Consider the following 286,911-nt stretch of genomic DNA (forward strand, 5'->3'; position numbering starts at 1 on the left):
ACCTGTGGGTCACAACCCCTTTGGTGGTCGAACGACCCTTTCACAGAGGTCGCCTAAGACCATCCTGCATATCAGATACTTACATTACGATTGATAACAGTAGCAACATTACAGTTATGAAGTAGCAACGAAAATAATTTTATGGTTGGGTCACAACATGAGGAACTGTATTTAAAGGGCCAGAAGGTTGAGAACCACTGCCCTAGAGGTTACAGTGCAGGTGGGAGCTTGGGCCACTGTCTGTCTCCTTGTCCATCTTCCTCCCTTTTCCCTGGCCCCTCATGTGCTCAGAAGTGCCTCCGGCTCACCCCTGCTGATGCTTGCCTTTAAGAATTTTGGGTCAGGCAGATCCCAGTTCTGTCATCCTCTAGCTGGGTAGCTCTCTTCAGTTTTGGTTTATCTAACAATACACAATAATAATGCTACTTTAAGTGCTTTACCTGTGTAACCCATTTAAACCTCAAAGAGGCTGCAAGGTTAGTGCTACAACCCCCATTTTACAGACGAATTAACTAAGGGACAAAAGATAGTCACACAGATAGTGTCGGGCTGGGATCTGAACCCTAGCAGTCTTAGCCTTAGTCATGCTCAGTGGAAATAGTTTTCATTACTGGGTCATCTACCCCGTTCTGGGCCAGGCCCAGAGGTAATGCCTCCATTCCCACTGACTGGAGATGCTGCCTCCTGCCTGACCCCACATCTCCTGCCTTCTCCCGCCAGATGCCGGTGCAGCTGACAACAGCCCTGCGTGTGGTGGGCACCAGCCTGTTTGCCCTGGCAGTGCTCGGTGGCATCCTGGCAGCTTACGTGACAGGCTACCAGTTCATCCACACAGAAAAGCACTACCTGTCCTTCGGCCTGTACGGCGCCATCCTGGGCCTGCACCTGCTCACCCAGAGCCTGTTTGCCTTCCTGGAGCACCGGCACATGAGGCGGGCAGGCCGGCCGCTGAAGCTGCCCTCCCAGCCGCGGCGCTCAGTGGCGCTCTGCATCGCTGCCTACCAGGAGGACCCCGACTACCTGCGCAAGTGTCTGCGCTCAGCCCAGCGCATCGCCTTCCCCAACCTCAAGGTGGTCATGGTGGTGGACGGCAATCGGCAGGAGGATGCCTACATGCTGGACATCTTCCATGAGGTGCTGGGCGGCACTGAGCAAGCTGGCTTCTTTGTGTGGCGCAGCAACTTCCATGAGGCGGGTGAGGGTGAGACGGAGGCCAGCCTGCAGGCGGGTATGGACCGTGTGCGGGATGTGGTGCGCGCCAGCACCTACTCATGCATCATGCAGAAGTGGGGAGGCAAGAGAGAGGTCATGTACACAGCTTTCAAGGCCCTTGGCGATTCGGTGGACTACATTCAGGTAAGGGTGCCTCCCTACCAGTGTGGGGACGTGTCCAGCCAGCCGGGCATACCCTCCTCCAGGAGTTTCAAGTCCAGTGTAGATGCCTTGTGTCCTGCACATCCCTCCTCTGCACTTAAGATAATAGGCATAATGGTTCTGAACAGCAGTCCTGGGGTCCAAAAGACCTGGGATGGAATCCTGGTTCTGCTGTTACTTAACTTGGTGAATTGTGTTCTGATAATAAAAATAGGAAACAGATATATAGCATTCACTTTTTACCAGGCACTAGTGTAGGTTTTTCATACATGTTAACTCTTTTAATCCTCATAATGCTCGTAGGGGATAAGTACTATTATTATCTTCACTCACAGAAGGCGAACCTGAAGCACAGAGAGGCTGAGTAACTTGCCACATGTCACTCAGCAGTAAGGTGCAGAGCCAGGATTGGAGCCCAGGCAATCCACCGGGCATCTGCTCTTATTCATTGTGCAATACTGCCTCACCACTGGCCACATGGGGATGAGCCCTCCATAAAGAAGTGTGGTGAAGATCCTGGCCAGTATGGCGCAGTGGTTGAGTGTTGATCCATAACCAAGAGGTTACTGGTTCGATTCCTAGTTAGGACAAGTGCCCAGGTTTCAGGCTTGATTCCCAGTAGGCAGCATCCAGAAGGCAGCCGCCTTCGTAGCCATGTTTCTCTCTCTCCCTCTCCCTTCCTCTCTCTGAAATAAATTTTTTTAAAAGTGTGGCAGCCCTAGCTGGTTTGGCTCAGTGGATAGAGTGTCAGACTGCAGACTGAAGGGTCCCAGGTTTGATTCCCATCAAGGGCACATGCCTCAGTTGAGTGCTTGATCCCCAGTAGGGGGTGTGCAGGAGGCAGCCGATCAATGATTGTGTCTCATCATTGATGTTTCTATTTCTTTCTCCCTCTCCCTTTCTTTCTGAAATCAACAAAAAAATATTTTTAAAAATAAAATAACCTTAGAAAAAAGTGGTGAAGGGCAAAAGACATCATGCTTGAAAGCACTCAAATATTGTTTTAATTATGGACCAAAAAGTCCTACCTTCTCAGTGTCAAATTTGTGTCTGTGTAAGGTAGAGGGACACAGGTGCGAATCATCCCACAGTTTGATTCCCCAGCAGTCGTGGTAGGGCCAGATCCCTGAACAGACCCTGCCTAGCTTCCAGTCAAAGGGATCCCCAGTCAAAGGGATCACTGACACCAGCCTGCAAATTTTATTAGATTGACAAGGTTGAATACCTCGTTTTCAAATAACAAAACCTAGAGAGAACTGAGTAGAGCTTCACGCATTTCAGTAACAAGTTGAAACTGATACCCAGGACCCCAGACTTCTGGTCCAGCATCCATGCTGTCCATCCCTGTCTCTTCCCTTCTCCGAACTTGCCAGAAGGTTTTGCCCATCCGGTTGAATGAGTAGTGGCTGTTGTGGTAGCCCACCTGTGTACTAACTCAGTATTGCTGACAACATGTTAAGTACTCCAATATTTAAATTTTCGATACTGTTCCCACCTAAATTTAGCTTTCATAGATTTTATTTGTTTGGGGTGGGTGTTGTTTTTTTTAAGTTGTATTCTTGCTTGAGAGTTGGTACATTTATTATCTTTTTCTGTGTTCCTAGGCCCAAAGACCTCCTCAGCCTTGTAGAGGGGGATGTGAGGCAGTCTTGATTCTGCACGTCATCTAGGGTCAAAGGGCCTTTGAAACTTTCCTGGGGACTCAGAAGGGTTAGCAAAAACCCTTGAGCCCTGGCTCATGCTCAAGCATCATTCACTCCCTTGAAGCATAGGACTCCCCCCCGCCCCACCCCCACCCCCACCCCCGATCCTGCTCTGCTACACAGCTTCCTTTCCTGATAATTTCCTGTGTGTTCTGGTGGATTAGCAACTGGGCTCACATACCTGAGCCAGACTTTCCCCTGGGACTCTGGGATCACTGCCTTGGGCAGCCCTGGGCAGCCTGTCCTCTAACAGCCTTGCTGAGGGCATGGCTTTCCCTCTATGGGAGGTAACTCTGCCCCGGGCAGTGGTGAAACACAAGAGCTCTGGCCTCTCTAGCCCTGCTCAGCTGGAAGACCTACCTGGAGTGAAGGCGGCTGAGCAGCATGAAGAAGGTGTTAGGGTCAGGGCAGGAAGTGGCATGAGACCAGCAGCACTGGGAAGCGTGGTTTGTAAGCTGAGGAGGCCTGGGAGTTTGACCGAGGCTCCTTGGGACCTTCCCAGCCTGGACCAGGATATAAGACTGTCACTAGGGAGGTAGGAGGAGGCAGGTACGATGCTCTGCCTGGTTCCTCCTCAGCCTTCTGCTGCTTGTGGCCACTGTGTCTTCCAACATGGAGAGAGAATGTTGGGTAGGTTGGAGCTTGGGGGGCCTCCCCCTTCCTACAAGCCAATGGCTTTCACTCAGCACCTTCATTTAAAGCATTTGGGGCTTTTGCAGAACAGGGTTTGGACTCATCTATGGATATTGTTCTTTGCTCCATCAGAGGTCAGAAAACCAGTTCCCTTGCCCAATATTTATCTGGGCTCTTTGTACCATCTCAGTAATTTTATAGAAAACAGACAAGGAGTCAGCCACCAGGGTAAGTGTTCATAGCCCAGATTCACCTAATGGGGGTTACCTGTTAGAATCAGACCATGAGCCTCCCCAGGAAAGGAAGGCAGCGGGCAGGATTTGATTCAGATTTTGAAGGCAACTGCTACCAGAGCTTCCACGCCTGTCCAGCCCTTGGCCATACTGTGCCTGATCTGAGACTTGGCCAAGGGAGTTCTGAAGGCTTTGCAAACATGTTGGGGCGGGGGGTGGGGGGGAGCTGCGACTGGTAGATACATCCTCCACTTGGGTTGTGGATCATCCAGAGGCCAGAAGCTGAAACAGGGAAGACCTTGTTATTAAAATTCTTATGGGATAGTTTTGGGCAATAGCCTCTGGCAAGAGCTTGGCCTTCTGAGGTGTGTCTACTGGCCTTGGTCTAGGCCAGGGGTGGGCAAACTTTTTGACTCGAGGGCCACAATGGGTTCTTAAACTGGACCGGAGGGCCGGAACAAAAGCATGGATGGAGTGTTTGTGTGAACTAATATAAATTCAAAGTAAACATCATTACATAAAAGGGTACGGTCTTTTTGTTTTTTAGTTTTATTCATTTCAAGCGGGCCGGATCCGGCCCGCGGGCTGTAGTTTGCCCACGGCTGGTCTAGGCACTGTGCCTGCCATCTGACTTCCCAGGAGCCTGGCTTCATACTTTTCCAGTACAAAACATTTCTCCCTTTCCAGGTCCAGCACTGACAGACTCCTGGGTTTCTCTCTCAGCTAGTGGCTGTCAAGCCTGGTATCCCAACTCTTTTCCTTACTCTCCTTTGTTACTCATCTCACCCCTTCTGTTTGGCACAAATCTCTGAGCTAGTGGCTAGAAGTGAACCATGTGAAAAGGGGGCTGTGTCCCTCAGGCTGTGAGTGGTCTGAGGTCAGAATGGGCTAACAGTGCATTTCCTCTGCAGGTGTGTGACTCTGACACTGTCCTGGATCCAGCCTGCACCATTGAGATGCTTCGAGTCCTAGAGGAGGACCCCCAAGTAGGAGGAGTCGGGGGAGATGTCCAAGTAAGAAGTAACAGGATTCCTGGGGGTGGGGGCTGGACTCTTAGCTTTCTGACCCAATTGGATATGTCTGGGAAGTGGGCATCTTGGCTTCCTAGTACTTTTGGGAGTAGGGGGGCAGAATATTCCTTTTTGACAGTTTCAAATGGTTCACTTGCTATTCAGCTCCTTTCCTGCCCTTTTTAAACCTGAGGGGAGAAAGTTACTTACCAGGTATGTAGAGAGCCTATGCTGCTGGGAGGGGCACAGTGTTCTGAGCCCATTGATCCTGCAAGGTGCTTCCTACTTGGCAATACAGCAACCACCTCTCAAGTTAGACCCTTGAGAAACCCTTGCTCTAGGCTTAATTGCTCTGAAGAGCTTGGGCAATGTGGTCGGAATAAGGGGAATAGCTTCTTCCAGAGGATACTGCTGGTAACATACCAGCACTTCCCAACAAACTTTCCAACTGAAGGGTCAGGCCAGGTGCCTGGGTGTTGCTTTGCATCTTTCTCAAGGCCTGTTCTCTGTCGCTGCCACAGGCTGCCCCCTGGGACTGAAGGTGGCTTTGATTGCTAGAGTAACTTCACTGGGACAATCCATGCAGACCACACAGTGGCGAGTTGGGCTAGTGCTGGGGGGAGAGAGTGCGGTTGGCTCCCCTGAGCTTCGGGTTTCCCAGCCATGGCTGGGCTGGGACAGATGGCCAGGAATATGAGCAATAGGCTAGAAACTCAGGGTAGGGAGGCCTCCTGGTCTCTGGCGTGTGTCTCCTGGGTCTCATGGTCTCAGGTGTGGAGGCCCAGCATCTGTGGTTCCCTTACAGATCCTCAACAAGTATGACTCATGGATCTCCTTCCTGAGCAGTGTGCGGTACTGGATGGCCTTCAACGTGGAGCGGGCCTGCCAGTCCTACTTTGGCTGTGTGCAGTGTATTAGTGGGCCGTTGGGCATGTACCGCAACAGCCTCCTCCAGCAGTTCCTGGAAGATTGGTACCATCAGAAGTTTCTAGGCAGCAAGTGCAGCTTTGGGGATGACCGGCACCTCACCAACCGAGTCCTGAGCCTGGGCTACAGGACTAAGTATACAGCGCGCTCCAAGTGCCTCACAGAAACCCCCACCAAGTACCTCCGGTGGCTCAACCAGCAGACCCGCTGGAGCAAGTCTTACTTCCGGGAGTGGCTCTACAACTCTCTGTGGTTCCATAAGCACCACCTCTGGATGACCTACGAATCAGTGGTCACAGGGTTCTTCCCCTTCTTCCTCATAGCCACAGTCATACAGCTTTTCTACCGTGGCCGCATCTGGAACATTCTCCTCTTCCTGCTGACGGTGCAGCTGGTGGGCATTATCAAGGCTACCTATGCCTGCTTCCTTCGGGGCAATGCAGAGATGATCTTCATGTCCCTGTACTCCCTTCTCTATATGTCCAGCCTCCTGCCAGCCAAGATCTTTGCCATTGCTACCATCAACAAATCCGGCTGGGGCACCTCTGGCCGAAAAACCATTGTGGTGAACTTCATTGGCCTCATCCCTGTGTCCATCTGGGTGGCAGTCCTTCTGGGAGGACTGGCATACACAGCTTATTGCCAGGATCTGTTCAGTGAGACGGAGCTAGCCTTCCTTGTCTCTGGGGCCATCCTGTATGGCTGCTACTGGGTGGCCCTTCTCATGTTGTATCTGGCCATTATTGCCCGGCGATGTGGGAAGAAGCCAGAGCAGTATAGCTTAGCTTTTGCTGAGGTGTGACGTAACCCTCAAGCAGAGCCGGAAAAGTGCAATGGGTAAGGGAGGGAAGGGGAATGGAAGAGAAAAGATGGGGTGGGAGGGAGGAGGGAATGCTGTTTTAGTTTCTTAAGGGTCCAAAGGACAAATCTGAAGTGCAAAGAAAGGTGGCTGTAGTATGGCCCTGGGCTGTTTTGCTTAGGGAAGGCAACACCAATTCCAGCTCAGGGTGGTAGAGGAGACATGTTTTCAGGCTGCCTGTCTGCTACACGGTGGTCTCTGGGAAAGATTCCACTCCTGCCCCAGGATCCAGAGGGAACTCAGAAGTGTGTTAAATCAAACAATAAGTTCCAATCAGTAGCAACTTCTGATAGGTAAGTGAGCAAAGCCAGCTGTGGGAAGGGGTTCTCTTAGCCCATTTGAACACAACCAGAGGTGGGGAGAGAATTTGAGATCTGGGCCAGCTAGTAATGTCTCCCCCCTCCATCGAGTTATCAATGCAATAAGATTGTGCCTGAGATACAAGGCCCAGAAGCCTGATCTCTGGGCATCAGAAAACAGGGTACAGGAATGGTGCTTTATTATGTGTACCCCATTCCACATCTCAAGGATGAGCCAAACTAGCAGGGAGTTAGCATTGAACTGCTTTAAGTGTACATAAATGTGAATGTTAAAAGGGAAAACTTGCCAGGAGGAACAAAGGTTGGTAGTGGTGCTCAAGGCTATGGGCTATATGGAGGCCTATATAGATTCCACCTGGAAACTGCCTAGACATCTAGGTGAACTTGTCTGCTGAGGAGAGAAAATGTTTCAGTCATCTACCAGGGAGATTAAACCCCAACATACTAAGAAAGGAAGTGAGGGCTCAGTATTTCAACCTGTGTACTCCTGAAGTCCTCTTAAATTCAGCTGAGTCCTAAGATGGCCACCTCACTGATTTCAAGTGATGTAGTCACCTCTTTGCCCTCCTCCTCATCAGGTAAGTTTCTCAAGGTGGCAAGTGAGTCAGCGCCTGGACTCTCACAGGCTCCTCTGTAACAGGCAAGCCTGCCCTCAGCACATGGGGCAAACCTACTAGGAGCCTCTGATCAAATTGGCTACCATCTTGGAACTGCTTGGGACGATCATCGGCAACTGGGTAGCATGCATGACTTTCAGGCTACAATTCTTTTTTTTTTAATATATTTTTAAAGAAATATATTAAATTTTAGAAAGGAAGGGAGAGGGAGAGATAGAAACATCAATGATGAGAGAGAATCATTGATTGGCTGCCTTCTCGAGGCCCCCTACTGGGATGGAGCCCACAACCGGGGCATGTGCCCTTGACGGGAATTGAACCTGGGACCCTTCAGTTGGAAGGCCGACGCTCTATCCACTGAGCCAAGCCAGCCAGGGCCAGGCTACAATTCTTGACAATCATCTCTGATGGAAAGCTTTTCAGTTTCCCTAAGTGAACCCTCAAATCCAAGCTGGTCATCTCTGAGACTGTCCATTCTCCTCAGTGGCTTCTCCAGGGAATTCTTACAGCCAAGCTGTGGATAGTCACTCCTGCATTTGCTTCTTTCCAGAAACCAAACTAGGAGATGGAATTGATTCCTAAATCCTAAGGTTCTTGCTTTCTCATTCCTTCTACTTTTGGTGGGAAATGAGGGAAAGCCATTTTCTAGAGCTTGGCAGTCCACAGAATATTTTCAGCTCTTGGGTTTGAAACCTGGATCTTGACTAAGCCTCTTAGGGGTTGCTTGCTCGTGTGTGCTGTCTCCAAACATCCATTCTCCCAGGGTCCAACTAACCCCTCAGAACGAGCACTAAGGTAGAGAGGAGTGGAGGGGCAAGCCTCTAGTGTACCCAGGTGCTTCCTACAAAGGAACAGTGTGCTCTGAGCCACAGACTGGCAAACCCTGGTGCTTTCCTTCAACTCCCATGAACTCAAGGGTTTTCCAAGTGCAGCCAACACGGCTGCATCACACAGACCTCAAGTTTCTGATAAGACTGCTGGGCGATGTTGGGCCCAATCCATGAAGGCTCTTAGAAGAGGCAGCAGCCATTTGCCAAAGGCAGTTGTTCCAGGCTCTTCCGTGTTTTTGCTGGCCAAGAAGTAAACTATTTTGAGCACTACAATGGAGGAAATCCGGTCAGCCAACTGCAGAGTTCAGACTTCGCTAAGGGCTGTTTCTCTTCAGCTTTCCCTCGAAGGGTAACATATGATGGGCTCCCAGATGGCAAGCTCTTGGCTGTCCTACCATCAGCTCTGCCTTACACCGTTATCAACTTTCCTCATAGCAAAAGTAGTGGGCTCACAACGTTTGACCTCGACTGGTTTTTCTAAGTTATTTTGTACATTTTTCAGCAGTGAAACCAAACTGGGTCTTCAGCTTTATCCCCATTTCTTGCAAGGGAAGAGCCTTTATACAATTGGACACATTTTGGTTTTTCCTCATTGAGAATTTTAACTGACTTTTTGTATTGTTTCTACAATAATTTGTAAACATATTTATTTTTACTTTTTTTTAACTTTTCAGGTCAGTTTTTATACTGCACATATTTGTCAAAATAAAGATTCTCTCATACTGCCGTCTCTGAGCTACTTCCTCCCTTTTTGTACTTAATGAAAGCTGACTCTATTCCACTTTCAGAAGTTGCACTTGAACTAGAAATACAGTTGCAGTAATTCGAGTGTCACTGAGAAGCAGGACGAGCCGTCACAGCTGCTTCTGGACCTGGGGAATACAGTAAGCCTACCTTGATAACTGTACGCCTATGGTGGCTTAACTTTTATTGAAGAGGGTGGGTAGGGTCTTTGGTGAAATTACTGGCAGAGGAGCAAGCTAAGGCTAAAAATCAAGCTTGCTTCTTCCTTGAGTGAAAGTATTTTATCTGTCAGATAATGCAGGACTGTGGACAAGCTGAAACCATGAAAAGCAGTGAGTTAACTTCCTTCCCTGTGGAACAGGTAACAAAACGGAGTGACACCAGTAGCCCTCTCATCCCATTTATTAAAGAAACAGTAAGAAAAGATACAACGCAGGAAAAACACCAACCATCCTTTCACATCAGGTTGAACAAAGCACAGTGATTTCTTCCCTTCAACCCCCCACCCCTCCCACCCGCCACCCGCTATCCCATCCACATCAGTTTAAATTTTGAGGTTCTTTGATTGGGAGTACCAGTGGAGAGGGAGTTGGATGAACCGTGGAGCCTTGATTCTGGCCTCCTCTAAGTCCCAGAGAAGGAAACTCCAAGACCTGCCAGTCAAGTGGAAATTGTAGTTGGTGGGTCTTTAAAGTGGCTTGCCCACCTCCCTGTTCTGCGTCAAGCCCCCAGGGAAAGGTATGGCAGTAGAGGATTACAGGTCCAAGCTGCCCAGGTCAGAGCTGCTGAAGCATGGTCCATTCACCAATGCAACATTTCTAGAGAGCAGTGAGCCGATTCTCCAGTGGTGAGCAGGGAACTACATATGAATTGGGACCTGCAGGTCAATGTATCCCTGAGGAAAAGTCCACAAGAACAATTCAAGAAACTAGCAAGAAACAAGGGGCAGAAAGCTGTGGGACAAAAGCACAGCAGGCTTCTGGAAGGCTAGAGATCCTCTCTCTCAAGGCTGGGATCATTCCCACCTGCCGCAGTCCATGTCCCACAAATAACATTTCACCTTTAATCAAGAAAGAAGCAGAGTTTGAAAAAAAGATGACTCATTTGAACTTGAGCCCCAGCTCCATGACTACCCTTTTACTTAAAACACAGCCTCTGCCCAGAACCACAATGCTTGGAAACCAAGGTGGTCCTAGAGAGGAAATGCTGTTTAAGGGGGTAACATTCCATTTGGGTACATTGCAGACATTGGACCCCCTGGTCTGGGGAAAGCAGCTGGGTTTGTACCAGGGAGACTACCCACTCTAGGAAATGGGACCACAGTCTTCATTATAGGACCATTCATCCTTGGAAAGGAAGCTGGGTTTAGACCCAGGGTCCCAGTTGGCCTTGCAAAAGGAGCTGGGTTGATACCCACAGGGCCTGCTGAAGAGCCCAAAGGCCCAGAAGCTGACCTGGGGAAAGTCACCTGACCAGAGCCTAATGGGCCAGTAGACCTTGGGAAGGTAGCTGGACTTGGGCCCTGTAAGCCAGGGGCTCTTGGGAAATTAGCTGGGTTGGGTCCTAGTGGCCCAGAGGCTCTTGGGAAAACTGCTGGATTTGAACCCTGGAAGCCAGCAGACCTCTGAAAAGTAGGTGGGTTTGAAGCCAATGTTCCAGAAGACTGAGAAAAGGCAGCTGGGTTCAGTGCCCCCGAACCTGTCCCCCTTGGAAAGGGATTAGTATTTACCCCCATGGGACCAGCTGGCCTTGAAAAATGAGCTGAATTAGGGCCCATGGGGCCAGAAGCCCTCGACATGGGAGATGGATTTGGCCCTGGAAGGCCAATTCCCCGAGAGCCAGGACCCAAGTTGGGGCCCATGGGACCAGGTACTCTTGCCATGGAAGATGGGCTTGTGCCCATGTTTCCAGAAGCCTGTGAGAAAGAAGCGGAATTTGCTCCTAAAAGACCTGCTGCTCTTAGAATGGGGGCAAGATCTAGGTTTTGAGGTCCAGCCATTCTTAAGTTGAGACCAGATCCTGTGCCCAAGAGGCCACCTGCTCTGGTGTCCATGTTAGGGCTTGGGCCCAGGCCACCAGCCCTTGGGTTGGGCCCAAGGCCTGGGCCCAAACCACTTGCTCTTGGGTTGGGCCCAAGGCCGGGGCCTGGAAACATACCTGATCTTGGGGCAGGGTTTGTACCCATGAAGCCCGACCTCAGATTGGGACTTGGTCCAGGGCCCAGGCCAATGGGCCTAGTATTGGGAGGGCCATTCCCAGGAGTCAAGAGGACACCCGTTCTCAGGTTGGGTCCAGATCCAGGGCCCATAGGGCCCCCACTTCTGGAGTCAGGACCTGTTCCCAGGAGGCCACCTGCCCTTGAGTGGGGCATAGGACCTGGCCCTGGGAGACCCCCTGACCTTGGGTTAGACAGAGGCCCTGGGCCTGGAAGAGCCCCTGCTCGGGGGTTTAGAGCTGGCCCTGGCCCTGGGCCCAAGAGGCCACCGGGCCTCGAGAAAGAAACTGCACCTGCGGCAGTGGGATTCATTCCCCTTGGAAAAGAAGCCATGCTTGAGTCACGAGCACCAGCAGGGAAAGGTGCTGGATTTGAAGCCAATGAGCCTGATGAAGCTGGAAAAGAAGAATGGTTCCTTGGAAATGGGGCCAGATTTCCACCAAGAGAACCAGATGCCATAAGGAAGGAATCTGAGGCCATGCCCAGTGGGTGGCCAGTGTTTAGAGCAGGACCCTGACCCCCCTGTGGTCCCAGGGAACCGTCCATCCGTCCTCGAGGTGGCAGTGGAGCACGAGTCCAAGGAGTCGGCCGCTCTCTAGGGAAAATCCGGGGTTCTTTCATACTTTCTTGGGTACGTTGGTGATGATGGGCTTGGGGCGAGTTTTGAAAAGAATCTTGTTTTTGATGAGTGCTGTCACCAGGTACCGGGTGCCAGTCTTATAGCCACGCTCATCACAGTCCTGCTCCGGAGAAGTGTGTTTGACAAGGACCGCAAAAGGTTTCTCCAGGTGGATGATTTTCCCATACAGGATGTGATGACCCACGATCAGCACAGGAATTCCCTTTGGCAGAATAAGAGTAAGATGCCTGAGATTCAGGGCAAGATCATCACACTCAAGTGCTTCCTAAAGATGCCCTGGCAGGCAGCAGTGGTACCTGCACTCCCTGGTCTGGCTCTTACACTGCTATATAGCTACAGTGGACAACCCATCCTCATGCCCTTTATGGCCCTGGTAAGAGAATTTTCACTTTTAGAACTGTGACCTTTTGCTTGGCCAATGTGGCTCAGTGGTTGAGTATAACCTATGAACCAGGAGGTCACGGTTTGATTCCTGGTCAGGGCACATGCCTAGGTAGTGGACTTGATTCCAGTAGGGAGGCTTGCAGGAGGCAGCCGATCAATGATTCTCTCATCATTGATGTTTCTATCTCTCCCTCTCCCGCTCCCTCTCCCCAGAAAAAAAAAGAAAAAAAAAAAGAACTGTGACCTTTCAAGATTCCCCAAAGCTAAATTTACCTGCAACTGCAGAGGTGGGGGGGGGAGAACAAGCAGATAATTTAGCAGATTAGCGAGCCCTTGATTAACAAACCTGAGGGCAGTCCTCGCTCTAGGTCCTGGGAGCACCACCTAGGTGTAGCTTGCTTTCCTGAGGCATTAGGCAAGGAAAGAAAAGCCCCCTCACCTCAGTGGTGTAATGTAGGTCTCCCAGGAGGTTTCCAGCTAATCCAGTGCTGTAGCGAGCCTCGATCTCCCCCTGTAGCTCCATCAGCACCCATTCTGACAGGCCTCCAGCCCCAGCACTGCAAGCAAAGGGCTGGCGGTTACAATATTTTTGAGGGGGTAAAGGATGAATAGTATCCTACACCACCATTCAAGGCCCAAAGGAACTCTCTGTTGAGCACAAGTTCTTGGGAAACTAGGCAGTGCTAAGCACTGAACTAGAGATTGAAATGCAAGCATCTGTACAAGATGCACCTGAGGACCCTGATTCTTGCAAGGAAACATCAAATCTATATAGCCCTAAGCCTTCAAACGACATAAAAAGTCTCAAAATGTACTCACCTGGAGACAATAATTTGTACCATGAGCCTTCCGTCTTTACAAAGTAACTGAAAATAAGCTGGAGAGGGAAAAAAGAAGATTTAGGATAATGACAGCTAATATTTACCACTTATTGTGTACTAAGCATTTAGTGCTTTAGATACATCTCATTCCTCTAACAATTCCATAAGGTGTAAACTTTTAAAAAACTGATGTACATATACGACTGCTTAAAATCACCAAGGGTCGCCCTAGCCGGTTTGGCTCTGGGGATAGTGTTGGCCTGCAGACCGAAGGGTCCTGAGTTCGATTCAGGTCAAAGGCACATACCTTGGTTGCAGGCTATTCCCCTACCCGGTCCCTGGTCAGGCTCATGCAGGAGGCAACCAATTGATGTGTTTCTCTCACATGAAAATTTGTCTTTCCCTCTCCAACTCTAAAAATCAATGGAAAAAATATCTTCGGGTGAGGATTTAAAAAAAAAAAAAATCACCAAGGGTCAACTACAGTACAAAGAGTTTAAAGATAGCACAATTGGGTTCCAGGTCGCATAGCTACTAGTCAAAGAACCAAAATTTGAACCAAGACATATACTGCATAGCCCACGCTCTTCACCACTATGCTAATAACTTTTCTCAAGGATATTTTAAAAAAACAAAAAATGAGTTCTTTTAGATTTTTTCTTTGGTGATGATATAAACTTCGTGGCTACCACTTTGGTTATCTGATATTTCAAGATTCAAAGGACCCCCTTTAAATAAAAGCCTTGAGGACGTAAAAGTCCTTCAGACAACTTTAGTGAATGGTAAGCTGATTTCTGATATGACTCTCATCAAATGCTTTGACCATCTTTCACTTAGATACTAAAACACTGACAATTCTCATTTTATACACTATCACCATCTGGTGGAAGTTTGTGGTACTCCATGAGATAGGTTAAAATGGGACATTTTTGCCTGTACTTGTCTTTCTGGGAAGGACAGATTCATGGGGGATTGAGAGCATGGGGGACCTACACTACAGCTTCTGTGTAAGTCTTTCCAATGAACAGATGGAGCTTAGTGGAAGGTTATTAGTCCAGTGTTTACCAACGGAATCCAGCAAGTTAATAGGTATTAAAACTGTGCTCAAGCTCAGCAAGTAACACAGGTTTCTTCACTGATTTGTTAATCTTCATTTTGGATATCCAGGAAGAAGTATATTGCCAGCACAGAGACTCAACAGATAGCATCTCTACTCTTGAGCACCAAACATACTTTGGGAATAGCGGTTGGTTGAATCACTGGACTTATAATTCAAATATAAATGGCAGCTAGTATTTATTGAATTTTTATTGACAATGAATCAGATGCTGTGCCTATACATGGGTATCCCAAACACTGTGACCACTCTATGATACTGATCCCTATTTTGTAGATAAGGCTACTGAGAGATGCACTTGCTTGTTTGTGGCACACACACAGCTAGTATGTGGTAGAGCCAGCCTAAGAACCTAGGACATTTGACTTTACACTCGTTATGACTACCCACTTCTATCCTTCCCGAAGGAGAAAACCAAGAGCCAGTGAGGATGAAAAGGCATCAAGGCATCAGGCAGGCACTGCACACACCCAACAACTGGTCAGAAGAGCATCCCTGAATAAGTGAGACCTGCGGAAGCAGCACTGGTTGCAGGACCACCTCAAAACAGGTAATACTCTAGCTCAGGAAGGCAACAGGCCTTCAGAAAAACGAGGCCCTAATTAAAAGAACCACCAAAAGCACTTTAAAAATCCTTGCCAAGTTCTTGAAGGAGGATAAGAATTTAAAATTAAAACCCAAAAGGTTTGACTAGAATCAGAACAATCCGGGTGGGGTACACCTTCTCATTGGGCGGCTATCTCTATTTTGAAGTTAATTACTATTAAAATTATTAAAAACCTGAAAAATTGAAGTGCCACCACAATTTCTAAGAGAAAAGTCCAGTCAGAGTATTATGTTTACAATACAAAAAGCTTCATTTCTCACATAGCTAAACTTTTCAGAATACTTAATTTGGATTCTTTTGGTTCTAAAGTGAGAACAATCCCAGGATGTAGGCACTGTTTTATCACTCCCATTTTACAGATGAGGAAAACAGGCTTAATGAAGCTGCAAGTCAAATAACTGGTCACAAAGTGGTAGAGCTGGGATGTGAACTCTCACTAACCTCCACAACATGGTCTCTCTTGCAGTCCTCTCCTATAGTGCATCTGTATTGTCAAATTTAAAAATTCTACTTTATCACCTTAAAATATCCTATCACCTGAACCTATTATTTCTTTACTTGCAACAGTTGCCCTTAGTTCACAGTAGACAGGTATACAGCATGTCTGTAGAACTGACTGCTTTACAATACTAGCCTTTCTTATAGTATCACTTACAAAACTGCAAGTAACCTATGAAGATCTTACAACTTGCCACCAAAGTAGCTAATACATCTGTGGGGCAGGCAGTTAAAAAGGAACAGTAAGACTGCTTATTATCATATCTAATTGACTATAGAGGACATTCTTTGACATCAAAACTCATTTTTATTTCTGACAAAATTTATCTTCTGAATTGTTAAAAGATTACTAATGTCTTATAGAGAACAGCAAGAGCAATGATCTTCATTAATGATAACTGCCCCCAAAATAAAATGTGGCAGAATAAAGTATGGGATGTATCTAATTAAACAGAACATACAGCTTTTACTGAAAGGGGCCTTGACTCAATGGTTTAACTGCAAATTATTGTTTTCCTAGAGCGAAATAATGTTTTATAAATTGTTTTCATTAGAACCTTTAACTCTTGTATTTTAAGCTTTTAAAGAAAGCTTTAACTTCTGCTAGGCCAACAGCATTTATTGTGCTCTTATTTGGTCCCAGAGACTATCCTTTGTGTTGGGGGATACAGGGAGAAAAGTCATCAGATCTGGATTCTATGATTATGACACTTATCCTGTGCGTGATGGGAGTAATTTAACCTCATTTCAGTCCCCCACCAATAAATTAGGCATAAAAAAGAACCTATTGCAGAGTTATGAGTTAAATGAGGTTATGAATGTAAAATCCTCAGCACTGTGCCTAAGACAAGGTAAGCCATAGCATCAAGCTACTGATTACCTGGAGGAACATGGCTTTTTCTTAGTATAGAATGTCTTATTACACTGTATATTACACCAATGTTTATAGTGGAGTAAAACATTCTACAGCAGCATCAGGTCATCAGAATAAAATCAGTTTTACATAATGGGAGGACAATTCAAACGTGGTAGTCAGGGTTCACCAAACTGCTTCAGGGATTAAGTTCTGGAAGGTTTTTCCCCCCTCTAAATATGTTGACTATTTTTCTGTATGCCTTTCCACCAAATGAACAATTCAGTAGTTTGATATACAAATGAATACAGATTTTTATTAGCCGTGTCATTGTGGTTTTGCGACTGAAGGGGATGGTCTAAAGGGGACCTTGTCTGTGGAAAGCCTCATACCATCAAGGACTAAAATCCTGCTTCTAAATGAGCTTGTTCCCTTCCAAAAAGGTATGTTATGGGGTGTAAGTGGAACGGAATGCTTCCAGACTTTTCATTAGTGAAGACTGTGTTCAAAAACGTGTGTGGGGGTCTATGTACAGACGTGGTACTTTCCCATCACATTTTAGGATTCCCAGCATGGAGGGAATCAATTACTGGTATTTGTAGGTAATGAGTGGAAAAGATGACTTCAGTCCATCTGAGTTAATCCAGTTTTCTCCATCTTCTGCTACTCTGCGGCCCCCTCCCTTCTTTTCTAGCCCTGCTTGCGGCCTCCCCTCTACCGTGGGATCCCCTCCCACCGGCTCCCGGCTTCTCCAGCCTCTCCCCATCCCCTCCCCATCCCTTCAATTTGGGCCACAAACACTTCCTACTCCTAGTCCCGCCCCCTTTCTGGGACTACACCACTCCATCCGCTTCCCCTCTCCTCACCAGCCCCCCCCCCCCTTGCCGGGACCTCTCGCCAGGCTGTTTAACCCTTTCTCCAACCTCCCAGGTAATCGATTCTTTGCTACCTGCGAGTGACCTTCCAAACCGTTTACCCTCCTCCAAAGATTCCTCCTAAACGTCTCCTTCCACCGCCCGTTAAATCGATCCCTGTTCCCCCTGAATTCTAAAATACTGCGTTCATTCCTCCAGGACCTCACCCCACTCTTCCCCCCGTCTCTCCGCCCACAAAGGAACCTGGATCACTTTCCAGACTGTTTCTTCCTTCAACCACCCTCCCCAAAATCACCTCCCCCAGCAGCCTCCCCGCCGATTTAACATGTCCCTGCGAACAAACCTCACGGCCCTACAACCCGCCCCCCCCCCCATCCCCTTTCCGATATTCCCGCTACTCCTGGGGCTCCAGCTCTACCCGCTCCCGCAAGCCTCCCGCTCTGCCCCCCGCCCATCGGGAAGACCCCCCACCCCCCCCACACACACACACCGGGAAGGGCCCCTTTCGCACGTACCTCGAGAATCCGGCCCGCGCCGCCCCCTTCTCCGTCCTCCGCCCGCGCTCGGCCACCCTTTCCGCCCTTCTCCGCTGCGCTCCGCCCCGCTCGCTCCCTTCCTTCCCTCCGCCTTCCGTCTCCACGCCGCTCCGCCCCCACCCCCTAGTTCCCGACCTTCCTATTCCCGGACCCCCCCCCCCGCCCCCCAGCTCCGTCCCCACTTCTGCGGGGCCCTCCCCGCTCCCTTCCCGATCTCCCCTCCCCCGCCCGCCGCTCCCCGCCCCACCGCTCGCCATTCTTCTCCCCGAGCTGCGCGCCCCGCCCGGCCCCAGCTTCCTAGCTTCCCGTCCCCTCGCCCCCTCGCCCCCATCCCCGGCTCGGCCCTCGCTCCCCGCGGACTCCCGCACCCCCCTGCCCGCGGCCTGACCTGCAATGGCGGCCGCCGAGCGCGGCGCCGCGCGGCCAACGGGCGACAAACGAACCTCCCGCCGCCGTCGCCGCCGCCGCGAGCACTGCCTGCGCACTTCCGGCCTTGCGCCGCGAGCACTTCCGGGGCAGGGCACGCGAGTGCGCGCACGTGGGGCCGGGGCGGAGAGAGCGAGCGCCCGTCGGCGGGTGAGTTGGGGAAGAGATGTGGGAAGCGGCTGCGAGAAAGGGCAGTTCCCGGGGGTGCGGCCGGCCCCCGGTCGAAGCCGCGTGGAGCCTTCCGGCTCCCTGGTGTCGAGGGCGGGTGGGGGCTACTCTGTAGGTCCCCGGAGATGAAAGGGGCGGTGGAGACCTCGTGCGCGCTCAGACTCCTTCTTAGCCGGGCCGGGCCCAACACCGGTTTTCTGTTCTCGGGTTCCTAACCTTGAAGGGAGACGGGTAAGGGGTCAGCCAAGCCCGGCCCCTGCCCTTTCCGAGTGCGTACGTTGGCGGGGTTGGGGGCGGGGGGTTGGAGGGGTAGTTGACAGATGCCAGACCGAGTCCGGTCGCTTCCCGGATCGAGAACTCTGGGTTCCGCCTGCCCCGTCAGTCCCCCCTTGAAGTCTGTGACCTGCAGCCTTCGCCCGCGGTGGAGTTAGGAAGAAGTGCTCGCTACGATGCAGATTCCCAGCGTCTGCCCCCCTCCCCCAGAAATGGGAATTCTGGAGCTGTGTGGAGTACGACCTGGACTCTTGCATTTCTGAAAACCATTTCTTCAAGGTGCTTTCGATGCGGGAGTTCCGCAGACCTGACTCTGAGAGGCCGGCTCGGGCTGTCAGCGTTTCTTGCCTCTGCGGAGGGTCGCGGTGCTCACTCTCTCCGTTCCCAGCATCCGCCAGTGTCATTGCCCTCGGAGAAGCCTCCCGCCCCAGATGGGCAGAAGGACCTCAGTTCGTTCTTCCTGGAATTCAGCTGGTCCGCTCCAGCGTCTCCCTCGGACGCTCCCTTTACAGAATGACACTGTGTTCAGTCTTTTGCCCTGAGATCACATCTTAGATTCTCACCCCTCTTTTCCATACTACTTCCTTCAGGCAGTTGTCAGGATTGTTAAGACGTCTGGGTGATGCTCTGTATGTTGATGTTTTAACATTTTTGCAAAAGAATCTTGAGCGTCTGGAGATTGTTTGATAGGTTCTTGTGTGGGGCATGAAAATATCACTAGTTAGATCCGTAGACATGGACTTCAGTGAGAGATAGTTGGAGTCTTCCAGCCAGAGCAGTGATAATAGGGAACAATACTGCAGTTAACATTTTACAAAAATGACTCTTTTTTTTTTTCCTCCCCTCCCTTAGGAATGGGTGAATTTAAAGTCCATCGAGTTCGTTTCTTTAATTATGTTCCATCAGGGATCCGCTGTGTGGCTTACAATAACCAGTCAAACAGATTGGCTGTTTCAAGAACAGATGGCACTGTGGAAATATATAACTTGTCAGCAAACTACTTTCAGGAGAAAGTAAGTCATTTGGAAGCCTGATTTGGTGTTTCTGATAATTTTCTTCTTAAGTTCAGTTCTACAAAACCTTGTATGTCTTTTGTAGCCAGAGATCAAAAGAAAGTGACTCTGAACGCTCTCTGGAGTTGTTTTGAACTGTGTACCTTCTGTAGCATGCGATTTCTTGTCTGGCTGATGAGAGAAGCTCCGCGTTTTGATGTGTTATGTTGGTGAGAAAGAGCCTGCCTAGGAATTGTGGCAGCTCACTGTCATTTGGAAACTGAGGTTTGCTCGTTCTTTTGGGCACAAGAAGGAAAATTGTCGAGACCATTGCTTTATATCAGTCTCCACACTGTTGCAGCTTTGGTAAGGTGGCATTTCCTGCTGGGGGTGTCAAATACCAATTTCAGGAAAAATCATGAAACATTTTAATATCAGAAACTTTGGTGAGGTGATAGCAGGAAGTAGATTCCTAAGTTGGCCCGTCAGAGAATGTAGACTTACATCCCTATATTTGGGAGTAAAGGAGATTGTAAACTAGGTAAAATTCCAGTTGGATGTAGAGGGATGTGACGGCATTTTTTTCCAAAGGCACTGATCACTGATTTCTGGTGCAACATATAATTCCATTCACATTTATTGAGTGTCTTACATACCCTGAGCATCATGATATAAGTGGACAGATAGGTAAATGAATGAATTTAGTGCCCAGCAGCCTAGTACTTGGAATGTAGGCACTCTGTAGAAGTTTCTAAATGAATGAGTGGCAAATATTAGGCATTAAAACAAATGTCAGATGCCCTCAGGGAGTTCAAAGTCCAGTTAAATTTTATATAAAACTACGTACAGGCATAGAATCTTAGTAGAGAGATAACTTACTCTGATGAGATGGGTTTAGGAATCTTGGAAAAGAATGACATTGAGCTGATCCCTGAGGAACTAATAGGAGTTAAAAAATTGCTGGTGACCACAACTGGGTCTTAGTGTGAACAAACATGCTGTGCTACATGCTTGTTGCATCCTGTATTTTTCTTGTCATTTATGACAGCTGTGATTATATTATAATTTGTATGTTTGTTTAATGTTTTCGCCACTGAACTTCAAATTTTATGAAACCAGCGGCCATGTCAGTGATGTTCATGACTATATTTCCAGCATTTAGCAAGTCTCTAGGACAAAGCCACTGCTGAATTAATTCTTATTGAATGAATTACGTCAACCATTTGTTACTCAGTGTCTCTTATTCTCTCATCTGTTTTTTCAACAATTAAGTAATGCAATCTATTCTACTGCTTTCTTTCCCTACTATTTAAGGTTGCTTAGCTCTGTTAGTTATGCTCAGAACAAGAAAAAATTGTTTCTCTCAGAGTGAAAAGAATAGGAATTTGGGATAGGGAGACCAACATTCTCTTCATGTCATTGACTGACACTTTGGGCAAGCCACTTCACCCACAAGTACTTTGGCCCTTTCAAATTCAGATAGGAAAAATTATACTTACCCAGTCTCTTTTGTGTCAAGCAAATAAAAGAATAAAATGTCTTGATAGAGATGAAACTTTTTGAATGCTAAGACAGCACTAAGAAATCTGAGACTTGAATGAATGGCTGGAGTGAACTGCATTAGTTTATCTTTTATTTTTTAAACAGCTTTGTACAGGTAAAATGGACACAATAAGTAGCATGTATTTAAAGTATATAAATTAATAACTTTTGACATACACACACACACACGCTTTGAAACCATCACCCAATCAAGATAGTTGCATTGATTTTTTTTAAAATTAGATACTTCAAATACAATTGGATGCAAATTTTATTCTACTGAAAAGGTGTTTTGTTTTTCCACAAGCCAAGCTGTATCCAACTTTATTAAAGATACTTTTCATAAACAATCATGGTATTTCAGGCAGGACATGGGCACACAGTCCTTAACAGTATACAACAACTTTCAAACTCCCTTCTTCAGTGAACTACCAAAATCAGAAAGCCACTATAAAACCCAGTGAAGTCTTCATCTGATGCTCTGAACAGGAAAAGTTTAGAGTGAGGGTTGACATTTCACATTAAGCATGTTGTTTAACAACTTTTCACAAGCCGACCCTGACTTTCAGGAAATGAAATGAAAATGGCAGAGAATGTCAATCTGTAGATCCACAATCTAAAAAGAAACCGCTGCTCTTTTGAGGGACTCCATTTCAGTGGTGACACTGGAAAGTCCAGATTGCCCAGCATACTGGAAATCAGTTTGTTTGGGTCAGGTCCGCATAGGTCTTTGGGCTTAAGAGAGCCAAAGTCTATGTTTAAAGTGGAGAGGGAGAAAAGGACATAAAAACGAATTTTAGTTTTCCCACACAACAAGGTGTTCGTGCCACGATGGCTAATGTGTGTCAACAGCAAGAGATCCCTCCTCCCAGGAACCAAGAGGAAGTTTCTCAAAACCAGAAGGGAAAGGTATTCCCCTCCATGTCAGTCCAACTTTGGAGACGTTCTATTAGTACTATATGTCCTTCCCCCCCAAAATAACAATAAAGTGTTTTGTGTGCATAGCTTATATAGCTTTAAAAAAAAAAGTAAAAACAAAATTCTGCATTTTTATAAAACTTGATAAAAAATAGTATTTCAAACTGTACAGTCACCTGAATACACAGTTATCAAAAATGCACACACTTCGCCCTAACCGGTTTGACTCAATGGATAGAGAGTCGGCCTGCGGACTGAAGGGTTCCGGGTTCAATTCCGGCCAGGGTCATGTACCTTGGTTGCGGGCACATCCCCAGTAGGAGATGTGCAGGAGGCAGCTGATCGATGTTTCTCTCTCATCGATGTTTCTAACTTTCTATCCCTCTCCCTTCCTCTCTGTGAAAAATCAACAAAATATATTTTTTTAAAAATGCACACACTTCACTTGGCATCTCCAGCACTTTCAGCTTTCTGTGCCTGTCCTGGCATCTCCATTTTCTGCAGGGTTATTCCCATCTTTGTCAACATCAGCTTTCCCTTTTCCCTTTCAGTACCTTCTCTCCCTTCTTTGCAGGGGCCTTTTTAGCCTTGGGCTCTGGCTTTGGAGGAGCAGGTTTAGCTGATAACCTGGCAGATCTTCTCTGTGGTTCCTCCTTTACCTTGGCTTTATCTCCTTTAGCATTCCCTTCCGCTTTTCTCTTTGGCATAATGACAATGGTGGTTGGACATCCGAGCGGGACGTAGGGATGTAGCAGCACGCAGGCTTTGCTCAGTCCGGGGGTCGATCTCACCTCCTCACACTGCTAGGACTCCAGGGGGTTTATAAAGTTTTGATAGCACTGAGAGCCCTGGACCGGTTCCTACTGAAAAGGTTTTGCAGAACAAGTTCTACTAAAAGAAAGCCAACTGTAGAAATAACTAAAAAACAATCCTGGAAAAAAATGAAAATGTCAATAGACATGATCTTCTGATAGCACAAAATCCCACAGTTGTTATTTCTAGGGAAGTATTTTATTTTATTTTTTAAATTTTTATTCATTGATTTGAGAGAGAGGAAGAGGGAAATATCAATTTGTTGTCCCACTTACTTATGCATTCACTAAAGGCCCGGTGCATGAAATTCATGCCTGGGTAGGGTCCCTAGGCCTGGCTGGCGATCAGGGCTGATCGGGGCCTTCTGCCTGCCGGCTGGGGCCTTCCTTCATTCCACACCACCCTCTCATGGTCAGCGCACATCATAGTGAGCAATCGAACTCCTGGTCTCCCAGTCGAACTCCCAAGGGGACACTTTGCATATTAGTCTTTTAAATATAGAGATTGGTTGCTTTTTACAAAAATATATGTTTTTATTGATTTGAGAGAGAGAGAGGGAGATAGAGGGCTAGAGAGAGAGAAACATCAATGTGAAAGTGAAACATTGATTGGCTGCCTCCTGCATGCCCCTTACCGGGGATTGAGCTTACAAATCGACCTCTGGATCAATGCTCAATCACTGAGCCACACTGGCAGGGCTGGTTGTTTCTTGTGTATCCTGACCTGGGATTGAACTCACAGCCTTGGTGTATCAGGACAATGCTCTAACTGAGTTACCTAGCTAGGGCTAGGGAAGTATTTTCTTTTTATTGATTGTTTTTACACTCTACCCACTGAGCCAAACCGGTCGGGCTTTTTCTTTTTTTAAAAAAATATATGTTTATTAATTTCAGAGAGAAAGGGAGCGGGGGAGAGAGAGATAGAAACATCAGTGATGAGAGAGAATCATTCATCGGCTGCCTCCTGCACATCTCCCATTGGGGATCAAGCCCGAACCCAGGCATGTGCCCTTGACCAGAATCGAACCTGGGACCCTTCAGTCCGCAGGCTGATGCTCTATCCACTGAGCCAAACCAGCAAGGGCTTATTTTTCACCATGCTGCCTGTGACCACTCAGTGCTGGTAGGTGGTGAATTCATGATGGGTTGTTGAAGTTATGGTGTTTCTGTAGTTTTTCCCAGGTCATGAGTCTCGAGCTACGGAAGCTTTGTGTTGGGCAAAAGGACAGCGACTCTTTAGTGCTGGACTCAACGGAGAGATTATCGAGTATGATTTGCAGGCCTTAAACATCAAGTATTCTATGGATGCCTTCGGAGGACCTATTTGGAGCATGGCTGCCAGCCCCAGTGGCTCTCAACTTTTGGTAAGTACGCAACTATTGGTAATTTAAACCAAGATTCCTCTTGTGCCCACTTAAAACTTCTTCCCTGTGTTCATAGGAAGGTAGATTAAAGTTATGTTACGCTATATAGCAATTCCGATACGAGTTAGATTTCAGCAACCCCAGTATAAGATTGGAGTTGCCATTGGGGGTTAACAATCCCTTGTCCTTTTGCATCCTTTCTGTTTTTACTTTTGACCTCGTTTATTCATTTATGAAATGAGAGGGTTAGTTTGGTTTCCCAAACTTTGTTCTTTGGAATTGGGAGCTGTAGAAACTTGTTTTGTTGTGTTTTACAATGAATTTTGTTTCAGAATATAGCATATTAAATCCTTTTGTAGAGTCACAGTGCACTAATGCATATTTAAAATTCCTAGGTCCTTCCACCAGTTAACTTGTGCAACTGTGTTTCACCACAGTGTTTCTGAAAATTGTTTGAGCACAGACTGAGAAGACTGCTCCCCGAATCATTAACATTAGAATGGGTGCTTTCAGAGGTTGAACCTTTTGTGATAAGACCGCTGTTCTCTTCTGGTTTGCACTAATTTGTACAATATCTTGATAAGTCTCTGTTTAGATTATATAGTTACTAGGTCTTTCATTTAGTCCATGGGTCTCTAGCAGAGATACCCTGTGAAATCCTACTTCTATTCTATTGTCCTGCTTTCTTGTCAGGACATAAAGGCTACCAAGAATATGCAATCAGTTTCTTGGTGCCAGTACTTTTTTCTCTCACCAACTATTTTTCAGAGCAAGTGATTGCTTTAGGGAAGAAATGTATATATCTACACTAATAAAAGAGAAAAATGGTAATTGGCGTACGACGCTACCCTTTTCATTGGCTAATCAGGGCTATATGCAAATTAACTGCCAACTAAGATTGGCAGTTAACTGCCAACAAGATGGCGGCTAATTTGCATATGTAGGCACAATGCAGGGAGGCGAAAGGGAAAGCAGGAAGAAGCCCCCTGCCGCTGACTGATCGGAAACCCAGGGGGGAGCTAAGAGCTGGGGGGCAGGGCAAAGGCGGCCCCGGGGCCGCCTTTGCCCTGCCCTCCAGCCATGATCGGAGAATCAGGCACCTTTGCCACCCTGGCCAGTGATAGCAGCAAGTAGGGGTGGAGCCAGCGATGGGAGCTGGGCACGGTCGAAGCTGGCAGTCCCGGGAGCTAGGGGTCCCTTGCCTGGGCCTAAAGCGAAGCCCACGATCGCGGGGCCGCTGCAGCTGCGGGACGCCGCTGCCCAGGCCGGATGCCTAGGCCAGAGGCGTTAGGCCTGGGCAGGGGCGGAGCCTGCAACCGCGGGGAGCTGGGGATCCCCTGCCCAGGCCTGACGCCTCTGCCAGAGGCCTCAGGCCTGGTCAAGGGGCCGATCCGGTGATTGGTGATCGGAGGGTGATGAGGGTCAACTCCTCTGGCCGAGGCATCAGGCCTGGGCGGGGGGCGGAGCCGGGGATTGGGGGGATATGATGGTCCCCTTGCCCAGGCCTGAAGCCTGGGTCAGAGGCGTCAGGCTTGGGCGGGGGGTGGAGCAAGCGATCAGAGGAAGATGGGGGTCCCCTGCCTAGGCATGATTCCTGGGCCAGAAGCCTCAGGCCTGGGCGGGGGCCAGAGCCAGTGATCGGGGTAGATGGGGGTCCCCTGTCCAAGCCTGACACCTCTGGCGGAGGCGTCAGGCCTGGGCAAGGGGCCGATCAGGCGATCGGAGGGTGATGGGGGTCTACGCCTCTGGCAGAGGCATCAGGCCTGGGCAAGGGGCAGAGCCAGCAATCGGAGGGGTCTGGGGGTCCCCTGCCCAGGCCTGATGCCTGGGCCAGAGGCATCAGGCCTGGGCTGGGGGCAGAACCAGTGATGGGGGGAAATGAGGGTCCCCTGCCCAGGGGCAAGGGGCCGATCCTGCGATTGGAGGGTGATGGGGGTCAATGCCTGAGGGCTCCCAGTATGTGAGAGGGGGCAGGCTGGGCTGAGGGACACTCCCTCCCCCACCCCCACCCCCCCCCCCCACACCCAGTGCATGAATTTCGTGCACCGGGCCCCTAGTTTGTAAATAAATACGTTTAGTTAAAAATGTAAAATGTTTATCTCCTCTATTTTCTACCTCCTCTCCCCTAATAGGTTGGTTGTGAAGATGGATCTGTGAAACTATTTCAAATCAACCCAGACAAAATCCAGTTTGAAAGAAATTTTGATCGGCAGAAAAGTAAGGGTCATTTCTGGTGAGGCTGTGAATAGCTTTAGCAAGTAGTTACGTTTCTGTGCCACTGGAGATGGGATATTTCCCCATGGGTCCAGGTAATATTTTAACTACTAGCGGACCGATGCGCGAAATTCATGCAAGAGTAGGCCTTCCTTCCCCCAGCGGCCGGCACCAGCTTCCCTCTGGCTGCCGGCAGGCACTTGGGACCTGGGCTTCCCTACCAGCCCCAGCTTCATCCAGAAGGTCGTCTGGAAGTATGTCCAGTCTAATTAGCATATTACGCTTTTATTATTATAGACTAGAGGCCTGGTGCACGGAATTCATGCACTTGGGGGGAGCGAGGTCCCCTCGGCCCAGCCTGCGCCCTCTCATAGTTCAGGAGCCCTCAGGGGATGTCCAGCTGTTAGACATCCTTAGCACTGCTGCAGAGGCTCCCACCACCGTGGCTGCGCTCGCCAGCCGTGAGCCCAGCTTCTGGCTGAGCAGAGCTCCCCCTGTGGGAGCACACTGACCACCAGGGGGCAGCTCCTGCATTGAGTATCTGCCACCTGGTGGTCAGTGCATGTCATAGGGAGCGGTTGAGCGGCCTTAGCATATCCTTAGCAGATTACGCTTTGATTATTGAACGGACAACCAGGCAACCGGACACTTAGCATATTAGGCTTTTATTATATAGGATATACTAATTCTGTCTGAGTACAGGGTATGTACTAGAAGCCATCTCCAGCTCAGGCTTTCTCCATTGTATAGCATAGTTGTGATTGCTTGGTTTAGTGAAAATATAGAAAACCAGAAATATAAAATAGAAAAGCTAGTGTTTCTCTAAAAGTTGATTTGTTAATTCTCACTTAAATTTGTGATGTTTCAACAAGTGTGCATAAAAGTCCGGAAACCAGAATTTCATCTTTAGGAGCTGTGGTTCTTTTTTATTACTATTAATCCTCACCCGAGGTATTTTTCCATTGATTTTTTTTAGAGAGAGTGGAAGGGAGGGGCAAAGACAGAGAGAAACATCGATGTGAGAGAGACACATCGATTGGTTGCCTCCTACATGTGCCCTGACCATGGCCAGGGATCAAACTTGCAACTGAGGTACGTATCCTTTTTTCTTTCTGAGGTACGTACCCTTGACTGGAATTGAACCTGGGACCCTTCAGTCTGAAGGCCAACGCTCTACCCTCTGAACCAAACAGGCTAGGGCAGAGCTGTGGTTCATAATCCTGCTGTGCATTCAAATTGCACGGGGGAGTTCTATAAATAATTGCCCATGTTTGAGCTTTACCTGGACCAATTGATCCTGACCTGTAAAGTAGAGGTTGGCAAACTGTTTTTGTAAGGATACAAAGTAGTAAATATTTTAGGCTTTACAGGTCAAACCATCTCTGCCAACTCTGTTGTGGCACAAAAATAGCCATAGATAATACTTAAACAAATGGGCATGGCCATGCTCCGTTAAACTTTACTTTCAAAAAAGGTGGCGGGCCTCATTTGGCCTTAAGGACATGGTTTGCTTACTCCCCTTATAGCAAATAGTCACTGTCCTATGTATTCTTTGTATCCATTAGTAATATTTAGTCTCTGCTACTCAGATTCATATTTGGTTGTTTTTAATACCTTTGGGGTGTTCTTTTTATTTTTTTTTTTAAAAATATATTTTATTGATTTTTTTACAGAGAGGAAGGGAGAGGGATAGAGAGTTAGAAACATCAATGAGAGAGAAACATTGATCAGCTGCCTCTTGCACACCCCCTACTGGGGATGTGCCCGCAACCAAGGTACATGCCCTTGACCGGAATCGAACCTGGGACCCTTCAGTCTGCAGGCTGACGCTCTATCCACTGGGCCAAACTGGTTAGGGCTGGAGTGTTCTTTTTAAATTACAAAGGTGATCCAGTGCTTTTTAAAAATTTCATATGTTTAGCCAAGTATGAAAGAGAAAATAAGTATCTCATGCCCCTATATAGACATTTTGAGATTAATCTTGTAGACTTTTTAAAATATTCATATAAACAAATACACAGGAGTGCCTGAACCTGTTTTCAGCTTTGTTTCCACTTGTTACATCACAGGCATCTGTCAGTCTTGCCAGTCTGCATGGCATTGCATTTTATGTTCCATAATGTATTTAGTCAAACTCCAACTGATTGATAGTAATTATTTTTTTACTAGTATGACCAGTGGTGCAGTGAATATTTTTATATACATGTTTTGGGGCATTCATGCAAGTATTTCTCTTTGATTTATTTCCCGTGCAATTACTGGGCCAAACATGCACATTTACATTTTGTTAGGTTACTATCAGATCACCCTCAAAAGGTTGTGCTTCTTTACACTCCCATCAACCATTTATACATTATTAAAGTTAGTATCAAATACTTCATTATGGATCCCAGGGCAAAGTTGTTCCTCATCTGTTATAAACCATTTTTTCACAAGAGTGCAGTACGTAGTGGGAGCTAAGACTAAGAGAACACTAGCCCCGTAGATAATTGTGGAGGGAGAACTCAGTTACCTTTTGCTATATATTTGTGTGTTTGTCACTTTCTTTTTTTTATTGTTCCAACTCCCAAGGTCGCATCCTGAGTCTCAGCTGGCATCCCTCTGGTACCCACATTGCAGCTGGCTCCATAGACTGCATTAGTGTGTTTGATGTCAAATCAGGTGACTGTTTTTCTCAATTCATTTGGGATGTGGGTCTTGTTTGTCAGATTCACATTTCTGACAAACTGGAGTACTTGTAATGCTTTCAACGAGGTTTAGCCCTAACCTCCTTAATCTTCTGGGATGTTCACCATGAATTTCAGTCCTTTCTTGGATTACTAATCCTGCTTTGGGAGGAATCTTGGTTTTTCTATGGGATGCAGTATTTTATTTATTTTAGAGAAAAGGAAGGGAGAAGGGGAGAGAGAGAGAAAACACCAGTCAACAGCCTCCTGCACACCCCCTACAGGTACTGAGCCCAAAACCTAGGCATGTGCCCTGACTGAGAATCAACCAGTGACCTCTCAGAGCATGGGACAACACTCTACCATTTCAGCCACACTGGCCAGGGAGGGATGCAGTGTGTGTGTGTATTTGCTGGAGCCAACTTCCCGCGGTCCCTCCCCAGCCGGCCACACCTGAGGCGGTGCCAAGGCTCGAAGGGCATCTGCGGAGTGAGCGGGGTCCCTCCAGCAGGTGGGGTTCCTCGGCCTGGCCTGCAGGAATCGTGCGGAAACTGGCAGTCTGACATGCCTCAAGGGGTCTCGGAGTGCAAGAGGGCACTCTACAAAGTTGCTGTCGCTCAGCAGCTCCTGCGTTGAGCGTCTGCCCCCTGGTGGTCAGTGCACGTTATACCTACCGGCCAGTCAGCCAGCCAATCGGCCAGTTGCTTAGCCTTTTATATATAGAGATATATAGACTAGGGGCCAGTGCACAAATTCGTGCACATTGAACTGTGGGCCACGAGGCTACAGTGGGCACAGGAGCGGGTCTCAGCCCATCCTCCGTGCCCCCGCCATGGCCCCTGGTACCCAGTCTGCCGGCAGCCCCGCTCCTGCTGCTGCCACTCCCATGTGCTGACGGCACCGGCTCTGCTAGCACCTGCTGTTGGTGCGGAGCTATTGGGGCCAGTGCCATCAGCAGGTGTAAGCGGCGGCTGCTGTCCCGATCACCCCTCGGGAGCAGGAGGAGGTGGAGAAGCCCTCAGGGGCGATTGGGGCCAGCGGGTGTGAGCAGTGGCTCCGGTGCCGGCAGCAGGTGCAAGTGCCCGACGGGACCGTGGCTCACAGGAGCAAAGAATTTTCAGTAACCACCAGAGGCCCACCCCGATGTCAGTGACCGTGCCCCGCCTTGGTCTAGTGCCCCCGCTCACCTGCTCCACTCTCCCGCTGCTGCTGATGCCCGCCATGTTCCGTGTGTGCCCCCTGGTGGTCAGCGCATGTCATAGCGACCGGTTATTTGGTGGTTCTGCCATTTGGTCTGTTTGCATATTAGGGTTTTATATTCCATATAGTATTCCCACCCTCAATTGTGCCTGTGTCCCTCTTCAGAGAATAGGTCTCTAGTCTTTTGTTGAGGTGGGGTTTTATGGCATTGCCTGGATTTTTACTTAGGGGAAGGAATCTGAGGGATCTACAAGTTTCTTAAACTTACTTTTATTCCGTTCCTCCTTTTAGTCCCACTTTCTTCCTCGGTTTCTAGAGTATCTGGGGTCACCAGCTCCTGACTTTTCTGAGGATCCCAGGGTGAAGTCAGGTGACTTCTTGGCTTTCCCCACTGCTGACTTGGTACTTAGTTTCAGGGCTCTGCTAAGCCAGTTACCACTCTACACATTCTCATAAATTGTCACTGTCTCTTTCCCAGGGGGTTTTGGAAAAGAGCCAAGTGTATTGATTTGTATGCAATTGGCTAGTGTTAAGTGAAGTTTCTTTTCCATTTCACCCCCAACCCTCCAGCAAATTTCTGTCCCTTCCCTGTCACCACCCGCCTCTCTCATCTTTAGGCAACCGTTTTGGTGTTGAGAGACTGAGTTCACCGTAAGTAGTATATATTGGATGTGGTCTGTGCTCGGGTAGCTAACCTAACATGTTTACCACATCATTCAAATGTGGACTTTCCTTATTTTTCAGGGAGCGCTATTCATAAGATGCTCGTGGATAGGCAGTATATGGGTGTGTCTAAGCGGAAGTGTATCATATGGGGTGTGGCCTTCTTGTCCGATGGCACTGTCATCAGTGTGGACTCTGCTGGGAAGGTGCAGTTCTGGGACTCAGCTACTGGGACGCTTGTGAAGACCCATCTCGTTGCAAACGCTGACGTGCAGTCCATTGCTGTCTCTGATGTGAGTATGGCTTCTGTGTTGAGCAGTTCCTGTACAGTCTGGGGGATGATAGAGAAGGCCCTGGCAGTGTTGCACCACAAACAATGTTCCCTGGCCTTGGAGGAAGATGATTTCAGGAAAATCCATCTGAAAAGCCACATAATTTCCCTGAACTCTCTTATTCTCTTAGCAATCAGCTGGAGAATATTCTCTGAAGGATTGGTTAGCAGAGAGGTTTTCTTCAGGCACTCCCCACCCCTAGTTAATCAGGTCTGATTGAAGATAGGGCACAGTGTGCTCAAAGAATCTTGAGAAGCAGTGTTTCCCCTCTGTACAACTGTTCTCCTGCTTCCTACCTTGGGAAATTAGAAGATAATTTTATAGTGATTTTTGACAATGTTCATTGTCTTCTATTTGAATAAGACTTAAGCAGATTTGTATTGAACAGGTGTACCTTTTTCCTTTTGGTAACCAGAGTGCTTAATCAGAAATGTTTGGGTATGTTAGCAGTGAGGTATAGAAGTAGCTTTGAGGTTTGTTACTATGTCCTTTATTTTTTTGCCTTCTTAATTTGAGAATTGCTATCTTAAGGGTGAAAATCCAGTTTCTAGTGTAGAGATCACACGTTTGCTTTCCTTGCCTATAAAATGTTTCTGTCCCATTTCACAGGTTTTACATGAGAACAATTTTGTGTGTATTAACACATCGTTTGCGGGTAGTTTTTATCATGCGCTAACAGGTGGCGCGGGCCATTTTTGCTAATTTTTTGCACAAATGGCAACGTTCAGTAAAATTACGATAACTTTAGTTTACGTATTTATACATTACCCACATTCTACCGCTAGTCTATAAAAAACGTATTAATACGTGTCCCGCGCTCTACTACACTGGTAGAACGTATAAATACGTTTCTTGCATACAATGTGTTAAAGCCCTGTAAAACATGTAGATGTCACCTATAAACTATAATCCTATATAATAAAGAGGGAATGTGCAAATTGACTGTCACTCCACCACAAAGATAGCAGCACCCACAGGGGAGGCCAAGTTCCCATAATGAGCCTTAATGAGCAATCAGCAGGGACCCGAGGCTGCGCCCTCCCTGCCCCCGTGGGGCTTGACTGGACCTCAGGCCGCATCTCCCACACTGGTGCCAGGCTGCTTCCCTCGCCCTGGGCCAGGGGACCTCAGGTCATGCCTCCTGCCCAGCAGGGCTTAATGGGGGACCTCAGGCTACGCCTCCCACCCCGGCGCCGGGTCAGGAGACCTGAGGCTGTGCCCCCCCTGCCCAGTGGGGCTTGACATGGTGAGACCGACCGGGTCTGGATCTAGCCCAATGGGGGGGACGGGTGGCAGCCAGGTCTGGGTCTCGCATGATTTTGAGTCGCACGTGGATAGGCAGGGACTTGACTCAGGGTCCCGTGGTGTGCCCCAGACTCTGACAGGAGGAAGATTTTCGTATACTTTTTACTAATTTTCTTCCATCTCTGACACTTCTATTATAGAGAAAGGGCAAATAGCAATATTAAAATATTTCCTCTAATTAATCCCCTTTTAATGTGCATGAATTTCGTGCACCGGGCCACTAGTAGAAGTATAAGTTGAGCCCTAGCTGGTTTGGCTCAGTGAATAGAACATCGGTCTGAGGACTGAACTGTCGGTTCTCGGATAGATTCCCGTCAAGGGCATATGCCTGGGTTGTGGGCTCAATTCCCAGTAGGGGGCGTGCAGGAGGCAGCTGATCAATGATTCTCATCATTGATGTTTTTCTCTCTCTCCCTCTCCCTTTCTCTCTGAAATCAATAAAAATATTTTTAAAAATCTCCAAAGAGCTAAAAAAAAAGGACAAGTTGAAATGAGTGGGAGAAATTATCTTTTTAAAATGGAGTCTTAATCTAAAATGGTTGTAATTATTAGACTTAAGACTTAATTATTAATTTTAGTAGCATTTTAACTGTACCTACACAGATATGCACCTGTTTCAAAGATCAAGGAAGGTGTATATTGACTACTGTGGAACAATTTTCAGAATATATTGTTAAGAGGGAAAAACAGAACAGCATAATAGTGTATAATATAGGATATAATAGTGTATTAAGAGAAGAAGGGGCAGATTTATATATTAGATATTGTATATTAGGTATTTATGTATTAAGTATTTTATGTATATGCAGTTATGCTAGTATATGTGTGTTACATATATATCTCTAAGAAGATTTTTAAAACTCAAATTATAATTTCTGGAGAGGGAAATTGTGGGGGGTCAGTGGGAGGCAGGCTTAATTTGTATTGTATACCATTTTATACTGTTTGATCTTCTCTCATAGGCCTATATTACTACATTGCATTGACTCTTAGATATAAATTATTGTAAAATATGCCATAATTTTTTTGTTATCACGAGAAAAAAGAAACATTGCCAATTAAACTATGCCATAGGGCTTTTTTTGTAAAGTAAAATGTGTATTTTATAGTATAAGCATATAATATAAACTATTATAATATAAAATGACACAATGCTTTTTTAAACATAGAAGTTATATTTTCCTTATTGAAGAGCTCCTTGAGACTTAACCATAAGTTTTTGTGATATCAGTTATGCATATATAAAAAGGAAAGTATAACTGACTTAAAGTGATTAAGGTATTCCTAAAACTTCTTCACATTCAAAGTTGGACTCTAATCACTATTTTTTTCTTAATATATTTTTACTGATTTTAGAGAAGAAGGGAGAGAGAGATAGAAACATCAGTGCTAAGAGAGAATCATCAGTCGGCTGCCTCCTGCACACCCTCGTACTGGAGACCAAGACCAAAACTCGGGCTCATGTGCCCTGACCCAAATCGGGCCGTGACCTTCTGGTTCAGGGTCGATGCTCAACCACTGAGCCACACCAGCCAGTCTATGTTCTTAGCACTTTATTTACATTTAAAATCTTTCTTACTGTGATAAAATTTACATAACAAAATTTGCCATTTTAGCCATTTTTTGAAAATGTATTCTTGTATTTTCATATATATAATTGATTTCAGAGAGGCAGGGAGAGAGAGATAGAAACATCAGTGATGAAAGAGAATCATTGATTGGCTGCCTCCCCACATGCCCCCTCCTGGGGATCAAGCCCACAGCCCAGGCATGTGCCCTTGACCAGAATTGAACCTGGGACCCTTCAGTCCGCAGGCTGATGCTCTATCCACTGAGCCAAACCGGCTAGGTCTTTTTTTTAACCATTTCTAAGCGTACAATTCAGTGATCTTAAGAATATTTACAGTGTTGTGCATCCATCACCTCTCCATTTTCAGAACTTTTTCATCACCCATTAAAGAATAATTCCTTATTCCTCTCCTCTCCCAGCCCCTGGTTACTTCCATTCTACCTTCTGTCCCTATGAATTTGCCTATTCTGGGTACCTCATAAGTGGTATCATATATTTGTTCTTTTGTGTCTTTGTTATTTTACTTAGCATAATGTTTTCAAAATTCATCCATGTTGTAACATCAGAATTTCATTCCTCCTCAAGGCTAAATAATACTCCATTGAGTTTATCTGAATGAAACACCTCATTGAGTTTATCTATTTTTGGACGTTTGGGTTGTTTTCATATTTTGGCTCTTGTGAATAATGCTGCTATGAACACTGGTGTTCATGTTTCTGTTTGAGTCCCTGCTTCCAAATCTTTGAGAATATATTTTCATTACTATTCTTGCTTGGATTGGTTTGTTTGTGTTTGGTTTTTAAGTTTTTTTGTTTATTCTATATGAATTTAAGAAACAACTTTTTTCATTCCAGGTATAGACTATCAGTATTTTTATTGGATTATATAAAACTTAAAAATTTACTTAACAATCATCAATATTTTTATCATGTTAAATATTCTCATTCAAGAATATGGTATGGATTTCTTTGTTTAGGTCATCTTTTATGTCCTTTAAGGAGGACTTAAATTTTTTTCTTTTATAGGCCTAGCACATTTCTTGTTAAATTTATTAGATGTTTTATCTTTTGTATTGAATTTCTGATGAGGTCTAGTTTGTATATATGAAAGCTCTGTAACTGGTTGAGGTACATGTTGTTAATTGTGCCAATAGGGGTGTGTTATTATATATGAGTGAGCTTGCTCCTATCTTGTGATTGACCTTCCAATTCTGGGCATACATTTTCCCTTAAGCTGCCCAGATAGACAACCTCAGGAAATCTTTTTCAAAGTGGGCCCTGTTTTGCTCAAATGTACCTCGATGATTTAATTTCTCAGCAAGAAGACAGTTTCGTGGTGGGCACAGCCGAGGGGACAGTATTCCATTTTCAGCTGGTCTCTGTGACTTCCAACAGCAGCGAGAAGCAGTGGGTGCGGACAAAGCCATTCCAGCATCACACTCACGACGTGCGAACCGTGGCCCACAGCCCAACAGCACTGATATCTGGAGGTGGGTTCTGCTCTCAGCCAGCTGCTGCTTTACTCTGCCCAGCTCTGCTTGTTTTCTTTTTTTTTTTAAATAAATCTTTATTGTTCAGATTATTACATTTGTTCCTCTTTTTTCCCCCCATAACTCCCCTCCTCCCAGTTCCCGCCCCACCCTCCGCCCTCACTCCCCACCCACTGTCCTCATCCTTAGGTGCACGATATTTGTCCAGTCTCTTCCCGCATCTCCCACACCCCTATCCCCCCCAAGAATAGTCAGTCCATTCCCTTTCTATGTCCCTGATTCTATTATAATCACCAGTTCATTCTGTTCATCGGATTATTTATTCACTTGATTCTTAGATTCACTTGTTGATAGATGCATGTTGTTCATAATTTGTATCTTTACCTTTTTCTTCTTCTTCCTCTTCTTAAAGGATACCTTTCAGCATTTCATATAATCCTGGTTTGGTGGTGATGAACTCCTTTAGCTTCTCCTTATCTGTGAAGTTCTTTATCTGACCTTCAGTTCTGAATGATAGCTTTGCTGGATAAAGTAATCTTGGTTGTAGGTTCTTGGTATTCATCACTTTGAATATTTCTTGCCATTCCCTTCTGGCCTGCAAAGTTTCTGTTGAGAAATCAGCTGACAGTCGTATGGGTATTCCCTTGTAGGTAACTGAGTTTCTTTCTCTTGCTGCTCTTAAGAGTCTCTCTTTGTCTTTTGCTCTTGGCATTTTAATTATGATGTGTCTTGGTGTGGTCCTCTTTGGGTTCCTTTTGTTTGGGGTTCTCTGCACTTCCTGGACCTGTAAGTCTATTTCTTTCACCAGGTGGGGGAAGTTTTCTGTCATTATTTCTTCAAATAGGTTTTCAATATCTTGCTCTCTCTCATCTTCTGGCACCCCTATAATTCGGATGTTGGTACGCTTGAAGCTGTCCCAGAGGCTCCTTACACTATCTTCGTATTTTCAGATTCTTTTTTCATTTTGCTTTTCTGGTTGGGTGTTTTTTTGCTTCGCATTTCAAATCTTTGCCTTGATTCTTGCGCTCCTCTGGTCTGCTGTTGGGAGTCTGTATAATATTCGTTATTTCAGTCCGTGTATGCTTAATTTCTAGTTGGTTCTTTATCATAACATCGAGGGTCTCATTAGATTTCTTGAGGATCTCACTACATTTATCGACGGCTTCTAGACAGTTCTTAAGAGACCTTAAAAGTGTGGTTCTGAACTCAATATCCTCCATTGACAGTTTTGTCCTGTTTCTTTGTCTCCGCATTTTTTATGCTTTCTTGGTGCACCCCCTAGTGGTCTTTGTGCGCAGTCTTGTTGTAGTTAAGCCTTGATTGTTGTCGGCAATACTGGGGGTGATTTGACCTCCAGGCTAACTGGCTATCCCAGCTCTGCTTGTTTTCATGCAGGACATTTTCTAATTCTGATGTCTTCTCCCTTCTCCCTCCCTCCCGCCCAGGCACTGACACCCACCTAGTCATTCGCCCTCTCATGGAGAAAGTGGAGGTAAAGAATTACGATGCTGCTCTCCGAAAAATCACTTTTCCCCATGTGAGTATCACCCCTACCCCCACTGTCCTTGTTTTTCCGTTCCCCTGTCCTACAGCACTCTGCGCACAGCTCACACTTCTGAGCAAACCTGTGAGACTTCGGTGCTTTTTTGTTACATACTGTGCTTAGCCATGCTACAGTTCCTAGCACACTTAGTGTAATTGCTTGTTTAATTCTGTGTCAACCCTTTAGACTGAGCTTGAGAGTGGTAGGTATGCTTTTATTTACTAGTGTGTTCTTAGACCCTAGGACAGTGCCTGGAATATGGTATTATGTAGGGACTATTTATCAGGCAGATGGATTTTAGCAGTAAACAATGTGCTAAGATGCTGCTGCTATATCTCGTACTGAGACAGTAGATGACCCCGACCTACTTGTCACTTTTCGATTCTTGGATACAGCGACGTCTCATTTCCTGTTCAAAAAAGAGACAGCTTCTCCTCTTCCAGTTTTCTCATCACTTGGATCTTTGGCGACTGGGATCTACAGTTGCAACAGGTAAGATGGGAGCAAGACTTTTCTAGGAAAAAAACTGAAGAGAGAAACCAAAAATTAGAATTGCAATTGGTACTCTGCTTATGGAAAAATGGATGTAGATTTTTCTGTGCCCATTGGAACTCATGGTTTCCCATCCACTAGATGGAGCAAAGGAGTTCTTCTGAGTGTTAGATCTGATTAAAGTGTACAGTTCTATATGGTGGAAAGGGTGGTGGTAGCAGGATGTAGTGGGTGTGAAGGTTGTGGAATCGTTTGCTCTGGCTTGATTGGGATCAAAATAGGATGTTGAAAAATGGCAGGATTTAATACTGGTTAGTGACATCCCTGCCAGGAGGTCACATGGATCTTACTAGGGTGACAGCCTAGTGGCCTTTTGTGTGACCTGTAAGGAAATGTTTAGGTTCTGTTGTTTTATATTCCACTATGTTTGTACTAGAATAAGTTTCCAAAACGAGCAAATGAAGTTGAGGCCACATGAACCACAAACTCCACTTTCACCCACCTACATGCCTGGCTGTGGTGTTGAGCTTCAGCAAATTAGTGATGTGCCATAGGCCATGGAGGGCACCCAAAGAGAAGAGAATGTTCACTGCTTTCCCCAGAAAATGGTAGGCTTATGAAGATAGTTTCCTGATTTGTCATTGGCAGAGATTCCATTCTATCCAGGAATGGACTTTTTAGAAGAAAAAAATATATACAAATAACCTTTCTTTGAGGAGGGAAAACCTCAGGGAAATTTCTTGTTCCAGGAAAACATGGGGATACCCTTCCACTCTCTAAAGATGCAGATCATTTACTGCACCTCAAAACAAAGGTAAGGAAGTTTAACTGTATGTGTACAGTCTCTAAAATCCAGAGCATTTTCTCCTGATGAATTTTGAGGATTACTTAGTTGACATCACTAACTGTATAAAATCTAAAATTATTTGAATGAAATACTATGTAAACAGAACTGGATTTCCCGTGATTATATGTTGGACATTTAGAATTTATTGGGTGGATGAATACAGGAAATTGGTTTTATTTTTTTGTATTATTATGAAAATAATATGCTTTTTAAAAAAAATTCAAATGGTACAAAAGAGTATGCAATGAAAGATAAGCTCCCTTTTTTAAAATATTTTTTTATTAAATTCAGAGAGGAAGGTACAAACATCAACGATGAGAGAGATTCATTGATTGGCTGCCTCCTGTACACCCCCTACTGGGGATTGAGCCCACAACCCGGGCATGTGCCCTCTACTGGAATCGAACCTGGGACCCTTCAATCCTCAGGCCAGCACTCTATCCACTAAACCAAACCAGCTAGGGCTGAACTCCCTTCTTAAACCCAAATCCCTGGGCCTCGTCTCCAGAGATAATCACTGCCAATAGCTTCTTGTATATCCTTCCAGAAAAAAATTTCCACCCATTTGTGCATATGCCCTTTCTTTTTACAATAATGGGAATCTACTATGCAAACTTCTTTGTGTTCTTTAAAAAAGCCTTTAATTACACAGATATTTGTGAATACAGTCTTACTGTAAAAAATTCAAGCAATATTGATAGTTTATTTCCTCATCCACTTCTTTAATTCTCTTCCCATTTCCTGAAATAATTGTTAATTGGCTAGCTGTAATATATCATTCCAGATCTTCTTTGTGTGAGAGAGTATGTGGTACATACATATTTTCATACATTTAGATATATTTCGTGAGTTTTTTGAACTACATAGATGTTACACATTTTTCCTTTGTTCTGCAAATTTTTTCACTTACTATTTCTTAGAGGCCCCCCGTTTTATTTAATCCTTACCCCAGGATATGTTTTTATTGAAGTTGTTTTTTTTTTAAGACAGAGAGGAAGAGATAGAGAAACAGAAACATCGATGTGAGAAACATTGATCATTTGCCTCCCATATGCACCCCAACAGGGGATCAAATCAAATCTGTACCCTGGGTATGTGCCCTGACTGGGAATCCAATCTGCAGCCTTTGGTGTTACAGGACATGCTCCATCTAACTGAGCCAGCAGGACAGGTCTTCTTAGAGATCTTTACAGTAGACTGTCCTAAAACAAATAAAATCAATGTTCCCAGTCACCTTGCCTCCAAAGCTTTCCTGCATGAAGTGCCTCTCTGCTCGGGTTTCTAATGGTAGGGTTTAGTACGAAGCTACCTGTGAGGCACACAAGGGCTGAGATTACTAGTATTTAGTTCATTCATAGACCTCAGCTCTTGGAAACCAAAGCCACACCATTTAGGTACTCTACTGCTGACATAATCATAGTGACACAGAGTATATAACTGTCAGGATTATGTGTAGGTGTTTGTGGGCACGTCCAGAGTGACGACAGCTTGGGGATTCATGTCACAGTGAACCTCGTTGTCTGAAGTTTTACTTGAACATTCATCTGATTCCTAACATTGCAGGGTCCCGAGAACATTATTTGCAGCTGTGTATCCCCATGTGGAAGTTGGATAGCGTATTCCACAGCTTCTCGGTTTTTTCTCTGTCGGTTGAATTATGAACATGACAACATAAGCCTCCACAGGGTAAGTGATAACCCAGTGTCTGGTTGAACAAGAAGAAAATTCATAAGTGAATTTTTGTGTGAAGTGGGAATGCACTGGATATGAATCCTTACTCAGTGAAAGGTATTTGGAGACAGCTGTTACCAAAAAAAGTGTTTTATTTTTTCCACTTTGATTTGCTTTTGTTTTTGAAAGAGTAGGGAAATGCCAGAAAGTGGCAGTGAAGTTTAGGCTTTTGAAGAGATAAAGGAGGCAGGGGTGTATCGGTTACGTTAGACATGTCAGTGTCCCAGACCCTTCATCAGTTGGCTTCCTTAGACACAGGAAGCATTAATGTAACTTAAGGCTGGCTATGATTATTATTGATGGCCTCTAGGTCTCACTTCTCTCTCTTACTGGTTCACCCCAAGGTTTCCAAAATGCCAGCGTTCCTTCGCTCTGCTGTTCAGATTTTGTTTTCTGAAGATTCAACAAAGCTCTTTGTGGCTTCAAATCAAGGGTCTCTGCATATCATTCGGCTGTTGGAAGGAAGCTTCAAGCACCTGCATACTTTTCAGGCTCAGTCAGGTAGGAATTTGGTAACTGGCCATAGGAGAGAGTTGTCAGCCTCTGATGTATCTATTTTTTCCTTTTAAACCTTATTCATTGTTGGGTATTCACTAATACTCTTCTCCACCATGCAAGTACATTCACTCACATGTTTGCAATTTAAAGTAGGAGGAGATATCTGGCAAATAAAAATGTTGATGAGATGTGAAATATTCCTCACACCTACTCTTTTCTCACTGGGCTTTTGATTCCTTATTTGGGGCCAGAGAAGTTTCATCACCCCTAGAAGAGTTTTTGTTAGCAGGGCAACAAGAACGTTAAAATAATTTATAATCCTGACTACTGTTAATATGTTTGTATATTCCAGTGTGTGTGTAGATAGTATGCATTTTATAGACATGTTAATTTTTTGGTTGTTTTTATAAAGATGAACTTACACATAGTTTCATTACCTGTCATATAAAGTTCATGACCGTTTTTCCCTGTTCTTTGAGAACATGAATGAGTATGCATGAATAAGTGATTCTGTAGTTAACTTGTTGAGTTAATTATTGAGGACTTAGTCACCCAGCTTAATTTAAGCTGGTAGTTTTCTTGGATACTTCCCATGGGCCTTTTCCCTTCTTCCTCACCCTGGATTATAGCAGCTTCACTGTCATTTAGACTCCATCAGCATGGAAAGTCAACTCTTTTTTTCTCTTTAATATTTTTATTGATTTTTTTAGAGAGAGAGGGAGAGAGAAAGAAAAACATTGATGTAAAAGTGAAACATCGATCGGCTACCTCCTGCATGCCCCCTACCAGGGATCAAGTCTGCAATCTGGGCATGTGCCCTAACCGGGAATCAAACCAGCCATCACTTGGTGCACAGGACAACGCTCAACCAACTGAGCCACACCGGCCAGGACAAAAGTCAACTCTTTTAACTTAAACTCTCACTGTTCATAAGCTGCTTCAGAAGCATGCAGGAAAAGAAACCCATAAGATAGTAATCAGATAAAGTAAACTGCCAGTTTTTATTGAGTACCTGTATGTTTTTATTATAAAACTTAGACTCTTTATCTTGCATTTAGCATCCCTTAAAATTAGGCTCTGCATCATACACACACACACTTTTATTTCTTCTCTCTCATCTCACTTCCCCCTTAGAGTCAGGCTGGTTTCTTCACAGCCTTCAAACCTGTGTATTTCAGTTCTTGTTACTTAGCTCACGTTGTTCTTCGTCTTTTTCTACCTACCTCACCCATCCTTTAGCATCTGGCTTATGTCTTGCTTTAGAGCTTTTTCATCGTTTGGGGGTGTTGTAGCAGCATGTATTTTGGCATAAAGCATCACTGTCTGATTTTTATCCCACATGAGTCTTTATGTTGCCAGATTGGTTTAAAATCTTTTGATGACAAGGATGGCTCATATGTGCCCATGCTCCCTTAGTGCTAAATATATAGCAAGCAGCTCAATAAATTTAAGATATGCTTCAAACCTATTGAATTGGCTATTTGTCCCTAACTTTGATTAAAAACTATTTGGTAGAGTCCTAGCCAGTTTGGCTTAGTGGATAGAGCGTCGGCCTGTGGACTGAAGGGTCCTGGGTTCATTTCTGGTCAAGGGCACATGCTTAGGTTGCAGGCTCAATCCCTAGTGGGGGGTGTGCAGGAGGCAGCTGATCAGTGATTTTTCTCTCCCATCCAAGTACTAACCAGGCCCGACCCTGCTTAGCTTCCGAGATCAGACGAGATCGGGCGCGTTCAGGGTGGTATGGCCGTAGACCAGTGATTTTTCTCTCATCATTGATGTTTCTATCTCTCTCTTCCTCTCTCTGAAATCAATGAAAATGTATTTTTAAAAAGGAAATCCCATTAGTAATTTCAAACTGAGGGTCTTACTGGCTTTTGCCATCATCAAAGCAGGGCTGGCTGTGTACATTAAATTCAGACTTAACTGTTGTTCTGTCCTCACAGGGACAGTGGAGTCCATGTGTCTTTTGGCGGTCAGTCCAGATGGGAATTGGTTAGCTGCATCGGGCACCAGTGCTGGAGTCCATGTGTACAATGTGAAACGTCTAAAGGTGAGCTTTGGGTTTAGTAGCAGCAAACAAAAGAAGTTAGCCCTGCAGTTTTAAGACTCATTGGTATGACCTGGAAAATTACTAGGCTTTTTTTTTTAAACAAGAAGTTTTCCTGTTTTACTTGTTTGGAATCTAAAAGCTATAATCTGCCATATTAAAATGAGTCAGTGGGAACTGAAGCCACTCGTGCACAGAAATTTGAAATTAAGGATTTATGGGTGATGAGTCAACATCTAGGTTATTTCTGTATTTTGGAGAGGAAATTTTTTATTTACCAAGGTGAATAGTTACAGGTAGTAACAATTTCGTTTTAATAGTTTGCCTTGTAATCTCAAGGTATGTTTTAAATTAAACAGAACCAGAAATTTAACAAAGGAATAGCAGGAAAACATTTTTCATGAATCAGTAGTGATATTGTCGTTCACTCACGAAGCACTAGTGGTCCCTTACAAATCTTCATCATAAAAGTCAGATAAGAACCACCCAAAACTTGGGATAAACATTAAGTTTATAGAACTAGAGGCCCAGTGCACGAAATTTGTACACAGGTGTGGTCCCTGGGCCTGGCCAATGATTGAAGCTGACCTCTGGGCCCTGGGCAACACCTGGCCCCTGCGCGCCCCCCTCTGCCTGAGTCACAGTGCCGAGTCCCCATGTGGAAATGTGGTGAGCGTGGCTGGATGCCATGGGCTGGGGCACAGTGTGGGCCTCTGGGCTGCCCAGCAGCACCACATGGAAGCCAGGCGAGTAGCATGCTCTCTCTGGGCCAGCCTCACAGAGCAGGTCCTGCGCTAACCCACAGGGAGCCCGACCGGCCTCTGTGGTCCCAGAGGCTGCTGCCTGGCTCACCCGGAAGAGGCCACGCGGGTGTGGGGCGGGCTCCTCGTGGGCACCTGGCACCTGAGTGCATGGGTTTCCCCAGCATGCGAGCCCTGGTGTCCTGGTGGAGGGTAGCAGGGGGAGTGAGAGTGAGCTTGGCGGACACCTGCATTCTCACCTTTGTCCCTGTCACCCCTGCCTCCAGGTAGCCGGCAAGAGGTCGCAGCCCCTGACCTGGGCGCTACGGGAGGTTGGTTGCCACCACCCACCCCCAGTTCCCCAGCCCAGCCCCAATCAGGCGATCAGGGCCTGCCGGCCGCTAATCACCATCTGTAGGGCAATTGGTCAGGGTCGGGGCCTTCCCCCACGGCCCGCCCCCCCCCCCCCCCAACACACACACACACTCCTTCAGTATCTGGGAACTGGGCGGCAGCCTCTCTCCCCCTCCCCCCCAGCAATCAGCGGGGCTGTTAGGCCCCCCGCTCGCACCCGCCTTGGTCTGGTGCCGCCTTTTCACCTGCTCTACCATCCTGCCATGGTCCCACTCTCGTCAGGGCCAGCAGCGCCTCTACTTCCGTCTGCTGCCAACGCCACGTCGCCAATGCCCGCAATGTTCTGTGCCACCCCCTGGTGGTCAGCGCTCGTCATAGCGAGTGGTCAAACTCCCAGTAGAACAATTTGAATATTAGTCTTTTATTATATAGGATGCCAGATTGTTGCATTTAATGGGTTTGCCTATTAACTACACAACTTAATCTTTATTACATTGCGGGAATAGTATGTACTGCTTGCTCTTCGAGGCTTGCCTCACATTTAAGACTGTCCTGTAGTGTGGTGCACACGCCTTGCAATTGTACGTAAATGTCCGTGCCTAGGCATTGATTTACTTCTTTTTTGTTGTTGTTAATTCTTACAGAGGATATTTTTCCATTGCTTTCCCAAGAGAGTAGAAGGAGAGAGAAACATCAATGTGAGAGAGACACATCAACTGATTGCCTCCCACACTCGCCCAACTTGGGCTGAGGATCAAACCTGCAACCCAGATTCTCTTGATCGGGACTCGAACCCGCGACCCTTCTGTGCATGGGCCGACGCTCTAACCACTGCACCACCGACCAGGGCAGCATTGATTTTTTAAATCCAGTGTGGATATGTAGATTCCCTGTTTAATGACATGTTTATGATCAGTTTACGTTGATATCAAGACAGCAGGGAAAGCTTTACTTTGCAAATGCTGTCAGTTTTGTAAGCAGTTAAACATGGTTTTTTTAAATGAGATTAAATTTTACTGTTTGGAGAAATGCCTGTCATGGGAACTTCCATAGGACCCTTTGAGTTCCAAGGAATGCTGTTTAAAAACAACTGAGTTAGACCATCCCATCTTTCCTGGGTGCCGGTATCACATAGAGTTGTCTTTTGTGTCTGCTTCTTCCCAGCTTCACTGCACGGTGCCTGCTTACAATTTCCCTGTGACTGCTGTGGCCATAGCCCCCAAAACCAACAACCTGGTCATCGCTCATTCTGACCAGCAGGTGAGAGATTCCGGTGCTTTCCAATTCCTTTTTGCTGGATGGTAACTTAGAAGCTGAGATGATAATTGTGGAAGACTTTTTCTTTGAAAGTGCTGGATGATATAAAGGTCCTTTTAGACTGGAGAGAACATGGACTCTGGTGTTAGACTGGATATGGGATGGAATAAGATTTTGAGAGTTGAAAGTGACTGAAAAATAATATAATTAACCTTCACTTTTGCAGGTGAGGAAATCGGGTACCTAATATCAGCCAAAATTAGTGCTTAGCTTACTGCTTTTTCCCATACTAAGTTGTGAGAAGATTGTTGTTTTAAAAAGATCTATAAAATACCTGAGCTATAGAACATGCTCTGAAATTATCCTGACTTCATCTGAAAAATGGGCATGATAATACCTTCCTCACTGGAAAGATTTAAATGTGATCCGTGAAGCACATTTAAGTAGACTTCCAGGCAAATGGTGTGTACTACTTTGATTAGTAGTTTTTACACTCACACATGCACACACATATACATTCTAGCCAAAAAAAATGAAATCTCTCTTTTCAGTTTCATAGATCTGTGTCCTTAACCAAAGACTGAAAGATTAGTGAAGCCACCTCCTTTGTCACATATAAGGACCATGTCCACCTGATTCCTTTTACTGGCAGTTGGTCCCATAAGTTCTTCAGTCATTAAAACTGGTGGGAGAGGTTTATGTACCTGGTAGATTAGCAAAGATCAATAAACGTGATAATACACATGGTGTGAGTATAGGGAAACAGCGCTTCATACATTGCTGAAATTAGTATGACTTCTTTAGAGAACATTTTGGCAATATCTATAAAAAATTTTAATGCACATAATCTTTGATTTGAAGTTCCCATTCTAAAAGTTCTTCCTACAGATAATATGCTTTCAGTTGTACAGAAGGACATTGATACAGAGATAATCATTGCAGCCTTGTTTGTTGTAGCCAAAGATTAGAAATAATTTAAATGTCTATTAAACAGACTAGATAAGTAAATCATGTACATCCAAAAAGTGAGTGTTCTTCAAAGGGCTCTTCAAAGGGGCATGAGTGACTTATATTGATGTGAGTCATTGTGTGTCTTGTATGCATAAAATATCTGAAAAGATATTAACAAGAAAAATAGGCTACTTTTGTCTTGGGAAGAAGAGATGTAAAGATTACAGGGTGACTTTTCATTATAAACCTTTCTATGCTGTTTAATTATTTAGTCTGTAATTTACCTTAAATTTTTTTTATTAAAAAAAGAGTGAGAAAGCATAAGGCTGAACATGGCATATTCAAGATTTATATAGATATTTTCTGGTGTTTCTGGATATGAGCCAGCATTCCTTCCAAATAATATTCTTCCTCAGATATTTGAATATAGCATCCCAGACAAACAGTATACAGAGTGGAGCCGGACCATCCAGAAGCAGGGGTTTCATTACCTTTGGCTCCAAAGGGATACTCCCATCACACACATCAGTTTTCATCCCAAGAGACCAATGCACATTCTTCTCCACGATGCCTACATGTTCTGCATCATCGACAAGTCGTTGGTGAGTTCTTTGCCTCTTCACCCTTGCGCTCACCGAATCTTCTTTACTTAAGAAACAGCAAGTTCTAAAAGCAAAAGGTACAATAAATTAGCGGAAGGAGAATCAGAATAAAGTTTTCCTGTTATATTCTTTGGAGGAGAGAAACCTTTAGTTTTGCAGATGCCTTGTTTTTGTTCCCACATTCTTTAGGCTCCCAGGGAAGGAGTGGGCCTTTGTGTACTGGTTTTTGCTAATTTAACCACTTCTTTGTTTTGCCTATGAGTACATAAACTTAAGTGGGAAAGTGATTAGGTCAGTATTCAGAAAGTGACCCTCATTGGGAGGGAAAACCATTGATTTGGCTAAATCACTTCCACCTTTGTACCCTGAGTGTCTGAATAATGTGGTTTCATCAAAGGAGATACAGACTGTGGTTTAGACCACATATGTCCCTAGGCTGTATGTACTCAGACATGATCTGCAGGCTTGAGGAGTTGGTCTTAAGATCTTAAAAAAAAAGTCCAGCTATGACTTAGGTGGGCATTTTTTTCAGTTCTAGATTCCATCCTCTGCGAGCTGTTGTTTTGATTCACTGCAAATTTATGTCTTTTCTGAGCAGGCACTTTCTTTCCTGGGAGCACAGAACTGTGGCCGTGCCTGCAGTGCACTTTGGGCTTAGATTACAAGCAACACACACAGTGTTGTATATCTGAGGGTGGGGGTGGGAGGAACATGGAGAAAGCAGCAGATGGCTCTCAAGGAGGGTGCGTGGTGGTGTGTCACTGGAACTCTTCTCATGGGCCCTGCGTCCTCTGGGTGTGGGAAGTAGAGCTGGCTGACAAGTGCCTTCTGCAATTTGAGTGATACAGGAAGGGCCTCTCCCACTCGCTTGCCTCTTTGTAACTCAGTCCAGATCGGCCCATATTTTTTCCCAGGCATTGGTGATAAGTCCATCACTTCCTGTTGCGGGCAGAGCTATTTCCCAAGGAAGTCAGAGATGAAATATCACTTGCTTGGCCAGAGGCCATCTCTTGAGGTGTCAGTGACATCAGTGGAGGTGGTTGTGTTGCCGTTTCTCCTGGGGAGAACTTTAGTCACTGGGCCAGCCCATGACCTGGTTGGGGGTAGTGTAGAAAGCAGAACCTTCATGGGCTAAGCTCCTGCTGCACATGCCAGTTTATTCCTGTCGCTCAGTGTTACTGACAAGACTGGCGGAAGCCCCAGCTGGGCTCTTTGATCTTGCCAGCAGAGTACCAAGCTCCTTTTGCCTCAGACGCCCCCTCTACAGTACAGCAGGAAGAGTGACTACAGCTGTCTTCCTGAAGTGAGGAGAGTCAGGGAGGAAGAAAATGTATATGGTGGTTGGGAGATAGTGTTTGCCTGAAATCACTGTGGTCCATTGTTCTGTATAAGCCCAATAAAAACGACTTAAACAGTGTATCTTTGTCTTTTAGCCTCTTCCAAATGACAAAACCTTACTGTACAATCCACTTCCTCCCACAAATGAATCAGATGTCATCAGGAGGCGCACAGCCCATGCCTTTAAAATTTCTAAGAGATATAAGGTAAAGCATCTTGCATAATATTCTGGACTGTTGATTCCTTGTGATATTATCCAAATATAACAAGCTGTCAAAATGTCACCTCATTTTTCATGCAGAGGACCTCATTTGGGGAGACAAGTAACTTTCTGAGGATGTGTGTCCCTTATGTCTGTTTCATTGTTCTTGCTTTAATAGATTAGAGGCACATCATACTTAACCAAAATGAAATATGTAGGTAGTGCGGAATAATGTTGGAGCTCAGGTGGGGTCTTTGTGGTAAAGCTGGCCTTTAAATTTGACCTCTAGTTGGAGAATGTTCCATAAGATAATTTACAGCAAATGGAAGTCATTGACTATTATGACTTTCTTTTCTGGGCTAGGCTTTTCACTGTATAGAAAACATATCATTGAACCTATGATATTACAGCTGTTTGTGCCACTTTAGAAGTTCCATATTTATGCCTCTCCGATGGGGTTCCATGGCTGCCCTGGAGCATTTTCTCAGGGGTCTGCATGCATTCTTTTTTAAGGGGAGGAAGGTCTGTGAATTATTCAAGCACGATTAGCTTCTTATGCATTTGTAACTTGTCGTTTGTCAAGAATTTGGGCTCCAAGCCCTCAGTTAACACTGATTCTAACAAATTAGATTTTCTGTACAGAGAAACATGAAAAACCTTGCTGAAATCTTTTGAGTGAACTCAGTTAAAAGTTTCCAGCCTTTTCATCCATTTTGAGTCCTAGGGCAGGAAGGGCTGTCAGAGATTTACATCCCTCTAGTCTTGAACTAGATTAACCGTTTAGCTCTAGGTCCTCTGTTTAGGACTAGGCGTGAGTGGAGCCTAACTCCTGCTAGAGTCATTCTCATCTCTCCACAGCCTCTACTCTTCATGGATCTTTTGGATGAAAAAACACTGGTGGCAGTAGAAAGGCCCCTGGATGACATCATCGCTCAACTCCCACCACCCATCAAAAAGAAGAAATTTGGGACCTAAAACAGGGCACTGTCTGTGTCCTTCCTTGAACTGTTCTACCCTATGTGTTTTCACAAATCATGTTAATAAAAAAATGTTATTCTTTAGAATTAGAGTCAGTATAAATGTTATCATTCATATATTTTTATTGATATCGGAGAGGAAGGAAAGGGAGAGAGAGATAGAAACATCAATGGTGAGAGAGAATCATTGATCGGCTGCCTCCTGCACACCCCCTACTGTGAATCAAGCCCACAACCCAGGCATGTGCCCTGACCAGGAATCGAACCCGGACCTCCTGGTTCATAAGTGACGCTCAACCACTGAGCCACACTGGTCAGGCATAAATGTTACCATTCAAAGTAATGGGCAGTAATTTCCCTTCATTGAATGAGAGTAAAAGAAAACACCAAGGTATTTGTACTTGGGTTAATGTTCTGTGTAGCTACAAATTCATGCAACTTTTTCAGGGTCTTGTTTGTGCTTTCAGACCATAATCTCAGGGAGAAAAAATATTACCCTGTCTTCCCTAACACATGCCTGAGGCTTTCGAGTGCTGCTGACCTTCACTGTCTGCCAGCCTCCAGCCGCAGCCCATGCTGAAGCGTGGGGGCCTGCCCAGCATTGCCCTGGAGGCCAGGGAGCTCTGCTTGCTTATCCAAGATAGCCTGTCTACCACTGGCAATCATCAGCCCATGTTTCAAGGGAGAATTTTAACGGCAGTGCTCCATCTGAAAAGCAGAAGCCTTTGGTTGCCGGCTATTAATTTTATTTAAAAGGAAAAAACTGGGCTTTGGCGTATCAGTCCCATTAACTCTCTTTTCACTTGTTAGTTAATATGCCAGTTTCAGAGGTTCAGGAAACATTGGGCATTTTGTTAAGCAGTAGGAGTGGAAGTGGGAATCAGAAAGCCTGTCTGTCATATATTTCACCTTTTCTGCCCTTGTCTACTGTCTTTGACATTGTTATTCCTGTGGGTGTTGACTGACTAGTTTTAATGTGATCTTTTAAATGAGAAAGTGAAGAACTATACTTAACCTGAACTGAGCAGATAGATTTCTTTCCCATCTCAGTGGTTGTATTCTGTTGCATGCCTGCGGAAACCCAGTATGTGTGGTTTTGTTTGTGTGTTTGTTTGGGGCATGAAGGGTTGCGGTATAGGCAGAGAAGTATGTGCGTTCTGATGACATCATGAGTAAAAAAGCTGGTGAAAAAACATTTTGCTAAGATGGAGTCTGGAAAAGAAAAAATGTGAGAATTTAAAGTACAGGTGTGGGAGGAGAATGAATTGGTAATGAGAGAGAGAAAGAAAGCCCCAATACATTAAAACATAAAGACAGCCTATTTCAGGTTCGTTTGCTGAGAGGGAACAAGAAGGTTTATAATGGACACAACTTCTCGGCCCTACCTGTTCAGATGGTTTCCAGTGATAATCAGGGCTGACTTAAATAAGCAGATGCAAAATTCTAGGCCCTCTGTGTAAAGAAACTTTCCTCTTGAATAAATGTCTTTAGTGTGGCATGTTCTCCTCGTCTGCATTTGGCTGGAGTGTTACAAGCTTTCAGTGGACTAGAAGATCCTGCCTTGTCTAAGAAATGTCTTATGTGTTTTGTGTAGTTGAAACCAAAGTTCAAGTCACTGGTCTACATTGAATGTGACCAGAGGGAGGCGAGGATGCCTTAAATATTAACTCACTTGCTTTTAACTGACTGTAGGGCTATAAATTCAGAGACTCTTTATTAACTGGAGCTAGTTTATGACTTGATTTACTTAACCTTAAACATTCTGAAACCTTGTGGATCTTGGAGGGTGTCATTCTGACAGAGAGGGCCCACAGACCATCTGAGTGAAGGAGTAAAACCTCTGAAAGTAGAAAGCATTCCTTTGCAACATTTCCAGCCAGAGACTTGGATTTCCATAAATGGTATGGGAAGTAGGAGCTTTGAGCCTTGAAATTCTTCCTGAGTAGAGAACTTTGAATACAAATGAAGCAGAAACTGATTGGGGCAAGTGAGGGAATTTGGGGAAGGAAAGGCAAAGCAGTATTAAAAGGACACGTCAGTGCCCATGTTTTGGGGTGATTTTTACTTTGGGGATTGTGTAACTGAAACACATTATGTTTCTGTTTCGGACATTTTGCAGACTAGCTCATATTTGGGTTCCACAGAAAACTTTTGATCTGATACCTAGAAAAAGCCTTTTTTTTTTTTTCCTGACCTGACTCAAATGCTTTAAAAACAGTTTTCTCTGCCCTAACTAGTTTGGCCTAGTGGATAGAGCATCGGCCTGCGGACTAAAGGGTCCTGGGTTCGATTTCAGTCAAGGGCACATGCCCGGGTTGCGGGCTCGATCCCCAGTAGGGGGTGTGCAGGAAGCAGCTGATCAATGATTCTTTGTCATCATTGATGTTTCTATCTCTCTCTCCCTCTCCCTTCAAAAGCCAACAAGACAGTTTTTTCAGGTAGTTAGTAATCTGATTTCTGAATGGCTAATGTACCCTTCACCTTGGAGATTACAGAACATTATGCTGGAATATTGGAAAAAAGTTAGAGACCATCTAGTGTGGGTGTTTTTTTAAGCATCAAAACTTTCTTGAAATGGAACTTCATTTTGAACTGCAATATATGATATAGATAAAAGTAGAATTGTTCTGGTTGGAGGAAGGGATGGGAAGGAAGCAGAGGTTTGTGAAAGAAACCTTGTGTTTCTTGGCCTCATTTTTATATTTATGGCAGTGGAGACTAAGAGGAGAAAAGGCTGCTTTTTTGCAATGGTCACACAATGGTTTGTTAGAGGCCAGGATGGTGTTCTTACGGTTATTCTCCCGCTGTCTCTTGGCTGTAGGGACCCAATCATATGATTAGCAGGCACGGTATGCAAAGGATTTTTCATTTCATTGATAACAAGGAAGGTGTTTTAGCATTTCTTGCTCTGGACGAGCACTTGAGTTAGCTCTAGATGGGCAGTCTTGTGTGTAAATCATGTAGAGTGTTGCAGTGAACAGCCTAGTACATTGTCTGCTAATGCCCACCTAGTGAGGTTTCTCTAGGGTTGATTCCTGGGAGTGAAATTGCTAACTCACACTGTGCCCGTTTTCTTTCACTTTTAGTTGCCTGGGGAGTGGATGTATTTCCAGCAACAGTGTTTGAACGTACTCATTTTCTTACATCTTGCCAATGTAGTGCTAAATTTTCGTTTTAGCCCATCTGACGGGTGAAAACTAATATTTTATTTTGCATTTGCCTACTTACTATTGAGATTGCTCATTTTTTATGTGTTTTGGATGTTTGTGCATATCCATAACGTTTGTTCCTAAGGTGTTGTCTTTTTTGTTCGTATTTCAAGGTATTTTATGATATAGATCGGCACAACTGTCTGTAGTGGTGGAAATGTTCTGAATCCGTAGTGTACAATAAAATAGTTACTAGCCACATGTGGCTGTTCAGCACTTGAAAATGTGGCTAACATGATGAAGGAACTGAATTTTTTTATTTTAATGTAAATATCCATGTTTGGCGAGTGGCTTTTGTATTGAACAGCACAGACCAAGCTAGTAAGGCCTAGCTTTGTGTCAGTCCTTTGTCTTTGGGGAGTTAAAGAGCTTAATACTCCACCTGCATTGAGTGCCTACTATATGCTATGTACCAACAACAGATGAGAAGAGGACCCCAGCCCTCAAGAAGCTTACCACCCAGTTGTAACAAGTAGATCAGTGATGCTATAGGAGAGATGAGCTTAGAGAAGGGGCACTTAATCAGCAGGGTTAAAGGTAGGAGGAGATGGTCCTCAAGCTAATAACTCTTCGAGAAATAGGTGGTAATTAGCAAGGTGGAAAAGAGAAGAAAAAAATGCATCCCTGGAGCATTCTCAGTGCAAAAGCCTGAAGCCAGAGAGAACATAGCCTGTCCAAGGGACTGCCAGAAGCTGCACATGGTTAGTACCCAGCATGTTTTAGAAATGGAGGAAAATGAGGCTGAGAGGGCAGGCAGGGCCTACCACAGGACTGAGAGCGTGCATGTCTCATTCAAGGAAACGCCCCTCCCTGCAGGCGAGCAGCTTCCCTGGTTGATAGTAATTAAGAACCAGGTGAGGTTGCTGGGAAAAGTAAGAGTAGAGCAGTTTCCACAGAGGAAAGCTAAGCATCTTAGAAAAGTATGTAAAAAAGATAAGTAGATTTGGATAAAGAACTCTTAAGCCAACATGTAGTGAGAAGTAAGACTGGTAGGAGTGAGCCTTTAAGTTTGGTTAAAAATTGTCATTCAGTGGAAAACATAGTTGTGAACCACTCATATTCAAAGAAATAGCACATTAAAAATGCCCATTGATCCCCGCAATTGGCTATTTCGTTAACTGATTCAGGAGGGAGTTAAAGTTGTGGGACAAAGGCCTAGAAATACCATATGCATCAATAAACATGATTTGGTGTTCAATAGCATATGAAAAATAGGAGTTGAGCTTGGCCGGTATGGCTCAGTGTTTGAGCATCGATCTGTGAACAGAGAGGTCGCGGTTTGATTCCCAGTCAGGCCATATGCCCTGGGTTGCCGGCTCAGCCCCCAGTAGGGAGCCGTGCAGGAAGCAGCCAATTGGTGATTCTTTCTCATCATTGATGGTTCTATCTCTCCTCTGAAGTCAATAAAAATACATATTTTTAAAAAGACAAAACAAGAATTGAAGCTGATTATAAGACTGCAAGTCTTATGAGGTACTGGAAATTCTGTCAGAACTAATATTGGGGAAAAGGGGATTTTTATTTTGGAACCTTATATGAATTTCATGGCAAATTATGTTATTTCCATGATTGTCAATTTAAAAACGATGGTAATTTTCCATAACTAAGTGGACTCAATGAAACTAGCCTTCTGCTTAGTATGTCCTTGGTAATATTTTCCTAAAAAGAAAGTCACAGAGCTACAAAACTGTCACCAGCTGCTTCTCATTAGTAATGTGGTTAGCAGATGTGGGTTTTCATAGTCATAAAGCATGAGATAGTTAATCCATTTTTGTGGGTTTCAGATGGATAGTGATTTATCTTGGCGGGATACATTTTTAAATGTGCTTGCATCAGCTGAAGGATGTATGCACCTTTCCCTCTTTCACTTCATGTTTGTGCAGGAGAGAAAAATACATTTTAGGATATTTCTCCTGGAAGGCAAAGGAGTAAGGCCCACTGAAAAGGACAGTTGATCTCACTGTCTTCTAACCGGGGCAGAGTTATGCGTGGATAATTTTTCAGAGTTGGATGTTAGGTTATCTTACAAGCGTATTTCTCCTTTTGGCCTCTTTAGGAGCAGTTGAGCAGCTCTTGCTTGTGTTCCTCTGGCACCAGGCCGCCTTTGTGGCAGTGACCTTCAGGCTTGCTAAGGGCTGCAGTTTTGCCTGGGGCCCTCCTTCCTTATGAAATTACACAACACTCAAACCTTGGAACCAGCCCCAGATCCACTAATTCTTTCCTTTGACGGACTCTTGGCAATATGTTCTCCCTTTATTCAAGATCTGTTTGTCACCGAAATTAATTTGGCCATTTGCCCTTTCAGCCTGGAATCAAATGGTATCATGGCAGGCTCATTCCTAGATAAAGTATAGTTTCTGAGCTCCAGAGTTTCTACCAAAGGTCTCATTGTTGCTGCTGCCGCTGAAGGTCAACAGGTAATAATAACAGCAGTGGATTGGATACTTTTCATGGAACTCTCCCAGTGTGGCAGGTACAGTGCTGCTCAGCGCTTTGCACACGTCATCCCAGTCAACTCTCACCACCATCCTCAGAGGTACAAGGTGTCTGGATTCTTCCAAAAACAAACTGAGGCCCATGACCTCAACCCCTTGACCATTGTCATGTAGCTACCAAGCGGCCACATAGGACTTGAACCCTGTGCTCTTAATGACCGTGCTATATGACACTGTGAAGGAGAAGGAAAACACAGACCATTGGGTTTGAGAGGGCACAGAATCTGAGCCTGAGTCACAGAGTTGTAGGAAATCAGGGAACTGAGAGCTCTTCCAACCTCCTCCTTTTAAACTAGCAAAGATTTCTGCCTTGTTCTGAGAAATAATAAGGGAACAGCTTGAGCAGAGGAGATTACATATTGATAGGTGACAGGAATGAAAGGTTATTAGGAATCATCTCCGCCATTTCCTTTTTTAGAAGTAGATAGCATGGCTGTTCAAAAATTATCTAAGCTTGTCTCCAAGTCCCTGGGAAGTGGTGGAAACAGGTGCGTACTCATTTTATTTCAGATTTCATTATCCACAGTAAGTAGATTTCCACTGACTACCGGAGATCTCCTACATGGCAATTTTCACTCTGCAAGGAACCAATAACCTCCAGAGGGATTATATGAAATGACTACAGCCCAGGAGGCACTGAATGTCAGTCAATCACAGTTTAATGAGTTCCTTTTCTGCAAGGCAATATTTTTTGAATAGTGGGGAATAAAAAGAAGTCTATGGGTGGTCCCCGCCCTCCTGTATTTTTAAACCTATTTGGGCAAACTAGTCAAGCATGAAATAAAATTGTTCAAAGAAAAAAAATCCCAATGAATTGTGTAGACAGGGGAAACTTGGTAGGTGGGAATCTTGCAGCCCTTAGCAAGCCTGAAGGTCACTATCACAAAGGTGGCCTGATGCCAGAGAAACAAAAGCAAGAGCTGCTCAGTTGCTACAAAAGAGGCAAAGGGGGAAACAAGCTCATAAGATAACCAGTCCAACATCCAACTTGGTAGGTAGGTAGCGGTTGAAAGGGGCAGGAGGTGTTTGGAAGGATAGACTCAGGCAGGAATTTGGAAGGCATCATTGGGAGGGACTTGACTAGATGAGTTTGAAAGTAGTCATGTGATTGTTGAAAATTAATTTAGGTTCTGATGGAATACCTTGTATTTATTTTTTTAAAAATATATTTTATTGATTTTTTACAGAGAGGAAGGGAGAGAGATAGTTAGAAACATCGATGAGAGAGAAACATCGATCAGCCGCCTCCTGCACATCTCCTACTGGGGATATGCCCGCAACCCAGGTACATGCCCTTGACCGGAATTGAACCTGGGACCTTTCAGTTCACAGGCCGATGCTCTATCCACTGAGCCAAACCGGTTTTGGCACCTTGTATTTATTTTTTAAAGAGGAAGTTAGGAAGGGAGAGAGAGAGAAATCAGTTTGGTGTTCTACTTACGTACGCATTCATTCATTGATTCTTTATATGTCCTGACGGAAAAGGGGGAGGGGAATTAACGTGAAACTGGCTTATCAGGACAATGCTCTAACCAACTGAGCTACCCTGCCAGGGCCTCTAATGGAATACCTTGTAAAAACAGCTTGATAGTTTGGGAATTTTTATGGATATATTTCAAAGTAATCCAAATATCAGTCTCCATTACCTTCTCTCCTCCCAGGGTTAAATATTTTGTTATATAACGTACTATCTTATATAAGTGCTCTCATTTACAATTTAGTTCAAAGATCTATAACTTCCTCCAACTCTATGGACCAAAAGGTCTTGCTACTTTGAGAATTTCCAGCACTTCCCTTTTGCTAATAGATGCCCTTAAGTGCCCAACCTCTGGGTGATTACATTAGTAAAAGTGTTCAAAATCGTGCTCAGACTGTAAGGAATCAACTGCTAATAAGCAGAAATTTCACGTAACTCAGACCTCTGGGGGCTCACGCCTCAGCTGGAGCAAAGCCAGAAATGTCTGGGACTGCAGGTGCACTGGGCACATCAGGACCTGCTGGAACAGCGAGCTGGCCTCACTGCAGTTGATTTAGGAGAGGGCTGGAGGGTTGAGCTGCTGCTGACATTTGCAGCTTTGAAAATCCTGCTCCATTAATTGCAAAGTGGATTCTGCTGTAATGATTTTTTTTTTTTTTTTTTGGTAAGATAGTTTTCTCATTTTGAATTCTTCATTTGGGTTCTGGGTTCTTTCCAGTCTATTTTTATTGTTTTAACTCCTGATATAGGAGGCTCTTTGGAAGTTTTGCCAACACATGAATGCATTCATAGAGTGGTGCATGGACATGGATTACTACGAGCTTCAACACGTACCTTGTGAGCAAGCAGGTATACAGCCCCTTTTACAGGAATTGGTGCACACTCCCTCTTGCAGCCTGTAAACCGCCTCCCTCCACCCCCGCCCCCAAGGAAAACATGGGGATTTCGCTTTGACTGCTACAAGAGGGCACCTCAACTTCATGTGTTTGCTGAGATCTTCCTTTCTCGGCAGTGTGGTTTCTGGACCCTCATTGTTTGTTTTTTTGTTTTTGTTTTTTAAATTATCTTTTTTTTTTTAAAATATATTTTATTGATTTTTTACAGAGAGAAAGGGAGAGAGATAGAGAGCCAGAAACATCGATGAGAGAGAAACATCGATCAGCTGCCTCCCGCACATCCCCTACTGGGGATATGCCCGCAACCCAGGCACATGCCCTTGACCGGAATCGAACCTGGGACCCTTCAGTCCGCAGGCCGACGCTCCATCCACTGAGCCAAACCGGTTTCGGCTGGACCCACATTGTTGAGGTTTGAGGTATGTTGTTTTCCTCCCGCTCTAGACGGATAGTGCTCTGAGGTTTGTGTGTTTTTGTTTTTTTTTAAAGCACTGGTCCAGGAGGCTGTTTTCTCTGCTTCCTCACTGTGGACTTTGGGCCAGTTGTTGGCTTTCTGGGCCTCATCTTCCTCAGCTCTTCCATTCCATGAAGCTGGAAGAAGTGGGAGGATAGCATCACCCCTGTCTTTGAATAAAAGCTGCTGTCAGCTCTGCAACACGCATACAATTTCTGGAGCTTCTCAGATACACTTGCCCCAACAAAAGGCCACGGCTCCAGAATAAGAAAGGTCTGCAAACCCAAATTCAAACTCCTTGATATTTGATTATAGGAGGCTTTTCACACTTATACTTGCTGCCTCCACTGGGCTTATGCTCTGTTCACATGGAAATTCTGGCAACTTCCTAAGGAACCATCATTCTGCAAATATCTTTGAGGCCTAGCGATTGTGGCTGCAGTGCTGAAGAGGACACCTTCCTTTAACGTTGCTGGCAAGTAAATAGATGATTACAACGCAGAGTGCATGCTTGGAATCCTGTCTCTGGACCTTTGCCGCAATTATCTCTGCTCCACCTATTCACCTTCCATTGTCACCTCTGTGAAGCTGACCCCAGGCCTCACTGAATGTTTCTTACATTCTATTCTCAGGGCGTTTTCTATCACTTAACCACATGCTATCACACCAGGTTGTCTGGGTCTCCGTTTTCCTCCCCCACTAGACCGCTAGCGCTCCGCTGTGGTACGACTTCTTCGGCTCATCTCCAGCCTCATAAAGAGCACACCAGCGGAGCCCTCAGTAAATACAGAATGCACCCATCAGTGCAAGCATGAACGTGCAACCCCGTCTTGCAAAGTGCTTCTCGAAGCTTCTGACTTTGCTTTCCGGGCCTAGGCAGCTCCGGTGAATTGCACGGTGTAAAGGTCAGGAGTTGGCGGCGTGGGTGGAGGGTCCGGCAGAGGCGAAAGGAAGGAGGAGGTAAGATGGGGCGCCACTCGGCTCACGCTGCCCACGTCCGGTGAGCTGCAGGGGACTGGTCTCCTGGCAACTCCTTCATCTCCCGGAAGCGGCTCGTCTCCCCGCCCCCTCCGAGGGTGGGCGTGGCCTCATGAATAATGAATCGGCAGGGGGCGGGGCGGGGCCCGCCCCCTCTGGCGGGAAGGGGGAAGCGCCGAGCTGCCTGACTGGAATGAGGGTAGCGGCGGCGACTGCGGCGGCGGGAGCGGGAGCGGGACCGGCCATGGCGGTGTGGACGCGGGCCACCAAAGCGGGGCTGGTGGAGCTGCTGCTGAGAGAGCGCTGGGTGCGGGTGGTCGCCGAGCTGAGCGGGGAGAGCCTGAGCCTGACGGGGGACGCCGCGGCGGCGGAGCCCGAGCCCGCGCTGGGGCTGGCGGCGGCCGCCTTCAACGGCCTCCCGAACGGCGGCGGCGCCGGCGACTCGCTGCCCGGGAGCCCGAGCCGCGGCCTGGGCCCCCCGAGCCCGCCCGCGCCGCCGCGGGGCCCGGCGGCGGAGGCGGGCGCGTCGCCGCCCGTGCGCCGGGTGCGGGTGGTGAAGCAGGAGGCGGGCGGCCTGGGCATCAGCATCAAGGGCGGCCGCGAGAACCGGATGCCGATCCTCATCTCCAAGATCTTCCCGGGGCTGGCGGCCGACCAGAGCCGGGCGCTGCGGCTGGGCGACGCCATCCTGTCGGTGAACGGCACGGACCTGCGCCAGGCCACCCACGACCAGGCCGTGCAGGCGCTGAAGCGCGCGGGCAAGGAGGTGCTGCTGGAAGGTGAGCGGGCGGCGGGCGGCGGGCGGCGGGCGGCGGGCGGCGGGCGGCGGGCGGCGGGCGGCGGGCGGCGGGCGGCGGGCGGCGGGCGGCGGGCGGCGGGCGGCGCTCACTTTGTCTCTGCCCCCTGCCCCTCGGCGGAGCAGCCCGGTCCCTCCCCCTCCGAGCCCTCGCCATCCCCGCCGGCCGCCGGTGGCCCGCTCTCCCGGGCCCGGTGTGCTGGTGTTTGGAGGATGGGAACACGGATGCTTCTTGCGGGAAAAGTTGGGCCGCCGCCGAAGTGTGGCTCGCGGTCCCGAGGAAGCGTCGGTGGGGATTTCGTAAAAAAGCAGCCGCGCTCGAGAGCCCCGCCTGGGCGCGCTGAGCCGACGCCGGGAGCTGCGGGGGCTCGCGTCCTGGAGGTCTCCGTGCGCCTCCGGAGTCCCGGGCCGGCGCCTTCTTCACTCCCCTCTGGCTCTCGGGGCGGGCGGGTTTGTTAAAAAAAAAAAAAAAATTATCCACACGGATGCCATCGGTATGCTTGGGCAAGCCACCAAAACGCCGGTTAATTTACGGGAATTTAACCCATCATTGGCTCTCAACAATAACCAGAGCGGATCATGGCACTTCCTTGAAGCCAGGACGCTGAGGCAGCAAGTTCGTGTGGTTAATGAGCCTTGCTGAGCGGCGGAGGCTCACGTGTTGGGACATTCGCTGCCAACGAGAGTTTTGCCCCTTTTGCAAGAGGCTGGTGCCAGCTTCCTTCCACTCACAGGCGTGCTGCTGCGCGGCTTTAAGCTTTCGGAAGCCTGAAATGGTACATTGCAAGATAGGTTTGAATAGCCAGGATTATTTAGTATATAGGCTGTCCCCCCCCCCAAAAAAAGTATACACACACTTGGAAAAATTGTAAAGGCAGTGTTTATTAAAATTCATTTCATTTTCAAAATTGAGCACTCAGCTGTTAAAGTGTGTATACATTTTGGGGCGGGAGGGGGGCGGGGGAAGACACCCTGTATACGCGGTCTGTAACCTGGATCTTTCGCGGTGAATTTGTGGGACTCAAAGGCAAACCCAGTCTCTTCTCCTTGAAGGACTCATGCATGTTGGAGGTGATAGAGTATCTGTATTGTAAATGTGATCTGAAAAGCCAGTTACTTTAGAAGTTTTTTGAGGCATCGGCTTTCTTTTCGCTGGTGATTCAGCCATTCAGGAAGCGTTTATTGCCTGCCGAATATAGAAGCGAATATAAAAGATGATGTGTCTATTTGTTCTCTACTGAAGGAAGTGATAGAAAAATGCAAAACGTACCAGTCATTGATTCTGTGGTGCGAGCTATTTATAAATGCCAAGGGAATGTAAAGTTAGGAAGCAGTTAGTGAAAATCAGGATTCGTCATGGCGGACTTTTTCAAGGAGCTGAATCTTGAGCCTGGTCTCCAAGGATGCGACGGACAGAGGCAGAGATGACCAAGGAGGGTATTCCTGGCAGAGGAAGAACAAGGGGGGGGGGGGGGGGGAGTAGGGGTGGGAAGGGACCAATCCTCCAACTGAGAAGCCAGATCTCCTGCTTGACAAAGTGATTTTTACTTTTTTCAAAGTAGCTAGTAAATATTTGGAAAAATGTTAGTTTGCAAGAATATGGTTTAATGTGCTCCAGTTGTGAAATTCCAGTGTTCCACATTATAATATCCTATTTATAAATCTTATATTTTTCTTTTTTTTATATTTTATTGATTTTTTACAGAGAGGAAGGGAGAGGGATAGAGAGTTAGAAACATCGATGAGAGAGAAACACCAATCAGCTGCCTCCTGCACACCCCCTAACTGGGGATGTGCCCGCAACCAAGGTTCATGCCCTTGACCGGAATCGAACCTGAGACCCTTGAGTCCGCAGGCCGAGGCACTATCCACTGAGCCAAACCGGTTAGGGTAAGCTTACTTATATTTCACTTGTAGGTGTAGCTAGACAGTGTTTAGAAGTTAGTGTTAATAAAGCAACAAATAAGAAAAACAAACAAACAAACAAAAACCCATAGACACAGACAGCAGTATGGTGGTTGCCATAGGGAAGGAGCATGGGGGTGGGGATAGTAAAGAGCAAAAGGGGTTAAATATATGGTAACAGAGAAGATTTGACTTTGGGTGGTGGGCACACAATGCAATATACAGATGATGTATCATAGTTTTGTACACTTGAAACCTTTATAATTTTTTAACCAAATGTTAAAACCCCAATAAAAAAAAAGAAATTAGTGTTAATAAATGGAGTAAAATTATAGATTGTGGCTTGGTGGTGAGTATATGAAAAAAACTTAACTGTGTGCTTTTAAATTGGCCTAGCTAAGCATTTGGTTATAAATTCTTAGACCCAAAATATTGAATGTAGTACTATTTATGTAGTACTCAGTGGAGATGCTAGTTTGAATATAATTTGAACCTGGTATTCATACCAACTAAGTGAAAATCATCTAGTAAATGTTTTCATTAGTTTAAAATAGGCCACATGTGCTTTTAGAAGGTTTACAAACGGTGGCATAATAACATTTACTGAATGCCTTTTTACCTAACACAGGTTCTACTTTACTTTCCCATTTTTGTAAAAGACAAGCACTTTTTGTCCTTATATGTGGAGGGAAGCATAAAATTGCGCTTTCAAGCCAAGGGATATAAAAATAAAATTACTTAGAATAAGCAAAAATCACTGAAAACAGTGATTTAATTGATCCATTCAAACTACCTAAAATTGAGAGCTGGTATCCCATCCAGGTAGGCCACTTTTTAAAAGACAGAATTTATGTTTAGCTCTTAAAGTTTTGGAACTGTATTGTTCTTTCATTAGATGTCTCAAAACTTGAAAAGCTGCCTTGACATAGCACAGTGATGCTCTTTTGTGGTACGAGCAGGGAATTTCAGGCATGCCCTTGCCACCCCCAAGCAAAGGAGAGCTGTAGTCTCTGGTTGCCTGTGGTTAGGGAACTGAGTTAAAGGGTTCCTATTTATCTCATGGATTTGTAGGGATTATTCATTCATACATCTAACATTTATTCAACTCTGCCATGTATCAGAGGCATTTGAAGATACATAATTTCTGCCCCTCAGGAAGTTTGAAGTTGAGATAAGAAATAAGTGCAGTGCCCTAACTGGTTTGGCTCAGTGGATAGAGCGTTGGCCCGTGGACTGAAGGGTCCCAGGTTTGATTCTGGTCAAGGGCACATGCCCAGGTTGCGGGCAAATCCCCAGTTGGGGGTGTGCAGGAGGCAGCTGATCGATGTTTCTCTCTCATCGATGTTTCTAACTCTATTCCTCTCCCTTCCTCTCTGTAAACAAACAAAAAAAATCAATAAAAAGTATATATTTTTAAAAATAAGTGCAGCAAAGGGCTCTAATAATACAACTCTAAGAGGACACAGCATAAAGGAAAAAGTTTATAGAAGAACATAGCGGGGATCAGAGGTTGAGGATGGCCAGGAAAAAGTTGATGGAGAAGTTGACGCTTGAGTTGAGCCTTCCCCTAAGAAGGGAACGCTGCTACCAGTAAAGACACACAGTGAGAGGCATTAAGAAGGTAGTCTGCCCAGTGAGGGTAGAGTACAAATGAGGACTTTGTGGTCAGACAGATACAGGTTTGTTTCTGGCTAGTGGTTTAACCCCTAGGCAAGTTACTCATCTTGCTAAGCCTTAGTCTCCTTATCTGTAAAACCAGGATAATAATAATGCCTCCCTCAAAGGTTGTTTTTCATTTGACAGTTTATGTGCTGGGTACTTTTTAGGTACTGGCCTATAGCAGTAAACAGCAACAATAACAAAACCAAAAAAAAAAAAAAAAGTGTGAATGAGAAAGGTAGGACTGGGCCATGAAGATGTGCCTTGAGTTAACAAAGACATTCTCAGAATAGCCAGGATAACACATTGTTAAAAGGCTCCATTTTACTTGATAAGAATAAGAATTGTTTTAGGTTGAACAGGTTAAGAATGAGTTTGCATTTCTTGGATGCAAACACCTTTTTTCTAATCTTGTTTTCCTGTTTTTCTATCATCTCTGGTCTAGGCCAACTTTTTTATCCTTAAATTTTGCATTTAGTTTTCCCCTACCTCTGACTTCTCCTCGTCACACTTACTACTCAGAACCTTAACACTTGCTATTAGCACTGTGCTTGTAGTTTTTTTGGCTGGTGTTTGTTGGCACTTACATGAAGATATGCAGAGATAATACAGATTGTAAGCATAAAGGGTGACTACTTACCTATCAGATATTATATGTTGAATTTACTATATCCTGTATGCTAGAAATAGGATTTATCCAGAAAGCTTCTAGAATTTATATTTTTAGGGCAATAAAATTGGTTAAATGAACATGAACTAGTAGACTATACATCAAAAAGTGTTCCAGATGAGGTTAGGGAAGACAGTATAGTGTCCAGGTTAGGGTTTGATATTTGAGAAAAGATCAATATTTTTAAAAGTCTCATTGGAATATTGTTGGTGTGGGAAATCATTTATTGCTGAAATATGGTACTTAAAATATTGCTATTGAATATACTGAAAAGAAAATGGTTAAGTGTATAGAGGAAGTAGATTGGCATGAAAGTTAACTTCAAAATTGAAAATAATTTTTGTATCTAGACTGGTTTGAGATTTTGAGTGTCATATATGATATGGCTTGTTGTATATGTTAGGGGACATACAATAAATAATGCTGACATTATTATGCTGCTAAATTAAGCTAGCTTAGATTCCTACACTGCCACTTTCTTTGTATGTTGGACAAGTTGAGAGTTTCCTAGGGAAAACATAACAACTAGTGTCAGAACATCTGTATTTCTGCGTTTTTGTTGTTGTTTAACTAGCCTCTTTCTGTTTCACTTGAATGCTAAGATAGATGTGTTTGTATGAGAAGCTATGTCTTTGCAATCAGATTATTTATTATAGAGTTCCCTTCGTGTTAAAATATGCTCTTTAATTTATTATCAAAATACAAGAAGTTTATTGATTCTAATTCAGAGTAATTATGAAAATTCTAAGAATACTTTTAGAAACCATAACCAGGCTTTAATTTAGATCTCAACTGATGACTTGGTAACTTCAGCCTGTACAGTTTGTGTTGTGTAATCCTTACAGGATAAAAGTTACTTTACTTTGTGATCAAATGTGTGTCTTTGTACTTGTAGATAAGATATGAGTACACCCAGTGGCTATAGGACAGTGGTCATTCAAAGAATCAATCACTTTCCTTAGCTAGATTAGCACACTATCCTAACTGAACAACAATAATGTTGCTTGCTTACATTTTCCACTAAAATGCCTTGCATTTTTATGAGGATTTTGAAATTATCTGTGCATTTTTATCTGCATTTTCTCCTCTGACCTTTACACCGTCCTTTGAAGTGGCGGGCTGTTTTATCTTTGTTTTACAGAGGATTACACTGAAGTTCATTGAAGTTAGGTGAGTTACCAAAGGTATCAGAATTTCTCTTGATTTTTAAAGGAAAAATTTTATGTTTCCTTTGGACAAGAGGAAAAATCTTACCTGGAATTTAAAAAGTTGTAAAGTCTCATCTTCTAGATGAGAAATCAATGACCCAGAGAGGTTAAAGTGGCATGTTTAAGGTCACCTAATTAGTGGTGGAACTTGGACTAAAACCCAGTGCAGAGCTTTCTCCCTTGTGCCGTGCTGCCTGTAGTCAGTCAGTCAGATATTTTAGTACCTCCTATGCATCATCATGTTGCAGTGTGCTCTTAAGAAAACAGTGTGCTAAAGAAGTTGAAGGTGGTCCCTGGTATCTAAAACAGACTGACATAGGCGAAGAGAAAAATGCCACATAGAGAGTAACTGCTAAAATGTGTAGTACTCACTCTTCAAGAGTTCTCTGAAGAGCCCAATAAGTTTGGAGACAGGAGTTGAGTATGGCTTCATGGGGAAAGGATCGTTTGATCTGAGATGTGAAGGGTAGGTTGCTGCTCTATATGGAAGGCCATCTAGTTGAGGGGCTAACTTGAGCAGAAACCAAAATGAGTCTAGCATGTGGTAGGAAGTGAGATAGGAATGGACCTCGGGATAGAAAATAAAGCTGGGTAGGTAGGTAAATTGGAGCCAGATTATGCAAGGCCTGAAAGCCAGCCAGAGGAATTTGGGCCTTTTTCATTCTGTCAGTCAACATTTATTTTATTAAGTACCTATTGCAAACAAGGTGCTGTGGTAAATGCTGGGAATTCAAAATTGGGAGTAATCCCTGCCCTTTAGGCGAGTAAGGAAACAGTTATAGCAGGTTGTGATAAGCGCTTTAAAAGAGGTGAGAACATGATGCCCTGGAAGCAGAGATAGAAGCTCAAAGGAGACAGCTTGTCAAAGCTAAGAAAGTGTTAAGTATCTGGTGTGTTGAGAGAAGCAAGCATGGTGAAGTATGGTAAGTGTGTACCTGGAGAGCAGGCTGGAAAGGTGGACAGAAGCCAAATTGCCAAGGGCCTTGTATGCAGTGCCAAGCAGTGGTCTCTAAGTGGGGTGTATATAGGGTCAAAAGTAGGTTTACAGTTGGTGAGTATGTGAAACAGTTTATTGTATTATTATTTATTAATTTCTACACAAACAACTGTAAACCTACTTTTGCCCCACCCTATATTTGTTTCTCAAACTGAAAAAAGGTTTTAGGCTTCATTAATATTTAATGTATAGATGACACTGGGTCATTGTCTCACTCAGTCTTATAAGATCGTGCTATTACACATTCAACATACAAGTGATGTCTTGAGGGGAAGAGTGGAAGGTTCACAAAGCAGAGGAACTGGTAGTGGTGACCTTACTAATTTGTCTGCTATTATCATATTGCAGTTTACTTGCGTCTGATTGAGTGGCTTTACTTTATATTGTCTGTTTTTAACTAAATCTTCACACAATGAACAAGTGGCTTAAAGATTTGTACAAAGATTAAAGATTTGTACAAAGAAACCATGGATTGAAGATAATTCTAACACAACAAACAATAACAAAGCGGTAGAGCTGACATTTCTCCTAGTAGGAGCTCTCTGTCACATTTCAAGGTAATCATATCTGTCTAGAAGTCAGCCTAAAAAATGAATTTGCCAAATAGACTATGTGAAATGTGGATTAACACATTATCATTAATCACTTCACCCTGAGAATATTGTACTTTGAGACATATAGTAGCTAATGATAGTATGAGTTCATCAGAGATATGTTTGTGTACTTATTTCATCTTTATCTCATTCTTTCTTGAATTTTATACTCTATAGATTTTATAATATACATTACATACATCAATGAATATTCAGAGATTGAGGGTATAGACTCACATTTTTACTGAAGGGTATGTACTGTTAAAAATTTTAGGCCTGGAGCCCTGGCAGGTGTGGCTCAGTTGGTTGAGCGTTGTCCTGTGTACCGAAGAGTTGCCCGTTCGATTCCCGGTCAAGGCACATGCCCTGGTTGCAGGGACCCCAGTGGGGAAGATGGGGGGAGGGAGCCGATCGATGTTTCACTCTCACATTGATGTTTATCTCTCCCTCTCTCTCTCTCTCTCTAAAAATATCAATAAAAATGTAAAATAAAATAAAAAGTTTTAGGCCTGGGGAGCCAGCCACTCAGGCTTTATAGTGCTTTAAGTGAGAAAGTGCTTTAAATGAGGGTGCACTGTCTTAAAAAGTTTAGAGTGGCAGAGGGAATGTAGGAGTTCAAGACGTGAGTAAGAAAAAGCAGTTAGAAGGCTGTTGTGACACCATAAGGATAGTGACACTAGATAAGACAGTATGAAACTGAAAAATATTAAGGACATAGAAACAGCAGGTCTAAATGATCAGTTTGAAGCCCTGGCCAGTGTGACTCAGTTGGTTGGAGCGTCATCCCATAAATTTTCCTGGCCAGGGCACATGCCTAAGTTGCAGTTCAATCCCCAGTCAGGCGTAAGGCAGCCAGCCAATATTTCTCTCTCCCTCTCTCTAAAATCAATAAACGTATCCTTGGGTTCGGATTTAAAACAAACAAAAAAATTAAAAATTGTTTGTTTGGAGGCTGAAGGAGAGAGAAAAGTGGAGGATAACTCCTAGATTTCTGGGGAAACTGGATAACTATGAAACCAATATGAACAGTGGAAGGACTAGTTTTTTTGGATGAAGATAAGAAGTTTGATTTGGGACATGTTAAGTCTGAGTAACATGTGTGACCTCCTGGTGCAGAAGGTCAGTAGTTGGTTTGAAGTACAGGTGTGTAGTCAGAAATGTCAGAGCTGAACTGAAGATTTAAGATGTCAGGGTAGAGGTGGTAATGGATGCCTTTTGTGGATGTAATCATCCAGAGAGTGCAGATTAAAAAGAAGAGTAGAACCAGGATGGAAACCCGCACAACCCTTCCGTTTCAAGTGAAAGTGGAGAAAAAAGAAGCAGGAAAGATAGTCCTGGATGTAGGGAGAGAGTCTGGAGAAATGGTGCAGTGGAAGTCAGTGAGGCAGGAGTTTCAAAAGGAGGGGTGACCAGCATCTTCAGATGCTACAAAGAAGCCAAGAAAGTCAAGAACGAAAAAGTAGTCAGTTGGGTTTGGTAATCAGAGAACAAGGTGTTAGAGTTCTCATAAAAGCAATTTCAGCAGAGTGACAGGAGCAGAAGGTAGTGAGTAGACTGTACCTTTTTAAAGCTTCTCAGAAAAATAAAATAAAAGAAGCGAAGATGGTAACTAGAGTTGAATGAAGTGTCCAAGGAAGATTTTACTTTTGTGGTGGTTTGTTTTTTATTTTGTTTTGTTTTAAATGGGAAAAGAAGAGATAGAAGGGAAGGGAACTGATGCAATCCATTTTTGAGCCAGGAAGTGACATGATGGGAACAGAATTTTGGTTGGCAGCAGTGGATAGATTGGATGCAATGCAAGGAGGAAGGACCAAAGGTAGGAACACTGCAGCTGTTGCAATAAAATGCAATCCAAACCAGAGGCGATAACCATTGAAGGGGGTGGAGGTAGTAACGGTGGGACTGGGAATAGAGAGGAAGATTCCATTCAAGAAACATTTTTCAAAAATTTATTTTGAGAGAGAGAGAGGAGAGAGAGAGAGAGAGATTGATTTGTTATTCACTTATTTAAGCATTCATTGGTACTTTTTGTATGTGCCCTGACAGCGATTGAACCCGCAAACTTGGCATGTGGGACAATGCTCTAACCAACTGCGTTACCTGGCCAGGGCCTCAAGAAACATTTTAAAGCAGGCGATTCTACCAGGCGACAGTAGAATCCATGAGGAACATTTTCCCTCCGGGACAGTCTCCTTCCGACTTCCCCCACACCCACAGATTTGATACTTGTAGAGAATCTCTGGCAGTTAACCTCTGTTGGTAGCACAGGCATTGGATCCCTCAGGGACACTGGGGTGGAAAATTGAAAGCCAGTTTTAAAGAAAGAAATGACAGGATGTGGGGGCAGACTGGATATAGTGAATTAGCCCTGAGATTTCTATCTAGGGACATTAGAAGATTGGTTATTACCAGTGGAAGGCGGGGGAATGGAAAGATGGGGAGGGTGTTAAGCTTATACTATTCAGCTTTGTTATAAACCACTTAGGCAGTGTAACTCTGCGGCTATGGGGACTGAGAAGAAGAACTTTAGGGTCACGAAGCATGAAAACATAGTCTTCCTTTAAAGGGTTTTGTGTGCTATTTCTCTAAATTAGAGAAATGAGCTTTTGACTTTTCCTCCGGAGAAATTATGGTATGTTCAGGTGAGTTTAAAATTTTGTGTCTGGAGAAATACAGTTGATTTAGTTACTCTAAGTGTTGTTCTAAGGAAAATACACTGATTCCCTTATCAAATTTATGTTCAAATTTAATTTAAAAACAAAACTCGTGAAATAATGGTGTATATGAACAAAGGGCCAGTGATTATGGTGTCCATAGATTTGCCTTTTGGAAAGAGTAAAAGAGTTACAAAACTCAAATCTGGTTTCGTTTCTGTGACCTGGCTCCCAAGACATTGCTAAAATGCTTTGACATATAACTAGGTACGAATATGTGAAGTGCAGATATTTTTAAATTCCTTTGGCTTTTCTACAACATTTTTTCTTTCTACCGTCTTCTGATCCTCTTGTTTCTGAATTTGCAAATTCCTTAAAATGCTTTATGAAAAGTAAACTGAATGGGAGAGATGAGAAAGTTGAGTCCTCTGTTTTCCATTTAGCTAATCTGTCATTTGGGTAAAATGCTACACCTTTCACTTGGAAAATGGGAAGCTTTAATTGTTCATTGAAAGAGACTCAGGTTCTGGCTTGGTTGCTCAGTTGGTTGGAGTGTCATCCTGTACACCAGAAGGTTGCAGGTTCAATTCCTTGTCAGGGCATATACGTAGATTGCAGGTTCGATCCACAGTTGGAGCGCACATGGAAGGTAACCGATCCATAATCAGTGTTTTTCTCCCCCGCCTCCCTTTTCCTGCCTCTCTAAAATACATTTTTAAAAAACATACCCTCGGGTGATGATTAAAAAAAGAAAATAAGAAATTCAGAAAAATCATAGATTTATTTATTTTTAGTAAAATGAATTGATTAATAACAAAAAATGATAGTACACATTCCTTATTCAAGGCTCTTTTGGTTTCAGAGCACAGAAGCCCATTGAAGCTAGTTCACTTAAAAGGATGGAGGAGGTTCTGTAAAGATACAGACAGGCCTCAGGCTCCTGGGAATGCTGAGCAGCCAGGCCTCAGGACCACCGCTCACTCCCTCTCATGCCTCATCTCAGAGCTTTGCTGTTTTTCACTATTATTTTCTCAAATAGTTAGCTGATTGTCTCAGCATTACTTGTCAAATAATCTTAACCCTCCTGAGGCACTGTCTGTTAGATTGATGGGGCTGCTTGGCATGCCATGTGGGGAGAGATTCAAAGCCATGCCTGGGTTCGGCAGGAAAGCTTGCTAGTCAGTGATGTCTGCAGTGAGTGTGCCGTGGGCAGGTACACATGCTACCCGTCTGCCACTGGAGGAATGCCCTGACCTTGCCTTATTGATTTGAAATGTACTGTGTGTTTTTTATATACTTATTTTTTTTTTTTTATATTCTGTGATCTCATTGTGGATTTTTCTGTTGTATTCTATTTGAGTATTTTGTAACATACCATACTTTATTGTACCTATAACATTTAACATGTGAGAACTCAAGTGGACTACTCAATAAAAATTTGAAAAATAACAGGCGGGTATAGTTACTTATTTCTCCAGAGAAGGTTTGGAATGATTTTATCATTCTTTGAAAAAATCCTTTGGGATTTTTATTAAAATTGTATTAAACCCATAAATTAATATGAACAAAACTAATGTCTTTGTAATATCTTCCCCAGTCATTCTGCCAGAAGTCTGGACCTCACTCATCTGTGTTCCAATCATGTGGGAAGGGCTATAGGATGTTCAGATTGGCCAGGCTTATATCAGGTACTCACCTTGGAGCCAGGGAATAGGGCAACCTCTCCTGGTTCTAGATGGACTGACTGACAGTGGGGATTTCTCAAAGGATAATCTCGGTAATGTTACCAGAAGGAGGAGGAATGGATGCTAGGCAGACCTGAATTGCAGATGTCCACTATGATGTTCTTAAAACATCAGGAGACAGTACTGGCACAAGAACAGACATATAGATCAATGGAATAGAATAGAGAGCCCAGAAATCGGCCCGAACCAATATGCTCAATTAATATTTGACAAAGGAGGCAAGAACATACAATGGAGTCAAGATAGTCTCTTCATTAAGTGGTGTTGGGAAAATTGTACAGATACATGCAAGAAAATGAAACTAGACCACCAACTTACACCATAAACACAAATAAACTCAAAATGGATAAAGGACTTAAATATACGACGGGAAACCATAAAAATACTAGAAGAATCCAAAGGCAACAAAATCTCAGACATGCCGAAGCAATTTCTTCACTGATACAGCTCCTAGGGCACTTGAAACTAAAGAGAAAATGAACAAATGGGACTACATCAAAATAAAAAGCTTCTGCACAGCAAAAGAAACCATCAACAAAACAACAAGAAAGCCCACTGCGTGGAAAAACATATTTGCCAATGTCATATCTGATAAGGGCCTAATCTCCAAAATTTATAGGGAACTCATACAACTTAACAAAAGGAAGATAAACAATCCAATCAAAAAATGGGCAAAGGACCTAAATAGACACCTTTCAAAAGAGGACATTCAGAAAGCCAAGAGACATATGAAAACATGCTCAAAGTTACTAATCATCCAAGAGATGCAAATCAAAACAATAATGAGGTACCATCTCAAACCTTTCAGAATGGCTATCATCAACAAATCAACAAACGACAAGTGCTGGAGAGGATGTGGAGAAAAAGGAACACTCATGCACTGCTGGTGGGAATGCAGACCGGTGCAGCCACTATGGAAGACAGTATGGAGTTTCCTCAAAAAACTAAAAATGGAACTCCCATTTGACCCTGTGATCCCACTTCTAGGAATATATCCCAAGAAACCAGAAACACCAATCAGAAAGGATATATTCACCCCTATGTTCATAGCAGCACAATTCACCATAGCTAAGATCTGGAAACAGCTTAAGTGCACATCAGTAGATGAATGGATTAGAAAACTGTGGTACATCTACATGATGGAATACTATGCTGCTGTAAAAAAGAAGGAACTCTTACTATTTGCAACAGCATGGATGGAACTGGAGAGCATTATGCTAAGTGAAATAAGCCAGTCAATGAAGGAAAAATACCACATGATCTCACTCATTTATGGATAATAAAGACCATCATAAACTTACGAACAAAAATAGATACAAAGGCAGAGCTGCCTCGAACAAACTGTCAAACTACAGCGGGAAGGCCGGGGAGGGTTGGGGGGCAGGAGGGAGAGGGTAAGAGATCAACCGAAGGACTTGTATGTATGCATATAAGCATAACCAATGGACATAAGACACCGGGGAGTAGGGGAGGCCAGAGGATTGTCAAGGGCGGGGGGGAAAAGGAGACATATGTAATACTCTTTGTAATACTTTAAGCAATTAAATAAATAAATAAATAAATAAATAAATAAATAAATAAAAAACATCAGGAGACAGAATTAGAGATTAAATGAGAAACTACCATGTTAAGACATATAGAAACTTTATAGACAGCTGTAAAAGGAAAGCAAGAAGAATAAATTAGCTTGGATACAACTGAACTAGAACTTTTCAAAAACTCTTGACACTCCAAAGTTATTCCCAGCATTTATTTTAGTACATTTTGAACATCACATTTATATGAATTCCAAGCAACTTTGCAAGTATGCATTATGATTATCATTTTATAACTAGAACAACATAAATATGGAGAGCTCACAGGTAGCCTTGAAATTAGATTGGGATAGAGAAGAAGCATTGTCTATCAAAATAGACATCCACAATTTTTTTAGTAAGAATTATTTTGGTTGCAGACACCCAAACCAAACCAAGCGGAAGTGGAATGTATTGCCTCATATAACTTCTCAGAGTGGGGCTGGATCTAGGTTTAGGTCCAGAGGGATCCAAAGGCTCAAATTATCTTGGCTGCAACACCTCCTGCTATGGAGTCTAATTCTGTGTAGTCAGCTAAGATGGTGCTGGCAGTTCTGGGAACATAGGGTCCTAACTTAGTAACCCTATTAAAAAAGAAAACTCTTCTCGTACCCACGTATCAGTCTCTGGGAAGGACTCTGAGTAGCTCTGCTTTGTCTGCCCCTTGGACCTGTCATTATTCCCAAGATGAGGGAGACTATGATCTAGGCCTGGGTCACGTGTCCATTCCTGGTATGTTGAAATTGGCAGGCTCACCACAATATGAAATAAATGTGGAATGGGGTGGTGGCTAGGCAGACTTATGTCCACTACAACAATGTAGATATTGAAGCTGTAGAGCTTAAAATATTTTTGTAGCTAAATTATACATTTAAAATATTAAAGCAATAGAAATAATGACATTGCTGCAGAGCTTTACATGTATTATCTCGATTATCACCTGTGTGGTAGGTAACATCATGCCTATTTTAAATATGAAGAAATTGAGACCTGGAGAGATTAAATAATTCACCCAAGGTGACAGCACTCGGATGTAAAGGCAAGGTAGTTACTCAGATTTATCAGACTCCACAGCTCTTGGTATTTACCATGATAACAGATTGCTTCCCTGATATATCAGTTTGGGTTAAGAAACTAGCAAGTTCTAAAGACCAGCAGTATTTAATTTACTATTATGATTGGCTTAATGCACAGGAACTTGTGCTCTGGACTCTGTTGTTTTGTCTGTGTGGAGGTTACCGTTAATGTCTCCCAGTCTTTTTGTTTCTGATTTTTCATTCTGGGCACAAATAGATAGCTGGTTAATCAACTATATTGAGTGCCCACACTCTGCTAGACACTCTATGTACTTGTAAGTACCCAGAATGAGTTTATAAATGTTAATAAACTATATAAACCAATCCAAATTATTTTCTACATTATAAGGAGAGATCTTGGAATAAAGGAGCATATAATGTTAGGAATGTGTTTTGGCCCAGGTGGAAGAGGGCGGGACAGGGAATGGAGGTGGGAGGTCCTGAAGTTGGAGGTGTTCTCTGTGAGGGGAATGGCATGTCCAAAGGGCAGAGACGGAAACTAGCAAGTGATGTTCAAACTCCAAATAACTGATTTTCAAGACTCTGGAACACTGAGTCTTAAAAGTTTAGTAATGTTTTATTAGTAAAAATGATACAATTGATTTCTTAGATATTCTTTTAACAACTTTGTTCATTATCTGCTGCTTTGTAATGCAAAATAAAAAAATTTTTGTAATCTAGCCAAACATTTTATTATATTTTTATTGGTTTCAGAGAGGAAGGGAGAAGGTGAGAGAGATAGAAATATCAATGATGAGAAAGAATCATTGATTGGCCACCTCCTGCACAACCCCTGCCTTGGATCGAGCCCAAAACCGGGGCATGTGCCCTGACTGGGAATCGAACCGTGACCTCCTAGTTCAGAGGTCAACACTGAACCATTAGGCCATACTGTCTGGGCAGCCAAACATTTTTTTTTTTTTTTGGTTGATTTTTGTTTGTGCCCTGACCAGAGATTGAACCTGCAACCTTTTCATATTGGGAGGACATTCTAACCAACTGAGCTACCCTGCAAGGAGCGGCTCTTCCATTTTTAATTTATTACTAAGTTATTTTACTTTTGGAAACATCAGTTTTAGCAAAGCAGCATCTAAACTGTATCTACCTTTACAAAAAAATGTATGCCCAAATGAAACACAGTCTGCTTCACTGAACACAGTGTCTTGGGTTTGCCTCCTTACTCTGCTGCAGTTGTTGGCTAGTAAAAGTATTTAAATTGTCAGCTGTTTTCATTGCAATAAGAGCAGTCTACCTTTTAGAAAATAACTAGTAATCTATACTTTATTTTAGAGTACTAAGAGTAAATATTCTGTATTAGTCTCTTCAAAGATTATCAATTACATACTAGAATAAAATTGCACTTTTACAATGAACATAAAATAAAGTAATTGAAAAAAATTAAGCTAGCTCTGGGCAAATAAATTCTGCAGAAAAAAAAAAAACTCAAGTGAATTTCTGAAAATCATTGTTCACTGCAGATATTTTAATATTGATCTTTGTCTACTTACAGTGTCATAGAGTTGATTTTTTATATGTGTTAATTTCATTTTAGAATACAGAATAATGACAGTACTCAACAAGATTAGCATTAATCATTTATACTGGAAAATAAATCATTTTAAATGTTGCAATACTGGTTTTTAGCCCTAACCGGTTTGACTCAGTGGATAGAGCATCGGCCTGTGGACTGAAGGCTCCCAGGTTCAATTCCCGTCAGGGGCATGTACCTTGGTTGCGGGCACATCCCCCGTAAGGGGTGTGCAGGAGGCAGCTGATCCATTTTCTCTCTCATAGATGTTTCTAATTTTCTATCCCTCTCCCTTCCTCTCTGTAAAAAATCAATAAAATATATATTTTTAAAAAATACTGGTTTTTAGCAGCCAGGTCTGGTAGGTAGTATCAGACAGCCGTATTTGTCTGTATATTTCACATAATTTTTTTTTACATACATATTTTGACAATGAAAATGTTTTTCAGTAGCATGATGAGGGCCAAGGTAGGAGGAGGGCGGGGCTAGATGGAGGTAGGCAAAGGGGGAGGGGGAAATGGGGGCCAACTGCAATAGTATCAACAATTAAAATTTTAAATTAAAAAATAAAAAGAATGTTTTTCCTCTGCTTCTCTCTGAAGAGATTGTGGTTGAGAGAAAGAAAATCTAGTTCCCTCTTATTCCTCTATTACCTACAGGTTTACTCCCACTATTCTCTTTTTATTTCTCATATTTCCTCCTACTTCCTCTGTGCTTGGGTCTCACTCAAAAGAAGTCTCTAGGCTCCTTAAGGCATCTCTAACCCTCAGAATGTAGTTGCAGAAACTACCTGAGTCTTCTGGTACCAAAAATGCTTTGGCTCCAAACTGAAGCATGAAAGGACAAGATACTTGGGGAAAAATACAGCAAAGCATTTCTGACGGCCATTAGCTCTTAATGTGCCCTTGGAAAAAATAATTTCAGCATTACAAGCCTTACATTTCTTACCTATTAAAAATAAGGTGACTTCCAGTTCTCACATTTTATAATTATAAATATGAGATCATGAGAGAATGAAGAATTATAGTTAACATAAATTGACTATACACAAATACATGGATTGTCAGAGAATTAGAATATAATCAAATTATTTGTAATACTAATGTTATTTTACATATACTTGAATCTTTCTTTGATCATTCCTATGGAACCTCAGGATTTGTAATACCTTATTGTGAACATTACTATTGTGACAAAGATGCACAAAGTGCCAGATAAGAGGTTTTATGTTATAGATTTGCAGATAAATCAGCTTTTGCTCTCCCGCCTTTCGTTATAACATGTAACTTATCTCCTTGAGGCTGACAAAGGCAGCTCTTTAAATGAACTTTTTCTTCAAACAGAAAAAAATCACTTAGAGAAGAGAGAAATATTGAGCCATCTCAATTGCAGTTAATTTTGTCACTGATTATTGTGTACCTTGAGGTTTCTTCATTGCTTTTTAGTGAATGAGAACAAGATTATCTCAATGAATATTGCAAAGAAAGGTCAAAGTGGAGGACTTAGATGCCAAATAATCTCTTGTTCTTTGCCCTTTTTAGAGTGGAAAAGCAGGAGAAATGTGGGAATTGTTGCATAAATATTATATTTATCTGTGTTGGCTATGGTAAAGCAATTTACTTAGTGATTTAAGAATTTAGATGCTAGGGATATTTTGACAAGGTCGGGAATCGATTTCTTTTGCAAAGAAGTTAATATATATCTTGTTTAGCATTAGCATATTGCCATGAAATTATTTTTTTAAATATATTTTTATTGATTTCAGAGAGGAAGGGAAAGGGAGAAAGATAGAAGGGAGAAGGAGATCAATAATGAGAAAGAATCATTAATCGGTTGCCTCCTGCATGCTGTCCACCAGGGATCAAGTCCATAACCCAGGCATGTGCCCTTGACCAGAATCGAACCCAGAACCCTTCATTCCATAGGCTGATGGTCTACCATGGAGCCAAACCAGCTAGGACCATGAAATTATTTTTATGTGAGGTATTCTTTTCCTCTAGATTGTGTTCTTGGCACCTAGCAAAGTGCCAGTCACATCACTAGTATGTATATTTGTTAAATCAAAGAAGGATGGAGTTATGGAGCACCTAATCTGAAGTATAAAAAGGGCATTTAAAATATAGGTGACTTAAAAGTGTTCTTGCAATACAATTTATTTTTTCAGGCCTATAGAATTGAAATATAAGAACAACCAATTCGTGACACATTAAGTTCAGGATATGATTACTACTAGGTAGGAAGGTGAATGGCATTAGGGAGAGGTTCAGAGGGACTTTTTGTTAGGAAATAAAACTGAACAAATAAGTGTTAAGATTCCTTTTGTGATTAGAAAAAACAACAAGGATAAAAATTGTTTTAAAGCAATGAAATAAAAGAAAGAAATCTTATACTCATTGGCCTGAGGCTTAGGGTAATATTCTAGGATACTTTGGAGGGAAACTTTGTTTCCCTTAAATTCTTCAAAACTTTTGTTTCCTTAAGTACATACCCAATTGTTTGGTGTGTGTATATTTATTTTAAGGTTGTTTATCCATTTCAAATGTAAAGATTCTAATACTACTTAATCATTCTTTAGCTACTGTTCAATATAAACTTGAAATGTTACAGAAACAGTTGAATTGAAAAAGATTTGCTATATGGCTTTTATTGTTGTTTGTTTGTTTTACTTGTATTTGTAGATTAAGGCTCAGGCCAAATTGGAGATAACCTGTTTACATATCTTTGTAGTGCACAGAGACAACCCGTTTTACCTGACTATTTGTTATCACTTGAGGTCAGGAGCCCTGTAATACACATCTTATACTAACCTGCTCACAACTGAAGTGATGTTTTTGATGTGTGAGTGAGATCCTTTCTTTACTCAAAAGTTATCTTAAGCCCTGGCCCGTGTTCCTCAGTGGTTATGTCAGCCTGCACACCAAAGGGTCTCGGGTTTGATTCCTGGTCAAGGGCATGTACCTGTGTTGCAGGTTTGGTCCCACCTGGGTCAGTTTGCATGTGGTAAACAACCAATCAATGTGTCTCACATCAATGTGTTTCTCTCTCTCTCTCTCTCTCTCTCTCTCTCTCTCTCTCTCTCTCTCTCCCCCCCCCCCCCCGCCCCTTCCTCTCTCTCTCTCCTCCTCCCTTCCACCCTGTCTAAAAATCAATGGAAAAAATATCCTTGGGTGAGGCTAACAACAACAAAAAAGATAAATAAAAGTCATCTTTAAAAATATAAATATAGCGGGGGGGATGAGGATGGGGGTTAATGGGGGGGAATGAGGACACATTTGTAATTCCTTAACTAATAAAGAATTTAAAGATATATATATATATATATATATATATATATATATATATATATATATCCGAAACCGGTTTGGCTCAGTGGATAGAGCGTCAGCCTGCGGACTGAAGGGTCCCGGGTTCGATTCTAGTCAAGGGCATGTACCTGGGTTGTGGGCACATCCCCAGTAGGAGATGTGCAGGAGGCAGCTGATTGATGTTTCTCTCTCATCAATGTTTCTAACTCTCTATCTCTCTCCCTTCCTCTCTCTGTAAAAAATCAATAAAATATATTTTAGAAAAATAAATTAAAAATATAAATATAAAAGAAAGAAATAAAAGTATAGGTGTATCTATTATGAAGTTTTTGATCTGTGTTTTAGTGGTGACCTCAAGCTCTGCTTTAAGGGAAAAGTCTTTTATAGTTTTTAGGGTACTTGTTTCCTTTTGTACACTTACCTTGGTAGTTCCTTAAGGAGAAATAACCCATAATAGCCAATACTATCTTTTCCGGTGTCTGATAACACTTACCTGAATATCAATGACATTTCAACAGCAGATCACTGCTTTTTACCTTGAATCCTACACTGTAGCCTTTGGTAACTACCAGTACTTTCATTTCTCTGAATGTTTCATGTTCTTCCTTGCCTCTGTGCTATAACCCCATCCAGACTTGCTCATTTCCACCTTGTCTACTTGTCTTTTTTTGGCGGAGCGGCAGGGGGGGGGGCTTTTATATATTTTATTTCGTTTACTTGCATGCAACAAGTTCTCAATGCTACATCTTTCCAGAAAAGGGAGATGATTGGTTGAGGTGATGAGGCAGGATGTATTTAAGAAAAGACGACATGGGTTTTTAGCCAAGGCTTTGCCACAGACTGTGACTTAGAAGGAATTTTCTAATTTCTTTGATTCTCATTTTTCTTAGCGTTTCAGTTTAACATTTTAAAAAATGAGCAGGTTGTACTGAATTATCACTGAGGTCTTCTCTAGCTCTAAAATTCTATACATTACCTAGTTTTAGATTAGTGTTTGCACATAGGTCACTCTGGATGGGTTTGTATGGTGGGGTGGGAAGAGATAGAACATAATACACTTGAAATTCATAGCTATTTTTTTAACCTTCTCTAAATTTTGTCATTTACTTAGGCTCTCTTGAGTGTAGCTTTGTAATTCATGTGTACTAAGTACACTGGTGAATCTTTCTACTTTCCTAGAATAATCTCCAGGAGACAGGAGGATTTAGAATGCATGAAGATAAATATAATCTCAAGATAAGCACTCTTACTGATTATAGGAAGCTAATATTAACACAAATTGGCCGTCAGTCTCAAGGACAAATTTTCACATATCCAAAGCTGCTTTATAATATTGCCTTAATTATATTTTGACCAGAATATTTGTTATGGAATTTTTTAATTAACTGTAGATACCTCTAGAATGACAATGTTCTTTGGTTTTGTCATTATTCCAACACCTCAAATTACTCTTGCTCATTAAGAATGATGTAAAAGTGGGTGGGGGAAATGAGAAGACAGTGGTCAAAGAATACAAACTTCCAGTTGTAAGATGAATAAGTTCTGGGGATTTAATATTCAGCATGGTAATTGTAGTTAACAACACTACAGAATACACTTGGAAGTTACTAAGAGAGTAGATCTTACTAGTAAATGTTCTCATCATAGACAAAATATTGTAATTATGTGAGGTGTTGGATGTGTTAACTGATAACTTTATTGTGGTGGTCAATTTTGAATCATCTACATCATTTTGTAGGATGTTTACCAATTTGGATTTGTCTCTTATTTTGTTGAGACTGCAAATATTCTATTACTGTTTAAACTTTTCACTAATTTTAGCATTCTTCAGTGTGGCTCACAAGAATTATTACTGTAATGTTCTAATGATTATTTTCTATTTCTCTCATTCCTTTGACATTTATTTATTGGAATTCTCCTATGAGAGCTGTCCCTTCTCCCCCATTTATTTGTTTAAGTCTTTATTTAAGTCAGTATGGCCTCAAGGATATTTACTTGTTTTTTAGGTTATAATTCCATACCGCTATTATTTATATTGATGCTCAAATTGTTCCACTTTTAATTTCATTACATTTTAATTTAAAAAATTAATAAGCCCTGGTCGGGTGGCTCATTTGGCTGGAGCATCTCCCATACACCAAAAGGTTGTGGGTTTGATTCCCTTTCAGGGCACATACCCAGGTTGGGAATTTTGATCCCTAGTTGGGGCACATATGGACCCAATTGATGTTTCTCTCTCACATCGATGTTTCTCTCTTTCTCTAAAATCAATAAAAACATATCCTCAGGTGAGGATTAAAAAATTAATAAAACCAATTATCAGTGAATACAGTTGCTTGAGGTGGGTTGAGCAACGTATTTCACAATAGCTTAGCATTCAGTAGTTGATTTCTATGAACTTTGACAATTCTCACCCACTACTCCTGAACTCCTTCGTCATGTGTTATATAAGCATGAGGAGGGAAAGAACATGAACCCATCTTTGTTTTTTCTCCTCTTCCTGAACCCAGTTAATTCTGTCAGTTTGGTCAGAAAATCCCTAATGACAACAAAAGCTTGGCAGTTACTAAGAGCAGTTCTTTTGTATGATTTAAAAAAAATTACAACGTGTTTAAAGATATGGAAACTTGATGGCATTCTCATTCCCCAGTGGTGACTCTGTGACTGGGTGTTCAGGATGGAGTGCTTGCTGACCCCTAGAACAGCTATTGTGCTTGGTTAATACTGTGTTTCCGTCTGTAGTTTATCATTTGGGGTGCTGATCCAAAATAAACTATCCGGTGTATCCAGCCAGTCCAGGACATACCCACTTAGCAACAAAACTATGGCTAAGGATTTCCTTGTGCTTAAACTACTAGAGTTTTAGGTTTTATTTATTTTTATGTTTAGGGGTTTTTGTCTAGTGAAAAACATTACTTTTAGTATTTTTTTTTGTTATTTCATTTTGTTTACTGTTGTTATATCCAGTTATGTGTAACATTTTATTTATACTTCTCTGCAACATTTATCACATTTTGCCTTTAGTAATTTTTACTTTATAAATTGGTCTTTTTTTGTGGGGTGCTTGTCTTCCTTTTTCTTCTTTTTTAAAAGTATATTTTTATTGATTTCAGAGAGGAAGGGAGAGGAAGAAAGAGATAGAAACATCAATGATGAGAATCATCAGTCAGATGCCTCCTGCACACTCCCTACTTGGTATTCAGCTCTCAAGCAACCAGGGCATAGGCGCTGACCGGGAATTGAATCAATCGTGACCTCCTTACTGGTTCCTAGGTCAACACTCAGCTACTGAGCCACACTGGCTGGGCTTCCTTTTCCTTCTTAACTGGACAACTTGAGGACAAAATCTGTATATCAAACATTTTAAATATCCCATATACTTTGCACACAGGAGAGAGTTCTTTGTTGTTGAAAAGGGGGACATATGGTTTTTAAGAGTAAACAAAATTGTTTTCTATCACTTTTGTTAGGAATTGATAAAAGCCTACACACTGGGTTGGTAAGGCAAGAATTTTCTTTACTTACAGAAGAATGTTCTAATCCATTATTGACTCCTCATAATGAGATTAAATTTTTATGTCACTGACTGCTCATATTTGCCCTGGCCGGTTTGGCTCAGTGGATAGAGAGTTGGCCTGCGGACTGAAGGGTCCCAGGTTCTATTCCGGTCAAGGGCATGTATTGTGGCTGCAGGCACATTCCCAGTAGGGTATGTGCAGGAGGCAGCTGATGGATGTTTCTCTCTCATGGATGTTTCTAACTTTCTACCCCTCCCCCTTCCTCTCTGTAAAACAATCAATAAAATATATGTTTTTAAAAACTCATATTTAAGCCATGTGTTTAAGTTGATAATAGTTTAAGAATTGTTTTTTTAAATGACAGACTGTTCTGACAGCAAATTTAGCTGAAAAAGAAAAACAAAGATCCTACATATGTAATTTATGTGATAATCTTCAGTATATGGAGAGAGTGACCATATCCCACTTAGTCAAAAGGCAAACATAATGGTGTTGAACAAGGTCCCTTTATCCAAATATTTGCAAAAACTCTTAATCTAGAACTATTATCAACTTTCAAAAATGTTTAGGAAGAGAGGAAGAGAGGGAGGGAGGAAAGGAGGGAGAGAGGGAGGGAAGGAGGGAGGGAGAGAGAGAAAGAGAGATCAGTGATGAGAGAAAATCATTGATTGGCTGCCTCTTGCACACCCCACACTGGGGAATGAGCCTGCAAACCCAGGCATGTACCCTAACCAGGAATCGAACCGTGACTTCCTGGTTCATAGGTCGATGCTCAACCACTGAGCCATGCTAGCTGGGCTAATCCATTTTTCTTTATTATTTTATGGCATGTATTTTAAAATTAACTTTAATATTACTTATTGTAGAATATATGCTTATTATTAAAAAGTTCAAACATTATAGAAAGTTAACTTCAAAAATAGAAATCCCAATACAAATATAACTATTACTAGAGGCCCGGTGCACAAAAATTTGTGCACTCGGGGCGGGGGGGCATCCCCTCAGCTTGGCCTGTGCCCTCTTGCAATCTGGGACCCCTCGGGGGATATCCACCTGCTGGCTTAGGCCCACTCCCCCGGGGGATCGGGCCTAAGCTGGCAGTCAGACATCCCTCTGGCAGCCCAGGAGCCCTCGGGGAATGTCCACTTGCCAGCGGGGAGCAGGCCTAAGCTGCAGTTGGACATCCTTAGCGCTACTGAGGAGGCAAGAGAGACTCCTGCCACCACTGCTGTACTGGCAGCCATCAGCCTGGCTTGTGGCTGAGCAGAGCTCCCCTGTGGGAGCACACTGACCACCAGGGGGCAGCTCCTGCATTGAACGTCTGCCCCCTGGTGGTCAGTGTGTGTCATAGTGACCAGTCATTCCCAGTCCTTCTGCTGTTAGGGTCAATTTGCATATTACCCTTTTGTTATATAGAATAGAGGCCTGGTGCACGGGTGGGGGCCGGCTGGTTTGCCCTAAAGGGTGTCCCAGATCAGGGTGGGGATCCCACTGTGGTGCCTGGCCAGCCTGGGTGAGGGGTTGATGGCTATCTGCAGGCTGGCCAAGCCCCCCAGCGGGGACCCTCACCCTATGAGGGTGTGGCCAGCCTGGGTGAGGGGCTGAGGGCTGTTTGCAGGCTGGCCACAGCCCCTTCAGGGTGGAGGTCCCTCTGGGGTGCCTGGCCAGCGTGGGTGAAGGGCTGATGGCTGTTTGCAGGCTGTCCACAGCCCCTTCAGGATGGGGGGTCCCACTGGGGTACCTGGCTAGCCTGGGTGAGGGGCTGATGGCCATTTTCAGGCTGGCCACTCCCCTCAGCAACCCAAGCTCCCAGCCTCTCCTTTTTTTCTTTTTTTTTTCTGGGATTTATTTATCTTCTATAATTGAAACTTCGTAGACTTGAGTGGAGCTGAGGGCCATCCAGGGCGGGCGGGAAGCTTGGCTTCCTCCATTGCCAGGGGCAACCCAAGCCTCCTGCTCACTCCAGCTCTGTGGCCACCGCCATCTTAGTTGGGTTAATTTGCATACTCGCTCCTGATTGGCTTTGTGGGTGTGGCTTGAGCATAGCAGAGGGATGGTTAATTTGCATGTTTCTCTTTTATTATATAGGATGAGCAATTGTCCTATTTTCTTGAGCACTTTATGAACATACTAACTATGTATAATTTTTTAAATATAACAGAACTTGATTTTATCATTTAGCAACTCGGATATCCTTGGTTTCATCATTATTAGTCCTTTTATGATGATTTAAAAACTCCGGTAGGGTTTTTCCCCCCCAAAAAACTAGTCTTTACTATTTCAGCAGAGACAAAGGTGCAATATAAATTATTCCTAGCCAGCCTGTTTCTTCTTGTGAAAATTGCCTTTCTCATTGCCTCTGCTGTAGTGAAAATGAAATTAAAGTCTTGTCTTTCTATTTTTTTCTTCCTATAAGCGGTCAAGACCGTTCTGTTGCCAACAGTCTTCTCTGCTTTGTGTTTTGAAGTGAGCAGAAGGAACATTGTTTCACATTAAGCAATACTTTCTTTTTAGGGGAGAGAGAAGTACTAGTAAATGGAATTGACTCATAAAAACAGATATGGCGTGGAAAAATAATATAAACCTCAACAACAAAAGGAAAAGAAAACTATATAATTCAAAGTAATTTTTCAGATGCAGCATCTCCCACTTTTGGTATTAGTTCAATAAAGGTTTATAAATACACATATTTAAGGTACGGCAATTTCCACAGGGAAATTTGCTGGTAGTTGTGTTCCTTATACAAACATTTAAAAATGCAAACCTAAGATGTTTAAAACTTTTTGCAAAAACTTTTTAAATAAAAAAGTTGAAAATCTTGCATATACTTTAGCAGTTTGAGGGAACATTCAAAAGAGAAACTCTTTTTAAATTCATTTTTAAAATATTTACTTTATAAATGACCCATAACTAGTTTTACCATGTAAGATTAGTACTTAAAGAAGACTACCAAGGCCAAAACCGGTTTGGCTCAGTGGATAGAGCCTCAGCCTGGGGACTGAAGGGTCCCAGGTTCGATTCCGGTCAAGGGCATGTACCTTGGTTGCGGGCACATCCCCAGTGGGAGATGTGCAGGAAGCAGCTGATCGGTTTCTCTCATCGATGTTTCTGGCTCTCTGTCTCTCCCCCTTCCTCTCTGTAAAAAATCAATAAAATATATTTAAAAAAAAAAAAAAAAAAAAAGAAGACTACCAAGGAGAAATTATATAGTAAACAGTCCCAAGACCAAAATTGTTTCAATCTAGCTTGTTCTATTTTTATATATATAAAAGTGTAAAAACTAATATTTGTATAAAAGTAATAGGTATCTGTGTTAGAATTTGATTGAGGCCTAAAACATATCTTTTTTGCCAATTTACATAAATTTATTGTAAAAAGCCATAATTTTAAAATACTAAAATTTTAACTGCTGGGGACAAATTTAGAACTACCTAATTTCTGGTATATTTAGACCTGTTCCACTATAGCTCAGAGGCTTAAAAGGAAACGAGTTCTCCTTGTCATCCTAATAGTAATTTGAGATCCTCAAAAAGGATATATAACTCCTACTTTTATTGACGTGAATGGGCCTTGGATTGAAATGGAGAAGGAACGATGGGTAATAAAGTGAATTGAAAATCTCAGAACCAACACAAACCACAGCTGTTTTGTCTTGTTTTCTTAAACCCGAAAATGTTGAAATCATATCTATAAACACAGGTACTGCTTCTGAGGACATGCTTGGTTTTCTTGCTGGGGATTTGTTTTCCTCCTGATGACTAACAAGAAGAAAGGAGCTAACTTCACAGAGTTAAATGATGAGGCAGAAATGGGAAATTAAGTATGACTTTGGAAATGCTGGTACAGCAAATTCAGAGAACTATAACTCAACATTTTTGTTAGATCTGAGGTGCTGGTGATTCTCCTGTAACTCCTCACTGTTATAACTTTAAAAATCACTCCTCCCATGTCTTAAGACAAAAAAATGTATAAAGAGACAAGGATTTCCTGCTTTAAAGAAAAGATAATAATAATAATATCCTGCATTTGTTGAGGCAGGAGATCAAGATTGGGTGGGCTTATATACATATCATTTTTCACCCATTAAAGTAGCAAAGATTGTTTTAAATAAGATTACTTGATGTTGGCAAGTGTACTAACATGAACATACGTATACACTCTGGTGGGAACATAAAATGGCACAGTCCTTTTAAGAACTTGCAGTATTTATCATGAGCCATAAATATTCCTTGAATCCAATAGTTTCTCACCAAAAAAAAATAAATTTTTTTCATTATCATATTAAAGTAAGTGCCCAATAATTAGGGGGTGCCTAAATAAATAATGGTAAATACATAATAGAATGCTGTCTAGATCTTTTTAAATAACTAGAGGCCCAGTGCACAAAATTTGTGCACTGGCAGTGGGGAGGGGGGTTCCCTCAGCCTGGCTTGCACCCTCTCGCAGTCTGGGACTCCTCGCTCCTTACCACCCACCTGCTTGCTGCTCCTGTTTGGCTCACTGCTCCTTAGCACTGCTGCAGGGGCAGGAGAGGCTCCCGCCACCGCCACTGCACTCGCCAACCATGAGCCTGGCTTCTGACCACTAGGGGGCAGCTCTTGCATTGAGCATCTGCCCTCTGGTGGTCAGTGCACATCATAACAACTGGTCGTTCTGGTTGTTCTGCCATAACGGTCGTTTAGGCTTTTATATATAGACTAGAGGCCCGGTGCACAAAAATTTGTGCACTCGGGGGGGAGGGGGGGTCCCTAAGCCCAGCCTGTGCCCTCTCGCAGTCTGGGACCCCTCGGGAGATAACGACCTGCTGGCTTAGGCCCGCTCCCGGGTGGCAGAGAGCAGGCCTAATCCCTAGGTGCAGCCCCTGGTCGGGCTCAGAACAGGGCCAATTGGGGAATTGGGGCGCTGCCCCCTGTCATGCACAGAGCAGGGCAGATTGGGAGGTTGCAATGCCATCCTCAGTCACGCTCAGGGTAGGGCCGATTGGGGGGTTGGGGCACCGCCCCCTGTCACACTCAAGGCAGAGTCGATGGGGAGGTTGTGGCGCCACCCCCTGTCACGCACAGAGCAGGGCCAATCAGGGGGTTGGGGAGCTCCCCCCTGTCACTCACAGAGCAGGGCCCATCAGGGGGTTGGGGAGCTCCCCCCTGTCATGCACAGAGCAGGGCCCATCGGGGGGTAGGGGAGCTCCCCCGTCACGCACAGAGCAGGGCGGATCAGGGGGTTGGGGCGCCGCCACTCTCACACTCAGGGCAGGGCCGATGGGGAGGTTATGGCTCTACCCCGTCACACACAGAGTAGGGCCCGTGGGGTGGGGGGGTTGGGGCGCTGCACCCTGTCACAGAGCCGCAGGGCGATCAGGGGGTTGGGGAGCTCCCCCCATCAGGCACAGAGCAGGGCCGATCAGGGGGTTGGGGCGCCTTCCCCTGTCAGGAACAGAGCAGGGCAGATAGGGAGGTTGTGGCCCCACCCCCTGTCACACACAGAGCCACAGGGCGATCAGGGGGTTTGGGCACTGCCCACTGTCATGCTGATCCTGGTGCCGGGAGACTTCGTGGCTCTGCTGATCCCGGTGATGGGAGGCATATTACCCTTTTACTATATATAGAATAGAGGCCTGGTGCATGGGTGGGGGCTGGCTGGTTTGCCCTGAACGGTGTCCCGGATCAGGGTGGGGGTCCCCACTGGGGTGCCTGGCCAGCCTGGATGAGGGGATAATGGCTGTTTGCAGCTGGTCACACACCCTTCAGGGTGGGGGTCCCCACTGGGGTGCCTGGCCAGTCTGGGTGAGGGACTGAGGGCTGTTTTCAGGCTGCAACTGAAGCTCCCAACTGCTCCTTTTTTTCTTTTTTATTCTGAGCCAGCTTTAGCTCTGAGGCTCCAGCTCTTAGGCCTCCACTCCTGAAAGTAGGTATCTGGTTTGTTTAGGTTCTACAATCGAAACTCTGTATCAACTCCAGGTCTGAGATCCCGGCTAGCTGAAAGCTGGTTGCTGGGGTTTTGTTTAGCTTCTATTTTTGTAACTATGTTTCAAACTGCCAGCTCAGAGGCCTGCAGTGGCAGGCGGAGAACGTTGGAGTCCTCCGTCACTGAAGCAAGCAAGCCTCATGTTAGTTTCAAGCTGCCTGGCTGCCGGCCGCCATCTTGCCTGGCAGTTAATTTGCATATCGCCCTGATTTATTCTGGGATTTATTTACCTTCTATGGCTGTCACTGGAACTGAGAGCCGGCTTTAGCTCTGAGGCTCGGCTCCAGCTCTGAGACCTCGGTTGCTGAAAGCAGGTATCTGGGTTTGTTTGGCTTCTATAATTGAAACACTGTTGCAGCTCCAGCTCCGAGGCCAGCTGGCTGAAAGCAGGTTTCTGGGGTTTGTTTAGCTTCTATAATTGCAACATTGTTTCTTAGAGTGCAGCTCAAAGGCCGGCAGCGGCAGGCGGGGAACCTTGGCTTCCTCCATCACTGAAGCAAGCAAGCCTCCTGTTCGCTTCAGCTGCCTGGCTGCTGGCCGCCATCTTGGTTGGCAGTTAATTTGCATATCACCCTGATTAGCCAGTGGGAAGTGTGTCAGAGGTATGGTTAATTACATGTTTGTCTATTATTAGATAGGATACTATATCATTTACTTTATTTAAAAAATGTTCATGCAGTACAGTTGGTTTTCACTTCTTATGTTATGCAGTTCTGTGAATTTTAACACATGTATAAATTCTTATGTGTATCGCCACAGTCAGAATACAGGACAGTTCCATACTCCAAGTAATCATCACATCCTCCTCATCCCTAACCCCTGGCAACCGCTGATCTGTTCATCGTATAGTTTGTCTTTTCTATAATGGGATCGCGCAGTATGTAACATTTTGACACTGGCTGCTTTTACTCAGCATAATGCCTTTGAGATTTATCCAAGTCGCCGAGTATATCAGTAGTTCATTCCTTTTTATTGCCAAGTAGTATTCTATGCTGTGGCTATTCTGCAGTGTATCAATTCACCCACTGAAGGAAATTTGGGTTGTTTCCAGTTCCCAGGACACTTACAAAAAGAACTGCTAAAACATTAATGTACAGGCTTTAATGTAAACATAAGTTTTTGTTTCTCTGGAATATAATTTACATATTAATTACATTCTTTTCTTTCTTCTTCTTTTTTTTTTTTTTTTTGCATGTTTTGTTCACAGATGTATTAGCTTAAGTTTCTCAAACAGTTCCTGGCACAAACAAGGCTCAACAGATTGGTGAATATGCAATGTTACTTTAAAATGGAAAGGTAGCTCTAGTTGGTTTGGCTCAGTGGATAGAGCATCAGCCTGCGGACTGAAGGGTCCCAGGTTCGATTCCTGGTCAGGGCACATGCCTAGGTTGTTGCCGGGGTCCAACCCCAGCGGGTCCAGGGGTCCCCAAAGGTGTGGACGGAGTCGGCGAAGAAGGAATGACACGGAGGCAGCGTTCAGTTGATCAGCAGCCTAGCCAGGATCTCTAGCCAAGTTCTGGTCAGGATCTCCAGTGAAGTTCTGGTCAGGATCTCCAGCCAGGTTCTGTGTCCATGTTGTCTTGCTAGGTTCTCCAGGTTCTCCAGCCAGGTTCTGTAGCCATGTTCCCTCGCTAGGTTCTCCAGCCAGGTTCTGTCCAGGTTCTCCAGCCAGGTTCAGTCACCAGGTTCTAGTCAGGTTCTCTTGCCAATTTCTGTAGTCAGGTTCAGTCCAGGATCTTTTGCTATGTTCTCTCGCTAGGTTCTGTCTCTAGGTTCTGAGGCCAGTTTCTGTCCAGGATCTTTTGCCATGTTCTCTCCAGCGAAGTTCTTCTGTCTCTAGAGAACGTTCTGTGTAGGTTCTGTGCCTAGGTTCTGTCTCTCTCTCTATCTCTTGCTGTCTTGTTACATCTGTATTTATACCAGTTGATTCAATCCTATCAATCTCTATTACAAAGGTTAGGGCGTTTCTTATCTCCATTCCAGGGAGTAAAGATTATGTAGCTTAAGCATGATTGTTCATAGTTAAAGTGATTAATTACCCGCCTGGCACTTAGTTAAGAGGTTTTATTCCCTCCCTAACTTCAGGGGAAAATCCCTATCTGGGGAAACAACCTTTCTCAGAGACCTTGGTTAAAACACATAGTGCCAAGAAGTTGAGCAAACATATTAAGAACAGTATGCCATATATGCCAGGTCCTTTGAAACAGCAAGGATGGACCGGCTCCCGGCAGGTTGTGGGCTTGCTCCCTAGTGGGTTGTGCAGGAGGTAGCTAATCAGATAGCTCTCATCATTGATGTTTCTATTTCTCTCCCTCTCCCTTCCTCTCTGAAATCAATAAAAATATTTTTTTTTTAAAAAAGGAAAGGTATACAATGGGAGAAAAAAAGGGGACACATGTAATACTTTCAACAATAAAAATTTAAAAAATAAAATAGAAAGGTATAGTGCAACCAGGATTATTCTGAACACATTGAGGGTTTACATCTGCAAACCCTAGACTGCAGTCTACTCAGACCCCAAATGGTAGGAGACTTGAGTTGAAAGACACCTGTGAGTTGAGAACATAAAGGACTTTTTTCTGAAAGTATTTCCTCACTAATGTTTTTAGTGGCCATTTATCAGATTCCTGATTTGAGAATCTTGGGATGTGGTTAAGGAGAAACCTCATGGGAGAATACTTTAACAGTGATGTCAACATAACTCATTTGTGAGCAAAATGAAAAGCCAACTTTTCCTCCCTAAGGATAACCTAGAAACAAACTTGTTTGCAAAAGCAAGGGAATAATTGGCACCATTCTCTCCACATTGTCCAATTTATTTAGTTTCACTTAAACTCACAGTAAAGGTCATTGGATATGATAAGAAAAAGATAAGTTTGGGGTAAAGAGGAAAATAATGATTCTGTGAGAGATTGTGTTCATAAGAGAAGGTGATTGATTTACTGGAATATTTGTATTAACAACCATAGCCTATATCTGACTATGAAGTATCTTTTGAATAATCTTTTATTTATAATTATTTGCTGACTAATGTCCCAAACCAGAATAGCAGTGCACCTCGTTAAAATACAGAGACCCCCCCCCCCCCAATAAACCCTATTCTTTAGAGGATGGAATTCCATAAGGATCAGTTGGCTCCTGGATCCCATCCAGTGCATTATAGCTTTGAAGGCTAGCAAGATTTCACTTTAAGGTGGTTCCATGTTTAAAGTTTGAGCAAGGTTTCGAGATAAGTTTTCTTCATTTTTTAAATGTTTCTTTTGGTATAAATGATATGGACTCATAAAAATTTCAAATTACATGAAGATATACAGAACTACATGAAGAAAAAAAGGCATTCCTACACCTATATATGAGCACTATTGATATTTTGATGAAAAATCCTTCCAGATATCTTCCCAGGTAGTTGTACAGTACACATATGTGTTTTTGTTACTCTAAATAGAAAGGGCTACAGTGATGCTTTTAGGATGGAGACAGCCCCCTTCACTTTTAATAAGAGTGGTTAGTACATAGAAGAAAGAAAATTAACTTCTATACCTAAAACACTGCAGACATCAGTGTCTAATTAAACATTTTTAAGATGATCTTTTTCAGGAAAAATGAAATAATTCTGAAATATATTGAGGGTTCTGAGTGCACATGGGGGTATAGAGGCTTTGCTTATTCATCCAAGTATCCAGGTTAAAGCACTGTGGCAACTTGGAAGGTCTAAGTATAGGACTAAAACAGCACCATTAACTCTCCATCTTCCCATATCTCAGGCAAATTAGAAATAGATGTCTATTCATAGTTCTTTAGCCATTATAGATGGCCAGGTGGATGGGGTGGGTATCATTGTCGTCAACTCAAATGAAATTCATAGCTCTCTGAAAAAAGCCCAGTGCACGAATACTAGAGGCCCAGTGTATGAATTCGTGCACAGGTGGAGTCCAGCCGGAGGGGGGCGGGGGAGCTGCAGGAGATTGGCCAGCTGGCCCCGCCCCTGATTGGGCTGGTTGGCCGGCCGCAGTGCGGATCATAGCAACTGGTCATTCCTGTCCTGTCGTTCCGGTCACTTGGCTTTTATATGTATAGATGTGTGCAGTAATCAGTTCAATGATACTTTGTGATTGAATGAACTTCTGAGGAGATCATGAAGGATCCTTTCCTAACCACTATAATATTCAAGATTAGTCATTTAGAATGTCTTTAAGTTCCCTCAGTTGGTAGCCCAATAGTTGGTATACTGCCTTAAATAGTTCAAAAGGCAAGTCTCTGCCATTGGCAGTGACTGGAAACTGTAGGAATTTCTGCCAAAGTTCTCGTGATCTAATCCTCTCTTGGAAGTACAAAGCTAAAGCATGCATTGAAATGCCTGAGTCAGCCACTCAAGGGATATACTGGCTGCAACCCTGCTCATTTTTCTGGGATGAAAAAATCTGCTTGGTGACCTGAGACAGCTAGCTAGCTTTAACTCTCTCCACCTAGAAATACATGTATTATAACTGCATAGAAAACGCGCGCGCACACACACACACACACATATACAAACACACATAAACTATATCTAAATGTTGGCATAATTGAAAAAGAACCCTTTATGATCTCTTATATTTTCTAGAGTTATGCTTAATTTCAGCAGATCTTGTTTAGTAACTTACAAGAAAATAACTTCACCTCTTCTATTGATTGCTGTTTAAAAATTTTAACTTCTCCAACTTTCTAATTTGGGGAAGGAAAAGAAAGCCACCTACTATTTATTGAATGTTTAATATATGCCTGGAATTGTTACTTGTTTAGTGTTAACTCCTATTTTATAGACAAGGACCTCAGAACAGGCAAGTGAGGTCACATAGCTCTGAGGTGGCAAGCATAGTTAGTATTTGAACCAGGTCTGTATGTTCCCAGACGCCTCTCTACCACCTCATCATGCTATAAAATGAACTGTAGAATGTTAATATAAAAAACCATTATTAATATTATTAAGTAAAAAATACAAGGTGCAGAACAGTAAGCATAATATACTGCCGCTATGTGAAATGTGAGTGTATACATATATTCACGTGTGTGTGTCTGTAGTACATATGCTTAGAACATCTAGTATATCTCTGGAATACCATACAATGGTTCGACCCTGGGAGGGGGAACTGTGTTGCTAGAAAGCTAGACTTTTCATTATAAAATCTTTTATACAGTTGAATTTTGTCATATATGCATACATTTGATTATTTTTTAGATTTAGTAGTTTATTAGTAAAGTTTCATAAGCATAAAGCTTCTAATGCTATAAAATGTTAATTGCTAGCTCTTATGATACTGATAAGCATTGATAATGATCATATCTTTCTAGTTTTTAATTCCCATCATCTACTCTAATGACCTACCACTTTGGAATTTGAAAGGGAGATAAAATATTGATATAACATATAATTGATGTTAGCAGAAATAATGGTGACTGATTCTTCTACGTTCAACTATTTACATTTTTAGTGCTATTTAAGATTTTAATAATCTTTGGTTTATCTATTTTTTGAAATAAGAACATCATGCCTCAAATACAGTAGTTGCCAGTCATGATTGAGGTAAAAGAAATCTATGTATATAAAAGGCTAATATGCAAAGTGTCCGACCGTCCAACCGGTCACTATGACAGGCATTGACCGCCAGAGGGGCAGACACTCAACACAGGAGCTGCTGTGACACGCACCGGCCATTTACAGAGAAATGGCACTGCGGACCTGGCACCCACAAAACAATACTCGGCTTCCCCCAAGTGGGACACAGGCCCCACCACCACCCCGGAGTGACAGCCCACCAAATTGCAGCCCATGCTGCCAAGATCCCATGGTGCAAAATGCAGCCCACAGCCCAGCCCAGGCCAGAAATGGTCATTGTGGGTGCTGGGTAATGAGTCATGTAACAAAGCCCGGCTTCCCCTCCCTAGCGACTAGCCTCTTTGGAGTTTCTTCAGCCCAGGAACATGACTTACTTTATACCCAGGTGCATACATTTCACACTTTAACCAAATGTCTGCGAAGCATTTTCCCAGTGCCTCATCTCATTTGATCCTCACAGAAGTCCTGGAGTAGGTAGATAGGAGACTCAGTGGAATCCTGTTTTCTTTTCATTAGTCGGAAAAAGGAGATTTAGAAAGCTTAGAAACTTAACTGAAAAGACGTAAGAAATGGTGGACCTTGAAAATGACTTCAGGTTTTCTCACTGTGCAGAATATAGTCAAACACTGCTGCAGTTAAATATTTTACCCTTTGTTCTCCCTATGTGATCTACAATAATAATCTGCTTCATGTTGATATTTACTGCTGTGTTGCTGACAATTACCTGAAAGAGAAGTTGGGGTGCTTCACTGGGCTGGAAAAAGTTTAGCTAAATCAGAAAGCAGGTCTAATTAAGTAAGCTTATCTATGTGTATAAAGCTCTCTCTGGTGCCAATCTCATGCGTGTGTTTTGATCTGTCATTGTTGATCGTGAATTTGATTGACACTTTTATTATAGAAAAAGGGTGAATAGCGCTATTAAAATATTTCTTCTAATTAATTTCCTTTCAGTGTGCACGAATTCATGCCCTGGGCCTCTAGTATTATATGTTTCCTAAAATTGAACTTAAACGAAAAAAGTTTCCCATCTATTAAAAGCTATATTTTAATTTGGGGCTACCATTTATGGAAATACCTTACCTTGAATATGCTAATTTTTGTACTTGTTTTCAAAATTGTAATGATCTGTTTACACAGTTGTCTTCCTTAGTAGACTGGTAATTCCTTGAGGGCAGGGTCCATGCCTCATTTGTTCTTGTTTCTCAGGACCTTGCCTAGTGCTTGACACTTAGTAGGTAGCTAAGAATGTTGATTGAATTGAATCAAATTGAACTAGAGATACTTAGCTTTAGTCCAATGAAGAGAGCGAGAAATCATCTCACTCTTCACATAGTTGAAGGTGTTCTCTCATGTGGAAGAGAGTGCTCTATATGGCTTCAGTAAACAGAAAAAACAATGAGTGAAAGTTTCAAGATGTTTCTAAATGTTGACTCATCTAAATGTAGGTGGCGCTGTCTCAGGAGGTACTGAATCTATCACCAGGAGATTCATTCATGGCTGGTCAACTCCCAAGACAATTTAAGAATTTAATTATTCATTTGTTTCTTCACTCATATATTGAAACATTTGCTGAACAGACACTGTTCTAGATATTGGATGCCAAGATTGAATAAATCATAATCCTTGCTTGGGGAATTCAACAGCCAGCAGGGGAACAGAAGTTTAAGCAAAGGATTACAACCCAGGGTTCTAAGAGGATGTTGTTGTAGAGGTGTAATGGTAATACCCTGGAGAGAGGAGACAGAAAATGCTGCTGAGGTGACTCTTGAATAGAGTTGATCAGGCAGACCAAGGGGGGAAGGAGTGTCCTAAGAAGACAGAACAATACATACATAAACTCAGAAGTTAAAGTTATTAAAATAGAGTAATGCTATTTCATTTGTATTGCATGCCCTTAAAGGACCCTCCAATACTAAGATTCTGTGTGCTGGCTCTTTAAATTAGTGTTTGTTTGTTTTTTTTGTTTTTTTGTGTTTTTTTAAAATATATTTTATTGATTTTTTACAGAGAGGAAGGGAGAGAGATAGAGAGTTAGAAACATCGATGAGAGAGAAACATCGATCAGCTGCCTCCTGCACATCTCCTGGGGATATGCCCGCAACCCAGGTACATGCCCTTGACCGGAATCAAACCTGGGACCTTTCAGTCCGCAGGCCGACGCTCTAGCCACTGAGCCAAACCGGTTTCGGCTAAATTAGTGTTTTTGGCTTTTTTTTTTACTTTATGCTAGATATTGCATGAATGTATGCATTTTAGTTGTTATTTTTTATAGGAAGCAAAAATACTAACCTCCTTCTTTGATTTTTGTTCATAGTCAAATTCATCCGAGAAGTAACGCCATATATCAAGAAGCCATCATTAGTATCAGATCTGCCATGGGAAGGTGCAGCTCCCCAATCACCAAGCTTTAGTGGCAGTGAAGACTCTGGTTCTCCAAAACACCAGAACAGCACCAAGGACAGGAAGGTCATTCCTCTCAAAATGTGCTTTGCTGCTAGAAACCTAAGCATGCCGGATCTGGAGAACAGGTGAGCTGTACCTAAGCAGAACATCGTACTTAAAGACAAGTTGCAATATCATTCTGCAGTAACATGACTGACTAAATTTCACAGAGGGAAACATCAGTCTGAGATAAGAGAATAGTTTTTGGCATTCCATATTTAAATTACTTCATACATATGTGTACAGTACATATATAGAAAATTTGGGGGCAAACAGACAAGAAACTTAATGGTGGATACTCCTGGGGAGTGAAATGGGATTGGAAGGAAAGAAGGTACTTATGGTCTTCGTTTTTACCTTTCTGGAATGTTAGTATTACTTTTTTCACTATGAACGTTACTTTGTAATTGAAATAATTTTACTAAAATAATTTTTTTAATGTTTGTTTAGGTGTAAATTCCTTATACTGTTGGTGTGTAAAGAGTCAGAGATCTGCATTGTAGACCTGACTATCAACTAATAATGTGACCCTGGCAAGTTAGCTTCTCTTGACCTTAGTTTCCTTGTTTGTAAAATGGGAGAGTTGAATTGGATAATTTCTAATGTCCCTCCTAGTTCTATAAACATTTGGTTTCTATGAGTTTGTCTTCGTTAACTCCATGAAGTGGTACTGGTAAACCTAGTGTTAGGTTAGGGATTAGTGGGGAGGGGTGGGAGGTAAACTTGTCCAAATACATAGTTAAGGACAAACTTTTTATTATGAGCTTTCACTTTTATGGCCTCCTCCAGTCTGAATGCAGGGCCAGGTACCTGATCAGATGGAATGGATCATAGAAGACAGCAAGTAGCTGAGTGACTTTCTTGGGCATTTTAGACCACAGGGACATTAAAGCTCCTGCTCTATAGCATGTGGTATGGTATGCCCTAACGGACTGAGCTCTGCGATCAGACAGACCTTGATTTGAATCCCACCTAGGTACCTGCGCAAAGGAAGGGTCTGAGCAAGTCCCTTCATCTCCATAAACTGCCATATCTTCATCTGTTAAAAAACACCCCCAAAAACGTAATAATTAACTCATTGTGAAGATTAAATATGAAGCCCTTTGCATAGAGTCAAGCACATAGTAGATCCTTTAAAAATAGTAGCTTTAAAAAGTATTTAAAATGTCTACACACTTTTAAAATTATATTCTGATGCCGAAACCGGTTTGGCTCAATGGATAGAGTGTCGGCCTGCGGACTGAAAGGTCCCAGGTTCGATTCCGGTCAAGGGCATGTACCTTGGTTGCGGGCACATCCCCAGTGGGATATGTGCAGGAGGCAGCTGATCGATGTTTCTCTCTCATCGATGTTTCTAACTATCTCTCTCCCTTCCTCTCTGTAAAAAATCAATAAAATATATTTTTTTTAAAAATTATATTCTGATATATTTGTATTGTTTTTGTTGCTTTTTTAAATGTTTTAAATTTTTATTTATTTCAGAGAGAAAGGAAGAGGGAGAGATAGAAACATCAATGATGAGAGAGAATCATTGATTGTCTGCCTCCTACATACCCCCTACTGGGAATCGAGCCCACAACCCAGTCATGAACCCCTGGATTGAACCCAGGACCCTTTAAATAAGTCCCTTAATTTCTCTGTCCTCTTGTTTGTATTTTTCTGTTTGTAAAATGGACTAATACCTGCTCAACTATATTCTTTAGAACTACTTCAATGATAAATAAGGTAATATCTATAAAATCAACTGGACCTTTTGATCCTTAAATTTATCTCCACTTGGTCAAAGGAAGTGTCATGGCAGGTGACACAGTTTCAACATTTAAAACCATGCAAAAAATCACAATTTCTATAGGAACAGCAAAAATAAGTTTCATCAGGACATCTGTCATCAAGACACTTATCAAATTGCAGCTTTATTTAGCTGACTGTTTCTGTTTGAAAATCTTTATCTTCCATAGTCTTTTGTAAAACCCTGAGCAAGAAATAGGCTTAGATGTTCTCTAATCTGGAAAATACTTTGGAATCTGTTTTTAAGCTGTAGGTAGGTAGGCATGTGGTTTCTCATCATCCCATCATTCTTCACTTCCCCCTAATATTTTATTATGAAAATCTTTCAACACATGGCAAAGTTGAGAGGATTTTATAGTCACTGCCCATTTTTCCACCACCTAGCTTCTGCCATTAACATTTTACTCTATGTTTTATCACAGTTTTTATAAAATGCATTTTAGAGTGAATTGCAGACATTAAATACTTAAGCATGCATATAAATAACTAGAATTCAGTGTTTTTTATAGTTTTTCCCCCTTTTGGGTCAATATTTACATACAATAAAATGCATAAATCTTAAGTTTTGACAAATGCATACAATTATATAGCGCAAGCCTAACAAGATACAGAACATTACCATCATCCTGGAAAGTTTTCTTGTGCCCCTTCTCAGTCAGTTCTCTCTCCCACCTCCCAAGGCAACTACTGTTCTGATTTTCTAGCTTAGTTCTAACTATCCTACAACTTTATATAAGTGTATTTTTTTGTGATGTGATAGAATTATTTTGCTTTGCATAAGGTTTTTGAGACTCGTCCATCTTGTTGCATATATTGATAGTTCTTTCTCTCTGTTGCTGAGTAGTATTGTGTTGTATGAATGTATCACACTTTATCTTTATTTTTGGGTTGATGGATACCTGAGCTATTTCCAGTTTGGAGGTGATATTAAAAAAGTTACCGTGAACATATATTTTTTTAATCCTTACCCGAGGATATTTTTTTCATTGATTTCTAGAGAGAGTAGAAAGGAGGGAGGAGGGAGAGAGAAAGAGACCCTTTGGTCTGTGGGCTGACACTCTAACCACTGAGCAAAACCAGTCAGGGCTATTGTGAATATTTTTCTATAACTCTTGTTGTGGGCATACACTTTCATTTCTCTTGGGTAAATTCTTAGAAGTGGAATTGCTGGGTCATGGGGTAGGTATATGTTTAGTTTTTTAAAAAACTGCCAGACTTTTTCCCAAAGTGGTTGTGCCATTTTACATTCCCACCACCAGTGTAGGAGAGTTTCTGTTGCTTCTCATCCTTGCCAGCATTGGTGATGTCACTCTTCAATATTAACTATTCTGGTGGGTATGTAGGAATCTCTTTGTGGTTCATCTTTTACCTTCTAAATGAAAAAGGTATTTGACACAAGAGGGAAGCATCCTTGTCTTCTGTTTTACTACTCTTATTTAGTTTCATATTCACTATCCAGAGCTGGAAAAAAAAAAGTGCTGACGGTCAGAATGAGTACATAAGGAGGAGGAAGTGTATTCTCTTCTCCACCTTGAGTTCTCAAGACCTCGCTAGATGCTTCTGATAGTTATAAACAGTTAATTCTGGAAAGTGAAAGCTAAATAAATAATGATGACGTTCAGGGAGAGAACATGAGCCCATTCCTTAGCAAACAGCCATGTGGGCAGTGTGGAGTTGAGCAAGGACAAGGTGTTCTTACACAGTGCTTTTCGGAAATGTACATCTGTTTCCTTAGAGTTGGTTCACAATGTCTTGTTCATCTTCACATTGGCTGTTTTCCATGTAAAAGGTAAATTTTGGTTTTATGACACATAAAACAATATAATTACTACTAAATTGAGCACATAAGTTATATCAGAGCCTTTACTAAGCAGAAGAAATAAGCAGGCTAGACTTAGAGAATCCTAAGCTTCCGTGTATCTAGATATTGATTTGATTCATATGATCAGAATGGAATTGCATTTCTCAGGAAATCCTCAGTGGTTTGACGAGAAGCCAAAACTGTTCACACTGTAGCTGTGACCCAAACAATTACTGGCAGACTGCCTCCAAGTTTTTGTTAGGAGAGTTTCCATATGAATTTTTCTTTTAAAACAGCAATAGGCTTTAGGAAATCGGTTGTCCCCTTTGTCAGGTGTAGGGGAGCTTCCTCTTCAAAGGCAGATTCTTCTGGATCCTAGAACCATCAGAATTTTGGAGTTTCTTTTCTGTTTCTTCTCATTTAATTTGCTATTCACAATCCCTTTTTAAAAAACACCGCAGAATTTCTCTTTTCATGAAATATCAGTGATCCTGCCCTGAAAACGAATTTATTGCCTATTTTCAACTTTTTCCAGCCTACTGGACTTTGTTAATCAAGCTTAATTTTATTTTATAACAGACTTACTTTCCATTCCTCCAGTTATTAATAACTAGGGTCTTTGATGTTAGGATGTTCAGAGTTCAGAGGCTGTTGGAGGAGATGTGTCTGAGAGACTGTCAGGAACTGTATGAGGTGAAAAGGCCTTTTCAGAAGGTGAACGTTTTGTACCCAGAGAAGGATGAACTGATTCCTATCTGTAGTGCTAAGTAGGCCAGGAGGAGGAGTGAAAGAAATTTCTTGTCATTGTTTTAGGACTGAACTTTTAGCATGTGTCTAAGGATGGTAAGCTGGTTACAGGGAGTGCCAAAGCAGCAGGTAGGAATAATTAGCCCCTTTATAAAGCAATCAGTGAGGTAGAGGATCTGAGTTACGGACATCACCAGCTCTTCCACCCAGTTAGGTGAGATGAGTGTGGGTTTGAATCTTTTGTTGGTTTGAGGGTGGGGTAGTCACTGGCCTCTGGGTGTGGGGAAGGCTGACACAGGCTTTCAGCCAGACCCTTTATTTTACCTGTGTGCTTTACTCCTACGGTCAGAGGTACCTGGTGCCTCCAACTCCTCAGCCTCTTTGGGATTCTACACCAAGGATTGGCTGGGAGTTGGCTCTCCCCACTTTTTTTAGGTCTGATACATCATTTAACTCCTTTGTCTACTTGCCAATTTCCAAAATTTTGTAGTGCTTCTCTTCTTTTCTCCATGAGCGTCTAGGATTGTGCTTTTTTAAAAAATTCCTTTTAAAGGTTCCTGATGACTTCTTAGATACAACACCAGACTCACAGTACATAAAAGAAAAATTTTATAAGTTGACCTTTATTAAAATTAAAAACTTCTGCTCTATAAAAGGCACTGTATATTAGGGTTCTCCAGAGAAACAGAACAATAGAAAAGATGGATGGATGGATGGGTAGAAAGAAAGAGAGAGAGAGAGAGAGAGAGAGAGAGAGAGCGAGTGAGAGAGAAAGAAAGAAAGATTAATTTTAGGAATGGGCTCATGAAATTATGGAGTCTAAGAAGTCCCATGATCTGCTGTCTGCAAGTTGGTGAAACAGGAAAGTCAGCGGTGTAATTCAGTCTGAGTTCAAAGGCCCACGGATCAGGAGTGCCAATGTGCGAGGATAAGAGAAGATGGATGTCCCAACTCAAGCAGACAGCAAATTTGCCCTTCCTCCACCTTTTTGTTCTATTCATGCCCTCAGTGGATTGCATGGTGCCCACCCAAGTTGGTGAGGGCCATTCTTACATAGTCTACTGGTTCAAATGCTAATGTCTCCCGGAAACACCACAGATACACCCAGAAATAATGTTTTAACAGTGATCTGGTCAAACTTTTATTTAAGGATGACACATAAAATTAACCATCATATACCATTAGAGACTGAGAAGAAGCCACAGAATGGGGGCAAAAATCTTTGTAAAATGCAGATCAGATAAAGGACTGGTACCCAAATAAACAAACGAATTCTTAAAGCTCAACAATAAGAAGCCAACCCAATTTAAAAAATGGGCAACAGATCTGAACAGACACCTTACCAGAAGAGAAATATAGTTGGCAAATAAGATTATGAAAAATGCTCAACATCATATGTCATTAGAAAATTGTAAATCAAAACAATGAGATACCACTGCACACCTATTAAGATGGCTAAAATTAGGGCAACAGTAACTCTTTTTAATCCTCACCTGAGGGTATATTTCCATTGATTTAGAGAGAGGGAGAAATATCTCGATGGAGAGAAACATTGATCATTTGCCTCCTGCATGTACCCCAACTGGGGATTGAACCTGCAACCCAGATAAGTGCCCTGACTAGGAATTGAACCCCCAACTTTTTGGTGTATGGGATGACGCTCCAACCAACTGGGCCACCCATCCAGGTCTAGAGCAACAGGAACTCATATTTGTTGCTGGTAGAAATGTCCAATGATCCAGCTGCTTTGGAAGACACCTTGGCAGGTTCTCACGAAGCAAAACAGGGTCTTACCATTTGACCCAGCAATCATGCTCCTTGGATGCTTTACTACATGGCTAACTCCATTGGGAAGGCATGTGAATGGGTGAATAGATAGGTACAGGTAGATGTGTTTATAACCTGTCTCATAGCATATCACCTGCTTGGGGGCGGTGCCCAGAGGTATAGAGGCCTCCATTGCAGTTCTGCTTTGCCACTACCACCTTCAGAGTGCCTTTTTTAGATAAGAACTTCATCGTAGTCTTCATAGTCCTGAATAGAAGCACTTTTTATAACCTGTAATTGTGTGTTAATTGTTTACTTTCCTGCCTTCCCCATTAGACTATAGACCCATATTTTTTTCATCACTGTATCGCCAATAGCAGTATCTACCACAGTATCTGGTATGTAGAGTAGGTGCTCAATAAATGTGTGTTTAAGAAAGATAGACTAACCAGTTTTCAAATGAGAGTGAATATTTGCCGTATTAAATGTGGCAAATTTAAATATTTGCCAAATGAGAGGAATACAAGCTTCAAGGCAGAAATGCCAGTGTAGCCCAGGCGGTATTGCTCAGTGGTTGAGCGTTGACCTATGAACCAGGAGGCAATGTTTTGATTTCCTGTCAGGGCACATGCCTGGGTTGCGGGCTCAATTCCCAGTAGGGGATGTGCAGGAGGCAGCTGATCCATGATTCTCTTTTATCGCTGATGTTTCTATCTCTCTCTTCCTCTCCCTTTCTCTCTGAAATCAATTTAAAAAAATTTTTTTAAAGAAATGCCAGTGTACATGTAAACTGCTTATCTTTGGCAGGAGTTGTAGGATCTGATGGCAGTGCTTCAAGGCAGCAAAAACTGTCTTTAGGAAGACAGTGGCAATTCACAATTTCTAGTCTACCATGAGAAGCACTCCTAAGAGCTTTTTCTTTTCCATTTTGAAAGAACTGTTAGAACACAGCAGTGTGTGTATATATTAGTCATTTATTTATTTGACTTTTTAAAGTCATCTTGACAAAAATTTTGGCCAAAACACAAAACAGTACCCAATAAATTACTGTATACATAATTTGTTCAATGTACTTTTAAAAATTTTTAACTAATTTCTAAAGGTTACTTTTGAAGTATATAAATTATTCTCAGTTGAGCATTAACAAATAATAGTCATAGAGTTGAAGATCTCTTAATTGTTTTACTACTATGACTCAGTAGATGATTTATTATATAATGTTACTCAAACACTAAAAAAAAACAGTTGTAAATTTTCAAAAGGAATCATATTCTTCAACTATTTCCTCTTTCCTTTATTTCACACAAAATTTCAGTTCACTGTTTGGCAGTAGGTTTTATTTATCTAGCAATACTTTTCTAAAGGTATTTTCTAAATGTTTTTAAAAATATCTGTTCCTTCTTTACAATGTGCCCATCAGATTCAACAAGCGTGCTTTCTGTTTCTTTGGCATGGAAATTAAGACAAAGTGTTCTATTATAGACTATACAACAGGTTCCCTCATCTTAGGCCTGTGGTCGGCAAACTCATTAGTCAGCAGAGCCAAATATCAACAGTACAACGATTGAAATTTCTTTTGAGAGCCAAATTTTTTAAACTTAAACTATATAGGTAGGTACATTGTTATTAACTTAATTAGGGTACTCCTAAGCTGGCCTTTGCTAAAAACGTCCTCAATCTGAGGGGTCGACCTCAGCGAACATATCCCCACTTCTTCTAATGCCACTTCTTCAAAATAGACTCGCCCAGGCCAAAAACCGACTTCTGCGCATGGGCCACGAAGTTTCAATCGCACTGTACGTGCGCACCCGCACCTGGTATTTTGTGGAAGAGCCACACTCAAGGGGCCAAAGAGCCGCATGTGGCTCACAAGCTGCAGTTTGCCGACCACTGTCTTAGGTTATTATTATATTAACACATTGAAATAGGAGACCCAACAGTTAGTCTTTCTGATGATTACCAGTATCTTTCCACATGTGGTTTTCCCTGGAACTGGAGAAAACTATGGAATTAGGAGAAAGCATCTCTATTCTGGAATGTAAAATTAAAATAGATTCCCAATAATGTGTGTTAAACTCTGGCAGGTTTGATGACTTCTGATCTAGCTCACTTTTTCATTTTCTTTTTTCACACAGATTGATAGAGCTACATTCTCCCGATAGCAGGAACACATTGATCCTACGCTGCAAGGATACAGCCACCGCACACTCCTGGTTCGTAGCTATCCACACCAACATTATGGCTCTCCTCCCACAGGTGTTGGCTGAACTCAATGCCATGCTTGGTGCAACCAGTACAGCAGGAGGCAGCAAGGAGGTCAAGCATATTGCCTGGCTGGCAGAACAGGTAGGCTGGGCGACAGGGCAGGGTTGCCATTCATAGCCAGGATGGTTCCCCCAGTTCATATGTATCATGCAGTCATGTCTGCACATCTGGATTGCAGAGCTTTGTTTATCCTCCCTACCATTTAGCTATTTGTTGCTAATTATCACCACCACCAGAAGAACTGACCGCCATGAGAATCATCATCACAACAAACTACAAAGAGGCTCTTATTTATCACCTCTGTTCTTAATGACAGAAAATACTTTTCATGATTTTAGAACAGGATCAGCAAACTGTTTCTGTAAAGGGCTAGATAGTGTCACAACTACTTGCCATTGTAGCAATAACACAGTCATAGACAGTATGAAAATGAAAAGGTGTGGCTGTGTTTCCATAAAACTTTATTTACAAAAACAAGTAGTGGGCTGCATTTGGCCCACAGGTATTAGTTTCCCAACCCCTATTCTAGTCTGCTGACAGAGTTTTAGGAACAGCAGGCTTAGTCCCCTGCTCTGGAAAAGTATAAAATATACAAAGTATTTTACAAGCCATTAGACAAATGTCTTCCCCAACTGAAAAATGAAGAGAAACAAGAGGACATAAGTGGCTATTGACCGAAGGGAAAGGAAGAACGTAATCCAAGTTTGACATAAGGGAGACTAAAAGTTCTGTGCGATGTATGGTACAGACTTCTTCTTTCGGGTCCTTCACTGTCAGCTGGGTCAGAAGGACTTGAAAAAAGAAGACTGAACTTGGGGTTCAAAGAAGAGTTTTCAAGTGCTAGTTCTGATTTTCACTGGTTTTAGATCTTTTTAAAAGTGCCTTCATCTCTTTAAATCCTGGTTCCTTCATGTGTGTGCAAGGGGGCAGGCAGTTAGTATCAGCCCAGGGTGGTTTTGTTCTTTTATTTTTAAGTACAGTTTCCCAGGTCGCCTCCCCCATCCCCCACCCCTTCCACCTCAAAAGAGTTTTGAGCCGTAACCGGTTTGGCTCAGTGGATAGAGTCAGCCTGCGGACTCAAGGGTCCCAGGTTCGATTCCGGTCAAGGGCATGTACCTTGGTTGCAGACACATCCACAGTAGGGAGTGTGCAGGAGGCAGCTGATGTTTCTAACTCTCTATCCCTTTCCCTTTCTCTCTGTAAAAAATCAATAAAATATATATTTTTTTAAAAGAGTTTTGATTTGGTAGATCTATTGTGAGGCCTGGCAATCTTGTTTGGTAACTTTCAGTGATTGTGTTGTGGACCATTTTGGATTCTACTAATCTGTTTTTTTCAGCTCTGAAATTTTTGAACATTTCAAATAATAATTATAAAAATTAGAACATAGAATTATATTACTAACACAAACTTAAGAACCATATATATTCAGATATTTGATCATTTTTAGGGAGCATAATTAGAATAACTAGACAGAGAAGAAACTAATGAAAATCATGTTATAACTACTTATGACTTACAAAAGTTTTAGTCTTTTAGTTATGTTTATCATTGTTTCTATTTTTTTATGCAATAGTTGAAAAACACCATTGAATGGTAATTTTTTGTGCTTTCAGCAATGGTAGAAATGTTCATGGTTTTTAACAGGTAATAATTCACATAGTTCAAAGATCAGAATAAAAAGTTAAGAGGTGAAAAGTCTTACTCTTTCCTGTCCCCCATCCGCCTAGTTCCCACTCCCAATTCACCAGAAAGATCATCAATTTTCATTACTTTCTAATGATTTGTTTGAGAGTTTATGCAAATAGGAACAAAATCCTTCTTTTCTTCTCTTATGAAAGAAGATAGCATATTATGCACACTATTTTATACCTTGCTCTTTTTTTCATTAAACAATATGTCCTGAAGATCTTTCCATATCAATGAACAGAGGGCATTCTTTTTTCCTTTGTGTGATTGCAGTTAAATAAGCACTCTCCCAATTTCGCTGTTACCGTCTTTTGCCATTATCAATGATGCTGCAATGAATAACCTTGTAGTTTGCTCTTTAAACATGTACTGTCCAAAGTCTGGTTCCGAGTTCAGATAAATCAGGGTACAAGGGAACCCACATATCTGAATATATTTGGTTCATAAGTTTGTGTTAGTGAGTATTAAAACTTTGGTCAGAAAGGGATTTATCGAGAAATTTACAAATGTTCCTGAGTTTGGATAATGACAATTCAGAGAGTAGGGGATATTTCTCTATCTGTAGGATAACTCCCAGAAGTGCTGAGCCAACAAGTATATTAATTATCTATTGCTATGTAATAAATTATCCCAAGACATCGTGGCTTTAAAATAATAAGCATTTACCTTACACAGTTTCTAAGGATCAGGAATCTGTTTACAATTTGCCTAGGTGGTGCTGGCCCAGGATCCCTCATGAAGTTGTCAAGCTGTCAGCCAGGGGGCAGTCATCTGAGGGCTTGACCGGGGTTGGAAGGTCCACCTCCAACACGATTAATTCACATGGCTGTTGGCAGGAGGCCTCAGTTTCTTGCTGCCTATTGCAGAAGTCGTCAGGCCTTTCCACGGGGCTGCATGAATGTCCTCAAAACATGGCTGATAATTTCCCCCAGAGTGTTGATCTGAGAAAGAGAACAATATGGAAGCTACAGTGCCTTTTATGACCTCTACTTTATTCTGCTTTACTCTCTTCATTAGAACTGAGTTACTATGTCCAAACAGCCTACACCCAAGGGCTTCACCTCTAAAGGGGAGGAATAGTAAAGAATTTGTAGGCATAGTTTTAGTTTTGTTTTGTTTTTAATCCTCATCAGATGATATTTTGCCCTTGATTACTAGAGAGAATGAAAGGGAGAAAGGAGAGGAGAAAGAGAGAAACATGGATTGGTTGCCTCCCACAGGTGCCCCCATCAGGGCTGAGGACCTATAACTGAGGTACTTGCCCTTGACCGGGAATCGAACCTGAGACCCTTTGGTCCATGGGCCAATGCTCTAACCACTGAGAAACCAGTCAAGACATTTATTTAAACTACCACAAAGGGTATGTGCATTTGTAATTTTGATAAATATTTCCAAATTGCCTTCCATAAGCCTTGAACTAATTTAGATTCCCAGCAATGTTTGAGAGTTGCCAGACTTTTAAAGTGAACTTAATATAGTTCATACAGACAAGTCGGAGAAAAATAAAGCCACCAATTCATCACAGTCTGTTTTTTATGGACTGTATTATGTGTGTTTCCTCCACTCATTTGTGAGCTCCTGGAAGACAGGAGCACACTTTTTCTAAATCTTTATTGCCATCAGAGAACTTAGCCTTATGCTTTGTATTATAGTAGAAGCACAGTAATTTTTTTCTTTGTCTCTGTATATACATACAAAAAGCAAGCAAGCAAGTCACTAATTATAAAATCTTGTCTAAGAAGACAACTTTAGGGCTCGGAAATAATACTAAGAAGAAAAGTTCCAGCCACTTTAAAAATAGTACCACTGAACTAATTCAAAGTACCGTTTCTAAAATACTCTTGATTTTTACTTCTCTGAGATAGTTGTTTGGGTTACCCAAATTAAATATCACTCTCAGAATAAGGTGTTGAAGCAGGATTGGATAGCATTTCTCAGAAGTATCATGAGCTTATATATCTGATAAAGGTTGGACTAGGTACATGCCAAAGTCTTTTCTGACCATAAGATTGTTTATGAGTGTGAAAATGGTCAAGATAATTTCAGATCATATAACCTATTTAATGTAGGTAAGCATTTCGTTTGGCAAGAGGTGCATCTCCTGAAAAGTTTTCATATAAATGAAACCGTTCCAGTTGTACTTGAAAAACATAGTCATTTGGGGCAAATAAATTAAGAAAGGATCATTTAACTTTAAATGATTTCTCCTTAATTTATCCTTTTTGTTATTTCATGTTGTCATAAATTGAGTTTGCTTAAAACAGGGAAAACCTATAATATAGAATATTTGGTAACTGATAAATAATCTGTTCTATGCAAAGGGACTTCTCTATTGATACTGATTTTTATGTGACTGATAGTTTACCTTTTAGTTTATATTCTTTTTTTTTTTTTTTAATATATTTTATTGATTTTTTACAGAGAGGAAGGGAGAGGGATAGAGAGCTAGAAACATCAATGAGAGAGAAACATTGATCAGCTGCCTCCTGCACACCCCCTACTGGGGATGCACCCACAACCAAGGTACATGCCCTTGACTGGAATCGAACCTGAGACCCTTGAGTCCGCAGGCCAATGCTCTATCCACTGAGCCAAACCGGTCAGGGCAGTTTATATTCTTAAAAGGGAATTTTCTTTAAGTGCACCAAATGGGGGAACATTAATTATCTATAAAATCAGTATTTTTAAGCATTTGAGTATAGGTTAGAAAAGCCAAGATGGCCAAAGAAAACTTTGTTCTCACAGTTCCTGCTTGGTCCCTGATAATTCCCCAAATGTGTAAAGACTCAAAGTAGTATTAGTGAAATGGTTTACTTAGTGTTTGCTCTGTGTTTTCTATTATAAAAAATAAAGAAGCACATCACTTGTCAAAAAGATTTATAAGATTAAGAGATTTTAGGGAATGAGTAGTAACTATTAGTATTTTTTCATTTTTAGTGCTATCTAACTCTATTCAAAAATAAAATTTTCAGCCGAAACCATTTTGGCTTAGTGGATAGAGCGTCGGCCTGCAGACTGAAAGGTCCCAGGTTCAATTCCGGTCAAGGGCATGTACCTGGGTTGCGGGCACATCCCCAGTGGGAGATGTGCAGGAGGCAGCTGATCGATGTTTCTCTGTCATCGATGTTTCTAACTCTCTATCTCTCTCCCTTCCTCTCTGTAAAAAAATCAATAAAATGTATTTTAAAAATAAAAAATAAAATTTGCAGAAGGGTCTTATTTGGCCAGAGTATATGCAGGCATATGGATGTGTGGGTGTTGAAACACAAGCAAACAAAAACCCTAACATTAGTGTCCCTTTTTTCTCCAGCCATAACCTCAATAGTGGAGCCCCAACGCTGCTTGCTTGCACTGATACCACAACTGAAAACACAAGCTATATATAGCAGGCAGCATTTGACTTCTGTAAAAGCAAACAGTATCTTTATAAGTTAAGGCAAATAGGCAAACAGAATGACTTAAATTGAGGCTTTCTTATTCTCCAACGGTAAGTAGAAAAGGGAAAAGATATTCTCCAAAATCTAAGGACTCAAGAGAGCTAAAGAATAAATGCTTTTTAAATTTTTTAATTGAATACAAAGTTTTTTATCTTGAAATTGAATATTCTATTGACATTTGCAGTTTTCTTTAGAGCCTAAAATAGCTTCCTTGGGAAGAAATACATTTCATTTAGGTTTTCCAAATCCATATACTCTGATCTAGCCTTCAAAATCTCTTTCTTACGACTTAGGAGATCATTAATTTTTTAAAAATCAGATTATCATTTTAACCCTTTGGGAAGATAGAGTTACATTATTTTCCCTATTGAAATATTATCCATAACAATTTCAGAGACAAAGACTTAGTAGTGAACATAAACTAGAAATCCCTTTGGGGTACCTGTGACCCAAAATTGTAAGAATCTAGAAAACCTATTTAGAGATGGCATTCTCTCTCCAGACATTACAGTTACCTATGGACTAATATAGAGTCCTAGAAAATTTGGGTTCACTGGTAAGAAAAGTATAATTATTTCTACAATAATTTGCTTGAATTCTGAAAGTCAGATTACGTATTTTTGTGCTTTCAGCACACAGTAGAACAAGGGTCACTTCACTGAGTTGAATTCATTTCCCACTCCTGGAATCAGCTGGGGGCTCTAGCTAGGAGGAAAGAGTCCAAGTGGTAGTTGTAACACACAACAGAACCACTTAGGCCATTTTTCAGATTATAAATGTATTGTTAAGGTGCTCTAACATGTCCAGATTATCTTCAGAAGTCATTAAGGAGGAGAAAATGAAAAGGGGCTCTGAGACATCTCTTTAAGAGACAAGTGATTCATCAATTTGGATTCTCCTTGAAGCCATCTGTAACTATGATGATAGTGAGCTGAAGAATCAGTGTTAAAATACACTGTTGTTAAGCATTGTCTGCTCAAAGATCTTATCTCATGAGGGCAAATGTTTTGCTTAAATTTATTTACTTACTGATAGATTTTACAGAGAGGAGGGGAAGCGGGGTGGGGGGTGGGGGAGAGAGAAACATCAATTTGTTGTTCCACTTATTTATGCATTCATTGTTTGATTCTTGTATGTGCCCTGACTGGGGATCAAACCCGCAACCTTGGTGTGTCAGGAGGATGCTCTAACCAACTGAGCTATCCGACCAGGGCCATGAGGACAAATATTTTGATGATTCCAAAGCTTTTTCTGAATGTAGTCTTTTGCTTTTGGGCCTTGGATCCTTGACAGTATGGATAAACAGTGGTGGTTTTCCTTTATTTTAAACCCTCAGAGAGATCATTGAACTTTATGCAAGTAAATGCAATGGTATGTTTGAAACTGAAACATAAACTTCCTAAGTATAATAGAGAAATATTTGACAATAGTTTATATGAGTGTTTTCCAGAATACAACATAGTAGGTCATCAGCATTTAAAAAAAAACTAGAAATGATCAGAGTACACTGCACAAAATATAGAGATTATATTGTGTTAGAAATTTTTACATTTAGTTATTTATATATGTGTGTGTGTATTGGGTTGTAATGTAAAATATTTCTTTTTCTTTTTTAAAAAATATTTAAATCAGGTTTTTAAATTCTTTATTGAAAGTATTTAAAATATATTTCTTACAAAAAATATTGGAGAAATACTGATGTTTAGAAAATATGAATGGAGAAACAAATGGAGACTCGAGACCTGCTATGTCAGACCACCACTGAATGGACTTTTATAATTACATATCGTTATAGTTAGCTCTGCTTTCTGGATTTCACCATTGTAACAGGCAAAACTAGATGGTGGAAGACAACAGTGGAGACCTGTTCTCATGGCTGTGACTGAAAAGGATTTGCTGCTTTATGACTGTATGCCATGGACAAGGGATGCCTGGGCATCACCATGTCACAGCTACCCTCTTGTTGCCACAAGGTAAGACAAAAGACACAAAAAGAAAGTATCTGTCCTACTCTAAATCTTCAAAAGAATTTTAAAGTGAAGTCTATTATCTTAGGTGCCTAAAATAGGATTTAAGTAGCTGACATAGTTGATTTAGTCAAAAACTTTTATTTCACAACCTTATTGATAATTTTCTCCTACTTCAGAATAAATGGTTTCTGTCATTAGTATTTTTGTGCGCATTTTTTAAGTTGTTGAAGCCGCTTTCTAACTGCTCCCTTCAAGACTTGCTTAGTCATGAATATAAGTAAATAGTGTGTGTGTTTTTCCTTTACTTTATTGACTGTGACTACAAAACCACTGAAATTGTGGTAGCCTCTTGACCGAGTGATGAAATCATTTAAACCAGAATGTGGTACTGTGGATAAACCACACAGCTCAGCCAAAATATTCTTCAATTTCTCTTTCTGGTAGAAGAGCACATAATTTTGATTTCATCAAATAAACATTGATTTGACCTGAAGCAATGGGATGTTTCTAGCATGCTAGAAGTGGGGAGTTAGAAGCACAAGGAACAGAGAAATGTAGATTTGGGTGCCAGTATGTCTTAAGAGAGAACTGGAAACTAGTTACCTCGTGTTAAACTAGAAGACATATTGCACATTTAGTTTTATTGGAGCTTTAAAAAGAATCAGGCTTTTTTTGTTGTTGTTTTTTATTAAGTTATTGCATATGTGTTCATATTCACCCCCCATTGCCCCCAAGAATCAGGTTTTGATGTTACTCAGAGACTACACATTAAAAAGGAGCCCCACAGAAAAGCATTTGGTACTCAAAAGAGCTAAATGTTGAAACCATCTGGTATGTCCCACAGGGAACAGTGGGGAGCAGTCCTGCTTTGAGCAAGCAAAGATTTATGCGAGGAAGGGTATTCCTTACATTACAGGAAGACTTTCATGTTATATAGGACTTCCTGCAACTTGCCACGCTCCCTTACATATATCTTTTTTTTTTTTTTAATAAAAATACAATTTTTACATAGCTTTTCAGGAGTGTCTCTGTGATTTAGAGCTGGAACACCTAGATCACAGAATAGAGACAAGGGATTTGTTGAGCCTCAGAATGAGAGGTCCCCTCATTAAGTCCTTCAGGTCATAAGGGTCCTACAGGAAGACTGACTCTAACCGTCAGTTTCTCTTGTTTTGTTTCTTACTCCCCACTAAATTATAACCTTGAGTTAAGAACTGTGACTTAGCCATCTCAGCACTTCCTATAATGCTTTGCATATAGTAGGCCCTCGTTAAATCTCAGTTGAGTTAAATTCTGTTACTTAAGTTATAGCTTCTCTGTCATGGTTACATTGGAAGCATGACAGGAATCCTATGAAAACATGTGGACATGTCTCAGTAATTATAAGTGCAACGATTAAATTTATATTTTCCAAAGAGTTAAGCTTATGACTATGACTGTAGAGATTGCTTAAGTTTAAATTTCAGGGTAAAAGCTTATTCTCTTGTTATGATTATAAAATGCAAGGAGGGTAGTTTTATCCTTAGACCTTTCCTTAATTGTGGCACTGTGACATTCCATAGGTGAGCCTTTGTTTAATACTAGAAATTACAATCCCGTGAACAACTAGGTTCTGGCCATAGGCTAGACAAGTCCTAGAACTACAAAAGCACTTTGGTACTAAGGAAGGAAATGGGGTGTTTGTGTTTGTACTATTAGTGTGGTATTAATTTGCAACTAAAGAAAAGTTAGAAATAAATTTAAGAGTTAAAATTATAACAGGAGTAGATCTTCATGACCTTGGCTTGGGCAGAGCTTTCTTAGATAGAAAACCAAAAGTGTAAGCAACAAAAAATAAGTCAATTAGACTTCATCAAAATTTTAAAAAAAATTTGTGCTTCAAATGTCACCATGAAGAAAGTGGAAAAAACAAAAAAGAAAGTGAAAAGACAACCCACAGAGTGAGAGAAAATATTTGCAAACTATATATCTAATCAGGATCTTGTATCTAGAAAATAGAAAGAACTCTTACAGCTCAATAATAAAAAAATAAATTACCCAATTAAAATGGGAAAAGGATATGAATAGACATTTGTCCCAAGAAAATATACAAATAGCTAATAAGGCCATAACAAGATGCTCAACATAACTAGCCATCAGGGAAATGCAAATCGAAATCACAGCGCGATAGATACCTCTTCCTACCCACTAGGATACCTATAAGTAAAAAGACAGATAATAACAAGTGTAGACTGGGATGTGGAGGAAATGAAACCCTCATACACTGGCTCCTAGAAATGAAAATGGTGCAGTCAATGTGGAAAACAGTCTGGAAGTTCCTCAGAAGGGTAAACATAGAGTCACCGTATGACCCAGCAATTCCACTCGTATGTTGTATACCCAAGAGACACAAAAACTTATGTCCACCCACAGAATTACACATGAGTGTTTTTTTAACAGCATTACTTATAAAACCCAAACAGTGGAAGCAACCCAAGCTCATTCAAATAATGAATGAATAAAATATGGTATATCCATACAATAGAATATTGTTTGGAAATAAAAAAGAGTAAGATTTTTATAAACTCTGCAATATGGATGAGCCTTGAAAACGTTATGCTAAGTGGAAAGGAGCTAGACACAAAAGACCACATAGTATTTGATTCCATTTGTATAAAATGTCTAGAATAGGCAGAGCTATAGAGACAGTACAAGTAGTCATTGCCAGGAATATAGGGTGGGGAGTGGGAGAAACAATGAGTATAGGATGTCTTTTGGAAGTAATGAAAATGTGCTAAAATGCAATGTGATAGTGATTATATAACTTTGAATGTACTAAAATCTATTGAACTATACATTTTAAATGGGTACAGTGTATGGCATGTGAATTATATATTTCAATAAAGATGTTATAATTTAAAAAATACAATGCCATTTAATGGAGGGGACTAAGGCCAATCCTTAATAAACTTGAGTTTGAATCCTTATTTTGCCACTTCTAGTAGGTAATTGGGAGCATGTTACTTAACCTTTCTGTGCTATAGATTTTTCATTTGTTAATGAAACTCTAATGAGATAGGGCGGGTGTGAGTAATAAATGAGTTAATACTTGTAAAATGCCTACAATGGTACCTAACATGTTGTTTAGCTGCTTTAATTATAAGAATAATAATTTATTATTAAGTGAAAATAAGTCAAAGAAGAATTCTATATAAAAAATATAATTGGTTAATTTGGCCATTGTTAAAAGAGGAGTTTAGTTTTACAACAGCTTTTACAAGAAGTGAAAGTTTCATATTAAATGTGAGGAATTCAAATGTATTATTTGGATCAACCTAGACATGCAAATTGAAATTGTCCATTAATTAAATGGGTGGAGCCTGTAGCTCCCTGAACATGTTTCATGCTAAGAGTAATTAATGTGACAGCAGGGATTCTTAACTCTTTGTTCAGGAAGTACCAGTGGATTAGGAACATAGATGACAGGCAGATGAGAAGTTTAGTTTTTCCATGTGGCCGTGTCCACCAGGTGGAATTGGTTTAAGTCAGTACATGATATAATTAAGTGGGATTTTATCATCCTCTGTCTCCCAGAGTGGGTAGAGTATGGTCACTGAGAGAGAAGCCCGAGGATGGACCCAGACCAGGAGGTTTACCACAAAGAAAGGCAAGGCCAGAAAGTGGTGTGCTTGTGTCTTTTTAGTGTGGGGGAAAGAGGGTTTGAGATTTATATGAGTAACTAGAGGCCCAATGCATGAAAATTGGTGCAAGAGTAGGCCTCCTTCCCCCAGCTGCCAGCACCAGCTTCCCTCCGTCACCCGGGACCCCGGTTGGCTTCCCTCCGGCCCCGGCTTCATCAGGAAGGACGTCTGGAATGATGTCCAGAAGACGTCTAGTCTAATTAGCATATTACCCTTATATTAGTATAGATGAGAAAGGGCTGAATGTTCACTTTTCACTGATTCTATCTCTAATACTTATGAATGGATGAGACAAGAAAAAAAGATTGCATAAACACATAGGGAAGAAAAATTAAGGACCTTGGTTATCCACAAAAGTAGATGGTCAGAAATCAAAGAACATTGTCAGGGTAGTGTAAATTAAATTATCATGAGTTATCATTTATATTGGCTTGCACCCCTACAGATTCTTGGAAAGCAAGGCTTCGTGTGTGTGTGTGTGTGTGTGTGTGTACTTAAATAGCTGATATTTCAGGCTGGTAAAGAATTAAGTAAAACATTAAAGTGGTAAATGAAGAGGATTTTTATTTTATTTTTATTTTTATTTTATACATCTCGTGAGATTAAAGCCAGATACATGATAGAGGTAGAAGAGCACATTGGTTTTAAAGGGGCTGTGGATTTTGTAGGATGTGCATTTTGTCGTCTTTTTCAATAAGCTCTCTTTGACTGGAGGAGAAAAAGATCCAAAGAAAGTGTGACTACTTTACAGTGTGGAAAAGGGAGTGGTGGTGTGCTTGTAGCACTTACAGGGCAAAAGCTGCTAAAACGCCTTTGCGTGAGCTCATCTGGCCTCCCCACTAAAGGGGGCCTTTTGGCGGCGTGTGCTAACTAACTGCTCACAGTACAACTCCAGCAGCTGGTTTGCATTAGATTCCCTCTGCCAAATATTTCATAATCAGATCTGTAGGAAACATTTTCCTAGACTTTATTTTTTTAATGTCTGACTTGGGATTAACAACCAAACTGAATATGGTAGACCGCACCCTGTCACTTTCCCCATGCTCTGCCTTACTTGGATGATATGTAGAGTAATTTTGAAGCTTATTTAACTCTTGCTGAAATAGCTAATGTTTAAGTGGCATGTTAGTTCTCTCGGAATCAACTCAATGAGGCGGTTCTCAAAGTCTACTTTCATGGACCTCTGGGAATCCCTTCTTCAGGGGATCTGAAGATGAGTTCAAAATTATTACTAAGAAATAACTTGCTTTTTTCACTGTTGACATTTGCACTGAGAGTTGGTAAAATTGCTGATGCCTTATCATGAATCAAGACAATGGGCACCAAACTGTATGACTTGGAGGGGGTGGGAGGATGCCAATTTAACCTAAAAATGTCTTTGTTGGAGCAGTAAAAATTACTCGTTTTATTACCTCTCAATCCTTGAGTATTCACCTTTTTAATATTGTGAAGCATGGTGGTTTTCTCAAAAGAAAAGCACATGTGTATTTGAGTTGTGAGCTGAACTTGCTGTGTTTTTCATGGAACACCATTTTTTACTTGAAATAACAACTGGCTGACAAACTATGGTAAATGAGACTTGGGTATTCGTCAGACATTTTTCTCTAAGATGACCAAAATGATTTTGTCACTTAAGAAAAACACGGGTAGTATTTGTTGTCAATTATAAAATTCTAGCTTTCAAACAAAAATTGGAATTCTGGAAAGCATGTATCTGTCCCTGTGAGTTGACAGTTTTCCAGCACCTAAAGAATTTTCTGATGATGTAACAGTAATTATCAATAAATATAATGGATGCAAACAAAAGCATTTTAATTTCTAATTATCATTAAATATAACGAATGTAAACCAAAGCATTTTAGAATACAGGTTAGTGCTTCTCAACTGTAGCCTCACACTTGAACCATCTGTAAGTGAGGTGTTAGCAAATGTCACTTTTTGATATTGTATAATGAGATGGTTTAAACATTTGGAAAATCTGCATAGCTCAGTGAAAAATATTTTCCAAGTGGCCAATGAATGATGTTACAAAATCATGCAAGCATATAAAAAAGATCCATTCAAAGAAACAAAGATGGCGGCATACGTAAAAACCGGAAATTGCTGCCTCCCACACAACAACTTCAAAAATACAACGAAAAGGCAAAATGGACATCATCCAGAACTACAGGAAGGCTGGCTGAGTGGAAATTCTACAACTGGAAGGAAAAAGAAAAGCACACATAGATTCAGAGGAGGTGCGGAAGTAAAGTGCAGAGGTACGGAGGCTCGAGCGCGCGCGGAAAGGGGTGGGCACCTGAGGACGCAGCTGTCTTTTTGAATTGGGAGGGAGTCACAAGCTCCCGACTGCTCTGAACTCCAGTTCCAGGAAGTCTCTGGGGACCCAGGACTCATAGGGGGAGAAACTGGACTGTCTGGCAGCAGGCAGAACTCGGAACCTGAGAGCGGCTTTCCCTCAGAGGTGCTTGCAGCAATTACCAGGACACTGAGACACGCCGCCCCTTAGGGCAGGGCTGAGGATCCGCCATAGCTGCTGGCTCCACCCTTTGATTCCCTGAGACCCCGCCCCACCCAGGCTGTGGCAGAGGCTTTGCATATGAATGCCCTGGCCCTTTGCAACCTGAAAATTACCTAACCAATTGCAGCTGGGCCAGAGAGACCCAGAACTTCCAAGAGAAGGCCCAAGGCCCCACATCAGCTTGCATTGCCTCACAGCTGGGCCTCATCGGAGCACCTCCAAACTCCAAAAAAGGAAGGGGAATCTGCAGTTCTCTTAGCTCCTGCTGGGTAACCTCAGACAGAGGCTAAATTAGCACCTCCTTAGATCCAAGGGCCAGTGTACCCAGTGGTCAGAGCGGGACCATCCGGATTACAACTCCTCAGATCCATAAGGGACACACTCAGGGGGCAGACTCAGTGAGCACCAAAGCCCCACTGAAGCAAGTCTTGCCCCAGAAGGGTGTCTTCAGCACAGAAGTTCTCCCACTGCAGACACAGCTGATTCTCACTGCCAGTTGGCCTGGAGGTCAATTCCTCCCAGTGATCCTACAACAATCAAGGCATAACTACAACAAGACTGTGCACAAAGCCCACAAGGGGGTGCACCAAGAGTTTCCACCTCAGGTAACGGAGGAGGCTGAGCCACTGGGCCCTACAGGACACCTAGCACACAAAGCCACTCTACCAACACAGGGAAGCATAAAAAATGCGGAGACAAAGAAACAGGTCACAAATGACAGAAATGGAGGAAAGCAAACGACTGGATAGAGAGTTCAAGGCCACGTTTATAAGGTTTTTCAAGAATTTTATGGAAACCGCCGATAAATTTAGTGAGACCCTGGAAGATATGAAAAAAGACCAACTAGAAATTAAGCATACACTGACTGAAATAAATAATAATATACAGAGATCCAACAGCAGACAAGAGGATCCCAAGAATCAAGTCAAAGATTTGAAATACAAAGAAACAAAAAATACCCAACTGAAAAAGAAAAAAGAAAAAAGAATCCAAAAATATGAAGATAGTGTAAGGAGCCTCTGGGACAACTTCAAGCGTACCAACATCAGAATTATAGGGGTACCAGAAGAAGAGAGAGGGCAAGATATTGAAAACCTATTTGAAGAAATAATGACAGAAAACTTCCCCTACCTGGTGAAAGAAATAGACTTACAAGTCCAGGAAGCGCAGAGAACCCCAAACAAAAGGAACCCAAAGAGGACCCCACCAAGACACATCATAATTAAAATGCCAAGAGCAAAAGACAGAGAATCTTAAAAGCAGCAAGAGAAAGACAGTCAGTTACCTACAAGGGAGTACCCATACGACTGTCAGCTGATTTCTCAACAGAAACTTTGCAGGCCAGAAGGGAATGGCAAGAAATATTCAAAGTGATGAATACCAAGAACCTACAGCCAAGATTACTTTATCCAGCAAAGCTATCATTCAGAATTGAAGGTCAGATAAAGAGCTTCACAGATAAGAAAAAGCTAAAGGAGTTCATCACCACCAAACCAGCATTATATGAAATGCTGAAAGGTATTCTTTAAGAAGAGGAAGAAGAAAAAGGAACTCTTACCATTTACCACAGCATGGATGGTACTGGAGAGCATTATGCTAAGTGAAATAAGCCAGTCAGAGAAGGATAAACACCACATGATCTCACTCATTTGTGGAATATAATGAACAACATAAACTGATGAACAAGGACTGATCCAGAGACGGAGAGGCATTGATTGGACTGTCAGGCCTTGGAGGGAAGGTAGGGGAGGGTGGGGGTAAGGGGGAAAGATCAACCAAAGGATTTATATGCAAGCATATAGGCCTAACCAATGGACATGGACAACAGGGGGGTGAGGGCATGAGGGGGGGGGGGGTAGGGGGTAACGTGGGGATAAGGACACATATGTAATATCTTAATCAATAAAAATATATATATATATATAAAAGATCCATTCAAAATGCAAGAGAAACCAGTGGATTTTTAATGTAACAGGATATTAACTTTATTGGTAAGGTTTCAGATCCTACAATGCAGCTGACCTTTAAGAAAGCACTTGATGCCTGGATGCAGTTGCTCAGTGATTGAGTGTAAACCTATGAACCGGGAGGTCAGGGTTCGATTCCCAGTCAGGGTACATGCCCAGATTGCAGGTTCAATCCCCACTGTGGGGTGTGCAGGAGGCAGCCAATGAATGATTCTCTATCATCGATGTTTCTATCTCTCTCCCTCCCCCTTCCTCTCTGAAATAAATAAAAATATATTTAAAATATTTTTTTAAAAGCCCTAGTTGGTTTGGTTCAATGGATAGAACGTCAGCCTATGAACTGAAGGGTCCCAGGCTTGATTCTGGTCAAGGGCACATGCCCAGGTTGCAGGCTCAATCTCCAGTGGAGGGTGTACAGGAGGCTGCCAATCAGTGATTCTCTCTAATCATTAATGTTTCTATCTCCCTCTCTCTCTCCGTCTCCCTTCCTCTCTGAAATCAATAAAAATATGTTTTTTAAAAAAGAAAGCACTTGGAGTTTTGGTTCAGTGGACAGGATATCCACAAATATCTTAAAGGCTATTAAAATACTTCCTTTTCTAGCTGCATACTGTGTGAGGCTGGGGTTTCTTCATATACTTCAACTACATACTGCAACAGAATGCAGAAGCTGATAGGAGAATTCAGCTACCTTTCATTAAGCTGGATATAAGAAAATTTGTAAAAAAATTAAAATAGTGCCACTCTTCATTAAATGTTTGTGTTTTGGAAGATATTTTAATAAAGATAAGTTATTTATATTAACATGTCAATGGGGGAAAAAAGGAGACATGTACTACTATTTGTAATACCTTAAACAATAAATTAATTTAAAAAAGTGACAGGTTTATTATTTTTAAATGAATTAATATTTTTAAATTGCTCAGTTTTAATTTCTAATTATCAATAAATATAATGGATGCAAACAAAAGCATTTTAATTTCTAATTATCAATAAATATAAGAATGTAAACAAAAGCATTTTAGAGTACTCTGTAGTTTTTAAGAGTATAGAAAGGGTGCTTAGACAAAAATGTTGGCAAGCCACTAGTTTAGTGCTTCTCAACTGTAGCCTCACACTTGAACCATCTGGAAAACTTTTAATAAAATTTCCTGGGCCACACCCTAGACCAGTTAAGTCTGAATTTTTGAGGATGTGAGCCAGGCATCAGTCATTTTTAAAAGCTGTTTACCAGGTGATTCTAGTATACAGCCAGTGTTGAGAACTATAGTAATTAACTTGGTTAAACCAGTTGGTGGATTAGAAGAAATTGCCTTTTCTTTAAGAAATGCACTCTTGCCTTTTATCTGAACCAATAGTGACTCCCTGACAACTAAGGGCAATGTAAAGGAGCACCCATTTGCTCTTAGATGTGTTCTTCCTCAGGTTGTTAGAGGAGTGAAGGAAGGAACCAGCATATTTGTAGAAAATATTATAGGTATACAGCCTACCATGAAGCCAACAAGCCATTTTTTCTCTTTGCTGTACATTTCTTAGTCAAGTTTTTAAAAATTCTGTATGGGAAACATTGTCGGCTGGATTTCTAATAAGTGAGGAAGTATGTACTTTTATACTGATCTACTTAGGACTTATAGGAAATATTTTTTGGGAGAAGTGAATAAATTGAACTGTATTAAGTGGTTGCCATGAAACAAAATGTTGAATAGTTTAATGACCCTAAAGAAAATTACTTTTCTCGTTTTTTTTCCACATGTGTACTTCACTGTGTGGGGTTTTTTTTAGCAGTTTCACTGAGGTATTATAAACTGTGGACTTTGGGTGATTATGATGTGTCAGTGTAGGTTGATCCTTCGCGCGCGCACACACAAATATATATATATATGTATTTACACACACACACTAATCTGGTGAGTGAGGTTGATAAAGAAGCAGCTATGCATGTGTAGGGGCTTATCATTTCCTAAACAGAATTGAACCTTTTATTGATATGCATAGCCTCTTGGGAGCATAAAAATGTCAGTGGGAAATTGGGGCCCTGTGCCTGTGACACCAAGGGTCATTTTATGGGAAAACAGAATGGTATCTGCTTATATTGAAATGTATTTCTCCAAACACTGCTGATGGCTTTTATAATTTTCTGCGTATCAGCCGGTATCAATTGCTGACATCTTCCTCTGACAGTACATTAAGTACTTTTAGTCTTTGCTCTGTTTGTGGTCCTAGGTTGGTTCATTCTGGCTCTGGATGTCGATCACCCTCCCTTGGTTCTGACCTCACGTTTGCTACCAGGACAGGCTCTCGGCAGGGCATTGAGATGCATCTCTTCAGGGTGGAGACACATCGGGATCTGTCGACCTGGACCAGGATACTCGTTCAGGGTTGCCATGCTGCTGCTGAGCTGATCAAGGAAGTCTCTCTAGGTATAGATCCTGGCATTTCACTTCTAATAGTAATTAAATGGAACTGTTGTTATACGTAAAGTACAAGTCATTATCATGTGTACCAGACTTGAAAATGTTCTGAAATATGGCAGCTTAAAGTGATCATGATGGGAAGAAACCTCATTTCTTTGTTTTAATAGCAAAGTTTTTCCAAGCCTTGTACATGGCTCTGAGCACATTCATAAAACCCTCTGTACAAGATGGCAGTTTTACTGTCCATCATTTTAATCTGTCTGATAACATAAAGACTCGTTTACCAAGTACTAGATGCATTGACCCTCTAGTTAAGATTTGGAATATAAGATATAGATAGATACCCTTAAAATAAGCTTATGGCTGTAGAAAAATAATTTGGAATACAAGTTTCTTTTTAAAAGTTTGAAGATGTGTACCCAATACTTATTGAAATAAGCATCTGAAGGAATTAATTTTGGCGATCTCTTTCCATTCTTAAAGCGCCCTCTTGTGGCTAGTCTATATGATTAGGGGTGTGGTTTCATATGTATGCACAGTATTTATGTATTATGCACTGTATATATGTACAGATATTTCCAGATTGCCTTTCATTTTAATAAGAACAGAATAGTCAAAATTAATATACAATTACAGTTTTTAATATAGTTTGAATTGCTTTAAATATCTTGGTTATAAGTTGGTTTACTTAATTTTGCTGCTTTTATCCATGATTTTATTTTATAGACCTAGTTTTACAGAATTTATAAAAGAGGAAATGTTTCAAAAGCAGAAAGTCTTGTGATTTATCCTTCTTTCTGTTGCTTCTTGAAAGCGAGGGAGCCCATGGCTTAGAAGTGCAGGGGCACAGGGACAGTTTTTTAGTGTTGTCAGATAGTGCAGATCTTCATCTATTTAGGACGTCGATATTTTCCTCACAGCTACAGTGACAATCCAAGCAGTGACACCAGTGACTAGTAAGAACCCACCGTGGGTTTTGACCAAAGCCACCACATCCACACTGTCTTGCTCAGTGGTCTGTCTCCTGTCTGTTTTCTCTGTGAAGTGGCTGGTCACCACATTAAGGCCTGAGGGCTCTAGTTTTCATCCTGACCACAGCCTGTGCTTTCTGGGATGGCCAGTCCTCATTCTGAAGGGCTGCGATGCTCTGTGTTCCTGTGCAGAGCCTGAGCAATCAGGCCAGCACACCCATCCTGGCACCTGGGGTCATCAGATCTTCTCCGAGGATCCGGAGAGATATGCTTCCCAAGCAGAGAGTTCAACTTGGATTTTTTAACATTTTTTAGTTTCAAGTTGTTTCTTTGGTGTCTGGAAGCCAAACTTTATCTTCCAGGAAATAAAAAATCTATTTAGTCCCTGGCTCACAATTGTTTAAATAGAGACGGCTTGAGGAGGAGAATAAAGACAGCTGGTTTCTTTTATTTTTAAATAGACAAAAGAAACATTTTTAGGTAGATTTTGAACTTTTTGTTCTCATTCACAGCCTTATTTAACCATTACCTTGGTAATACTTTCATTTTCACAATTCAGGTCAACTGATGTGCTATACCTGTTAATCACTTACTCTATAGAGGTCTGCCAGATATATTAAACTGGCTGAAGGGAAACTGCTTTGGTGAAAGTCAAAGTTTCTTTAAAACGTGTGTGTGTGTACATGCACATACTCATGTGTGCACACTTAGTCTGCTGTCTTAGTGTATGTATACTTAGTGCACACATTTGCATATACACACACATAGAAACATAAAACAAGCATGTTCTTTAGATACATGTTACCACCTTCTGGTCCATTGATTCAGAAAGGTTCATTTAAAACCAGTTAACTGCCACACGTCCAAAAGGAAAAGCATCCCCACACGCCACGATATTTTGAATTTAATTTAAAAAATCAATTTGCAATGAATATTATAAAAATAAATATATTACTCACAATTCGGGTGTTCTTGAATATTTTCAGCTGAAAAATTTTTAAAGTTGGTCAGGGCTGCCACTTAGGGGAAATTGTTTGTTCTTTTTATAGATGCACGTGGCGTGTGTGGAAGGTCCACCACTTACGTTTACAGGCGCTTGTGGCATACAATGTGTAAAGCTATAATTGTGGCCCTAGCCAGTTTGGCTCAGTGGATAGAGCCTTGGCCTGTGGACCAAAGGGTCCCAGGTTCAATTCTGGTCAGAGGCACGAACCTTGGTTGCAGGCTCCTCAGGGCTCATGCAGGAGACAACCAATTGATGTATTTTTCTTTCCCTCTTCCACTCTCTCTCAAAATCAATGGGGAAATATCCTTGAGTGAGGATTTAAAAACATATATATATGTTAAAAATAAAATTATAATTGTGGCACTTTATACCACATATTCAGATATTTGTGGCCTAAAGAAAGAAAGTTGACCAAAAAAAAATCAATATTTAAGCTCTGTTTTCTTGTCTCATGTATTTTGGTTATCAATTATCCATTTAGAAAAATTCTACTGACTACATACAAGAGTTGACTAATGAATGTAATACATGATCTTTATAATGTTCATTTCGTGTGTTTTATTTTTATTGATTTCAGAGAGGAAGGGAGAGGGGGAGAGAAATAAAAACAACAATGATGAGAGAGAATCATTGATCAATGCTCAACCCTGAGCTACACCAACCAGGCTGTTCATTTCGTGTTAAATCTTTATTAGATTATAGTTACAGTAGAATTGATCTGTGATCCTTCTGATATGCAAGGACTTTTTTCTTTTAGCAAACATGAACTTCAAGATGACTAAGCAGAGAATACAATTAACTCCCTCAGATCCATAAAACTATTTCCATTAGTCACAGGGTTTGAAAATATGAAAATACATATGAGTGTGGCTGTTTTGTAGTTTAAGAAGTATGCTTTTAAAGGCTTAATTTTATTATATCAATTACCCAAGCTATTGAAGTTTTTAAATCGTGCAAGAAGTTTATGAAGATACTTTATATTTCTGTAGCTTTAGTAATATGGGCTAAGAAGTCATAGACATAGGTAGGAATTGCATTAATAAGTATGCAGAAAATCCTAAGAGGAGAAGGAACGTCAGCATTTAAAAGTATATTGTTGCCTGGCCGGCATGGCTCAGTGGGTGAGAGTCAACCTATGAACCAGGAGGTCACTGTTTGGTTCCTGGTCAGGGCACATGCCTGGGTTGTGGGCTTGAGCCCCAGTGGGGGACATGCAGGAAACAGCCAATCAATGATTCTCTCTCCTCATTATTAATCTGTTAAGAGGTAATCCGCACTATTAACTGGTGAATTAATCTGCATTATTAACCGGTTAATAGTTAATCTGCATTATTAACCGGTTAAGAGTTAATTCGCACTATTAACCAGTTAATAATTAATCCACATTATTAACTGTAACAATGTGGATTTTGTAATCAAAGAAAACATGATAATTTCAAGAGAAACATCAAAAGTGCTTTATTCAAAGTAATGTCCATCGCTAGCTACACATTTCCCCCATCTTTCAGGTAATTGGTGGATACTGTCCCAATAGAACTTTTCTTGTTTTGAGGCAGACCATTGAGAGACCCAATTTTCCACTTCGTACGTTTTGAAGTGCTGCTCAGAAAGTACGTGTGCCATCGATCGGAACAAGTGGTAATCTGAAGGAGCAATACAACAAAATAGCATACATATCAACTCGCATATATATCAACATATGTATAACTCCAGCTATTGAAAAAAATCCGCAGTATTAACCGGTACACCTAGTAAGTCATAAATGAGATACGTGTTAGATAACCCTAACACACAACCCTCTGAGGCAAATTTTATCACCTCCATTTTCAAGATGAAGGAACTGGCGTTAGTGTGGCTGCAACTTGAATTGGGGACTTTCTGACTTCAAAATCAGTGCCTCAAGCCTCTGCACTTACGCCTCTAAATGACTCATTCTTACGGCCAAATCAAACTTCTAGAGGGCATATACGTCATCAGTTTCTCTTAATTGGTTAAATTAACAAATATTTATTGAGTATGTTATTAGTTACAAAGCTCTGCTTGGTAATGAGGGAAATAAAAATAAATAAAACTTACCTCATGCCTTTGACCAAATAGCTATAAGTGAGGAACATAGTGTCATGTTCTTCTTTGTATCCCTGAGAATGATTAGCCTGTTGCTTATACTTGATGGACTGGCTTTCCCTATGCGTAGTAATGGAGAATGTTGCCTCAGTCCTTCTCTGAGAGAGTCCTGAGCAGCCCAACCAGGTTGAACCTGCGAAGCCCACTCCCTTCTGGGTTGTTCTGAACGCCCAGATGAGCCCACACGGTCCTGCAGCTGGGAAAGGGTCTTGCTGGAAACATTGGCGCCCCCAGAGTCCTCCTCCCGTGTAACTGGCCCCAGAACAGCAGAGACAGGATTTGCAGGGTAGAATTTATTTGACATCAAGGTCTTTGTCCTTCGTGATACACTGGTAACCATTTAGAAAGACACATGGTAGCCCTAGCTGGTTTGGCTCAGTGGATAGAGCGTTGGCCTGGGGACTGAAGGGTCCCGGGTTCGATTCTGGTCAAGGGCACCTGCCCGGGTTGTGGGCTCAGTCCCCATTGGGGGGCGTGCAGGAGTCAGCCAATGAATGATTCTTTCTCATCATTGATGTTTCTATCTCTTTCTCTCTCCCCCTCCCTCTCTGAAATCAACAAAAATATATTTTTTAAAAAAAAGAAAGACACTACCTAACCGGCTTGGCTCAGTGGATAGAGCGTCGGCCTGCGGACTGAAAGGTCCCAGGCTCGATTCCAGTCAAGGGCATGTACCTTGGTTGCGGGCACATCCCCAGTATGGGGTGTGCAGGAGGCAGCTGGTCGATGTTTCTAGCTCTCTATCCCTCTCCCTTCCTCTCTGTAAAATCAATAAAATATATATTTAAAAAAAAAAGAGAAAGAAATACACAAGGTAGAAAACACAAGTTATATTTACCAGTATTTATCTTGGTGTAACACTAATAGGTTTATTACTAATTAATGGGCTTTTCTTTCTCTTAGCTTTTTTTTTTTTTTTTTTAGTATTAAGGGAGCTGCTTAGAAAGTTATCTTTAATGTGTGTAATTACACTCAACAATATCCTTGTGGTTTGAAAAAGCCAATGTCCCTTCCACTTAGCAGATTGTGAAGTGGTAGCCAGGGCTGTAGAAGGAAAACCAGGGTGGGTGGGGACAGGCAGTACCAAAGGAAGAGCATTCGAGGAGAAGAATGGCCAGTAGGGTTAAATGTGTCAGTTGGGATGATTTTGGGTGCAATTAATAGAAAATACCCTCTAAAACTAGATTCATGCATTAAAGAAACGCATTCTCTTACATAAAAGAGGAACAAGAGTAAAAGGAGGTGGTGGTGTGTTTTCTCTTCCCAATCATAGTTCTTTTCTGTGTGAGCCAGTTTGGTTCATATGCACACCCTCAACCAACGCCAATCACCAGGGGAAAGCCAAGCTGCCTAGTCCAGAGGCTGTCTGCCCTTGAAGTTGAGGTCACCCTTCCCTGAAACACTTTAGGAGAAAATAGAAACCTGAATAAAATTGGGGTTTGGCTGTAAAGGAAGAATGGAGAAATAGAAGCTGGGTAGACAGCCAACAATGAGCACTACCAGTATCAAGTAAGACAGGGCTGGAGAAGCAGGTCGGATTTAGCAACATGAAGATAATTGGTGCCCTTGGGGAGAGACACTTGGTGGTGTGATGGCTGAGGATGGGATGGGAGGTGAAATGTGGATAAACTGAGTGTAGACCGGCTCTTTCAAGAAGTTTTGCTGTGAAGAGGAGAGAGGGGACTGGTAGAAAGTGGAAGGTAAGGAGCTGAGTAGAGGTATTTCTTTTAATGAGAGAGACTTGAACATTTTAAAAAGTTAATGGAGGGATCCGGTTTAGAGGGCCATGTTGCAAATGGCAAGAGGAAAAAGGGATAACAGGCTTGTACAGTTTCTGAGAAGGTGGGAGTGGGCGGCATCCAAAGTGCAGGTGGAGGGACTTGGCCTGAGGCTGGCAGGGAAACAGGTGGCTCTGAGAGGAGAGAGGCTGGGTGGAGCTGTGCGTCCTCGTCTTAGCTGCTGACGTGGGCATTGCCTTTTCCTCCTGAGTAATTTATGCCGTACACATCCCTGGCTTTTACTCCAGGTGCAATTACAGGCTACTTTTATATTGTTCAAATTTTTTTAAGTTATATCCTGTATAATAGGAAAAACTTTTTTTCCCCTGAAAAGCTATCAGTTATTCCCATGCACCAAAACCATTACTGTAAAGAATTTTACAATATGTTATTGAGGAGCTGGGGGAAATAGCAGAATTTTAGTTTGAGGGTTTCCTGTGAAGTCTAAGGCTAAAATTAATGGATTTTGTAGAGCCCAAATACTGACTCCCTTGTCCCAATCCCAATGTCTCATATTTGCCCAATTGCATAACCATCAGGAATTGTACCCCCAAAACAGGTATTAATGCTCCAGACCAGTGGTTCTCAACCTCAACTGCACAGTGGAGTAGCCTGGAAACCATCTTTTATTCAGCTCTGTATCTCCCAGCACCTAACACAATGTCTGGTGCATAATGAGTGCTCAAAACAATCCAGTATAGTTTGGTTGCGATTACCTGTCTGTCTTCCTTGCTACCCTGTGAGAGCAGAGAATTTAAAAATATATGAATAAATGAAATAATGAACAATCAGTGAAGTAAGACATCATCACCATTCCACCAGACAGTTACTCTTCCTGTATGTTTTCTAGTTATTCTGGGCCCAGGCTCATGAATTTGCACCTGTGACAAGTGGCCCTATTATGGCCAGTTCACACACACATACTGGCATTTCCTTCCTGCCCTCCTGATGGGAAACAATCCTGAACAGAACATTTTAAGAAATATCTTGCATGACAAGCTTGTTGGGGGGGTAATGGCTTGCCTTTGCTCGCTGAGATTGCGGATCTTGCCCCACTGGGGACACCTGCAGGCAGAAATACTCACCTGTCTGCACCGCACCTTCTTCAGCCAGTGCTGCAAGGACCTGGGCAGATCCTTGTTCTTTGAGCTTTTCTGAGCTAGAACTGACCCCTCTCTTCTCGTCAGACCTCAAAACCCTTGACCAGCCGTGGGCAAACTACGGCCCGCAGGCCGGATCCGGCCCTTTTGAAATGAATAAAACTAAAAAAAAAAAAAAAAAAAGACCGTACCCTTTTATGTAATGATGTTTACTTTGAATTTATATTAGTTCACACAAACACTCCATCCATGCTTTTGTTCCGGCCCTCTGGTCCGGTTTAAGAACCCATTGTGGCCCTCGAGTCAAAAAGTTTGCCCACCCCTGCCCTTGACTATACTGTAGCTTCAGGGATGTTAATAGAATAAAATGATCTTGAAAACTCTATGCTGGTTGCCTCGATTGGTGCCTTAATTGGGATCTGTTCTTTCTCCAAACCCCTCAGCCATTCATTTAGAGATTGTGGCACTGGATTACTTCTACAAAGAGTTATTATTTTGTTGTTATTTATTAATCCTCACCCGAGGATATTTTTTCATTGATTTTTAGAGAAAGTAGAAGGGATGGGGAGAGACAGAGAGAGACATACATTGGTTGCTTACCCCATGCACCCTGCCCAGGGCTGGGGATTGAGCCTGCAACCAAGGTACGTGCCCTCAACCAGAATCGAACCACGGCCCTTCAGTCCGAGGGCTGACACTCTATCCACTGAGAAAAACTGGCCAGGGCTACAGGGAGTTAATTTTATCCATGTTCCTCCCCAAGGTTTCCTTTCTGAGATTTAAAGTCCATTGTTCAAAACTCTCTTCTCTGAGTAGTGCTGAGAAGGGACACTGCCACTATTTATGTTATTCATTTTCCTTATTTCATAAACACTCCGGCTGCCTTGACCAATTGAATGTCTTTGCAAACTGAAAGAATCAGTTTGATGTGAGCACTTGCTTGTTTGAGAGCCAATCTTTCTGTTTAAAGTGACCAAGCAGGGCTGGGAGGAGAGAGGGGAGAAAATGGGAGATATCTGTAATACTGTCAACAATAAAAAATATATTTAAAAAATAAAAATATAAAGTGACCAAGCATACCCCACTCTAATCCTTTAGGTGATTTTAAGGTGAGCTCTTATAGGCCTATGTTAATTCCCAGGTCTCGGCGGGTCTCTCACATGGAACCCCTGTGCTGCCAGCAAAACTGCTCAACTGTTAGTGAGACAGGACTTTGCCATTCTCTATAAAAGACATTTTTCCATTTGTTTTTTTAGAGAATGGAAGAGAGAGGAAAAGACAGGGAGAAATATTGATGTGAAACATCAATTGGTTGCCTCCTGCACACACCCCGACCAGGGCCTGGGCCGGGGAGGAGACTGCAACCGAGGTACATACCCTTGACCAGAACTGAACCCGGGACCCTTCAGTCCACAGGCCGACGAGGGCACGATAGCCTTTATCTTTGATAAACATTATCTTTATCCTCTTCCCAATACCAGCCAAACCATGTTTTTCCCCTGAAAGGCGTTTCTTCTCTTTTGGTTGTTCCTTCTTCTTGCCCACTTGAAACCTCTCCCTGTCCGTCACTGCCTGTCCGTTTGGTCTATTCTTTAGGGCCTATCTGAAGTCCCATCTCCTACAGGAAACCTTTCCTTGACTTTGGCCTTATTCGGTTCAGTGTGTAGTCATGTTCTGTACGTCCTACTTTGCACAGGGGTTTCATGTTTATGCCCCTTCATCTGTGAGGTCCTTGAGAGCAGGGGCTGTGCCTCTTCCTTCTCCAGTACCACGCACAGGCTCTTGCCAGCACGGGTTCAGTTGTCACTGAATTGAACTGAATCAGATCAGATTTCAGGGAGAGTTATGGTAATTTCCTTATCTCAATCAAGATGTTGACTGGAGTGACCAGAACAAAACTCACTGTAGGAGGTTCCAAATAGGTTAGGTATCACACATTCTTAAGATTTTGTTTCCTTTTTTTGAAGTCAGAAGAATCCTTTTCCACCTGACAACTGAAGCAGGAACTTTAACAGAGCGTTTGCTTATCTTCAACAGGCTGCACATTAAATGGCCAAGACGTGAGACTCACTGTCCACTACGAAAATGGGTTCACAATCTCCAGGGAAAATGGAGCCCCCAGCAGCTTGCTGTACCGCTACCCCTTCGAAAGGCTGAAAATGTCTGCTGATGACGGCATCAGAAATCTGTATCTGGATTTTGGTGGTCCTGAGGGAGAACTGGTGAGAGCGTTTCTGAAAAATAGGTTCATTCTAATAGCTATTCTCTTTCTTATGTGTTGTTTCTTACCCTCTTGCGTAGACATATTATGAACTGATAATCCACTTTTTTCCAGGAAACTGTTCTTCAGTTTTCAAGATGCAGTGGGTTTGGGTTCTTTTTTTTTCCTTTCCCACATTTGGAAATTATTCCCTTTTTTAGAAGTATTTTTTTTTAATCTTAGAAAGAAAAAATAGCCCTTTTAAGAAATAGGTTTTTATAAACAATAAGATATTAAATATTAAACATTTTAAATACTAAATAAATTCTAGTCATTGCTATTTAGCAGTTTCTTGGTATAAGAATTAAAAATAATAGGGTGTCTTGGTTGCTACAGAAATTCTGCTGATCAGAGAAAAAGATGCAGAGATATGTCCATACAGCCATCATTTTCTTTTTTACCTCCTTGTCCCTTAAAGGAAATTTCAACAGGAACTCATGATCCCCTTTAGAGAACTAGAGAAGTGCATTTCAGAAATCATAAATTGTGATAAAGGAGTAAAACAATGCCTTTTCTCTCTTACCAATATTGAGCCAGTAGTTCAGGTCTTATATGTGAAATCTTATATCCATTGACACAGTCACAACAGGTCTAAGTTGGAAAGCAGAATCTTGACGCTTTAGAACTGAAATAGATCTATTTTGAGCACACTGGCTAGAAATCTTACTTTAAATGATGAAGCTTTGGGAGACTACGGGTAGGCCATGAACCAGGGCTTTTCAAAAACCTGAAGCATTAAAGACAGTTAAAAGCTTCTATTAAATTAACTTCTATTAAAGTAACCAGTTATTAATATCTATAGCCATATAGCAAGCAAGGTATTAGATTATCCCCAGCTATTTATATATTTTTAAGCCCTGCTTTACATTTCATGTATGCAAAGTTTAGTGAGGAATTTAATGCTCTATGACTATGCTCTTCAAGTCCTAGTTTTCTTTACAAGGCATAATTAAGCCGTGTCCTATTCCTGGTCTCTGTTATCAGTGCCACAGTGATTGACGGCCCCCTTGACTCATGCAGCCAGACCCCAGGTCTCCTATGCATCTGGTGCCAGGTGTCCAAATTAGAGGCCTGTGCTTAGAAAGGTATAATAACCCTCTTTACTAGCCTCAAGAGTTGTCATTTCCACCACAAACTTATATGAGGTGTCAAAATCATGCCATAGCCCTAGCCCATTTGGCTCAGTGGTGAGTGTTGGTCCACAAACTGAAGGGTCTCAGGTTCAATTCCAGTCAAGGGCATTCTGGTCAGTTGCGGTCTCCAGCCTGGTGGGAGGCAACCAATCAATGTGTCTCTCTCACATCAATGTTTTTCTCTGTCTCTACCTCTCTCTTCCACTCTCTCTAAAAATCAATGGAAAAATATCCTCAGGTGAGGATTAACAACAACATCAAAAATCATACCATAGGGGGTGACAGTTCAGCTGAGCTTACTGTGGTTCCCACTCAGAAATGCATACAGTTACAATGAATGGTTTTCATATAGGATATTCCTTTCTTTTAGATCCTCTACTTTTTAGTTCTATCAGGCATGGTGGAAGCCAGTATACCACCAAGTGTAATTGTGGATGTGAAACCTCAGACTAACGTTTAATTATAACATGGAAACTCCTAACTTGAGAGTACACTCTCATTTGTGGCATTCAGTTCCCAAGAGTTTCTGTAGCTCTGGCACATTCTTTATCTAAGTTCTTTTGAAAAAGTAGAACATCACATCTAAATTTGTTTCTTTTGCGTGTTTATTGGCGTGTCTGTGTATGGTAGTGATAACGCCCTTTCTCCACAGACCATGGACCTGCACTCTTGTCCGAAGCCGATTGTATTTGTGCTGCACACGTTCTTGTCGGCCAAAGTCACGCGCATGGGACTGCTTGTATGAGCAGCAAGAATCAGAAAAGAGCCTTGAATGTCACAAGAAGTATTTTCACCTCAAAAAAAAAAAAAATAGCACAATAAGAAAGCTCTTTGCTCTCCTCCAGCACAGTGCCTTGACAAGGACCTGCGAATCACTGCTGACCCCCAACCACGTTTAAAGAGGAGCCTGCCTTTCACAACCTACCGTGGCCAGAATTTCTAGGCTCTAATGAGCTCCAAAATGAAGCTGTTGACTTATTGTTAGTTTCCTAATGTGGTTTCTAAGTAATTGGGTTTAATTCTCCTGTTAAGAAGGTGGCTCATTGTTTTTCTTTATGGACATAGTAAAATATCCAAGAAGTGGGGGTTTTTCTTCTTCCTGTAGGATTTATTTCAGACTAAGCTTTGATCTCTTGCTTAGGAAGACTGTCTCTTCCCAGGTGCTAGTTTCCAGCAGCCCCTGCTTCTTGGTCATTCCAGATATGTTGTACGTTGTGATGGAGTTTACTGTACGCACTTGCTCCTCCCGCCCTAGGAAGTCCTCGAGTTGTATCACCAAAGCGCTCTTCCATGTGTCCTGGCTCTCGCTGCGTCCCCCCACCCCCCACCATCCCTTCCCACTGCACCACCAGCTTTGCCATTTCTCAGTGCTAACGTTAGGACCTAGAACTTGCAGAATTTGATTTGCCTTGCCTTCCACTCCCTTTCTGGTGGTGACCAAGTTGAAGAGCAAGTCAGAACCACTGCATTGAAAGAAAATACTTGTTTGAGAGTTTTCTGATTTTACTTTTGGTAGGAACCAGGGGATGTGGTAAGATTTATTTTAAAAGAAAATCCTTATTTTATTTTTTCCATGACCTAATAATTGATATTTGCTTTAATGAAAAAATCCTCATGTTAGCCTAAGCCATTTTTTATTGCTTACCAAATGTGCCTTTGGTTGGGGTTCGTGGAGCTTTATTAGTCACTATTTGAATAACTGGATATCACTGCCATCCCAGGGAGGTCATCTGTCCTGGTGTTAGAACAGCCTGCGGCAGCTCGCCTGAGTACTGTCTTTTCTCGTGGGCAGTCATAGTTGAGAAAGATACAGCCTGAAGAGCAAGCTTGTTTCAAGAGGAGAATTTGTGGGTGAAGCCAGCTTTGTAGCACAAACAAATTGTCGAGTTGCTTTAGGCTCTGTTCCCCCATGTAGGACCCTGGCCCTAGCCTTCTCCCCTTGTGGCAGCAGAGTGGTGTGGACAAGCAGCTGCTAACTCAAGACTCAGTGTAGCTTAGTAACCCATCCTCCAGTGGGCGGGGTGAGGAGACCATGGACGGGAGGCCTGGGTTTTGCTAAGCACTGCCAGATGTCATCATTAGGACACGTGACAGTAAGATCGCTGATTTTGTGGTACTGGAGAATACACTCAGTTATTTATAATCATGAAGGAGGTGCATATCTGAAACCATTTAAAATAGTGTAATAGCTGTATAAGATATCAACATTAGTACAGTCCCTGGAACTGAAAGAGAAGGTAATAGTGAGTTGGCTGTTCTCCGTGTTCTCTGAAGAAGGGTCTGGGGTTAGTTCTCATTTACTGTGTTTATCAGGAGTGCCTAGAGGATGTGAGCACTGCAGAGGGTGGAGGCGGGCAGCACTCCCAACAGGAAAAGAAAGCACAGCGGTGTGTGCAGCACACAGCTATTTGGTGTGAGCGCAGACTGACACAGGTGGGATGTGAAAGAACCCACTCGAGCTGGAAGTTCTAGTTAGACGTTGTGAGCCCATTGTCTTCACTCCTTCCCGTGTTCAGTGAGATTAACCACAGGCAGAGGCTTGGGAGAGAGATCTGTTCTTCCTCACCACCGGTCCCAAAAATGAACTGTCTGATCCACTTAAAACTGGAAATTGAAATCTAGACTAGACTACGTCTTTCAAGAGCTTTTTATGTTTTGAAAATTCACAAGCCCAAGTTTGGTTCCATCTGGAGTAAGGTGACAAGTTAGGGAAGAAAAAAAAAATACCTTGACGGTCCAGCTGTGATTTCTGGAAGAAGAATTTGAATACATAACCCTGAGATAGGGAAGCTTAGACATTCTTTGCAGTGAAAGTATTTATCTGAGAAGATGAACGATGTAATCACAGACTTTTGCAGCAAAGCCATTTGGTTGAGGTTTTCTATTAGTGTGAAAGGCTAAGCCACTGACAAGATTTTCAGGGGGAACTTCTGAGCCACCTGCTCAATGGTTATATGAAAAGATCTGTAAAAAAGGTGTAATTAAAACGTGGGAAGGAGAGGTAAGGCGGGTGTGCACTTCAACCCTTTTGTTCAAGCTTAAACTGCCATGGATAGCCCCAAGGTCCACAGGGTTTTTAATATTTAATAGGGTTTTGAGTCTTGATGTGGAGTGAAATTGATGGGAGGTTTCCTGTGATCTCTTGCTCCCCCAAGAGCAAGAGCCCTCAGGCTGCTTGTTTAACAAACTTCAGCAGCTTTCCAACCATGGATGACCAGGTTGTTCTTCGATTAAGTGTGTTTGTGGGATTTTCAAACCACAAATGAAGAACTTTTTGTGAATGAGACAGCCTTGATAAATATGTGCGTATTTTCAACCCACAGTTGGGAATATGAGGAGGGCTGACTCTATCCACTGCTCTGCACTGTTTTATATAAGGGACTTGCACATCCGTGGATTTGGGTCCTGGACCCAATCCCTAGTGAACACCAAGCAACGACTGTAGCTAAGGTTTTAGGGAGCCAAAGTTAATTCGTGGGTTTTCGACGGCCTGGGGAGCTGGCACCCCTAATCCCCACGTTCTCCAAGGATCAGTTTGTACTTTGTATTTAGATGCCAAAATATGGCAAATTATTTTCAAATGAATAGCTAAAAATAGGCATTTTTCATATTTCACATCTTTTACAGAACAGCTAATTTTTCATTTCTTTTTTATTCTGAATTAGGAAAATTATTGAGAATGTTGTGGGCTTCCATGTGTAGAATGTAAAGGAATTGCAGAGTATTGTCCCCCTCATTCTGATGGACCACTTTCAGTGCCCCCCAGGACCTGGGCCTAGACATCTTCTCCATATTCCACACAGATGCCTATCAAAGAAAAGGCTCAGTTACTATTTTTCTGAAAAAGGTAAGTCCTTTTCTGAAGTCATCAAATGGACCTTACCTGGAAAGGTTCTAATATTTTATATGAAGAAATACTTTATGTTTATACAGTATTTATTAGATTTTGTAACTGTAAACTCACCTACCTAGTAGACAGAGTTTCAGGTTAAATATTGGGACATGTTCAGGCAATCAAAATATTACTTTAAATGTCATTCACTTATTTTAAAGCTATGTTTTAGCACTTTTTAACTCTAGGTAAGTCTGACAGTGCCTGTTTTTATCATCTGTAATCTCACAAACTTTGTTATTGAAATTGCATTGCAGGAGAGATTGAATTATTTATTTCTTACATTTTTATAAGTGGAAAAATCTCTCCAACCAACAAATGATTAAAGTTGTTACTGATTATTTGTTCTCTTATCCTCCTAAGCAGAATGATAACAAATTTTTTTTCAGCTGATTAAATGCACTTAGCTAATAAACCAAAATTTATTTAAAAAAAAAAAAAAGCTGTGTGGAATCTGGATAAGATTATGTTTCTTCCAGAAAAACAAATTAGTGCAAATGCTTTTGATGGACAAGTGTGACCACTTTTGAGAAAAGGTTATGATAGATTTTTTTGTTAATTTTCTGAGAACCTCCAGGTCTTCGTTTTTAATTTATATGCATGTGGATAATTTGTGTGTGTTTTCAAAAACATGGAAGAATCTCCATATTTTTTAATGCAAATTATCTTGTAAGCTGCTATGCAAATTGTATTAAAAGGCCTACCTACTAAAAAAAGTTAAACATTTTTGAAGCTTCAGGGAAGACCTGTAGACTTAAGCACTTTCTCTGCTTTTTTGTATCTTGTCTTGGATATGCTGAATTATGTTATTGTTTTCACTGGTTATAAGCTATTGATTGTACATAATATTTAAATCATCCAAATATCCAGCATACATTTCCATGTTGTTGCCATCCACTATCGACACCATGAGTGAAATGGCTGGTTGGAAAGCCAAAGTTCATGCTTTTACAATCCTTAATGAAGTAAAATGCCAGATCTCTTTGGTCTCAAAACATTGTTCTGGTCTGATCTGACTATCTGTGTAAGAGAGACTTCTTTAAATTTGGGATGCTTAAACTTTTAAGTTGAATTTGACTATAGTCATACTTATATATTTTTGTCAAGTATGTTATGTGGCAGGTGATATTATATTCTACCTTGAGTGTGGAAATTTCTTTCAGTTAAATTTGAATTGTTATAATGGCCTCTGAAGATGAAGACAAAGGAATCTGTCATCTGCTGCCATTCTTCCTCTGTGTCTCGATTTTAATTGCTTGGAAATCTAGAATTATTTTGACTTTCTATATACTGTCTTTAAAAATCGACACAGCAGACTCCCCCCTCCCTTTCCCTTTTTAAGCTACATCTTCGTGCTGAGTATATAGACACTTGATAAATGTGTCATGTTAGTTCTAAAATAATTATGCTTTATATCAGGATTATGTTTTCTTGATCAATATAGCTATTCTCATGGTGAAATTTATTTTGTACTAGTAATAGACTGCTTAAGTGGCTGATTTGAAAACCGTTCTCTAAAAAAACAAACTTATCTGGCATATAATTGATATAAGTTCATCCTATGAAAGGATTAAATTTCAAGTTAAGGTAAAGTACAATAAGTAGGCACATAGAGCATATCTGTTTCCTTGTCTCTTTTGACACTAGCTAAACTGCCAACTGGAAGAATGATTGTTATATATAAACTAGAAAAATATTTTAACAAGATTTCTTCTATTGTTTCAAAACTGATAAACTTGAACTTAGTCTCTTGCCATTTATTCTTCCTTTCCACTTCAGGTTCCTGAACCAAAGCATATTCTGGGTTTTTAAAGCAAATCTGCATTTGATACAATGCATAAATATGTCATTTGCAAATGATTGCTTGTTCTCCAATGAGCATTTGGTTATATTCAACAAAAATCTATCATATGAACTGTAATCTTTGAATTGCCCAAAATAGATTGACTGAAACTAAAAACCTATAATAGAGAAATTATCGATACTCTGTTATTAAGGGGTTGGACAGAAGTAAATTTACAGTTGTTCACAGAAGTAATACAGTAATTAATAAATAATAATACAAGAATAGCCCTGGCCAGGTGGCTCAGTTGGTTGGAGTGTCATCCCATACACCAAAAGGTTGCAGGTTTGATTCCCGGTCAGGGAATGTATGGGAGGCAACCAACCGATCAATGTTTCTCTCACATCGATGTTTCTCTCTCTTTCTCTTTCTCTCCCAGTTCCTCTCTTAAAAAAAAAAAAAAAGCCACACACACCAAAAACATATTCTTGGGTGAGGATTAAAAAAAGAAGAAGAAAACTGTGTCTCATGGTACTCACAAACTGTAAACCTACTTTTGCCCACCCCTGTATTGTGAGATAAGATATCCTAATAGATTTCTAACTTCTGCGTCCTCTGAGTCCCTTACTCAGTTTTTCTTAATCTTAACCTCTAAACTGTTGACACCAATGATCTTTTAGTTTTTGAGTCCCTCTTTGTTCCACTCACATACACACCCTGAACCTGACTGTTCTGTCACCTCTTCCAAAGTGACAGAAGCCTCTTGTGAGGAGACAAAAGGTACTTTGGAGGCTTGGAGAATTTTTAGAAATTGCAGGGCTAATTCATGATACAGTAATCCTTGCAGACTTTCATCGAATAAGCACTTATTAGTGTATAGTTCTTCACATGCTCTCTGAAGGGTCCAAAAGAAAGTTCTTGCCCTCACATAGCACATAATCCATTCTCAATCACACCATGCCATCTGTCAGTCAGAGGTTAAATAATTAACCACTTCATATTTTTATCAAAGTACATCTGGAGTTCTGCTCATTTGGCAAACTGGAAAGTGTTTAAAAGGAGGCTCAGTCTTTGGTCCATGCTAGCATGAAAGAATTTCAAGCACATTTACATAGGCTGGTCTTTTCATCATGCATAATTTTTTAAATGCAAAATTACGATTTTAGTTTTGGAAGGAGAACACTGTAGAATATCTTTAGGGAGATAAATCACAACAACAATGAAGTTCTGTTGCTCAAAGTGGATCAATGGGAAAGTCTTTTTAAAGAAATGCTTCTTTTAACTGTAAACAGCAAAGCTAAATGTGTATTTTCATCTACCCCCATTTCTAAATTGTGCTGGCCTGTTCATTTCCACACTCACACCATTTAAACATCTCATTTGCTGAAAGTCCGTATACATGGTAGATGGAGTATTTCTTCATAATGAGAGCTCAAAATGAAGATATTTAAAACTTAGCAAAAGTCCACTTATTCCAGACACTCTGGCAAACTCGGTGAAAAGAGCATCTAAAGACAATGAAAGATTGTTTGAATGTTTCCAATATTTTTTATATATTAACATCCTTTTCTATCCAGCTTGCCTTCCGTTTATCACTAAGGCCGGCCTTTCAGGTAGCATCCTTCATCATGCTCAGAAAGTGCCTGAACAATGTGATTGGAATGGCATAGGGAACAACATACTCTCATGGCTCTTGCCCTTTGTTTCCAAGTGTCCTGGAGGTGTGCACACACATTAGGTCAGGGTCTTTCCTTCAAACCTACCCTTTGACAATCAGGTGCTAACGATTCTGTATTATTGGAACCAGCACATAAATATTGTCACGTGTCTGTTCTTCCTTGGTTGGAAGAAGCGCTTCCCTTCTATCTCAGTCCTGTTCGGCGGGGGCGGGAGGGGCGGGGGGAGTCAGCTATATTTTTTCACCTCTGTTTTCTAAATGAATAGAATCTGGGGGAGAGGAAATTATTAAAGTGAAGTTCTGGGTTTGGCACAATCAGTGTTGATGATGCTCTTCACAACTTACAGCAAATCTGCCCTTATCATGAGATCCAGTCCCAGTTTTTGTTCCCCTCCAGTACGGGGCTGCGTGTTACCTGTAAACCTATCAGGTGGGTGCAGCGTGTTAAGACCTTGGTTCCCAGAGAATCGTTCCCTTTCGGTGTCAGACCCGAGGTCTTTTCGCAGATGATGCGGCGGACACTGCCCATGAAGCCTTCCATTGGGGCTCATCTCTGCAAACTGGTTTGTGTTCGGTCCCACACAACTTGCATTGTTGTTAAGCATTAAGACTTAGCTGGAGTAATACTTCTACAAATTATTAAAAGTATGTGATATCCTGGGGTTTTCTTCTTTTTAGAACCCTGTATTTAAACAAGACTTCTTTGTAAGTGTTTAAAATTTAAGTTTCAAACCTTCTGGCATCACCAGACTACCAAATTGAAATCCGTGCGTAAAACAGGGCAGTATTTGTGTTCTTAATTAAAAGAAGAAAAAAGCTTTATGTATGTGTACTCTGCAAATACAAATGCATAGACAACACTTTCCCTTGAGTTGCACATCAACATATAGCATTGTATATTACAATGAAAGTTTGTAACTTAAGGGTATTATATATATAAATACATATATACCTTTGTAACCTTTATACTGTAAATAAAAAATTGCTTTTAGACTTGTATTTTTTTTCTTCTTCTCTTTTTTTTATTGTTAAAATAGTTTCAAACCTACAGGAAAGTTTTAGGAACAGTACAGAGAACTCCTCCATCTCCTTTCCCCAAATTTCCCAGTTAACGTTTTAGCACATTTGTTCCATCTTCTTTTTCTGACATGATGCTCTCTACTGTGTGCCTCCAAACACAAGGACGCTCTCCTGCATCGCCGCCACACAGCCCTCCAATGAGGAAACCAGCATTGGCACAACCCTGCCGCCCCCTCCAGAGCCCCCGTTCGGATGCTACCAGCCATCCCAACAGCGCTTCCTTCCCTTCCTGGCACAGGACCCCATCCAGGACCACATGTTGTGTTTGGTTGTCATATCTCATCAGTTCCTTCTGGTACCATTTTTAAGCAGATTTCAGGCAAATCCAAACTCGTAAAAACTTAAGTTTTGGTTCTCATTCCACCAGGGACTTTCTGTGTGATGGAAGCTTAATCACTGGAGCATCTGAGCTTTTTCAGACTTTGAGTCGCACTGAGGAGTGAGAGGGGAGATGGTTTCTCGGGCATCGTATTAGGGATCATCAGTGCTCCATTTACCTGGGTGTCACTCGCTTTGCATGGTAACTCAGCAAAATTTTGCCCTGGCCCTACCTCTCCAAAATGTTACCTAGCCCTGGTTTTTCTTCTCCACACTGCTCATGGCCCCCATCAAGGCGTTCATTAACAAACGGTTAGGAACAGCCCTAGAACACGAGTTCGTTTAGTCTGATTTTACTAGGTTGTATTGGCTAAACAGAGTTGATTCACTGGTCCAAGCTTGGGTTTACAAGGGCCACATTCTCAGCATCACGATCCCAATTGGAAAAGTGCTGTGCAAGAGAGAGCAGATGGAAGTGTGCCTTTGCAAGTCAACGACTTTCTACCTAAAGGTGGGAGCCGAGAATCTGGTTTCTACTCTAGTGAGAAAGTTAGAACAGAAAGGTCCTGATCTGACCATCGAAACCATCAAGCCCAAACAGGCCCCAAGTGCCAGCCCACAAATAACTTATATTTGGTCCCTTCATTCCCCCTTTCCTTCCTCAGCTTACTCCCCCATCCCCAGCAATGGCAACACCACTGCAGAACTGGGGGCGGGGGCGGGCGGGGGTTGAGGGCCTCAGAGTCTGTTTTCAAGCTCTTCCCAGGAAAAAGTCAACAGTGGATGACCAAGTGAGAGGGGAGAAGACCATTTCCTGCCATCAGAGGCAGCAGCTCATGACAGAGCTTCCTCTAGGGGGCGCTTCCTCGGGGGAAGCTCACCTTGGGAGCCGGAGCAGTGTGGATGGCAGGCTTGTGAGAGACAGACGCTGAGCAAGAGGTGCAAGAAAGTGGAGTGGGCAGAACAAAAGATGCACACAGCTCGTGGATTGCACACCCAGCCCTTGTTTCGGGCTGAACCGTGTGCTGCCAAAATGCATATGCGGAGCCCTCCCCCCGGCACCTCAGAATGTGACTGTATTTGGAGATAGAGCCTTAAAAGAGGTGAGTCAGCTGAAATGAGGCCATTAGGTTGGGCCCTAATCTAATCTGACGGGTGTCCTTACAAGAGGAGGAAATGTGGACACAGATACCAGATCGTGCGCGCACAGAGAAGGGACCCTGCAAGGACACAGCAAAGTGTGGCCATTTGCAAGCCCAGGAAAGAGAGGCCTCAAGAAACCAACCCTGACACCTTGATCCTGGACTTCTCGCCCCCAGAACTGTGAGAGAACACATTCCTGTTTAAAACAACCCTGTCTGTGGCACTGTGTTATGGCAGCCCTAGCAAACGAAGACAGCCCTCTTTTCATTGTAGGGACTTTTCATTTTCATTCCGTCTTTCAACTCACACAGCCCATCCAATACGTGGGGTTGATATGTTCTCAAGGTCTCTGCTTCACTCTCACCCACCAGTGAGAGTTCCTCTTTTGTTTGCTCACTTATTCATCCTGAATAACTTCATTATTAATTCTCCCAGCAGATACTGAGTGTGCCAGGCCCCTGGCAGAGGCCCCGCCCTGCCCTCTCAGTGATGCGAAAGGACAGTGACTACGCCAGGTGCCATGCCCGCAGGTGGAAGCTTCCCCACTCGGTTCTGTCAGTATTGAGGGTAGACGAGAGGAAGCATGGCTCACAGGGTGTGTGCCTCCCTACCTCGCCCAAGCCCATCACAGGCCTCGCCCTGCCACTCGGGTCATCACTCCGACTCCTGTCCACAGGGATGCTCAGCACTTTGGCCTTTTGGTTCCTGACCTCCCTGTGTGTGACGATGGCCCCATCACTTCATCTCACCATCTTCCTGCTCCCAGGGTCACCCCTGGACTGCATTGTTGCTGAAACAGCCATTCCTGAAACCAGTAACGGAAGCAGCCCTCTCAGCGCGTTCTCACTGTGACTATCCTTCAACCTCCTGGGTCCTCAGTTAGTCCCCGTGACTCTTATCTTCTTACGCACTTCCCACCGTACCCGGCTCTCGTTCCACACTTGCCGAGCCCGTGAATGTCCCTGCTGCTCTGTCTTCACAGCAGCCACCTGGATGAATCCTGCCGTCTCCCTGCCCCTGAGTAGCTGAGTATTGGGGAGAAAAATCCAAGGCAATTGGTACCTTTATACATGTGTCGAGGTTGCCAGCTGTTACCAGGTTTGCCTGTAACTGCTCACTTTCGGATTACTTTAAATTTCAAACCTTGACTCTCCTCAGCCCCAGGCCTCCCGCCTTCTCTCTCTTCTCAGCAGACTCTCTTTCCTTCTAATTCATGGAGAGAATAGAAGCCATCCAAAGGTACTCTCCCAACTTCTTGTTACCTTCCAGCCAACATCTTTTTCCCTCCTATTATAATGTCCAAAGCCAATCCTCCTGCCTATACATTGATCCCATTCCCATTGATCTTTACTAGATCCTTTCTGTTGGTTGGTTTGTTTTATTTTTTTAATATATTTTTAGTGATTTCAGAGAGGAAAGGAGAGGGAGAGATAGAAACATCAATGTTGAGAGAGAATCATTGATCGCTGCTTCCTGCATGCCCCCCAGTACGGACCAAACCCACAGCCCGGGCATTTGCCCTAACTGGCACTCAAACCATGACCTCCTGGTTCATAGGTTGACACTCAACTAGTGAGCCACGGCGGCCGGGCCCTGTTGGTTTTTCAAACATGCTCAACTCTTCTCACATTAACAACCATCAAAAACTCCTTCCGGACCCACAGTTCCTGCAGCTATTATCCTAGGCCTCCCTTCCTGTTCCCCAAACTCCTTGAAAGAGTTGTGCCTCCTCATGGACTACATTTCCTCGTGACCCACTCACTCGTGGCCTTCTGCAGTATGGCTCTGCCTCCATCACTTACTCATCTCTGGCTAAGGTCGTCGGTATCTTACATATATCACTGTCTGCTTTCTCAACTGCATTAGGTACTGTGCTCCTCCCTCCTTCACCACAGTCCTCCCACCCCCTGACTTCCAGGACACTCTTCTGTCTATCCTTGTCTCCAGCTGTCTTTCTGAGCTGCTTTTGCAGGCTCCTCCTCCTCTGGTTGGCCAACAAACCTCCAAGCGCTGCCCCAGGTCCCCCCTACACTCTGCTCTTCCCTAGGAGATCTTATTCGCAGCTTCCGTTCCCACTGACACCCAGATGTCTCACAGATGTGCATCTCCAGCCCTCATCTTTCTTCCGACTTCCAGATGCATATATCTGACTATTGATATTTCAAAGGCACCTCAAACTCCTCATCCCTCCCCCACAAGCCCCCAAATCTAGTCTTTGTCCAGTATTCCCATCTCAGCAGCATCACTATTGGTCCAGGTGCTGAAGCCAGCAACCCAGGAGTTATCTCTGTCCCTCCAGCCCTCACCATACCCCATATCTAATCCACTTCCAAGCGCTTGAAATTTGTCTTCCAAAACCTCCCATTCTCTGTGTATTTCTCCATGCCCCCTTACCCCAGTCCAAGCTTCCCTTACTCTTCTGGACTATGGCAGGAGCTTCATGTATAATAGCCACCCCATCCCTGCAATCAGTTCTGCATAATAGGGCTAGTCATCTATCCAAAAACAAATGAACAGTTTCCCATTGATCTTGGGATACAACCCAAAATCTTGACCATAGCCAAATGTCCTGGCCCCTGCCCTACCCCCGAACACCCGTTCACATCAGGTGAACTTGACTTTCTACTTTATGCTCTCTGGCTACCGGAGCCTTCTTCCAGTTTCTTAAATTCCACCAGTGGCCTCCTCAGGGCCTCGGGCCTTCGTACAGGCTGTCCCATCAACTGGGAATGCTCTTCTAACCCCCTTCATCCCTGGAAGAATGGAAGGCTTTCCTGAACCCCTATCTCAGGTAGGTTGCCAGTTAGAAGCCCACAGAGCAATGGGCCTTCACACACAGGCCTCAACACGCTTATTACATAATTTTTCCTGGTGTACATCATCTTTCTCCTTAGACTGCAGGCTCCCCGGGAGCTGTTTTAATCATTGCTGTATCCCCAGAAACGACACAGAGCTCCGAAATAGTCTGTATTGATGAAATATTGTTAAAGTGAATGAGTGTGGCTCAGTTGGTTGGAACATCATCCGTACACCAAAAGGTTGTGGGTTCGATCCCCAGTGGGGGCACGATAAGGAGCCACCCTGATCGATATTTCTCTCTCTCTCTCTCTCTCTCTCTCTCTCTCTCTCTCTCTCTCTCTCCTCCCCCCCCCCCTTCTCACTCTCTTTAAAAATAAATAAGAACATATCCTCGGTGAGGATTAAAAACAAAACTTTTAGACAAAGCCACAGACATAAGTTACCTGGAACTGATAACACTGTGGGGTAGACTATGTGTCCATTAGCTAGCTCATTCATTGCCCTCAAAAGCCAGAGAAGGTGGGTCCTGGTTATTAGCCTACCCCGTTAAACACGCGCACACAGAGCTCGGGGAACTAAAACTGTTTTATTGGAAGTGGGGTCTAGGACTTGAGGCTTCGGCCCCGCCCTGCCCCTCGCCCCGCCCCACGCCCCTCCCCACTCCCAGGCCCCACCGCAGCCCTGCGGGGCTCCGGGCCTCGCCCCCGCCCACCCCGACGCGTCCCTGGCCCGGTTCTCGCCGGGGCCGCCGGTGGCCGCGGAGAGCGGTGCCTGCAGTGCGGGCCGTGGCCGCCAGGGGGCAGCCGCGCCGCTCGGGCCCGACCGCTCTGGGCCGCACCCGTCGCTCGTTGTCGGACTCCCTCCCGCTGCCAGCGGCCACCCTTCCCCGCGCCCAGCGCGGACCCATCAGGCTCCCCGCGCCGGACCCAGCACCTCGGCTCTCCGAGGCCGGACCGAGGCCGCAAGCAGCGCCGCGGGGTGTGAGGCGGACCCAGGAGATGAAATGACAACGTCAACCCTCCAGGTACTCGGCGCGGCCCGGCCGGCTGGCGGAGGCCGAAGGAGGCGCGGCGGGGCCTGCGGACCGGCAGCCGGGCGGGCGGGGGCCGCCTCTGAGCCCCGTCGGCTTCTGTGTTTACGGGCTCGGAGCCAGGGACCACCTCCGTCCGGAACGCTGGCCCCGTGGCCTGGCCGAGCCCGAGGCCCCGCGTTGCAGCCGGCGCCCCCGTCCCGCCGCGGGCTCAGCCTCACCCGGGCCTCCTGGCGCCGCCCGGGCAGCTCGGGCCGCGGCGCGGCTGCTCGCTCTCCCTCCTCCTCCTCCTCCTTCTCCTCCTCCTCCTCCTCCTCCTCCTCCTCCCTTCCCTCCCCCTCCCCCTCCTCCTCCCCCACCAGCCTTCCTACCAGCCCCTGCTTCTTCCCCGTCTCCGATTTCCTCTTCTCGGCCGGCGACCCCTCATTCATTCCCCGGACGGTGCAGGGCGGTGCTGGGTGGCGCCACCTGGATGCATGACTGACCCGCCTCCCAGGTGCTGCCGGTCCTGCTGGGCCGGAAAACGTCAACATGCCCCGGCCTCGGACGGGTGTGCGGTCCACCCGGCCGCCCCTCGCGTGTGACCTTGGGCTGGTTCCGTGATCCTGGGGTCCCAGCAGCGCTGCTGTGATTGATTCCGGGAAAGCGTTCCCAGCCGGGTGCCAGCCGCCCGGTCGGTGCTCAGTAAGGGGCGATGGACGCGGGGCTTGCGGGAGTTGGTCCAGGTTTCACGGAAGGAGTGGCATCTGGCAGGATCGTCAGCGGTAGCGTTCAGGTCCCTGGAGGTGGAGGAGGGAGGCGGCTGCGGGTGAGGGAGGTGGGAACAGCGGGTCAGCTTCCACCTGCGGGTCCCATCTGCCCAGGGTTTGTCGGGCCTGTGAGCTAAGAATGCTTTTTATAAAAACATTTTTTTAAAAGCAGCTTTACTACAATATAATACACACCATGCAATTCGCCTAGTTCAGTGGTCAGCAAACCGCAGCTCGCGAGCCACGTGTGGCTCTTTGGCCCCTTGAGTGTGGCTCTTCCACAAAATTCCGCGGGCGGGCGCGCACGTCCAGTGCGATTGAAACTTCGTGGCCCAGGCGCAGAAGTCGGTTTTCGGCCTGGGCGAGTCTGTTTTGAAGAAGTGGCCTTAGAAGAAGTGGGGGTACGTTCGCTGAGGTCGACCCCTCAGATTGAGGACGTTTTTAGCAAAGGCCAGCTTAGGAGGACCCTGATTAAGTTAATAACAACGTACCTACCTATATAGTTTAAAAACTTTGGCTCCCAAAAGAAATTTCAATCGTTGTACTGTTGATATTTGGCTCTGCTGACTAAGGAGTTTGCCGACCACTGGCCTAGTTAAAGTGTACACTTCAGTGTTTCTCGTATAGTCACTGGATTGTGCACCCATCGCCACAATCACTTTAAGAGCATCTTCATCACCCTGTGGCTGCCACTCCCCCTCTATCCCTCCACCCCTCCCAGCCCCTGGTAACCACTCATCTCCTTCCTGCCCCTATAGATTTGCCTGTTCTGGGCATTTTATGTAGATGGAAATTATACAAAAAATGAAGTCCTTTGTGAGTGGCTTCTTTCATCTAACATGATGTGGGTTTTGGCATTTTTACAAGGCTGAAAGGATATTTAGTGATACATGAAAATCATGAAATTCAAATTTCAGTGTCTACAGGTGAAGTTTTATTGGAACACGTGCCTGCTCATTGGTTTATGTATTGTCTGTGGCTGCTTCGGGGGCTACCAGGCAGAGATGCGTCGTTGCTACAGAGGTTCTGCAGCCCTTTTCTTTCATCCTCATCCTTTGCAATAGGTGCGTTTCTAGAGATGAGGCAGGGTTGGCATTTGGTCACCTTACGCTCCTGTCATGCAAAACTGTTCCTCTCCAAATTGCTGCTGAGGCCTCTTGCATGCAAAAAACTGTATGCGGTTGCCAGGAAAATCTTAGGTGCATTAATTGAGTATCAAGAAGGGAGCAAGGGGCCCTTGCTGGCTTGGCTCAGTGGATAGAGCGCCGGCCTGCAGACTGAAGGGTCTGGGGTTCGATTCCGGTCAGGGGCACACGCCCATACCCAGAAGGGGGTGTGCAGGAGGCAGCCGATCATTGATTCTCTCTCATCATTGATGTTTCTCTCTCTCTCTTTCCCTCTCCCTTCCTCTCTGAAGTCGATAAAAATATATTTTTAAAAAGGGGGGAGGGGAGCAAGGGATGGGCCTGCTCTGCCACATGGCCTGTCACATGGGGGACAGAGTGGACCTGGAGTATTGTTCTGAACCCCGCCTTTCAAAAGGACAAACCTAAGCAAGAAGGTGTATAGAGCAGCAATTTTCATCTCATGGCACACATGAACTAACTTCTAAAATTCTGCAGCACACCAAAAAATATAGTCTATTTTTTGCTGATCTTCCAAAAAAATTGATATCATTTTGATTCATTTACACCAGACGGCTATTGTTGTGTCAGCTGTTGTCATTTTTGTGTGTGTGTGGAAAAGCAAGCAATTTATTAGCCGCAGCAAAAATATACTTAGGACAGTGAAACCAAGGAGGGCACAGAAGAAGCAGGAGAGCCGAGGCTGGGCTGCCCCAGCTCACTGGGAAGTCAGAGGAAGCGGGGAGAGGGAGCCTTGGAGACGGACTCAGGGGTTAACCCTGGACGAGCTGCCACTGCCCATTGTTCCCCTGGTTGCAAGTCTCACGGGCTCCCTGGCTCCCTTCGAGGTGAGGGGAGGTGGGGGGGGGGGGAGCGGGAAGGGCCTGGGCTTGCTCCCTGGAGGGAGAGCGCTGCTGTCATTTTTGCATTTGACCAACTACAAACTAAGAGAAGAGGTCATTGCTCCTGACTCATAGTCAGGTATTGCAGCACACGTATTGAAAATCATTGGTATAGAGCAGTGGTTCTCAACCTTCTGGCCCTTTAAATAAATACAGTTCCTCATGCTGTGACCCAACCATAACATTATTTTCGTTGCTACTTCATCACTGTAATGTTGCTACTGTTATGAATCGTAATGTAAATATCTGATATGCAGGATGGTCTTAGGCGACCCCTGTGAAAGGGTCAGTCGACCGCCAAAGGGGTCACGACCCACAGGTTGAGAACCGCTGGTCTAGAGTGGAAAAAGTCCACAGAACTGGGGGTGTTGGTTATGGAGAAGAGAAGTCACCAGGGACAGGACTACCCTTCACGTTGTTTCTGAAGGGCTGTGATGGGGGAGAGTAGACAAGTGACGCTTGTGTTTAAGCTACTCATCCATTCAGGAGGTTCAGGGCTCCTAGCAATTCTCTATTTAGGGAGTGGATGGAGCCGAAGCTTGAAAATAGTAGCTACACTCTTGCACCTTTCCTCCTCTCTTTAACCTGGCCAGTTCACATCAGCCTGGCCTCACCTGCCCGTCTGTTAGTAGAGAAATCTGTGTCTTTCTGTCTGAGGCTTCTTGCTCTCAGATGGGAAGGGCTGCACAAACGCCTGGGCCCTGCCAAAGCCGGTCAGTGGGGTTATTGTTTGCTGTGGACGGAGCTGTGTGTGGCAGCGGGATCCGCCGCTGGTGTCTGGTGCTGTATCTTGTTGAGGAGGGTAAATCTGGTAACGCTCCCGGGTGCAGCCGTGGCTTCTAAAAGGGGATGGGTAGGGAGGTGTGGGCAGCTGTAAAGACCCAGCGTGCTCAGGTTCGGGGAGGGCACCGGCCTCCAGGACGTATGAGCCGCACGGAGAATCCCCCAGAGTTCTCAGGGCTCCCGGGGGCTGTGCCCTCTGTCGGCAGCACACACATGCTTAGGGGTAAGCAAGCACGTTTGTACTGGAGATGCTGGTGAGCTGGCCCCCCTGTACAAGCCGCTGTGCCCTAAGTGTCAGCTTGACGAAACGTCTTCCCTTTTCAGCCTCGAGAAGCCGGTTGGGCCCGTAGATCCCTTTAACTCCATCGCATACAACTCGGGTCGGTGAAGGACTTTCCGTGCTGGCCGGCTCTCCTCTGCCTCAGGTTTCCGGCCTCCCTGCTGAACAGCACAGGAATCCATTGGTTCTGGTGTTTCCCCTGTTCCGGCTCTCAGGCAGGGTCCCAGTCTTTTCCCTGAGGAGGGAATAGAAAGCGAGCTTCCCCTGTGAGCCCTGACCTGCACTGTTTCCCAGGCTTCCACTTGCTCAGAGCAAAGCCTGAGGAGTTGCTTCCCTGTATTGAGCGCATTGTGAGGCGGGATGGCTGTCTCTTCAGCATCCTCCTAAGGCCTGTCTAGCTGTTGGAGAAGTAGGCCGGCATAATGGTCTGCGCCTCACTAATTCTCGTCAGTGTCTTCCTTCTGCCTGGCACCCGAGGGCTTTCTGGATCCCTTGGGAAGCACTGAGCTCTTTGCTTTGCCTTTCCAGAAAGCCATTGATCTGGTGACAAAAGCCACAGAAGAGGATAAAGCCAAGAATTACGAGGAGGCGCTCCGGCTCTACCAGCATGCGGTGGAGTATTTCCTACACGCTATCAAATGTGCGTCCCACCGGGCCCTCCCAGGCGCCAGGCCCCTGCGAGAGGAGTGTGGGCACCTGGGCTCACAGGGCTCCTCTCCAATCCCCTTTTGCAGATGAGGCTCACAGCGACAAGGCCAAGGAGAGCATTCGAGCCAAGTGCATGCAGTACCTAGACCGGGCCGAGAAGCTGAAGGATTATTTACGGAACAAAGAGAAGCACGGCAAGAAGCCAGTCAAAGAGAACCAGAGTGAGAGCAAGGGGTGAGTACGCAGGAGGGGAGGACCCGGCCGGGACCCACGAGCATGTGCCCTGGTCCTGTGTTGCTGTCGCTGTGGGTGCTAATGCAGCCTTGGACTAGCACGGCACCTTTCTCTGCTCACCGCAGCCCAGAGCTGCTTTCGTCAGGCACTTTACAGAATACTTCTGGGTACGCTGCGGCACTGGGTCTGGATGGGGAGCCAGCGTGGAGGTGACTAGACTTGGATTCTGCAGCCAGACTCTTGGGGTATAACCTGGCTCTGTGCTTCCTAGTCTTGTGACCTTGGACAAGTGCCATGGCCCCCTGTGCCCTCGAGCTCCTCGTCTGTAGGAGGAAGATAATGGGGCTTCCCTCTGAGGAGCAAATGAGATGACGGGGTGAGCCCTGAGCATAGACGGTGGTGCTCAGTGAGGACTAAATAACTGTCAGCCGCTGTTGTCACTGGAGTTAACATCTTCATCTGACTTATGAGGCTACAGACTCAGGGGTTCAGAGGTTGCCACGGTCACGGAGCTGGAACCTGATGGAGTCGGGACCCACACCCGGGGCCTGTGTTTCTGATTCCAAAGCCAGGGTTCCCTCTGCAGTTTCTCTCCTCACGTCTGTGGTTTGTCCACCATGGAGATTCCGGTTATCTGAGCACAAAGGCCGCTGGGGTGCTGGAGGGAGGGAGGATCCTGGGCAGGGAGTCTGCGTAGGAGAGCGGTGGGTGCTGTGTCAGCTGTGTCCCCAGAGGTGGGAGGCTCTGCTTCTGGGTGGAGAAGGTTGCCTGAGTGAGAGACACACCGAGGAAGGGGCAGGAGGCCAGACCTCCAAGGGAGCTGCAGGAGGTGTGAGGATGGCAAACCCCTCATGGCCGGACGGATCTGCCAGGCGGTGGGGGCAGTGACTGTGTTCCTTTTCCAGGTGCTCTGTAGACTTAAGAAGACTGACCTAGCCCTAGCTCATGAGCCTCAGTTTGCCGACCACTGCCCTAGCTGGTTTGGCTCAGTGGATAGTGCCAGCCTGCGGACTGAAGGGTCCCGGGTTTGATTCCAGTCAAGGGCACATGCCTGGGTTGCAGGCTCGATCCCCATCAGGGGGTGTGCAGGAGGCAGCCGATCAGTGATTCTCTCTCATCATTGATGTTTCTCTCTCCCTCTCCCTTCCTCTCTGAAATCAATAAAAAAATATATTTTTTAAAAAAGGCAAAAAACCCAGACTGACTTCTTCTCCAGGTCAGAGCCACTTGCTGTCTGGTTTTGAGTCTGTATGAGAGGCCAGTGAGGGCTGTAATTACTTGCCTTGCCTGGCTGCTCTGTTTTTACCTCTTTTTAAAATATATTTGTATTGATTTCAGAGAGGAAGGGAGAGGGATAGAGAAACATCAATGATGAGAGAGAATCATTGATTGGCTGCCTCCTGCACACCCCCTGATGGGGATCAAGCCCACAGTCCGGGCATGTGCCCTGACCGGGAATCGAACCATGACCACCTGGTTCATACGTAGATTCTCAAACACTGAGCCGGCCCTGGCTGCTCTTGAAGTCCAGCCAAAGCACATGTCCGCCACCAGTCTCTAGAAAGAGCGCATGTCTCTCTTATTCCCTTAATGAAGAAATGAGGATGGGTCATGAGAGTTTCCTGGAGGATCCATTGTGGTCCCTGAATGTGCTCGGGGACCTGTTTGTGGGTGTCTCCTCTGTTGATCAGGAAGAGCATCCCTTTACCCCTCTGCTGGCAGCAGAGCCTGGCCTCGCTCTGAGAGCCTCCTACCAACCTCCGGCTCTAGCCTGTCATCTTCTGTCTCCTTTCCCAGCAGCGATAGTGACAGTGAAGGGGATAATCCAGAGAAAAAGAAATTGCAAGAACAGCTGATGGGTAAGAGGCTGGAGGCCCCATGCTGTGGGAGCGGGACATGAGGGCCCTTGGTGGGTCCGGGCTCTGGATCAAAGGCTCTGCCTCCCTCTGCAGGGGCCGTCATGATGGAGAAGCCCAACATTCGGTGGAGTGACGTGGCCGGGCTGGAGCTGGCCAAGGAGGCCCTCAAAGAAGCTGTCATTTTGCCAATTAAGTTCCCACACTTGTTCACAGGTAAGAGCTGAGCCTCTGTCGGCCCCGATGTAAAATATCAGGCTTCTGAGGGAGCAAGCTCAGGGCTCCCGCTCTGAAGCTGTCCAGGGGCAGGTGGTGACTTGGCTCCTGTCGCCCTCAGTGGGCGAGGCCTGGCCTCCGGGGGCTCCCACCCAGGAAAGGCCAAGGCCTGCCCGTTGCAGTCGTCCAGTCCTTGGCTTCTCTCTGGTGTCGGAAACACCTTTATAACCGGAGCTTCGCTGACTGTCCCAGTGGGCGGGCAGGGTCAGGAACAGTGCCATCAGTGTCACTTTGCAAGGTCGCGGGGTCATGAGCCAGGGCTAAGACAAAGTCTGGGCAGTTAACTCAGTTCCCTTCCTCCTTTGCTCTTAGAATCCGTTGTCCTGTAGAAGTCATTTCTGACTGTATTTACAATGACTGAGGCCCATCTGCGTTCTTGTTCCCCTGCCCCAGTCAGAGGAAGCTCACCCAGTTTATTCTTTCTTGCAGGCAAGCGTACCCCTTGGCGAGGGATACTGCTCTTTGGACCCCCTGGCACCGGGAAGTCCTACCTGGCCAAAGCGGTGGCAACAGAGGCCAACAACTCCACCTTCTTCTCCGTGTCCTCCTCGGACTTGATGTCTAAGTGGTTGGGGGAGAGTGAGAAGTAAGTCAGCACCAGGCCCTTCTCTGCTGGATCCCGGCATTCTCTGCTGGTGGTCCGCTTCCTGCCCTTGGAGTCACCCCCCAGAGGAGCTGCTACTGATGTCAGGGAGGAGTAGTCAGCAGAGGGTATCTTGCTAGCTCATTGGGGGGGGGGGGGGCGGGGGGGCAGGGAGCACGGGGGGACTGATCAAGACCCTGAAATTGGGAGGGCACTTGGGAGAGGTGGGTCTTCCTGAAGGGAAGAGAAGGCACCCCAGTAATTGGGTATCAGGTGGGTATCCTCTGTTGGGGACTTTATGTAGTTAGCGTATTCCCCACACCGACTCCCAGGTAGCAGATGATGAAACAGGAAGGGAAGTGACTTGTCTTAAGTCCAGAGCTAATGGATGGGGAAGGACGCCCGGCTAGCCCTTCCTCTGGGTGCGGTGCTGCTAGAGGATTTGTCACCACCATTTTTTCTGAAATCCAAGCGTGACTCTCGTCTTGACCTCCTCGTGGCAAGGGCAAGAGGAGTGGTGACTGGGACCCTGGCTGGGCATGTGTGTGAGTGTCCAGGTGCCAACCCCATTTTTCGCCTTCACAGGCTAGTCAAGAACCTGTTTGAGCTGGCCAGGCAGCACAAGCCTTCCATAATCTTCATCGACGAGGTGGATTCCCTCTGCGGATCCCGCAACGAAAATGAGAGCGAGGCTGCCCGAAGGATCAAAACAGAGTTCTTGGTCCAGATGCAGGGTGCGTGCTGGTCCTGGGTCTCCTCCCTGGTCCTCGTCCACCTAAAGCCAGCCCAGGCTTCATGAGTTAGCTGCAGCTGGATCTGATTGCCCTTGGGGCAGAGGGAAATCTCAGAGAAGCAATTCTCAGTTCCATCTCCTCAGGCCTTCCTTTGGAGAGGTCTCTGCGGCCTTTGGCCCCCGCCCCCGCCCCTCCCGAGGCTGGCAGGGCAGCCGAGCTCTTCGCTGCCGCTAAGCCAGTTAGGGCCCCACCACTGAGGTGGCACAGGGGTGGCTCCCGTTCAGGACACACAGCCCCTGAGGTCCTTCCCCGCAGGTTCTGACTGACGGTTGCGGGTGCTCTGAGTCAGCATCTGCTTCCCTTTGTCCGCAGGAGTGGGGAATAACAACGATGGGACTCTGGTTCTTGGTGCCACAAACATCCCGTGGGTGTTGGATTCGGCCATTAGACGGAGGTGAGTCTCCCGGAAGGAGAAGCCAGGGTCTTTCTCCTGACCTGTCTCGGCTTCTCCCTGTCTGCATGGTGAGCAGCCGAGTGCAGCCAGCTCGGTGAGCCCGCTGTCCCTCTTCATTGAGACTCCTCCTCCGTCTGCTCTCAAGTCCAGCCGTGTGCTTGGCTCTCTAGGTTTGAAAAGCGGATTTACATCCCGTTGCCGGAGGAGGCGGCCCGTTCCCAGATGTTCCGGTTGCATCTGGGCAGCACGCCACACAGCCTCACGGACGCCAACATCCAGGAGCTGGCCCGGAAGACAGAAGGCTACTCGGGCGCAGACATCAGCATCATCGTGCGGGACTCCCTCATGCAGCCCGTGAGAAAAGTGCAGTCAGCAACACACTTCAAAAAGGTGAGCGAGCCCGCAGGCATTGTTTAGAAACTGTCGCAGGAAAGGGGACAGCAGCTGACACTCGTGGGTCTCCTGGAGCACCAAGGGCAAGTGCAAATGAACCCTTCGGCTGCAGGGCCCAGACAGGGTTGTCCCTGCCCTCCCCTCCCCTGCAGTTCTTCCTGACCATCTCAGCTTGTGTGAGCCCAGGGGACAGCACCGTGGTCCCCGCTGCCACCCCGCCGTCAGCACTGCTGTGTGCGGTGGGTACAAAACCCCACACCGTAAGGAGGAACTCCGTTCACACAGAAGGTCTCTGTCAAGTGGCTGCCAAAAGTCCTACTATGCACCTGGCCTCTTTCTAGATCAGCCGTGGGCAAACGACGGCCCGCGGGCTGGATCCGGCCCGTTTGAAATGAATAAAACTAAAAAAAAAAAAGACCGTACCCTTTTATGTAATGATGTTTACTTTGAATTTATATTAGTTCACACAAACACTCCATCCATGCTTTTGTTCCGGCCCGCTGGTCCAGTTTAAGAACCCACTGTGGCCCTCGAGTCAAAAAGTTTGCCCACCCCTGCTCTAGATGCTGGGGAGACATTTGTAACTGACCACAGCAGACAGAATCCCTGCCCTCCAGGAGCCTCTTCCAGCGAATAAACAAAACAGATTCATTTCTCAGAGGGTGGCGAGGGGGAAGTTGGAGCAGGGAAGGGAGGTCTGAGATTTGGGGGCAGAGGGGCAGGTTACACTCTTAAAGGCTAAGCCACACTGGGTGCCATTCAAGTTGACGAAGGTGAGGGGATGAGCCTTCAGACACTTGGGAGGATGTGCCAGTGGAGAGGGTGCAGGTGGAAAAACATTTTTGATGCCACTACGTTGGTGTGCGATTTGAGTGAATGAGGAAGAGGAAGGTATCAAGGCATGTGGGGCCCCACAGTGAGATTCGGGAGGACAGTGGCTGGAATAGCCTGCCAGTCACCAGCCTCTGAGTGGACTTCCAGCCGCTGGGACCACTCGGCCTGAGAGTTGTGAAGGAGCCTCTCCCTCCTCAGACTAACGACCTAGAAAGCCAGGCTTTTGTTCACACCCTGCCCTCGCCTTCTCTTCAGGACTCAGAAACCTGCGGTGTCCTGCCCCTTCTCCAGAAGCCAGCCATCACACTCCTGTTTCTTCCAGGTCTGCGGCCCTTCCCGCACCAACCCTAACATCATGACCGACGACCTCCTGACCCCGTGCTCTCCAGGGGACCCAGGGGCCATGGAGATGACTTGGATGGATGTCCCTAGTGACAAACTCTTAGAGCCTGTGGTTTGCATGGTAAGCGGCCAACTGGCAGAGCGGACTGCGCAGCCCAGAAAATGGAGGGCTTTCGTCCAGGAATCCAAATGAGCTTCTCCCTTTTCTGTTCAAGGCTGTTGTGGCTCCTAAACAGAGAATGGCCTCTGCGGCTGAGTAGCTGCGGCTTCTGCTGTCGGACGCAGTCCTCACCCAGTCCCAGGATGGGAGCCGTAGCGTTAGCATTTATTTTCTTCTGCAGAAATAGGAAAAGCCAGCCCTAGCTGGGTTTGCTCGTGGATAGAGCATTGGCCTGTGGGCTGAAAGGTCACGGGCTCAGTTCCAGTCAAGGGCATGTACCTCAGTTGCAGGCTCGATCCCTTGCCCCAGTTGGGGTGCGTGCAGGAGGCAACCACTTGATGTGTCTTTCTCACATAGATGTTTCTCTCTCTGCGTCTCTCCCCGTCCTTTCCACTCTGTCTAAAATTCAATGGAAAAATATCCTCGGGTGAGGATAAAAAAAAAAAATAGTGCCCTAACTGGTTTGGCTCAGTGGATAGAGCGTCGGCCTGTGGACTGAAAGGTCCCAGGTTCAATTCCGGTCAAGGGCATGTACCTTGGTTGCGGGCACATCCCCAAGAGGGATGTACAGGAGGCAGCTGGTCGATGTTTCTCTCTCATCAATGTTTCTAACTCTCTATCCCTCTCCCTTCCTCTCTGTAAAAAATCAATAAAATATATTTTTAAAAACATATTGAAGGCCAGGTGATAGGACGGCCTCATTCCATGGGTTTGGCTTGCTTTGTTCACAGAAGGAACCAGCAGATGCCTGTCAGCCTGTTGTGATTTGATGCAGTTGCACAGGCAGCCTCTCCTGGCTAGTCCTCACCTCCTTATCGTGGTGTTGCCCGTTCTGCATGGCAGGTGTCTGCGTTTGCAGCGGGTGTGGGCGTGCAGGTAGAAAGAGCTGCTCCCGGGAGTTAGATGGCGGGAGCTGAGGTTCCCTGGGGCTGGCAGCAGGCCCATCTGGAACCGACAGAAACTGCCCCAGGAGGAAGAGCATCTCTCAGGGGAGGCTTTCAGGCAGAAGCCAGGCTGCCAGAGGGAGGTCTGCATTTGGGGCTGGCGCTGACCTCCACCCTGGACTGCATGGGTCTGCGACGCTGGGAGGCTGAGGACGTGAGGCCGGCCACTCCTCAGCCGCATGCTTTTGTCTTTGCAGTCGGACATGCTCCGGTCTTTGGCCACCACCCGGCCCACCGTGAATGCAGATGACCTCCTGAAAGTGAAGAAATTCTCAGAGGACTTTGGACAGGAGAGTTAAAAGCTTTTCACTCTGGTGATGGTGACGGACGGAGGTTGGTGGCGGTAAATTCATGCACTCCTCATGTCGGTGGCCAGACAGGCTGCAGGGCTCGTCCTAAAATCACTCCGTGTCCCCTGGGCTGTCTGGCCGCCAGCCAAGGAGCAGGAAGGAAGGGGCTCCCGGCCGCAGAGATGCAGAAGCACATCCGGCAGCGGGTGGAATACTGGCTCTTCCTACTTCCTCCTCCTCTTCTGGATGCTCACCACTCCTTGTCCTGACACTCCATGTTTGTTTTTAAAGCCTTTTTTGTTCCTCTAAATTAATGCTGCTTGGATTTTCGTCTTGTTTATAAATAAAGTCAAAATCACCTGGAGCATCACGGAGTGGGAGCAGCCGAGCAGTGGGGTCGGTGCAGCAGACCTGCGAGCCCCCAGGGCCCATTCCTTTTAGACCCAAGTGTCGCTCCTTGTGAACTGAATGGCTGATGCCCTGGAACCCAGCCCAAGCTGTGCCTGCAGAGGCCGAGAGTAAAGCCAAGCCATCCGCACACTCCCAAGCACCCTCCCACGTCGCCATCCCGGGCCCTGTTCCTCCCTGCAGGAGGACAGGGGTCTGTGAACACCAAGATGTGCACTTCAGAAGGAGTGAAGGCAGTCAGGCGGGTCTCACTGCTGCCTCTTCCCTCTGAATGTGAGAACATGAGCCCAGCCACCGCCCGGGTCCCTGTCCTGGAAGTGGGCTAATAAATCCTTTTCCCTTCTTGAGCCACCTGAGTGATTTTGTCTTTGACTCTTGGGTTCTGGAAGGTAATGCTTGCTTCCAATAGAAAGACCTAGTTTTCTCTGCTGTCTTTTCTTCAGCAGAGTAGGAAGCAGGAATGTCGCCACTGTGCCAAGGCCTATGTACCAGTCAGGTTCCTGAGACTGTCTTCCCCCAGGGCCTCAGAAGTGTGGCCAGGGGCGTCTGAGGGACTTGGGCAGTTCTTCCTGTTGTCCAGCCTCCCGATCAGAGTCTCAAACTGGGAGGCCTGTGGGCCAGATGTGGCCTGCAGCTGTTTGGTTTGCTCTGCTGCCAACATTTAAAACTCAAGAGTAGACACACAAATTCAGGTTAGGTAATGCTGGGCCTGTGTCCCCAGGAGGCCGCATAACAGCTGCAGCCGAGCAGGGGCGGCCCTGTTCAGTTGCCACATGCTGTGCGTTCACCATCCCCAGGTGCCCGCTCACACATTTGCATCGCCTGCCTGGCCTGTTTGACTTTGTCAGACACCCGAGTCTCCAGAGCTGGCAGCCCTGGAAATGCTGTCTGACGGAGCAGACGCAGTAATGGCTGTCAGGTTGACCACGAGATATGAACATTCAGAAAAGGCCTGGCACGGGTTGTTCAGCCTTCCTCCTCCGTCCCCCCTCCACCCCCACTGGAGTCTTCAAACCCGGATGGTCCAGAACTGAGTATGTGCCAACTCTCAGATCATGTTAGCCTTGCACTGTGGTGCTCCTTTCATCTGGTGAGGAATGTCTGCTGAATTCAGCTAATTTCTTTCCTTTTTTTTTTCCTTTTTTCCCCCAGCTAATTCCTTTTTTAAAAATATATTTTATTGATTTTTTTACAGAGAGGAAGGGAGAGGGATAGAGTGCTAGAAACATCAATGAGAGAAACATCGATCAGTTGCCTCCTGCACACCTCCTACTGAGGATGTGCCCACAACCAAGGTACATGCCCTTGACCAGAATCGAACCTGGGACCCTTCAGTCCGCAGGCCGACGCTCTATCCACTGAGCCAAGCCGGTTAGGGCTCCCCCAGCTAATTCTTAAAGTGTCTGCTGAATTGAGCCTTCTTACCTCATTATTATGTATCTTGAAGGCTTGGGCTTGGTGCTCCTCTCCATTGCTACTGAGTTAGCCTCGCTACCTGGAGCGCCAGCCAGCCTGACCTCCAGATGACACTGCAGCAACTGTGACTGGAATTCTTGTCGCTTGCTCTGAGCTCCCACATATATGCTTCTTGGTTAGTTATGTGCTCTCAGCCAGCCATTATGTTTGTAAATGCTGGACTAGAAGCCAGGATAAGACACTGCCCCCTGCCTTACTGTTTTATTTTAACTTCGTGTTTAATCGTATTTTATTACTCTACCTCCATTACCTTTACTTGAATCAGAAGGTCCTTGCCCCCCCCCCTTTTTTTAAACCTGCTTCCTCATTTCCTCTGCTTGAACACCTAGACGAGTCACAGTTCATCTCATAGCTGTAGTCCCAGCTTTCACAGACACCTCTGAGGCCGAACTAACGCGGACTGATGCTGTGGCCTCGGTCTCTGTTAATCATGGCGCATGTGTGCAGAGGAATTTCCTCCCCTAAATGCTCCATCTGAAATCCACTGCTTCCCTTCCTGGAATTCTGTTCTAAACCTTCCGCCTACATTGGCTTTCACTGTGGAAGCTGATTTCTAAAACTCGGCTCCAGATGCCCATTTGTGTGTGTGGTTTTGTGGCTAATACATCTGCCTCAGGTGGAAGAGATTTTCTTCATTGGAAATGCAAGGATCTGCCTTGGGGTTGTAGTGTTTTACTAAGAACTGTTAACCTCAGGGCTCTGTATGGAGGCATCCGAATGTTTGTTTTTTTAATTAATTTGAGAGAGAGGACAGGGGAGAGAGAAACTCTGACTTGTTGTTCCACTTATTGATGCTTTCATTGGCTGCTTCTTGTACGTGCCCTGACCAGAGATGGAACCAGCAACTTTGAAGTATCAGGATGTTGCTCTAACCAGTAGAGCTACCTGGCCAGGGCCCAGAATGTTCTGAGGCCACTCTGCAGCAGTCTCTGAACATTGTCTGAGGGAAAGGGGGTCACTGAATTCTAGTTTTTCTAAGGACACGTTTTCAGTATTGAGAGCTTTCTACAGACTTCCCCAGTGGCTGAGTGCCTGTCTTCGCCTCAGGGTAGTGCTAAGTCCTGCTCCTTCCAGAGTTTAATGCACAGAGAGCCACTTCACTTTTGCGTGGCCTCTTAGGCCCCCAGACTCAGCCTGTTTAGAAAAAGCCGTAAGGAGAGTTCTGTAAGGAGGGTTCGTTTTATTAATGATGGAGAAGCCATCATTCATTCTCTCTAAACAACTTGCCTGGACTTCTTACTACATGGGCACTTGGACTTTGAGGACTTTGGTAAGAGTATTAACGATGCAAAACAACATAAAAATGAGGTAAGCCAACCTAAAGAAACAAATTCCTTCACCTCTGACAACATCTTAAGGTTAAACACTGGTCAGTCATCATGAGGCTAATTTATTTTTCCAAAGTAAGTGTGGTGACCAGGAAGCGCAAGTTCTTTCTACTTAAATTGTGACGGGAAGAAGCTCAGTGGCCTCCCCCAAAGAACAAGCCAAGTACCAGCTGCCCAAGAAATCTCAGCAGAAAAGTCCTCCCCAGCTCTGTTAAAGGTGAAAGGCCTAAACTATCTGTGCCAATGTGTGTGGGTACTCATTTATTCTAATACTAGAGGCCCAGTGCACAACATTCATGCACTGGAGGGGGAGGGGGCCTCAGCCTGACTTGCACCCTCTCGCAGTGGGACATCCCCCGAGGTGTCCTTAGCACTGCTGCCAAGGCGGGAGAGGTTCCCACCACCACTGCTGCGCTCACCAGCTGTGAGCCCAGCTTCTGGCTGAACAGCGCTCCCCCTGTGGGAGCGCACTGACCACCAGGGGGCAGCTCCTGCATTGAGCGTCTGCCCCCTGGTGGTCAGTGCCCATCATGGCAACTGGTCATTCTGTGGTTTGGTCGATTTGCATATTAGGGTTTTATTATATAGGATTCTCAGTAAACACTTCTATGAACTGGGGCCATTCTGCCTGTGTTTACTTCTGTAAGCACACTGGTGTCCAATGCAAAGGACTTGAGGTAAGACACACAAATCCCTTGTAAAATAAGAATTTGGTAAATAAAGTCAATCACAGCCTTAATCTGCATTTTGAACATGGCTTTCAGATATTCTGGAACTACATTTATTACCAAATCTTGGCTTTGGGAATAGATGGCACAGGTCTTACGAAGTCATATCTACTGAGAGTGGTTATTGCCCCACTCATCCTCCACACAAAATTATCAGGAAATGGCCATTCTTTTAGGGGAGTTAGTTTTCCTCTCAAGTGAAAAGCAGTATTTTATAGCTCAACCTGGAGCAATCGTTTTTAACATCTTCCTCCAACTCAGTTCGGCATGCTTCGGAAGTCCATTGTTTTGTGTCGGAGGCAAGTCAATGCCAAGTAAGACAAGCCTGGCTCAAAGCTGAAGTGTTTGTGTCCTGGTTTTCAGAATCCTCAGGAAAGGTTTAGTCATTCACCTCCATCCAGTGGATGTTTGTAAATGTCTTGCTATCCATTTTGTCAATGAACAGGCAGCCCTGCAAGTGGTCCATCTCGTGCTGGATGATGCGCGCTGCCCACCCACTGGCCTGCCACACCACCTGCTCTCCTCTGGGGTCCAGCCCTGCAAAGGAAGTTACAGTCTGGGTGAGGACATGATGGACTGCATCACTCTCGACCTCCTTGCCACCTTCCCTGGCCCCTGGATGTTCCTGCTCACAAGAGGCAACATCAGAAGGGAACTCGGCACCTCATCCTCCTGGAAAAGGTGCCCCACGTCTGCCCGTTACCAAGTAGTCAGCTTAGCTCCCAGCTCTAACAGGCAGGTCGCTGGGCTTCCTATGTGATCTTCCTGATAAGGTGCTTCTCTCCTGAACACTCCTCCCGCCTCTGAAGCATTCCTGTTCGCTTTCGATTCCTAACACCAAGTACTCAGGCTTGGTGCAATACAAAGTAAGGGAGACCACTGACTTTGACCCTCATGGCCCAAGTGGCTTGCTCAGGAGGAACAATCATCACAACCCCAGCAAAGAACCACTTTCCACAAACATCCTGGTGTGACAGGCCGGGAATGGGTGTCACCTTCACCCTGGGCTGGGCAGGGCAAGAGGTCCCGTTTCTCCCGCTCCACATGACAGATCTAATCCGGGGCAGCAGAGTGTGTGACAGACAGAGAGGGCCAGGGCACAGAGCAGAGGACCAGCTGTGAGGAAACAGCGGCACCGGGCCGTCCTAACACCCCCACTCTACCTCCCACCCCGGCTCCTCCACTTGAGCTGGCTGTGCCCCAGTCTTAGTCCTGAGTCCCGTCACTTCCCAGATCCTGTCCTTTGTTCACGCCGGAAGGTTCCGCTGATCAGCCATCAACGTGTCTGCGCCTGAACTGGAGCCTTACAGAAACTTTCCTGGGACCCGAGGCCGCCGCCTCCACAGGCAGAAGAGACACAAGCGCTTCCCCAGCCGCCCCAGGGTCCCTGCCACCCCGCACCTGAGATCTGCACGGCCTGGAAGCGGGGCACGTAGGCCAGGAAGCCGGCGACGCTCTCGCAGCCCTCGGGGAACGTGACCAGGCGGCTGTCCAGCACCCGCAGGCTGGGGTTCACGAACACGCGCAGGGGGAAGGGCTCCATCTGGCGGGCCTCGCGCAGGCGCGGCGCGCAGGCGTGGAAGAGCGCCTCGGGGAACTCCAGGGCCAGCACCTGCAGGGGCACCCCGAGCTGCGGCGCGCTCAGGCCCACGCAGTGCCGGCGCCGCATCACCTGCACCAGGCGCTGCACCAGCCGCTGCAGCTCGGGTCCCGCCAGCTGCGCCGGCTCTACGGGGGCTGCCACGGCCCGCAGCGCCGGGTCTCCGACCTGGCACACGTGCGGGTACGGCGGCTTGGGCGCTCCCAGCACCAGACGCCGCAGGTAGCGCCAGTAGGAGCGCCGGCGCGGCGGCCCCTCGAGGCCGTCCCAGGGGCGCGTGGAGCTGCAAGCCCGGGCGCCGACCGCCGCCCCCTCCCCCCAAGGCCGGAAAGGCCCCCCGAGGCAACGCGCCCACACCCGCAGCGACCCCAGCAGCGGCCCGGCCCCCAGGCGGCCCATGGTGCGCTCCACAAGAGCGGCCCGCCCTGACGCTCCCCTCCGGCCTTCGTAGCCAAGCCCTCCCGCCGCCAGGGACGCTGGGAAGCGTAGTTCCCGCGCGCCTTCCGCCCACAGAATGCTGTCCGCTTCTCGGTGGCGATAATCAGCTTTATTTTATTTCATTTTTTATGGTGTAAGAGGAGTGACCAAGAGGCTCCCCCTCTCATTTTCTCTGGCGCGTGCCTCCCCCCTGGGGCTGTCCGGCGGGTGCTGCGCCTGGTTCTGGGAGCAGGGAACCCCGTTAAGTGCTCTCACTGGGCACGTCCAGCAGTGGCTCGCCTGATGCAACCTGCTCTTGCCCCTGGTCAGGGAAGGCCGGAGTGATGGGCTCGAGGCTTGCCTCCTCGGCTGGGAGTTCTGGGGCTGCAGCTAGAGGTGTGAGCTCTGGCGCTGGCTCCCTCTCATCCAGACAGAAGACCATCTCTTTCTTCGGCAGGATAAAGGCGAGAGGCTCCTGGACGATGCTGATGTTGACATGCCCAAGGTTTCCGTACTTGGAGAGCTGAGTGGGTGGAATGCCTGACCCCGATGGTAGGCAAAGTAAAATGGAAAAAAGTTTAATAAATGTAAATACTGACATGTCACATGAAGTAACAGTCACAGTTACCATATTTCAATATAGTGAGCCATTTTGTGACATGGGAGACGAAGCTATACTGTAAAGCCAGGCTTTGACGGTAATCTGGCAAGCACAGCAGGGCCGATGGAGTGAGGGTCGGCCAAGGTTCAGAACCTCAGTAAGCAACACTGGCTTCCCTGACAGGCCCAAGAGAAAAGCTGGGGGGAAAGTGGCCAGCAGCCACTGTTGTCTGGTGTGATTACTGGCCCATTGCCCTTTGGGAAGTTCTGCCTCCCCCATCCCCCGCACACCATCCCAGGGGCAGAGAGAGTGGGTACAGGGAAGTGAAGGCAAATTGGAAAATCACACAATATCTGGTTCTTTTGGGATTATAGCTTCTTCCACTTAGCCAGCTATATACATTGTATGATTCCATTTATATGAAATGTTCAGAAAGGCAAATCTGTTGCATCAGAAAGTATATTAGTGGTTGCCAGGGGCTAAGAGTGGGTCTGGGGAATGACTGCATTGGGCATGAGGGATCTTTTGGGGGTGATGGAAATGTTCTAAAATTGAATGGTGGTAATGGTTGTACACTTCTGTACATTCACTAAAACACAATGAATTTTAGAAATAGGTGAATGAATTAGTATGTGAATAAGATCAACCAAATAGTTTTAAAAATATTTTCTCCTTTCCCTTACCTAATGTCTGTGCTATCTGAGCTGGTGGAAAAAGGACGTGGAGACAGCGATTTAAATAAGGAACCAGGTCCTCCAGGAAGACAGTGCAGAACTGGATGAAGAGCTCTCGCTCCCCATTGGTGAAGGCAGCCTCTTCAGCACGATGGAAGCCCAGGATGACTCTGGTTACCTAGGAGACAAAGGCACCAGCAATCGCTGCAGTGTCTATCACACCATCTATGAGTAGTCTGTCACTATCAGCAGTGCATGAAACAGCACCAATGTGCAGCCCTCAAGTTTTCATGAAGAAAGCTGTTCCAAACAGTTCATTATAGTACTGTTTTGTTTAAAGTCAGAATTGTAATCACTTGTCACAATTCTGTCATTTCATTGATGTCTTTCTGACCCAACTTGTTTCATTATAGTTGCTTGTTCCAGTGGAAGAAGAATAAATGGTTCTTGACTCCCATGGGAGACTGTCCAGAACTATGCTGGATCCAGGAAAATGAAGGAAAAATTATAGAAGGGTTTTACTGAGTAAAGCCAGGAAGCGAGGCCACTAGAAAATTGTAAAGGAAGAAGGAAACAGAGCTGGAAAGGAAGTTCCAAAGACAAAGAACAGAGCAGCCTACCCGGCATCACAGACAGGCGTCACGCTAACAGGATTAACAGCAGACTCTGGTGCTGGATGTCCTGGTTCAAGTCCTAGCTATGCCACTTACTGGTTCTGTGGCTTCCAACTTACCTGGTAAGCCCTCCATCCCATCTCTGTGCCTCAGTTTCCTCATCCCTTCCCTTCCTCAGTTTCCTCAGCAACAGGACCTACCTCATAGAGTTTTGAGGATCAAATCTTAATATGTGTAAAGTATGACGAATGTCTTTGGCATGGAGTAAGTTCTATACAAATATTAGATAATTATTATTACTTGAATGTCACTGACTCTAAATGCACTAGCCGATGTGGCTCAGTAGGTTGGATCGTCATCCCTTACACTGAAAGGTGGCAGATCTGATTCCAATCAGGGCATATCCCCAGGTTTCGAGTTCAATCCCTGGTCGGGGCGTGTATAGCAAACAACTGATCGATGTTTCTCTCACATCGATGTTTCTCTTTCTCAAAAAAAAAAAAAAAAAGTGCGGCATAGTAGGATTACAGTAGTAACAGCATTACTTGTGTTAGGCAGAATTCTAAAATAGCTTGTGTCATTTCTATCCCCTTGTAGCCACTTCTTTGTGTAATCCCCTCCCCTTAGATGCAGGCAGAATCTGTGGCTTGTTTCTAACCAATAGCAAATAGCTAAGCTGGGTAGAGCAGGGTATGGGGGGAAATGGTGATGGAAGGAGTCGTAACTTGGGGTGGAGCACACATACACAGTATACAGATACTGTGTTGTGGAACTGTGCGCCTAAAGCCTGTATAATTTTGTTATCCAGTCTCACCCCAATAAATTCAATTAAAAGAAAAAAAAATATGGCCAAGGTGAAGGATTTTGCAGCTGTAATTAAAGACACTAATCAAGTGACTGAATTAATCAAAAGTGGGCCTGATTTAATCAAACGAGCCTTTTAAGAGAGGGCTGATGACTTCCCTAAAAGAGATTTGTGCAGGAGATACCCCTCCATTGGCCTTGAAGAATCAAAAAGCCACGTATGAACTGCCTATGGAATGGGACGGCCTCTAGGAGCTGAGGGCCTCAGTCCCTTCACTGTAAGGAACAGAAATCTGCCAAAGCGAGTGCGTTTGAAAGGGGAACCCAAGCTCCAGATGAGACCACAGCCTGGCCGACACCTTGATTGCAACCTTGTGAGATTTTGAGCGGAGGACCCACTTATACTGCGCCCGGACTCCTGCTGCACAGAAACTGGGAGATGATAAATGTGAGTGGGAGCTCGTTATTCAGCAATAGAAAACGAATACATTATAGAATCGTTACTACAGGTGAGCCACTTCATGGGTTGTTTTAGGTTCCATGAAGGGGGACTAACTGGCTAAGAGCTGCTCGGCCATGATAAACCTCCAAAGCCACACTAAACCGCTCCAAGTCAGCAGTCACCACTGTCGAATGGGCTGGCTTATTACCAAAGTCTGGCCTTCTGTAACCAAAGACGGTTCCAACAGAGCCCAACAGTATGTGCTCACCTTAGCAAGCGCGTCCTCCAGGACCCCAGTCACATCCTGCGCCAGGGCTATGGGGCAGCAAAGGCGCAGATCATTGAAGGCGACCAGGATGTTGTTGAGGAAGCAGGCCAGGGGTGGGAAGTCCAAGAGCACCATGGGCGGCTGCAGGGTCCCTGGCTGAGTCGCTGGCACAGCAGCAGGCAGGTTGCTGCTGCCCAAAATGGCTGGGGCCAAGATGAGGGTGTAGGAGTTCATTTCATCTTGGAACTTCTCCACCGCCTCCTGAATTGCTTTCTGGAAAGTGCTGATAGCGACCTGCTGGAAAACAGGAGCCAACTGGCCCCGGAAATCAGCGCCCACCCGGCTGAAGGACAGCCCAAAGTACATGCACTGGCCCAGCAGAGAGTCCAGGCGGCCGCCTATCCCCCGGTGAAGGTCGGTTTCCAGCACCTGCAGGAACTGGGAGACTTTCTGCAGGACCCAGCCATGGAAGATCGCACTCTCATTCACGGTGTGCTCCCCCGTGGCCGGGGACAGCAGTGGGTCCTCGTCGGAGAAGATTGCGCGGTACTGAGTGATGATATCAAACAGGTGGACCCGGCAGGCCTCGATGGTTTTTGTGATGTGGAAATAGGGGTCATCGTTGGGGATGGCAGTCAGGATGGAGCGGAGCCAAGCATCTCGGGCCTGAAGAAACTTCACCCTCAACTCAGCCTCAGTGAAGATGTCCATGCGCCTCAGGAAGCCAATGACACGGAGGCAGGCAGGGAGCTGGATGCTGGTCCTCAGCTGCTGGATCAGCTGGCTCAGCATGAGCTGCATGGACTGGCGCACTTCGTTCACAATGCCCTGGCGATAGAGGGTGAGTCACGCCGCGCTCGGAGACACTCCCTGGAACCCATTCCATGAACCCCAAAGACTACAGACCAGCATTCCCCCGCCTTCCTAACACAGGAAGTACATTTCCTAAAACTGACACGTATTGGGTCACCATGGCCCTGCTTCTCCCACCTCACTGACTTCCTCATGCTCTCCCCTTGCTCACTGCAGTCCAGTCCCACTGGCTGTCTTTGTATTTCTTTTTAAAATAAATTTTTATTGATTTCAGAGAGGGAGGAGGAAGGGAGAGACAGAAATATCAATGATGAGAATCATCAATCGATTAGCTGCTTCTTACATGCCCCCCACCAGGGACCACGCCCGCAACCTGGGCATGTGTTCTGACCAAGAATCAAACTGTGACCTCCTGGTTCATAAGTCAACACTCAACCACTGAGCCACCCTGGCTGGGCTTTGTATTTTTTAACACTCCAGCTTCCCTCCTCTGCCTGCTGTGCTTGTTCTTTCCACTTTCTGGTTTGCGCTCTCTCCTCACATCTACGCGTGGCTGGGTCCTTTTTATCGTCTGGGTCTGAGCTTACATGTTCTCTCTCCAGAAGAGCCTTTCCTGACCACCCTCCCTAGCGTAACTCACCCTGGCCTCCTTCCATCCCATCCCCTGGTTTTTCTCCAGACAATCACTATCTGAAAGGATCATATTGTTTACCTGTTCATTTGCCAACTATCAGCTTACACTCATGAGAGCCAGGGCCTTGTTTGCTTTGTTCACTTTGCAAGGCCAGCACCGAGATCAGTGAGTGCCTGGCACACAGGTTCATACTTCTCAGCTGAACCAATGAATGAATGTATGCTCGTGCTCAAGCCTGGCTGGCTACCGCAGCAACTGATGTGAACCTTGTGAAGCGTTTCTGCCTAAAGGTTCAGTGACGACCACAGAATTACCGACGACAAGAACATCAGTGTGAGCCCCCCCGGGGAGGCTGGCTACCTGGATGACGGGGATGGAGGAGTACTTCTTTTCCAGGCGGCGAACGTAGGCTGCGAGCTCCAGGGCCTCTTCGTAGTAGCTGTTTCGGACACAGGTGTCCATGAGCTGAGGAATCTCTAAGATTTCCAGGATTTCCGTGTGCCGGTTCAGAGTCAGGGTGTTCATCCGGCGGTTGGAGCTGATCTCCTCCGCCTCTTTCACGAAGTTCCTAGTACAATCAGGAGAACGGTGGTTGCTCACTGCCCCGCACCCAACCCTTAATTGTAATCAGTCAGCATTTACTGTGAACTGGGCACTAGGCTGGCTGACTTGACTTAACCTTCAAACCAAATTATGAAGTAAGCACCCTTGAGGAAACTTTAATCTCAGGTTAAGCAACTTGTCCAAGATCACATAACTAACAAAAGGGAAAGATCTGAACCCAGATCGGCCACTGAACTAGCTGTGGCAGGGTAGTCAGGCTTTCATAACTGTTTCCTCATTAGTAAAATAATAATAATAAGGATGTCAGGATTAAATGAGATGATGTGTGTAAAGTACTTCACACAGAACCTGACTGACTCAGACCAAACGTTCCTTTAAGAACAGCTCGATCTGTTCCTATGCTGTTGTTCACCTTGGTTCCCACCAGTTGCCATTTCTTCTGCGTAACGGTGGACACCTGTTTCACCAAGTCCCCTCTCTATTCTGGGCGGGTACAAGAGCTATTTGTCAATTCGCCAAAGAGTCAAAAGAACACTTACAAACGTTTATCATGAAAGGCTGGAAGGCAGAATTAGGGATAATGGACTGAGGGCCTAAGGAAGCAGAATGACTCAAAAAGAAGGAATTTTAAAAAAAATAATAACTTTTGCCAGCCCCCAATGGTAGGATTTCCTTGTCAGTTTCCCATCAATGAAAGTTTTGGAGCAGAAGACTTCCGGTCCGACTTGTTGTATGTGTTGTGTCTGTATGTTTAGGTATCTTTACATATAAATACGCTTACCTAGTAAGCTGCCAAGTGTTGACAGTTAAGTATGTCAGGCCCAAGTCTTACTGCTTTGCATGGATTCTCTGCATTTGTTGCTCGCACCAGCCTCCGAGGGAGGGACGTGCAGCCGGGCTCCCATTCTGACCAGGACACGGCACAGCTGGGCCCTGGGACAAGCACTGACCGCTCGGTGTCCCAGCTTCCTCAGACATAAAATGGGAAAAACAGTACCTACCCCGGAGACTGTTGTGGATTTTAAATGGATTAATCAAGTGCTCGGAGAGCCTGGGACAGGGTAAGCGCTACCGAAGTGTTTGCTATCTCATCACGGCAAATGTCACTATGGCCGCCGTTTCAAAGCCCCTTGGGCACCGGCCCACCGCACCTGCAGCTCTGCTGGAAGCTGGGCAGGCGCTCGAGCAGGCGGCCGACCGACGCCTCCACGTCGCCAAACAGGCGGTGGATGCGCTCGGTGCACTCGGCGCCGCGGATGAAGGTCTTGTAGTTGGCGAAGGCCAGGTCGCGCGTCTGCTGCAGCAGCTGCGCGCGCTCCTCCGCCAGGCGCTCGGGCTCGCGCCGCAGCCGCTCCAGCCCGGAGCCGCTCAGCTCCCGGAGGTAGCGGCCCACGTCGGGCCGTTCCCGCCACTGGGCCTCGGGGAAGCGATCCCGGAACAGCGACGCCAGGAGCCCTTCATCCTCCACGTCCCCGAGAGCCGCTGCGGTGGCCGTGGAGGAAGCCGAAGCGGAGGACGGGATTACCTCCGTCGTCGCCATCTTCCCGGCAGCAGCGTCACTTCCCCTTCCGGCCCAGAGAGGGCGCTGGCTCCGAGCCTAGAACCGGAAGCACAGAGGTGCACTTCCCGTCTCGATGGTTTCTGCTTCGGCGGCGCTGGCGTGGGGAACCAATGGAGAGCGGGCTTTGGGGTTGCCAGGGAGAGTGAGGGAGGCTGGCGGCTGACTTCCTCTTCCGGCGACTGAGGCACGAGGATCCGGTGTCCCAGCAGCGGGAAAATGCGGCCTTTGACTGAAGAGGAGACCCGTGTCATGTTTGAGAAGATAGCAAAATAGTAAGAGCGCGGGGGGCGGAAGAGGGAGAGTGTGTGGCAGGAAGGGGCGGGGGCGGCGGGCGGCGCGGGGCCGGGGCGGACCCGTCGGTCCGGGCGCGGCCTCCAGGCCTCCTCTTGCCCACAGCATCGGGGAGAACCTTCAGCTGCTGGTCGATAGGCCCGACGGCACCTACTGCTTCAGGCTGCACAACGACCGCGTGTACTACGTGAGGTGAGGGGTCGGGCGGGCGGCATGGGGGCGGGGGGGGGGGCGGGGGGCTGGGTCCCACCTGCGCCCTTGCATGGCACCTCTCTCTTCCTTACCCTTACAGTGAAAAGATCTTGAAGTTGGCCGCCAACATCGCCGGTGACAAGCTGGTGTCGCTGGGGACCTGCTTCGGGAAATTCACCAAGACCCACAAATTCCGGTTGCACATCACAGCTCTGGATTACCTTGCACCCTATGCCAAGGTCTGTGGGGTGGCTCCCAGGCGGCCCCTGGGGATGGAGGAGGGTGGGGAGGAGGGCCACCCCAGGACGCAGATAGTTGACAGTGATCGGCGTCAGCACCAGCACGTGGAGAGGTTTGTAGGTTCGGCCCGGCCCCGGGGCAGGAGTCCTGTGACCACCAGTTGTAATGATCTCCGGCAAAGTGGAAAAGCTGTGCAAACCCCGCTGAAGCCCGAAAAGCAAATGGGCCGCTGTGATGGGGGGCAGAGTGGGTCCAGACAAAGAGCTGTTCACCTGTCCATAGGACAGCGGTTCTCAACCTGGGGGTCGAACGACCCTTTCACAGGGGTCGCCTAAGACCATCGGAAAACACATATGTAATCACATATTGTTTTTGTGATGAATCACTATGCTTTAATTATGTTCAGTTTGTAACAAGGAAAATACATCCTGCATATCAGATCTTTACATTACGATTCATAACAGTAGCAAAATGACAGTTATGAAGTAGCAACGAGAATAATTTTATGGTTGGGGGTCACCATAACATGAGGAACTGTATTGAAGGGTCGCGGCATTAGGAAGGTTGAGAGCCACTGCCCTAGGAGAAGCTGCTCGTGGAGTGGAGGAGAGAAGCTGGCAGTTCTGTTCAGGGGATGAACAGTTTGAGGGAAATCAGCCCTAGATCCAGCGGCTAGCTTATCTGCAGGGATGTAGCTGTTAACATTTTTGTTTGTTTTTTTGGATTTGATTCTCTTTCATATAGTACAAAGTGTGGATAAAGCCTGGAGCAGAGCAGTCCTTCCTGTATGGGAATCACGTGTTAAAATCTGGACTGGGTCGAATCACTGAAAACACGTCTCAGTACCAGGGCGTGGTGGTGTACTCCATGGCAGACATCCCTTTGGTGAGTACGGCTGGTAGCTGTTACGTAAAGATCTTTTGTATTCAAGAAAGATGTATTTTTCAGTCTGTGGGCTTGTGAGACTAAATGCTCAGCACCGTTGGAATTTCTCAGAGAACTGTATTTTTATTTTTTATTTTTTTATGTCTTCTGTTATTTCCAGCCTTCAGTGCGTGCTTATTGAATGACTTGAGTGAATCAGTGTCTCTTCTTTTGAATCCCAGGGTTTTGGGGTGGCAGCAAAGTCTACACAAGACTGCAGGAAAGTAGACCCCATGGCGATTGTGGTATTTCATCAAGCAGACATTGGGGAATATGTGCGACACGAAGAGACATTGACTTAAAACGAAACCATCGCAAGGACGTATGGCTGTGTGGAAGGGCCTAGCTTTGTTTCCTGTGTCTGTGTAGGCTCCACCATCATGTTGAATTTGGTCAACACTGTGATCTCTCCAGGGACTTCTTAGTTGAATATGGACAAATGCAGGCTGGATTCTTATTAAGCAGAAATGGGTCAAAAATGGCATTTCGGGTGTTTGTGTTTGCTACTAAATAGAATATCGTGTTTTATATTTCAATCAGAGGGCTTCTTATTTTCAGTAAAAGATTCTAAATCATTGGAATTGAGGATAAGAATAGCTCATTGTTATCTGTGATAACACTGTTTTTCAAGCTCATGGTAAGAACACAACAGGTTTTCTTATTTATTTATTAATACTAGAAAGGTAGATATTGCTGTATGAGAATAGTTGGCCATGCCTGGGATTTTACAGATGAAATTTGGGTAAAATACTAAGAGCAATTTATTCTGCTAGTTTTCCTTATGATGAGTGCTGTGTGGTGTGTAAGAAAACTTGGATCCTAACCTAGTTCTAATACCTACCAGCTCTATGATGCTGTAGATGAGTCATTAAACTTTAATGAGCTTCATTTTCTTCTGTTTCAAAAAACAGCTTTAACCATCTACCTAAGAATGGTTTTCAGAATTTGCCTGGCAAATGACAGGTGCTGACTAAGTGGTAAGAATTGTTTTTATGTTGCATATACTGAGTGTTTCTGCTACTAAGCGTAGGATTTAATGAGTATAATTTGATTATATTATTTTGGTTTTTCCAAGCTGTTTTCTGCATCTTTTTCCTGGATGGTGATTTCAGGTTGAATGTTATTTTCATCACCTTGGTTTCCTAAAACATTTCCCTTATGAACCTTTACTTACCTTACTGGACTGGACAAAAAGCACTAATCAGAGACCCTGAAATAATGTACCTCCTTCATTCTTCCCCATGCTTTCTGAAATCATTTTTAGAATTAAAATATTTTTAAAATGAAAGTAATTTCACAGAGAAATATTTTTTAAACTACCTATATTATAAAACAAATTTTCTAATGATTATACTGTTTAAATTCCAAAGGTGACTTCTCTAAAAATAAAGCATTTCTAAGTACAAAAAAAGCATTCTACCAACTATTGTTTTTGTATGCAACATATAAAACCCATATAAAACTAGGTTTTATATGTTTTTGACCCATTTTTCCAACTCTTCTCCCTTCCACAGTTCTCTGTTAACCTCTGAATAGACTTAGTGGCCCAGCTGGCATGGCTCAGTGGTTGAGTGTCGACCTGTGAACCAGGAGGTCAAGGTTTGATTCCGGGTCAGGGCACATGCCTGGGTTGTGGGCTGGATCTCCAGTGTGGGATGTGCCTAAGGCGACTGATCAATGATTCTCTCTTATCATTGATGTTTCTGTCTCTTCCCTCTCCCTTCTTGTTTGAAATTAATAAAAAATATTTAAAATAAATAAATAAATAGCCTTAGTGAAGGTTAAGGGACTGCTACAGTATTTTGATGGTAGCATCTGGTGCATACATTAGAAATAGCCAACATCAGAACTTATACATTTTTATTCCTTTATTGCCATTTTGCCTCTGTAGATGAGTCCAATAAACTAAAACTTTCTAATAGGATAAATTGATTTTTCCCTAATAACTTTACAGAGCTGATTTAACAAAGCTTTGAAAAGCTTCTGCCCCAGAAGAAAAGAGTCAGCACGCTGTAATTATTTAGCTTAGCATTTTGGCTTCTTTGTGTCTGTAGTCGTTGAGACATTGAAGAGACGCTTCAAGAAGTACAGCTGCAGGGTCCCAGAAAGAACAATAACAATGCTCTGGGCCGTCGACCACCAGTTCACATAGTTGTAGTTTGACTGGAGGAGGAAAAAGTCAGCCATTTTCCTCATGCGGGCAAAGTTGTAATGACGCCACATGTGAAAGATATTTTTCTGTACCTTTCGTGTACTTTCCTGTGGGACAGACAATGAAATAAGGAAAGGGTTCCTCCCTATCCCCGATCTAGCCTCACCTGGATGCTCTCCCACTAACAAGTTTATCTGGAAGTTGAGTAACTTAAGTGATTTTATGATATGTCATAAGTTGGCTATTGTAATTGATACATGTTGCTGCTTTTGCAGTATATGAAAACATGGCCTGGTCTTTAAGTTTTAAAAAACGTCCATGTTAAAACTAGAGAACTCTTCCAGAGATCTCTAAATTTAGATACCCACACAACACATCATTGTCCTAGGTCCGTGGTCGGCAAACTCATTAGTCAACAGAGCCAAATATCAACAGTACAACGATTGAAATTTCTTTTGAGAGCCAAATTTTTTAAACTTAAACAATATAGGTAGGTACATTGTTATTAACTTGATTAGGGTACTCCTAAGGCTAGGAAGAGCCACACTCAAGGGGCCAAAGAGCCGCATGTGGCTCGTGAGCCGCAGTTTGCCGACCACGGTCCTAGGTGGTGTCTTCAGCTCTTGCATGTGGTAGGAGACAAAGGCCTGCAAGCTTACAGAGCCAGACAGTACAGTAAATATTTTAGGCTTCCAGGCCATGCAGTCTCTTGCAGCCACTGGACTCTGCCATTGTAGCACAAAAACAGCCATAGACAATACGTAGTTGTCAATTAAGCATGCTGTGTTCCAATAAAACGTCATTTACAAAACTAGGCAGTGGACTTCAGTGCAACAAGGAGATGACCATGAAAGTGCAAAGACATCCCACAGAATGGGAGAAAATACCTATAAATCATATCTGATAACTTATATCCAGAATATATTAAAAAAAGAACAACTTATAGCTCAAATAAAAAGACAACCCAATTTTAAAGTGGACAAAGGATTTAAATAGACATTTCTCCAAAGAAGATATACATATGCTGAAAAACACCTGGAAAGTTGCTCAATGTCATTAGACAACTCAAAATCACAAGATACCATTTCACACCCACGAGAGTGAAGATGTGGAGAAATTGCAACCCTTATTTACTGCTGGTGGGAGTGTAAAATGGTTTAGGCACTGTGGAAAACAGCAGTTCCTCACAGTCAGTTACTATATGACCCAATATACTACTATATGTAGAAATAAAACCACATTTACACAAAAACTTATATGCAAATGTCCACAGCTGCATTATTCATGATAGCCAAAAAATGGAAATAACTCAAATGTCTGTCAGTTGATGGGTGGGTAAATAATGTGGTATATCCATTCAATAGAATATTATTCAGCTATGAAAAGGAATGAGATGCTAAATACATGCTACAATATGGATGAGCCTTGGAAACATACTAAATGCAAGAAGCCAGAGACAAAAGGCTACCTTGTGTAATTTCACTCATGAAATATACAAAATAGGCACATTTATAGGGCCAAAAAGTATAAAACAAGAACTCCAAGTCATAAAAATTGAAGGCTTCAAATCCCCTTCCCTGTTTGGTTTCTCAGCTCAAATGATATCACTCCCATATTTTTAATCTTCAAACTTAAAATCTGTTTCCATGGATGTTTCTCTCCCACAAAAGTTACCTCAATTGCATCCAGAGTATCATTCAGTTGTTTTCTTTCGTTCTTCTGTTTATGGTCCATCTCAGGCTCTTCATAGAAGACTCCAAAATTGAGGTATACTTGCACAGAACCAAAGTGATTTTGCTGATTTTTTAGACAAAGTTGATAAAAACCTGTAGGGATCCCTGGATCATTAGCAAGTCTTGGTCTCCCACCCTCTGTTGATCTCTCACCCTGTAGGTGTGGAGATAACTGTTCTCCGGGGGTCAGTGTGCTGCATTAGCACCTTCTTTTTACTTAGCAAGTACAGCGATCCAGTTTTTGGTGTAGAAGTTAGACTGATCTTAAATGAAGCTTATTTTACTAAACATTACTTACAATAATCATGTTTTGGCAGATATTACTAATAGGTCTAAATAGAAAAGAAATCAATGTTTCCGTCCTCTTTTTCAACCTATTATCTCTGAAGGAATTTCTCAAATTGAGTTGAAATTAAGAGCTGGAGGATACCATCTTAAACTTAAACTAGGCAAAAATTGATGTGAATGAAAGAAATGAGTAACTAACTGCAAGGTGGTCTGTACAGGGACTGATGGTTTTGGGCATGTACTGGTGCTGGTTCTCAGCTGGGGTCACCTCCCCTTGTGTGTGTGGAGTGTATTTACCGAAATGATTGGAAGGCACTACTGGCATGGAGGGGCCAAAGATGCTAAATACCCTATAATACTACACAGTGAAGGATCGTCTATGCTCCTGTTGAAAAACATGTTTTTTCGTACACCTGGCTGGTAGAGAGTGCTGCTGACTGGTGCTGTCCCAGGTGGGGACAGGCTCTGGCTGTAGGACCTTCCTGGTGACTCGAGAAGTGCTTTGTTGTGGGATGCGGATATTTTTCATGGCTGTGCATTTCCTCTTGTTCTGGGTGCTTTTTGGTAACTGGGTCATGTATTCCGATGACTGGAAAGAGATGTCATTCCATAATAAATTTACTAAATGAAATTCTGTATCTTTAACGAGTCTGTCTGTTTGGGGCACTTTCCCATATTCTGGTTAGTTGGGGATGATGAGATAAAATTGAGTTTCTGGACCCTCGAGTTATAATTAGTCACCTGGAGACTGCCCCCAAATTGCCAGTGGACTACCACTTGGCCATTGGCAGTCTCCAGGAAAACTTTTTTTTTGTGTTCTAGGCTAAAGTTTTTTCCTACTGTTTTACCATCCTATGCAAAAAAGCCAGGGTTTTCACCTTTTAGCCACTTAATTTCAATATGTCCTCATCATTTTCCCAACTTAAAAGAAAGATGATTATTAGAATAGCTGTAGTGATAAAAAAACAGACCTGTCTCATGGGTAGAGAAGTTAATCTGGCCCCGAACATTCTGAGAGGTTTCTATGAGAAAACCTTGTGGGGTATGTGCAGTGGCAGCAATATGCCGGTCATGTGATATTCCCATTGTCCGCTGAACCTGCCGAGACACATTAAAGAGGGAGAACAGTCCCTGATACATCACCAAGAAGCTAGTTAAGTGGTAAGATTGACATCCTATGTGGTTCTCAATCAGGGATGGTACTGCCCGCCCCTTCTGGGAATTTGGATTGAGATAACAATGGTGTTGCGATGGGGTGAGGAGAGACAGCAAAGATGAACATCCTGCCAGTTAGAAACAGAACTGCAGGACAAAGAATTGCCCCAAATGCAGATGGCACTCCTATAAAGAAGACATGTCACAGACCTTATAGCAGCCTGAATCAGTTGGTGTGTAGGATTCTGGTTGTAGAGTCTTGACTGAACTAGCTTGGCTTTGAGCTCCCTGATGTCCTCACACACGTGGGCTTATTTCATGCTTCATAGGCACTCAGTAGGCACTTATTGCCAAGCTGGGTCTTGATAAGCCCAGGCTACAGTGAGCTGACTATACTCTTCTATCACAATTTAAAGATAAGTTCTGGTAAGTTCATTTAAAATAAGTTGTTTTTGTTTTACTTTTTAAATTGATTTCAGAGGGGGAGAAATAGAAACATCAATGATGAGAATCATCTATTGGCTGCCTCCTGTGTCCCCTACTGGGATCGAGCCTGTAACTTGGGCATGTGCCCTGATGGGGAATCAAATAGTGATCTCCTGGTTCATGGGTCAACGCTCAACCAGGGAGCCACACCAGCTCGGCAAAATAAGTTTGAAGTTACAGTGGAGTAAGATCAGTATACATAATCTATTACTATGTAAACAGATTAGAAAATTAAGAGGCTTCTAAGATGAAAAACAAAGGGAATGAACAGCCTCTAACTTCATTATCGAGCAAGATGGATTTAAGTACCTGGTCTGTGATCAGGCAACTTAAAAACATTTACATACCTTCTTACACAAACAGGACTGTCTGGCCCAATAGAGAAATCTTGAGCCAGTGACTCCAATTTGCCAGAATTACCCCTAAGGCAGGAGACTAAGTGTTGCTCTCCCCGCCCCATAAACTGCAGTGTCTTTTTGAAATCTCTTTAAAGTTCATGTGACCTTCCATATCCATATTTTCATATTTTAAAAATGCATTTTCTCATCCCCAAATCCGAGTAAATGTGATGATTGTTTCTCCAGGAAGAGGCACCCCATTAGTCCCATGGTTTTGAGCACACTTCCATAGCCTCCAGTTTGGGAAGCCAAGCCATATGTTTTAGTGATTATTCATCTAAGAGTTTCCATCCAACTGCAGGTCTATTTCATTAACAGGTGGAGAATCACAGCATAATAAAGACAACCAGAACCTCATGTTAGTCTAGGACTTGACCCACTTTACAAAAGGAAACAAACAAAAAAATTCTCCCATGTGGCCAGAGGAGCCCAAGTACCTACCTCATAGCTGAAATAGAAGTATCCAGTTTGGTGGGCAAATTGCCAAAAGCATTCTATGCCTCCTGGTGGGATCATGATGGCAAAGTCATATCGATCTGCTCCCCGGAAGAGTGACTGGTCCCCAGAGCCACTAAGGGGTTCTGTTTTCTGGCTACTAGCAGAGGTCATTAGGTTCAGAACCACCAGTCCAGCCCCAATGAGCAAAGGGAACATGCTGATTCCCGGAGACTCCTCTGCAGGTGAACTGCCTGCAGCCCAGTGGAGCCAAGTAGTTTAGATAACTGCTAGGGTAATCATTAACTCCCCAAGTCACACCTGGGCTGGCTTCAGGGCCACACATAGATATTCCATAAAGAACTGGCATGATACCGCATGCGTGGCTCACAAGAAGAGTTTTTGCTTTCACCTAGTAAAACTCAGCAGCTTACCAAACCTACTTCATGGGCGCTAGGTAGAATCTACTACAATATATCTCTATCCTTCCTTTTGGCTGTTGTTTTTTCAGTTCTTGCTTCTTGGGGATAAATATTGAATAAGTTTATGTACAACCATCTGAATAGTATAGACAGAAGTTGGCTGGGGAGATTTTTCTCTTATTCAAATCAAATTGCTAGGTGATAACCAATGTTATAGTTGAGAGAACAAAACCCATGAAAATGTGTGCACAAATTTAAATGGGTGAAGAGTGAGCAAAAGACAGAAATGGATTTTCAGAGATTCCAGTGGCTGGCTCACCATCCATAAGCACAGCTGGCACTGCCGGGGCCCTGACTGGGCCTCACACTCTTACCCATCAGGACAGTATTTCTGTCACTCTCTGAGTCGTGCCAATGTCTAAATGTTTTTATTTCAGCCATAATCTTAAAAAACAAAACAGCATTAACAGCTTCTAAGCAAGTCTTGCTTCAGATTCATCACATTGACTCCAAGTGTAATACCTGGACTATCACAAGGGAATAAGCAAAGAACAGACTTCATAATTGTGTTCAGTTCTGGAGGAGAGCGAATGTCACAGCACTCCTCTTGCTGAGGTGGAGGTGGGAGAGACCGGGATCATTTCTCAGCACACAGTGGCACAGGCACCCCACCCAGGTTCCCCACTGCCAGTTTTTACTCTACTCATGACATGAGCAGTGACTTACTCAGCGCAGCAGTCAACAGTACATGGTAAGTTTTCTAGTTCTCTAGAAGCCAAAGTCTGTATTTTGTTTGTACACACTTCATTAACATAACACTGAAGCGATGTTTTAAAAATGTTCATGGACCTGTACATTTTTCACATTTGAGAAATGCTGATTAGGATATTTTTCTTCCCTAAATCATCGCAGTGTCACTCTTCTACCCAGAGCACGCCCTCTTACTGAGGTGAGTTGAGGGGAGAAAAGCTTCTGGACCCGAATCCAGTTTAGAGGGAGAGCACTCTAGCTGCCACCAGGTCAGGAGGCGGCGGCTGTATTGAGAGGAGATCAAGTTCTCACTGTCATTTCATTTGGGGTTCATTGACGGAAAAAACAGTACCAAACCCCCAAACATGCAGTTAACAGGTAATAAAGCTGTACAAAGCTTCCAACTTGTACCTACAGGATGAATTTGAAACTTTAGCATTTTTTTACATCTTTCACTCCAAAGAGAATAAGTGTTCCAGGTGGCTTCCAAAGATGACAATATCCAGTACAGTTTGACATCGCTTTTTAACAGTCAGCGTGGTTCAGCAGAACTTGTATAATTAACATTTTGCCACCTCCACGTGTTCATTCATGTTGAGCTGCAATTAAACAGCCACTTATATTTGAGAGAAGCAAGACTTTAATGAAGAAGGCTACAAGTTATGGACAATAATTAGTTCTCAAATTTTAAAAAATGATTACAGAAAACACTTTACTGAATTTTCTTTTTGCTAAAAAGACAGTCTTCAAGGATGTCCGAGAGAGACAGCAAGCACAACACAGTACAAAAGAAGGAAATGTTGAATTCCAGTGCAAGACACAAACATAGCACAATTAGGGAATCAGGTGGAAGCAACCATTTTCACAAAGAATGGGATTAGGCTTTTATATTCAATCAGGATTGGGTTTTTTTTTTGTTTGTTTTTTTAAGCTTTAAAAGTCCAGCATAAGGAAGAGAATTGAGAAGAGAGAATGGGGCAAGGGGGTAAGCGTATCTACAATCACCAAAAAAACACACGGGTTCCACCACATGAGAAGTGGAGGTTAAACCTGCCTATGTAGCCCAGCAAATATTAGGAGCAAATGCCAAGACTAGGCCTAGGTGTTGATGTCACAACAGGCTAAAACAGTTTTTAAAGGGACCCTGATTCCACCAGGACTGGTCTCTCATCAGTGTGGGCTCTGACAGACGAAGTTCCTTTGCATTTGCACCAAAAGGCCAAAGCTTTACCTGGAACAAGTTCACTCCAAATAATGCTCACGTTGCTGGTTTTAACAGGTCATGGAGTCATGAGTGTTCCTAAAAGACTCCACCATTTCCTAGGAGAAGGTCCTACTGATTACCAGGGATTGGAATTCAAGCAAACCACTGAAGAAGGGAAATACTAATGATATTCTGGCACTGTACAAGCTGTCTGCCTGTCGTCTCTGCCAAGGACATGGGATATACTTGGCTTGTAGCTCCATGATCTCCAACAGCGATGAAGTGGAACTGGGACCTCCCCCACGTCAGAGGAGGATGCCCAAATTTTCATCCCAGCCCAACTTCTGAAAAAAAGCAGACTATCGGGTCTATTATTAGGAACCATGCTCCTGTGAATTCTGTGTAAATGAAAGCTGTTTCAGTTCATGCCAAGTCTTTTCATGGTCCGCCAGCGATCCTTAATCATCACAGCTGTTCGGTTAATAAATGGGTAATTTTTAGAAATGGCAGCCCAGTTTCCTTCCCCGAATTTCTGCACTCCAGCCTTGATCCACTCACTCTCCTCTACAGTCCACTTCTGTAAAAGAAAACAAAAAGATTTATCATAACCTGGCTCTCCACTTATTTACTTCTCCATACAGTGAAGAGGAAAACTCAAGAAACCTAGTAGAATATGAACCCCCAAAAAAGTTTTATATTTTTAAAACCTGATACAGACAATAAGTTAACACTGGATTCGGATATTTAAAATTTTCAGTGTCCTGCCATTTCACTTCAATTAATAATCACTTGTGCATTCAAGCGTCAAACTTGTGTGTTGTTCATGATCAGGAACATGTGTCAGGTTGCTGTCCAACTAGATTTTTCTTCCAGAGAATAACTACAGTAAGCCCTCACTTAAGGCAACTTTAAGTGAGAGGACGTATTAACAAAACCAATTTTATCCTAGGCTAATTAATAGAAACAAGACAAGTACAGCACCTAATCAACATTATAACAAAACATTGATCGAAAGGACATTACTTGAGGATCTGCTATATTTAACTTAGTTTGGATCATCAGAAAAACGCAAAGGATTTTTTGCCAGGTGCATGGGTAGTCTGTCTGTGAGATGTGGGTACTTATTTTACCTCTGTTCTACCCACACAACCAGAAAGAATTTTAAATTACCTGCTTTTTTGTTACACTGCTTGTACTCTCTTCATCTGGTGCAGCTGGAAAACATTAAAAGTAGATTCATTTCAGAGTTAACTTTCTCTGCACAAACACCAGAAAAAGACACAGAATGTCCCTAATGGGAAAGCTTGATTCAGATTTCACAAACTTTGAGAAAAGAAAGGATATCACCAAAGGAGAATTTGGTTTTGTCCTTTGTTTGCAAGATACCAATCATTTCAGCCCATGAAAATCTGTACACTGAAATACAATACAAAAAGGCATTAATAAATGTTGGTTAATGATGGATTTGGGGCTCTTTAATAAAACTAACATTTTCTAAAATTAATGAGTGTGGTATTTAAAACCCTAATATACATCTTATACATACATAATTTCTGCTTTCTAACCCCTTGCTAATCACTGTTTTGAAATAACTTTTACTGTTTCATGTCAGAATTTTAAAATCCCTGATCATTTTATATAAGTTTAAGTTTAATTCCTTAAACAGAAGAACAGGGTAATGCCCTAGCTGGTTTGGCTCGGTGGATAGAGCATCGGTCTGCAGACTGAAGGGTCCCAGTTCCATTCCGGTCAAGGGCACATACCTCACTCAGTTGCAGGCTTCATCCCTGACCCTGGTTGGGGCATGTGTGGGATGCAATCAATGTCTCTCTCACATCAAGATGTTTCTCTCTCTGTGTCTCTCCCCCTCCCTTCCACTGTCTCTTTTTTTTTTTTTTTTAATATATTTTATTGATTTTTTACTGAGAGGAAGGGAGAGAGATAGAGAGTTAGAAACATCGATGAGAGAGAAACATCGATCAGCTGCCTCCTGCACATCTCCCACTGGGGATATGCCCGCAACCCAGGTACATGCCCTTGACCGGAATCGAACCCGGGACCTTTCAGTCCGCAGGCCGACGCTCTATCCACTGAGCCAAACCGGCTTCGGCTCCCTTCCACTGTCTCTTAAAAAAAAAAAATCCTAGCCGAAACCGGTTTGGCTCAGTGGATAGAGTGTCGGCCTGTGGACTGAAAGGTCCCAGGTTCGATTCCGGTCAAGGGCATTTACCTGGGTCGCGGGCACATCCCCAGTGGGGAGTGTGCAGGAGGCAGCTGATCGATGTTGCTCTCTCATCGATGTTTCTAGCTCTCTATCACTCTCCCTTCCTCTCTGTAAAAAATCAATAAAATATATTTTTTAAAAAATCCTATATAATAAAAGCCTAATATGCAAATTTTCTGCTCAACCGCTCGCTATGACGTGCGCTGACCACCAGGGGGTGGCGCGGTGCTGGCAGCAGGTGGCTGTGGAGGTGCTGCCGGCCCTGATGGGCCCCGACGAGAGCGGGACCACAGAGCAGGTGGGCAGGCAGCGCTAGGCCAAGGTGGTGCAAGCAGGGCCCTATCACCCCCAGACGGCGACCAGCGGCCAGGGGCGGGGCCGCAACCCAGCTCCCAGACACTGAGGGAGCTGGATGGGGGCCTGATGACTCTGGCAGAGGGGACGCCTGAGGGCCCTGGTACTGCCCAGGGCCCAGCGGTCAGCTGGGACCTGCCCTTCCATGCCAGACGCTCGTGCTTCGATCGTCAGACAGGCCTAGAGACCACACTCATGCATGAATTTCGGACACTGGGCCTCTAATCTATAGGCTAAGTGACTGGCTGACTGGCTGGTAGGTTGACACGCACTGACCACCAGGGGGCAGACGCTAAACGCAGGAGCTGCTGAGGGCACTCAACTTTGTAGGGTGCCCTCTTGCACTCTGGGACCCCTTGGGGGATGTTGGGACTGCTGGTTTCAACCCGATCCCCGCAGGCCAGGCTGAGGGATCCCACCTGCCAGAGGGACCCCCCACTCATTCCACAGAAGCTCTTCGAGCCCCGGCACCCCCCCAGGTGTGGTCGGCCAGGGAGGGACCAAGGGAGGTTGGCTGCAGGGCATGTCCACCCTGCCCCGCCAACCACCTTCTAATTAATTTCTTTTCAATATACACAAATCTGTGCACCGGGCCTCTCATACAAGTATAAAAGACATGCCATTTCAAGGCAATGAGAGCTAGTTAAAAAGCTGCAAGAAAAGGCAAAGTTGCATAAACATGAAACTTGCTAGATGTCTCAGCAGATGCCACAGTCCCAGCAGTGTTTCCTAAACAATGGAGGAAGGTGGCTCAGAACAGATTATTTATTTTTAAACTATGAAGTATTTCATACTATAGTGGAAGCATATTTCTAAAGCTGACACACATCTGGACTGCATTGGAAGTGGATGAACTTCTATATTCTGTTGTTCTTAACTATTTAATGCCACTGTTAATCATTTTGTTACTTCCCCCATTTTCCCTGTGATCTTGATCTTGCCAACTATGTTTTTGCTACTGAAGCTACTTTTTTTTTTTTTTAATTGATTTTTTACAGAGAGGAGGGGAGAGGGACAGAGAGTTAGAAACACCGATCAGCTGCCTCCTGCACACACCCCACTGGGGATGTGCCCGCAACCAAGGTAGATGCCCTTGACCAGAATCAAACCCGGGACCCTTGAGTCCGCTCTATCTACCAAGCCAAACCGGTTAGGGCTACTGAAGCTACTTTCAAAAGACAAAACCTAGGAAGTGGCAATGGATTGGTTGGTGGTGCGTTATAAAAGTGCTTAGGCCCTGGCCGGTTTGGCTCAGTGGATAGAGCTTCGGCCTGCGGACTGAAGGGTCGCAGGTTCGATTCCAGTCAAGGGCATGTACCTTGGTTGCATGCACATCCTCAGTGGAGGGTGTGCAGGAGGCAGCTAGTCGATGTTTCTCTCTCATCGATGTTTCTAGCTCTCCCTCTCCCTTCCTCTCTGTAAAAAATCAATAAAATATATTTTAAAAAGTGCTTAGAATCTCCAAAATTCACGCCCTAACCGGTTTGGTTCAGTGGATAGAGCGTCGGCCTGCGGACTGAAAGGTCCCAGGTTTGATTCCGGTCAAGAGCATGTACCTAGGTTGCGTGCACATCCCCAGTGGGGTGTGTGCAGGAGGCGGCTGGTCGATGATTCTCTCTCATCGATGTTTCTAACTCTCTGTCCCTCTCCCTTCTTCTCTGTAAAAAATCAATAAAACATATTAAAAGAAAAAAAAAGAATCTCCAAAATTCAGGTTTAGCTCTTAGATATTCCATTAGCATATGAAATATGTGGTAGGAGAGATTCTAATGCAAATGCTAGGAAGTTCAATAATTATTGAAAAGCAAAGTTTCTTATCTTAGAAACCATGTAGAAACTGGTAAGAGATTTTGTACCTAAACAAAAATGCAGGGAATGACCACTTCTACCTTTTCTAATTAAAAGACTTAGGGAGAATATCAATTACAATTAAAGATAGGATTTATTAAAACAAAACCAGGAATTTTCATTAAATACAAAGTTCTGCTTTGACAATCTCCAGTATTTAATGGGAAAGGACATATAATTGACTCCTGAGACACAATGAGGAACTTACTGAAATTTTTCTAGTTGGGAGACAAGCAGTTTCTGAAACACTGATGTGACAGTAACATGCATCTTACACTTGCAGGTGTCAAGGAGAAACCAAGGAGAATCTCCTAGCTTACCCTGAACATCAAACAGTTCGTCCTCTTCCACCCAAGTCTCTTTTTCTTCGACCCCATTAGAACTGTTCCACTTGCCTTTGGGTAATCTGCGGAGAGATCAATGAGACAAGGTGTAAAACATTCATCCTGGGTCATTCATATTCTGTCCTTGGCTCACTTACAGTCTTGTATTTCCCCTTGCTCTGCTGTGACCACATTCGAGATTCACCTACATACAACTCCTAAATCCTAACCTGGCCTGGTATCTCCGCGTCATCATCAGGCTGTAGAACCACTCCTCAGACAGCACTGAATACATCACCACCACCCTCAAAATACATATTTTTAAGGCTGTCTGGTTATTTTGCAAATGAGTAATGAAAGCAGTTTGCTTAATAAGTGCATAAGTTTGAAAAAAATTCCTTGAGTTCCATGAGTTTTTCTATGGAATTACCTATGTACTTTCCTTTGTTTTTTAATTGGATCATATCCCCCAAAATCTTATTTCTGAGAATAACTAATTTGAGACAAAGTAAAGGATATTTTTCCTTCTCAGGATATTAGCTGTTAATTACTATTTGTAAATAAAAGTCAGCTTAAGTTTTCTATCTACTTGTCCTAGTGCTAGGATAAAATTTTCACCTCTGGGTCTGTCATTTTCACCTGAGTAGCTGCTCACTCTTTCTGCAGATAGTCTTTGCAGTTCAGTGGTAACCCCTGCACCTACTCTCAACTTGGCATTTATTACGTGTACAAATGGTTTGGTACTTGACAATTTCTCATGTTGTGGAAGGGGCTGAGATCTGGATTTTCATCCTATTAGTGGCTGTGTGCTCCCGGGAAAGTCGGGATAGCCTGTGGCTCCTGGATTTTGAACAGCCCTTGAACTAAGAATGGATTTTATATTTTCAAAGCATTGTAAGGAAACAAAACAAAAAATACACCACACACACACACACACACACGGTCCACAAAATGTAAAATGTTAACCTTTTGCTGGACTTATATATAAGTTTTGCATGTGATCCCTTAAATTGCAAAAACCAGTAATTATTTTTATTTGGTTAATAAACACCTAGTACTTGCTCATGCCAAGGGGCGGGGGGGGGGGGGGGGGGGAGATATAAAAACCTAGTAAGTCATGGCCCTGCCCTCCAGGTGATAAACCTTAATCCTGCCTTCCTCTCTTCCACTGGCCCAGCTCCTCCAGGCCCTAACTGCTCGCTCGCCTGGCAGCAGTGTCGAGCGCCACTCTCCTTTCCCTCAGTACCTCTTCCAAACCCTCACTGGTATCTCATGAAACCTTCAGATTAGTGGGGTTAGAATTATTTGGACATAGTTAGAAAAGCCGATTACAGAGCATTCCCCAGCCCCTTCTCATTCAGTAGTAGGGTGCCTGGGAATATGTATTTTTTAAACATTCCGTAGGTAATTGTGATATGAAGCCGTTTGAGAACCTCCACCCGATAGAATACAATAGGAATTCAAGTTCTGGCCCATTTACCTATCCAGACATTTCTACTTTCTTCCTCCATGTGCACTGTATTCCCCTGCCATACAGACTACATGACATTTTTGGGAACATACCAGGTATTCTCATGCCTTTATGCAAGGGGTTCCTGCTGCCTAGAATCCCCAGGTCCCCAATATGCTTGATGACCTCTTGAGTAAGAGGTCATCTTTCAAGGCCAGCTCAACATTTGCTCCTCTGCAAGGTTTGCTCCACCAACCCTGCTGAGCAGGCTCAGCTCTTCCGTGGACAGGGATCCCTTTTTTGTAAAGGGCCAGATAGGATCTTCGGCTTTGCAGGCCTTAATGTCTTTGTTGCAACTACTCAACTCAATGTAGCATCAAAAGTAACCTTACACAACTCAGCCAGATAACACATAAACGATAGATGGGGCTGTATTCTAATAATCCTTTACAAAAAACAGACAGCAGACAGATTGGGCTCAGGGACTGTAATGTGCCAACCTCTGCTTTCATATCATACCCTTGGCACATGAGAGAGGTGGTTATGTCTGAAACCTTCACAGATCCTCCCATTAATAAAACTATTGTGGTCAGGCACTCTTTCCAGTTTTCTCATCTGTTCATGGGGAAATATCTACACCTCACGAGATCACTGTAAGAAGTCACTGAGATCACGTCTAGAACGAAAATAAGTGTGTTGAGCTGCATCTACTTGCCCAGCCGTGACTCACTCACTTCCAAATGCTGGTATTGGTGCATATAGTGCAGCTTAGTGCCTGAGTATGACTCACCTATCAGATGCCACAGCCCCGCAGGACACCTAGCACATGCTGCCAGAGCACAGGTCCCCAAACAACTACAACAAAGAGCAGTAGTACAGATGGCAATGGCCTGGGGAGACCATCAAGGTCACCTACAGCAGGATGACCAGGAGGTTCATGGAGGAGGCAGAATTTTTAAGAGGCGGCTGATGTGTAGTGTACAGGCCATGGGCCCTTGAGTCTCTAGATTGACCTGGATTAATGACTTAAGGCCAGTTATCAACTTTTCTGAACCTTCCTCATTTATAAAATGGGGCTAATAATCGGTAACTGATTGTAGAGATTCAGTAATATAATACATAAATGTACTTGGCCCACAAAAAGTGCTTCTCTTCCCTTTAAAGGACGGATGGGATTCTGACAAGCAGTGATGGAGGGATGATAGTCCAATCATGAGGAATGACAGGGAGCAAGAATACAGTAGTAGAAACAAAACAGCATGTTCCAGAGAGAGCAAGCAGACCAGTGTGCCTGGAGAAAGGATCCACGAGAGGACACGAAGGGTAACAAAACTTGAGAGAGAGGTCAGGGGTCATGATAGGGGAGCAAAATGAAAGCATTCTAACCACTGCTCCACAGAACCTAGCACAATGTGAGAGGTTAGTAAATATTTACTGAATTTGCCAAGTCTCAAAAGCTCATAGAAGGTGCAAAACTGTAAATACTCATAAATCTCTAGTTAGTAGTCAAGGTACTCAGCAGTCTGCAAAAAATGGAAGCAGCAATGAGCAGGAGGCTCCGACACCCTTTCATGCCCTTGTGCAATGCCTGGAGGCCCCGTGTGGGGCTTCAGAACTGGCACAGATGGCTACGTTGTCTCTCCCCACTCCCGAGTCACATTCTAGCAGTCTGAGCAAGCCTTGGTGGTGAACAGCTTAGATGCAAGTTACTTCATTCACAGAAGCAATACCAGGCCCAACCAGGACCACCAACCAGCCCCCAAACTCCTACAAAGAAGGTCTTCATACTTTGGATTCTTCTCCCTGGGAAGGGGTTGGTTGAGAACGGCAGGCGTGGATGGTGACGCTGGAATGATTTCCTGAGAGGAGTTGAGGCTTGGGCTCAGCTCAGTACTCTGACTGTCCTCCTCCAAAACCAATCTGCTAATTGTCATGCGCTTGTTCTTGGGCTGCAGTTCCGAGCCACTCTCTCCCTCAGCAGGAGCGGAACCTTCGTTTTCATCCTTTCTCGGTCTCTTGTTTTTGAGGGCCGGCGATGACAGGGATGCTTTAGTAGGAAGTACCAGATCTTTCTGGTCCAGTTTTGAGAAGATCGCCTCAGAATCTTGTGCACCGCACAGAGTCTTGAAAGCTGCTTTCAGAGTCATAATTCCAAAGGTGGTTGGAGTATTCCGTAGCTGCCTACAAATAAGGTAACATACTAAGATCAGTTACACCACTTTTTAAAAAAATCTAATCTAAGGGTATTTTTCTTCATTGATTTCTAGGCAGAGTGGAAGGGAGGGAGGAGGGGGGTGATGAGAGAAACATCGATAGGAGAAAGACTCATCGATTGGCTGCCTTCTGCACACACCCCTGCTACCTGAAACCAGGGTATGTGCCCTTGACCAGGAACTAAACCTGAGACCCTTCAGTCCACTCTCTAACCATGGAGCCAAACTGGCCAGGGCAGTTTCACCACTGTTGATGCTCATATTAGCAGAGGAATCCTCAAATTGAGGACTTGTAATTAAAAAAACAAAACAAAAAATACACGAGAGAGAGAGAGAGATTGCTTGATATAACCTTACTTTACAAAAGCTTCTATTTACATTAAACTATGGATTTTAAACTCCAAATCCGAGAACCTTAAAAGAACGAGGGCCACGGAGACTCCAGAGACTCTGTAACTTGCGTGTGATCGAACCTGTTGGTCTGTGTGGACCACAGCCGTGGTTTCCATTATGTAAGAACTTTACACAGTGTCTGACAAATGTAAGTCCATCTGGACAACCTACTGATAATCCAGCAATTTCACTCTGAAGTCTAAACTCTCCTTCCAGCTGTCCCAGTCCGACCCTCGTGTGGCGAAAGTGAAAGACTGCTCTCCATTCTGCCCATTTTCTCCTACAATACACTTGTGGATGGGACCTGGAGAATTCTCAGAGTAAGAAGCGTGCCACACAGTTTTGGAACAACAAGAAACTGCCTTTTCAAGAGAAGTTCATCTGTCGTTTGGAATAGCTAGTGTGCTTTAAGTAAAGACTGTTAGGAGAGGGCAAACTGGCAGCCTGTAGGCCAAACCCAGCTGGCAGGTGTCTGCCTAACCTACGCAAGTGTTTTTTAAAAACTGGGTAACTACCAACATTCAAAAACTGAGAAAGCTAAAAAAAAAAAAAAAAAAAAAAATTGTTATCTCACACAAAAATTTGAACTGAAGCTTGGGCATCCTTGGACAGCAACAATCACACAGGCTGAAAAGCATGCCCTCCTGGTTCACTGTCCATGCTCTCAATTACCCTAGACCCACTTCATTCCTTTACCTTTCCCACCAGGCCCCCAAAGGCATCTAAATTTGTGAGCCCCCTGCTTTCACAACTGGTCTTGGGAATCTGATTCACAGTCTGAACACTCTATTAACAGATCAGATATCAACAAGGAAGTGCTGAGTAAATATGGGCGAGGCAAAGAGCAACAGGACGACGGAACTTTTGAGGGATGGCCAGTCAGGAATTTCTGTCAGGGATCTGACATCCAGTCTCCAGTACCCTCATTTTCCCAGGTGTGCTCTGTACCTCCACAGTGCCGTGTATGAGCAACCCAGTAACAAGTTAGAAGGGCACCTCTCACCTCGGAGGTTCTCTGGGTGGCTTTTCCACAGGCTCTGGTGCTGGTTGTTTATCTTCCTTCACTGTAGCTGAGGCAGAAGACTCAGATTTCAAAGCCTTTTTGGCCATCTGGGAAAGGAAGGATGTCATCAGGAAGAGGAAGCCACAGAATTTCATTAATTCTCTGCTTCTTTAACCATGACCATACTCAATATGCAAACATGTTCACCTACAAACCCAATCTAGGCATAAACTAGGACATAAAAAGCAAGAGAACTTACAAGAATGATCTCAAATTTCTTCCTTTTCTTTTTCAAACAATGGCTCATAGTTTCTATGCTGAAGGAGAACTCAGTTTGAGTACTGCTTTTTCAAAGAATTGAAAAAATTCTTTAATTATGTGGTTTTACTTCACATTCCTCTTCTTGGGAATCTGATTCACAAGTTTGAACACTCTAATAAGTGTTCCTAATATCCTGACACTTGCTCCTGGATTATTCCAAACGGTCTGCTTTATAAATAATTTGAGATTTGCCAAATCTCAAATTTGCCAAATGACAAGTGATGTCTTAGGAGCTGCACGCTCTATCCTCACAAAGAAAGTGGCAGGTATTTTCCAGTTACCTGGAACACAAAGGAAAGGATCCTAGGCCAGGCCCAAGTATCCTGACACTTGCTCCTGGATTATTCCAAACAATCTGCTTTACAAATAATTTGAGATTTGCCAAATGACTGCTAGGATCATTGACACTATCCTAATATAGGTCTTGCACACCTACAGTTATGAGCCATATTTTCAACACTCTCAAAATCCTAGTTTAAGAAAACTAGGAGAGACTGGGTTCTAATTCTTCTACAAACTGTGTTGAGCCTCACTGTTTCCCTTCTTTATGCTGATCTCTTTGATCCAATTAAAGAATGTCTTCATTTGGCCTCTTTTGCCTTATACTTCTAATCACACCTTTTCTCCAATTATGCCTTCTTCCTGTTAACAACCCCATCATACCACATCTAATAAACCACTCTTCCTCCCAATTTAACTCGGACTTCATCTCCTCTGGGAACCACCATCGACTGTAAGATGTATTTTCTCCTGTAGCAACCACACAGATTAATGACATGTAGAGGAGGTGAAAATGGGAGGTAAGAGAGACAATCTTTGTTTCATTTGCCTCTGTCAGGATCTCTGCTTCTGTATATTTACGGCATTTAATTAATTAAGGAAGATAGTGGATATAATTCAAAGTCTTTTCCACACATTTATTTTTTCATTTCTAACAAGATTTGTCCTTTTCTAATTGCCTGCACATCCTCAAGGCCATATCATGGTTACGGGAAGAGAAGGCCAAGGCCCACCGTGAGGAGGTAGGGTTCTGCATCATCCAGGTGACTCTCCAGGAAGCGCAGCATCTTCTGTTGGAAGGTCTCATAGGAAAAGTTCTGGATAACAGGGTGGGCCAAGTTCTTTTCACGGATGATGTTCAGGAGATCATTTCTCAGTTTCTATACAAAGGACCAATATTGGCAACATGAAAAGGAGAACTCTAGTAAAAATTCAATGATGAGTTGAGACAACACTGTCAGAAATTTCACAACATTCTCAATGAAAATCACTGGTACACAGAAAGGAAGGGAAGCCCACCACAAAGGATGGGTCAATAAATGACCGATCAGCCACAGTGGGTTACCATGCAGCTGTAAAATGATGATGAAGAACTTAGGGTCTAAAGTGCCTTTATACATTTACTTACAGATTATTAAACTTATAAAAGAAACCCAAAATACAAAAAGGATAAAGAAGTTCTTTATCTGCTAATATAGCATGATCTCTAAGACAGAGTAAGTCAAAGAAGCAATTTACAAGAATACTCAAATTAGTGTGTAGAATATGCTCACATATGTATATGAGAAGAACAGGAAGAATGGATATGTGTGTATACAAATATCCATATACAGACACATGTACACTTATTTGCTTGCATATACGCAGAATATCTCTGAAAAGATAAAAAGCAGAAAATACAGGTGGCCTCTGAAGAGAGAGGAATGAGATGGCTGAGTCAGAGATAAGAGAGTATCAGCAAGCTCTTTGGTTGTACTTCTTAAATTTTGTGTTATGTACATGTTACCTTTTCAAAAGTTAAAATTTTAAGGAAAAATAAAGGGGGTAAAAAACCAAGAAGAGGATATCAACAGAGCTTTTGGCACCAGAAAATAGAGGAGTTACGTCCTTACAAAGGCAAATTCTCAGGTCTACAGGATCAGCATGGAGGCAGCAGTAAGTAAAATTAGAAGTGATACAAAACTTGATAGTTTGATACCTGGTGCTGATCACTTAAAGTTCTGTCACAAACCAGACAGAAATGGGCAAGTAAATGACTTACGTAAATTTGTGTAATAAAAAATAAAAATTTAAAAGCCAATCTAACAGTAAAATATCCTCGATATAAAAGACAACATGCTAGCCCTAACTGGTTTGGCTCGGTGGATAGAGCGTTGGCCTGTGAACTGAAAAGTCCCAGGTTCGATTCCGGTCAAGGGCATGTACCTTGGTTGCGGGCACATCCCCAGTAGGAGATGTGCAGGAGGCAGCTCATCGATGTTTCTCTCTCATTGATGTTTCTAACTCTCTGTCCCTCTCCCTTCCTCTCTGTAAAAAATCAATAAAATATATTAAAAAAAAAGACAACATGCTAAAGGTGCTGAATATTTACATTAACAACCCTAACAAAGAATTCTTTCCCTGTTTTCCCACAAAAAACAATGAAATGTATTTACGTCTTAGAAGCAAAATATTATATTTACCTGAGTTGTGGGGTCCTTGGACATATGTTTTTTCAAAATTTTTGAAGCCTTTTCAAATTCTTTATTTTTAATACAAATAATGACAGCCTACAAAAGGGGGAAAAACCTTTTTTAACTGTTGTGATAAGTATGAGAATATTAAATGTCACAAAGCTTTACTAAAAAGTGAAACTGAGTCTTACATACCCAAGAACTTTTTCATTCTTTCAAATTCCTGTACTTAAAAACTAACAATTATTGTTCAAGCATTATGAACAACTGCAAGCTCTTTCAGTGTAGGGTATAGATTTTCAGCATTACATTCAATTTTTTAAAAAGATGCCTATTACAGCAAAATCTGATCCCCTAGATTACAGACCATTTACCCAATTTGAATAGGGCCTCGTACAGAAAAGCAAAATGGACTCGAGTCATTCCAGGTCCGCAGAACAATTGGTTTTGTTCTTTTTAGATGCTAAAGCTTTGATGTAATGGAGGGAGAGAGGGTAGGATACATTATTCCAGTTAAAATGTGCAGGGAATTACTGAGACAGACAAACCCAGCTCATCCACAGCTGCCACAAAAGAAGACAAAGTTTCAGTTAGGATGAGGTCTCAACAACCAGAGGAAAAGAAGAGTCCTTTGGTAAAAAACACACACAAGAAAACCCAAGAGACTATAGTAGAGGGAAATTAACCGTAAATTGAAAATTAAAAAGGATATTTTAAAAACATGCGCACTTTTTTTTTTTTTTTTTTTAATTAGAAAGGCCAGGGGAAAACTGGGAGCACTTGGAATTACCTAACAGGATAAAGTAGCTCCCTTAGATCCTGTCCCAAGAGAGGTATCAGACATACCTCACATACAAAAGGAAGGAAAATTGGTTCATAGGTAGATTATTTTCAATCTTCACAGGGAAGAATTTAAGGAGAAACAGACAAGAGTAGGAGGAATAGCAAATCCATGAAGTACTAATCTCTGGTCATTCTGTCAATATGCTGAGCACAGCCCTACAGGGCAAACTAGTCAAATGCTCCTGAATGCGTAAGCCTAAATTCTTGCTGCCCAGGGAAGGTACAAAGTCCTTTCACTTAATCCAGCGGTTCTCAACCTGTGGGTCACGACCCCTTTGGTGGTCGAACGACTCTTTCACAGGGGTCGCCTAAGACCATCCTGCATATCAGATATTTACATGACGATTCATAACAGTAGCAACATTTCAGTTATGAGGTAGCAACGAAAATAATTTTATGGTTGGGTCACAACATGAGGAACTGTATTTAAAGGGCCAGAAGGTTGAGAACCACTGATTTAATCAGATGACCACATTCACTTTTACAGAATTTTTTTGCAGAAAAATACTAAAACTATACTTTCTTGAATACCTTTTTAAGTCATTCAAAAATATTTTACCTTTTTAAGTCAGGTGCCATTGCTTTAAATTTTATTTGCCTTGCATATAGTAAATTAATTTTTGGTGGACTGTTGAGTTTTAACACAAGTATTGCCTGCCTCTCTTAAGGATACAAAAACCTCGCTTGTGCTGCCTCTCTGTAGTCACTCCGCCGCATCCCTAATCTTTTCACTATCTGGACTCCTCAAGAATGTCATAAATGGATTTATACAGTACTTAGCGCTTTTTTTTTTTTAAAGGACATAGCCTTGAGACTAGCTTACTTCCCTCAGTTTGATGCCTTTGCAATCCATCTATGTTGTTGCATTATCAATAATTCTTTTTATTGCTGAACAGTAAATCCCTTTGTATGGATCTACTACAGTTTTGTTTATCCATTCCCCTTTTGAAGGACATTTGGGTTGTCTGCAATTTTTGGTGATTATGAATAGAGATGCTAAAACATTCATGTACAGGTTTTGGTATGAACATAACTTCATTTCTCTACAGTAAATACCCAAGAGTGGAATTGCTGGGTCATATGGAAAATGTATGTTTAACTTCCTAAGTGGCCAAACTGTTCTCCCGAGTGATTATACCATTCTGCATTCTCGTCAGCAACATGGGAGTTCCAGCTGCTCCACATCTTCACCAGCACTTCTCAGCGTTAGTTTTTAAAGGTTAGCCTCTCCAATAGGTATGTCCTGGTATTCACTGTGGCTTTACTTTGTATCTCCCTAGTGACTGATGTTGAGCATCTTTTCATGTACTTACTTGCCATCCGTTTATTCTCTTTGGTGGTCTTCTGCCCATTATTAAAATAGAGTTGCTTCTTTTTTTTTTTTTTTTTTTTTGAGAGTTCTATATATATTTCTCCTCTTTATTGAATTGGGGTAATACTGGTTAACAAAATTATACAAGTTTTAGATGCACAATTCTAGAGTTCTTTATATATTTTGGATAAAAGTCCTTTGTCAGATATAAAGTGTGTAAATTTTATTTTTTTAAAAAATATATTTTATTGATTTTTTACAGAGAGGAAGGGAGAGGGATAGTTAGAAACATCGATGAGAGAGAAACATCAATCAGCTGCCTCCTGCACACTCCCTACTGGGGATGTGCCCGCAACAAAGGTACATGCCCTTGACTGGAATCGAACCTGGGACTCTTGAGTCTGCAGGCCGATGCTCTATCCACGGGGCCAAACCGGTCAGGGCAAAATGTGCAAATTTTATATCCAGTCTATAGCTTGTCTTCTTTCTCAACAGTATTTTTCTCAGTTTTAAATTTTGATGAAGTTCAGTTTATCAATTTTTCCTCTTTTAGTGTCATATCTAGGACATAAAAATTTTCTTTCATGTTTTCTTCTGAAAGTTTTATAGCTTTACACTTTACATTTAGATTATGATCCATTTTGAATGAATTTTTGTATAGGCTGAGTTTTAGGTCAAGGTTCCTTTTTTTGCATGTGGACATTTGGTTCAATACTGTATGTTGAAGACTATCCCTTTATCATTAAGTTGCCTTCACATTTTTGTCAAAAAACTAAGTCATATTTGTGTGGGTTTACTTCTGGATTCTCTCTGTCCCACACGAATCTACATGTCTACATGGAGTATAATTCTTAAAATCGGGTAGTGAGTCCTCCAATTTTGTTCTTCTATAAAACTGTTTTGTTTTAGTTCCTCTGCCCTAACATATTATTTTATAATCAGTCTGTATCTCTAGAAAATCCTACTGAGACTGTGATTGGAATTATATTAAATCTATAGGTCAACTGGAGAATGACATCTTAACTATCCTCTATAATAAAAGGGTAATATGCAAATTGACCCTAACAGCAGAACAACTGGGAATGACTGGTCACTATGACACACACTGACCACCAGGGGGCAGACGCTCAATGCAGGAGCTGCCCCCTAGTGGTCAGTGCACTCCCACAGGGGGAGCTCTGCTCAGCCACAAGCCAGGCTGATGGCTGCCAGTACAGCGGTGGTGGCAGGAGCCTCTCCTACCTCCTCAGCAGCGCTAAGGATGTCCGACTGCAGCTTAGGCCTGTTCCCTGCTGGAAGTGGACATCCCTCGAGGGCTCCTGGGCTGCCAGAAGGATGTCTGACTGCCAGCTTAGGCCTGTTACCCCAGGGAGTGGGCCTAAGCCAGGAAGTGGACATCCCCTGAGGGGTTCCAGACTGCAAGAGGGCACAGACCGAGCTGAGGGACTCCTCCGAGTGCACAAATTTTTGTGCACCGGGCCTCTAGTATACTATAGTCTTCCAATTCACAAACATGGTATGTTTTCCCATTTATTAGGTCTTGAATTCTTTCATCAGCATTTTGTATTTTTCCCCACATACAGATCCTGCACATGTTTTGCTAGACTTATATTTAAGTATTTTTCTTTTGGGAGCTATGAGTAGTCCCATTATCCATTTTTATATAGAATGGGGCAAAAGTGGGTTTACAGTTGTGAGTATGCAAGTTTATTCTTATATTATTAAATATTGTATTATTTTCCATACAAAATTAGTTTCAGTTACTTATGGCCAACTGCAGTCCAAAATATTAAATGGAAAGTTCCAGAAATAAACAATTCACAAATTTTAAATTGCACCATCGCTCTAGGTAGCATGATGAAATTTCAGGCTGTCCTGCTTCATCCTGCCTGGACCAGGAATCATCCCTTTGTCCAGCGTATCCATGTTGTACACGCTGTCTGTTAATCATTTAGTAGCTGTCTTGGTTATCAAATTGACAGTCATAGTATGACAATGCTTGTGTTCGAGTAGCCCTTATTTTACTTAATAATCGCCCCAAAGCAAAGTAGTAATGATGGTAATTAGGATATGGCAAAGAGATGCCATTAGTGTATGTATGTATAGGGAAAAACATAGTATACATAAGATTTAATACTACCCAAGGTTTCAGGCATCTGCTGGGAGTCTTGGAACATATTTCCCATAATAAGGGGGAGACTACTGTATTGTAAATGGCACTGTTTTGGTAATTTGATTTCAAAATCTTTATTGCTAGTATATGGAAATATGATTGATTTTTGTGTTGATCTTATATCCTGCTATCTTGCTAAAGTTACTTAGTATAGCTTTTTTTGTATATTCCATTGGATATATTTTTATACAGAATGGGGCAAAAGTAGGTTTACAGTGGTGAGTATGCAAGTTTATTTTTGTATTATTATTAATTATGGTATTATTTTCCATTTGAACACTGTGAACCTGCTTTTGCCCCACCCTGCATACAGGGTGATGTCTTCTGCAAAAAGGGACAATTTTATTCCTTCCTTTCTTGTCTGTTGCTGTTTATTTCCTTTTCTTAATTTACTGCACTAGCTAGGTCTTCTAATATGATGTAGAATGGAAGTAGTGAGAATGGATTCCTTGCCTTGTTTTGGATTTTAAGGACAAAGCATTCCTTCTCCACCATTAAGTATGATGTTGGCTGTAGTTTTTTTGTAGATGCCTTTTATCAAGTTGTGGAAGTTCCTTTTTATTCCTAGTTTCTGAGTGTTTTTATCATGAACTAATATTGAGTTTTGTCAAATACATTTTTGGCATCAACTGATAATGACTGTGTGGTTTTTTTTCTTTAGATTAATAGAGTGGATTACACTTATTTTCAAATACTGAATCAGCCTTGCATTTCTGGGCTTTAGTTCCCCACTGTGCCACACACTAACTGCATCTGTATCCAGGGCTGTATCTACAGCAGCAGGATGTAGAGTAAAAAAATCAATGGAACCCAGCCTATGTGGTTCAGTCGTTGAGCATCAGGAGGTCCTGGTTTGATTCCTGGTCAGGTCACATGCCTGGGTTGCAGGCTCAATCCCCAGTAGAGGGTGTGCAGGAAGCAGCTGATGAATGGTTCTCTCTCATCATTGATATTTCTATCTCTTTCTACCCCTCTCCCTTCCTCTCTGAAATCAATAAAAATATATACTCTTTAAAAAGCAACGGAAGTTGCTCCAAGTTGTGGGGATCACACCTTTACTGTTAAAGAGAAAAGGAATTCTGCCTTCAGTTTTGGGTGCCTGCCCTGCTGCCATCACTATAGTACTGCCTAGGTGCTGGGGCAGGAGAGAAGGGAGTTAAAAACAAAACTGGCATTTCTCCCACCCTCTCTGACCCTTAGATCTTTCCTCTCCTCAGACCAGAGAGAACCTCCCTTGGAGTTCTTTCTGTTCACACCTGGAGTGCACTTCCAGGTCTAAGGAGCCTTCAAGTCCAGGCTGGAAGATACTGGAGAGGGAAAAAATGATAAACTACTCATCACCAGTTTGGTAGACTTTCAAATGCTGGTGTTCTTCCCCATCTCTTACTACCATTTACATTTCTAAGTCCTCAGAGAGCTGTTCCACACATTCTGTGCAGGACTTATACTTGCAGCATTAAGGTAAGCAGCAGAGAGCATGCTTAATCTATTCCAGAACTGGAACATAGGTCCTGTTACATTTAATTTGTTAAACAAGAAAGGAAATGCAAATGCTTTCAAATCTAAAAGTCTGCCTCCAAAGTTTGTACTATGAGCTTATCTTTTAAAACTAAGTATTAATTTCCGGTGAAGATTTCTTTTAAAGAGATGAACCATTGCTTTTTCACTTGAGAGTATTCAGAAGTGTAATCTCTTCTCTTATGTGTCTGTTAAGGTTCTTGGGGTGTAAGCAATAGCAGTGGTTTCTTGCTAACTTAAACAAAAGGGAAATTCCAAGCACAGATTTTCAATAGAGGGGAGACAGACTTATGTTTGGGGGGAAAGATAGAAAATGAACAGAAAGAGAAAACCAAACTCACAGAAGAAAGGCTAAAGAAGAAAACTCAGAAAGAATCCAGGCTGTTATGGGAAAGCAGGCATGCTCAAAGCCTTGACAAAGCCTTTCGTTTCAAAAATTAAACTTCTGGGAGAGTTTGTCTGATCCACCAGCCCCTCAGATGGGGTAAAGCACCAAAAGAAAATCAAAGTGCTCTTACAAAGCAAGGTTCAGGGAAAGTGCTGCCACAGCAAAAAGCAACAAATAAATGCTTCCCCAAAACATGCCATACATGCTCTTCGCTGCTGTTTTCGACAGAAGCATTAACTGAGGAATGTCTCTTTTAGGGATGAAGAGAAAACCAATATAGACTCAATAGCATTACCTTACAGAAGCAGTTTCCAAACTCTTTGGTCTTGGGATTCCTTTATACTCTTAAATGTTAATGAGGATCCCAAAGAGCTTTTATTTATGTGAGTTATATCTATTAATAATCATATCAGAAATATAAAACTGAGGAAATTTAAAGATATTTATTAATTCATTTAAAAAACAAATTAATTCATTACAGTTTAACATAAATACATATCTTTATGAAAAATTACTATATTTTCTAAGACAAAAGTTTAATGGGAAGGGTGGCACTGTACATTTTTACAAATCTTAATATCTGATTTAATAGAAGAAAGATGGATTCTCATTTCTGCTTCTGCATTCATTTTGTTTTGGTTGAAATATATACAAAAAGTAATCTGGCCTCACAGATATGAAGTTGGGAAAGGAAGGAATATTTTAATAGCCCTTCAGAAAATTATGGCTATATTTCTTCAACTCTATACCAAACTTTGGCAAGTGAACTTTTCATCATCTGTTACATAAAAATGTGTTAGTCTATCTTATACTTTAAATGGATCTTTTACCCACAAGTGACTCTGTAATATAATGCACTGATCATCTGGAAAATATTGGTTCATCAAATTATGTAGATCATCCAAATATTGACCCATTTATTTAAAATATTTTTAAAGTCACAGTTGTTAATTCCATCATCAATCTTACCAGAAAAGTCTTGAAGAATTGGGAAGCTATCAAGCACATTAATACAAGTTTTCCAAAACTCTTTCACTTGAAAACTTGAGTTTTGTCATTGGTAACAAATACTGACAATTGTTTTCCTTGAAGTGACAAGTTCACTTTCTCAAGAAAATAACGGCCAGTTCCTTCAGGTCAGTGGTTCTCAACCGTCCTAATGCCGCGACCCTTTAATATATAGCTCCTCATGTTGTGGTGACCCCCAATTTCATTGTTACAAATTGAACATAATTAAAACATAGTGATTAATCACAAAAACAACATGTAACTATATATGTGTTTTCCGATGGTCTTAGGCGACCCCTGTGAAAGGGTCGTTCGACTCCCAAAGGGGTCGCGACCCACAGGTTGAGAACCACTGCTTCAAGTCAAAATGGTGTTCCACTAAAAAGGCAGCTAGGCCCTGGCCAGTGTTGCTCAATGATTAAAGTGTTGGCCTATTCACCGAAGGGCCTTGGGTTCGATTCCCAGTCAAGGGCTGGTACCTGGGTTGCAGGTTCACTCCCTGTATGGGAGACAGCCAGTCAATGTGTCTGTCTCACATTGATGTTTCTCTCCTGCTTTCCTTCTCTCCCTCTCTCTACTTTTTCTCCCCTCCCTCCTCCCTTCCACTCTCTCTGAAAAGCAATGGAAAAAATATCCTCATGCGAGGATTAACAACAACAAAAAGGCAGCCAGGTCAGCCTGCAACTCAATCACTCCAGGGGGTTTCTTGAAGACAACCATCAAATTTGCAGCAAAAATACTTCAGGCAAAATTCTTATTTTGTCACACAAAATAGTGAAAAGATGTTTGCTCAAGAGTCTAGATTAAATAAAATTAATAATTTTTACTGTTTCCTCAAAGACATTCTTAACTGAAACTGGCTTTTTTTAACTGCAAGCATGTGGCAATGAATACAAGGAGTACTAATCCAATTTACCACTACCTTGGTCATGCTAAGGCACCAGCAATTTTACCCATCGTTGCTTGTGCACCATCAGTGCAAATGTCAATGCACAGAAAAAAATTGACTATTGTTTTTGGCATTGTTATGAAAATTGTTTTTGACCCGTTAAAGGGTCCTGAAGACCTGCAAGAAATCCCCAGACTATATGCTGAGAAGATCTAACTTAAAAAATAACTCACTTGATTAAAAAAAAAAAAAAAGGACAAGTGACATAGTATGTAATAACTAGATCAAGATAATTTTGATAGCCAGCCTCTAAGATGGCCCCCAATGATCCCTACCTCACACATAGTCCCATTTTATACACTAATCCAGAGTTGGTCTGAACTATGTGACCAATAGCATATGCCTGAAGTGATGGTACGACATTACTTCTGAGATTAAGTTATAAAAGATTGCAGCTTCTGTCTTGGGCTCTCGTTCTCCTGGATCACTTGTCCAGGGAAAGCAAGCTACCATGATGTAAGCAGCCCTATGGGAGGCAAAGAGCTAAAGTCTACAACCAACAGTCTTGGAGGAAGTGAGTCCTGCTAACAACTGTGTGAGCGTGGAAACCGATCTTTCAACCCTAGTAGTCAGCTTGACTATAATCTCATGGGAGACTTCAGCCAGAAATACCCTGGCTGAACAACTACCACATTCCTGACTCTTGGAAAATGGGAGAAAATACTTTAATGTTTTAAGTTGCTAAGTTTTGGGATAATTTGTTACACAGCAGTAATAGTAATACAGTTAAGTATACCGAGATCTTGTACCTGGTAGAAAATGGAAAGGAGACGGAGTCAACATAAGAAAATGGTTAACTAGACTTTATGAATAGATTTTTCCTTAACGAAGCTCCTAAACTAAAGATCAGTGACCTTAAAATAATATACAGCTGAAAGATGAAAGCCCACAAAGCTTCTTCCAGAAGACAAATCTATAGTCCTTGTGTTCTGAAGGAGTTGCACTTCTCAGCTAGCTACGTAATAGCAGCTACACAAATTACTCTGAACTGGTGCTGTTTCTTTCCATTCGAAAGCTATTCTGAAAGCCAGCATGGATTTCTCTTCCCTTGCTAATATGTCTTTTCTGGCATTTTCCCTCCAACACAAGCCTCGCTTACCTAAACCAAAATTCTATTCTTGCAACTAGAATTATCTAAGCTTTCTTTGCAAGAGCAAAAGTAGCTCTTTCCAAGGTCCTTAACTGAGTAAATATCTGAACCTCACACACACTAGTTGTTTTAACAGGGTACCTGAGCACTCAGCACACCACCAAGGGACAGAGTCTTCATTGCTAAGCAAGGCTTTAATCTCAGCCTCCTCTGCCTCGGACGCAATTCCATCCTTTTAGGGGGTGCTCTTTCTTTTTCTTACCAGTTTTCTTAACTTTCTATCACCAAGGCAATGCTGAGCTGTTGTTCATCAGTCCACACCTCTGAATCTGCTTCCACATCCCTAGCCTTTGTTATTGGAGAACAAAACACTCTTTCTGACTGATTCCCATGGCCACTCTATGTTTTTGGTATTTTTTCCCCTCAAATATGTTTTTATTGATTTCAGAGAGAGGGAGAGGGAGAGAGCAATAGAAACATCAATGATGGGGATCAAGCCTGCATCAGGGGCAGGTGCCCTGACCGGGAATGGAACTGTGACCTCCTGGTGTATGGGATGATGCTCAACCACTGAGACTGGCCAGGCTACGTCCATGTTTTAAATAGGCTCTACTACTTGAAGCTACCTGAGCCATGACAGAGTCAATAGTCCCAAATTCCTAGACACTCCACTAGCTTTTTTTCTTGTCAAGAACACTACCTTTGCAAGCCTTCCACCATGACTGTTTTTCTAACTGGCTGATTATCACAATGTGCCTATTCAAGGGGAATGTTCCCTAAGCCTCTCTTCCTGCAATTGCATGAAATAGCTCAGAGTCCCACATTTCCCAAGGCCCCAGCTCTTCTCCTTGGTTTATTATATATAAGGGTGACCAAACCAGTTACTTCTAGTCCTTCCTCAATTCTCCGAAATGTATGTAAATAACCTCCAGGCTTCAGTGCCAACCCATTTCCTACGTACTGTGGCCCCTCCTGCAAGGGCCACATGAAAATCACAAAAGCTGAACACCTACTATCAATGGTTCTTTCCAAGTCTGGGCTGAGAAGGGGTTGCCTGAAGAGATAATATCTATCTGTATGTTCATGTTTGAGTGTGCTCACTTGCTCTCTCTCCACCGTTTTTCCTCCACTGCACACAAAAAGATAAGCATTGTATCCTCAAAGACCTCTGATTTTTGTTCAAAGAAAAAAGAAAAATAGAGCCTTACAGCCTCCTTGACCAGTTTTCTACTGGATTCCACCACTGCCTCTGTCAGTGTAAATTCCGTTTTAATCATCTCCAGCACATTGATAGCTGATTCCAGGGGTGTGAGCTCAGCCTCCATATCAAAGGAACAGTCTAGGACAAAGAGCACAGTTTTCACTTTAAAGCTATTTTCTCCAGAGTAGAAACGTTATGTCCAAAAATACATATATTAATGGACAGGAAACATGCAAATATAGTAAGATTTGCATTTGATTGCTGACTAACTCGCTATAGGCTTACAAACATGTTAAGGGTCCAAATTCAAGTCAATTAATTTGAAATGACTTAATTTTCAAGACAGGTAAAAAAAAAATTTTTTAACACATGCATTTGCAGCTCAGATTTCAAGATGCACACATCCTCCTCGGATACAAGCGGCCAGAAACTGTAGACCGTTTTGCTAAACAGCTTTCAAGTTCAAATTCAGAAAATAAAAATGTGCTTCTACTGTGAAAACTCTCTATATGGGGGGGAAAGATGTGGCCATCTTAACATAACTCACTTCAGACAGCAGCAAAGTTGGGGCGAGCAAGAAACAGGTGGGAGGAAATAAAAAGAAAAACGCAAACCACAGAAAAGCAGGCAAGAGAATCTCATCAACTGCAGAAACTAGAGCCCAGAGCATGCTCATTCCAGAAGGAACACGACCACTGATCCGAACGCAGCGCACCTCAATCCCGAATCCGTCAGTCCCGGATGTAAATTTGGTAACAGAGTAACTCTAAACCCGGAGGAGAACACAAACATTGCCATACCTAAATTCTCCCCTTCTTCAATGCGCGACAGACACTGCATAACCCGCAGCAGCCGGGACACGGTGTGCTCCTTTCCCAAGGGCCTGACAAGCAAAGCTGGGAAAGAAGACAGCGTTGGTTCGGCGATCCCCCTCCCCCAGCCCCGAACGCCGCCCCCCACCCCCACTCCCCTTCCCCGGGCCCGGCCCTCACCCTGCATGATGTCCCGGATCTGCCTGAAGTCCCCGTACCGGCTACTTCGAAAGGCCCGCAGCGCCTCGTAGAAGTAGAACTTGAGCACCCAGCGGTTCACAGCCTCCTCCAGCCGTGCCTCCCCCGCGCCCCCCAGCCCCGGATCGTGCCGCCCCCGCCGAGCCCGCCCGCTGCTGCGGGACGCCCGCCGGCTTGCCGCCCGCCCGGTGCCGTCGCTGCTCCCGCCTCCTCCCGCCATCGTGTCCGTTCGCCGCGCACCCTCCCCGCCCTCCCGACCGGACCGCTTCCTCGACTGTGACGCCGCTGGATCACGCAGAACGTCCGGACCGGAAGCGGGGCCCCCTGTCCCGGCTCCCGCGGCCATGATACGGACAGCGTTCCGAGCAGCCCGCGGGCTTCTGGGTGGGAAAGGACCGTAGGGTCCCGGCCCCCTCTCGGCCCCCATAGTTCCGGTACGCCTGCCGCAGTGCTTACCGGGACTTGAAGTCCATGCTGTTCAGTTGCGCAACCCAAAGGGTGTTTGCAGTCAAGGGTCAATTTTGCTCCGAAATTATGGAACACCGCACTAGAGATGCGGGTCTTTGTATAAAATATTGAAAAATAAATACGTGCAGCTTATTAAGCACTAATTGTGAGATGTATCATAACATGGAGGGAACTTTATAAACAAATTTACGCTAAAAAAATAACCCAAAGCAAGGGCCTGTGTTGACCCTGTTGAAATTAAGAAATAAAATAAGGCCCCGCCGGTGTGCAGTGGTTGAGCGTGGACCCATGAACCTGGAGGACTCATGAACCAGGAGGTCACGTTTGGGTTCCCAGTCAGCCCCTATGCCTGCGTTTCAGGCTGGATCCCCAGTAGGAGGCATGAAGGAGGCTGCAGACCAATGGTTCTCTCTCATCATTGATGTTTCTATCCCTTTTCTTCCTCTTCCTTCCTTTTTCTGAAATCAGTAAGAACATATTTTTTATAAAAGGAATATGGCCAGGCCGAAACCGGTTTGGCTCAGTGGATAGAGCGTCGGCCTGCGGACTGAAAGGTCCCAGGTTCGATTCCGGTCAAGGGCATGTACCTGGGTTGCGGGCACATCCCCAGTAGGAGATGTGCAGGAGGCAGCTGATCGATGTTTCTCTCTCATCGATGTTTCTAACTCTCTATCTCTCTCCCTTCCTCTCTGTAAAAAAACAATAAAATATATATAAAAAAAAAAGGAATATGGCCAGTACCCCCACAACTTCTAAACATATAAGACATAACTTTTAAATTACAAAATAACATATTGTCGTAGAACAGTTAGAAAAAATAAAAGGTTAACATTTAAGTCACCACATGAAAAGTATGTTGAAATTAAGGTTTTAGCCTTCTAATATCTTGTAATCTATTGTGTGTGTGTGTGTGTGTGTGTGTGTGTGTAAAAAGGGTTATGCTATATATTTTATACTAGAGGCCCAGTGCACGACATTCATGTACTGGGGTGGGGTCCCTTAGCCCAGCCTGTGCCTTCTCACAGTCCAGGATCCCTCAGGGGAGCGGGCCTAAGCCGGCAGGTGGACATCCCCCAAGGGGTCTTTAGCCCTGTGTGAGGCAGGGGAGGCTCCTGCCACCACCACTGTGCTTGCCAGCCTGTGAGCCAAGCTTCTGGCTGAGCAGCACTGCCTCTGTGGAAGCGCACTGACCACCAGGGGGCAGTTCCTGTGTTAAGCGTCTGCCCCCTGGTGGTCAGTGTGTGTCATAGTGACCGGTCGTTCCGCTGTTCAGTCGATTTGCATATTAGGGTTTTATTATATAGGACTAGAGGCCCGGTGCACAAAAATTTGTGCACTTTGAGGTCTCACTCAGCCCGGCCTGTGCCCTCTCGCAGTCTGGGACCCCTCAGAGGATGTCCACCTGCTGGCTTAGGCCTGCTCCCTGGGAGATTGGGCCCAAGTTGGCAGTCAGACATCCCTCTGGCAGCCTGGCAGCCCTTGGGGGATGTCCACTTACCATCAGGGAGCAGACCTAAGCTGCAGTTGGACATCCTTAGTGCTGCTGAGGAGGCAGGAGAGGCTCCTGCCACCACCGCTGTGCTGGCAGCCATCAGCCTGGCTTGTGGCTGAGCAGAGCTCCCCCTGTGGGAGCGCACTGACCACCAGGGGACAGCTCCTGCATTGAGCATCTGGCCCCTGGTGGTCAGTGTGTGTCATAGTGACCAGTCATTCTCACTCATTCTGCTGTTAGGGTCAATTTGCATATTATCCTTTTATTATATAGGATAGAGGCCTGGTGCATGGGTGGGGGCCAGCTGGTTTGCCCTGAAGGGTGTCCCAGATCAGGGTGGGGGTCCTGCTGGGGTGCCTGGCCAGCCTGGGTGAGGGGCTGATGGGTGTTTGCAGGCTGGCCACACCCCCTTCAGGGTGGGGGTCCCCACTGGGGTGCCTGGCCAGCCTGGGTGAGGGGCTGATGGCTGTATGCAGCTGGTCACACCCCCTTCAGGGTGAGGGTCCCCACTGGGGTGCCTGGCCAGCCTGGGTGAGGGGCTGATGGCTGTTTGCAGGTTGATCAAGCCCCCCGCAGTGGGGACCCTCACCCCATGGAGATTTGGCCAGCCTGGGTGAGGGGCTGATGGCTGTTTTCAGGCTGGCCACATCCCCTTTAGGGTGGGGGGTCCCCACTGGGGTGCCTGGCCAGTCTGGGTGAGGGGCTGAGGGCCGTTTTCAGGCTGGCCAAGACCCCTGGTGATGGAAGCTCCTAGCCTCTCCTTTTTTTCTTTTTTTATGACTCTGATCTGTTGGCTGCTGATGGCACATTTCCCACGTGTGTTTTAGTTATATTATATTTCATCTGGATTAGAAGGGCCCAGTGGGAAAGGACGTGCTGACTTGTGGTAACCCCTGGTAGCAGTTGCCTGAGGAGACCTCCAATTGTGCTGGCTCCTTATTTGTTAAACATATGCTCATGTCATGGAGGTCAGGGCTAGGTCTTTTAAAAATTCCTGCCAACTGTAGTGCTGCAGGATTCCTGAGTCTCACCCACACACTGCTCCCTCCCCAAACCCCAGCCACAGGCCAACACACCCACTGGCCCCCAGCACCACCACCCATGGGAGTGGTGAGAGCCATAACCACACCATGTGTACAATCTTGCCTCTAGGGGAGAGAGCATAGGGTCTTGCACACACAGTGGGCACTGGATAAGCATCAGGTGAATAAGAACTGAGTAACCACATTAAGATTAGGATGTGGGAGCACATTTCCATCTGCTGCAGTGTAGCAAGAAATGCGTAGCTTATGTAGCCATTCTCAGTCCTGAGTGTATGTCAGAATCACAGGTAGGAATGGGGATGGGGATGGGGTGCAGATTCTCCCCCACTGAATTAGAACAGAGAAGAGATGTGCAGAAGGGAGCTATTTTAAATTAACTCTCTGGGAGATTCTGGTTTTGATACCCAGGCAGATATGGGAACGATAGAATTACTAAATATATGGAAAGTACCAATTTGGCAGTATTTATCAAAACTTAAAATCACATGCATTTGCACCTAAACTTCTTCCTAGATTTTATCCTATGCCCAAAAATATAGGTACAAAGATATTCAGGGCAGCCAATTGATCCCCAATGGAGGGCAGCCAATCGAAGATTCTCTCTCATCATTGATGATCCTATCTCTCTCTCCCTCTACCTTCTCTCTGAAATAAAAAAAAAAAATACATATTTTTTAAAGGTGTGGGATGCAGCAAAAACAGTCATTAAACGCACATTTTGTAGGCTTAAATGCAGTTTTGAAGAAATTTTGAAAACAAATGAGTAAAGCACTCAAGTTAGCAAGAGAACAGAGTGAATATAAAAATAGTAGAAGGAAGGAATTTCAAATAATAGGAGGCGAAAGTAATGAAGTATAAAAGAAACAGAAAAAAATTAAAAATAGTTAATTTTTGGGAAGTCTGATTGAAGAGGGGAAATTTTTGCTTTTCTCTTTACTCTCTTTCATGCTGTTCAAACCTTTTATCCTAAGGAATTATTACTTTTTTAACTTTTTTGACTGTTAAAAAAAAATTCCATAGAAGCTTGAGAGTCTGTGATATTTTAAATTTCCAGCAGGGGGCAGCAGTGATTTTCAGATATTTCTGACATCAGCCCAAAGCTGAGGCTTAGCGTATACAGATTTCCAATTCCAGGCCCAAACACTGTACTTGGATCACCAGATTATAAAGGACATAAGAAGTAATACCTCACAAAGTTTAAAATGCTGTAGGAATTGTTTGACAAAGCATTTCCATTACAGATCGTTATTAACATCTGTACATGATTCTAAACTGCTTTTTTTCTTCCCCTGAGCTCACAGTTTTCTTATTCATTAAAATCAAATAGTTTGATGAGATAACCTTATAAGGTCTCTTCCCAGAAAATTCTATGGCTTTAAGAATCTAAGTCAGCATCAGGAAGAAACAAGCCCCAGTGCCCTCTGCAGTTAATTGGCTTATCAAAGAATCTGCTTTGCAACCCTTAGCTGATCAGGATGATTTATTACCAGTTTATCTTTAGCGTAGATCAAAGAATACTTTCTGGAGGGGAGAGGAGGATGTTGGTATTTATTCAGTTTGCTGATGGAGAAAAAGGAGAACTCTCCCAGTCTATAAATGTTTAGCATGTGTGTAAAGGTCGTAGGTCTGGTGTTTAGAAACTACACACAGGCTTACGAAAGAATCTTCACTGGGTTGGCCAAATTAAACATGGGGCAGTTGTAGAAGAATAAACACAAGTTAACATTTAACCACAAATCCCTGTTCTTGCTGCTTGGTCTTTCTCAATAGGAGGGGCCTGAGAGGGTCAGCAGGCTGCTGGCTTCTCTAGTGAGACCATGAGCTCCTCTGAGAACTCACCCACCTACCACGTTTATAAAATATATATTTAAGCATTTAATATTTACATATTTAAGCATTTGAATCATAAACTTTTCCAGCTGTTATTTCATGCCCCAAGAGCAGTTCTCTCTTTTTTTTTTTTTCCCACAAACAACCCTTTATAGGTTGTAAAAAATTTTTTCTTTTAACATTGGTACAAGGTTACACAGTTAATAAGTGGATGAAGCAGGATTCAAACCTGTGACTGGCTCCAAGACCCTCACACTTGACCACGGCACTATATGAAATAAGAGGGCTCACTTCATCTACTTGTTATCTGGAAGTGGTTGAATGTCTGCAGAGTAGCTGGGATAAGTATATGGAGTGAATGATTGTGGGGTCACAAAGCTCCATCTATCTCACATAAATTAAACATATATGTGCTGGCAGTAAGGGTGTCAAAAGATTATTTGATCATCACACTTTAAGAAACTTCTGGCACACTCTCTCTCCCTTGAGCATAGCCCCCCCTTATGACCCTCCCCTACTACACACATACTTCTTTCCTTGGGCATGTATCTTTGCTTTTTTCCTCTAAGCTCTAAAGGTTCCCAGGAGACTGGCATCCAGGGGAGCAGCGAACAGTGGCAGCTCGTCCTGGGCTAACCCCTGAACCTGTTTCCAAGGGCCCTCTGTTGCCTCTGTAACTTGTTTCCTGAGTCCACACAGTCCAGCTAGCTCACTGCTTCCTCTGTGACTGACTTTCTGAAGGGCCAAGGCAGCCTCACCTAGGCTCAATCCTGTTGCTATGATCTTGCCTCTTCTTTCTTAAGCCCTGCCTTCGTTTCACTGTCCCCAGCTTTAATAAACATAACTCTCAAAAAAAAAAAAAAAAGGAAAGAAAGAAACTTCTAGGTTTTGGAGGAATGAGGGGCCACCAAGTAAGCAAACATAACATGTGAAAAAAAAATAGGAAGCCCTATGTGGTTTGGCTCAGTGGATAGAGCGCTGGCCTGCAGACTGACGGGTCCTGGGTTCGATTCTGATCCAAGGGTGTGTACCTTGGTTGCGGGCTTGATCCCCAGTAGGGGGCGGGCAGGAAGCAGCTGATTGATGTTTCTCTCTCATCATTGTTTCTAACTCTCTATCCCTCTCCCTTCCTCTCTGTAAAAATCAATAAAATACATTTTTAAAAAATATTTTTTAAAAAAGAACTTAACCCCTGGGAGCTTTATTTAAAAAATAATAATAACAATAGGGAAACACATAAGGAAGAAGAAATCATGGCATCATAGCAGGATGGTTACATCCCTGGGCTCTGGAGTCCAGTTCTTAGCTGTGGGACCTCTAAGCCTCAGCTTCCTCACCTGTAAAATGGAGGTGGCCTCTGGGATAGGTATCTGCCGTGAGGGTTAAATGCTTTAGTGCATTATCCAGTTGCCTAGCATTTTACTGGGGGATGAGAAGACTTGTTGACATGTTAGTTACTGATACTGTTTCTTTTTTTTTTTTTTTCCTTTTTAATATATTTTATTGATTTTTTTACAGAGAGGAAGGGAGAGAGATAGAGAGTTAGAAACATCGATGAGAGAGAAACATCGATCAGCTGCCTCCTGCACATCCCCCACTGGGGATGTGCCCGCAACCCAGGTACATGCCCTTGACCGGAATCGAACCTGGGACCTTTCAGTCCGCAGGCCGACGCTCTATCCGCTGAGCCAAACCGGCCTTGGCGATACTGTTTCTTAAAGTGCAAGTGTCTGGGTTGTTGATGCCCCTTCCTCGGGTTGTTCTGCATTTCTCAGCACCCAAGACTCATTTCCCTGAGATTGATTCTTCTTCCTGACATGCTTATTTTTCTGTCCTTCTAGAATGTCCCCAGGAAGGAATGATGTGCACAGGGACCCCCCAATCCCCAGGCGCCGAAAGCTTGAGTTCCAGCACAGGGAGGGGGAGCTGAAACCAGAGTCCACCTCATGTCAGGCAAACCAAAAGAATCAATCTGGAGGGTTTGCTACAAGTTTCTAGGTCTCACGCCCCGAGATTTTCATTCGGCTGCAAAGGGAATTTCAATACATACTTTAGCAATATGTTCACATCACTGTCACCGTAGGGAGGGTTTCACATGATTGGATCCTGCAATGCGTTCCCTTCCCGACCAGCTTCTGCATTGTTTTCTCCCAAACACTGACTCACCTCTCTCATCCTCAGTCAAGGACGTTGCTTTGATAGGCCGCAGCGGCTGCCCCCTTCCACCTCTGCGTCTTGGCACGAGGGCACGCGCGACCTTTCATCTGCAACCCTCCGCCTTCTGAGAGCCACCCCGAAGCTCACACTCGGCCTCTCCTCTAACCCATGAAAACTGCCCTGCTTCTGGAAGCCTTCCCTGCTGACTTTTTCACTTTTACACTCTGTTCCTGCCACCGACGGCCGCTGGGGTTGTGGGAATGGGACCAGGGAAGTGTTCTGACATCTTTGCTGCGGGTGTTAAGTTCTGGTCCTTCCCACGGGGGGCAGCATGGGTTTGCGGGGAGAGCAGGGACCTGGCACCTGGCCTGCGTGCGCCTGGCAGCACCACCCCCGAGCTCTCCGGTTCATGCTGGCTGTCCCCTGTCACCTTGGGCTGAGCTGCTTCGTTCTCGGGGGGTTGTCCTCCTCCATCAGGGCCTCTCCAGGCGCTGCCCCAAGCGTGGGCAGCGGACCCCCTCACTTCTCCAAGCGCAGCGCACCCCGCTGTGCGCCCCACCACTCATCTGTCAAAGGGGGGTATTGACCGGCCCTTCCTGGCTGAATTCTTGTCCGAATGAAACATGAGCGCAGGCCTGTTTACGGGACTTGGCAGGCAGGAAGTCCTGGCAGATTCTTTAGCCGGTCCGGTCCGTCCAAAACCCACTCCAACCCCTTCCCAGCCTGCTTCCTGGACCGCAGGGGCTGGGAAATGAAACGCGACATTTCTCCACCCCCCCTTGCAGCTGCGGTTCTGGTTGTGACTGAGAGGCCGCTGAGCGGAACTTAGAACCGCGGCTTCATGTGGCGGGAGAAGCAGGTGGGAAGCATCCATTTCGCTGGAGCTGATCGTGGCAAAGGCCACGCGGTTCGGCGGCGGCTGAGCAGTTCTGGGGTCTCCGTGTCGGGGCAGAGGCGGCCTCTGGTCACCAGGCCCACGCTGTCCCTTTAGACGTGTCATTTCACGCCTGGATGTTGAACATACAGCCTGTTTCTTAGCTTTCCTAATGCGCTCTCCATACCCTTTAATAAATGCCCGTGTGCTTACCTTAGCAAGAGGGGAAACCAAGAGATGAACCAGTACCTAAGTGACCAGGAAATGTGAGCTGTTGTTATTCTTTTAAAACGTTGTCGAAGGCTTGGTAACAAAGCAAGTTGTTACTTTTCAGGAAAGAAAAAATTTAAAACTAGCTGCTAGGTAATTTCTTGAGCAGCGCTACCCCTACCTAGAGCTTTCTTTAAGGATAGACATGGTCTATATTTGCATCCAATAGGGTAGCCACTCATATGTGGCCGTTGAACACTTGAAATGTGGCTGCTATGGCTGAGGAAGTGAATTTTTAATTTGATTTCATTTTAATTCAGTTAAATTTAAAATTAGATAATCACGTGCAGATGGTGCTACTGTGTCGGACGGGACAGTCTTCCATGTCTGACTTCCCCTTCCATGGGGACCTTTCCAGCCATCGCTCTCTCTCTCTCTCTCTCTCTCCCTCTCTCTCTCTCTCTTTGTCTCTGGGCATGAGACCTCTTCAATCAGGTCTTCCTCAGTCCCTAGTCTCAGGCCACATCTTAATCATCTACAGAAGTGGAACATGCCCAGGACAATGGCAACTTTAATAGAATAAGTTTAGGGTCCCATTGTCTCCAAATCCCTTTCTAGGATTCCATATCGGCTTCTTATTTGCACAGTTCACTGGAAGGTTTTGCTGAAATGCAATCTGTCTCAAAAGGCACTCTCACCCTTCACTTAGAGAAAGAAAATAATTTTTTTGTATTGAAAGATACATGTTTTCCATCCTTTCTACTATTGAGTTTCCAAAAGTATTAGGGCCCTCTACCAGTTAGACAAGCGGTTCTCACACTTTGCCACAGATTAGAATCACTGTAATCAAGTAACTTATTGTCAGCCACACGCCAGCCCAATTAAATTAGCATTGTGGGGAATGATTACAGGGAACCCAAACTTTATTAGCAACACTAATTCTTTCAAAAAGGAAGAATGTATTCCTATTTTAACTGGTAATTAAACGTTAATAAAAATAATGGTAGGATTTTTAAAGGGGTATAAGATAATTATAAACGTGTTTTTCAAAGCCAACCTTTTCCCCCTCATTTTGGTTGACCAGTGGCCACAAGGAAACTTCTAGTAATCATAGAACCATCATCCAACAACTCTGGGAAGCTTCTGGAATACAGACATTCACAAAGATTTTAGTCAGGCTCCTTTTCAATGTTTCCACTTTTTTTTTTTTTTAAATCCTCACTTATTGATTTGAGAGAGAGAGAAACATTGATATTGATTGCCTTCTGTGCATGCCCTGTCTGGGGATTGAACCCGAAACCCAGGTTTGTGCCCTGACCGGGAATCGAACTCACACCTTTTGGTATATGGAACTATGCTCCAACACGGCCAGGGCCATGTTGCCACTCTCACATGTTCTGTGAATAACCCCCAAAATTAAACCATCAATGTCTTATAGACCTTCCGTCCCCTACAACCAAACAAATGGACAATCCAGAGGAAGCTGGGGAAAAAGACAGGAGGTGCCCAAGTTCAGTGTCAGATGGCCTCCCCTCCCTCCTCCTCCCCACACACAGATGTTCCCTGTGAATGAACTTGGCACCATGTGACTCACACCAGAATGGTATGGCCCTGAAAAGTTTGAAGAGAGGAACTCACATTTCCTGAAATGATTTTCTCTTGACATTAATTCAAATTTAGGAAGGAGCTGCCTAAGGCTTTTCTAAATACCCGTGAAACATATGTCACTCAAGACTGATTTTACTTCCTTTTGTTCTCTCGGTGCCTCTTTTATCTTCCCAGAGGGATGCTATGACTGTGGTTCATGACGGCGGGTGAGTGACAGCTGGGAGCTAGCCCTTTCCTCCTGCCCTGATTAAAAAATGGTAGGGCGTTTCCCACAACTCCAGGGCCCAGGTGCTTGGAAACACTGCCAAATACTTCTTCCAACTAAAAAAAAAAAAATTGTTATTATATCCATTAATTCTGGATTAGGTCACACATTTCAATAATTTAAAAATTCAGAGGATACGAAGAGGATGAAGTAACATCTGTTCTTCTTTCCATGTCCCCCAGCTTCCCAGTTTCCCTCCCCAGCGCTACCAGTTTCTGGTGTATCTTCTCCGAGGTAGATATTTTATGCATATTTAAAAGAACAGATTTATGTTATCTTACCCCCCTTTATTATCTTATTCTCCAGTAATGATAGCACGCTAAACAAATATATTTTTCTTTTTCTTACTCCTCCCCCTAGAATGGGAGCTCCATGGGGAAGCCATTTTATTTCATGTAATGTATTCTCAGTATGTAGAGAGGGGCCTGGCACATGGTAGTTGCTTTCTTCACTTTGGAGATCATCTCATTTCAATACATAAGAAACCTCCGCGTGTTTTTATGACTGTAAAGTGTTCCATTGTCTAGACCAGCCGTGGGCAAACTACGGCCCGCGGGCCGGATCCGGCCCGTTTGAAATGAATAAAACTATTGAAAAAAAAGACCGTACCCTTTTATGTAATGATGTTTACTTTGAATTTATATTAGTTCACACAAACACTCCATCCATGCTTTTGTTCCGGCCCGCTGGTCCAGTGTAAGAACCCATTGTGGCCCTCGAGTCAAAAAGTTTGCCCACCCCTGGTCTAGACTCATTATGATTTATTTAAGCAGATCCTTACTGATGGGTATTAGTTTGTTTCTAATCCTTGGCTATGAAAAATAATCCTGCCGTTCGTAGTCTTGTACAAACATGTCACACGGGTGTGAGCATATCTATCCGCAAGAGAAACTCTTAAATGCAGAATAACTGGGTGAAAGGGTGAGGTCTGAGGTATATTTCGCCAACTTCTTTTGAGTCAAAAGTACCTTGCCGTGTCCTCGCTGTGCGGCTCAGCTGGTTAGAGCATTGTCCCAAAATGCCAAGGTTACAAATTCAAAGCATAAACAAGAAGCAACCGATGAATGCATAATTAAGTGGAATAAATCAATGTTTCTCTCTCTCTCTCTCTCTCTCTCTCTCAAAATTAATTTTAAAATATTTATTTTTTTAAAAAGAACACCTTGCTGTGTCTAAATGGCATTACCACAGTCTATGGCAGTTGCCTTACCCTCACTCTGGGGAAGTCTCTCATTAATGAGATTGTTCTGGTTAGGCCTGAATTTACTACCCCCAACTTATCCCTGCAACTCCCACAGAAAAACACCATACAGGTTGGAACAACACAGATGAATCTCAAACATAGAAAAGAAGTCGATGAAAAAAAGGTGCATACCGTGTCATTCCATTTTTATGCTGGTAAATCAAGAATAAATACGAGGCATAAATTGCAGTCATTTCTGGCCACACTGCCCACTTGGCCTCCTGAGCTTAGAGAAATATGTGGAGTGTCAGAAGTTCAGGAAAGTTGGAGAAAGGCCTTTGGTTCATACGGTGTCACTGAGATGCTCACTGTTTTGTGCAGTTTACTAGAGCATGAAAGGGCCGGCTCAGTGTCAAGCTCAATCTCAGGACTTTCTTGGAGGCTCTTCTCAGACCTAAGAGGTGCTTAGCGCTCGGTCTTCCTGGGGCCACCCCCCATTCTGCCACCTTCTGGGCTCTGTGTGGGGTCGGGGTGGGAGGCTTCTGTCACTCTGGAACTTGCCCTCTCTTCATCCTCCCAGTGGGTCTGTATTTCAGAACACCCTCCTGTTGAGAACAGGTGGGAGAGGGACAGGTGGGAGAGGCCTAGAGGGGGGTTGGGGAGACCCATTAAAGCTGGTAAGTCCCCAGGATGGACTTGGCCTCAGCTTCTGTTAAATAGCAAATGGGAAAACGGGGAAAGAAATGCATTTTTCCCCCCAAACTTCTAAGAGTTTTGCAAACAATTAGAGTAATTAAAAGTTCTCAGAAGTAGCCGATGGTGCCCTTTTCACCGAGGGAATGTGGGCCAAGCATGATATATTAAAAGAGAAGGAGCTGCTCTATTGAAGTTAAAAATAATCTTCTGTCACATGGCTAATTTGTTGGAATGCAGCAATTAAAGAGCTATGAGCAGAGGGAGAGCTGGAAGCAGCTGGGGAGCTCACAGGCGGAGTGCATGCCCTGGGGACTGTGTTTGCAGAGAGAAAAAACTGTTACAGCTGGCTTAGGGGCACCTTATCAGAAAACCCACAAAAGGGCCAGGAAGAAGGAAAAGTGGGGTCATTTAGAGCTGTGACCTTTGGGCTTATCAGCCAGTGAAGGGATGGGTTGGGACTTGTCACCTGTGCTCTGGGATGCTGATTCACTCCCCATGGATGAAGGCCTTCCAGACCCCCCCTTCGCTTTGAAAACCGTGTCTTTGAATCCATTTCAAAGGAACACATAACCAGAAGGAACCCTTTGATCCTAAATCCATGGGAAAACCAATCTATATGGTCTTGAAGGGGAGAACTCACAGCAGGAATACAAATCCTAGTTTGTCAAGTTGGGGTTTTTTTTTAAGCTTTGGAAAAATTTTTTTTGGAAGGGGTGATTTTTGAGTTAAAAGATTTTTTTAAAAAAGTTATTCAGTATAGTATCTGAATTTTCCAGGTGAGGCAACGAGCTCAGAGAGGCTGATTTTGCTCTAGGTCACTCAACCAGCAAATGACAGAAGCTAAATTCCAACCCAAGTCTTTAAACAGAGAAGAAGGACACAGTGGTTACGAATCACAGGAATCAGGCTGCCCTGGTTATGGAATCCTGGCTCTGTGAGCTGTAGGACCCTCTCACCAAGTTCCTAATCCCTCTCAGTCTCAGTTTTACCATCTGTAAAATGGGAATAACAACAGCACCCACCACCTAGTATTATTGTAATACATGTAAAGTGTTCAGTGTAATGTCTAACCTAGAGTAAACGCTTAAAATGTTACCTGTTATCATCTGATAGCTTTTTCTTCTTTTCTTTTTTTAAATTAATTTTAGAGAGAGGGGAAGGGAGAGAGAGAGAAATATTGATGAGAGAGAGAATTGGCTGCCTCCCACCGGGGATCGAGCCTGCAACCTGGGCATATGCCCTGACTGGGAATTGAACTGGTGACCTCTCGGTTCATGGGTCAATGCTCAACCACTGAGCACACCAGCTAGGCATCCCATAGCTTTTTCTACACCATCCTGCATCAACTTCCTGGTGCCTTTGCAGATTAACTTGCCCACACATCCTCTTTGATTTGGGTAGGACTCTCTTTCCTTTCTACCTCCAACTCTCATTCATAATAAAGAAAAAGAGGACTAGTCACTTTCTCCTAGTATTTCCTGCATTCTAACACACCCATGTTTCTTGTTTTCTCTCAAGTTATGTGCCCTCCAGCCTGTGCTTTCAGTGTTGTTTCCAAGTTGCTGGCAAGCAGAAATAGCGCCAACATGAAGAAGCAAGTCTTTTTAAAAATATATATATATTTTATTGATTTTTTTACAGAGAGAGGTAGGGAGAGGGATAGAGAGTTAGAAACATCAATGAGAGAGAAACATCCATCATCTGTCTCCTGCACACCCCCTACTGGGGATGTGAGGGCAACCAAGGTACATGCCCTTGACCGGAATCAAACTTGGAACCCTTCAGTCCACAGGCCGACGCTCTATCCACTGAGCCATACCAGTTAGGGCAAGAAGCAAGTCTTACTGCCCCAAATGCAGTGGCCAGTTCTATCTGAACCTTTTAGAGTACTTGACCAATTTTCTAATTTATAATGGGCACCACAGATAGAAGGGCCTCTGGACCGCCAGTGGAGGTTTGGGCTTTATGGTCTGAGCACCCCTGAAAGTGGAGGCCACCTTCTGTGTGTGCATATGTTGCAAGGAACAGAAGTCTACCTCGCACTAGAGTGAGGGGGAAAAAAGGGCAAATTTAGTGGCTCATGTAACAAGTCTAGATTTCATTATGACTGGATTCAAGGGTGTCCCCAGGGCAGCTTTCTGCTTTGTTGGGCTCCATTCTTTAGACTTTCCACTTGGTAGACAAAACAGCTGTGGAGAGCCCCAAGCTTTACCTCTTCCGGTTTAGTATTCTTCAAATAAAGCTCTCTCCTCCTACCCTCTTTTTTAGTTCTCGTTCTCTGATTGGCTATCTTAAATCCAGTACCCATTTCTGAAACAACAGGGCCAGGGAATTGAGCTTCTCTGATTGGACAGATTGGGTCACCTCCTAGCCCCCTCCAAGGAGGGGAGGTGGAGCAATTTGATTGGCAGCCCCACTTGCTTCACACAGATTGAAAAAGGAACAGTTCCTCCCAGGGAGGTAGGAGTACTGAGACCTAAAGAAAGGGAAAGGCAGGCAGCTACAACCCATTCATACTGAACTACAGCACGTATGTGCACTTTCCTGAGCTGGTGGTTTATAGCTTGCTCTATATTCTTAAAGGGTCTGTAAATCAAGGAATAATAAGAGCTTTTGGAGATGCCCTGGTTGGGTTGGCTCAGTGGGTGGAGCATCAGCCTGCGGACTGAAGGGTCCTGGGTTCGATTCCAGTCAAGGGCACATGACCTGGGTTGGGGCTGGATCTCCAGTAGGGGGCGTGCAGGAGGGCAGCCAATCAGTGATTCACTCTCATCATTTATGTTTCTCCCTTCCTCTCTAAAATCAATAAAAATATATATTAAGCCCTACCTGGTTTGGCTCAGGGGATCAAGCGTCAGCCTGCGGGCGGAAGGGTCCCAGGTTCGATTCCGGTCAAGGGCATGTACCTTGGTTGCAGGCACATCCCCAGTAGGGGATGCGCAGGAAGCAGCTGATTGATGTTTCTCATCGATGTTTCTAACTCTCTATCCCTCTCCCTTCCTCTGAGGAAAATGCTTTCTCCCCACTCCAGCTATTTCCTCCTAGTGTAGCGGGTCACCCATGTGAAGGCTCCAGGCTCCCTTCGTGTCTTTTGCCCTTTGCACTCAGGGAAGGGAGAGCATTAGGAGAAACTGGGCATGAGATACCCGGTGTTTTCCTCTTTCTGGTCTCTTAGGACCGAGATCCTGGGAGGGAGGGTACGTTCTCTCACTTCACATGGGGAGGGCACCCGTCCACCGCTGCCCGGGACTGGTGTGAAAGTCTTTAGTCAGGTTACAGTACATACACTCAGCCACACTCTCCAACCTATCCCCTTACCAGAAGATAATCCATCTCCTGACCACCCAGATCCACAATTGATTCAGAGCCTGGGAGGGAGGAGGCAGGCTACTTATTGAGCCCCCTCTCAAAAGTCGAGAACACCCAAGCCCAGGTGGCGTGGCTCAGTGGCTGAGCGTGGACCTATGAACCGGGAGGTCATGGTTTGATCCCTGGTCAGGGCACATGCCGGGGTTGCTGGCTAGATCCCCAGTAGAAGCTTTGCAGGAGGCAGCCAAACGATGATTCTCGTGTTTCTGTCTCTCCCTCTCCCTTCCTCTCTGAAATCAACAAATATATATTATAAAAAATAGAAACATATTTTAAAGAAGTCAACAAGAACCACCAACTTAGAACATGGGGGACCCACAGATTTATCCTCTCACTCCCTTTCCTGGCTGGGTCCCCTGAGGGAGGAGCTGGTCCCCATGGTGGGAATCCACAGACACGGTTGAGTGCGCTAGCAGTAGGCCCAGAGGGAAACAATAAGAATGAGAAAGGCAAGGAAGCCAGCTTTACACTTGCAGGTGAGAGGCACTGGGAGGATTTCACATGGAGAGAGAAACAAAAGCAATGGCGGGCGATTGAATAGTGGCCGTGGCCACAATCATGCTGAGGGTGTGGCATCACCGGTATTTTTCCACAGCCTCACCCTGACCCGGCTCCCAGTCACATCTATTCCCCCACCGCTCCCAGCCCACTTGTGTCCTTCGACACCCACTTCTTGGAAAACAAATTGTTCTACTTCCACACAGCGGTACAGGAGGTTGGGGCTCATAAACCTGCTTAAATAAAGTAAAATTTTAGTATTATGATTTTTTTCAAGACAAAAGTAATATACAATCTGTGAAAATAACTAAAAAGATATATAAAAGTATAAAGATGAAAATGAAAACCAACTCCAAGCTCTCACCCTGAGACAGCCGTTAGTGTTTTGTTTTATTATTGTGCAGACCTTTTTTTTATATATATGTTTTTAAATTTATTATTTGTTCCTTTAAAAAAATTATTAAAAATATTTCAAGTGAAACAGCAGTGTATCATGTAAAAGATGAGAATAGCATATTCTGTAGTTTCTCTTAGCATCATGTGTCCTATTAAATTAAATATTTGTTATTGTTACTACTTCCTTTTCTCTCCCCAGGCCTTAGGGATGGTTGACATTAAGGTCCTACATTTAAGAGGAAATTACTGGTATTGTGACAGCCATTTTAGAGATGGGGAACGGAGGTTCCCAGACTTACCCATGACCATACCAGCTCCCGCCAGGGCCCCAGGGAAACATTTCCTAACAAAGTAAGACAGCGTTGTCGCCGAAACCGGTTTGGCTCAGTGGATAGAGCGTCGGCCTGCGGACTGAAAGGTCCCAGGTTCGATTCCGGTGAAGGGCATGTACCTGGGTTGCGGGCATATCCCCAGTGGGAGATGTGCAGGAGGCAGCTGATCGATGTTTCTCTCTCATCGATGTTTCTAACTCTCTATCTCTCTCCCTTCCTCTCTGTAAAAAATCAATAAAATATATTTAAAAAAAAAAAAAAAAAAGTAAGACAGCGTTGTTAAGAAAAGGGGGTGAAAGAAGTGGCTTCCATAAGCCAGGGTTCTTGGCCTTCCTTCTCTATCAGAAATGCCCATCACATCACCCTTAGCCACACTGGCCTCCAAGATTTTGATTCTGGGAACATATAGTTGCAAGTGAACAAAGAGTCAAGGAAAAGTTCTTTATCAGCAGGAGAATGATTTTATTCAATGTGTTTCCTTACATGAGTTGGGACAATAAGGGGAAAGAATGAGAAGAAATAAAAGGCCAGTTACTCAGGCCGCTTTTAATGAATCACCCCCCAGTGTCATTACCCATCTCCAGTCAGGAAAAGCTTGAGTTTTTCCTTGCCAAGAAAAACAGAGGGCAGGAAGAAACAAATTACGACCTTGTTTGTGTTTTGTGTCTTAACTATTTGATTTATAGGCCTTGATCCAGTGATTATGGATGAAAGAAAATATCCCAGTGCCCCAAACCTAACCTGAACTTAACCGAGGGTGGGTCTCACGTCCACTGTTCAAAGTTAGCCCGACATTAAAATGTTTTAAGAACAAAGTTTCAGGGTTAGGGGCTGCCTGTAGGCATTCTTCGTCCAGGAGCAAGGTCAAATTCCTTTCCCACACTCCAGTTTCAAAAAATCCTGTTTAGAAACTGTTTAGTGACTTAACCCTTTTCCTCATTCCAGAAGTTGGGCATTTAGCTATTCAACAGATAGTTATTAAACATCTACTGTGTGTCTAGCACCATGTCAGATACTGGGGATACAATGGTGAGCATACAGATCAGTCAACACAAATCAGAAACATACTATGCAGCCATGAGTTCTATGAAGAGATAGAAAACAGAATGGTGTATCAGAGACACTGGGCTGCAACCTAACGCTCACCGAGGGGGTGACATTTGATGTGAGTTGAGAATGATAAAGCCTGAATGTGAAGTTGGGGTGGGAGACCATTCCAGGCAGAGGGACTATCCTAAGGCAGGCTCATGCTTGGCATATAGGAATAAAACCCTCTCAACTCAAAAGAAATTCTTGGCTATTAGGATTATTTTTCAGGAGTTGCTGTGGATAGGAGATTGATAATTCCTTTATTACTTCTAACTATAGAAATCAATATTCAACTTCATGTATAGGAAGAGAAAGGCAAATCAGAACTACAGTGTGATACAATTTTTGAAACGTTCAGATTGGTATAATTAAAAACCTTTGATAACACACTCTATTTGAGGCTCTTTGAGCATGTTATTTTTACTGCAGAATAGTATTTCATTGTAAAGACACACCACACTTTATTTTTTCATTCATCAGTTGAGGGACATTTGAGTTGCCTCCACTTTTTGGCTATTGTGAATACACTACTATGAACATTTGTGAACAAGTGTTTATGTGCATACGTTTTCATCTCTCTTGGAGGTATACCTAGCAGTGTAATTACCAAGCTATGTGGTAACTCTGTGTTTAACTTTGTGAGGAACTGCCAGTATGTTTTGCACAGTGGATCCTCTATTTACATCCACGCTAGCAATGCATGAGTGTACCAGTTTCTCTGAATACTCACCAATAATTGTTATTGTCTGTCTTTTTAATTGTGGCCATCCTGGTGGGTGTGAAGGGGAATCTCATTATGGTTTTGAGTTACATTTCCCTGACAGCTAATGATGTTGAGAATCTTTTCATATACTTATTGGCCATTTGTGTAGCTTCTGTGGTGAAATGTCTACTTAGATCCCTTGTGCATTTTTAAGTTTTGGGTTGTCTTTTTATTGTTGTAAGGGTTCTTTATACATTCAGAATACAAGTCCCTTATGAGATACAGGCATACCGCCTTTTATTTCACTTCATTTTATTGTGCTTCACAGGTGTTGTGTTTTTATATAAATTGAAGGCAAGACCCTCCACCAGCAAAAAGATTACCACTCTCTTTATTTCAATTCTCAACTTTATTTCAGTGGTCTGCATCCGACCCTGTCATATCTCCAAGGTATGCTTGTATGTGATTTGAAAATATTTTCTCCCATTCTGCAGACTGTCATTTCAGTCTTTTTTGGAGCACAAAACTTTTTTAAAAAATATATTTTATTGCCCTAACCGGTTTGGCTCAGTGAATAGAGCTTCGGCCTGCGGACTGAAGGGTCCCAGGTTCGATTCTGGTCAAGGGCATGTACCTTGGTTGCAGGCACATCCCCAGTAGGGGGTGTGTAGGAGGCAGCTGATTGATGTTTCTCTCATCGATGTTTCTAACTCTCTATCCCTCTCCCTTCCTCTCTGTAAGAAATCAATAAAATATTAAAAAAATATATATATATATATATATTTTATTGATTTCAGAGAGGAAGGGAGAGGGAAAGAGAGAAACATCAATGATGAGAAAGAACCATTGATCGGCCGCCTCCTGCATGCCCCCCACTGGGGGTGGAGCCCACAAGCCAGGCATATGCCCTTGGCTGGACTCGAACCCGGGACCCCTCAGTCTACAGGCCAATGCTCTATCCACTGAGCCAAACCAGCTAGGGCAAAACTTTTTAATTTTGGTGAATCCAGTTTTTCTATTTATTCTTTTGTCATTCATGCTTTTGTTATTGTAATTGTTTTACCTGTTTTTGAACTTTGAATAGGTGGAATAATACTCTTTATTTTTTCATTTGTTATGTTTAAATCTTTGATTAAGCTTGAGTTTATCTTGGTATATGGATACATAGCCAAATTATTTCTTTCCAGAAAAAATTTCTGGAAAAGCTTTAATTATGATTTTGTTTCAACTATAAAAGGCCCCCTTCTCCTCACTGATTTGAAACAACATTTTTACCCCAGTTTCTATTCCTGATTGTATATATTAGCACTTTCTGTTTTGTTTCATTGCTCTGTCTATTGATCACACACTGTTGATAAGATTTTATGAGGGCAGGCTTCCTCACACATTGTGTGTGGGTGTGTAAAACTATACATTTTGCATGAAGGGTAATTGGCTAATATCTACCACAATTATAAAAGCATATATTCTTTGGTCCAGCTATTCCCATTTCTAGGAATATATCATATAGATAAAACTGTACAACCCTGGCTGATGTGGCTTGAATGATTGAGCTTCGTCCCATGCCCCAAAAGGTCACCAGTTTGATTCTCAGCCATGGCACATGCCCAGGTTGCGGGCATAGTGTCTTCCTTGACAGTTTCCTGTTCCAATTTTACTATGTATACAAAAGCAGTAAAATGAACTTGCAAGGTAAATAACAATTCCCCTCAAGCAGCATCTTGGGGGGGGGGGAGCAATCTGAATGGTGCCAGTAACCTAATGTACATCCTTGATAGCCTATAATTAAGTCAGGGCCCCTTTCTCCACTATCTGGTCTAGCAAGACCTGTTTTCCTAATTACTCCCAATTTACAAGGGGCCATAAGCAAAGAATGGAACAGCTTAGCTAGAGGGGAGGTAACTGACACCACCCAGACCAGGCGTCTAACTGGTCTCAGGAGGGGCTGTGGAAGCCCACCACAAAAGCCTGCTAGTTCGGAAACAGATAGAAGACAAAGAAACGGAAGGGTATAAAGAGAGAGCTTCCTCCATATTGGCTTACTCGGGATTTGGAGAACTGACCCCTGAGTCACTGTCCTAGGACATGTGAAACATCTGAAAATAAATGGGTTTATCCCGGATCTCCAAGTACTCCTGTGTACGTTTCAGTCATCTGGTAAATTCTGTAACAATCTTATACACTGATCCTGCTGTTACTGAGACAAAAGTCAGAGCACATACCTGGACAGCAGCAGGGAGAGGATTTTCTAATATGTAAAACAATAACAAAAGGAAAATGTTGTTAAAAATGTCTCATCTTCCTCTTAGAAAGCAACTTTCTTAACGAGGTGGGTCTCATTCATAGCGTCTAGAAACAACAACTCCAAAATAGCCAGCATTTACTGAGGACACTGTGGCAGGCACTTTGCTGAGTTTTGCTTATGTTGACAGTGTACTTAGCTCTCGTTATTCAGTAAATATTTTTCAAAGGGCTTGAAAAAACTATTAAAGACATTCAAGAAGAAAAATTACAAACCATTATTTCTCATGAATATGGATGCAAAGATCCTTAAGAAATACTGAATTGAATCCAACAATATATAAAAAAGACCAACATCATAACCAAGTGAGGTTTATCCCAAGAATGAAAAGATGGTTAAGTGTTTGCAAACCATTTAAAGTAATTCACCATATTAACAGAATTAAAGAGGAAAATCATACAGTCACCCCAAACAGATGTAGAAATTTTTAAAACAGGATTTAATATCCTTTTATGATTAAAAAATAGCTCAGGAAACTAGGACTTCTCTCTCCCTCTCTGAAATCAATAAAAATATATTTAAAAGAAAGAAAGGTAAGCCCGGCTGGTGTGGCTCAGTGGTTGAGCATCGACCTATGAACCAGGAGGTCACGGTTCGATTCCTGGTTAGGGCACATGCCTACGTTGCGGGTTTGATCCCTACTGTGGGGTGTGCAGGAGGCAGCCGATCCATGATTCTCTCTCGTCATTGATGTTTCTATTTCTCACTTCCTCTACCTTCCTCTCTGGAATCAATAAAAATATTTTTTTTAAAGAAAGATAAGAGCAAAGCTGAAGGATTTATATTACTTGACTTCAAGCTTTACTACGAAGCTATAGTAATCAAGACAATGTGGAATTGTCATAAGGATTGACAAATAAATCACTGGAACAGAATAGAAAGTCAGAAAAAGAACCACCCTTATATGGTCAATCAATTTTAAAGAAAGACATAAAAACAATTTAATGGGGACTTGTGTTTTCATCAAATGGTGTTGCAATAACTGGGTATCCACTTAGAAAAAAAGAGATCGAAAAAGCTGCCTATCATTACCAAGTTTGCGAGTGGTATAGACAGGATTCCAAGCTGGACCTTCTGGCTAACATGTTACAAATTGTGAATATGAATTTATAATCAATACATATAGGCTACAATATTTTTCTGACTCAAATTCAGTTTGATGCCATACTTTTCAAAAATGTCAATATTGCCCTGGTCAGTTTGGCTCAGTAGTTACAGTGTTGGCCTGTAGACAGAAGGTTCAGTGTTCAATTCCCGGTCAAGGGCATGTACCTCAGTTGCGGGTTTGATCCCTGGCTCTGTCAGGGCGCATGAGGGAGGCAACCAATTGATGTGTCTTTCTCACGTTGATCTCTCTTTCTCCTTATCCCTCCCTCTCTCCCCTCCTCTCTCCCTTCCACTCTCTCTAAAAATCAATGGAAAAAATATCCTCACTCCTTGGGCGAGGATTAAAAAAAGAAGTCAATGTCATGATAGAAAAAGAGAGCCTGATGAAAGTACTTGATTAAAGGAGAGGGAGGACACATAAATAAATGCATTGTGTAATTCTGGATTGGATCCTGAATCACATAGACACACCAAAATTCCACAAAGGACATTATTATAATAATTGGAAAAGGATACGGACAGCATGTTAGATAATAGTTTTATATGAATGTTAAATTCCCTGAATTAAAAAATCATCCTGGGGTTCTGTAAAATTATTTTCTTATTCTTAGAAGATAGAATTATTTGGAGGTAAAGGGTCATGATGTCTACAACTTTTTCTGAAATGGCTTATCATTATTAACAACAACAATAAACATATCTCAAAGAAACCAAATGTGGAAAAATATTAACAATTGGTGAATCTAAATTAGAAGTACATGGGAGCTCACTGTATTATTCTTTCCACTTACCTGTGTGAAATTATAAAACAGAAATTTAAATATTAATTTTAAAAAACTTTGATTTGAACCTAAATCCACTTCCCACAGTGGTGACAAATTAGTCTGTAATATATGGGGATGTTCTTCTCTCACTCCTCCCGGGGTTTTACATGGTACAAAACATTCTAGCTTTCAGTCCACATTGGTCACTGAAAGATCTATTGCAGAGCTGACTGCCTCCACCCTAGGGTTCAGGTACGTCCGCTGGCTGGGAGCCCTGGCACTGAGGGTCCAATCTCCCTGCACTCACCATGTGGCCCTTCCTCTCCAAGGTCCTGTCCTTGCCCAGGTCCCCTTGAGGAAGCTTGTGACATCAGTACTACTGGAAGGACTCCACCCTCTTTCCTCTCAGAAAGCCCACTTTTGCTTTTGTGTTACTCCAGATTTATATCTTTAACCCTGCCCATTGCTACAGGCTCTTCCAGGCTCCCCTCTTAGGGTTTTTAAAATCACTATTGAACCGTTTCAATAGAGGTGGAGGTAGAAAAGGAAATGGTGTGGACTTTTACTAACTCACTGTATGAGAGATAAAGACATAGCTAATGTACTTTATTACAAAGTGCAGTGTTTCCCACAGTTATCTACAGATGACTCACCTCAGTCACCCAAAATACTTGCTAAAAATGCTGATTTCTGATTCTATATCCATACTCACTGGACTTTTTTTTTTTTTTAGTGTTTTAGTATTTCTCATGATTCTGGGGTTGACTGAGCAGTTCTGCTCATTTAGCTTTACTCATGTGTTTGCATTCAGCTGACAAATCGATTAAGGGGTGGGCTCGGTTGAGACAGCATTTAAATGGCTGGTCTTTAATTCCAGGCTTCTTCATGGCAGCCAGATCCTGGAGTAATGTTCTAAGATGGTGGAGATGGAAACTTCAAGGCCTCTCGAGGACCAGACTTTGTAACATGCTCGGCACCACTCACGCCACGATCTATTGGTGAAAGTAAGGAGGCAAGCCAGGATTCCAGGTGAGGAAGAGGCGTCAGGTCTGGATGGGAGGGAATCTGCCCTTTTCACACAGCCTCCTCAGGTGACTCACACACCAGGCGTAAGTGTTAGTTAACAAAACACGTGCTCAGAGCTGCTTCCCATTGCGTTTGATGCCAATCTCTATTTCTAACTTATATACTGTATATGTCTTTTTTGTTTATTTCAGAGGGCTTATTTGTGATGCCACCTTTCTATCCCTAGAGTTTATCACAGCATTTGTGACCCCGTAAATGCTCCGTAAATACTTCTGAAATGAATTGCAAATATTTGGAGCTAGAGTTTGTGGAATGTCCTAAGAATCATTCGGGCTTGCGCTCCTAGTTTTCATGCTAATGAGGGAGGTAAATGTGGGAAGGTCAGATTTTAGATACAGAGGGTTTCCTGGAATAGTAATTTGCTCAGGTGCTACAAGGACATGGAGTCACGGAAGCTCAGAAGGGCAGGAGAGTCTGTGAGAAAGGAGGATCTGAGGAGGAGCTTGAAAAGTGAGTAGCATGGGAAGGAAATGGGTGTCCTAAGTGGAGGGGCCCGGTATGACCACAGAAGTGAGCTTATTACCAACAAACAGGGTTTGGAGTCGCAGCCGGTGCACGAGGCTGGTAAAACGGAATGGCATTGGTCCAGCAGGTTGGGGTGGCCCGTGGAGAGCCCGGGAGCGTGACCTGATGAAAACAGTTCCCCACGAACAATCTGTCAGTTGTAATGGCAGTTAAACATGATCAGCTCATAACGCTGCACATTGACCAAACTCGTTATTAAATGCTGGGGCCCTCTGGCCCGTGACAGTTGAGGCAATCTCTATTTTAGAACAGGCGGAAACGAAAACAGCGTAGGTGCGTTCTGATCGCCAAGAATTTGCCTAAAAACCAATCCAGCCTCCAGGCTTATTGAGATATAACTGACATATAACAAAATAATTCTTCGCAGCGGCCGAAACTGGGGATACTCCACCCCGTACCCCGTGCGGCAGTCCCGAGGCTTCCAGCCAGCCGCCCCGCCTTTTCTAACGCCGCCTTTTCACTTATGTGTTGATTGCCGCGTGCCAATAGCTCTGCAGACATACTCTCGCACCGAATCGGCCACAGCACGCCTTTCTATAAATGATCATGCCCATTCTACTGGTGCGGAGACTGAGACCCAGGCGGGATTCGGCAGGTCTCATGCAAAGCAAAGCTGTAAACCCGAGGCTGGAATGCAGGCCGCGCGGGCGGGGGCTGGGGGGGCGGGAGGACGAGCTTAACGGGACTCAGGAGGGGCCCACGGCGGAGGGAAGGGCGACGGGAAAACAGAGACCCTTTCAGGACGCTGCGGGCCGGCTGGCCGAGCGCAGGGCAAACCTCTCCTGAGTGACACCTGTCACGTGTCCCCACTAGGCACCATCCCAAAATCACAGTGTCCACGGGCGAGATTGGAGGGTGGGCGATTCTGATTGGTTAAGTGGATCTCGAACCAGGACTACGTCCTGAGGCACAGGCGGGGAGTGGGCGGGACTTTAAACAGAACCCCTCGTTTCATTGGTGAGAAGAAAACGAACCAGGAAGTGGTCGGAAGCGTGATTGGCTGTGGCCAGGACCCCTCCGACGGCCTTGTGGGTCCCGGTTACGGAAGCCGGGGAGGGCCGAGCGCCGCGTCCACCTGGAGGAAGTTAGCGGCGGGAGGCGGGGAGTGGTGTAGAGCAGGTATCTCAGGCCTCATGGCGACCGTGGGAGCGAGCGGCAGCGATGGGAAAGGGCCAGGGGTGGAGACCCCCGTCACCTATTACCGTTTGGAGGAGGTAGCGGAGCGCAACTCCTCGAAGGAGATATGGCTGGTGATCCACGGGCGAGTCTACGATATCACCCGCTTCCTTAACGAGGTGGGGCCCGGGAGGCGGGAGGGCCCTTGGAGCTGCGGGGTGAGGGGTGGTCGGGCCAGGAAAGGCCGCCAGGGGTGCGGGTCGGAGGGAATGGACGTCCGGCTGAGGGCGGTGAAGCGTTTGCCAGGGGCCTCCACCCTCTGAGGGGGAAGCGGGGGGCGGGGAGGGGGATTATATGCACACATTGCCAGTCAGCACTAAATTCTGGTGTCTTGGGTAATACCGTGTACTGCTGCCTTATCAGGTATCGAGCACTTACTGTGTGCTGGGTGAACGTCAGCGTGGCGATCCCCATTTTACAGAAGGGACAACTGAGTCCCAGAGAGACCGAGGACCCCCAAGGCCACGCGCTGCCTCCGACCCAGAGCCTTAGGAGCCTCCGCTCTTTCCACTCTGCCGCCTGAAGTGACACCCTTTTTGTTTCTCATTTTCTTGATAAGAAGCTGAGATTCACCCCTCCCTCCACTATGCTGCGTTCATTTTTTTCTAACTTGAGTTCACCTTGAGGCCAGAGGGTCCCGAGTTGGCCTCTCTTTGGCCGTTGACTCAGGTTCTGTCCTCCTCTTACATTTTCAAGGTGTTCTGTTAGATATTACATAAGTCCCCTTGGAGATCATGGTACAATCGAGTGATTTTTTTTTTTTTCACCTTAAGGGAACAGGAGAGGTTTATTTGTTTAACTTAATTGGGGTGTAATTTGCACTCAGTGAAGTGTGCCCACTTAAAAGGTAAGTCATGACAATGTGTTCGCCCATGTAATCACAACCTCAAGTTTCGCCACTCAGTTTTCAGCACCCGAAAGCGTTTCCTTTTGCTCTTTTGCAGCAGGCATTCCCTGGGCCCCCAATCCCTGAGGCTTTGATATACACATATTTTGTTATATATTGGTCTGTATCATTTTATTTTGAGCAATAGATGAATTTCCAAGGAATTTTTGCATAATGTAACCGAGAAAAAAGTTCCTTTCTATTAGTTCTTTTCTCTGAAGCAAATATACAAGTTACTTTTTCTATTAATTTGGGGCCTAGGGAGGAAAGTATCTACATCCTGATTCATAAATCTATAAGAACCTTTAACACGTAAAATTTCCCCCAAAGGACATTGGTTTTTTTAAAAATATATTTTATTGATTTTTTACAGAGAGGAAGGGAGAGGGATAGAGAGTTAGAATCACCCATGAGAGAGAAACACCGATCAGCTGCCTCCTGCACACCCCCTACTGGGGATGTGTCCGCAACCAAGGTACATGCCCTCTTCCGGAATCGAACCCGGGACCCTTCAGTCCGCAGGCCTACTCTCCATCCGCTGAGCCAAACCGGTTAGGGCCCAAGGCTTCTCTTAAACCTTGAGCTGCAGATCTTTACCTGCATTTCGCCATTTTACTTTCTTGTTCTGTAGTCTCTACTCTTGTTTTCTTGTTCATTCCAAGCCCATTCATTCATTCACTTACTATTCACATACTTAGCAAGCGTGTGCTATGTGCCAGGTATTGTTCTAAGTGCTGAAGCTACAGCAGTGGATAATTAAACACATGCCTTCATGGAGATTACAGTCTATGGGAAGTGGACAATAATCAGAGTAAATAACTAAAATACATGCTATGTTAGGTAGTGGTAAGTGCTCAGAAGAAAAACGAAGCAGAGAAGAGGAGTATGGGTGTATGTTGGGGTGAGGGTATGAGGATGATGGGCTGAGATTCTAGGTAAGCTGGCGAGAGATGGCTTGAGTAAGACGATGACTCAAAGGCCAACAGAAGTTACGGAACCAGCCATGTGGAAATCTGCAGGAGGAGCACTCCTGGCAGAGGGAGCAAGTTCAGAGGCCTTGAGGGAAGAATATGTGTTCTGTGTTTGAGGAACAGCGTGGCAGGTTAGAGTGGCTGGATAGCAATAGATGTCATCGGGATCAGGGGATAGCAGACCAACTTGGCAGGTTTTAGAAAGGATTTTGACTTTTGTTTTGAGAAGGGAAACCACGGTAGAGCAGAGGAGTGACATGATGTGACTTGATGGTGTAATACTGTCACTCTGGCTGCACTGTTGAAAAGAGACTGAAGGAGGGCAAAGGTGGAATTGAGGATCCCAGCTTATTAAGGAGGCAGGACAAGAGATGGTGACTTGGTCCAGGGTGGTGAGAAATGTCAGATTTTGGATGTGTTATGATGGTAGAGCCAGTAGGATTTAATGATACATTGGATTTAAGGAGTGAGAGAAAAGAGTCAAGGATGACACCAAAGATTTTGGCCTGAAGGTCTGGGAGAATAGGGTTTCTATTACTAGTAGGTGAGATGGGGAAGACTTATGGTATTAGGTCTGTTTTATTTTATTTCTTTTTTTCAAATATATTTTTATTGATTTCAGAGAGGAAGGGAGAGGGAGAGAGATAGAAACATCAATGGTGAGAGAGAATCATTGCACACCCTTTACCTGGGGCTCGAGCCCGCAACCCAGGCATGTGCCGCAGGTCAACGTTCTATCCACTGAGCCAAACCAGCTATGGTGGTATGTATTAGGTTTGTTTTTCAGCCAACTGCTTTCACATTTTAAATATAATTTGGAAGGATTGGGAATGGGATGTAGAGAAATTAGAGCCAGGTACCTTTCTTCTGGAACTTAGGTTGATTTTATTTGTGAATAAATCATACAAATATACAGTGAAAAGCCTTCCCATCTGCCTAAAGTTAACTACTATTGTTTGTGTTTCTCCAGAATTTGTTTTGCATATGTAAGCAAAAGTGAAATAGTCCCTCCCACTCTTATTTTTTAAAACAGAAGGTAGTGTGCTGAACACACTGTCTGTGCCTTGCTTGTTTACTTACCTGTACCTATCAGGAATCTTTCCACATCGATACCTGGAACACTTCTTATTTTTCACAGAATTTGTTGTCTGCGTCGTCATTTATTTAAGCAGTCTCCTATTGAGAAACATTAGGGTTGTTAGTAATATTTTGCTATCTTGGCCCCTCACCCCCCAAGTGAATTCTGTTGCGAGGCAATGCACATACAATAAAATGTACAGATTTTTAAAAATATATTTTTTATTGATTTCAGAGAGGAAGGAAGAGGGAGAGAGAGATAGAAACATCCATGATGAGAGCGAATCATGGATCGGCTGCCTCCTGCAAGTCCCCCACTGGGGTTTGAGCCCACAACCCGGGCATGTGCCCTTGACCGGAATCGAACCTGGGACCCTTCAGTTCACAGGCCGACGCCCCATCCACTGAGCCACACCGGCTAGGGCATGTACAGATTTTTATATGTAAAGTTCACTGAGTTTTGACAAAAATCTCACCTGTGTAATCATCACAATCAATATATAGAACATTTGTAGAACCTTTGCCCTCATTTAACCATTGATTTGATTTAGAATACTAGAAAACTGTATGCACTCTTTTGCGTATAGATCTGAGATTCATCTCTGTTTTATTCTATGTATCAGCAGTTTGTCTCTATTTATTTTTATTTTGTTGAATGATATTCTAAAACTTGTTTATCTATTAACCTATTGATTAACATTTGAGTTGTTTTCATTTTTTTGGCTATTATGAATAAAGCTGCTATGACCTTTCATGTACAAATCTTTGTGTGGACATATGTTTTCATTCCTCTTGGGGAAATGTCTGGGAGTGAGATTGCAGGGTCATATGTTTTGTTTTGTTTTAACTTTTCAAGCAATTGCGAGAACTTTCCCCAAAGTAGCTACATCGTTTTACATTCCCACTAGCAGTGCATGAGTTTTCTAGTTTCTCCACATCATCATTGACACAGGGTATTTGTCATTTTACTTCTAGCCATTCTCGTGCTTTTCATGGGTGTGTCCTGGCATGTAATTATGGTTTTAACTTGCATTTCACTGATGACTAATGTTAAGTATCTTTAAGGGCTGATTGGCCATTTGTATGTCTTTTTGTAAGGTGTCTGTTCAGTCTTGCCCATTTTTTAATTAGGTTGTTTGTTTTCTCATTATTGACTTGAAAGTGTTCTTTATATATCTAGATGCAAGTTCTTTCAGTATATGTATTACGAATATATTCTTCCAGTCTGTATTTAGCCTTTTCATTTTCTTAACAGTATCTTTTGAAGAGAATTTTGGTGAATTGTATATATGGAATAGAATTCTAAAGGCAGAGTGCTGGCTTTGGGGTTTATGTCTGGTTCCGTTTCCTACTTAACCACTTAATAGTTGTGTAACTTTGTGCAAATAAGCTCTGTGAAGGCCTCTCCCATCTGTAAACTGGAGATAAAAGTACCTACTCCACAGGGTTGTTATTGGGACAGTTAATTTAGATAATTACTACAGACTTATCATGGTACCTGGTATAAAGAGCTCAGTAATGTTAGTGGTTATTTTCAAGTACATTTTCCTGCAGCATCTTTTGAGTGCTTACTAGTATAGCAGATGCTGTGAAGATTCAAAGGTGAATTAGCTGCCTTGGACTTAAAGGGAGGATGAGATTTGTGTATAAGTAATTGTGGTGCAGGGCGAAGCGTGAGCTTGCCTTCAGTAAGACTGAGAATGCAGGCTCTTCTTGATGCATCCCTAGAATAACTCCTGAAAGCTTCAGAGTTTAACTAATAGCAGTTCTTACTGGATTTCTCCAAGGCTGGTCAAAAGAATGCAATTTACATATCTTGTGGAATTAACAAATCTATAGAAAGAGTACTATCTTTCCTTGAGCAATCCCAAGTGGTGACAGCCCTAGGGAAGACTAGGAATAACATGAGGTGAAATTTAACCTCCAGCACTGTCCAGGTGAGAGGCCCTGCATCAACAAATTGATTTTTACTTATTTTGTATGTGGGCTTCGGTGAGCATGTAGCAGAGAGGGCAGGTGGGAGGGAAAGAGGTCAGAGTACTCCCTAGATCTCACTGTGTTTCAGGTGCCATGTTATGTTCTAGAATACAGCCATTGATAAGACAAGTCCTCCCTGTTCTAATGGAGCTTACTGTCTAGTGGGGGAAGAAGGACATTATATAAGTAATTCAGACTTTGGGTAGTGGTGACTTTGTAGGTGGCACCCCTGTTTTATTTTTTAAAAATACATATATTTTTTATTGATTTTAGAGTGGGGGAGAGAAAGATAGAAACATCAATTATGAGAGAGATCATTGATTGGCTGCCTCCTGCATGCTCCACACCAGGATCTAGCCCGCAACCAGGGAATGTGCCCTGACTGGGAATCGAACCGTGACCTCCTGGTTCATAGGTCGACGCTCAACCACTGAGCAAAACAGGCTAGGCTACTAGGCTCTTTCTAATCCAAGGGCAAATACCTATGTACCTTTACTATTTCTTCCTGTTTCCTACCCAGGTTTATCATCGTTCTCTGCCCAGTCCTCTTCAAAATTTCCTAACTGGGATTCAAACTGGTGACCTTTTGGTTCATGGGTTAATGCTCAATCACTGAGCCATACCAGCCAGGTGCCCTTTCTCCCCTTTTATAATGATACATAAAATCTCATCCAGAATAACTGGATATTTAGTTATTGAGTGTCTATAGACAGTACATTGATTTTTTTTTCCCAGTGGATTTGATATATTCCTAACTCCAGACCAAGAACCTCTCATTGTTTAGTGGCATTAAGTACAGTCATTGTTTAACCCATCTTTGGTCATCTAGAAGGTACTTGAGAACCCAGCAGTGTCTCAGGGTCACGGATTTCCCCTGCTCAGTATTAAGAGATATAGAAGGCTTGCAAAATCTGTCCTGTCCCTGAGTAGTCACTCTGAAAAAGAGCATTTGAGTAAAGTTTTGACACATTTGTTCTTTATGTCATTCTGTCGTTGCAAAATGAACAACACAGTGAGATTTGTTTTGCTCATCCATAGTTTTTAAGTTTTCATTAATGAAAGTTATTACTGTTGTAGAGAAAGTTATAAAGATACCAGCTAAAACATTTTACGGGGGGGTTTGCATCTCAAGAAAACAAGCGCTAACTGCGGTTAGAACTCAGGCTGATTGCACATGGTAATTAACTATAATTGAAAATGTTTTTTTTTTGTTTTTTTAAATATATATGTTATTGATTTTTTACAGAGAGGAAAGGAGAAGGATAGAGAGTTAGAAACATCGATGAGAGAGAAACATCGATCAGCTGCCTCCTGCACACCCCCTACTGGGTATGTGCCCGCAACCAAGGTACATGCCCTTGACCGGAATTGAACCCGGGTCCCTTGAGTCTGCAGGCCGACACTCTATCCATTGAGCCAAACCGGTCAGGGCAAGAAAATTTGTTTATTTATATATTTATGTATTTATTTATTTTTAATTTATTTTTTTAAAATACATTTTTTATTGACTTTAGAGAGGGAGAAGGGGAAAGAGAGAGATAGAAACATCAATGATGAGAGAGAGTCACTGATCGGCTGCCTCCTGCACGCCCTGCACTGGGGATCGTACCCTCAACTCCCAGCATGAGCCCTTGACTGGAATTGAACCTGGGACCCTTCAGTCTGCAGGCTGATGCTCTATCCACTGAGCCAAACCGGAAAGAAATTTTAAAGCATTTAAAAAATAGCCCTTTTTCTAAATGCCACGCAGCACATAATCCTCATTTCCTCTAATTTCAAACATAAATGTGAGCCCAGCTCAAACCAGAAGGATCCTTGCTGCATGCTCACCAGCTCATGCATTCTCTTCATTCTGAGAGGCTCAGCTCAAACAAAAGGTACAAGGTGAAGGGCTACTCCAAGTTCCTAGCAGAGCTAATCCGTGCTTGGTCTTAAAAAAATAGAGATCTGTAATTCCTATTTGAACATGCTTTCAAAGTGGAGATCTTTGACCATGAGTTCCTCTTTGACATAATCTAGTGCCCACTGGTGATCCATTAGCTCCAAAACTTCCCACTTTGTCTTGAAAATTTTGTTGGTGTCTGCTGCATGCACGGCCATGGCTGCTCCAACATTGCTCTTGCATCATTTCTGATTGGTCATTGGCATTATCTTGGCCCAGAACCAAAGAGAGTAAATGCTCTGAAGCCCAAATACATATCAGAAGTACCAGGATGCAATTAATGTGAGTAGTTTGATTCCTTGCAGTAGCATAGACTTAAAATAGGGTCAGTGGAAATACGACTTTGCTTGTAACAAAGCTTGAGAATGTCTTGTTGATCCATTTACCAAGATAAGAATCATGGGGAGGACATTTGTTAATTCCCTTTCATTATGTCAGTGAGCATAGTGGGATCACTCATAGGAGAAGGCGGTTCTATTTCCCCATTATTTTATTTTTTTGAAAAATCTGTCCTCTGGGTGGTTGAAGTAATATTTCCATGTGAAGAAGGACTGCTTGGGAATATAATTTCTATTTTACCTAACTGTACTTTGAATTAGGATTTAACTGTCAGATCCTTGCTTCTGAGTGAGCTCATCACTCTGCAGCAGGGCGGACACACAGTGGTAGGTCATTCGCACAAGGTGATGATAACAACGGGCAGGACCACCCTGAGCCTGAGGATGGAGTAGACCAGGAGCTCCTGCCCATTGTCTTCACTGAGAGCCAGCTAGGCCAGGGCCCGGGACAGGCCTGGGTCTCTGGTCTCTCACACTGCCTCCACCTGGAATGCCATTTCATTTAAAACAAGAGTATCTGGGGGGAGAGATCAACCAAAGGACTTGTGTACATGCATATAAGCCTAACCAATGGACACAGACAACAGGGGGGTGAGGGCATGAGTGGGGGTTTGGGAGGGCAATGGGGTAATAAGGACACATATGTAATACCTTAATCAATCAATCAATAAAAATAAATAAGAGTATCTGAAGTTTATAGAATTCTAAAACAGAAACCAAGGATTCCTTGAAATCTTTGCATGTTCCAAACCATCTGTATTAAGACCATATTTGGGAGCTATTAAATGTAGGGCTTTTTGGACCACTCTGACCCCCTGGCCTCAGTGAAAAAAAGTAGGCTATAGAACAGTATATACTGTATGAATTCACTTTTGTAAAAACACAAAACCTTTATCACTGCCTAGTACATAAAATAGTAAGTACCACCCGGCTGGCATGGCTAGTGGTTGAGCATCAATCTAAGAATGAGGGGGTTGCACATGCCCAAGTTGGGGGCTCAATCCCCAGTAGAGGTCGTGCAGGAGGCAGCCCATCAATGATTCTCATCATTGATGTTTCTATCTCTCCCTCTCCTATCCTCTCTCTGAAATCAATAAAAATACATATTTAAAAAAATAGTAAGTACTAATAATATTTATGGACTAATGTTTGAAACGATTGAGTGGATATATGCGAAAAACGAGTATTACACACTAAAAATGTTAATTGTACGTATTTCTGCTGTAGTATTTTTTTGTTTATAAGTGGTGAGAGATTGTTGAAAATGAAATATTTTGTCGTAGAAAGAGCTGTGTAGGAAGTCACAAATTTAATCATTCCCTGAAATATTTCAGGCCACTGATACGTTTTGTTATCCTTTTACTCTGAAAAGCAACATAGTAAGTTGGAATATGTCATAAAGGAAAAATATCTTTCATAGTTTGGGTACTGAGAGCAAACTGGGACACAATTCCAAAACTACTAGCTTAATCCAGCTGAGAGGTTTCAGATATAATAGCAGATGAGTGGTGGCTATCTAACCCTTTAGTCTTTAAAACAGCAGGCTTAAATACCAGCATGGGAGACAACCCACTGCCTGGAAACCTTTAGGAGACAAAGGAGAAGTAATTCTTATCATCAGGGAGCTCATAGGCAATGACTATAACTGGGAGGTGACACTTATATTTATGTTTCAGCTGAATTCATTTTTCAGACAGGGATGATCATATTAGTCCTGCCAAAAAGTTTATAAAAAGAAACTACGTAACAGCATTACTTGAGAGTTCAAAAATACAATTTTAGATAATATGTCAAATAATTTGCTAGTTGTAAGTAAAAGTTTATTGAGTATTTACTTTAGGTCAGGGACTGTGCCAAATCTAACTTTTAATAGATTATTTATTTTCTGGTCCTGGCTGGTGTAGCTCAGTTGGTTGAGTGTTGTCCTGTGCACTAAAAGGTCGCCATTTAATTATCAGTCAGGGCACGTGCCCAGGTTGCAGGCTGGGATTCCTGGCAGGGAATGAGCAGGAGGCAGTGTATTTCTCTCTCCCTCTCCTTTCCTCTCTCTCTAATAAATCAATAAAAACATTTAAAAATTTATTTTCTGAGTAGGTAATACTTCACTAGGTGAAACAATTTCAAAAGGGTCTGTAGTTTAAAGTCTTTCTCCCACCCTGTCTCCCAACTACCGCCTTCTTCTTGTTTCCAGGGAATTTTTATGCATATGCACGCATATATGTATCTGCTTTTTAAAATCACAGATGATAACATTATACAAATTGTACTCTCTCTTCTTGAGTACAAAGTATTTGATATCCTTATCTCATTTAATACAATAGTAGTTAAGATAGGTACTCATTATCTCCATTTTACAAATAAGGAAATTAAGCTATCTAAATTTCTTCATTTGTCCAGGGCAGGGGTTCTCAACCTTTTTAAACAGGGGGCCAGTTCACTATCCCTCAGACCGTTGGAGGGCCGGACAATCGTTTAAAAAAAAACTATGAACAAATTCCTATGCACACTGCACATATCTTATTTTGAAGTAAAAAAGCAAAATGGGAACAAATACAATATTTGTATTTGCATGTGGCCCGCGGGCCGTAGTTTGAGGACCCCTGGTCCAGGGTAATGCTATAGCTTGTAAGTTATACTAGTAGATAGAATCTACTTTCTACTGCTAATTTATTTAACTTTTTGTTTTGAAACCATTTCAAACTTACAGAAAAGTTGCAAGAATAGAATAAAAGATTTCATGTATTCGTTTGCCCAGAGTCTCCATTCAGGTTTCTGTAGCTATCTCAATAATGTTGGCAAAAGAATTCTACCCAGGAGCACACACATTCCCAGTTATTTTGTCTCTAGCTCCTTCAGTCTGGAACAGTTCTTCAGTCTTTTCTCAGCTTTCATGACCTTGATATTTTTGGAGATCAAAGGTCAGTTGTTTTGTAGACTATTAATTGGCAATTATCCTAGATTTCCTCACAATTATACCCATATTGTGCATTTTGTGGCCAAAATACCATGGAAGTAATGCTGTGTTCTTCCCATTGCATCCTATCAGGTGGCACACAGTGTTGATTGGTTCCATTAAAGGGAGAGAAGGGAAAAGAGGAGAGCGGAAAGCAACTTTTATTGGTTTGCTTTTCAGAGAGCCCTCTGTTCAGTTACTATCTTTCCCTTGTAGCATCCTGGCGGAGAAGAGGTTCTGCTGGAACAAGCTGGTGCAGATGCAAGTGAAAGCTTTGAAGATGTAGGCCACTCCTCTGATGCCAGAGAAATGCTAAAGCAGTACTATATCGGTGATGTGCATCCGGTAAGAACCCATTGGGCTAGGAGTGCTAATGGGGAGGAAAGCTCCGGAACGGCCACAGAACAATGGAAATTCATTCAACCCAGCCATCAGGCTAAATTTTCTCCAGAATCACCTGGCCTCACTGTGCAACGATACAGCGTCTTGTTTGTAAAGCGACACATGTAGTATCTCTGAAAAGCTAAGGAAACTGATTGTGGATGTCCTTGTTTAATCGATTGACTGATTTTTGTAATGTAGTTAACAACATCTCTACTTAATATAGTGGTTTGGTTGCTCTTGCAAATTCCTTTCTAAAGATGGTAACTGGACTTTTTAAACCATACCATTCTAACAAGAGACCTTGATCTGCTCAGGGTCAGGCATACCCTTCTGCAGACCCTGATGTCTCTTAGGGAATTCGTTTCCATGTTCCAAGGTTAGAAACAAGCACATGTGAGCATTCATTGGGTTATGTCTTAAAATACTATTTGTTTTCCTCTTTTAACAGAATGACCTTAAACCTGAAAGTGGTAGCAAGGTAAGAAGTCCTCTGTTTCTCTTGTGTGTTTCAAGTGTTTATATTTCTACTTACTCACATAGAATTGCTTTTAAAAAAAATTATCTTAATAAGAGAAGTGTTTACTTTTCCCCCAAGCAAAAATCCTATTTTTCAGGAATTTGGACTCTGTACCATCTCAGGAAAAAAGAATAGCTGAGTCTTGAACAGTAGGAAATATTTATTCATGTTTCTATTTAATTTTTTAAAAAAATTGAAACTCTACACCATGCCCTATATGGTTTTGAAAGAAATTAGTTTATGAGCTCTGTTGTAGAAAATAATTTATTAGTCTTACATTAAATAGTGTAGGTGATAATAATTGCGTCTGTATTGGAAAAAGAATTGAAAAGTTGATTTTTCTCTTAAAAGTCTTAGAAGGCATTATAGACGGAAGTAATTGACTAGAACAGGCCTTTCTGTCCCTAGTTCCCAAATTTAATCCTTTTACCTTGTAGTATCAGATGGGCCCAACCCTTCCCATTTACTCAGTGATACAGCAAAAACCTTAATGTGCACTGCATAATGTAACAGGAAGAAAATATGAAAGCCTTTTTTGCTTCCCACAAGCTGGGTGGTTCACCCCCTTTCTTCCCTCACAATTTTCCTTGATTTCTGTCCATCAGATAGATAGCTATTACACTGCCTTCTGATTTAAAGGGACAGCAGTTTAAAAGTAGATGCCTAGGACATCATGGGAGTGATGCTCCTTCTCCTTTTCCCCCTTCTACCTTGTTCCTTCCCTTTCCTCATTGAGCTGGAATTTTTTAACATGTTCGACACAGCAGTTAAAGTTGGCCTACACACAAGAATTCTTTCAACCCGAGATTGCTTGACAATGTCTGCCATCTGTTGCCCTGCAATTAGAGTGTGTAAATTAACTCTCTGTCTTGCTATCTTCTGCTACTCTGAACTGTTGAATTGTTTATGAAGGCGGATGAAATGGTTCTTTATTTTTTATTTTTATTTTTTTTTAAATATATTTTATTGATTTTTTACAGAGAGGAAGGGAGAGAGATAGAGAGTTAGAAACATCGATGAGAGAGAAACATCGATCAGCCGCCTCCTGCACATCTCCCACTGGGGATGTGCCCGCAACCCAGGTACATGCCCTTGACCGGAATCGAACCCGGGACCTTTCAGTCCGCAGGCCGACGCTCTATCCACTGAGCCAAACCGGTTTCGGCTCCTTTTTTTTTTTTTTAAATATATTTTATTTTTTTACAGAGAGGAAGGGAGAGGGATAGAGGTTTGAAACATCGATGAGAGAGAAACATCGATCAGCTGCCTCCTGCACATTCCCTACTGGGGATGTGCCCGCAACCAAGGTACATGCCCTTGACCGGAATCGAACCTGGGACCCTTGAGTTCGCAGGCTGACGCTCTATCCACTAAGCGAAACCGGTTAGGGCACCTTGCTTCTTTTTGCTTAAACATTTTTATATTGGTGATTGTTCCTTATCAGTTCATAAAGATCTTCCTCATTCTTTCAATTTTTTCTTTTTTTTTTAAAATAATTTTTATTTCTTGAAGTATTACAAAGAGTATTACATATGTCTCCTTTTCTCCCCCCTTGACATTCCCCCAGCCTCCCCTACCCCCTAGTGTCTTGTGTCCATTGGTTATTCTTATATGCATGCATATAAGTCCTTTGGTTGATCTCTTAACCCCCCCCCCCCCACAAACCCTCCCCAGGCTTCCCACTGTAGTTTGACAGTCTGTTCAGTGCTGCTCTGCCTTTGTATCTACCCCTGTTCATCAGTCTATACTGGTCCCCATTATCTGTGCCAACCTCACTGGAGCCGTCCCAACCTCACCGGGGCCGTTTTGTCCTCACCAGGACCGTCTTGACCTCACTGGGGTCGTCCATACCTCACCGGGGCTATCTCTACCTCACCGGGGCTGTTTCAACCTCACCGGGGCCATCCTGACCTCACTGGGGCCGTCCCGACCTCACCGGGTTATTTTTTTCTTTTATTTAAAAAAATTTTTTCCCCTTCCTCATTCTTTTAAATAGATATTTAGTATTTCATAGACGAAAGTTTTAATGAAATGACATTTGCTGTAACAGGATTTGTGCTGTTTTTTATAAAAAAACAAGATTGTCTCCATAGAGACTTAAACATTTTTTAAAAGATTTTTAAAATTAATTTTTAAACTTAAGTTTAACTTTTGAAATCCAGTAAATTTCACATAATACTAGAAGCAATCCACACATTGGGTTTAAAGTCATGCACATTTTTTTCTCCCAGCTGCTACTTACTTGTGTTATAAATACAGTTTTCTATTACACATACATAACATATTATCCATATATAACAGTCAGTTTACCTTCTCTTATGGGAGAAAAGGATACATTGTTTATGTAATGTAGTTATTGGTTACGTTACACTAAAATTTTCCTTTTAAGAATTCTTGAATATTCCTATCATACTTACAACCTAATCTATTACAGTTTGGAATGGGGAGGTAGAAGTCCTGTAGATGAGTAGTGATTGCCATTTACCAAAGAATTTTGTCAGGTTACTTTGTTCCTGTTTTTGTCTAACATTTGTATTTTGTACATAATCTTTTGAAATAAATCATAGAATGTAATGGCAAAATCACTCTTGAAAGACCAAATACACTTTGCTGAAGGATCTCAAGGATTAATGTCTTCTTGTAGACTTCTATTTAGAAATGATATGTAGTTTTGCAAAACAAGGTGTTAGAAGACAAGGTAACATTCATTTTAAATCAGCCCTCCAATGTTATAACAATTTTTTCTCTCTTAGGTCTCTGTAGGAATCATTCTATGAGTGTTTTAATTTTAATTTTTCAGTAATGTCATATATATTATATCACAATGGGTTCTTTTTTTTTTTTTTTTTTTTTTTTAACAGAGAAGAAGGGAGAGAGATAGAGAGTTAGAAACATCGATGAGGGAGAAACATCGATCAGCTGCCTCCTGCACATCTCCTACTGGGGATGTGCCCACAACCCAGGTACATGCCCTTGACCGGAATCGAACCTGGGACTTTTCAGTCTGCAGGCTGACGCTCTATCCACTGAGCCAAACCGGTTTCGGCCACAATGGGTTCTTGATAGAGTTGTGTAGAAATCTGTTTTAGAGGATGTTTTTCATTCTTGAATTTTGCCCCTATTGACAGGGAAATATTTTTTCCTTGCCTGGGCTGACTCTAGTGATATATGCTCTGAAGACAGTAATTGTTAAACAGTATTCTCATCCAGAAAGAAATTTTAGTACACTAGAAGCCTGGTGCATGAAATTTGTGCACTCGGGTGGGGGTGCCCTCAGCCCGACCTGCACCCTCTCACAGTCCAGGAGCCGTCGGGGAATGTCTGACTGATGGCTTAGACCCGCTCCTCATAGGGGAGCGGGCCTAAGCCGGTAGTCAGACATCCTTAGTGCTGCCATGGAGGTGGGAGAGGCTCCCGCCACCGCCGCTGTGCTCGCCAGCTGTGAGCCCGGATTCTGGCTGAGCGGCTCTCCCCCTGTGGGAGCGCACTGACCACCAGGGAGCAGCTCCTTTGTTGAGCATCTGCCCCCTAGTGGTTAGTGCGTGTCATAATGACTGGTCTTTCCACTGTTCGGTCGATTTGCATATTAGCCTTTTATTATATAGGACTAGAGGCCCGGTGCACAAAAATTTGTGCACTCGGCAGGGAGGGGGGCGTCCCTCAGCCCGGCCTGTGCCCTCTCACAGTCTGGGACCCCTCGGGAGATAACGACCTGTTGGCTTAGGCCTGCTCCCAGGTGGCAGAGGGCAGGCCCAATCCCTAGGTGCAGCCCCTGGTCGGGCTCAGAGCAGGGCCGATTGGGGAGTTGGGGCACCGCCCCCTGTCATGCACAGAGCAGGGCGGATCGGGAGATTGCGATGCCACACTCAGTCAAGCTCAGGATAGGGCCGATCAGGGGGTTGGGGCGCCACCATTGTCGCACTCAGGGCAGGGCTGATGGGGAGGTTATGGTTCTACCCTGTCACACACAGAGCAGGGCCCGTGGGGGGTGGGATTGGGGAGCCGCACCCTGTCACACACAGAGCAGGGCCGATCAGGGGGTTGTGGTGCTGCACCCTGTCACACACAAAGCCGCAGGGCGATCAGGGGGTTGGGGAGCTCCCCCCTATCAGGCACAGAGCAGGGCTGATCAGGGGGTTGGGTCGCCTTCCCCTGTCACGAACAGAGCAGGGTGGATAGGGAGGTTGTGGCCCCGCCCCCTGTCACACACAGAGCCACAGGGCGATCAGGAGGTTTGGGCGCTGCCCCCTGTCATGCTGATCCTGGTGCTGGGAGGCCTTGCGGCTCCACTGATCCTGGTGCTGGGAGGCATATTACCCTTTTACTATATAGGATAGAGGCCTGGTGCACGGGTGGGGGCCGTCTGGTTTGCCCTGAAGGGTGTCCTGGATCAGGGTGGGGCTCCCCACTGCGGTGTCTGGCCAGCCTGGATGAGGGGATGATGGCTGTTTGCAGCTGGTCACACATCCTTCAGGGTGGGGGTCCCCACTGGGGTGCCTGGCTAGTCTGGGTGAGGGGCTGAGGGCTGTTTTCAGGCTGGCGGGTGACTGAAGCTCCCAACCACTCCTTTTATTCTTTTTTTTTAATTCTGGGCCAGCTTTAGCTCTGAAGCTTGGCTCCAGCTCTTAGGCCTCGGCTGCTGAAAGCAGGTATCTGGTTTGTTTGGGTTCTGTAATCGAAACACTGTTTCAACTCCAGCTCTGAGATCCCGGCTGGCTGAAAGCAGGTTTCTGGGGTTTTGTTTAGCTTCTATATTTGTAACAATGTTTCAAACTGCAAGCTCAGAGGCCGGCAGTGGCAGGCGGGGAACGTTGGAGTCCTCCGTCACTGAAGCAAGCAAGCCTCCTGTTCGCTTCAAGCTGCCTGGCTGCCGGCCGCCATCTTGGCTGGCAGTTAATTTGCATATCACCCTGACTAGCCAATGGGAAGGATAGTGGAGGTATAGCTAATTATCATGTTTCTCTTTTATTAGATAGGATTAGAACCTTCATGAGAAGGCTGTCCTCAAGATCCATACCACATTTCTGTGTCATTGTTGGGATTAAAATGTTGAAATCATGTACTTTCAGTACTTAAACTTTTTATGTTATAAGATGAACCTAATAGTAAAATTCATATAGTGATAGCTCATGGTAAAAGTCCATTGTATTAAGGAGGAAAAGTCCTCTCCAGTAGTGTCTGAGGCCAAAAGTTCCCGAGTTGTTTTTTATAGGTACTGGCCACATAGATACCAACGTGTTCTAAATAAAAAGCTGTAAAAACTACCAGACCACCCAAACACTCATTAAATTTGCTGAAGGTGTCCTGTGGCTTAAAATCCACTTCTAATTTTAAATACTTAGAATCCTCTTGGAATAGCAAACACCCAATTGAGGAATTAAAACATAAACTTCTTGTATATATTATATTTCTTTTTTATTTAAACTCTTGAAAGTCTGAATGTAAACTATTTAGGCTAAAGATACACTTAAAATGCCCCTTCTGTATATTTTAATGCATTATAATCATAATTCACATCATTTCCTATGGTGACAGAACACCACTTTTCAAACGTGTGTTCTTCTCCCATGTTAATTTCTGTTCATTTTGAACTAAAATCAGAGTAGACTTAAAGCAGTTTGGTTCTTTGGAAGTATATTCCAAACTCCTTGGAGAATAAAAAAACATGCATATTAATTACTTAGTAAGTCTTTGGCTAGAACTTTGGATTTGATCTGTTCTCTTGTAACTAAAATCATATAGTACTGCAATTACTACTTTCCATGCCAGATCCAGAGCAGTCACTGTTCTCTTTTCCAAAGATCTTGCGTGTAAATGAAAATGTGGGCAAGAACATAACCAGCCAGAACACCCAAAGGGATAAATTAAAGTCAGTCATAAACTGTAGGAATTTCACTTAAACATTCCTTAGATTCAGCACAGAGCTTTGGAGTGGAAATGAGAATTGGGAAACTGTATAGAAAGCCAGAAAGGTGGAGGTGAGGGAAGGTTTTGTGTTAATAGAACCTTTTTTTTTTTTTTAAATTTTGTAAATTTAAAAATAACTTATTTTGTCTCTTTTCCAAACTTGGCTGGGGTACTTGGCTAACTAAGAGCCGTGTCTTAAATAACTCTTTCATTATAGTTGATTAAAAGTGGAGTCACTGTAGTTTGGCATTTACTTGGCTGTCAGTATCTTAAAGAGAAAATATGCCTCTTTCTCTTTTCTCTAATGTTAGGGAAGTTGGTCTTTTTGACTCCAGGGAAGGGTTGATCTTTTTTTTCTTTTAATTATGTATTGATTGATTGATTTTTAGAGAGAGAGACTTCAATTTGTTGGACCACTTATTATGCATTAATTGCTTGATTCTTACATGCTCTGACTGGAGAACAAACCCACAACCGTGGCATATAGGGACAGCACTCTAACCAACTGAACCACCCAGCCAGGGAAGGATTGATTGATTTTCAAACGGGTTGAAATATTTAGTTAAAAAACATACACATTTAAAATTTTATTATTGTTTATTAGAAACTTAAAATTTCAGCATTATGGTCTGGTTCTCTTTCTCTTTTCTCTCAGTTTGTTTACTACACTAAGACTCACTCTAGTTAGCACACATATAAGGTTTTGGTTATAAAAGAGGCTAAAAGCATTGAAATCTAGAGAATCCATTTATATGAATTATATATATGGCTCTTAATGTGTTGCAGATTAAACATCATAATACATCTATTACTCCATAATACTGTCATGTAAACCTTGAAAATCATCCCATTAAAAAAATATATATACTAACTCCACAATTTTTGTTTTATAAATCATTGGTTTATATGTGGATAAAGCATAAAAGACCATGGACATTTTCTTGATGGAATTCAATTATTTCTTGACTGCTATAGTGGAATATTTTTAAAAGGCAACATTACAAATTAACTTGGTGCACATGCCATCATCACTAACACTACCTTCCAAATTTGTAAAACATTTGTTGTATTTCTCAAAGATTGATCTGTGACATGTTTTAATTAGCCCAATTTGTTCTATTCTAGTAGATATGACTCAGATAACTGTAATCATCAAGGTCTTAGTGAAGTGTATTAGTATATTAATATAATTTATCTAAAAACTTTTATTGGAAATTTTACCTGCCTGTAGGCTAATTTCTTTCAGGTTTGGGGCATGTATTCATTTGCATGACAGTGTCTTGGATATACGAAATTAAAACTCATTTCATGGTCTGCTCTAAAGTATCTAGGCCAGTATGTAGGATTTTTGAAAATCCTGGGAGAATACTGATATGGGGGTTAAGCAGAGTTAATATGCTGTGTTCACACCCTGGAGTGTTTCTACATATTGGCAAAGATGATATTTTGGGCAGCAGTAGCCTATACTAGTGGGTTATTGTCCTCTGGCAGTAAGAGGGTCTTTTGTAGTATACAGTTAATTAATAGAATCAATAACTTCATTTGATATTTACTTAAATTGAATTTAAAAAGTTTAGTTACAGCTTTATTAAGATACTAGAGGCTTGGTGCACAAAATTCATGCGGGGGCGGGGAGGAGTGGGCTGGTTCCCTCAGCCCGGCCTGCACCCTCTCGCTGTCCGGGACCCTGTGGGATGTCCAACTGACATTCTGCTGTAATGGTCGCTTAGGCTTTTATTATATAGATAATTCGGATCCCATCCAATTCACCAGAATTTTGTTTTTAAGGTTTTCAGCAACCATAATCACAGTCTATTTTGGAACATTTTCATCATTCCAAAAAGAAACCCTAAACCATTAGCAGTCATTTTCAATTTTTCTCCAGCTCTTCTTCCCCTGAGCCCTAGGAAACTGGTGATCTGCTCTCTGCCTCTAAATTTGTTTATTTTGAACATTTCATACCAACGGACTTATATAATATGTGGTATTTTGTATCTGGCTTATTTCACTTAGCATAATGTTCTCAAGGTTCATCCATGCTGTACTAGTAGTGTGAAGTGTACTTCATTTCTTTTTGTTGTCAAAATTTTGTTTTTACGGTTATTTGGTATTTTCTTTCCATTTACTTTATTCTTCCCCTTTTCATTATGAAATAAGCCCTAAGGTCTCTAATCATAATTATTATGATTTCAGAGAGTAAGCCAGTTCATTTCTGTAAGCCACAAAACAATCAACTCCATGCTATAGAGCATTTCACAGTTAATTTATATGTCACAAGACAACACTTTATTTTTAAAATATGTTTTCAGAATATTTAATCTTAGTTACTGCCAGTGGCAAGCCCTACTAAACCAGATGTATCGCTGTGACTACAAATTGGTCCATTTCAATATAATTTTATCAGTAGCATTTTTTTTTTCATCTAAAGAATGTTTAGGTCATTTCTTTATGCTTTCATTAATGGTTCTTCACTAAGGAATACCAGTATATTATCAGAAATAAAATTCCCAGTACTCTCATCGCATATAGATTTGTAGACATCAAATTGCATGAAAGGTGAAGTTCTGTTATTAGCTACAGAGTTTATATAGTTATTCAAGAAGATTTATGTACTCTGTTAATCTTCATTCTTTTTGTTTTGTCATTTTTGAATATGCATCTTCTTCAGGACCCTTCGAAAAATGATACATGCAGAAGGTTAGTATCCCTTTAATTCACTTCATTCTGCTCAATATAATGTCTGGCAAGAGGTTCTTCCATAAATCTACATGTATGACGTAACCTAAGAATATTGTTTGACAGTTAATTCTTCTTTTGGCCAAAATTATTGCACATTCAGAAGTTCCTTAGCATTAGCAAAATTAATTTTTACAGTCTTAATCATTTTGAGTAATCTCAAAAGCAGCCTTGAGTAATTTGTAGATCAAGTTGGAACCACACTCAGTAAGAGGCTGTGTGTGTGGACAAGTAACTACTATTGAGTCAAGCCCAGTCTCTGCAGCTCAGCTGAGCTGTGCAACTTCCCCTTAAAACGTAAAGTCACTTAATCCTCCCAATCACCCTGTAAATAGGCACTATTATTACATTTTACAGAATAAAAAATTATGTGTTGCGGTCATATGTAGAACTTTGGGTTTTCTCAGAAGCTTGCTTACTTTGCACTAATATCAGTAATACAGCTCTGAAAGGTATGTTTGCCATTCCTTAAGTGCTTCTACCTGAGGTGACTGTGGAATCCTGGACTTGTAAAAACCTTTATAGAGATTACATAGCTACCTGTTTTACCTTTCTTAGGTCGCACTTAGAGCATTTCAGAGAGAGAGAGGAAATGTGCCCCCCCCCCCCCCCAAAAGTGTCTTGTCTTTTTTATTGGAGGTGATGGACAGAGTGCTAGAAAAGTGCTAACTTGAAGGAAACAGCAAATTTAGCTTCTTTAGTATTAAGGACTTATGCTTAAAGAATTTGAAAGCCATAAACTTTGAATAGACTTATGCTATAGATAAAACTAAGAATTATTATGCAGAATACATAAAGAATTTCTACAAATCAATTAAAAAATAACTTAGTAGAATATGAGGAAAAAACAAGAACCTTAAGAAGAAGAAACACAAATATAAGCACATGAAAGAAAGATTTAATTTTACTTATCATCAGAGAGGTACAAATTAAAACCATTGGGTATATTTTATACTTACCAGATGGGCAAAAATTTTAAATTTTAGAAAGCAAAGGAATTGTTTAGGAAGTAAATCACCAAGATTCTTAGGCTCTTCTTAGGGGAATATAAATGGGCACAATCACTTTGGAAAATAGTTTGGCATCATCTATTAAATTTGACTATGAATAACTTTTAACCCAGCAATTCCATTTCTAGGGATGTATTCAAGAGAAATGTGTGCACGAGTATACCAGGAAACACATACAGGAATGTTCACTGCATTATTCAAGATCTTAAAATATGGGAAGAAATAATGAAAATAACCATTAATAAAATGAATGAATTCATTTTGGTATATTCATACAGTGGTTATCACTTGGTCTTTTGTACTGACAAATTTCTCTTCGTTGTTTTCTCAACGATCCTTGCTTTAAAAAATAATTTTTTTTAAAACAAAGCTACCTGGTTTATATGCTAACCTTGCCCAGAGCAGCTTTTGCCATACTTAAATGTACAAAGTGCTAGGCATGTTTAGGCAAAGAGAATACTTCTTATTATTGAACCTAAGCTGGTTTTATCACCTACAGAATCTTTAATACCAGAACTGCATATGTCTTAAGTAGACAGGCAGCCAGGCCATTTGGGTCATGGAATTACACCTTTAAACCAGCAGTGCTAATAAGCTCTATTAGAGAATAAGAATTATTTTAAGGAGAATGATGACTGTTCTGAAACTCCTAAGGAAAATCTCTTATATGACTTTATTAGAACTAGTAACATGTTCAATGTGTGTGCATGTGTGTTTTTTAATTATTAGTGTCCAAAGTGTGTGTGTGTGTGTGTGTGTGTGTGTGTGTTCAGATTTGTTAGTGTCCAAACTTAACTAGAAATTAATAGGATGGGTTTGGAATCAGACTTCTTTACTAACTTCACTCTGTGATTTTGGGTACAAACTTGTATTTCCTATGTGAAAATGAGACTAATAGTAGAACCTATTTCATAGGATTGTGAGGATTAAATTTACATGTGAGGCAGTTATTGCCAGTAGTTGTATTAGATGTTAATGCTTCTAAATTTATAATTATGTACATATAAAATGGTGGCTTTTTTTCTGTTTTAAAGCATTAAATGTAGAATATGTGAAAATCAAAGCACAAAGAAGAAAAATTTAAACTACCATAATCCCGTAACCCCAAAGAGCCATTAATATGACTTTGTAAAAACAGAACCCAGATATTTGTTCTTCTCCAACTACTGTGTGAGAAAAGCAGTTAAAATTCCCAAAGTAAATCAGAACTCTTTTACTCATATAAATATTAAAATGTGAATGTTGAAAGATAATGAATGGATAATGAATGTTTGGTGTAAAATGTTCATGATGTTGTTGCTTTTCCCCCCAACTTCTAGTTGCTGGTCATACTGGATTTTCCCCATCATAGGCGCCATTCTCTTAGGTTTCCTGTACCGTTACTACTACCCGTCAGAAAGCAAATCCTCCTGAGGAGGCCTTGTCGAAGTCTGGAAAGCAGATCCACTTGGGAGTGGAAGCTAGAGACTTATTTGGAGGCTGCAGCGGTGCCCTGTTCTCAAATTCTTCCAGCTGTATTCTCCCCCCATGGAGCCCAGACGGTTGGCTGCGCATCCACCTCAGAGCTGGGGACAGGGTCCTCCTTCCTCAGAGCCTTACTCCTGAAGCACCTGCTCACTGCTCGGTGTCCTGGCCAACGTTTCCTGTCTTCACTGGTTTTCACGAGCATCTTTATATTTCATTGTTTTCTGTTGATAACTGCAGTCCATGTGCCCTAGCGACATTGCCCTTTGGTAAAAATGCCTGCTTTCCAGTACTTTGCACATTATCATACTCTACTTTTGAAGCCTTTTTCCATTTTTCTTTTAAGTAAATATTGTTATTTTAAATTTTGACTTTATTTCATTGTTTGTCAAGAGGGATTTAATTCATGAAGTAAGTTGTGCATTTATAACTTAAAACACAACTGCCAAATGACCTTGGTCCTTGTTCATATTTGTTAAAACTAAAAAGAGCCATGTGATCATCTCCCTCCCTCCCGAGCTAGTTCAGCAGGTAGCTCTTGCCACCATCTTATCCACTGTGTGGTCCTGAACAGAATTATGCTTTCTTCCCTTTCATTTTTTGGAGTGGAGAGAAACGGGGGAAGGGAGAGATGGATTGGAGTGATAGGGCGAATTCATAGCAGTCTTCTCTCTGAAAAGTATTGAAAAACGCTACTGTAGGACAGGAGTTTAGAAAAAGCACCAGACTTCATCCTTTACTTTGGTTTGGCATCAGTTTCTAGCCACCTTTCTTATTTTTCCTTTCCCTCAACCATCTTTATTGGTAAAATACAAATTTGTAATTATCTCTGTAGAGCTTTACCAGGGATTTTTGCTGCTTTTTGGTGTATTGATTAGCAAATTTTTTATTTCCTGTTTTAATGAAAGTAAGAGACTCCAAAGTGATCAAAGGTACAGTATATGATCTTCTGTTTGCCCAGTGAAATAACGTCCATAGTCAAGCGGCAGTTGAAAGGGGGAGATAGTGACAAAAGAATGTTTTCCATTTCATCTGCATTTTGCCTCCATGACTGCAATTTGTGGTTTTGTTGTTTTTCCATTTAGAATTTAAAAACTGGTAGGCTTTTTTTTTCTTTTCTCTCAGATGAGTGTTTCATGAAGAGTAGATTATTACCGAGAATTGTGTTATTGTTTCTCATTGGTTCAGGAATTTCTTTGGCATATTTGCCTTTACATTTTTTTCCCCTGTGGAAACACCTGAGGAGACAGCACACTGTTTCCTGCCAGCCACTGCTTGTGGTGATTTTTCTCCCCATCTTCTGAGGATTACCCGTCTGTTGCTGAGCCATTGTCATAGGCAGCAGGGAGCAGCGCAGTTCAAGAAGAACCATGGGCCCTGCTTAGTACCTCCTGCTTCCTGCTTGCCAGGGATTTGGCAAGACAGGAAACTGCCCAGCATAGTGTCTGCCCATGCAAACTATTTAAGAAAAAGTTCAACCCAGGTCTTGTATCCTGTGATTTAGCAATTGACTGAATCAGAGTTCATTAAAATAATATTACCCCCCCCCCAAATAAAATAATATTACCCAATTTTGCACATTTGGATATGACACTATCGAGTAATGTCTTGGGATTTCTGGCTGACTTTTATATTTCTTCTATGATAATAGTCAAGCTTCTATTGTTAGGAAATGTTTTGTATGTATTATAAGATGCCTCTTTAAGACAATTTATTAAAAAAAAATCTTTATTTATTATGTAGCAAAAGTGTTGGAACTTCTGATGCTCCTTCATTTGAAGGCAAGGAAGAGTTGCCTTGAATAAGAATTGGTATATAATTGGTATAAGTTGGATGATTGCACTGGACTACATTGGGATAGAAATAAAGAACAAAGGAGTATTGAGGAGTTGGAAAGGGAACCTTCAAGCTAAAACTAAACAGGAAGATAACTTGGATCAATCAAAAGTGTGTTGGCAGTCTCCAAAAGTGAATGAAAAACATATGGCTTGTAAGAAACATTAAAAAATGATAGTCTTAAAATTGGTGTTTTTGGTATTTTTAGGGTAAACACCAATGCAAAAGGTATGTTTTTCTATTTCATATTGGTTGTCTTTTCCTTGTTTATATCTGGACTCAGAGCCAGAGGAAAAGATTTTCAGACTTTGTCTCTACCATCTATGAAATTCATCCAATACCCAGGACTGCTTTTGAACTGCTAATATGATGTCACTTTATATTATAAAAAACATACTTTTGGGTCCATTCACTATTCTTCTTCTGCCTACATAAACAGCTGAGGTGAAAGGTAGAGTTTGTGTGAGAGTTTGTAGAGGTTTTTCTAAACAATAAAGTAATACAGTATGTTAGCCAAATCCATCAAAAAGGACTTTTGTTTTAAGAGGTAGACTCGAATTCTCGAAATAGTCTCTACATTGGTAGGTCACGAACACCTCTCTGGAGCAAGTGGGGCCTGTCCCTGTTGGCTGGCCGCGCCCCCTGGAACTGGCCTTGGCTGTTTGGTTGTTTATTCCTAAGGACGATTAGCTGCAGCTGCGCACCATACTGTACACATAATGGCTGGGGATCACAAAAAGCAGATGAGGGGAAAATTGTGCCACTGAAATAGGGATGTCCCAGGTCTCCAAAATTTCCTGGCCCCCTGACTCTTAAGAATTTTGGTTTCAACATAACTTCTACATTTGTAAAGACAAGAAATATTGTGTCTAATTCTTGAGTAAGCAGAAACAAAAGCCCATTAGGACCTATAATTTGAATCTATAAAGTTCTCTGAACAGTCATAAATGTATATGTTGTGAAAGAAGAGCATTGGTGAGTTTAATAGTCATTTAGTTCTGATGGGGAGCAATGAAAAATGCTTTTTACAGGCCAGGTATAACATTACCCATGGTATGTCGTGCTTAAAATCTCCAGTGATAGCTATCTGGTTAAATTCCATTTTAGGAGATTAAAACGCAGAATGTTAATGTTTATTACTCCTTCCCCAGGAGAAATGGGTCCAGACATGTCTTGTCTCAGCGAGAAATTGATTCCTTTTAAACCATCTCATTCAGTTGCCAAATATCACAGAAGTAATGGGGAGTTTGGTCACATTGGGCTGTTGTGCTCTGAAAGAGCCGGGTTTGGAATTTGGGGTGATTTCAGAGGGAAGTTCCAAGAAGCAGAGTGGTATTTAAGTCACCTACCCTATGTCTAGCCTCTCACTCCTGAGTTTTAGGAGCTGCTCTTTGCCTGCATCTATATTCTACATTTGCTATTTTGACAAAACATCATTACGATTATTTGACTTCCTTTTTACTTCGCCCTCGACTGTGAACGAGTAATATTTAACATTCCTTTTGTGTATTCAATAATGGAGTTTGTTTACCTATTTTATTTCAACATATTTTGAACAAAGATCTTTGTCTTTCTCTGCTGGAATGTGCACACAGTGAATGTTTGTTAGGGCTACACACAATAAAGATACTGTTTGCCTTTTCTTGCCCTGACTACGGTTATTTAAAAACACACACACACACAAACTCTTTTTTAAAAGTGGAAGAGTTGGCTTTGTGATCTTCAGGTGTTCTAGAAGAAAATAATTTGAGAAGCATGAAAGTCACCCGTTTCTGTGCTAATGCTGTGTTTAGTGTCATGCAGTGGGGAGTCCTGCGGCCCAGGATTCCTGCTGCAGCTCTTTCCTTGAAGTGAGTGGCTCATTTGATACTCAGGAGGCAAAGATCAATACTTACTGTATTGATGGATGGGAAGGGGCCACCAGGTAGATACATTGGGAGTTCTGTTTCTACTGAACCCGTCTGCAAAGGAGAAGCCAGTACAAGGTAATAAGATTTTGTTATCTGCAATGCCAGTCTTTAAAATGATTGTTTTTCTTGGCAATAGCTAAACTGTTGGGGAAAATTAAACACCGAGATTGAAGTTCTAGTGATTATTTAATAAAACAAGGGTAATAAAAAACCATTTTTCTCATTACTTTTAAAACCTACTGGTAGCCTTGTAACATTACTAATGAGACACAGTTCACGAGGGCTTTGTTACTTCACTGTCACATGAATTGGGGATTGCTAACAGGAAAGCATAGCCCATTCTTATTATGAACTTTTGAATCCAATGTGTAACCTACAGCCATAATAATTCATATCACTGCGTTCTTCCTGGTCCTGAGTATTTGGCAGGTGCTTGACAGATCCTGGTTTCTGAAAACCTGAGGTAGAAGAGTGATTCCAATTATGTAAACATAAAGGTAAGAAATACCAGTCTACTAAATTGTCAGTAATTGTAGGTAACGTTGGTAACCTAACTTTTAACTAAATAGAAGTCTATACTATGTATTTCAAGGTCCACCCAGCTTAATTGCATATATTACCAGCATTTAAAAAACTTAATCCTTTTACGAAGCATTATGGAGAAACTAGAGTTGCTTTCAGCTGAAACAAGAATGTAGTTGTAACACTCATTTATGTGACACCTACCATGTGCCATGCAGTGTCTTTGATAGTTTACAAATATTTCTGCTCCTTTCCCTGTAGGATCCTTACGAGGTAGATGGGGGAGAGGAGTAATCCTCAGAGAGCCGCTTGACTTGCGTGAGGCCACACAGCTAACAGAAGAGTTATAGTTTACACCCAAGTCTAGCCCTAAACCTCAGTTTCTACTGTTGGTGGTTCCATATAAAAGCTAAGCTCAAACTGTGTCAAATAAATAATATGTTCAGCCCTAGCTGGTTTGGCTCAGTGGATAGAGCATCGGCCTGTGTACTCAAGGGTCTGGGGTTTGATTCCAGCCAAGGGCCTATGCCTGGGTTGTGGGCTAGATCCTCATTAGGGGGTGTGCAGGAGGCAGCTGATCAGTGATTCTCACCATTGATGTTTCTATCTCCCTCTCCCTTCTCTGGAAGAAAAAAAATGTGCCCAGTAGATCTAATGATTCCATATAGAAGTTTCTGTGTCTGATTAATAAAATGAAACTAATAATGTAATCACTTTCTTAAATAGTAAATACTAAAAAACAGCTAGTGTCTTAGTTGTTGAAGAGAGTCATATTGATTAAATAGAAACAACTTATTTAAAATGACCCTCGAATCCCTTACAAAATGGTTTCCTAAAGCCAGTTTATGAGAACTTAGATTTGAACTATGCTATTAGAAACAACTTTTTTTTTTTTTAAATATATTTTTATTGATTTTTTAAATAGAGGAAGGGAGAGAGATAGAGAGCCAGAAACATCGATGAGTGAGAAACATCGATCAGCTGCCTCCTGCACATCTCCTACTGGGGATGTGCCCGCAACCCAGGTACATGCCCCTGACCGGAACCGAACCTGGGACCCTTGAGTCCACAGGCCGACGCTCTATCCACTGAGCCAAACCGGTTTCGGCTAGAAACAACTTTTGATAAAAGTTAGCCTGTACAGGATAGAGAGTTGAGGACTATGGAGGAAATCTTGAAGCAGCACAGACGAGAAGTCCTTGCATCACTCCGCCCATCCCATCACCAATCTGGGATCCTGGATTGAGACTTAACCGGAACCTATGTAAGTACATTGTTTTTAATGAGAAGTAGTTGTTAATTGGTTGGCTTGCCCATAGCCTCTTCTGGACTGATCTCTCTGAATAATAGAAGCCTACTCTGAGCATGTGGCATAAGATTTGGAAACTTGTCATTTCCAGCTTTCGAAATTGTTAATACTGTTACCATGAAAAGATGACTCAAGTTCATTGGAGAAAGCGCAGCATAATGCAAATACAAGTGCTGTTTGTTACTAGCGTGACAAATGGCATTTTTGATCCACCAGTGCCAGTCTCAAAGCAGTTCCCTCTTGTTTCCTCCTGATCCTGATCTCTGTGACTGAAACAGTGCTGTTAACTTTGGAACCACATGGACCTGGAAAGTGAAACAAAAAACCCACATGCTTGAATTTCATTTTTTTCTTTAAAGAAAGCTTACTTTGGGGATTTTTTTATTTTCAGTTTCTTCATCTTAAGTTTTTCAGAAATGGGTGTGGCCTTACTTTATAGAACAAAAGGATGATGTCCACAATAAAAACAAACTCCCCAAATCTGCCCACCTTGATTTAATTACCCAAGAAATCTAATCAGGAGCAAATGGAGATAGAAGTTGGGAGAAGCTGAACCAGGAGCAGCCTGAGAAGTTGAGCTTTCCAAGACTCCCAGTCTGCCCCCTTTTCCTTTGTATAATTTGAAATGTCTTTGGATTTTCTCTTACCTCCCATTCTAACCCTTGCTTGTCCCTTTGCCTTATGTCTTACTTTGTATTACTTTGCCTTATGTTTTACCCAATAAATGATCAGGGAGAATCTCAGCCATTTTTCTCTTCATTTTTAAGTATTATGGTACAAAAATGTACCCGATAGAGAACATTTGGAAGAAACAAAGCTGATTTGTTTAGAATTTGGACCGTTTATGTAAACCAGTACAGTTCTGTTTGAACATCTCTATTGACCTTCGTTTAAGGCTAAATAAATTCTACCTCTGGGCCTTTCATGTGTGAGTCAGTAACTTTGCTTTTTGTGTAAGCTAATTTAAACTGGGTGTCCGAGACACACATATCCTGACTACTATAGCCTCTGCAATTTATCTGACCTTAAAATGCCTGCCGTGATGATGCCTTGGTAAGGGTTCTGCCTCTTCAAGTATATCTAAGCAGAAACTCAGTTTTTATTGTGCCAAGTCTAAGTGCCTTTGGAAAGCAGAAATATTCCTCACCTTAAAAAAGATATATACACACTCAATTATTGTTATAGAATAAGATACAAAAACCTTTTTAAAGGTTTAAACCCAAGGCAGATTTTATCACCAAAAGTGTGTGCCTGCATGCATGTGTGCGTATGTATGTTATGTAAGTGTCTTCATTTTCATTGATGGACTATATACCCTCTGAAGGAAGGGCCTTCTGCCCCCTTCAGGGCCTCTATTATGCTGGACCACAGGCAGGGCTAAGTGATTCAGGATGGTTTACTGTGCTGTGTCTGAACCGTGGCAAAATGTGTTGAATAACTAGGACTCCCAAGTAGAATTTTGAGATGAATCCCAATGTTGCCCACATCACTAACAACCAAACACCCCATTCACGCCTGCACACCTACAAACCAATCTTGTTTTTTCTGTAAATAGATTCCACTGCCAGCATTCATGGGTTTCATAAAAATATTTTAAATAAACCTTTTTAGAACAGTTTTAAATTTACAGAAAAATTGTGAAGGCAGTATAAAGCTTCTATAAATTCAGCACCTTGTTTTCCCCTATTAACATCTTACATTAGTATGTTACATTTACTAAAATTAATAAACCAGTATTGAAACATTATTAAAATTCATGCATTATTCCTATTTCCTCAATTTTTACCTACTGTCTTTTTTTTTTTTTTTCCCTGTTCCTGTATCACATATTACATGTAGTCATCATGTTTTCTTAGGCTTCTCTGGACTGGGACAGTTTCTTGGACTTTGGTTTTTAATGACCTTGACAGTTTTGAGGTCCGGTACATAGTAGGATGCTCTTTATTGAAATTTAGTATTTTTCTTGTAATGAGACTGAGTTATAAGTTTGAGAGGAGGCTACAGAAATTATAGAGGCAAATTGCCATTTTTATCACATCACACATGCTATCAGGAGATTTATGATGGTTGATAGTGATGGTTGCCGGGCTGAGGTGGTGTTGATTAGGTTTCTCTACCAGAAAGTTTTCCTTCAGGAGGAACTTTCCATACTGTTCCATATGGGAAGGCAGTCACGTTGGGCAGTCTGCACTTACGGAGGAAGAGCTATGCTCTATCTCCTTGAGGGCAGAGTAGCTACACAAATTATTTGGAATTCTGCATAGGATATTGGGTCATAGAATTTTATACTTGCTTAACATTTGGATTGTAAACCCTAGAAATAACAGTGCAGGGTTTCTGACCGAACATAGTCGTTTAAAGAAACTTGTTGATCTCTGCTCCCTTCCAAAAGCCACACAAATGATGAGAGGAAGGAATAAACAAAGGTAAAAACCCAAAAGCGACAAAGCGAGTGAGAGAGTACACCTCAGTTGTAGAAAGATCTCAAGAAATTTTTGGAAGGTGGAAGGCCAATAAAGGTAGAAGAAGTGTATAGCCTGGCTGGAGTGGCTCAGTTGGTTGAATGTAGTCCCATGCACCGAAAGGTTGCCGGTTCCACTCCCCGCCAGAACCTGTGAAGATCTTGATAATGAGATTAGTCAGGCAACGCTGAAGGCAGTGGTGAGTATGGAGCTGAGAGTGGGGATTAAAAGGAAATTCATACTAATTGCTGACACCCTCCCACGCCCACCTTACGCTCCCAGGAGCTAAAATGATAGCCCTGGTCAGGGACTGAAAGATTCCTCTCTGGAGAGACTCACCAGTACAAGAAAAAAGATCTGCACATACTGACATTTGGCAGCTTCCACATGGTCGCCCTGCAGTGAAATCCTCCAACAAGCTCTGCTGATGTAAAGCATCCAAAAAGGCTTTTAGTGGACTGGGACTATCTACTGTTTTTTGGAAAGCCTTAACATGAAAGATAGTGACCAAAACAAATAGGAAAAAAAAAGAAGTCAGAGGAAGAGATAATGTAGAAGAAAAGAAAAAAAAACTGATAACTTCTGAGAGATTATATTGTATCCACGAATACAAACATAGGATGGTATTTAAAAGGAACATCCAGAGAATAAAAATTCTAGAAATCACAAGTTTGAGGCTGCCAATGAATGATAAAATTTAGTGGGCAAAAGCTTAAGAAGAAACAGGATATTTACATAGCCTCAAAATATCTAACGCATTTACTAATTACAAAGAGAAAAGCAGTGATTTTATAATGACGATAGCTGGCAAATATCACCTTAGCCAAGTGGTCAAGTTTAACATCACCAGTAATAACATACCAGTATCATGTACCCTTGATACCTTGAGAAGGTCACATCACTTGTGTTATCCAAAATATATAACCGCAATCCAGTCATAAGAAAATATCAGACAGGCCCTAATTGATGGGCATTCTACAAAACCACTGACCAGTGTTCCAAAGTATCAGGTCACAGAAGACAAGGAGAGACTGAAGGACTGGCACCGAAAGGCAGAGATGAAGAAGATATGACAACTAAAGGCTCTTCTGGATCCTGGATTGGGTCTTGGAAAAGCTGGTGATATGCAACATAAAGTCTGTAGCTAATAGCATTGTTGCAATGTGAATTTTTTGGTTTTGACAACTGTACTTTGGTTATGTAAGATGTTAATTTTAGGGGAAGTTGGGGTGAAGGATATATGAGAACTTGGCTGTCTTTGCAAGTCTTTGTAAGCCTAAAATTATTTCAAAACAAAAGTTTTTAAATGAAAGCAACAGAAGGTATGGAAAATAAAAATGAGGAAATATCCCACAAAGTAGAAAAAAAAAGGAAAATATGGAAAATTAGAGTTTCATGCCAGGAGAAACTCAATTAATAGGAGATCTAAAAAAGGAAAAGATAGAAAATAGAGGTTCATTAGAAAAACTCTGTCTCAATAGGAGATCTAGAAGTGAAAATGAAGGCATAATTATAAAAATAATACAAGAAAACATCCCAGAACTAATGATAATGATTTTTGAGGTTGAAAGGATTCCTGAGTGCTCAGCACAATAATGAAGAATAACTTACACCAAAGCCTATCATTGTGGAATTTCAGAACAGGTTAAGAAGAAAATCCAAAACCGTCAACCATGGCCACTTCGGATCACTTTGAAATTACATTGGAAGATTAAAAAATACCAATATTGTTCCTGCCACAGATCAATTGAAATAGAATTTCTGTTTCAGGGGAGTATGATGCATGGTGAGGGTTGAGAACCAGTGTTCTAAAAGCTTCCAAAGAGAAAAATAAAGTTCACTATTTTTTTCTAAAATAGAATTAGGAAACATATCAAAACTTCTCAACAGCAGCGCTATAAACAAGAACCCGGTGGAACAATGCCTTCTGAATGAAAATGTCTTTAACCTTGAATTCAGGATACTTTAGAAATCTATTAGGAATTAAGAATTACCACCCTAAATTTATTCAGAGGTTTGGGTTTTTTCTAAATAGAGATTTTTTTTTTTTTAAAGTGGAGGCACCCAATAACTTTCTGTATTATGCATATTCCTCCCAAGCTATTCTTTCTTGAACACATTCTTTATTCAAGAACTGCAGCCCTGGCTGGATAGCTTAGTTGGTTAGAGTGTCATCCCTATATACCAAGGTTGCAAGTTCGATCCCCAGTCAGGGGCACATACAAGACTCAACCAATGAAAGCATAAATAAGTGGAACAACAAATCAATGTTTTTCTCTCTCGTAAACGATCAATAAATAAAAAATTAAAAGAATTGCCTAGTTTTCAGTTTCCTCTATGATTTTACCAAATGCCACCTATCAGATTTTATAGGTTGGAGTAATTACAGTGAAGCGGGAAATGTGCCCTCTGCTGGTATGGCAGAAAAGAGCAGTCCTCTTAATATCTCTACAACCTTTATAGAGCAAATTAACAGAGGCTTCTTCATTTAGAGTGTATATTAGAAGATCCTTAACTGGATTGGGCCTTGGCATTGTAAATTTTCCAACTTTTTTCAAAAAGGCCTAAGCTATACCAAAAAGCAGAGTGGGGTATTATTGGATTATAAATAAAAGGTACATTCTCAGTTGACATAAGGATGAATAGTGAACTATATATGCCGCACATGTTATTCTTCTTTTAAAAAAAAAATATGTTTTTATTGACTTCAGAGAGGAAGGGAGAGGGAGAGAGACGAACATCAATGATGAGAGAGAATCAGATTGGCCGCCTCCTGCACACCCGCTACTGGGCATCAAGCCTGCAACCCAGGAATGTGCCTTGACTCAGAATCAAACTTTGACCTCCTGGTTCATAGGTTGATGCTCAACCACTGAGCCACACTGGTCAGGCTCACTTGTTATTCTTGAGAAAGAACTGGAATTCAAACAAGAACAAACATTCAAATAACCAGAGGATATTGGATGGCTGTTGGATATAAAAATTGCAACTAAAATGGTTGATGATCACAGGATGTTTTCATATTTTCACATATATATTTTTACTTTAGTTACAAAGAATAAATATTTTTTAAAACGAGGGGTTTGGGCTTATTGAGATCAGCTGGGTTATTGATGTACTTTCTCATATTAGAACCATATGAGATATTAGATGTAATATTTGTGCTAATAGTTGCCTTATAAATATAATAGCAATTAAAATTAGAAACAGTCGTGAGAAAAAAATTCCCCAGAAATGTTAGCTTTGTGATAAATATTTTTTCTGAAGGATATGCTGAATTTTTTACTCTTCAATTGGAATTGCCCTTGTAGTCATTCATCCTTTCTTATTGATGCTGAGAATATTATTAGTTATGTATTTATCATGTATGGGTAATTATTTAAAGACCTCCTTTTTTAACAAAATATAACTAATGGTACATATACATATAAATGTGAAATGCATATACATAAACAATGTAATACTTTATCTTTAAATTTATCTACTATTGGTCCTATCATCTACAGACATATACATTTTACCATTTAACACAAAAATATCACTATTGTATCTATCATTATTATAATTGTTTTTAACTGATGAGTATACTTCCCTACCCAGATATTCTCTGATGATCGATTCCTCCAACAGGTACTCATTCACTAGTGTGCTAATAATATGTGACTAGTGCATGGATAAAAGGGATGTAGACATGTTACATTCCCAACTATCTTAAGCAAATGAATATTAATATGTATATGTGTACCTATATGGCTTTCATTTATAATATTTCTTTGAAATTTGGGATTTTAATTAGGAGAATATTCAAACAACTAGAGGGACTGAGTGGCTGTTGGGGATTCTCAAGGTAACTGAAGGAGTGGAGTCCGTTGAGGAGCCGTGACGCACACACCTTGTAGCATTTGAAGGACACGGCCCACGTGCGCTCCCTGCCATCATGTGCTTTGTAAAAAGGTAAGGTTTGTCCTATGTGTATACTGAAACGTCATGCCCTGTGCTTCACATAACTGGCAACAGACATATCCCAATAACTTTGAAAAATGTGTTTATGACTCAGTGCCCAAGGATCATTGACGTTCAGCGGAGAGACGGCAAGAGCGGCTGTGTTTATTTTGTCACGGTCAATTTATTCTTCCCTCACAGAGAATTACTTACCTCTGACCTTGAATCTCCACCAGTATGTTCAGTCTCAAATCCCCACTATTGCCAACCCTTGCTACCATTTGGCAGTATCGAGCATTTTTATACATGAGTTGAGCTAGAGATAGACAATTCCCATTTTTATGATGTGGTTTTCTGTAGGGAGCAGTGGGGTGGACTTCTCAACATCCATCCCACCCCCAGGTGATACGTCGGTTGAAGCAATCCCATCCCTTTGGACCAGTGGTTCTCAACCTTGGCTGCACATGAGAATCACCTGGGAATCTTCTTAAAATCCCGATTTCTGGGCCTCATCCTTCGGAAATTCTGTTTCTTTGTTATGGGGTGGGAGCCACAACATTAGTAACAAAGAAACAGAATTTCCGGAGGATGAGGCCCAGAAATCAGGATTTTAAAAAGATTCCCAGGTGATTCTCATGTGCAGCCAATGTTGAGAACCACTGCTTTGGACTTATCGTCTGCACGAGTGACCCAATTCTCACCAGTGGGATAAGACTTCTGGGAGGTTTCCTCTCCAGAGAGAGAGACAGACAAAACTGCTGTGGCCACCCTGCTACCAGCCTTACAATGAAGCAGACACCAAGATGGCTGAGAGGAGAGATGAAGGACCATGGGACTTTGTTGACTCAAGTTGCTGATTCAATTAACAAAGCACGCTGTACAGCAGGACTTCCATTTATGGAGCCCATAACTTTTCTTATTGTTTAAGCCATCCGCATCGGGGTTTCTATTACTTGCAGCTGGAAGCATCCTCACTGATAAGCTATTCTTAAGAGAAATGACTCATGGGAAAACAATCCTCCCAGCTTCTGATTAACTCTGGCCTCCAGAGATAATTATCTGGGTCATCAGATACATAAAAAAACAGGGAGGTCATGAGATTAAAATTATAATAGTTACATTTAGGGAGAGGGTGGGGATAGTGACCAGGAGGGGGCCTGAGAGGGTCTTCTGGAATGCTTGTGATTTCTTGACCTGGGTGGTGGTTATATGAGTGCGTTGGCTTGAGGAGAAATTCACTGATCTGTGTACTTAGGATTTGTGTACTTTTCTGCATTTAAGTTATAACTTCAACAACAAAAAAAAGTTTATTTAAAAAATATTATATTGTAACCAGCCTTCCAAACAAGCTGTTTATATCTTGACTGGAAGGATATGAGTGACATATTGTGGTCATTTTATTGGGCAACCAAATTAAGCTGTAAGGATATGCTTTTTTTTTTTTTTTTAAGAAAGTTCCAGAAGTTCATTGTCAAGACCTCCTGTCACTAGTGTATAACCAGCCCTCTCTACTCTCAGCCAAAATGTTTCTTTTCCCCTTAATGATTTGAATCGGAGGGCCTCAAAGCCTTGCAAGCGAAGGATATCATTATTTTTAGAATTCAGCTACAACGGGTACTAAAAACCAAAGGGAAAACAACAGACGGGAGTCTGTCCGTGTAGGGCTTTGTCAAGCAACATTCTCAGAGACGTGTTTTACTTACGTGAGGGTCCACTCCGGGGACCCGCTGGGTTTGGAAGGATGTAGCCAGGAACCTCATGCAGCCTAGGTTACTGAGCCCTCTAGCTCCCGGAGGAAGAGATGCCACATCTTTAGTCAGTTGTTGGTGGGAAAATGATAAATGGATTTTGTGGACCAAATTATCAGGAGGAAGACTTGGCTCCGCAGGAGGAAAACCAGCCAAGGGAAGTTACCATAAAGCCGGTTGGAGAGTGGCCACATGGGTCCACAGAACCGGAAGCTCCCAAGAAGGCGGTGGAGGCATCTTGATGTTCCACCTAAGTCTTCAAGGTGCTCTCACATCAACTGTGTCCTCGTTACAACCTGGTGAGGTCGGTAAGTTAGATATGATCATGAGAGACAGGTTTTAGGGTCAGACCTGGGCTTGGATACTGGCTGCCTTACTAGCAGAGTGGTGTTAGGTTGTTTACTTAGCCCGTGTGAGACGTTTCACAACGTATGGAGACATCTTTGATTGTCACAACTGGAGAAGTGCCATGAGTATCTAGTGGGTCAAGGCCAGGTTTGCTGCTAAACATCCTACAATGCACCGGAAGCCCCCAGCCCACTGCATTCCCTCCCCCCCCCCCCCCGCCAAAAGAATTATTCAACCCAAAATGTCAGTGGTGCCGCTATTGAGACACCCTGGGCCCTATCTGTTTCTCAGTCTCTTCACCTGTAAAAGGGGGATATTTTAAATGACAGGTGGTATTGGGTGGTCTGTTCCACGCTCTGCTCTAGGAGCTGTCCCTTAGGGATGCACATCTCTCCAGACCTGGGTCTCTGTGGGCTGGCTGCCACCTTCCACAGTCCCCACTCAGTTCCACGATGTTTGTCCCTAGCACAGCGTTTTGCTTGGTGTGATTCTGTCTGTCCCTTTGCCACAGCTGAGTGGATCAGGGGTGGACACTGGATCCTCACCGAAGCAGTAAGGAGTCTTTCCCCGGGGAGCTTCCTCATTTGTGTAGAGAAATTCCGGGCTCAGTCTGGCTGGTGTCTTGAATGGAGAAGATACACACCTGAGAGTTGTGGGTGGTCATTTTCTCACACGGGGACGGAGCACAAAGACGACCAGCTTATAGAAAAAGAGAGCGTCACCTTTAGGGGAGGAAAAGCAAAGAGAGAGTTCTCAGAGCCTGTTCCCAGCTGCACCCGCCCTGGGGTTCTGTGGGTCATCTTTGCATCCTTGTAGGAAGGCTTTTTGCTTAAGCTGCCTTCAGGGACATGTTGCTTGTGCCCAAGGCGCACGTAACAACTACTGATATGTAAGAGCACCCAGCATGGTGCATTGGGATAGTAAGCCCGGAATAAGCGACAGTCACTATTATCCCCGTATTAGAGAGAAAGAAGGTGAGGCAGAGAGATTGGTTTGTCTTGTGTCACACAGTTCTTTAGTAGTAAACCTGACCTGGAATCCAGGCCTCCTGATGCCTCAACCTGAGTTCTGTCCTGTTTATAATTTTAATTGTGAAATAGAACTTTTGGGATCGTGCACAGGTAGGTAAGTACCTATGTACAGGTAGAGATAAGCCAAAATGAATCTTTTTTTAAAAAACAAACATATTTTTATTGATTTTTTACAGAGAGGAAGGGAGAGGTATAGAGAGTTAGAAACATCAATGAGAGAGAAACATCGATCAGCTGCCTTCTGCACACCCCCTACTGGGGATGTGCCCGCAACCAAGGTACATGCCCTTGACCGGAATCGAACCTGGGACCCTTCAGTCTGCAGGCCGATGCTCTATCCACTGAGCCAAACCAGTCAGGGCTCCAAAATGAATCTTGTCCATCACCCAGGACAAGAATTAGAAAACTGACCTCAGCCCTAGCCGGTTTGGCTCAGTGGATAGAGCGTTGGCTTTTGGACTGAAGGGTCCTGGGTTTGTTTCCAGTCAAGGGCACATGCTCAGGGCTGCAGGCTTGATCCCCAGCGGGGGGCATGCAAGAGGCGGCCAATCAATGATGCTCTCTTACCTCCCCCTCCCCCTCCCTCTCCCTTCCTCTCTGAAATAAATAAAACTATATTAAAAAAAGAAAAGAAAATTGGCTTCAGCTCAGAAGTTGTTCCTGCATGCCCTCTAGTTCCCAACACATCTCCCACTCTCCCTGCCAGAGGAAACTAACGTCCTGAAATAATTTTGTTGAAATAATTTTTTAAATTAAATTAAAAAAATTTCCCCTATACCCTCTTTTCCGTGTGAAATAATTTTTAAATAGTTTTTCCACCTACAGATGTACCCTGAACCACATGATTTAGTTTACTGTTTTGGAACTTTGTATAAATGAAATTGTACTATACATATTATTTTGCGACTTGTTCCTTTCAGTGCTGTATTTGTGAGGTTCATCCATGCTGTTAGGCATAGCTGTAGTTCGTTTACAATTTATCCAAGCTACTGATAGTGGGCATTCGGTTATTTCAGATCTTTGGCCAACAATATTACGATGAGCATCCTTGTTTGGACATCCCGGGGCATATGTGTAAGAATGTCTTCTGGGTTATACTTAGGTGTGGACCAGTGGTGTCTGCGACTGCCTTTGCCCCACATCCATGTCAGTTTGGGTTCTTTTCCATGCAGATGCCTGAGGCATTTACCCAAGAGAAATGAAAACTTCTGTTCACACAAAAACTTGTGCATTCCTGTAACCAAAAGGTGGAAACAGCCCAGATGTCCATCTGCTGATGAATGGATAAACAAAATGTGGTGTATTCAAATAATGAGATATTATTCAGTATAGAAAGGAACGAAACACTGATACATGCTACATTATGCTGAGAGAAGCCAGAGCAAAAAGTAATTCCATTTGCATGAAATGTCTGTAACAGGCAAATGCATAGACGCAGAAAGGAGATTCGTCGTTGTCAGGGGCTGGGAGAGACTAATGGGTACAAGGTTCCTTTTTTTTAAAAAAAAAAATTGTTTTTATTGATTTCAGAGAGGAAGGGAGAGGGAGAGAGAGACAGAAACATCAATGATGAGAGGAATCATTGACTGGCTGCCTCATGCACGCTCCCCCCCTCCCCCCACTCCCCACTGGGGATCAAGCCTGGAACACGGGCATGTGCCCTTGACCGGAACCAAACCTGGGACCCTTCAGTCCATAGGCCAAAGCTCCATGCACGAAGCCAAACTGGCTAGGGCTACAAGGTTCCTTTTCAAATGAAATTAACCAGAATAACATTGGTTAATAACATTGCGTAAGTTTCAGGAGTACAACGTTATAACACAACATCTGCATATCCTACTGTGTGCTCACCACCTGAAGTCTAGACTCTGTCACTATATATTTGACCCCTGGACCCTCTTCATCCTTCCCCAACCCCCCTTCCCTTTGGGACCCACCATGCTGTTATCTGTGTTTATGAGCTTGTTTATTTTTGTTCATTTGTTGCTTTTTGTTTTATATCCCACAAAACAATAGGGTTCTTGTCCTGTTCCATCTGATTTATTTCACTGAACTCATCCTTGATCCTTTCAAGGCTAGAGAGGGACTCTGGAGATGCAAATGTAGATCCTCTATCTTCATGGACTGTATGTACGTGGGGAGATACAGACAAAATAACTTCAGAACATAGTCATCAAACAGGTTGAGATGGAAGAGGTGGGCACCTTGGTGTGTGGGTGACTGGGGTTGCAGCTGAGATCTGGTGCCTGGGAAGGTCTTTCCCAGGAGGAGGCACCGTTTAGCGGGGCCCTGAAGGATGAACTGCTTGGTGCTGAAGGTGGCATTTATTGAGAAGGGGAAGCATGGAGGTGACATCAGCTCTGAGGGAGGAAATCGAGAATCCCCTCTGGGATACTGTGAAGACAGAACATATGCAAACACTGAAAAGCAACAACTCAAGGCTGAGTGGGGCTCGCGGAGAAGCGCTGGCTGCGGGAGCACACCAGGCCCTGCCTCTGGGAAGTCGGGACCTGTGTGGACTGCGCCCTCCCTGGAGGTTAGACCGTGTGCTGGCACCACACGCTGGCTCAGGGCCTGCCCGCCTGCTCACGCGTCTCCTTCCAGCGTTTATGGGACTTCTGCCACGTCCCAGGTCCTGTAAGAAGGCAAGAAGGGCCAGGAGAAGGGCGTGTCCTTTCTGAGCACCGGATGTGACAGCTTTAAATAGGCAAGAGCTCCCATGTGATGGCTGGGGTGGCCACAAGGAGAAACGTGGGCTTGCCAACCACGAAGAGTCCCAGATCTACTAGAAAAGCACCCACGCCCTGGCCGGTTTGGCTCAGTGGTTGGAGCATCGGCCTGCGGACGGAAGGGTCCCAGGTTTGATTTCGGTCAAGGGCACATGCCCGGGTTACGGGCTCGATCCCCAGTGGGGGGACTGCAGGAGGCAGCCAATCAATGATTCTCTCTCATCATTGATATTTCTCTCCCTCTCCCTCTCCCTTCCTCTCTGAAATCAATAAAAACATATTTTTAACAAGAAAAGAAAAGCACCCAGGCCTGTGACCAATACAGAGAGAGAAGCCGGCCCGACAACCTGGCTGGTGACAGATCAAGAAAGCCCGAGAGACCACTGGGCCTGCGGCCAGCACATTCCTCCTCACCCGGTGGGTCCATGGCATCAGCCAGAACCCCCCCCCCCCGCCCCCCTCCTCCCCGGTGATTCCAGGCCGCACCACTTGGCACATCTCGGTATTTTCTTCCATAGAGGTCTCTCCCCGCTGGCTCCCTGCCCAGTCAGTTGCCCACAGACTGGAAAACAACGGCGCGCTGCCTTCCCTGGGGACCTGGGCTTAAGGGATGGGCCCGGGGCAGGCTGGGCGGATGCTCTGTTGATTTTTTTTCCAAGTGCAGAGAATGTGACAGCCAATTCCTGTTGGAAATGGCTTTTGTTTTCTTTGGAGCGCAAAGCACTTTTCCTTTCTCGTGATTGTTCCAGAGCAGGTCATGCTTAGGATGGAGATGATTCGCTAACCTAATTGCATGCCTGCCAGCCCCGTGGTTCTTAACCTTTTGGGGCACAGATCCTATTGCAAGCCTGGTAAAAACGACAGACCCTCTCCGTAAACACACACACACACACACACACACACACACACCCCAAATTTAACATTTAACATCAGTCTTAGCACATTAAGATCCCCTGGGTTAAGTAGGGTGAATCCTTCTTACGCTCTGCCCACTGTCTCCCCCCTCCTGCTTTCTTTTCGGTCTGCATCTTAAACTTCCCTTTCTTTAGTGCTTCCCAGGGGCCAGCACTTCTTGCCTGGCTCCTGCCTGAATCAAGCCCACGTGTCCAGCCGCTGAGGCGCTGGGGCCTCGCTGGACTCGGGCTGCCTCTGGCTTGAAGGCTCCAGTCCAGCGGCGCTCCAGTTTTTCAGGCAGCAGAACACCCCAGTGGGATTCCAAAGCCCTGGCCTCATCCGTGCCTCGTTGTTACGAAGGGGCTGGGCAGCGAGAGTCTCGGCAGGTTCTGGAAGAGGGGGCACAGCTTTGGATGAGACGAGGGAGACAGGCGTCTGGCTTTGTGAAACTCCAGAAGCGAGTCACTTTGCCAAAATGCCAAAAATAAAAAGGACTGTCTAGACACTGACATGTTGGAAGTTCTACAACGAAGAGAGACCATCCTGGAGAACACGGCTTTATGCTTAAATGGTGACACAAAGGTTCATTTACTTAACAAACGTACTAGGTGCCGGCCATGGGCCGGGCAGTGTCCCGGGTCCTTGGGGCCCAGGGCAAGTAAGAAGGACAGAGCAGAGGCAGAGACAGGTCCGAGGACGACCCTGAGAGTGGGTGCAGTGATAGATGTGACGGTGGTGGGGACATGGTCAGAGGAGACACCTCTCTGGGAAGAGGGCATTGGAGCGGACGCCTGGACTTTGAAGAGGAAGCGGCCATTGAGGGAGGAGCGCCCCAGGTGGAGGGAGCGGCGGCAAAGGCCCGAGGCTGGAACAAATGGGCCTGTTGGAGGAAAAGAGAAACACGTGCGGCTGGCCCGGAGTCAGGGCCGGGGAGGTGGGAGCTGCGATGGCAGAGGTCGGCAGAAGATAGATCACGCGGGGCGTGGCAGGAAGGAGCGGAGAGCGTAGACAGAGCAGGTGTCTGATGGGATCTGGTCCGCGTTGTTGGAACCGGGCCCCGTGGAGAGAAGGGTCTTCTGGGAGAGCAAGAGCGGAAGTCGGCGCTGGTGCCAGGCTGGTGGGGGTCCAGGTGAGTGGGCGATGCTGGCTGGGACCTCTTGGAGGTGGTGCAGATGGAGAGACAGGGACCATTTGGTGCATAATACGAATGCACCGAGGTGGGGGCCCCGGGGAAACTGCCCCTTGGTACATTTTGGAAGCCCAAGTTGCGGTGTTCCTGCCAGCCCCAGGGTTCCTGTTTGTGCCCTTCCAGGAACAAAACAATAACAAAGGCACACATCCTTCCGAGAGAAAGTTGCTTGGCTGTTCTTGCCTCTGCAGGAGGTCAATCTCCTTGGCAGGCAGGAGGGGGGAGGAAGGGCTGCTATGTATTAAGTGCCAACTGCATACCCTGATCTCAATAACCTTGCAAGGCTCATGTTAATGTTCTTAGCCTTTTTTTTTTTTCTTTTTCTTTCTTGAGATGAGGAAACGGAAGTTCAGAGAGATTAGGTAAATTGCCCAAGGTCACAGAGCTAGCAAGGGACAGAGCTTGGATCCAATTCTGATCCAATTCTTTCCCCATCGTCCCTGGCTGGGAGACCAGGTGAGCACATTGAGGAGGCTGTAGGACCCTAGGCTCCAGGTTTTAGCTCCACTGGGGATCCACTGACTTTTCCAGGCCATGGGGGCGAGGGGGGGGGGTGTATGCTGAGGCCAGTGATGTCCAAGAATAATGATTTAAGACATTGCTTAATGGTCAGAAGATGTAATGATCCCAGAGAATCGAATGGAGAAAGGAGTTTGGGTCTTAGAGAAACAGGCTCATTAGCGAAAATCAGTTAGGGTGAAAGCAATTAGGACTAACTGAAAGACAGAATGTATGCCATCTGGTTTTTTGTTTTGTTTTGATCCTCACCTGAGGATATTTTTTCCATTGATTTTCAGAGAGTGGAAGGGAAGTGGGGGAGAGAGAGAGAGGAGACATTGATTGGTTGCCTCCTGCACGTGCCCCAACCAGGGCAGGGAACATGCAACCCAGGTTCATGCCCTTGACTAGGAATCAAACCAGTGGCCCTTTGGTGCACGGGGTCGGTGCTCTAACCACTGAGCTGCCGGCCAGGGCATATGCTATCTGTTTTGACTCTTTTGAACTGAGAGACTGATCGTAGCTACCCGTGTGTCATGGAGGTGCACAAAAACCCTAATGACAAAGAAATTCTGTGCTGCCCTAGCCGGTTTGGCTCAGTGGATAGAGTGTTGGCCTGCAGACTGAAAGGTCCCAGGTTCAATTCTGGTCAAAGGCACATGCCTGGCTTGCGGGCTTGATCCCTAGAGTGGGGCGTGCAGGAGGCAGCTGATCAATTATTCTCTCTCATCATTGACGTTTCTATCTCTCCCTCTCCCTTCCTCTCTGAAATATATATATATTTCTGTGCTGTTAAGTTCTACCCCTGCTGCGCTGTGGTTAGTTGCTTGGTAAGAGGGCTCCACTGTTTCTAGCAAAGTCCCTGGCCTGTCCCTCCAGCAGCCTCAGACCCAGGACTCCAGGTCTCAGGCCTTTCAGAGCAACTGAGTAGGGAGTGGGTCTTGCAGGGTCCACCTGTCCTGGCTGCCAGGATGGTCTCAGCAATGTTCCCAGCAGCCACAGGTAGGAAAAGCAGCCCGTCACACCCAGGGCTACACCCAGGGCTACAGCGAGGACCCTGACCGTGTGCTTCTCTTTGGACTGCAAGCTCCACGCAGGGAGGACTGTGTCTTTTCTCTCTCTCATTATCACGTCTGCTGTGCTTGAATAAATGAACTGAGGTGGACTGACAGATCTTGCCCTTGTCCTCCATGAGGTGGCATTTCAGATGGCGTTAAAGGCCCACCCAGGGGAAACCGAGGCATTGAGAACAATACATTTCGGGATCAGTAGATCCGGCTTCCAGAGCAGAGAGTGAAGCCTGGGTTTCCTCAGCTGCGGAATGAGGTGACGAGGCACCATGCAGAAGGCTGTGGGATGCCATGAGAGGACGCACATAGTTGCTTAGCAGAAAGCCTGGCTCGTAGCAACCCTCAGAGCGAGACCTTGCGCTTCTATAACCACCACCAGTGCTGTGCGTGGTGCGAGGTATTTCAATGCGGACTTGCAAATATTTTTTACTGTGACTTGAACTACGGCCCAATAATGTGAATTATTCGTGTGTGTACCCTTAGAAATAACTGAGATGCAAGTTTTATGAAATAAATACCCTTAGTATATGTGCCGAACTCTTTTTTTTAAAGTGTTGCAGGAATTTTGGGGGGTGATGAGCAGGTTCTATATTTTGATTAGGGTGGTGGTAGCCTGGGGGATCTTTGTCAAAAATCATTGAACTCCACACAAAAATCGTGCATTTATTGCATGGAGGTGTTATCAGAGGCCACCTGGAAAGGCAAGAGAGAAAAACTCTGGAGTTTTAGGAGCCCTCTTTTTCCAGCTCTTATCAACAGAAAGAGGCTACAATGTCACTGTCAGGATCGAGTGTCTAGACGTGTTAAAGCAGGCTGAAGAGCAGGGGTGGGGAACCTTTTTTCAGCCAAGGGCCATTTGGATATTTATAACATCATTTGAGGGCCATACAAAATTATCAACTTGAAAATTAGCCTGCTCTATTTGGTCAAACATTGAATTAACTCACCCCTGATGCCTTGGCAGGGCCAGACCAAATGATTTCCTGAGCCTTATACGGCCTGTGGACCAGACATCCCCTATCCCTGCTGTAGAGCACAGGTACCTACGATCCTGTTTATATAGATACTAGAGGACTGGTGCACAAATTCGTGCACGGGTGGAGTCTGGCCGGCCTGCCCAGATGGGGTCTGATCGGGGCCAGGAGGGCAGGGGGAGGGGACATGGGAGGTTGGCTGGCTGGCCCTGCCCCTGATCGGGGTTGGGGGTGCTGATGGGGCAGGGCCGGCTGGGGGGAGGGGCCGCGGGAGGTTGGGGGTGCCAATTGGGGCTCTGATCAGGCCGGTTGGCCTTCACAGTACATGTCACACTGACCAGTCATTCTGGTCAGTCCGGTTGCTTGGCTTTTATATGTATAGATTACATGTGATTGTCCATAACAAGTCCAAGTCTGGAAGGGTTCTCACCAACCTGCCAATAATAACCTTCAGGGAAAGGAAATTTCACTGTCTATTATTAGGTTATTTTTGACAATTGTATGCCCTTTGATTAAAAAAGAGATATTTTTTAAATCCATTTTTAAACAGGTGATACATTCACATGGAAAATCTCTCCTCCATTCCAGTCCTCATCTAGAGAGACACCCACTCCCTGTGCTCTAGGTGAGTAATGTTCCTAATTGCTTATGCATTCTTGCAGAATTTGCTTATGCACATATAAGTAGGTTGGTATAGAAATTCTCAATACAACTTCTTGGAGCTCTAGGAAGGAAGTTAGAACTCAGACTCAATGACTAGATATAAGAGCGCTGAGGATTTCCTGTGATCCATTCCATCTATAGGTGGCTGCTGGGCCTGAGGAACAGCGCCCCAAAGGGGAGAGGGCTTTCAAACATCGTACATGCAAACCAATAACTGACAAGTGCTCATTACAGAAAGGGCCAAGAAATGCAATAACAAGGAAAAATCACCCCAAATCTTCCCAGCGCAAAATAACAATAATGAACATTCATTGAACATTTTTTCTGGATCAGTGATGGCCAATAGAAGTTTCTTCGATAATGGAAATGCAATTTCTGTCCTATCACAGTAACCACTCCCTACCTACGCCTGCTGAGTGCTTAAAATGTGGCTGGTGCAATCAAGGCCCTGAATTGTTTCTTTTATTTTAATTTTAACTTAAGTATAGATGTGTGCCTGGCACCTGCTATAATGGGCAAGGCAGCTCTCGCCCCTTTTCAATGGGTATATATGAGTGGAAGGACGTAGAGAGAGGCTGGGGATATAGGCCAATTGGGTACTACCTACCTAGAGCCTCATAAGTGTGATTACTAATTAGCCTAGGAATTCTACTTCTAGGAATTATCCTAAAGAAACAGTTACAAATTTTCTCAGAATCTAGTTCCGAGAGTGTTTGTGAACACGAAAAACTGGAACGCTGTAGGGAAATATTTATTGACGTGGGGATACGCTCACAACTGTCTCTTCAGTGAAAGCCAGTTTACAAAGCAGGCTGATTTCATTAAATCAAAAAAAGAAATCGTCTAAAATTACAGATTTCCAACTGCTCAGTACATGGCAGGCGCTCCCCGACTCTGTGTGACATGAATGAGTGCATGTTAATAACAGCACCGGGGGGTGAGATTATGAGTGATTTTATGTTCTCTTCTGCTCCCTTGTTTGTTTTCTAACTTCTCATTGTGAACACATATACCTTTGTAATAAGGGAAAAAACAACATGTATTGGAAACAGCAGTAGAGTCACTGGGTCGTACTGTGTTAGAGCTGGAAGGAACTTCGGTGACAAAGGCACACATGGCTAGTGAATGGCAGAAACCCAGATTTCCCAACTACACACAAACATCGCCCGGAGCCAAAGGGAAAGGATGGCTGGACTGCCTCCTGTTCTGGAGTCCCCTGGCCAGGACCGGCTCTCAGTGTGGCAATTCAGGAGCGCATGTGGAGAGGAAAAAACAAAAGGGCTTAAAGCTCCTCAACGGGATGCAAAACATCGAGGGAGATCTCACTAACCATGGGCGTCGTAACCTTTGCTGAAGCAGGGCCTGCCGCCCCCAAATCGCCCTCCGTGATGACTCCTGCAGGGACACCACGCTCTGTCCCTTGCAGGGGGAAGGAAGTCTCCTGGTTGTCTCTGTGTTTTGGCTCTTCTTCAAAGCCTGTTCTTTTTCAGAATTCTTAACTGAATCCCCAAGTCGCTACCTTAGCTGTCCTTTCTTTTTATTCAGCCTTTGGGTTGATGTACAACACAGGAACTTTACGATAGCTCTGAGTCCTCTGACTCCGTTTATTTAATCACATTTTTTGGAGCACTGGTGGATACAGAAACGTACAGAGAGATACTTATAAAAAAAATGAGAACGTATACCCACAAAAAGACTGGACTCGTACAGCTGTAGTCACAGCCGTCCCAACTGGTAACAACCCAAATGCCCATCAACAGGAGGACGGGTGAACAAGCCATGGCACACGCATTCAAGGGAATACCGCTCAGCCATACAAAGCCATTCTGCAATACTGGTATTCACAACAGCATGGGTGAACCTCGTATACATTATACTCAATGGAAGAAGCCAGAAAAAAAAAAAAAGAGTGCAAACTGTGCCATTCCATTTACATGAAGTTTTAGAACAGGAAAAATTAACAGAAGGTGAAAAAAATCAGGACAGTTGTCGTCTCTGGGTAGGGGTAGGTGGGTGGAGGGCACTGGATGAGAAGGGACAGAGAAGAGTGGCAGATGGACATGCTCTACATTGTAAAGGGCTGTGTGTTACCCAGCTGTACCCGCTTGTTAAAATTGTATATCCTACGATTTGCAGGTTTTAATACCTGCAACTTTTATCTAAAGAAAGGGGAGGTATAAGAAAATAGTAATGACATAGAGTAGGAGTGGAAAGTGGGTAGAGGTATAGGTAAAACAAGAATGGCAGAATAGCCTAGCTGCTGTGGCTCAGTGATTGAGCGTTGACCTATCAATCAGGAGGTCATGGTTAGATTCTTGGCCAGGGCATGTGCCCAGGTTGCAGGTTCAATTCCTGGCCAGGGCATGTGCCTGGGTTGAGTAGGGGACGTGCAGGAGGCAGCCAATCAACGATTCTCTCTCATCATTGATGTTTCTATCTTTCCCTCTCCCTTCCTTTCTGAAATCAGTAAAAATATATTTTAAAAACAACATCGACAAAAAACATTAAAAAAAAAGCATGGCAGAATGTTCATAATTGTTGAAACTGGGAGGTGAGCATGTTATTCTCCTTACTTTGTATATGTTTGAAACGTTCCACAATAAAAAGTTAAAAAGAAATCAAACTTATCTGTCTATATTGTAGCCAGGGTCCCAGCCAAAAATTTGAGGAGCGTCTAATAAAGAGACTATTTATGAAGGTGCATTTAATGTGGAGAAACCAAAGGTTGTGAATAAAGACTTCCTTCCAAAGAGTGCAACATGGAAAATGTGAGTGAGAAAGGTGGTGGGGAGAAAGAGTTAACTCTACTGGGGAAATCTGGGACCTCAGGCAGGTGATTAAGGTCAACAATAACAGCCATAAATCATGCTGATAGTCTTGTCCTTGACCTGATGTGATAAGAATGGCACCTGGACTATGTGATCTGTCTCCCCACAATCCATAACCTCAGCCTCATCGTGAGAAAAACATTAGCCAAGTTTCAATAGAGGGCGTCCTGCAGGGTACCTGACCGTCCTCCTCAAAACTGTCAAGGTTGTGCATCAAAGGACACAATCAACTGAGTGACAAGGCCAGCGATAGGATGGGAGAATCATATATCGACAAGGAGTTGGTTTATAGAATATATAAAGAATTCTTACGATTCAACGAAAACCTGATTAAAATATAGACAAAATACTTGAATCGATTTCCCCAAAGAAAATATGCACATAGCCAATCAGCACATGAAAAGTTAACATCACTAATCATCAGGGAAATGCAAATCAAACCACAATAATATACCTGCACACCCATTAGGATGGTTACTATTTAAAAAATTACAAATGTTAACAAGGAGGTGGAGAAATTGGAACCCTTGTGCACTGTTGGTGGAAATATAAAATGGTACAGCTGCTAGGGAAAACACTCTGGTGGTTCCTCAATTACCATCTGATCCACCAATTCCATTTCTCAGCATGTACCCAAAAGAATTAAAAGAAAGGTCTCTAAGAGATGTTTTCATACTTACGTTCACAACAGCCAAAAGGTGGGAGGAATCCAAGTGTCTGTCAATGGATGAATGGGTAAACAAAATGTGGAATATGCATACAGTGTCCATGGGTGAAACTTGAGGACGTTATGTTAATTGAAGTAAGCCAGTCCCAGAAAGACACATACTGTATGATTCCACTTAGATAGCTAAAGTAGTCATATTCATAGAAGCAGAAAGTAGAACAGTGGTTACCAGGGGCCGGGGAGAGGGGAAAAAGAAGAGTTTTTTAATGAGTGTAGAATTTCACTTTTGCAAGATGAAAATGCTCTGGAGATCTGTTACGCAATCATGTGAGCGTACTTAGACCACTACTGACTGTACACTTGAGAAGGATTAAGATGGTAAATTTCATCATGCATATTGTACCACAATTTATAAAAACTGTCAAGATCATCAAAAAGAAAGAAAGTCTGAGAAACTGTCACAGACAGAGGAGCCTAAGAAGGCATGATGACTACATGTAATGTGTGGTCCCTGGATGAGGTCCTAGAACACAAAAAGGACATCAGGTCAATGAAGGAAAACTGATTAAACGATGGACTGTAGTTGTAATGATATATAGCTCTGGTGCATTAGTTGTAACAAAAGTACCACACGAATATATGGGAGCCTGGGCTTGGATATATGGCAACTCTCTGTATTTGTTTTTGTTGTTGTTGTCACTGAACCTTTGGACCACCATCATCCATTTTGCCCACTCCCTACTTCTGACAACTACCATCTATTCTCTGTTTCTATGAGTTTGGTTTTTGTTTGTGTCTTTTTTTCTTTTTTTTTTAGATCCTACTTATGTGTGAGATCATACATTATTTGTCTTTCCATTTTCACGAAGAAATAGAAAATCTGAATAGACTGATTTTACTAGTTAAGGACATCGAATCAGTAATCAGAAACCTCCCGACAAACAAAAGTGCAGGACCAGATGGCTTCACTGGTGAATTCTTCCAAACATTCAAAGAAGAATTAATACCAATCCTTCTCAAACTCTTCCAAAAAAATAGGAGAGGAGGGAACACTTCCAAACTCATTTTACGAGGCCAGCTTCACCCTGATATCGAAACCAGACACGGACACCACAAGAAAAGAAAAGCACAGGTCAATATCCACGATGAACATAGATATTAACAAACAAAACATTAGCAAACTGAATCCAACAGTACATTGAAAGGATCATATATCATGATCAAATGGGATTTATTCCAGGGATGCAAGGATGGTTCAACATATGCAAATCAATCAATGTAATACATCACATTAACAAAATGAAGGATAAGTCATACGATCACCTCAATATATGCAGAAAAAAACATCTGACAAAATTCTCCATACATTTATGATAAAAAACTCTCAACAAAGTGAGTGTAGAAGGAACGTACCTCAACATAATAAAGGCCATATATGACAGGTCCAGTGCTAACATCCTACTCAATGGTAAAAAGCTAAAAGCTTTTCCTCTAAGACCAGGAATAAGATAAGGATAGTCACTCTTTCCATTTTGATTCTAGCCAGAGCAATTAGAAAACTCTCTATTTCCTTCATAATTCTTCTGTAAATCTAAAACCATTCTACAAAATTAAGTCCATTAAAAAAAAAATAATAACCTGGGCCCTACCCTCAAGGAATGTAGTGGCTAGGAGTGTGAACTCTGAGTTGGTCAACTGGGTTCAAACCCCGATTCCACCATGACCTGGCAGTGGGCCCTTGAGGGAGTGAAGCAACCTCTTGAAGGGACAGTTGCTTCTTCAGCCAAGTGGGGGGGGGGGGGGGGAGGGTAGTACTAGGACCTACCTCATGGGGGTGCTGTGGAGACTAAATTAGAGACCCCATAGAAGTGCTCGGCACCACCAGGGCTGGTTGTAGAGGCTGCTCTTCCTGTGAGAGTTAGAAATCAAGGCAGTGATAATGCAGTGGTTGAGAGCATGCATGTCAGGCATTCTGGGTTCAAATCCTGCTTCTTCCAGTGTCACTTATAAAGTGGTGGGTCAGGCACTTGGACTGAGCCTGAGTTTCCTTAACTGTAAAGTGGGATGATTAACGCCCAGCCAGTAGGGTGGTTGGGAGGATTGGATGAGGGCAGTGCGTGCCAAGGGTAAGCATTTGATGGGTCGGTTGGGAGCTGTGGGAGGAGAGTAGATGTTTAGTAAGAGCCCAGGGGAGGAGCAGATAAAACTGCCTGGGTGGCCACGAAGGCTTCCCCAAGGAGGCTGCAGAAAGGGGCCTCTCTGGCGTCTGGGCTGAGGAGCCCCGAGGTCCTGCAGGACCTGCTCCTCCACCCTGTGAGGTCCTCCCAGGTCTCCAGTTCTGGAACAAAGCTGTTCTCCATCTGAACTCCGATTAGGCCCTGATCTCCGTGGCTTTGCCCGCCTTGGCTGCCTGTCACGTTCACTTCCACCCCAGGGCTTTCATCCTGCCCCGAGTGTCCCTGAGTGTGAGGTTCTAGGACGTGGGGCCCGGCCTCTCTCGTCCTCAGTTCCCACGATCCTGAGCACTGTGTCTGGCACACGCGGCTTCTTAGTCCCTGGCTGCTGATCACAATAAAATGATTGGCACGCTCACTTCTGGCCTTGATGATGTCAAGGTGCCGTGAAACACCGGCCCACCCTCCGCCTCTCTCTGGACTGCCTCACACCCCCAATTCTATGACTAGAGCTTCCTTGCTTCGGCTTCAGCCAAATTGGGATCTTGTACCTCATAAAAATGCAACATTCTGACTCAGAGGCCTTGCAGCAGGCAACAACAGAAGGACACTCAAAAGGGTTCAACTGAAAAATAAAACAAGGCAGTTAGGGACAGGACTATCTACAGCGACGCGGGCAGGATGGCAGGACCCAGCAGGGGTGGCGAGGTGCCCTGGGACTGGGACAGCCGGCAGCTCGTAGCAGCACCTCCGGGCGGAAGGGCCAAAGGGAGCCCAGCCAGAGCTCAGCTGGGGAGGAGCCTCCTTGAGGGGGACGGAGGCTGTAGAGATGCAGCCACAGCCATGTGGGGCGAGGCTGCAGGGGGAGGGGGGGGTGAACTATTTCCATGCTGCCTCCTCTTGCCCTCAGTTCTCCTGGCAGGTCCCCCACTGGCCAAACCCAACCGAAGCAGGAGGATGAAGGGGCCTGGTGATGCGGTCTTCAGGGGTCAGCCTTCTGGGGACAGAGAGAGAAAAATGGATCTGGGCTGGGGGTAGAGGAGGAAACCGTACAATTCAGGGTAAATAAAGGCATCAGATTCTTTAAGATGAAGGAGAGGAGAAGGGGCCGAGGAGCCAGGGTCCTGAAGAATCAGAAAGAAAAGAGCATCATTGACTGGGGAGATAGGTATTCCTCCCAATCACAGAACACCTGGCCAGTTTCCAGGGGTGGCTCTGGAGTTTCCATAGGGGCGGCAATCGGAGGATGGAAAACCACCGATGCGTAGCAAGCACGAGGGCTTTACGTAGACTTGAGTGGCCAGAGGTGCTGCTGCTGAGGATTATGGGGCATTCAGTCTCTGCCACCTGAGCGGTCCCTCCGGCTCCTGAGCAAAGCTGTGTCATCGCAGGACTTCTGGAGCCTCAGGGGTCCTCACGTGCGCCGTGGTCCTGAGTTTTGGGAGATGTGACCTGTGACCTGGGAGGTGGCCTTGACCACAGGAACCCCCTCACCCGCCTCCCTTGGGACTCGTGGGCCATGCTTTGTGGGAACTGCATGGATTTGGTAGGTTGCATTTAAGCCTGGGTTTGGGAAGGAGGAGGAAAATGGGATCTGCGGCTAAGGCCACATGAGGAGTGCTAGGCAGTACGCAGGCCGAAGAGAGTCCCGGCGGCAAGGGCCAGGGATCAGAGCGGCCCGGACCTCGGTCGCAGGTTCTCCGGCCCTGGTCGGGGTGTGTGCAGGAGGCAACCAATCGATGTGTCTCTCTCACATCAATGTTTCTCTCTGTCTCTCCCTCTAAAAATCAATGGAAAAATATCCTCAGCTGAAGATTAACAAAATAAATAAATTGCCCTCCTCTCATTTCTCCCCCTCCCCAACACCTAGTAGGCTCTGAATTCTAAATAGGAGAGCGTGAATGAATAAATGAGTGAGTGAACGAATGATATGGTGCAGATTACAAGTACATGAGGTGACAGTGAAATCCACTCCTTCTATCTTCCATCAGTCTGCTTTGCAGACTCCCTTATCCATCTCTTCCTGTCTGTCTGTGAGTTTTGAAGTGAGTTTATTTCCTCATTTATGGTTTTTTTTTTAGAAGCAGCTCATAGAACAAACCGGGAGGCCTCACATAAGGAAGTGGTTTAAAAACACAGGCTCAGGCTAGACACTGAGGTTCAAATCCGGGTTTTATTGTTTTCTAGGTCAGTGGGCATGTTGCGTTTCCTCTCTGTGCCTCAGTTTCCCCATCTGCCCAAGGGGGATCATGAAAGAACCATGGTCACAGGGTTGCTGAGTTGTTACCTGCAAGGTGCCTAGGACAGTGCCTGGCACTGGGTAATTGCCATGCAAGTGTTTGCTGTCCTCGAGAACTTGCTCTGAGCTGGGCTTGCGTCAGGCAATCACAGAGAACATCCTCTGTGAATGGCCGCAGCAGGACGCCGATCTTAATCACACACTCATCGGGAGAGTCCTTGGAGCTGGAGGAGAAAGGTCTTTGTCCTCAGCAGGAGGCCGCGGGGGCTGTGGGCTGGCCTGGGGCCTGCAGAGTCTAGTAACCACTTTCATGGGAACTAGCAAGACCTTCTTCTCCTGCTGTTCTCATTCAGGGCTCCGTGATTGATTCTCTTGTTAGGGATCTCCGTGACCTCCTCCTCTTTGAAGCCCCTGCAGCTGGTGGCCTTTCCACTTCCTCTCACGGCTAATTGGAAGTCAGTGGGTTGGCTCTGGCAGGCAGATGGCGATACCCAGGCTTGGCTGGCATTGAAACGGTTTTATATTGAGTGAGTTCTGAAGGCTGGAGGGCCAGTGTGTTTGACTGGCATCCTCAGAGCCTTGATCGGATCTGTTGCTGCCGAAGTCAGCAGAGCTCCCAGCCCCTCTTATCCATCTACTTCGATAAGCATCATCAGCACGTGCACCTTGACGTCTATGACTGAGCAGTGTCTTGGGGGTGGGGTGTTCCACTCTAGGCCAGCGCCTGGGCATTTGGCTAATTCGGGGGCTCTGAGATGTTCTTAGCAACTTGGGGGATTTTGCACCCTAACTTTCTGGCCAGGCTGCCTCTCATCTGGAGGAAACAGCACAGGCCTCAACTCTTCCTGAGATCTTGGCAGAAGGATGCACTCACTTTGGGGGAGAAAAGGGGCAAGAGGTGCCACAGCCCAGCCCGAGGCCTGAGGAGGAGCCATTGAGATGGCACCAGCGGGCCGGGGTGGGACAAGGTGCAACTGCCACTTTCAGGGCTGACTGTGGGGTCACAAGGACCGTTCAAAGGTTCAGTAATGTTGGGGTTCCTAATAGCTGCCAGGAGGTGTTGTCAACTGAGACAGGTGTCACCCCCAGCACCTCCGACACAGTGTCAGCTTGGCATGTGGGTAATCAGCACCCATCTGACCGATATTCCTTCTGTTGACCATGAGGGAGCGATGACATCACAGTCTGTTCGTGAAGACCCTCAGGAGTTCCCTAGATATATATTTTTAAACCTTTTACTTTGAAATAATTTCAAATTTACAAAAAAGCTGCAAGCATAGTATTAAAAAATTCCAGAATACCCTTCACCCAGATTCACTGTTCACATTTCGCTGCATTTGCTCGCTCTCTATGTGTATGTGTATACGGGTGGGGCAAACGTAGGCTTACAGTTGTGAATATGCAAAACACAGAGTTTATTCTTGTATTACTATTTATTAATTATTGTTTTACTACTTGCATTACAACTGTAAACCTATGTTTGTCCCACCCTGTATATGTATATAGTATTGTATATATATATGTGTGTGTATCTATATTTGTGTATAAGTGTGTATATATATATATATATAGTCCCCAAAAAATGTATACACACACATTGAATAATTATAAAGGCAGTGTTTATTAAAATACATTTCATTTTCAAAATTGAGCTATCAGCTGTTAAAGTGTGTATACATTTTGGGGGGGGGACACCCTGTATATGTGTGTGTATATATATTCTGCTTGAAGGTAAGTTGTAGGTACATTTACCCCTTCATATTTGAGTGTGTACTAGTATTTTCTAAGGACAAATATGTTTGACTACATGACCACAATATAATTATAAAATTCAGAAAGGTTAACATTGATTCAGTACTATTATCTAATCTGCGGTTCAGGTTTCAGTTTCAGCAGTTTTCCCCCCCATCCGGGATCTAATCCAGGATCAGCGTTACATGTTGTTGTCAAGTGTCGTGAGTCTTCTTTAATCTAGAATTATTCCTCCGTCTTCGTCTTCCATGTCCTTGGGAGATTTCTAAATGAAAATAAATCTGAAAGCATGCTTGTGGCTATGACTTCTCTAAAGGCCAGCTTAAAAAAAAAAATCCCTTTCAGTTCCTTGCCTTTGAAGCCTCTAGACAGGTGGGCTTGACAATCATCTATTTTGGTCATGCCTGGGCATTTCTGGCTCACCCATCTATGCTAGTCTCAAATGATCCTGGGATTAGCTCGTGGGCGCACAGTAGATGCTTAATAAGTACTTGCTGATTTGCCAGGAGAGAAAGTGAATTAATGACCCAATTAAATAACCCAAGTGACATTCCAAGAAGGTTTTGCTGATGTCAATGGAGAGACAAAGGTCCTCCAGACGTGAATACCAGGAGCGTTTTTCCAAGGACAGGAGGCAGGCTTGGACTTCTTCTTTTTTTAAATATGTTTTTATTGATTTTAGAGAGAAAGGAAGTTACAAATAAGAAGTATCTCCCACTTGGCATATGGATGCCAATATGCTGGGCTCCACAAAGTTTTGTAATCATTATTTTTAAAAAACAAAATCTGGCTCTACTTATTCTTGTCTCCCTTTTCAAAATGTTCTTTAGAAATAATTTTTTATTTTTCAAAATTATCTTTTATAATTTTATAGATCAAGGATGATAAAAATGGCCTGTAATTAGTTAGCATAAATAAAAAAAAGAGCAATTAAGGTCCTTTTTTTTTTTAAATGAAATGGTTTTTAAGGTGAATTATAGCCCCATTTTACAGATGAGGAAAGTGAGACACAAGGATATTTAATGACTTGTTCAAATTGATATGGGTAATACATGTCCCGCCTGGGGTGCTCAGTCGAGAGTTCTCACTGTTATTCCATGTTGCCTCTACCGACCTGCAATACCATTGAACAAAATGGATAAAATCTATTATGAATGACACCCATGCTGACCATATTCTACCACAAAGTATCAGATTCTGAGAATTAATTATACCATCCAATTGAAGCCTTGACTATATAGCAAATACATTAATTTGCATGATAATAAATAAAATGCTCAAATCAGTATATTTCTCAGCCTCAGTTCTCAGTGTCTTATGTTCAGATGAAGAAATTTAGGATC

The 286,911-nt window shown here is 43.6% G+C and overlaps 11 protein-coding genes and 1 pseudogene across 24 annotated transcripts; 6 read left to right on the plus strand and 6 right to left on the minus strand.

Moving 5' to 3' along the window:
• Positions 1-720: 720 nt before the first annotated feature.
• HAS3 (hyaluronan synthase 3) lies at positions 721-6,682 on the plus strand (the record flags this gene model as incomplete). The annotated part of the gene is made up of 3 exons (XM_081107755.1): positions 721-1,356; positions 4,855-4,956; positions 5,759-6,682. 3 exons carry the CDS (start codon positions 721-723, stop codon positions 6,680-6,682), a joined length of 1,662 nt encoding a protein of 553 aa, XP_080963881.1.
• A 3,778-nt stretch (positions 6,683-10,460) lies between these two features.
• Positions 10,461-12,086, minus strand: DERPC (DERPC proline and glycine rich nuclear protein; the record flags this gene model as incomplete). Its single annotated transcript, XM_081107754.1, has 1 exon — positions 10,461-12,086. One exon carries the CDS (start codon positions 12,084-12,086, stop codon positions 10,461-10,463), a length of 1,626 nt encoding a protein of 541 aa, XP_080963880.1.
• On the minus strand, positions 12,083-18,271 carry CHTF8 (chromosome transmission fidelity factor 8; the record flags this gene model as incomplete). Its single annotated transcript, XM_081107756.1, has 4 exons — positions 18,185-18,271; positions 13,309-13,366; positions 12,929-13,046; positions 12,083-12,307 (listed from the first exon to the last, which is right to left on the minus strand). Exons 2-4 carry the CDS (start codon positions 13,329-13,331, stop codon positions 12,083-12,085), a joined length of 366 nt encoding a protein of 121 aa, XP_080963882.1. The 5' UTR covers positions 13,332-13,366; positions 18,185-18,271.
• UTP4 (UTP4 small subunit processome component) lies at positions 18,190-49,396 on the plus strand (the record flags this gene model as incomplete). 5 transcript variants are annotated; one of them, XM_081107753.1, is made up of 17 exons in its annotated part: positions 18,190-18,376; positions 19,570-19,676; positions 24,100-24,291; positions 26,424-26,508; positions 29,077-29,166; positions 31,116-31,327; positions 35,559-35,730; positions 37,176-37,267; positions 37,669-37,765; positions 38,515-38,579; positions 40,176-40,298; positions 40,688-40,844; positions 42,785-42,891; positions 45,147-45,242; positions 46,607-46,792; positions 48,226-48,336; positions 49,191-49,396. In XM_081107753.1, the coding sequence occupies 17 exons, from the start codon at positions 18,190-18,192 to the stop codon at positions 49,305-49,307; spliced, it is 2,196 nt and encodes a 731-aa protein (XP_080963879.1). In that variant the 3' UTR covers positions 49,308-49,396. The 5 variants fall into 5 exon arrangements, with proteins under 5 accessions (XP_080963879.1, XP_080963875.1, XP_080963876.1 ...); XM_081107750.1 differs by having other exon boundaries at positions 18,315-18,372; positions 19,516-19,676; XM_081107752.1 differs by having other exon boundaries at positions 18,375-18,942; positions 19,516-19,676.
• On the minus strand, positions 22,557-22,822 carry LOC308531140 (non-histone chromosomal protein HMG-17-like; annotated as a pseudogene). Its single transcript has one exon. The product of its transcript is annotated as a non-histone chromosomal protein HMG-17-like (transcript).
• Positions 49,397-59,001: 9,605 nt separating the features above from the next.
• On the plus strand, positions 59,002-136,777 carry SNTB2 (syntrophin beta 2). 3 transcript variants are annotated; one of them, XM_081107761.1, is made up of 7 exons: positions 59,002-59,597; positions 95,921-96,134; positions 104,287-104,497; positions 111,373-111,515; positions 121,901-122,097; positions 131,108-131,292; positions 133,116-136,777. In XM_081107761.1, the coding sequence occupies exons 1-7, from the start codon at positions 59,012-59,014 to the stop codon at positions 133,206-133,208; spliced, it is 1,629 nt and encodes a 542-aa protein (XP_080963887.1). In that variant the 5' UTR covers positions 59,002-59,011; the 3' UTR covers positions 133,209-136,777. The 3 variants fall into 3 exon arrangements, with proteins under 3 accessions (XP_080963887.1, XP_080963888.1, XP_080963889.1); XM_081107762.1 differs by having other exon boundaries at positions 59,014-59,597; positions 121,877-122,097; XM_081107763.1 differs by having other exon boundaries at positions 59,014-59,597; positions 121,967-122,097.
• A 9,100-nt stretch (positions 136,778-145,877) lies between these two features.
• Positions 145,878-158,527, plus strand: VPS4A (vacuolar protein sorting 4 homolog A). 2 transcript variants are annotated; one of them, XM_081107764.1, is made up of 11 exons: positions 145,878-146,180; positions 150,553-150,664; positions 150,759-150,906; positions 152,704-152,765; positions 152,859-152,978; positions 153,468-153,624; positions 154,207-154,355; positions 154,728-154,809; positions 154,980-155,199; positions 156,359-156,499; positions 157,680-158,527. In XM_081107764.1, exons 1-11 carry the CDS (start codon positions 146,160-146,162, stop codon positions 157,779-157,781), a joined length of 1,314 nt encoding a protein of 437 aa, XP_080963890.1. In that variant the 5' UTR covers positions 145,878-146,159; the 3' UTR covers positions 157,782-158,527. The 2 variants fall into 2 exon arrangements, with proteins under 2 accessions (XP_080963890.1, XP_080963891.1); XM_081107765.1 differs by lacking the exon at positions 145,878-146,180 and having other exon boundaries at positions 150,361-150,664; positions 152,707-152,765.
• Positions 158,528-160,396: 1,869 nt separating this feature from the next.
• On the minus strand, positions 160,397-170,695 carry COG8 (component of oligomeric golgi complex 8). Of its 4 annotated transcripts, none has more exons than XM_081107759.1 (5): positions 170,295-170,695; positions 168,940-169,147; positions 167,133-167,960; positions 165,014-165,182; positions 161,546-162,249 (listed from the first exon to the last, which is right to left on the minus strand). In XM_081107759.1, exons 1-5 carry the CDS (start codon positions 170,681-170,683, stop codon positions 162,092-162,094), a joined length of 1,752 nt encoding a protein of 583 aa, XP_080963885.1. In that variant the 5' UTR covers positions 170,684-170,695; the 3' UTR covers positions 161,546-162,091. The 4 variants fall into 4 exon arrangements, with proteins under 4 accessions (XP_080963884.1, XP_080963885.1, XP_080963886.1 ...); XM_081107757.1 differs by lacking the exon at positions 161,546-162,249 and adding an exon at positions 163,840-164,269; XM_081107760.1 differs by lacking the exon at positions 165,014-165,182.
• A 183-nt stretch (positions 170,696-170,878) lies between these two features.
• NIP7 (nucleolar pre-rRNA processing protein NIP7) lies at positions 170,879-181,955 on the plus strand. Of its 2 annotated transcripts, none has more exons than XM_081107768.1 (5): positions 170,879-170,976; positions 171,101-171,187; positions 171,288-171,426; positions 172,172-172,312; positions 181,450-181,955. In XM_081107768.1, the coding sequence occupies exons 1-5, from the start codon at positions 170,921-170,923 to the stop codon at positions 181,462-181,464; spliced, it is 438 nt and encodes a 145-aa protein (XP_080963894.1). In that variant the 5' UTR covers positions 170,879-170,920; the 3' UTR covers positions 181,465-181,955. The 2 variants fall into 2 exon arrangements, with proteins under 2 accessions (XP_080963894.1, XP_080963893.1); XM_081107767.1 differs by lacking the exon at positions 181,450-181,955 and adding an exon at positions 172,534-174,087.
• TMED6 (transmembrane p24 trafficking protein 6) lies at positions 174,377-179,367 on the minus strand (the record flags this gene model as incomplete). The annotated part of the gene is made up of 4 exons (XM_081107769.1): positions 179,005-179,367; positions 177,496-177,622; positions 176,178-176,329; positions 174,377-174,610 (listed from the first exon to the last, which is right to left on the minus strand). The coding sequence occupies exons 1-4, from the start codon at positions 179,215-179,217 to the stop codon at positions 174,377-174,379; spliced, it is 726 nt and encodes a 241-aa protein (XP_080963895.1). The 5' UTR covers positions 179,218-179,367.
• On the minus strand, positions 179,833-205,883 carry TERF2 (telomeric repeat binding factor 2). Its single transcript, XM_081107766.1, has 10 exons — positions 205,431-205,883; positions 205,239-205,334; positions 204,446-204,576; positions 193,966-194,052; positions 192,517-192,663; positions 191,183-191,289; positions 189,362-189,754; positions 186,121-186,206; positions 182,545-182,588; positions 179,833-181,951 (listed from the first exon to the last, which is right to left on the minus strand). Exons 1-10 carry the CDS (start codon positions 205,873-205,875, stop codon positions 181,793-181,795), a joined length of 1,695 nt encoding a protein of 564 aa, XP_080963892.1. The 5' UTR covers positions 205,876-205,883; the 3' UTR covers positions 179,833-181,792.
• A 24,609-nt stretch (positions 205,884-230,492) lies between these two features.
• Positions 230,493-254,499, plus strand: CYB5B (cytochrome b5 type B). Of its 2 annotated transcripts, XM_081107774.1 has the most exons (6): positions 230,493-230,740; positions 240,982-241,110; positions 241,598-241,627; positions 241,764-241,815; positions 250,242-250,270; positions 252,639-254,499. In XM_081107774.1, exons 1-4 carry the CDS (start codon positions 230,579-230,581, stop codon positions 241,803-241,805), a joined length of 363 nt encoding a protein of 120 aa, XP_080963900.1. In that variant the 5' UTR covers positions 230,493-230,578; the 3' UTR covers positions 241,806-241,815; positions 250,242-250,270; positions 252,639-254,499. The 2 variants fall into 2 exon arrangements, with proteins under 2 accessions (XP_080963900.1, XP_080963901.1); XM_081107775.1 differs by lacking the exon at positions 241,764-241,815 and having other exon boundaries at positions 230,576-230,740.
• The last annotated feature ends 32,412 nt before the right edge of the window (positions 254,500-286,911 follow it).

Source organism: Myotis nattereri, assembly GCF_964212035.1.
Source record: "Myotis nattereri genome assembly, chromosome: 15".
In the NCBI taxonomy this organism is placed as follows: domain Eukaryota; kingdom Metazoa; phylum Chordata; class Mammalia; order Chiroptera; family Vespertilionidae; genus Myotis; species Myotis nattereri.

Excerpts from the sequence above, each read along its gene's own strand:
- SNTB2 (XM_081107761.1), top strand. The coding sequence starts at position 59,012 with ATGAGGGTAGCGGCGGCGACTGCGGCGGCGGGAGCGGGAGCGGGACCG. Across the intron at positions 111,516-121,900 it reads TACCCTCTTGTTGCCACAAG|GTTGGTTCATTCTGGCTCTG; the intron begins GTAAGACAAAAG and ends TTGTGGTCCTAG. Across the intron at positions 122,098-131,107 it reads GATCAAGGAAGTCTCTCTAG|GCTGCACATTAAATGGCCAA; the intron begins GTATAGATCCTG and ends TATCTTCAACAG.
- VPS4A (XM_081107764.1), top strand. The coding sequence starts at position 146,160 with ATGACAACGTCAACCCTCCAG. Across the intron at positions 146,181-150,552 it reads TGACAACGTCAACCCTCCAG|AAAGCCATTGATCTGGTGAC; the intron begins GTACTCGGCGCG and ends TTGCCTTTCCAG. Across the intron at positions 155,200-156,358 it reads CAGCAACACACTTCAAAAAG|GTCTGCGGCCCTTCCCGCAC; the intron begins GTGAGCGAGCCC and ends TGTTTCTTCCAG.
- COG8 (XM_081107757.1), bottom strand. The coding sequence starts at position 170,683 with ATGGCGACGACGGAGGTAATCCCGTCCTCCGCTTCGGCTTCCTCCACG. Across the intron at positions 169,148-170,294 it reads AGCTTCCAGCAGAGCTGCAG|GAACTTCGTGAAAGAGGCGG; the intron begins GTGCGGTGGGCC and ends TGATTGTACTAG. Across the intron at positions 167,961-168,939 it reads CCTCCATCCCCGTCATCCAG|GGCATTGTGAACGAAGTGCG; the intron begins GTAGCCAGCCTC and ends CTCTATCGCCAG.
- NIP7 (XM_081107767.1), top strand. The coding sequence starts at position 170,921 with ATGCGGCCTTTGACTGAAGAGGAGACCCGTGTCATGTTTGAGAAGATA. Across the intron at positions 171,188-171,287 it reads GACCGCGTGTACTACGTGAG|TGAAAAGATCTTGAAGTTGG; the intron begins GTGAGGGGTCGG and ends TTACCCTTACAG. Across the intron at positions 171,427-172,171 it reads ACCTTGCACCCTATGCCAAG|TACAAAGTGTGGATAAAGCC; the intron begins GTCTGTGGGGTG and ends TCTTTCATATAG.
- TERF2 (XM_081107766.1), bottom strand. The coding sequence starts at position 205,875 with ATGGGGGCCGAGAGGGGGCCGGGACCCTACGGTCCTTTCCCACCCAGA. Across the intron at positions 204,577-205,238 it reads TGAAGAAGGGGAGAATTTAG|ACTGTTCCTTTGATATGGAG; the intron begins GTATGGCAATGT and ends TCTTTGTCCTAG. Across the intron at positions 186,207-189,361 it reads CCCAGGGAGAAGAATCCAAA|ATTACCCAAAGGCAAGTGGA; the intron begins GTATGAAGACCT and ends ATCTCTCCGCAG.
- CYB5B (XM_081107775.1), top strand. The coding sequence starts at position 230,579 with ATGGCGACCGTGGGAGCGAGCGGCAGCGATGGGAAAGGGCCAGGGGTG. Across the intron at positions 230,741-240,981 it reads TCACCCGCTTCCTTAACGAG|CATCCTGGCGGAGAAGAGGT; the intron begins GTGGGGCCCGGG and ends TTTCCCTTGTAG. Across the intron at positions 241,111-241,597 it reads ATATCGGTGATGTGCATCCG|AATGACCTTAAACCTGAAAG; the intron begins GTAAGAACCCAT and ends CTCTTTTAACAG.